General features: G+C 40.5%; 6 protein-coding genes and 2 long non-coding RNA genes across 18 annotated transcripts; 4 read left to right on the top strand and 4 right to left on the bottom strand.

The window, feature by feature from the left end:
• Positions 1-5,507: 5,507 nt before the first annotated feature.
• LPGAT1 (lysophosphatidylglycerol acyltransferase 1) lies at positions 5,508-63,587 on the bottom strand. Of its 3 annotated transcripts, none has more exons than XM_079332755.1 (9): positions 63,437-63,587; positions 62,978-63,131; positions 62,185-62,452; positions 35,742-35,860; positions 31,391-31,486; positions 29,027-29,300; positions 20,328-20,454; positions 13,018-13,124; positions 5,508-9,592 (listed from the first exon to the last, which is right to left on the bottom strand). In XM_079332755.1, exons 3-9 carry the CDS (start codon positions 62,420-62,422, stop codon positions 9,441-9,443), a joined length of 1,113 nt encoding a protein of 370 aa, XP_079188881.1. In that variant the 5' UTR covers positions 62,423-62,452; positions 62,978-63,131; positions 63,437-63,587; the 3' UTR covers positions 5,508-9,440. The 3 variants fall into 3 exon arrangements, with proteins under 3 accessions (XP_079188881.1, XP_079188882.1, XP_079188883.1); XM_079332756.1 differs by having other exon boundaries at positions 63,313-63,440; XM_079332757.1 differs by lacking the exon at positions 63,437-63,587 and adding an exon at positions 63,241-63,263.
• A 54-nt stretch (positions 63,588-63,641) lies between these two features.
• Positions 63,642-84,117, top strand: LOC306816392. 4 transcript variants are annotated; one of them, XR_013777657.1, is made up of 5 exons: positions 63,827-64,403; positions 69,576-69,720; positions 71,146-71,366; positions 73,708-73,820; positions 84,034-84,117. It is a non-coding gene; the product is annotated as an uncharacterized lncRNA (long non-coding RNA). The 4 variants fall into 4 exon arrangements; XR_013777656.1 differs by lacking the exons at positions 73,708-73,820; positions 84,034-84,117 and adding an exon at positions 63,642-63,797 and having other exon boundaries at positions 64,262-64,403; positions 71,146-71,878; XR_013777658.1 differs by lacking the exons at positions 73,708-73,820; positions 84,034-84,117 and adding an exon at positions 71,895-73,387.
• INTS7 (integrator complex subunit 7) lies at positions 83,132-108,234 on the bottom strand. Of its 3 annotated transcripts, XR_013777603.1 has the most exons (21): positions 108,112-108,234; positions 107,870-107,999; positions 106,919-107,065; positions 104,275-104,412; positions 103,736-103,782; positions 103,034-103,233; positions 101,849-101,971; positions 99,273-99,390; positions 98,208-98,342; positions 97,646-97,743; positions 96,748-96,987; positions 95,925-96,062; positions 95,002-95,208; positions 91,317-91,511; positions 90,433-90,536; positions 89,986-90,054; positions 88,809-88,941; positions 88,245-88,312; positions 87,548-87,646; positions 86,546-86,731; positions 83,132-85,682 (listed from the first exon to the last, which is right to left on the bottom strand). XR_013777603.1 is itself a non-coding variant. In XM_079332696.1 (20 exons), the coding sequence occupies exons 1-20, from the start codon at positions 108,200-108,202 to the stop codon at positions 85,395-85,397; spliced, it is 2,886 nt and encodes a 961-aa protein (XP_079188822.1). In that variant the 5' UTR covers positions 108,203-108,234; the 3' UTR covers positions 83,132-85,394. The 3 variants fall into 3 exon arrangements, 1 of the variants encoding a protein (XP_079188822.1); XM_079332696.1 differs by lacking the exon at positions 88,245-88,312; XR_013777604.1 differs by lacking the exons at positions 83,132-85,682; positions 88,245-88,312 and having other exon boundaries at positions 86,595-86,731; positions 88,831-88,941.
• On the top strand, positions 107,754-131,061 carry DTL (denticleless E3 ubiquitin protein ligase homolog). Of its 2 annotated transcripts, none has more exons than XM_079332714.1 (15): positions 107,754-108,027; positions 108,650-108,775; positions 109,589-109,687; positions 110,016-110,077; positions 110,171-110,291; positions 110,761-110,826; positions 111,943-112,058; positions 112,725-112,798; positions 113,723-113,826; positions 114,670-114,774; positions 116,423-116,535; positions 119,961-120,050; positions 121,809-121,947; positions 125,717-126,573; positions 127,491-129,030. In XM_079332714.1, exons 2-15 carry the CDS (start codon positions 108,739-108,741, stop codon positions 127,557-127,559), a joined length of 2,052 nt encoding a protein of 683 aa, XP_079188840.1. In that variant the 5' UTR covers positions 107,754-108,027; positions 108,650-108,738; the 3' UTR covers positions 127,560-129,030. The 2 variants fall into 2 exon arrangements, with proteins under 2 accessions (XP_079188840.1, XP_079188839.1); XM_079332713.1 differs by lacking the exon at positions 107,754-108,027 and adding an exon at positions 108,380-108,487 and having other exon boundaries at positions 127,491-131,061.
• A 36,277-nt stretch (positions 131,062-167,338) lies between these two features.
• Positions 167,339-207,993, top strand: PPP2R5A (protein phosphatase 2 regulatory subunit B'alpha). Its single transcript, XM_079332745.1, has 13 exons — positions 167,339-168,186; positions 184,747-184,943; positions 189,443-189,544; positions 193,795-193,887; positions 195,748-195,878; positions 196,082-196,141; positions 197,340-197,448; positions 199,755-199,808; positions 202,818-202,868; positions 203,573-203,692; positions 203,781-203,908; positions 205,994-206,095; positions 206,798-207,993. The coding sequence occupies exons 1-13, from the start codon at positions 168,036-168,038 to the stop codon at positions 206,928-206,930; spliced, it is 1,431 nt and encodes a 476-aa protein (XP_079188871.1). The 5' UTR covers positions 167,339-168,035; the 3' UTR covers positions 206,931-207,993.
• Positions 207,994-209,905: 1,912 nt separating this feature from the next.
• On the bottom strand, positions 209,906-228,093 carry PACC1 (proton activated chloride channel 1). 3 transcript variants are annotated; one of them, XM_079332776.1, is made up of 9 exons: positions 227,950-228,093; positions 227,863-227,918; positions 224,566-224,662; positions 222,779-222,988; positions 220,606-220,760; positions 219,611-219,753; positions 214,351-214,495; positions 211,284-211,388; positions 209,906-210,598 (listed from the first exon to the last, which is right to left on the bottom strand). In XM_079332776.1, exons 2-9 carry the CDS (start codon positions 227,896-227,898, stop codon positions 210,437-210,439), a joined length of 1,053 nt encoding a protein of 350 aa, XP_079188902.1. In that variant the 5' UTR covers positions 227,899-227,918; positions 227,950-228,093; the 3' UTR covers positions 209,906-210,436. The 3 variants fall into 3 exon arrangements, with proteins under 3 accessions (XP_079188902.1, XP_079188903.1, XP_079188904.1); XM_079332777.1 differs by having other exon boundaries at positions 224,566-224,725; positions 227,863-228,093; XM_079332778.1 differs by lacking the exons at positions 227,863-227,918; positions 227,950-228,093 and adding an exon at positions 227,260-227,302 and having other exon boundaries at positions 224,566-224,725.
• Positions 228,094-229,508: 1,415 nt separating this feature from the next.
• NENF (neudesin neurotrophic factor) lies at positions 229,509-233,604 on the top strand. The gene is made up of 4 exons (XM_079298410.1): positions 229,509-229,738; positions 230,470-230,530; positions 231,257-231,360; positions 231,925-233,604. The coding sequence occupies exons 1-4, from the start codon at positions 229,565-229,567 to the stop codon at positions 232,099-232,101; spliced, it is 516 nt and encodes a 171-aa protein (XP_079154536.1). The 5' UTR covers positions 229,509-229,564; the 3' UTR covers positions 232,102-233,604.
• A 4,429-nt stretch (positions 233,605-238,033) lies between these two features.
• On the bottom strand, positions 238,034-287,376 carry LOC306798834. The gene is made up of 3 exons (XR_013773476.1): positions 286,624-287,376; positions 240,130-240,347; positions 238,034-238,636 (listed from the first exon to the last, which is right to left on the bottom strand). It is a non-coding gene; the product is annotated as an uncharacterized lncRNA (long non-coding RNA).
• Between the last annotated feature and the right edge of the window lie 982 nt (positions 287,377-288,358).

Genomic DNA, 288,358 nt, shown 5'->3' on the forward strand with positions numbered 1-288,358 from the left:
TCCATTAATAAATCTAATCCGCTCACCATCAAGCTGTATGGATAAGTAGTTAAATAAATTATACTGATAGGACAATAAATTCTCTGAATGTTGTAATAAAAAGCAGAAGGAACTTAACTATGCAGGTGATGGATCTACCACAATGAGATCAGAAATTTAAATTGTTCAGAGAAATACTCAGTTGGAGTAGAATGACAGAGGATATAAAAGCAGGAAAGGTAGAGGGAATAAGCTACATCAGGGTTTGGGAGTTTTTAAAAAATTCTCATCACACAAGAGGAAAGGAAGAACCAATGCAAACTCAGGAGATTTATAAAGAACGAAGCTTTTTCTGAAAAAATTGGACATCTGATAGAGTTTCCAAGTGGCCTGCAGGACTCATTAACCTTCCCAAGCTCAAAAACCATCAGGTCAACAAAATAAAACCAAAAACTAACCCAACAAACCCTGACAGTGAGGAGGTAAACTAAAAGCAAAACAAAACAGGGATGTAAATTTCAGTGGGCCAGGCCATAAGCCAGCTTCTAGTGGAAGGGTTAGGAAGAAAATTTCTATATATAGCAAGGTTATTTGATGCTTATCTACTCCAGGGATCCTTACAGTTTTCTCTGAGGCACTTGTCCTGGCTGTTCTGGGTGTGAGGATAATGGCTCAGACATAACTGGGCAGCTCCAATCATCTGTGCTTATATAAGAAAAGAAGACATTTTAATAGTTACTCCACAGATACAAATGACTAATCTGAAAAATTAGCATTGTATCTATTGCTGTTTCTTGTAGAATTGGGGTTTGTAAGGCTGGAGGAGAAAACAGAAATGTTGCATTGAAAAGGTAAAAGTATAGAAAAAGAATTTGCAATCTAGCTGCTAATAAAATTCTAAGTTTCACAGACGTTTGGGCCAAAGCCCATGAATTATTTAGTCTTGTTACCTGCATAATGTAGGTCACAACCTCCCTCTGTAATTAGGCTAAACATTACCTACTTCTATTTCAGCTCTGTAATAAAACATTTAAGGCAACAGTTCTGATTTCAGGACTCGAGGGATGGAGAACTAACACATGCCCAAGCTGGGGCTTTCCCTCCCTTCCTCATCCTGAGCTCAGCTCATTATATTCTGCATGCAACTGCTGCCTCTTCAGACTTCTTTTTTCCAGCCTGGAGTCCATGACTGACAGCACCTGCTGAGTACTTGCACATAACACAGTGGTATTTTACTTAACGCTTGGAGAAGCTAAGCAGACAAGAATTCCTTCTTTAAGTTTTCCCAGATTAACTTTGTAGCTTTAATTGTTTCTGCTTGGAGTCTTTTAGATGTTGTGTTGGTGCAGCTTCACTTTGTGTATGTAAGGCTTATTCAATGATTAATGCTAAAAAATCCATCTTGACCTAGACCCTTCTCTCAGCACAACAGAGACTTGGCTAAGGGCTCCACTGCAGCAGATGTTAGAGGCAACCTTTGGTGACTGTTCTCACCTGCAGCTGCTTCTGCCCACTTAGCAAATCCTTAGCTGCCTGTTCTGAACTTTAGGGATCAGCTGTGGTACAAACATGGGACATCAAACTGCATCTTGTGAGTATTTCCCATGGGGAATGGCTGGAGTAAGAAAACCCATCAGTTACCAGCTTAAGTGACAGTGGAATCAACACTTAATATTGGAATAAACAGAAGTGAGAAAAAATTTTTGACAGAAATTAATCCAGTGCTACCTAAGCAACATTGCTTCAGCAAATATTACTGCAGGCCTGTGGGCAATTAACAGCTTAGTTTTAAGACTCTACTAAATATGAAATATTATTCACACCTGTTTTTATCATCAGTTTTGGATTAGGAATTTCCTGGAAAAGCAACCCCACCCACCATACAGGATACAAGGTTCAGCTCTGAAGGCTCCTAAAATTGCTTGTCAAGTGAGGTCCTGTAAATCATTTGGCCATTGCTTAACAGAGCAGAGCATGGCCCATAAAATGTTCCACTGGTCTTGCCAGCTGCAAGAGAGTATTTAGTCAGAGCAATGGCAAAAAAACCCAACAAAAAACCCAAACAAAACAACCAACCAAAACCCCCAAACCAGAAACAAACCAAACCCAAAACACCAAAAAGCAAATTAAATAATCAGTTCTGTTCTAACAGATTCAAAGTTTGGCATTTTCAGTGCAGGAAAATTACTGTCTCATCCAGTGGAGGGAGTTTTCTCTTTCAGGATGCCTGACATCCTGTGCACTTCAAGGACAGCCCCTACCTAACAGCTCTGGGTTTCTCCCCTTCAGATCCTTGCTGATGAGGGAGACCCAGTGTGTCTGCCTAAGAGAAATGCAGAGAGAAGGAAACACAAGAACAGTACCAGAAACATCTTCAGCACAGAGGGAGTAGAAAACTCAACAGCTTCACTTTGGGGGAACACAGTGCCAGGCTCTTCCCTTCTATCTTGTTTTGCCACTTTGAGTCAATATTCAATATATGGTCTCACTAATGTTGCAGAGGGAAGTCCTACTACCCTCTGCTCCTACTTGCTCAAAGGGTCAAATCTGCCCTTTTATTTACTTCTATGTATTTATTTACAGCAGAAATGCCAGTGCAGCCCCCAGTTGCCAGAATCTCTCAATTCTTGTGTTTTCTGGGATAATTTCTCTTCCTGGGAGACATCCATTCCCTGTGGCTAGATGACCTTCCTTTGCTCAGAATCAAACATACACTGCACTGACTTGGACCATTCAGCATCTTGTCCTTGTAAGTAGCAAATTGGTTATAAAGAATGTGATTTCATATAATTTGTGAAAATATTGTCCACACTTGAACAGATTTGCAATTACACTAGCCAACTGCAAATGAAAAAATTCCTCTTCAAAGGTAATTCAGTATAAATTGACCTTTTGGTTTTTCTTCTTCAGGCTCTCAAGAGAGATTATAAAAAAGCAACTCTATTGCAGCATATAATGAGCCACATTTGCCATCTGATTTAGTCCTGTAGATTTTGTTGAGCAGGACCAGTGCTGATTTTTCCCAAAGCCACACAGAAGAGCTCTACTGAGGTTACCTAATTATTTGCTCTTTGTATAGACCCAGTTTGATCTTATTGATCCCTTTCACAACACCCACTTTTTTGGAACTTCCAGTTTCCCAAGGTAAACTTAAAAATCTGCACATCACCATCCAGCAAGCTCCTTGCCACTTTTAATCCACTATCTATCTGTTCTGATCAGCCTTTAATACTTACACAGTCATGCCATTTACAATGATTTAAGCAAAAATATTGGCAGTCTTTATTTAGCTGTACCATATCCCAACACTAGCTACTCTGAAATTCCTGATGCACCGCTTCTCCAAGCCCCTGGAGAAGTCTTGGTCAAGCCTGGTAGAAAACCAGATTGACATTAGAATGGACAACTGACCCAAGAGACTTTCCACTGAGAGCCCAAGGACATATGGGAAGTTTAAGTTAACAGATTCTAGCTTATAGAAAGGTATTAACAAGAAGACCATTTTTTTTCTCCCCCAGAAGATACCTTTTCTTTGCCTTTGATATCAAAGTACCACAGCACACAACACCTGCTCACCTCAGCTGCCTGGTTTTTTTTTAACTGTAGCCTTTTATTATTTTTCACAGGATGAATTTTTTTTTGTTAAAACAAAAATGGGTTTTTGTAAACCTGAGTAAGTACACATGACATTCACACACCTTTTTTATTTGTTGTTTCAGCTGAAATTAGAAATCTTCAAATGAAGAGCATCCTTTCAGAAAAGCTGACAGTTACCAGAACAGCAAAAATACAATTGAGTCCTGAGAGATAAAAATTTATTTATCTGATCAGCATGTCATGATATGGTCACAACTCATACAGCTGACATTCTCATAGCCAAGAGGGATGTTTTTCTTTTTAAAAATACATTTTTCTTTCCAGCAGGAAGGATTTTTTTTAAACAAACATTTCATACTAGGCAGGAATTAAAAACAATGGCTTTTTCAATATGACAACACAGCTGGTAAGCACTGGATCCCCTACCAGTGTCTTAATATTCAGATTTCAAGTTTCCCCCCCACTCCCCAATTCCCCCACCCCTGACAGAAAACCACCACACAGAAAAACAAGACAAAACCCAGATGGGAAACAAAGAGGTAGACGGCACTACAACCACGGTGCTGTTTTGGGAATTGTGCGAGATGTCTCATGTAAGGAGTTCCTTTTCCCTTCCTTAGACATTGCAGAACTGGGCCCCAGCAGAACTCAAGAGGTGACAGGAACCAAGAGCAAGAGGTGCCAGGGCCATAGAATGACTGGGGCTGTCCCACCTGGCATCACTCTGCCCAGCTGGGGCTGCTTAAAAACAGATCCCCCTTTAAAACTGCACAGACCTCACAGTGACGACAGCCTTGCTCCCAACCAGGCTGCAGTCACGTCCTTGCAGGAGGCCAGCCCGGGTCAAGGGGGCTCAGGTTCTGCTCTTGGCACGCCCTCAGCTCTCAGACACTTTGAGAGGACTCAGTGCCACAGTGACTTGCAGAGGAACCCTGCAGCCTGGGCACTGGCACAGCTCCTAGTGGGTGCTGGAGCGAGTGAGGGCTGCAGAAGCTGCTGTCCCCTCTTCCCCCACTGCTCCACTCCTCCTCTTGCCTCTTCTGGCACTGAAACATTTGTCTCTGTCCTTCCTAATAAGCAATGTTATATATTACAAATTAACACTGCAGCTGTACAGTGAACCCAAGCGTTATTTTACTATTTGTTGTGTTTATGGTAAACACAGTAAAGGTTGTGTAACCATTAGTTATAAGCACAATAAATACAACCATCAAAGAAAATATCCTTCTCTGTTAAGGATCAGAAGCATATTAAATAATCTTGAAAAAAAAAGCAACTCTATTTTTGACATAGAAAAAAAAAACAACAAAAAAAAAAAACCCTGAAAACAGACCAGGGAAAAGAAAAAAAAAAATGCTGCTTCTGGTATCCGTCTACCTTTCTGAAAGACATTTTGACTGCTGGAAAGATTTTATTAAAAAAAAAAAAACAAACAAACAAACAAAAAAAAACAAAAACCAATGACATAAATTCAGCAAAATAACTCCAAACATGACCAGACCTTCACAAAACCATTGACAGTCACTCCAGGCTTCTACATCCAGGAAACAAAAATGCAGGTAATGGAGAAGGGAAGGAGAAAACTGGAGGTGAAGATAACTGATATAAAAAAGCCCCTGTTCATTATACAATATGAACATCATGGTGAAGTAATTTTAAGGAACTAACTCATTTTAATAGGACAGTTGTTCAGTGAATAATTACTTCATTATCTCATGATAAAATAAAAGGTCTAACTTTAAAATGCATAGAATCCTTCCAATGACTTCTATCACAGCCAGGCAGTCTACAGCTCTTACAGAAAAAGTAGAGCTGCTCAGAAGCATTTCTAATGTATGCAGACATTTTAAACAGAATATGGTTTCCATTTTGCTCTTTCCACTGTTGCTTTGTATTTTTTAAAAGAACTGTAAAAACTATCAAATATGCAATTTTGCAAAATAACCCTTTATTTCATATGGCTCCATTATTTCCAAAAAATACAGAACCCCAGATGTATAATTATTTTGTGTGATTGTATCAGATCACCACAAAATCTCCAGCTGACTGTCAAGAGAATGCATCCAACCCTGGGCTCGTGATTTGGAAATCCCAGTTTTAGGTACCTTTGGTCCCAAAATTTATGTCAAGGCAAAGCGGAGCAGTTGAATCCTGTCACACACAGTGATCGGTATCTGTTATTATCTTGTACAAACAGGTGAGAAAAGTTAACAGCACTTTATGGCAGTGTCACACAAAGAAAAGTTACATCATCTGCAAACCAAGTGAACAAGGAACAGTACCACAGTGATCGCTTTATTTTTACTGCAAGAAGATGCACCTTATTTGTGATGCTGGGGGAGAAGGGAAAGGGAAGCTTTTAATTTTCCAGGAAAGCAAGGTAAACTGAAATTTCATTTTTCAACATTTGGTGACAGCAACTTTAAAAAAAGAAGAAGAAGAAAAGAATAAGAAAAGAGACACCACAGCTGCAAGACTCAACAGAACCACACATGGAACTCAAGTGAGACTGAAGTGACGGCACGTTCACCCCAGGGCACTGAAGAAACTGCTTGGCGTGGATGGGCAGGTGCTCTTCACATCATGGGATTCACAGAGCAGCAAAGCTAAACCGTGAGGACTGACAAAATTTCAACTGTAACAACTTCTTTATGAACAATTAAACACAGAAACCTAGAGATGTTTTGTGGGCAACCCTGGCAGAGAACCATCATTGTTCTTATTATTCACAATGCACTCAAATTGCTCTGTTCTCACTTCTGTGTGCAACAGCTTTCAGATTTTTTTGGTGAATTTTTCTTTTTGATAATTTTACACATTTTTCCACTGTTCTTCTCCGAATATAAATGCAAGGTGATATTAATTTGTGATCAACTGTATGGTTCATTAACATCACTTCCAATCAAAACAAATTTTGAACTCTCCACAGGAGGCAACCCATGGACAGTGCAACAAAGTGCCCACTACACATCCAGAACTGCCAGACGGCAGAACCGAACTGCAGCCAACAGGAATTCATGTTTTACAGACTCATCTGCTAAGCTCCAGACAGTCTGGACCAGCATGGTGTTTTTAACACTGAATTTTCTACATGTTGTAGCCATTTTACATTTTTCCCTTCATAGCAAAGCTTCTTTTCTCTGATTTATTCTATTTCATGAAGCAGCATCCAGGATCATGCTGGGAGGGTCCTTTGGAGTTGCTTTCCGATGGTTTCTATTCTGGTGTCACCCACAGCAACTCGGCTGGAGCCACGGTGTCAGGCGCTCCTCGCATTTCCCAGTGCAGGCAGGAGAGAAGCCTGGGACCTGACACTATTTCCTCACCCTACTGAAACCACAACCAGTGCTTGGAAACAAACATCTTGCAAGAGTAAGAACTACAGAGGAACAAAGTGAAAATGAACAGGACCAGATCAATCAAACGCTTGTCTGCAACATTATTGCGCAGTGCTAATTTCTTGAGGCAGCATGTGAACACTTGCTATTGACTGCAACCCATTGGGAAAAGAAAATAAAAATACTGCATTTAACAAAACAAGATGCTCTTACATGGAGTTCACAGGGTCTAAAAGGAACAATCTCCTGATGTGAGTAACTGCTGTGCAATCTGCTTATATAAACTTCCCTTTTTTCATAAGTCCAGTTTGTCCTAGCTCAAAATAAAATGAGCTGTACTCTGGGCATCTCTGTGGTTCTGATTAAACTACATGGGGGAGGACAGCAGTGAGTAGCTTGCCACCTGCCTTTTGCAGTTGTAAGAGTCATTCCCACGGGCAGCAGAGATAACCACTTAGACACAACAGTGTTGGGCTGCCCCAACACCTCCCTGTCAAACGGCAGATTAAATACATTCATTCCATCAGCTGAACTTCAGCAAGAGCAACATGAAATAACTCCACAGGGTCCCTCTCTATCATGGCATACTTGCCTCTTTTTAATGGTTACACCAGAATCCAGGTGCAGAGATGGTATTTATAAACAGTCTTGCCTCAGATATGAAGCTATTGGCAACCACTGTACTTTACCTCCAGCCCCCTGTGGAGTCAAGGAGGGAACACACACTTCAGGGGACCTTACTGGGGTGTGTCATTTTGCATCCATCCCTACTGAGCAACCACTGCTGCATGGGGAGGGGCAGGGATGGCATATTTGACAAGGTGTTTTTCCACAAAGCCAGAGAAACTGGCACTGCCTTGTGTTTTGGTACACTCTTTGTTCCCCCCCCAGAAGGGAACACTGGCAAGGTTTTGTATTCTGCACACCACCTCCTGTGATTCATGTAGCAGCAGAGGGAGACAGAAGGGGAATCAATATTGCTAGCTCAGAGCCAAAACTACTGAGGGCTTACTTTGTTCTCAACAAAATTACTCTGTAAAAGGCAGTATGCCAACATCTGAAGTTCTGGCTACCCTGCCTGTATTTAGAGAGATTAGTTTTATTTTAGGAACAGTTCTCACAAATCTGTGCATAATCACATAAACACAATGCCAGCCAGACCTGCCAGAAGTACAGCTGTACATCAACATCCTTTCAAAAGGATCCTGCCCTACACATCTGAAAGTGTCTTCTGTTCCCATCTGCCCTTCAGTTCAACCCACCCTTCTTCCAGTAAGATTTTAGCAGTAAGATTTTAGTGGTGAGCTAATTAATACTGCCCTCCATGTAGTTATTCAGAATATTTACCATACTTATTTTTTCAGTAGCATCTTCCTACAGACTTATGATAGCAATTAGATCTATTTTTTCTTTTTATGAAACTAGTTTCTTCTATTACTCCTTAGCAAAACGTTAAGATGGTTGGCATTGAATTAAACTCTCCCACAAGTATATTTAGCACTCTTGCAACTAGCGGGGAGAAAAAGGCCTCTATAAACCACTCCAAGGTCACCTTGGTTGGACTGCAGTATACAAAATACAAAGGTGGCTAAAAATCACCAGCAGCACCAGCAGACCTTCAGAAACAGCTAGAATTGCTCTGCCTTCCAAGGCATGACAGACAAAGCTTCCCTCTGTTCCCTAAGTTTTATGTCTTTCCTTCACTGACTTTTCACCTTTGAAAGTGCATTTTCAAAACTGATGATGAGGGTTGAGCTGCATTCTGAACAAAAAGGGAATTTAACCGAGTGACTTAGTATTTTCCAAGTTTTCCTATAACACGAGACACTGGTAGCACATGGAACTTGGAGAGCTGATAGCCAGACCACAGCAGGGATGGGCTGATTCATCCCATGTGGACAGCTTTGAATCACACTGTGATGCTGCAATGCTTGTCTGAGGACCAGTTCCTCACAGGACAGACCTGACACTGGATCTTATTTGGGTGTTGGGTTTAGATCAATGTGTCTGGTACAACAACTGCTGACTGTGTAGCCACAGAGACACCTCCACCAGCTCTGTCGAGGATCTCTGACTCCAGCACAATGAGCTGCAATAAAGTACACGTTGTGCAAATGAGGAATCTCTACCACACCAATGCTGTACACACTACTGAAGAGACAAGTTGCTGAATTTTCTGAGCTCTAACTACAATGCCAAGAAATACTTGTGGTGACAAAGCTTTCTTGTCACAGACATTCTTCTACGGTGGTTGTACCATTGCACCTTTTGTCCAAATGCTGAATTTGCTTAAGTGTGGGTGAGAGTATACATTTTTAAAAATACAGACAATTCTTAAAATAATACATCATCAGGTCACTATGTTACTGATCTTCACTTTTAGTGGAGTTTAAAATTCCCCCAATGAGAGGTAAAAGTCCATCCAGTATTTTCCTTTACTCTTGAATATTCACATTTGCACATACAACATGATACTCATTTGCAAGAGCCTGGATTCCCATTGTGTCCTCAGGTCCCATTCCACTTTTAAAATAGGCAATGGTACAAATACTGAAAGAGGCAGTACCACATCCCTCCTGACAAAAATGCAAATGATTGTATGGCAACCAGCCACAGGTTACTGAGGGTCATCTCCCGAGAAATTGCTTTTGTCTGACCCTTGGGTGGTGGAAAAGCTCCTGCAAGAGAAAAGAAAACACATTTAACGCTTTGCACAGGAATGACAGCCTTAATGCACAATTCTTTAGCACCACTGCTTGTCCCAGCAATGGTGCCCACACACAACTGGGTACTGCTCTATGCTCTAATGCTGTCAAATTTATGAAAGATTCTCCAGAAGCCTTCAAGAAAATAAAAAAACCTCAAACCAAAAGACAATCCCTTATCTTAATTAATAAGAACATTTTTAATTTCCTTATAAACTTTAAGCATAACCCTGAAAGCATTCCTTAGAAGCTGCTATCACTGTACTCAACCTTTGCAGAGAGATCTAACTAAGTTTTGTCTTATTGTAGAGGTTTTATTAGTATCTCCATGATCAAATTGAATGGACTCCATATTAAACTCTACAGCTGCTTGGTGGTTATACTTAAATTATGAAGAAGCAACATACACATATTCTTGAGGTTCCTCTTGAAACTGTAAATACATACACACTTTCTTTAAAGAACAGTTTTCACATATTGTTTGAACACTCAGTCACACTGACTAAGGAAAGATTGTAATTTCCCATGGAGTTTTCCAGAAATTCTTTACTGACACCCTTGCTTAGATGGGAAAGATTGGAAGAGATTCGTCTGACCATGAAATTTGATTTTTCCATGCTTTGACTTTTTCTGACTTGCAACACTAAATGTGCCTGAATACATCACAGCTTTATGATTTTAGGCAAACTATTTGCATATATTTACATCAGCATATTAAATCATCTGTTACACTGTACTGAGATGCACAATGACTTGATAACACGAAGCACTTCTGTTGTTGTTAATCCTGAACAAGGGATATAAAACTCTGAATATACCAGAGAAGATGATGTACTTGCTGCAGCATTATGGAGTCTCAAATTCTCTCAGAAGAACATGAAATTAATGATTCAAACAGTAAAGATGCAGCAATGTCAATTTTTCATCTTAGGAATCACACAATTTGGGCAATTAGATACCATCAGCAGCTTATCTCTGTGCAATCACTGGAGGAACTGCAATCAAGCATTGGAGACAAAGCTTTTCTTCCTGCATGAATGCTCTTAATTAAAGAAAAAAAAAAAAAAAAGAGCTTAAAAACACCCGTGATGAGCCCTATCCACCTCTCCCTGATAGGTATTTCACACCTGGGCAGATTTGCCACATCCTTATTCCCCAGTAACTCACAGCTAAGCTTCTATCTGTCCACTCTATGCTGGATTTGCTCTTCCATGGACCATTTGTTTTTTTGTACCAACACTGACCTCTGGTTTAAATACCTTTCCTTTTTCCCTGGTAGGTACAGAGCTGTCTCTTCCCCCTTTCCCAAGCCATCTTTGACCCTTCCCTCTTCCAGCTGAGACAAGCCAAGTACTTTTAGCTCTCCTTCACAGAAACAACTCCACCTTCCCCTTAATCTTAGCTCTAATTATCTGTCCCTCTTCCCAGTTCAATTTGTATTCTTTGACAGGAATGATGGACCTGTATGCAGGATTTCCAGAGGAGGTTTCAGATCTGGTTCAACAAAGAATGCTTCCATAGCATTAGGGATGCCTTTCCTTATTTTTTTTGTCACCTCACACCACTTGGCTTCTGAGCACAGGGAATGAGGAGGAGCACAAATACTTCAGTATAACATCATTCATTTCCAACTGCTCCTAGTTTGTGGTTGGGGTTTTTTCCTTAATTGGTCCCCGAGTGTTTTTGTCCTGCTAAATGTGAACTCACTTGTGTTACTGTGGCTTCAAGGTTATCGTGCTGCAGAGTTCAGAGAAATCAAGAACTTGCCAATACAAGTTTTCCACTAACTGCCTAAAGCAGGAGTCTGTCACCTACCAGATATTAACTTGAAATGGTTTTAATTTTATAAAGGAAGTGCATAAAATGCACCTGTAAAAAATTAGTTTCATGTCAAATTTTAGGCATACTTTTCTTTTGGTCTGCTTTCCAGAGGTCTGATATTACAGGTTTTCCCCTGGTGATTTAAGTTCTTGACACTTAAGAATATAGCAAAATGGAGAAAGATGCTCTGGGCTTTGTTTCTTTCTCTTCCCAAATAAAAATATGCCAAGAAAATGTATTCTTACCACTGATACTGTCAATGCAAATATTTAAAGTTTCATGGAGCATTAAATGTTACTCCAGCTTTATGAAATAAGTTTTATTAAGAGAGAGAAGCTCCTAAGCAGTTTGTATTGTAAAATAATATAATGATGATAATGATAACAGTAGTAATGATTAATAACAATAGCAACAGCCCTGAGTCTAAAAACCACACCCACTTGTGATGATGTAGCAGGTGAGTAAAAGCTGGCTCTTGAGCAGCCTCAGGGATTCCCCTCACTGCCAACCTCAGGACCTTTCCAAGGGGTTTCCAAAAACTGTAGCAGCACTTTTTCAGCAGGCCAACTAAAGCAATGCCAGCAACTTCTCAAAAAGTATAAATGGCAGTAACTCTAAATTATGCTAATTTATGCCTAACAAGGTCCTATGTCAAAGCATTTACATTTAAAATATGTCTTTATTAATTCATACTGATTGCACTGGCAAATTATTACCAATTATCCTATTTTGGAAGTGCATTTTTAATGAATAAATCTGATTATATTAATTATACACTCAGAAATTCTGGACCAGTCAGATTTTCTGGGTAGACTTTTTTCAATAGCATAAAATAATGGCACAAAATCAGGAATTCTTTACAATCTATTTGCTACACTTGTATTTTTAAAAATCATCACAAAGTTATTTGTCTAATAAAGTCCAATATATGCATTTGGATGTGATTTATATAGCAGAATCTGAACTTTGCCATCAATGATGGCTGAGTGACAGCAACATTTCATAAAATGAAATTCAACTCTGGGTTGTTAAAGAATTCTATTAATCTCTTTAAGCACTTGGATTGATAAATTAAGCACTCAAAACTAAATTAAAGCAGCCTTTGCAATAAATCATCTCTCAGAAGAAGCACCTTCACTTAACACAATCACTCAGAACACTAGACCCATCTGATTTGAGACACTGAACACTTCCCATCAACAGCTGTGATGCACAGGGCTGCAGATCACAGCTCCAGAGACTGTGTGCCATGTAATCCTCACAGGTCCTTCCAATCATATTTCCAATGATGGATCTTTGCCATGAAATCCCATAGCAGCACGTTGCACAGCTGAGCTGTGTGCTACTGTTTTCACAGCTTCCAAACACTACCCTAATTCTGATGTTGCCCAGGTAATTCATCTTTCATAGTTAATTCTTTATTCATACTTTCTGTCAGCTAAAACCCAGTAAAAACAGCAATAATTGTATCTCCTATACCCATGTGAAGAATGCTTACACATTCTTACACCATTCTGAGATTCTTGTAAGGAAAGTCATTAGCAAAGCAAGGTTCTCTTTGCTGGGTATCATCCTACCTGTTTCATAGAAATGTGTCAAGAGGTCCTCCTTTTCAATGAACCGTTGATAGAGCCAGTTTGTGAGAGCTTCAGGCTCTGCAGGTACATCCTTCACTGGAAAAATCCTATCAAAGAAACACAAATTGAGCCTAGTAAATGCATTCTGCATGTGGAGAACAAAACTCTTCTGTCCCAGCCCACCACGAAACAGAGAGAACAAGACTTTTGTATAAATCTAACTGCATGATTTGCACTCTCTCCAGCTCACAGATCACAGAGGCATTAAGCATACAGGACTGAGAAACTCTAGGCTGCCATCCAGAACCACACAGAAGAGACTGGCATCATCTCCATCACTACAGCTTTTGGTAAAAGTTACTAAGGCACTGTTTTTTGGGGGTTTTTTTTTGTTAAATAGAATACCACCACACTGTATTGCTATCCCTAAAAAGAAGACAAACCAAGGAGGAAAGAAATAAAAAAAAAAAGAGAAAGATCATTCACAGCTTTGAAGAAACAATTCAGCAGGCAGAAGCCACACAATGACATCACTAAGCACCAATAGCTCTTCCACATCCCAGAAAACAAGCCCTCTGTGCTTTTCAAAGGATGCTGGCAGCTTTTTCTGAAATTCCCAAGGCACATTTTACACTGAAAACTGACCCTGTACTCAAATACTGCTTCCCTATTTTAAAATTACCAGTGGAAGAATTGCTAGTGTTTTGGTACTTCTATGCTGAATATTAGGTCTGCTTAGAGAAACAGACACCCCAGGCAGAATTCACATACCCTGAAACTCCCAAATAACCACCCATACCTTACTGGATTATTTTCAAAATAGAATTTCCAGTCTTATACTAACTGTGAAACCTCCTCAGCAGACCCTCAGTGCCTTTTGATATATACAAGAATTTACACATCCACTGTGTTGTACAGGCAGGCCAATGCAGAAGAGATTTGTGTATCAGGCTAACACGAAAAATTCATACTCTCACATGCAAGGCCTTTACTGTAGGTTTCTCTTTCCAGGTGGGCTCCCACTTAGCCTCTCATTTACACCATGCTTCATTTTTCATTAGGGGATTTTAATTTCTTTTTCAATACAGTCTTAACTGATCATACTGCAAAGAATTGGAAGTAACACCACAATCATCTGGGCAGTCTCTGGACAGATATGGGAAAGTCAGAATAAGAAAATAAGGCACTTCTGAAGAATGCTTTTGTTTTGCTGTTACAATTCTCAACATCTTTGCCAACTTTGTTCATTTGTTCTTCTTCCTTTCAGTCTGATGCATGAAAAAATAAGCTGTAAGTGGTGGAGTCAAGCAGCAAAGCATTGCTCTAAGGAGTGAATTACACATCACGGTGCTTTGGCATAGAGACAACTCCAATACACGGAGATGAACAACTTTATTTACATGCTATGGTATCAACATGAACTCAGCTATCTCTGCAGCCTTTGGAGTAATTCTGCCTACATCTTCCTTGCATTGTGGAGTTCTCCATGCTCCAGTAAAGGCAGTCTTGGTTACCATAAATTAGCAACTGCTATCTCAGATAAAACAGAGTTTGAAGGAAAGTCTTTGGCCAAAGACAAATGTTATGAAATGGTGCTTCAGTAAGCAGCTCGGGTTTCCAGCCTGAATATTAAGAACAAAGACAAACAATAAAGAACTCTTTTATCTTGAAGCCCAGATGCTGTACAGCAGGTTAAAATTAAACCACGTAGCAGCAAGTAAAAAACACACCCACAGAGCAAGGACCATTTTGTTGAGGGTAAAACACTAAGAAAGACTTTGTGTCCCCAAATGCAACTGAGCTGCCAAGCACTATTTTTACTCTCTTCTGCCTATCTGCTGTGAAGAGATAAAAGGCTCAGCAACTGAATATTGTGTTTCACAGAGTATTTTTGAAGGACAGATGCTTGCTTACACAGGTTTTAAGAAAGTTCACAACTAAAAGAACGTGTGTTGCCTCAGGACAGAAGTGTAGGGTTACCTGGCTTCACATGGTCTCCACTGTAGACTATGAGATATTCTTCACCTCTGCCTTCACTTCTCCCTGACCTAATGGGTAACAGCTCTGTTTTGTCAAGAACATTCTCCCTAGTCTGAAAACATCACAGGATCATGCAAGATACCCATTAGAAACAATTTCTGAGCATGCACTTTGATGGAGCAATGAAGCAGCACAGGTGATACTGGCACTATAAGAGACTAATGGAACCACTGCACTGAATCCATCCAGGCTCTTGTGTGGATCAATAATACTGCCAGAATGCTTCAGTCTCTGGATATAAACTCTGCTGCTTAGAAGTCTGAGAAGCAGTCACTGCTACATCCAGTTTGAACAAATATTAACAGACTGAAGAACAACTGGTTTTCCAGTAATGCTGCACTGCTGCCACAACTTAGCAATGGCAAGTGCTAGTGTATTTAGAAGCATTTTCAAATGTATTTTTGGATTATGCAGAGTTATTTTTACCAGCAGAACATTCTTACTAATGACTGATCTAAATTAGAGATTAAATATAAAAAAAGTAAAAAAAAAATCCTCAAACTTTGGAAAGAAGCCCTATCTGTACTCGATAAGGCAAAGCTAAACCTCCCTATATTTAAACTAAACATACTGCTAATGCCATGGTTCTCTGCCCATCAGATGGCTCAGCTGGCATTTGTGTTTCAGAAGAACACTCCCTTGAAGGAGACTGGGTTCAGGAGGTGAGTGAGCAAGTCTGCTGTTACAAAACTCCCCACACAGGCAATCCAAAACAGCAGCAGAGAGCCATTGCTCCAACAGGAGCAGGGTATTCTCCAACCACTGGATGCTGGCATCTGCCAGGTTCAGCATTAATAGATGCAGAAAACAGTTCCTTATTTTCAGTGAGATATGCAAACAGGTGTCCAATGTGGTCAGGCATGACCTTGGCTCTACCCCACCTTTGGGTATGCATGGTCAGGAACGCCTTTAGAGGCAAACAGTTTGCTCATCTCAAGAAAATAAAACATCACCACACAGAACTGCCAAGGCAAGGAGTAAGGTCAACATGTAACACCTGAAGCTCCTGGAGTCTCTGGAGCACCTGGATCTTTCTATCATTTGGGCAAAACTGACCTCACATTGCATTCAAGTAAGAGCATCTTTGTTCCTGGTATGGCAAACATGGAATTTAATGGGACTGGATAAGAACTTGGCCAGAAAATTCAAGCAGAATGGAAATACCTTTTTTTCCTTCTCATCACAGGAACAGCTGATTTTCTGTCCCCGGGAAAAGTGGGGAAGGGGCTAAAAGCAGTGGCAGCACAGGCTACACTCTGGGAAGGGAAAAGCAGTGATGGAAATAAGGACACAGTTCAAGGGGAATCTGGGAAGAATCCTTTTCCAGTAATGAAGCATTACCCTCCAGCTGGAGGTGTCTCCTGGCAGCTGCACGGTGACAACACCTGCAGGACACTCTGGTACCTGACTGAGGGCCGGCGACTTCTTAAACCACTACACAGATTAGTGTCTATGCCCCAAATCAGATTATATTAGAATAAATGACAGTCCAGGAAAGAAGAAAGGATTTTAAAAAACAGGAGATGTAACTGCCAAACACATGCTGGCATACGTGAGAATTGTGGAGAATAAGCCACTGATACTGTTTCTCAGAAGACACCAAAGGATTTTCAGAAATATGGCATATTTAGAAACACTTATCTCTTTTAAGTGGTCCTCACTGGAGAAACAAACTCTGATTCTCTACTTAAATTCTGAACTTCATGGCTACCACTTTAAGTACTAAATGCCTTTATCACTTGGCTTACCCTGAATTGAAGTTCTGTATTACTCGCTACTCCATTTAAGTCATGATATTATTTGCTGCTTCAATGGCTCTAAACAAATCCAGGACAGTGGAAGCTGTTGGTAGATGTCAGGCACGACCAAAAATAAGTTACTTGCGTAAAAAAGTGCATTAAAATACACTGCCAAACGGGATGCCCTTCTGCAACATTCATTCAGCAGCCACAATGCATTTCATCTTATTTATAGCTCACAGCCTGGCTTATTTCAATAAATCTGTATCAATGCAGACACAAAAATAGAACTTCCTCAGCAGCTGAAAGCTCATTTCAGCAGCAGCACAGCACGAAGCTGGTAGGGAGAAGGAAGGTGACAGAGCTGGGAGCAGCCTGTGTGGCACTTCATGCACGGCCAGCCCTGCGTCAGCGCTGACTGGGGCTGGCTCTGACGTCAGGGCTGCTGCACCACGGGCACTGTCACACAGCCCAGCGTCCAAGGGCATCACCCTGCAAGGAAACCAGGGCAAAAACCCAGCCCCACACCATTCCTGACTGAGGGGATGCTGAGCACCCAGCCAGCTTCACAGACACGGTGTTTTGTATTTGCTAGTCTCAAGTGTTGCCAGCAGAACTGCAGCACCCCAGAAATTACTGCTGGAGAAACAACAAGCCAATCAGACTAAACAAGGGCCTGGTCTAAAAGAAAAGAAATAAACCCCAAACTTGACTCATGGCACAGAAATGGTGAGAGCTGAGAATAGACACGAAACCACCCAGCTTATTTCTGCTGGAATTGTAGCAAGTCTGGATTTACAGTCAACACACACCACACAGTGACCCAAGCATAAACCTAAACTATTTGAGAAGAGCAAACAAACCTTTCCAACAGACTCATCACAAGGCAGGTCTTACAGTGATGCCTCTTGTCTAACATTCCTTGACATGGATTGACAACTCCCACAAAAATCCCATTGCCATTTGGCCTGGAGGAAGTTCATTAGATATTTTCCTTGAGTCTTATATTTCAGAGAACAAACTGAGTTTGGCAGCACTTTCCATTAAGTGAGAGAGGTCAGTCAGGGCCAAAAAGTATTCAATAGATGGGTAAAGTTCTTGCACCTTGTGTTTTTAGATTCTAACTTGGTAGTTGTTCTTTTTTTCTAGGGAAGTTTCTTTTGACATTCTGAGTAAAATCAGGCCACAGCTTAGCCTAATTATGAACTTCTGAAAATTGTGTCATTTGTACTGAAATTGAAAGTTTGAAAAGCAAGGTTTGACTCATTATCAAAATTGAGTTTTTTCAAAAAAATAAGATTACTGGATTAAACCAAGCTTTCTCTGCCATTCCCACCAGCTACAAAAGCACCTAAAAATTATAACATAAGGCTCCTTGCTGTGTTCTCTTCTGTTGCTCCCTGAGCAGGATGAAAAAGAAATAATCCTGCAGCAAAGGCCCAGGCTATGAGAAAAAGGAAACCACCAGATCTGGAAATCTGTAAGGCAGAAAGAGACAGGTGGTGATCAAGGGGCACAGCAGAAGGGACTGACTGAGCCACCAGAACAAAAGCAGCTCTGCAGTCTCTTCTGCTCCAGTTTGAGTGGCACAGAAAATGTTCCTTTTTCCCCCACTGCTGTCATACATCAATATCTCTCTCTGGACTACTCTAAAAGGGAATAAGCATGTTAAATCCTGGTTCTTCTTTCACACAGCACAGATGGCATCTGGACAAAACTATTCTTTGGTTTTTCCAAAGGGGTGCTTTTTCAACCCCCTATAATTCAGTTAAAAGAAATTACATGAGACCCTATTGTGCTCTCTTTCCAATTATTTAAAAACTACCCTTAAAATTTATTTCAAATGTTATCTCCCAAGACATTCTAAATTACAAAAAAAAATGAGCAAGATTTTATTACACTAAATGCAGGAAAAGTGAGGTATAATACCAATGCAGACAGACTTGATGTACATTTGAAGAAAATTCAGACAACATCCATGTGCCAACCTGCACCCACCTCACAGTGCAGGTGCCATGTGCCTCAAGAACTACCAGGACTGGGAGTCAGACTGAGCTCCAGCCAAACCCAACTCACTCTGGTCTCATTTCAGAGCCATCACACCCCATGCTCAGCCAGCATGGTGCTGCATGACTTTCCATTTGGGACACACTTCAACTGCTTTTACTGGGTCAGCCATGACAAACAGGGGTTATTAAAAACATACACAAAGCAGTCAAAGAGAGAAGCTGGCCCCTGTCTAAACCAGTGACTTAGACCCTCTTGAAGAAAATAACAAACTTACACTCAAAAATAAATAATTTCAAATATTTTTCTTAGAATTTCAGCACTACAAGAACTTAAACATTCAAGCTCAGTGCAAAAAAGGTTACATCATATTTATGCTTGTGATCAAAAATACCTCTGAATATACATTTAGAAGTAGGAAATGATTTCAACTTACATTAACTTACTGTTGTTTTTAAAGAAAGCATTTTTGGAAATACTTTCCAGAAGTATTCTAAATACATTCAACTTGCAATTATTCCAGAGATCTGAGAGAGTACTAAGGTGACCTGAATAAAGCACAATTGATATAATGCTATCTTATATAAATCAGGGTGCAAGCATGTTCACCTTCAGGGAAACTTGGAAGGCAGCTTTCTATAAAAAGTAAGGACAGATTTAAACAGAGCTGTGGAAAGGAGCTCCAGCAAAGAGCTTGTACTCTGCATCACACAACACTGACACAGCAGTGATGATGGAGAAGGTCATTCCCACTTAACTGCCACCCAGGGGATCCACACAAGGATACTTGAAAGCTTTCTGTAAAAGTCTAAAAGCTGTCCAAACCATCAAGAGGGAGTAAGACAAAATAATGTGATTTGTGGATAAAATGCAATAACTTATTTAGTATAGGGAAAGTGTTAAAATACTCCTGGAGATTTCAGACTTGCAATTCATTGTAAACTAAAAGCAGGATGCAACTTCTCTCTCCATCAATTTAGGTCTTGAGACAAAGAACTACTGAAGAGAAAAGTTTTACCAGTCTCCCATCCCAGCTGTCAATGAGAGCTGCAACTTTTTCCAGCTACTTGTTCCAGTTGCTTTGCTCAACTACTTAAAGTATTCTTTGAGTGAAAAAGCTGGCATTTCTGTGTCAGAAAGTTAAATATAATATTTTATTAGGAAATCTGCTTATTTAACAACAGTGATTTTTAATTAGTTGTCATTACCAAAAAACAAAATTAAAAAAAGTCAAGTTGGGTCTACCAGCACCTTAACATTAAAGTGAAAAAGATGACAAAGCCTTCAGATATATTCCCCACCATTCTTTTCAACCACAGGACTTTAGTCCAAAACTTAAAATGTCTGTCCTAAGATACAGAATAGCCACTGAAATTTTTAAAAAAAGATGTATTGTTTAAATGAGTTGCTCACCTACATGGGGCACAAAAAGCCCCACTGCTACTGATTTCCCCTGTCCTGCAATGACAGAACTGCTTTGTGAACTCTTGAGCTCAGTGCAGGAGGAGCAGGTTTATTTCCTACCTGTAATGTACATGTGTCACTGTTGGTTGTCGGTAGCCAAGAATCCAGGTTTGGATGTCTATAGGTTCAGCTTTGGGATATGCAATGGTTGTATCTATCACCCACTGGAGGCCTTTGGATTTGCTCTCTAGGAACAAAAAGAAAATCCCATGTCACTTATTTGAGAGTTATTGAAATTTTATATTACTTCATGAGGTATGAGGCACAAATAAGACCATCAAAAATCAAATCCAGATTTCATTACAGAGCACAGAAATATTCTTACAAACTTCAGCTAGACCTAGATTTTATTTCATAGTTATTTTTGTTGTTTTTAGATACCATGGTACACAAAATAGAACAAGTTCACTCAACAAGTTTGAGTATAGTCACAGGACATCTTGGCCCCAAAGCCAGGTGCTTCCCCCCATTCACCAGAAGGAAAAATCCCAAAATAAACATCCAAGCTCCTTGGTCTGCACTTCAAGCACATTTACACCCCAGCCTTTCAAAAAGATCACTGATGGAGCAACAGCCATGCAGATCCCTCAAAGGTTCTAAAAAAATGTGAGTTGCAGGATGAAGAGGAAAAATTCCACTTTCAGGGTGTACTCAGAATAAGAAAGCAAGAAACAGAAGCTGATCAGTTTCCACAGTGGGGAAGATACTGCACCCACAAGGTTCCAGGAGAAGCTGACACATGCTCATATGCTGCTCAGCTCACTCAGAAACTGAAAAAAGGATCAAAGGAGGTGAAAATATTTGCTATTAAGATGAGTCAAGAGAATCAAATCTATGGGTCCCTTCCAACTCAGAATATTCCACGACTCTGTATAAAATCTGAATATAGGTTACAACCAGCAACAGTCCAGGTCATAAATCAACGTAGCCATGATTCATTTCTGGCATGTCTTCAATTGACAGGTTTGCAGCAGATCTGTAGAGCAAACCAAGAAGGAATGGCATGTTGCCAAGATGGCACTTTGAGTTTAGCCTGTCCATTTTCTATCTGTTCTGGAGCTGTCTTGTGTTTGAGGTCACATTATGCCCAGGCCAGCAGAGTAGGGCCCACTTACTGCTTGACACACCAGAACACCAATATGCTCACACCACATCAGGCAGTATCTTTAAGGATTATAAGGCTGACTATCAGAAACAGCCACCTGTGAGCAAGAGCATGTAAGAAGTGTTAGTTTTTAGTACAATACTCTTCAAGCTTGCAGCTGAGAAAGCTACATAAGAAATGTAACAGAGGTTCACAAGAACATGTACAGGGATTGACTGTTTACCATCCTTCCCGATACAAGAACAGACACTCAAAATTCAGCCAAGAGGAAAAGTTTTCATAGCAAACAGAAAAAAATATTCTTTGTGCAAAGGTGGGGGGGCAACAAAACAAGGGGGAAATCTCTTGCTAAATGATGTCAAAGAAGACAAGAGGATCAAGAGGAAACTGAGTAAGCACATGGTGGGTTAACTAACCAGGCAGAAACCCCCATCTGGCACGGGAAATCCACTACACAGGAAACTGTCAGAAGCTTGGAGAATATGTGGGAGAAGTATGATGCTTGTTCACTGTGTTCACACTCCTCCTCTGGAGTCATGGGCAAGATGTTAGGCTAGTCAGATGTGTGGCCTTGCCCAGAGTGGCCACTCTAATTTCACAAAGTATCTACCACACACCTGAAGAAATCTGCAGCACTCAGTCTGAGCAGCAAACCTGAGCCACAGTTACTGACTCCAGCTAGAACGGACGTGCAGGGACTGGCTTGCAAGTTTCTACCTGCATTTAATTCCATTTAATTTGCATTTAATTTAATTAAGTGTGAAAAGAAAATTACAGTAATGCTACCACATGTATCAATTATTTTAACAAGCAGACAGTGTTTTCTTGTCTGCTCATCAGTGGAGCTGTATTGCTTCATTACAAATGCACTTCTCCAACAGGGCTGGACAGCATTTCCTAAAATTCAGATTGTGAGTTCCTAGCAGCATGATATTCAAAAACTTGACCCAGGGCAAGCTGCATAGGTCAAGCTGAAACACTCAGTGTTACCTTCTGGAAACACAGTATTTTAAACCCCTGACAGACATGTGAAATGATAACTGGAGGCTGCAGGCTTGCCAGCATCATGACAGAGTGCTTGTCAAGTCTCTCTTAAGAAAAGCACTAACTACAGAGTGCTTCATTTTAAAAGTAGCAATGAATCAGAGAAGAGCCAATATGAAATTAATATTAAATCAACAGAAGTATTAATTTAGAAAAAGATTTTGAAACAAAGTCATTCAAGTTATTATTTTCCCAGATGCAAAGCAAGAATGGAAAAAGACAAGTAAATTGCCAAAGTTAAATTGCCTAAGTGAGTAAGCAACAAAGATCATTAATTGCAATTAAAAAGTGCCAGATGAATATGGGCACATTTTCTTATTATTTACAGTAAAGTGTTTCAAAATAATTTATTCAATATTTAGCTGTATTTAAAGCTGTTCTTTCAGTGGATAATGGTTTGCACTTCATTAAGGCAAGACTCCTGCAGTCCTCTGCTGTGCTGATTTCCTATCCTCAGCTTTTGGGGAGAGAGCTGCAGCAGCTGGACTGGATTCCAGCTTCTAACTCACCTCTAACCCTTTTCAGGGCAGGGTGGGGGAAAGAAAAAAAAACCAGCCCACCAGAAAACCCAGGCCAGAAAAAAAAAAATTCTGACAGTAACATCAGCCTCTACAGACCTCCTTTAGAGCATGCAGGTGTTAGTGCAGCTACCTCCTCGTGCTCACAAATCACAGTATTTGTGCATGCTCTGGTTTAAAATAAGCCTTACATAATCATCCAAGATATTTGACTACATCACCAAGGATTTAGGAAAATTAGTTTTGAAATACATCTTGCTAATTTTTTCTTGGGGTGGGGTGTGGCTTATACTATATTGCAACCTGCTCATAAGCAAATTTATTTTAAAGCCAGGGAGCTCTGACAGACCCTGAAACTGGAAAAGAAACTGACAACTGCACAAAACACAAAGGAGTGGTACCTGAATATCTCCGAGGATGCTGCTTTCAGGTGTAAGTAGACCCTTGATCAAGAATAAACCCTATTATTTTTCAAATGGAGCACATTAACAGGAGCTCAAACCAAAGACTGCTGCTTTAGTTATGATATGGTGTGAATGTCAGTTCTGGCATTTGTACCTGAGAAATCAGGGAGCTGCACATACCTGTGCTTAAGAACTCCTCTCACCCAGCTTGGCTTGGCCAACTCAGCCACACCTTTCTGACAGCCAAACTCTTTCCAACCTACCATTAAAAGACACTCTTATCTTTTATTTCTAGTACTTGCTGGAAGACTGAGCAGCCTGACTGTCAGAGACTTGAGCAGAAGAAGCTGCTGCAGAGGCTGTACTTAAGCTGATCTCCCCAAGCACTGGTTTTTCTCCTGTGGTGTCAGTCTGCTTGCCACTTCCAGCACAGGTAGAAGATACTGATTTCTCAAACTGCTTGAAAATGTTAAGAGTCTGATTCTTTTTAAATAGCACATAAACATTCTGAACATGCCCACAGGCACCTGCCCTACACAAGAGCACCCAAACCACACAGCAGTGATGTACCTTAGTGTGAATGGCACATACTTGCCTTTTGAGTGCTAAGACAAAACTGAACAATCAAATGGAACAACAGCTTTTTGGCCTAGACAAGAAAAAAACCCCAAAAATAAAATTTCAACAGCTTCCTAACTTGTTCATTGTTTGAGGTTTTGGGGGTTTTTTTTCCCAAATCATCAGCAGAGGCAAATCTTCACAACTGTTTTCTTCACTGTGGACTCAATGATATTAAGTTGCTCCCTATTTATTCAATAAATAATTCATCATCAGAGTCTTCAAGGCACTCGAGCTGTCATTCTCTGGAGTCCTTTCACAGCAAATAGTTGACTGTCTACAATCACAAATTTATGGGGGTTCAGAGCTTCTCTTCATTGCCCCTCTTTGTCCTCCCTGGGGTTGCTATTTCCAGGGGTCAGCTCATGCTAAACACCAGACCAGATGACGTACAGAACCCCACCAGCAGACAGTCAGTGCCTGCTGCTGAGAAAAAGAACAAGTCAAACCACTGAGAAAAAAACAAATAGATTTCAGCAGGAAATCTTGCCTCCAGCTGAGCTCTGGATGGTGTCCCACTGCCAGACTGGATTCAGAGTGGGAAAGAATGCACCAGCCAGGTGTGGAACAGAGAGCTGCAGCTTGCACTTGAAAAAGAAAGTATTTGCTAGTGTTCACCAGTATTCAGGTGTGGCTTCCTGAACACTTGCACTGCTCTGAATGCAGCCAAAGAGGCTCTTGGCTCTCCCTGCACAGCAATCTGTTCTTGTAACTTGTCCCTTGTTCTCTACTTGTCTTGTGTGATTAACTGAATCACTGTCCCTAGAATTAAGTTTTTTCTCCACAAATTAACTCTCAGACTGAACATCTTACTCATCAATCCAAGATCTTGATGCAACAAACCATCAGGAACAAAACAAGAAGCCTTTTTTCCCAGGGGGAAGAAAAAACAACCATAAAAAGCTTTCTCACATGTTATTCAAGTCACATTCCTCATGTAACAGTGAATCAAAAGGTTTGATTTTTTAAAAAAATCAATTATGACGTTCAGTGTACCACCCTGCAGAAGTGAAAATTGAATTTCCCTGAGAAACAGCATCAGAACTGAACATACTCTGCTGCATTTAAAAACAGTAAGGTAAGATTTATGGCTCTAACTAAGCTCATAGCAGTCTCTTACCAGACAAAAAATTACTGCATGATAAAATAAAACAATTTAAAAAACACACTAGAGCAAGTTTGATCAAAAATAAGCTCTGGAATGTGCATCGTTGAAGAACAATAGCTCCAAATTCCTTTGAATTTTCAGTTTTTGGCATTTAGAACATTTTGATAGTTGTAAAACTCACAAAATCAATTCTTATCAACTAAAGAAACAGTATATTTGCAACCATGTAGAAGACTAAGTGTTGTGCTAGAAAAGTTCAAAAAACTGTGAAATACTCCTGTGAACACACACCTGGGTCACTACAGGGCTAATGTGACAATGGCTATTCATCAAGTATTTTTATCCTGCCCCTATTTCTATTCTGCACTAAAACCTTCTTCTGGAATGCAGGTGCTGGCAGCAGTGCTGGCCCATCTGTCCCATCTGGAGGTTTTCATCAGACACCAGGAGTACCTTAAACTCTCTTTTCAGGGACAGCCACCACTTAGCTACATCCTCTCCACTATTTAGCTTCAATAGTGGTCATGCTATCAAATGATTGTACTACCTTCCCTATGTTTTTCCACCCCTCTATTAATTTAGGAACACAATGACATAATTTTGTTAAATTAAACAAGAGAGATTCAAAAGGCAGCAAAGGCAAAAAGCATTTCAGTAACTTAATTTAATATTTACCAGCAGTAAGTCAAACTTGACTCCAATAAAGGCAGGTACTTGAGTTTTTAAATATGAAAGAAAACTGTTAGGAGAAAAAAATTAAGACAATAGAGGCTGCTTATCCTAGAAATGCCACTGATAAAGAACTGATCAGTTTAATACAAGAATTATCAAACACTGTTAATTGTCTAGCTCATGGACATTTGTTCTTCCTGTCACTTTAGAGAGGAAGAATCAGCTACTAAACTGTGGGAAGTTCATTACTACTATAAAAAGAAATTGAAAAGGGGATTGAATATTAATATTGTATATTACCAGTATCATAACTAAGACTAATGAATTTTGGGGTGGTTACTGAACCTTGCACTTCTCAGCATAAACCTACCTTTACCAAAGGGATACCATAAATCACATTAGAGACCTCAGACCTCTAGCAGGGCAGATGTAGCACTGAGCTACAATTAGCCCAATTCTTGAACTAGGACTTGAAGGCCACAGCTTCAGTGACATATGACATACAAAAGCAGCTGGGCTGAGGAGATGGGGCATGACACAATGAAACAACTGTATCTGCTAGGTTTGTGTCAAACTGTGGTAACAGTACACTAAGGATGAACCGTCTTTCATTATAGTTGCCTTTGTCATCTTTTCTTCTTTCACCCAGTTTTACACATCACTGTGGCTGAGAGAGTAGAATGGTATCAAATTTACAATGGTATAAAAGCTACAAGGATCATTTAAAATGAATTAAGTACTAATAAAATTACAGCAGTCAAGAACAGAACTGTGTATCATGACTCAACATTAAAATAGCTACCCAGGAAACTCAACAGGACATAATTTTTGATGAGAACTCTTAATCTATAAACCAATTTAACTAAAATCATGTAAGAGAGGAAGGTGAATTCCCGTGAGTATCAATAAAGCTTGGTGGAAGCAAAAAGAAGACAGGGAGAATAATAAATAATGGAGCAGAAAGCTTACTATAGTAAGCTGAATAATTTGGCAACCCAGGACTCCAGGAACACTGTTAAGACAGAGCAGTACAGAGCACAAGAAGTGCTGCAGATGAAAAATGTGTCCAACAAACCATGAAGTTCAAGTGTGATGTTTCTGATAAAGAAACCACTTCCCAAGCAAAGGAGAAGAGTTATAATGTACAAAAGGTTTATAGGCAGTCTCTCTGCAAGCCACTGGCAAAACCTTTACTTTGTGCACTACACCTGGCTCTAGCACCCACAGCTCAACAATGGTCACCTGAACAGGAGGGAAGGTTGATTTCACTGACATGGGATTGCCATCTGATTAAAAAAAGGGAAAAGGCAGAAGAGATTCAAACTAAAGATATTCACTAACTTTGTTAGACTTCTAACTTTATAATATAACCATAGCAGTTTATACAACTATATTTCATTCAACTGAACATTTTCTGACATGGCAAGAGACCAGTAAAAGCATTCAGAAAGCAACAGATTAGAGGAAGAATCTTTTACACAAGATACAAATCAAGAACTAATACTCATACATCTCTGAAAGGGAAGTTTTACCATGCTAGAAACAGTTTTGTGCATAAAATACCTCAGTGTCACTATTATCAAATACTACGTTTTCCTAGCATGCAAAATTTACTTTCACTGTTCTTTTCCATCCTTTTTAGTACATTTTTAAGCCCACTACTATGAAAGAGTGACAGCTAAACCCACGCATTTCATTCCTATTTTTGCCCAATTATCTTTCCTTGAGTAGGATGGACAATATGGTTTCATTTTGTTTCTGAGAGAGTCCCTTTATTTTAGTACCCAGTTAGGTCAACCACTATCAAATGCTCATTTCTCTACAGTGTGAATGATGCCACTCTAAGAGGGAAAAAAAAAAAAAAAAGGAAGCCAGGTTTGATGTTCAGCTAGGCTGTTAGCAACCTAAGAATAGGAAAATATAAAATTGGTATTTGACAAGCACTTTTGGTCTCCCTCCAGAACCAGACAACTGAAATTAATTTGAGGAACTTCTTATTCTTCATAGCTTTTTAAGACAGCAAGAAATAGAACAGGAACAGTCCAAACTTTTCTCCTCAAAAAACCCCAAACTTTTTAACAAGAACTGGGGTATTCAGTTTCTCTCTTTTAAACCTAAAATGTTTTATGACAACAGCTTTCTTCAGCCTTTCTCTTCTGAATGTAGCCTGACAGGAAACACCCTGATGCATTTCACAGCTTGATTTTTCAGATAATTTTAAATCCTACCTTCACTTCTGCAAGAACATCATCTCAATTTATTTCCAATGTTGACAAGAATAACTTCAAAACTAAAAATCTGGAAGCAATTTCTGTACAAGGTTCTTGCTATCCCTGAGATTTGAACTTCAGACAGAAAATAATCCAAAGTCCTCTGCATACGTGGCCTCATTAGTAAGGATCTTTGTTTCAAATTGCTAAATGATTATCAAAATTTGGCTGTGGAAACACCAGCACCACCCATCAACAAACTATGACAACCCCACAATCCATTGTTTCTATCATAAGTAACAGAAATCCACAAGGAAGTTAAGATCTAACCCTGCTCCTGAACATGCCAAGAAGTTAATTTTAAAAACTGAAAGACTAAAGCACCACATCCCATAACTACAGATATTATTTATATCCCAGCTATACCCTCCCCTATAGCCCAGCCCTCCCAGAACAATAATGGTGCAGGAATGTTCTTATTGTCTCATAACTCTCTGACACAATAGCCAAAACAATCCTTCAAATCTAGTGATCAGTGACAGTTAATTCCAGCAACAATGGGGACAGGCAACACAAAGACTTATACAGAACAGAAGAACTTGAACTCAGTGGAATATAGTTCAAGAAAAGGAATAAACTATACAGCAGTGGATGCAAAGAAATTTTTAAAGCCTGGAATAAAAATATGAACATAACTAGCATATTGCAGAAATACTTTTACTATAGTTCCACGCTGTCACTAACCAGTGCAAACCATCAATCTTGCTGAAAGGAGCAGATCACCTTCTTGTTCACCCTGGGTGCCTATTCCAGTGTCTGCTTCTCCCATCATGTGAGCCAAGCCAAGCACTCAGGCAGATATGCCACAGACTAAATCAAATTAAAGCTAAGGTGGGGTTTTTTTTGTCTCAACATCAAAAATAAAGTTAGCAGAATTATAACTAATTACGAAAACATTTATATAAAATACATTATAAATGTATTTGACATTTGAAGAGACCAACTCTACACAATGTTTCTCTTAACTCCAATCTTTGACATTTAATTGGCCTTGTACCCATACAGTGAAGTGATCTTTACCTTTTCTCACAGCATCTCCACCTGATGGAGTTCCATTTTCTTGTGGCGCTACAAGCGTTTTCAGAATTACTTGTGTTGCCCCAATTCTTGGCAGGGTGACATGTTTAAGAAATGGCAAATTGTTTTTCTTGGCAAAGGCCTGGCTTGTTTCTCTTCTTTTCCTAAGAAAGCCACCCTCTGGAAATAAAACAATCCATTTCCTATTGCGGCTCCTGTAATATTTTTCTAGATGTTCTTTGAGTAACACAAGCTGCTGGTCACGGTGTGTTCTCCCCTGTAAGGATAAAACGTTATCTAAATAAAATGACTGCTTGAAAGAGATAGCATCAGACATAATTATATTTCTAAGGTTTCTCTCTTTTCAGAGATAAAAGTAAGCTCCTGAGACAATAAAAAGCAATGTTCTCCTCAGAGTACCTACTGCAGGCCTACAGGTTTCAGCTGATTAACCACAGACCTCACTCAGACCTGCACTGCTCCAGTGACTCTCCCATTTCTTCTCTTTGATGCATTAGGACAACTTCTTCACTTAAGAACAGTAAGATATGTCCTTAATTACTGCAGAAATATCTTTGGGAACAATCTTTCCTCTTCCCATCTCTGCATGCATCAAGCTACCCAAATTTTCAGAGGAATCTCTTTACATTAATTAGCATTTTTTAAGTGCTCCAAAGTGACTTTGTCAAATCACTCAAAAGACACAAGAGGGTAAATTTAAAGCTCTCCTCAACAGAGGTGATTTTAATTCTCTGAAATGTCTACAATAATGCCACAGACATTGCACTGTTTGGTGGTTAGCTGGGTTTTTTTGGTCAGAGGAAAGAAGAGGGAAAGGGTGGGGTTGAATGAAAGATTATTTTACTAAAGGTGAATTTTGTGAAAGTGCTTCTATGTTTAAGTCTCACTATGGCAATTACTTCAGACTTACCACATGACAGAGAAAGAAAAGGCTGTGCCTGCTCACATTAATGCAATTATAAAGCAATATAGAAGTCCTCAGTTAAGCCAGTCCTTTCATATCAGACCACAGGACTCCAGGATAGCATAGTAGTTAAGGAAAGGGCAGTGAACAATAACCATTCAAATATTACTAGAACCTTTCTAGAGTTAGGCTAAGGACCATTACTCACCCACATGAAGTATTTTGCCACACCCAAAGCCTAACAGCCCAGAAACATTTTATTTTCAACTGGCTTATCTTCAGACTCACAATGACATCATTGTATCTGTGATGTTGTCTGTGTCAGCCACTTTACAAAAAATGAGGAAAAGCCTTAGTTTTTGCAGCTCAGTGATGGTTTTGTGACTGAAACTGCAACCCCACATTCAGAAATCATAACAAACAAGGTGACAGTCCTTGCCTACCTCAAAATGTGCATATGGTAAATTGTACCTATTGGAACAGATTTATATTTTACAAAGCATCCAACCCTGTTCCTTCCATCCATCCTCTCACAATACACAGTTGTGTGCCTCTAGAGACCTTTGTTTTACCTACTTTTGCCTGATGTTTTCTAACTATGCCTCTAGTGCTAGTGAGAAATCTCACTTCAGCTGTGTACTGATGTTTAGGCACTTTATTTCATTCTAAGTGAATTAACTTCTTTCCTGCAATGTGAAATTCTCTCTGTCCCTCCACACATTTTATCTCCAGACAAAGGAATAAGGAGACGAAAGAAACATGAATGATGAATATTTAAGTTCACAAAACTGGTTCATGCTTTTCATTGGCCTCCTGAGTTTCTGCTTAGAGTGCAGTTTGATCAACAGCCACAAAACAACAAAAAAACTCTACCCAAACTGTATGAAATAATCTGAGGGTCTCACTCATTAATACTTGAGAAGCTGAGCTCAACAGACATTCTTCCCTTCTGCTCAAATAATAATTAACCATCAAGAAACAATTACTAATTACACAGGTTCATCACCACCTTAAACTGATCCACTACTATGGATCCACTACCACCAAAAGGGACAGTCCTGCCTTTCCTAATTTGAAATTCTGTAATGAGAACAGTGACCTAACCAGATAGACTCTCTGCATGGCTTCAATGTCACTAAGGAAAGCTGAGAGGTGCCCTCAGAAACAGAGATAAAAAGGACTGCCCATGCATTTTGCCTGTACACCTCTCTCATAATAGGCTCCCTTCACAACTGGACTCCATAATCATTTGTGTCTATGCAAAAAATAAAAATAGCTTGGAAAATAAAGTAGCTTCAGAACAAAGACCTGCCTAAATATATACTTTACAGCATTGTTATTTCATTGTGCAAATCAACCAGGAGGTGATAAGTAAGTCCCATAACACCACAATGTTCCAAATACAAGGATAAATCAAAGCACTGTTACATGTTTCCATTTACCTGTCTTATAAAGAAGTCTCCATGGATTAGAGACACAATGCCAAAGTTTGTATACTTAAAAATATGATCCATCAGCCACATCATCTGACGGACAACCTGAAAAGTAAAAACAAATTTTTTAAATGAGTGAATTATCAAGTGCAAAATGAATTATGTATATACTGGTCACATCCTTGTCACTCTTACAACAGCAATAAAACTAGCAAATAAATAGAATTAGGTCTTTTATGTCCAAAATATAAAGCAGCACAGGTGCTATGCTTCTCCCTTGAGAGTAGAATTAAATAGCTGCCTTTTTGTTATATAACATACAGTTCTACAATATTAGCCATGGCAGAGCAGCCACATGTATCCCTCAGAATTTAACCAAATCCTGCTGCTTGTCCCAGTGAAGCAGCCCAGTGGGAAGGCAAAAACAGAGCTGAACCATCAATTCACTTGACCATTACTTCTTACAAGATAATGAAAGCAGCTGCTTTACCTGTTCAATCCTTTGGGATTTAAAATAGGAGAATTACTCCCAACAAAGTAAACAACAAAAGGGAAAAGCTTCTTTTCTCACAAAGTCTTTTCTCTCCTACATGTAGTCTTTGAGAGAGGTAGGAAGTGGCACTCCAAAACTTGAAAGTGTCTCTTACATGCTCCCAATGCTAGGCTAGGCTGCCTTTTCCCTGTGTTATGAGACCACATCACAACTGATGCAAGTTCAGCGAACCTGAAGTCATGTAAGACAGTACTCTTCCATTTACCACTATCAAAAAAGAATATGAAGGACTGTGACATTTCCCTGGTGGTCAGATGATCATTCAAGCACCTTCTGCTTTGCATCTTTCTCACACACTTTGAGGCAAACAAAAGAAAGCAACCTAAGAAATGAAGATAACATGCTAGTATCCCTTCCTGTCTGCCACTGGTATTCCTTACTAGACACTACACATCCAAAGGACCAAAGGCACACTATGCATTTGTAAGTGACAAAAGAAAAATTAGTTCCTAGATACAATTCTTTACTTGAGACTAACATTGGTGAAATTGTTTATCCCACAGCTATCTCCAGGCTTGTGTCAAATAAAAGTGAGGATCTTAAAGCCAAATTCTTCCCTGCAGACATCAACATTCTTTCCATTTCAGTAAATTAAAAAGCTTTATGGAAAAAAAAAAAAAAAAAAAAAAAAAGCCAAGAAAGAAAAGGTGTGCCTAAGGACAAGAGCTAAAAAAAGCATCACTCAAAGCATCACTCTTCAAGGCACTACAATGAGCTCATGCCCACGCAACACCCAAAGGTGACAGGCTGGTGTAGGGAACCACATCCTTTGATAAAAACATCACCAAAATCTCACTAATGATGACTTAGCCTGCAGCAGCACACAGGCCTGCCAGTGTTAATCTACTGCTTTGGCATTTTGACAACTATAGCTCTATTGTATCAAGCAGAAGTTAAATCAACATAGTCTATTTTACTGGAGGAGATAAGCAAGCTTAACACTCTGCTTTTCTGGAAAGAAAACGTGTCTTTTGAGGAGTCAACACTAGTCCCAGATGTTCCATGGCAATCCTGGATGAGGAACTCTTGCCTAGCAGTGCTACTGCTTCTCCCCTACCATACCACTTGATGCTTTTTATTTACTTGATCACTGCTTTTCTGTCTGAAGCCCATCTCACCTTGTTTTAGGTGACACAGGGCTTCTAACTAGCATCCCTGAGCTTCCTCAATCTTTCTGAGGAGTGATGAGATTTTATCAAAGCTAAGTGTGACATGCAAATTCTAACTAAAACACACACAGTCTGCTGTGTGTGGGCTGCAAAGAGAAACTTCAGAGCCCAGTGAGCATAAATCTGCCTGTAAGCCTAGGCAATGGGGTAAGAAGTACAAAGAGAAAGTATTTTTATGTATGAATTATGATATACACATACTAACACACCAAATCAAAATAGCAGTTCAAAGAATAGGACACAGTTATCTTGTCTGTAATCAAAAGGCAAATGAGATTAATGGATATTCATTTTATTTTGCTACCAAGGACAGAATAGAGGACATTGCAAAATTTGGTTGGTAACTCATCTATGTAGTGACTCCTCTATTTAGCACCCTCAGGAATGAAACAACACTTCTGAGATGAGCCTCTTATCACTTGCATTTCAAGGAGGTTTAAACAAAGACATTCAGAAGTGTTATGAACACAAATTCATAGTTGTTGATGGCTTCAAAGAGCTTCTGGATGCCACTTCAGGTTCTTTTTCCTTCATGCTTCCTGGTTAAGTAAGTTCAGAAGCTAGAAAAAGCTTTTATCAACTATATATTAAAAAAAACTAGATGCCTTCTACTCACAGACTCCCTTTCACTTCAGTCTACACTGATTCCATAAAGCAACATGGATAGACTGAATTTCATGTTTCAAGCATCTCTAAGCACTTGCAGATTACATCTGGTTTTGGTCTGTACTGGCTGGCAGAAGCAAGCAAAAGAAGTTCTGGACTGGCACAAGCTTAACCCTCCTTAACAACAACAAAAAAATCTTTACAATTACAATCTTGCTGACAGATGAGTATCAAGCTTGTGAAGGACTCCATGTAAAGTTTAAACTGGATTTAAGGAAAGCTGACTAATTTAAGCATTTGCATACTGTATAACAATTATTTTTGGACAGGCAGGCTTATTTTTTTTCCTGCAGTACTTTCACAGTCACACTAAGTAAAGACTCTTTACAAATACAAAGCATACTATTTAAAAGCACCTGATCCAGGCAAGTTCTAGCAAAGATAAACTACCCTGATCTTTCTCATTATTTTCAGCCACTTGTACTACTCATGCTGTATTCTAAGCATGTATTGAAGTTCATATTGTTTTATTTCTTTATTAGCTAAAAACATTAAAGCCACACTAAGCTCTGGACATGTACATTCCAAGAGCAATGACTGCAACTACTTAAGGGAAAAAATAATGATTTTAGGGATTTTCTGCTTTTCTGAAAACATGCAAACCTTATAATTTCCATGAAGATTATTTGTGACCTCAATGTCTTCCTCCATTTTTAGCATCTCCTACATTCACTGACACTTCTTCTGTCTTGACTGAAACCTTTAAGCTATGGGGTCAAACAGGATAAACATGACTTAGATTTACATCTATAAACTAGTGGTCAAGATCATATGCCATACATATCCACAGGACTACACCCTCACAGTCATATCTTTACCACAAGATTGACCTAATTACAATTTTGATGAAGGGAATTAAAAGAGTTTATTCTCTCATTCTACTCATTTGGGTACAGCACAGAATACCATATATACCAAATTCCCTTAATTCCAAAAGAAACAAAAGCAATCAAAAGTACTTTTAAAATAGCCTGTTCTAGGCTAGAGCAGAAAGAAAGAAAGGAAACTGTTCCATGTTCAGTAGCATTTTCTTATTTTGTGAGGTTGGGTTGTTTAAAAGGTTCTTTTTTTTTTTGTTGTTTGAGTTTTTTTTAATTAGCTTTGCTCTCATAAGCAAGATCTAGAAAATTTTCTAAAAAAATTGTAAATCACTGATAAAAGGTAACTGTACCTGTAACTATATTAATTTGCACTAAGAAAAACTGTTACAAATTGTGCAGATGGAACAAAAGGCAGTTCTTATTTCTTCACAGCATGATGAAGGAAGCAACACTGACACTTCAAGAAAGAAGACAACACTAAGACAGACAGAGCTGATGCATTTTTTCAGCTTGACAGGTATGCCTCCCACCCTTTGTAGCCTAATCATGCACACATGTCCTTTTTCCTAAATTTGATCTCTTGTTTAGATCCTATGCTCTGTTTTCTACTCCTTTAATATGAATTTTCTGAACAGCATTGCATGAAACGATTAACATTAGTTACACCTCTCACCAGGAAGTGCTTAAGGGCTTGTGAAATAAGAGCTCAAGCAATTTTGACCTTAGCTGGTGGCTTAACTTTGGCATGCCCTCACTCCTACCAAAATCCTATACACAGCTTGCTCTAACTTTGAGAAGAATTCCATGCTGGCATACAGTCACAACCAAGAAGCTAGACCTGTGTTGGTGTGAGCAAATTTGGCTTGAGTTGCACAAGGTGAGAGGAAAAAGTCAAGTACATGATTACTGTGAGGAGATCTGCCTCCCTTTGCATTAACCTTGAGTGGATGTACAGTGACTCAGCTCATACCTGACCTTCTCCAAGGACAGCATTCAGGTCTAGACCTGCTCCAAGCTCCTGGCTGTCACACTGTCCCAAATCCAACCAGAAAGCTCCCAACTGGGATGACCTGGTGGGCTGGCACCTCAAAGTGAGCAGTCCCAGGGAAGCCAGCACACACAGCAGCCCCCCTGCCCCAGACGTAGCCTACCGTGCCTTTGTCCTGAAGGCACATCATCAGAGTGCAGACGTCACCCGTCGCTTGGTGGTTCACCAGCACCATGGCTTCATCTTCTGACACTGCTTTAACATCATCACCCCATTCCACTACTATCAAAAAATAAAAAAAAAAAAAGGTACATTTAACAATGAGCACATGGAAAATTTTCTTATCAACAAAAGAAAACAAAATGACCCCACACCCACACTATAATCATAAAGAAACATAATTGCTACATGCCAATTTAAACCGGCACATAGCATAAGGCAGGAATATCAGCAAGACTGTTTTTCCAAGCAGGGGGTATTCCAGCTTAGTTTGAAATTGCATGCACAGAATAAGAACAAAACAAAAATACTCTATCAGAACATGTGCAGAGAGATTGATCTTTTTGTGTCATTACACCATTCTATATTTAGGGTCTGAAAATTATATAAGCTTTTGACCCAGCTTTCGTATTCTTCTATCTCACCTCATTAGATTAAAAAGAAAATTATATTGTCAACAGTGGGTTTTGCTTGCTGATCTTGTTTGTTTTTATTAAACTTAGCAAGTTTTTTTCATTTCTACACTCACTATTATTATTCTACTCCAGTAAAAGCAAAACAAAAAAAAACTGTACTGGGATCATTAGGTTTAAAATGCTATGTTAAACAAACTCATTCATCCCCATCTAAACGAGTTAGCTATAGGCAAGGAAGTGGGTTCAGAAAATGCTGCTCAGATGACAGAATCTATTAGTTAATATTTTGTAGACCAGAGACCAGATGCTCCAGTGGCAAGAATGATGTCAGAAGGAAGATATAGTTGTTTATCATCCAACACTCTGACTATCAAAACCATGCTGAGATAAGAAGAGGGTTTAAAATTGATAGTTCCATCTTCATAAAGTAACTAAGTGGAGAAAGAGAAGATTGCCTCCCAAAGAAGACAGGATGGGAAACTTGGAAAAGTGTGCTGTAAATTGAAGACTAGAATATGTCTAATGCTGCTGCTGGGGCAAAGAGGCAAGTGAGTAGAGTCTGTCTTTCTTCAGTGAGAGGGATGGACACTACAGTGCAGGGTAAAGGAAAAAGGCAGAGGAGCTCTATGAAGTTCCAAAAGAAAAGATGCCTCACCCGTGCATGTAGGATATAGCTTTTTTTGTGTTTGTTCCATACCAAAAGTGTTCCTACTGGATATTATTTTCAGTTCTGACAACAAAGGAAATATTTCATCTGCACTACTGACTCTTTTGTACTGCTAGAAGTTCTTCAGACAGTGAAAAAACTCTTGGCACAGGCCAATTCCTTCACTATCTGTCTTTTAATAGACATTTTAACCAATGCAAAGGCTACACACTGAAGGCAAGAAGCAATAATCCATGCATAGCTTCCCTGTCCTTGCAGAAATCAATTAGCATCACACTTCTGAAAATGGCCACTTTATTACTTTCTAACAGCTCCAAAGTTAGTACCAAGTTGAGACTTGAACACAAAATAAAAAAATAAAATGTGGTATTTGGCCACAAGTAGATAAAATCAGCCTGGAGATATAATGGTGAAGAGGACTGCTCATTCTATTATGTTCAATCTCCTCTCCTTTCCCCAGGAAAGCTAAGCACAGATCTTTCCTTATTTTTCCCACCATGAACCTGGAAGACCTCCTTTATCCCTCCTCCTCCCTATGCAAATTCCCTGTGATGCCCCAACTCCATGAAAGTTGGGAAATGCTTGGCCACAGCATCATAGTTGACTGCACACCTTCCTTATCAAGTATTTCACATACCTCACTATGGCAGCATCCCACAGAGCAAGAGACTAAGATGAAATGAGAATTGTTTTAAAAGGAAATAAATCAACCACATACAGGCTTTGAAATTATTACTTCAATGTTTCTATTAAGCAGCCAATATGCAATAGTCTTACTGAACTATGGCTTTCTAAAGTAATAAAAACAAAATACTAAATGTATCAAGTATCTACAAAATCACTTTTCTCACAAGTAGCTAATTGTTTCCAACTAAAATGACTTGATTTCTAGATCACTCAGAGAAAAGAAATGCATTCCTTTACTACAGATATTTCTCTGGAACACAGCAATTTATTCCTAATAATTTAAACTGTAAAACACAGTTCTACACAGTTCTTCACAGAACTGTAGAACTGTAGAAGATCTCTTCAAAAATGAGTCAGAGATCTAACTTTATAATGGATTAAAATAAAGTTCATGACTGAAAAATACAAGCCATGAGAAGCAGCATACAATTGAAAACAACTAAAGAGCACTGATGAAGCATAATTTGCTATTTTAAAAATACATTTTTAACACACTAAGTGAAGACGAATGTCTGACTGAAACTTTGAGATAGGCCCAGTCAAAGAAATACAGGAGAAAAAACTTTTTCTTGTTACTGATTTTACCTACTGCTGTTAAGTACAAGAGGGTGTAAAACAAACAAGCAGCTCACAATGCACTAAGAGGTTTCAGCTGAGAAGTAAGGAAAAGGTGAGCTCTGTGATCCCACTCCAAATGCAAAGAAATTGCATTTAATTCTTCAGCTGATTTGCTCCACTCCTTTTACCTATAAACCAGCCAGGCTAACAACCCAGCTTCTGTGACCCAGCTGACAGGTAGTGGGTTATTAAATCCCAGTGTAGCAGCTCTAGCTTCTATTCTTCCCCGTGTCATTCCTCCTCAGGCAATCAGGCTGTCTCTTGTGCTTAATAACGCTTTATGGTCAATTGATTGACCTGATTATCAAGGAGAAAACAATCACTTGGTTCAAGTCCTTCACAGAGCATTCCTGGATTGAAAAAGAAAATAGCAAGCCACAAAAGTGTGCAGAAAAAACACTGCCCTTACTGCAGTTTTTTTTAAAGAAGAAAAAACCCAAACCCTCAAGTCTCTAGAATTTGAAGTTCACGGTGTCCCTTGAAACTCAGTAGGGGGAATAAATGCTTGTCTTCAATTCTCTCCCCACACAAAGGAGAACCTTTTCCTTTAAGAAATACTTGCACTATTGCATTCCTATACTGCAGTTGGAAACATATAAATCAAAACCTCAGCTGCATGGCAGCAGAACCAACAACACTGCTTTGCTGCACTGTAAGAAGACAAAAAATAGCCCAAAGACAAATATTTGTCACTCGGGGGCCTGAGATCCAGCAAACTTTCCTCCACAGCTTCTTTCTATTGCCAGAGCACATTTTCTAAAGACAGCAGTTCTGTGTCTACAGCCTGATAATAGTCTGATTTCTGCAAATGCAGTTTAACATTGCAAAATAACATAAAGGGAAGAAAGAGCAGGAAATCATTTTAATGTGGCAAGACAGAAATGACTTGGCTGTGTGAGAGACTTCACTTGTGGCTTCAGGTTATGAGCAAAAGGCTTCACCAGAAAAGGATGAGGACAAGTTTACTTGCAATTACATGAACCCCAAGACAGAAATATTTACCCTTCTCTCATAAAAAGAAGTCCAAGATGTAGAACATCAAGAAAATATTTCATCTAATGAGCTGCAGACTTAGCTTTTTACAAGCTACTCCTTACAGAGCTTGAAGAAGAGACAAAAGTAACAAAATTTCTTCCATAATTTTACTGAACTATTACTAGCTGTTGAGAGTTCTCAGAACACTTGGCTGCTTTGCAATCATGTCCTTAATGTAACTGTCTGCATGCAAGTAATGCTATGAATAAATATTCAAACACTTCAATTACAGTATGACACTAGGTTGAGGAAAGGACTGCTAACCTAAGAATTTATTAGATTTCATTTATTTATTTCATAGTTTCAAATATATCTGGAAGAATAGCAGTCTACTGGTCTGTGCAACCACCCAGACATTAATATGAACAACTACATTTTGAATACTATATCTTAAAACTTTAAAAATGCTCTGAAATTTTCAGCATCTTTTTGTTATAGTCAGTAGTTTCACTACAGTGTGTGACCTAAGAATTGGCATAGATCTCCTTGGTCTCATAACAACTTCAGTCCTAATTTATTATTTCAAAAGGCACAGAATTTTTTAAAACTGACATTTTATAGCAAGGTCAGGGAATTGACCTTAAGAATTCTAATCACAACTATTGAAACACAAATCACCTAAAACATACAGTATATGTAAACATGTGATTGATTTGGATATTCCCTTTATTTAGACCTGAGTCCACACAATATTTACAACTTTCTTTAGAAACTGGGAGAAATTAAGAACTTCCACTCCAGAACTTTCCACAGAATGACAGGATGGATGAGGCTGGAAGGCACTACAGTGGCTCATGCAGCCCAACCTCCCTGCTCAAGCAGCGTCATCCCGGAGCACACAGCCTCTCTGGGCAATGTGTTCCAGTGCTTGGTCACTGCACTGTAATGAAATTCTTCCTCATATTCAGGTGGAAATCCCTGTGCATCATTTTCTGCCCACAGCCTCTTGTCCTATTGCCAAGCAGCAGAGCAGAGCCTGGTCCATCCTCCTACATCTCCCTCCAGACATTTAAGTAGATTGATGAGGTCACCCCTCAGTCACCTCTCTTATCTTTTCCTCCTCAGAGAGATGCTCCAGTCCCTGCATCACCTTTGCAGACCTCCACTGGACCAGCTCCAGTAGCTCCACATCTCTCTTGTACTGAGGAGCCCAGAACTGTACACAGCACTCCAGGTGTGAGCAGAACTGAGGGGCAGGATCATCACCCTCAACCTGCTGGCAATGCTTTCCTAATGCACCCCAGGACACTGCTGGCCTTCCTGACACAAGGCACTGCTGGCTCCAGGACAGCTTGTTGTCCACCAGGACCTCCAGGTCATTCTTGGCAGAGCTGCTTTCCAGCAGGTCAGCTCCCAGACTGTGCTGCTGCTGCACTGGGTTATTCCTCCCCAGGTACAGGACCCTGCCTTTCCAGACCCATCCTTAGTTTATTTTCTCTTCTGATCATTTGCATCCATGTTACAAGACTTCATGAAAATTTGTTTCAATTTCCAAGTTTCAAGAAGCTGCAGACTGGCAACTCTTAAAACTGAACAGAATTAGTCGATTGCTTGGAAACCTTTAGCAACAAAAAAAAAAACATTACTGAGAAACAGCCTTCCTCAAAAGCCACCCTGCTATCTAACAGAAAGAATGTTATTGTTAGGTATTCAGCAGTGACTAATGCCTGACAACCAGGTTTCTATGTTTTAAACATTTCCCCTCTTACTCAAGCTTTTGTGTCTGGCAAGTTGCAATCCTGCTTTACTGTAATTCATAAATGACTCGTCAAAGCATGTTTCAACTGGAGTAACCATGTACAGTTGTTCAACTCATTTGTCTCTCCTTAATAGATGGCATTCTTTGATAGCTGACATTACAAAATGCCAAAGTGATGCCAGAGGTTTAATACTACTTAGATGTTTTTAACCTTTCACAAAAAGGTTAAGGTATTTATCTCTGGGAATTGGTTGTCTACAGTGGGAAAAAAAAAAATCTGAAAATGAACAATAGACTAAGCTAATTATCATACAGTTAGTCTTTTACACTTATTAAGTATGCATTTTAGGGTCAGAAGATATTTAAAAACACCTACATCAAATCAGACATGTACTACTGGAAAGAGAAGAATAGCTCTTCCTATCCCACCCATTCCTTCCAAAATTCCTACTGTGAAGGAAGACTTCCTATCTTGTTTTTAGTAGCACACAAGAGGTACAGATGATGAATAGAAATACAATACAGAAAAGGAGGGAAAGAATATACATACAATATCATCTCATTAAACATGACTTCACTTAACATACTGTCCTTCTACTAAAGAATATACCCTTCCTAAAAGGAGTCTTGTTGATTTCAAGGTTATCACAATATCCTTATCTTTAGGTTATAAACACGTAATTTCAAACCAGATTTTGCTAACAAAAAGAGCATCCTTTACAGAAAATCTGATTCAGAATTTTATGATGATAAAGGGGGAAATTGCCAGTGCAGTCAGTTTATTTCCATAAAGAAAAACACTTGAAAAAGAAAATTCAGGGTAGGAGCAGCATCTGGGGAAAGGAAGGCTGCAAATAAAGGGAGGTTATTCCAACAATATATGTTAATAAACCAAGGCTGGGTTTAAGATGTCTCAGTCACCATCTTTGTTTTCCTGTGACCAACCATTTTGCACATCTCTACGCTTCATTGTACAAAACAAGTTTTTTGCTCTCAGTTCTTCTTAGCTTCCACTCCCTGCTTCTGCAGTTTAAAGTCAGATCTGCTTCATGGACAAGGGCACTTTAGTAGTATTTATTCCCTAAGACAACCCACCATCTTACTTCAAGTAACCAACAGAAGTGTTAAAAACAGGAGACAATTACAGCAGAGATGCCCTGGCTCTGCCACCTTTCTAACCAACCCAAGAACCGTGTTTTTCCTAAAGCATGGCAGTTTATTTTGGAAATAGGCTCTAGCAATGACTGCTTCTGAAGACTGACATAATTTTCCTGGAGTGCACATTCCAGACCTCATGGGTACAGTTTACTTGAGTTCTATAATTCACTGGCACGAGAGATGACGCTTGTGGCTGAAGAGAGGGCTCCTTTTACCCGTACGTGAATGAGAATCAATAATCAGCAAAACCTTAGCTCACCTCCAAGGAAGAAAACTTCTTCCAAGGACTTAAGTACTGGCAATACCATTTCAAGAGCTTCAGCATTTTGCAGTTGTATTAGGCAAGCAGTTTATATGATGAGAAAACTTTTAAAATTAACAAATATGGTCAGAATACACAAGCTATGATCACAGCAGATATTTAAGGAAGAGTTCCAATATGTCTTAAGCATTACAAGGACACATCTTGAACAGGACATACCCTTCACATTTTCTGGAGGTCTCAGTTATTTTATGCTGCTCCCACAACACTGCTTGAAATGTAGAGGCACTCAAGTCCTACAACTCCTAGTTCTGATCATCCAAATTGGAAGCCCAGCTGCAGATGGTGGTTCCTGCTCCCAGGGAGTAGCACAAGCCACAGTGCTTGTAGCCACACAGGTAAATGGGAACTGAGAGATGAGAAGATTGCCATTGATGTCAGCTTTCATGACTACAGTGGTGATGAACTGTAGCAGCTGAGAAGGAACTCCACTCTGTTTTGTTGCTTCTATTCTTAGAAAAGCAACTGCAAGACTGAAGAAGGAGATGGAGTGCTGAAATCCTTTTGAAGTAGCTCACGCTCATGAGTCAGAGCACTAGCAGAAGGAGCAGGCTGAACAGCACATTCCTCCCCAGTGACAGATAAAATACATTAACCACCCAGAAGAACATCAATGCATTCATGAACTAATATCCTGATGCTCTAAAACTGTACACACTGCAGATGTTATAATGGTCAGGAGGAAAAAAAGTTTGTTTGAAGTCTAGAAGATGAAGCAAAACAGTGGGGTAGTCTGGCAAGTTTTTCTCACCATTAAAAATATTTCAAAATAAAAGATCAGCACAAGTAAAGGTTATTAAGGGATACAGCAATCAAATGCTCACACCTAAAGGTTGAAAATTATTGTGACAAGCTTTAAAGTATGCACACAAGAAATTACCTCTTTAGAAGCACACTATCACCAAGGTCCTAAAAAGGCAGCTGAACCTGAGCCAAGAGTAAATACACTTCAGATTAACTGCCACCACTTCAGTTTATGTGCAAAGCTGACATCCTGTACCATTTTTGTCATTCCCAGTTACAGTACGGAAATAATGTCAACCTATGTTCAAAAATGTTTATTCCCAACATGAAACAAAGACTAAATTTACAGGACAGTCTTTAAGATTACCATAAACCAAAAGAAGGATGTAAGCTGAACTTTTGCCTTCTCCTGGTCAAAAACCACTGGGTATGACCAAAAAGTTGTAACACTGTAAGTGACAGAAGCAAAGAAATATATTTTCATAAAACAACTATCTAAGAGATTCTGAATACAAGGATCTCAGGTAAGTTGTTACATAGTAGAAAGACAAAATTTGCAGCTTACTAAGACTGCACAATGGAAGGAAACCTCATTTAACAATCACCGATCACAAGACCTATAGTATGAAAAAATGTGCCATGGAATTTTAGTCCAGAGATACTTTATTCCTCCTTAAAGAGAATACATAGACTTGAAAATTGTAAGTGACAAGCAAGACATAAAATTTTTTTAACCACTCTGCACTTTGTGATTCAAGTCCAAGGTCAGAGACAGTGATGGAAACACCCCAGACCATCTCTCATCACAGAGGTCAGCACTTGCTTAACTAGACCTGATGCCAGACAAGGCTGTGGGTCTTGTATTTTGGTCTCTTTATCCACAAGAATAATTTTAACAAGTGAAAAAGGATTCTCACCAATTAAGCACATGACTTTAAATACTGAATCCACATAATACTCTCCTTTGTTTTACAATGCAAGTGTCAAAATTTCAGGGTTTCACCCATAACACTGAGTCTGCTTTTAACAAGAGGCAAATTTGATGTTGGACTGCCCTAAGCTGGTATCTTAGAAGTCCTTTTCAGTGTATTGTATATTGAAACTACAGTAATTTAACTATGGTTACAATGCAAAACATATCCTAATCTAAAATAAAACCATATCTGTAAGGCTGCTCTATGAAAAACAGCCTGGCTTTTCTAGAATTAAAAAAAATAAGTTACTTTGAAAGCAGCAGTTCTGGAATACAACACCACCACATTTCCAGCATGCTTTTTTACAAAAGGTTAAATACTACAGAGGAGCATGAGAAGAGGAAAGAGTGTTGGTTTTCTCTAGTAAAAAAGCATACCAGTGCTGCTGGGTAAGGAAAATATGCTATAAGCACAAAGCTTCCCATTACTGTTACCCTTATCACCCTTTCAAGCAAATAACAGTTGGCTGAGGCTCTGTATTTTTAATAACTTGAACCCAGCAGGTTGCTACAGTACTTTACTCATCTGGCCCATCACTGCTGCTGTGCAACTAAGCAAGCAGGAACAGAGCTGACAAACAGGGTCTGACTCAGCAAACACCAACAGGTGGGAAAAAAAGTGCTACAGCACTTTTGTCTTAATTTTCCCTTTAAAAACTACTGTTATCTTATAAAAAATACCCATCTGCTGCACGAGCTGGAGAACTTGTTCCCTCCTGGATTCAAGTCAGAAAACACCACATGACTTCATGCTCAGTATATAAAGTGGGAAGAGTGAAGAAGCAGGATGTTTGGAGTGATGGTGCTTGTCTTCCTGAGCAAACACTTGTGTGATGGAGCCCTGCTTTCCCAGGGATGGCTGAACACCTGCCTGCCATGGGGAAGTGGAGAAATACTTCCTTGTTTTGCTTTGCTTGTGGCACAGCTTTTGCTTCAACCCATGGGTTTCCTTACTTTTACTTTCAATCTTTCAATTCTCTGCCAGATCCTGCTCAGGGGGAGTGACCCAGCAGCTGTTTGGGGGGTGGCTGGGGTCAAACCACAACAAAGGGTCACTGACATGATTAAGGGACCAGAGCATCTTTCACAGGAGGAGAGGCTGAGGGAACTGGGACTGTTCAGCCTGAAGAACAAAAGGCTTCAGAGTAAAAATCGTACCCATGTGTCAGGACCTGGCAGCGGCACAGAGAGATGTGTAAAGGTGACTTAGCTAGACTTCTCCCTGCAGTGTCCAGTGACAGCCTGAGAGGTAATAGGGACAAATAAAAAAATAAAGGATATCCCACTTCAACACAAGACCAAAAAAACCTCAAAAAACCAAAACATTTTTACTATAGTATGTTTCTAGGTTGCACAATGAGGTTGTGAAATGTCCATCCTTGGAGCCGTTCAAATCTTGATAGGACATGAACCTGTGCAACTTGTTCTAGATGACCTTGCTTTGAGCTATATGATGAGCTATACAATCCTCAGAAGTACTTTCCAACCTAAACAATTCTGACAGCCTGACACCAGGAAGAAACACAGTGTTAACAGAACTCTCTTAGTGGATACATACAGCTACAACAAAACCTACAACTTCATCCTGAGGCATGAGAACGAACAGCCTTTACAATCACAAAGCACATGTTCAAATAAAAACTGGCAATGTTTTTTCTGTCTTACTGCTGCAGAACTGCAGTAAAGACATAAATCTGAAATATAGTTCAAATCTTAATAAGAAAGAAGCAGAGTATGATTCATCTGGAATCATCAAACAGGTAAAAAGGTAGAATCAACCTGAGAAGCTTGAGGCAACAATGTATTTTAGCCTGAATAAGTCATTGTGTTCACAGCTAGGAAGTCCTGATATCTTCATCTGAAGATCCCCATTTACATATTTTTATCTTTAACTATATTATGGAAAAGTGAACTCCTTTATTGAAGCTTCTGTTTCTGCATGACAAACATAACACATGTAAGCAGTGAGAGTGAAACTGAGCTACTTTAAGTTACTCAAACACCAAGATATTCAAATTACTACTTAATACTCAGATATAGATAGTGACACCTACTCAAACACAAAATTTAGAGTAATAACAAGTAAACAAAAAACCCCAACAGGTAAAGTAGGAAGGCCCCAATTATTTCCCTTATTATCTTTATCTAAGATATTTATCTAAGTTGCTCTTACACTTGAGAAGCAGAAGAGAGTCACTGCAACATCATGGGACAACCTGTGCTGGTGGAAAAAAATAAAACAAACAAACAAACTAGAAGGGGCAAGCCAGCACAATCAGGGCTATCAGAAGATGGCATGATGGGGCAGCAAGCACCAGTTGAATCAGGATGAATCCTTACAGAACTGTGGTTTGCTATGCTGGAAGACCTGCTGGGCAAGTCTGGTTGGCCCAACAAGAAAAGCATAACCAGTACGAGTCACCCAGGTTACCTCCAAAATCGCTGTGAATTTCTTTTTGAAACAAACTTGTTAGACATGTTGTGGTCTCTAAAACACAGCAAGTGTGGAGTTTTGTTCTTTTAAAGAACACATCTAGAACATGCTAAAAACCTGCAACCTTCCCACTCTTTTTTGGAAGCTTTATGTACAAGAGAGCATTAAACATCCTTGGTACAAAATTTTTGTAGCCATGTCACAGAGTCTACAGAGCCACTATTAAGGCAGGGACAGGGTGACAGCTGCTTAAACTTTAGCAGGTTTTGGATTTGTCTGGGGAAAGCAAATAGAAGAAAATATTTTATCCCTAAGAGAGCAGTTTGAAAACACACCCTCTGTCACAGTTAAAGTACTGCATCCTAGCAATAACCTGAGCTGCCTTTGCAGAATCAACTGACTAGACAGTAGAAATTACCCAGAGGCAGTACCAAAAACTACAATACCATTACTACAGTTTCCTTTTGAGTCACTAGCAATGGTATGCATTACTAATTTGATCCTGCTGCTTGTCTTTCCAGATGTGAAACTCCTCGTGATGCCAAAAAGACTCATTCATAAAGTACTTCACTTACCTCAACTGTTAAGGTGGCACAAAGAGTACAGCTAACACATCATACAGACTTAAAAAGCTAATAGACACAGCACTAAAGCAGACAAAGCCCAGTCAGGTTCCAGGGGAAACAATGCCCAGAGAAGAGAGCCAAGGTTTTTGGCCTTAAAGGGACACATTTCAGATTGTGTCATCAACACCAAAAAACAGTATATCCAAACCAAATGTGTGAAAAATCCCATTAAGATAATGGTCTGTGCAGAACAAATGACTTGTGAAATTGCAGGCCTGTTTCCTCCAGAGAGAGGACTCTCCAAGTGGTGGAAAGGCTGAAATCTGCTCTGCAGCCTCAGCTGTTCACTCTGAGAATCCTGATGTAAACTGGTCAGCCTAGAACAAGCTAGCCAAAACTAATAATCAACAAGTCACCATAGAGGAACACAGAATTCCCACAGCTCCCATTCAACTGTTCAGCTGCTTCTGCAGAGGTGCATACTGCAGGACTCTGTTAGGGATCAAATTTTATTCTTTGTGTAACAGATATGGGATCTGCACTATGTAGTCCAGAATAATATAAATAATGGGGAAACTGGACAAAGACTCACTGCACTTGCAAGGCAAAAGCAAGGCTTTAAACAAATAATTGGGAAAAATCTGTAATGCTGTTTCAAGAAGAAAATAAAACATGAACAGAGTCTGATGGATATAAAGAAATAAAGATAAGGATCATCTATTACCATGGATAGGTAAATAGATGGATGCAATCCACACTAGATTTTTCTGCTTTTGAAATGGACAGATTCAAGTCCTGGTTGCTTCACATAAGACTTGAAGGAATTTATTACAGAAATTTTAACTATACTCACTGATAACTGTTGAAGTGCTCAAAGTCAAATCCTGATAAAGACTAAATAAAATTTCCATTGTTACTTAAGAGGGAGCAACAACCTCTACCACAAAGTTATGCAAAAATTGGTGGTTTACTCTTGAGGGGTGGGGAGAAGAATTGAGGTTATTTTGAAAGCCACAGTTCCAGCCATACAGAAATTTCTGCTCTCAATTAATCTAGATCCTCCAGTCAGCCCAGCTGAAAGTGGGGCTTTAAAAAGCAAGTAGCTGGTGGCAGACAGTAATGAACCTGCCCAGGAAGAGATGGCCATTTCCTCTCCTTTTATGCAGATTGCAAGCTTCCAATATAATAACAAGGAAACCAGGGCATCTTGAAGCTTTTCAGACTGTTTTCCCAAAAAAACACAGCTGCAGAAATAACATGACATATGCAGCAATTTTCCACCAAATACCCCAAGCCATGCTATAGCAAGTCTTTCTGGGGACAGAAGAACTCAGCCTATTTTATTTATTACATACTGCAAGAGGGACTGGAGAAGGTGGCCAGCAATGAAAAGACACTCACTGTAGGTCTCGGTCACATTTTTCACAGGAAGTTTTAAGTTTCTGTATGATTTGGGACCACAAACTTTTCAGAGCACTACACAAGAGGCACTTTGAGGTAAAAGGCAAAATGCAGAAAACTGTCACTGGATTGCAAGAAGAGAGAAAGCAATTTATCATAGGAAACTAATAAAACACAGCTACTGTAGTGCACTTACATAATAGTTAGAGAGGTAACTCATCAAGGGTTTTCTGCTACCCATGAAAATCTCTGAAGAGCCTTGAGGTTTAAGAAATACAGGAACCAGAAAACTGTAATCAGACTGGAAGTGAGCAAACACTGTTTTTTCTTTATACAAGATGTGGAACCTGCCTGAAACTCCAAGTGAGAGTTTGCATTCATCTTTCTCCACATTCAAACCCTATAATAGCCTGGTGAAAAGGCCTGATCAGCCCCCAAGCATTCAACTGCTTAGCTCTGAACTGCACCACTGGGATCAGGGGCAGGCAAGGGTTACAGCAAGAGGGTTCACATCAAGAAAAGCTGCCAGAGTGACAACAGTTAAGGACTAAGACCATGCTTTTCAAAATCTAAGCTATGTTAAAAAAAATCTAATTACACAACTAAGCAAGGATACCATTTTCTCAGTGCTCAAATCAGCTGGGCTCAGAAAAACATGATATTTCATACATCCTTTAAATAAGTCCTATTGATTAAACACAAACAAACAAAACCAGATCTTAATCTGCTTTTCCTCCTCAGGGAAGCAAACTGCATGGCTTTAATCACTGGCTGAAGGTTCAAATCAAGAAAACAATACTATTACTGGAAGTTAAGATTCTCACTGTGGTAAGACCACTCCTATATCCCAGTTCTGATCATTACCTTCTGTTTACCTAAACCAAGCTGACACTTTGCAGTTATCTCTTCATATTCTTCAGTTCTTGCCTGAGTTACCACAAGACAAGATGATGCCTGTTATACAGCTGATGTTTTTCAGGCCAGCTCACTGTCCAGTAAAAATAATCACCACACAAAAGGGGCACCAGATGTATTTGGAAAACCCTTTACTTTTAGATTACCTTGATTAAACAGCCTACATGGGAAAGGCAAAAGCCCTTTCTGTGCATTTATTTGTCTCCTTTCAGTGACCTCAGAACTGAGGAGCTTGTCTCCACTTGAAGGACACTGACCATTTAAATCTTTACAACTTAGTCAAGTCTGGACAGAACAAAGAGCTACTGAGTGCCTGAATGATCACACAAGCACTGAGAATGCAGATGCAGCATAATCTGAAAATCAATATCCTCAAGCCATAAAACTGGCTACTAATCAACAGCTGCAGTATTACTCTTCTCCACCCACACACCTCTGTGCCATCCTCCAGCGTGGCCATATAGCACAGAACACACCCAGGCACTGGACATTCTCAAGCTGCAGCATGGAGGGGGACACTTAAAAACAAAAAGCCTGCAGAGAATCAAAAAATAACTGGATACAGATGCAAGAAAGAAGGATAAACCTTTTAAGAGAAGATGTTTTAAATGTTTCCACCATTATGTTTCAAGGACTTTAAAAAACTTTTCATCCATGCTAAAAATAACAGTCTTTACAACAAGGAAGTTGTAACATGAACAACACTGCCCCTTGGACTTATGAGATACCAGGTAATGTTTACCAAATAATGGATTTTATAAAGGCAGGGAGAAATGATGTTCAGTTACACAAATGTAATGAAATAATCTAATCATAAACCAATTAGAAGCTAACGATGCAAATAAGTATAATAGCAAATTCCTGTACTTAGTTTTATGTTTCTGTTTATGCAAATTCCTTTATTAAAACAAGAGGCCCCAGTAAGATTGAAAAGCATGCTGGAATGTGTATGACACCAATTCTAGCTGGGAACTTAAATATTACTTTTGTTGGTATGACACAACAAATGATTCAAGAGAACAAAACCTCTCATTAAATTTGCCTCAAGCTATCCTATACCAGTTCAGCAACTTTAAAGAATTAAGTGTGTGGCCAGGTTTCAGGTTGACAGTAAGCAGAAGCCCATCATAACATCAGAAGTAACATTTTTAATGGCATAGTCAGGCTATCACAAATTAAGTAATTAGCAGGAAAAAAACAATTTATCTCATTGTATTATTCTAGCTGATGTACCACAATGCAGCAGCAGAAAGTTTACTGTTCCTAATTTTACAAAAAGTTTAGCTCTCTGGCATCTGCTACTATTACAAAACAAATAATCCTCTTACACCTGCTGACAACTGCAAGAAGTACCTTGGATTTGTGGCAGATACTACTTGGAACTTCAGTAGTACTTTTTACTAACATAAAATGGTCATTCTCTAGAAACAAATTTATTCAGATGTTCTGAGTGGATGAATCCAACACCTATCCTTGGAGCACAGACCAGTAATGCACCTTTCAATGAAATACACAGGCTCAAATTGTGAAATATGTTGCTGCAATGACAGTAATTGAGGCTTTTCTTTCTCCCTCTCTTCTCACTCCTTGCATTAAAAAAAACCTGCACAGCTCAAATGAAAAAAGCAAGTTTCTATACATCTGGAACAACAGTGAAAATGACAGCAGAAAAATGTTGGGGAATGAAAAAAGAAAAAGAACAGACTTCAGAGTGCTTAAATTAAAAACTACTTCAGTGCAGAGCAGTTTCTCTGCAGAGCACCCACAAAGGGGTTGAACAATAGAGTTGTGAAAGAGACTGTGGAAATGGGCTTCTCCATTTCAAATACAGAAGGGTGCCACAAAGGAAAGAAGAAATGACAACTTTCAAGCTTCCACTTTACAATTGAATAATTAATGTGAATACTCCTAAGTCTGTCAGTAGCAATGGGCACTGTAAGCACTTTAAATGGAACTTGTGATCTGTGGCTACCAGTGCCTTGGCTTAGTCTACTCCTGAAACTCTTGCTTAAAGTCTTACAAATGACTTGTTCTTCAAATGAAAAGAAAACTAGGCAGAAAAAAAAAAAAAAGAAAGAAAAAAAATTAGTCAGGCTACAGAAGTCTAACACTGCCAAGGAGTAAAGAGTTTTGGCCAATACCATTCAAACATTGAATTCTACCTATCCAGCCAAATCCTCCATACTTTGCTCAAAGAAACTGCCTCAGATCAAACCCAGTGAGTGACCAGACAGACAGATTCACCACAAGGGAGGTAATGGGACTGGAAAAGAAGGCAGGAGGCCACCTGCTAGGGTTCCTTCCCACAGCAGCCACCCAAAATAACCCTTTGCCTTCCTACACTGACACAGTGACACCACTCATGGTTACACGAACTCAGCTCTGCATTTTAAATTCAGTAGGGTGTTAAATCAGAAAACGCAAGCGATAAAGGAAAAACAAAAAAGGTATGTTTCAGTATTTTCTCCCTTTGAAAGAAAGGATGAACAGAAGTGCTCCTCCAGCCTACAGAAATCTTGTCAAACTGCAGAAGCCCAAGACAGGTATCAAATGATTTTGAGTGTTTTGAGGTGTATTAACCAAGAGAGCAGAATTACCTGGGCAAAGACCTTGCTGTTGTCCCATTCCCTTCCTCTGTTATTACATTAGAAGTCCAAAATACTAGGTTTGAGAATAGAAGTCAAAGAGTTCCAAATAAAAAAATATTCATCTGTTCATTTTTGTCATCCACTCCATGCAAGAGGCTTAACAGATATTTGTATTAACCATGCCTGCATCTGGAAACATTTTTACAAATGTAAACTGAGCCTCAGAGGTCGTTCATTCTCTATTAATGCATACACAGGCTATGGTTCTATTTATTTCCAAGTAATGCTGTTGACAGGAGCAACAACAACTGAATTTCATGCCAGAGACAACCACAGGAAATAAAAATGGGTAAGAAAGAAGAATGCATTTGGAAAGCAAACTGGCAGCTATTGGAGTTGAATATTTGCCAGGCCATCCATACATATTTATGCATATCAAAATAGGACAGGTTAAGATACAAAACTCAAGAGGCCACACTTCTACTGTGATGCCTTCAAGAGTGGTGCAACAGTGGTACAGAACCCTTTTTGACAGACTCTCATGCTGCTTACAACCCACACCATTGCTCTCTCCCAGGTTTTCTCAAATATAATCAAATATACCTTGACCACCATGATTCTACGTGTCCTTGGGTCAGATTCACAACTGACTTTTCTTTGACTCTAACCTGCCTACAGTAATTGGAGCATCATTGCTCCTTCTTGAGAGTTTGATGTGGTTTTAAGAGGAAAATTAACACTACTCTAGCCAAATTCAGGATGGAGTTTCAGTCAGGCTGATGCCCTTCCAGTCCTCTTTTTAGGAGGCTACATGAACTTCCATTTAATATAGAGTAGAAGGTATTAAAAGCTCACTATATTAAGTTTTTTTACCAGTTACCCTTTTCCCTAATATTAAGAGTAAAGAGTTTTCTGCATATGCCTTTTGGATCTAAAAGACTATGATAAGCAAGGTATATTAAACCCCACAGGGAAGGATGCTGCTTCCAGCACCATCTGCCACTGCCAGGTTCATGTGTAGCTCCAGAAGCACACGTAACAAATGCTGATTTCCCAAAAACCCACTGTCTAACCTCCTTCTCCCCAACAGGATGGACAAGATATGCTGGCACTGTGGCAAACCCTGAATCACTGATGCACTGTTTGCACAAGCAGCAGATGTCAAACAAGACATACAATGGCTGAGTCTGCCTGCACTACCCTCAGCTGAGGCACAAACTTGGGTCTCTCTCCTCCACTCAGCTGTCAATTTTCACACAACTCATGAGAACACAATTATGCCTGAAATCAGAACCATCTGGTCAATTGCAGACAGATCTGCAACGAAGCAAATCAGAAGTGTGGGAGAGGTGAGAGAAAGAATAGCTGTTAAACATGTAGCTTAATCTCATCAGGAAACTATACTTAAACATGGTCACATTTATCTACATGGGTAATAAATACCCAAGTCATAAAATTACATTAAAACAGTGTTTGATGGCCCACCTTAAACACCACACTCAAACATAACTGATGCTTAAATTAACCAAAAGTATGTGTTCTTAATACTGATGGGGTTTTCTCTCCCCCATATTCTGGCAAGCAAACACAGACACTATGGACTTTCACAGAAACTCCACATGCTTGTAACTACAGGATGCTAGAAAACTAACTAACCAAAATTTTAAGAGAAGTCAGGCAAAGTCATCCCTTTTGCCACCAAAAAACCCCCAGATCCACAAGCACTCATGTCCCTGCCCTAAAGAGTCAACTTTCCTGAACCCATGTCCTCCCAAACAGCAGCAGCTCTGTCCCTTGCTCTTAGGACACCATTTCTATTTTTAGTTCCATAAAAGTGAGAAGCAGTAATAAAGCTATTAATCTTTCCTCTTCTACTTAAATTACAAAACTGAGGTGAGTCTCTAAGCTATGAGCAATTAAACTCCTTCAAAAGGGATAATTCCTTCCCTTTAGAATGGTAACATCTAAACAAGAAGTTTTATGGTTATGTTGTATGAATCAAAGGGAGTAACACCATTGGTGTTATCTGGTAAAGCATTTGTGAAAAGGAATAATTGGAAGTATTTAAGAAAAAAACTAAACATAACCTCCAGGTACTGCTGTCTTATTAAATCTCATAGATTTGCAATGTTCTACCTTTTAATGGAGACACTAAAATTCCCTTCTCCTTTACACAGAGTCAAGGAGATTGAATCTTTTCTATTCTGCCCAGGAAACAGAGTCACTGAGTTGTCCAGTTTGGTTCTACTTTGAGTTCAGCTGGGAGTGAAATGGTTCTGGTTTGATTTCAGCCTGGACTAATGAGGCTGATGACCCTCTTAGAGAGAGGTCTTAATTCTTCAATAGCTTTAGAACAACTGTGACAAAACTACTGAACTGTGAAGGTGAACCACTGATATTTTTTTTAGTATTATTCTCCATTCTGTTCTTTATATATTTTATAACAGAAGGTATAGTTGCTCACTGGGAGGAAACTTTCCCTAAGCTCTCCACCACAATACTCATCTATTTCCTAAACTGCTACTTTACTTTAATGGTTACTACTTTATATTGTTCAACACCAAACAACTTCTGCATTGTGTTGGCTATTCATGCAGCTTAAGTATTTTTGAAGTTTTCTACAATTGTCTCTGTAGCTGACAAATTGAAATATTACATAGTACCTACAAAACTCTTGAGAATCCCCATTGCTGAGATTGCAATAGAACCACTGGTCTCCTTATTTCTTTATTAACTGGTTTTCAGTTTATCTTAGCTTTCTTCTCACCCTAAGCTTAGTTTTCTTCTCTAAAAGAATTTGGCAGAAGACACTTTTCCAGTCTAAATGATATCAACCAGTTAAGAAAATGGTAAGAAAAGATGAAGAGGTCTACTCAGTAACATTCACATAATAAACCCTATCCTGCATAGGTCTGCTTTTTTGAACTGAAGCCATAAGCAGTAGTTACAAAATACACCAAAGGTGGTGCTGCCACCAAAAGATGAATTTCCTTCCTCTTTGTCTTTGCTGTTTGTACTTACCTTCTCTCACCACACCCACAAATGGAACTGGGTTAGGGACTTCTACATCACCCAGCCAAAAAAAGGGTGGATGGGTAGTTTCAGCATGGGCCAGGGCTGGCTGTGATCCAGACCCCCACATAAATATCTGGCCCATAAAACTGAAGCAGTGGTAGGATGAGTCTGAAAGGCTGGGACTGGCTCTCTTCTGTGGCACTCCCTGCTCAAAATGCTTGTGGGGGGAAAGAACAGCCTCATACACCCTCACTGGTGTCATGGAACATTTTTGGGAATGCAAACATATTAACCTTATTTATTTCAGTGAGTGCACACACAAGTGGCTGGAGCATTATCTGAGCTGTGCTGGCTGCAAGAGCAGTGCAATTCCATGCCTGTGCAATCATGCATTTGACATGCCATCCCCAGCATCAGACTTTACATCCCACTCCAACAAACATGAGCAGATTACATATCTTGGAGCTGTACTTTGGCTCAGTTCACACTGGAGAGTTACACCACTAAGATTATATTCCATAAAGGATTTACTAAATACCCTATCTAATTAAGGTTGCACAACTCTTCCATTTTTCAGCACCTTAAAACCTTGCCAAACTAACCTTTGGCAAGACTTTTCTGTCCCTCTCACACACATGACAGAAAAAGGGAAAGTGATATATTCTGTTAATCTGTTTGAGTCCCATTCTAAAAAAAAGTAATTTTCCCAGAACAAAACTTCAGAGAAAATAAATTTTCTTCTCCACATGAAACATTCATTTTTTTTCTCCAGCTTTCTTGTAAAGTTTTTTCATGTAAAACTTCCATGCTTTAGAACAGTTACATTAAATGAGATTTAGAAATTGCATCTTTGACAAAAAGGCATAATCTCTGACACACTCCAATACACATGATGACACTCAAGTGCAAAAAAAAATTCGCCACAAAGAATCTGTGGACAAAGTATTTAACTCTCTGAGATTTTGCTTGTCTAAATCAGTGTTGGACAAAAGCTTTCCTGTAATTATTTCATAAGGTTCCTAAAAGTCTACCATCAAAGAAAAGAACAGAAAAAGGTAAAGAGAACAGAGACACATCTCTCAGGTATTCTTAGCTTTCAGTGATAAAGAGAGAAGTAAGAAGACTAATATGAACAGATATGCTAAAAACAAAGGTCCAGATGAACTAAGGAGGGGGGGATAAAAACACATGCTAAAAATAGCAAACTCAGCCATAAGGAGGAATGGGACCCAGAATTCCTAAAGCTTCATTTTCCTTTGACTCCGAGCATACAAACTAATTTAGAAGCATTCCACAGCCATTGCTGGACTTAAAATTATAGAATTACACCCTTCTGTATATGCATTCATCAATAATTTCACCTTTACTATGCTTTGGTAGGCTTGCAAGAGTTCTTGTATTATCCAGACCAGGTGAAACAGGAACAGAGACTAACCTGCTCTAAAAAAGGAAAAAAGAAAAAAAACCTCAAAAAAACAAAAATTTAAAAGGCCTTAAATAGCAACAAACAACAAAAACAATAGTGTATGCTTTTACTCTAAGCTTTGTGACAGGAGGCAGCAGCATTCTGAAAAAAAAGCAACTCAGAGAATATTTCATTATCTAATCTTTTGGAATGACCCTTTACAGTGAAATGATACAATAAAAAATGAATTATAAGCTTTACTGCTTTTGACACATTAGATTACATTTGCTGGCATTAGATGAACTACAAAGAAGTATGGTAATTGTAACCCATGCCCCCAGAAGGAGATATGGGGATTTCCTGATGTGATTTCTCATGTCATTAGAAAAGGACAAGGGTCTTTGGACAGCACTCTTTACAGACACATCACATGTACACTGAAGCTGACACCAAGTTCACTGCACACCTTCCCTCTCTTATGCAAAGCTGCACTGGCCCTTTGCTCTGAGGCCATGGTGGAAACAGCTCCAGTGTCCCCAGCTCACTCAACTCTCTGACCTTTTCTTATCAAGGCAGCTCAAAAGGTAAACATAAACTTCCTCTTACAAGCAGCAAAACGACTGCAAAGAGTCCTGCTTGATCTCAGCATAACCTACACATCAGGCAAAGCTTCACTCAAGTCAGAGATTGCCTGGAAACTCAAAGCACATCCACAGCATAAACCAGAAGCTTATCTTCAGTACCCAAATCCACTGGGTCACATCAGGTATTTTTTTGCACATTCTAAGAAAACGTTAACAAGAATAATTTTCCTTCCCCATTTTCATACACTGCCTGACTTCAAAAACAGAAGTTGCTTCCCCATGCCTCTCCCTGCCCAGTCCTTAAGAGTAGTGACCAGACCCAAAAGCAAAATACTGCCAGTGAAAAACCATGCTGTAGGAACTAAGGAGAGTAGAACCAATGGCAGGGTTAGAGGCACAGATAGGTCTCCTGAAATAACACTGTCTGCCTTATATGGGACAAAGAATTTACTTTATCTCATCTGCTGTCCCTCAGCTTCTGCTGCACTTCCTGCCCGAGGAGAGGGGCCAACCTGTCACCAGAAGCAGCACAGACAGCAAATGTTGTCTGCACCAAGGAAGTGTTGTCACAGCAACTCCACCTGTATCTTTTACAGCTCTGGAAGACAAAAATATTTGCATTCTTAGAAGATTAGAGGAATTAAGGCTGTTGACTGATAAAACAGAAAAAGGATTTTCCATTAGAAGGGAAAAAAAAGGTATGACTGCTGAAAAAGTTATAGAGCAGTCATATCCTAATCACATGTATAAATCAGCCAATAAAAGCTAAATCACTTGGGAGGAGATGATAAGGGGACAATTAAAAATCAAAACCTCAATGTCAGCTTTTCTTTCCTTGGCTGAACAGAGGAGGCAAAAGAAATTCTCCTCACTTGACAAAACCTGACAATTCTTACAGACACTCTTTAAAATTAGTCACCATCCTGGCTGACACAGAACGGTAACACCATAGGACTGGTTCACTTTTAATTAAGCACTGCATCATTATACCAGCAAGCATAGTCACAGCACTAAGAGTTTTTAGTGTATGGTAACAAGTTCATTACTCCCTTCCACCTGCCCACAGCTCACTGACCTACCCAACATTACTGCAAGATTCTATGTGTGTCACTGAGAGGCTGAAACACAAGGTTTTGTCAAGGTGTCCTCCTTGCTGCTGTAGTATGAAACACTTCAGGCAGGATCCTGCAGAAACCCCCTCCCCAGGTGCACAGGAGCCTGCAGAGCCCAGGGCCTCTCTGCCCTGGTGCTGAGAGCAGAGCTGATGATTGCTGAAGCCAGAGGACACTCACCCTCTGCAGCCAGAGGCACGGGCTGGGCACAAGCACGGCATCCTACAGTGGGACAGAGCTGCCTGGAGCACAGCACCAGCACCCTGAGTGCCAGCACTGCACTGCCAGCTGATTGCTCTGCTGGCCTAGAGACTCCTGACTGCAATACTGCAACAGCCCCATCACAGGCTCCCACCGACTCCTGCATCCAGACAGCAGGAGAGACAACAAAACAGTTTGTTAATGGGCAATCAACTGATCAAGCTTCTCTCTAGCAGTCCTATTTTTGGTGATTTGATTAGGTACATGGATCTCACACTTAGTCTGCAATACTTGACTAAAGAAGATGCAGTCTGTAAAGTGATTGCTTTAAAACCAGTTTTGTAGGTGAGCAAAAGGTCATCAGAAATTCACCACCACAGACACGCTCCATCTCCCTCCCATCTACTGCACTCTTTAGTGCTGTCTGGTGTGCTCATATGTTAAATGACAAATTATAGCACAGGGGGAAAAGGTACTTGCCAACAAAGGATCAAGCACTCGAGTTTGCTTTTTTTAGAATGCATCTTCCAACAAATGCAGGAAAATATTTAGAAGTATTATTCAAAGGTGCCTTTCAAATTACATTAATACTCAGATTGCAAGTGCCTTGGCTGAACAGCTCCTACAAGAGCAATGCATTTATTAAAAAAAGTCCTTACAAAAAGAAAATTTAGAAGAGTTATAAGAAAGCCTTTCTAAAATCATGTAAAAATAAAATAACATTACTAGACTGTCTGTACGCTCTTCATAAAAAGATACTCAGTTTTCATTTTTGTAAGAAACCCTGTGGAGCTCAAGGGAACAACAGAGATATTTATCATACTCTGCCCTTTAAAAATCAAAGTAGACCAATTATGCACAAGTCCTCTCTCATACTTGCACTTAAGAAGAAAAAGATTAGGGAGAGGAGAATGACCTTTACAATTTCTCTTCCCAGTCCTTTATTTCACTTGTCCAGTCATATGCTATCTCTTTACATAATATCAAGTGCATCTGCAAACAGAAACACCTACATTTATCAAAAAGCACAGATTAGACACAGATCAGGTAATTTCTGCAGAAAATCCTCTATGATCCTAACAAAAACCCCCCAGCTTTAGACAGAAGAGAGGGAGAGAAGGGCAGACATAGGTGAGGAGCGCTTCCAGGTATATAAAAAAAAAAATATACCAACAATTATGCAACAGCAGCAAAGCCCAGAAGGATAAGCTAGCACTCACCATATTCTCTTCACTTGGTGTCGAGCTTTCTCCTACACATTACACACAAATGACGGGAGAAAAAAAAAAAAATCCGCCCTGAATCTATCCTGCAGGCTGAGTTTAAGTTGCTAATTACAAATGATTTATGTCACTTCTTACCCAAGAAATGACCCAAGCTTGGAAAGGGAAAAAATAAACTAAAGAACTAAAATGTACTTGCAACACAACTGAAGGAGACCACTCCCTCCAATTAAAAGGCAAGTAAACTTTATTATCTGGTTACCCTCTTAGAGACAAAGAAACCAACAAGAAAGCTCTTCACCAGCTACTCTGCTACTCAAAAGAAAACACTTTAATCTTTTTAATGAACCCATGCATACCTACTATCTTGTATTTACTTTTGCAACAATAGAACATACTGAAGCCTACCTCTGACTTAGTTTTTTGGAATTTAGAACAGAAGAATTCCGGAGCAATGTCTCTTTCAGACGCACCACTGAAAGTCTTGGACACCAACTCTATTAAAACAGTATTTCAGCTCTGAGTTAGTTATGTCATACTGTATAAAAAACAGGGGACCTAGTGGCAGCTTTTTTATGGATCATTAATATGAAAAAAGACACACAGATTACCCTGTCTGCTTATGTTGAAGCCAGATGGAGACACTTCCCAGGTTTGTTCTGCAAGTGGTAGTGAGCAGTGACGAGGTTAAAGAAAGGACAGAGAAATAATGTTCTTGCTAATTCATATAATTTCAGTATAATATACTTTAACACCTTCATGTCAAATAAAATACATTTAAACTAAACTTTCATACAGCCATTTGCTCAAAATCCTTCCCAAAAGCCATGCTTCATAGGGAAAAGCAAAAAGAAGGGCCTCCTTACCCATACATCATCCCATAAAACACTTCAGAATAGCAGTTTGTAAATACTTCAAACAAATACACTAAGAAATTTCAAGACTGTGAAAGAAACTGTTTCAATTTGTCAAAATACATTAGCAACACCAACAAAGAGATGCTTCGGGAAGACTCTAGGATATGCAGATCATGCTAAGACCACCTTCCAAGCAATAGGCAAAAGAAACCACACAGTTCTGCAGTCAGCAGTAAAACTACCCTGAGGAAATAGCTTTCAAAAATTGTCATGGGACAATGAATTTTAACCAGCACATTCAGTACACACAGTGAATCCTCGGGGTCATGAGCTGTATGACTTTAACGTCACCATTATGTCCATAAACTTGCCCATTTCCAATTAATAATACACAAGACACCTTGAAAGTCAATCCTTCTTTCTGGAAGGCCTTTGTACTTTACGACATAGAGCAGACTTTTACAAGTGTACCTGCCACTGCAAACACTATGTGGACTTCTTTTAATGAGCAAACATATAAAAAGGTTTTTAAACAGCATATCTGGAGAAGCTTGAGCTGCACCAGGCAAGGCAGTTTTGAAGCAGTGCAATGTTGCAAGTTCTAGCCCGACAGATCAGAGTCTAGCTTGCTGCTGCTGCTGCCACCATCTCCTTAAGAAGGACGGGAAGCTCACCTAGAGTATCCACAGAAACTTTGTGCATCTTGGAAAGGCACACGACAGGGTACCAAAAGCCACACTGGCACAGAGGCGTCAGCTCTCGTTGCCTAACAAGACTCCGTCTGGGTCAACACTGACTTTCTGACTAATCAGGAGTCTGACCAGACTCCAGAGCTGTGTGCTGCCATTCCTTGTTTTTCTTGTTTACACAAGACCTGCAGATGCAGCCTGGGCAGAAGAGAAGGAAAGAATTTTAGGAGGGCAGCTCATAGTTTGCACTCAGTAGATTCATTTCTTCCCTTTCCAAAGCACGTACAAAGAACTGATGGCTGCTTTTTTGCACAAAGTGCAGTAGCCAGGATGAAAGTCAGTGCATTCGAGGACAAGACCAGAGCCATCCTCAATATTTCAGTTCAGTCCATCACCTTGATGAGCCTATGAATACTAAACGAGCAAAAACAAGTTCAGTAATAACCACAAAGCAAAGCATGCAGAGGGAAAAACCCTACAGATACTGTAATTAGCTCTGCTAACAGTAAATGAAGAGTCATACGGTTGAGAAATATTCTGTATCACTACTTGAATGAAAGAGGTTCCCTCTGTTTTCCTCCATTCTGAGACGGCAGAAAAGACAGTTGCTGTTGCAAGGAATAGAAGACCTACTCTTCTGACAAGAGCTTTGTGTCAAGCCTCTTTGCCCTGTCTCCTGATATTTCTAAGGGAATATGATTTAAAGATGCACATGCTTAATACAAGAAAAGTTTAGCTCCACCAGCTACACGCACAGTACAAATCAGATCTCTCTAGAAGAAATGTATCTTTTTCATGAAACACTATAATAGCATGATCAAGATACTAAGGAGAAGTATTATTTCCTATTTTACTAGGACAAAATACTGATTGCAAAACAGTTAAAACATGTAAAGTTTCTAGGTATGATTTAAAAAATGTTTCAGTACATAGCATCTCAACCCAAAAACACATCTGTGTAAGACACCTGAAAGAACATCCTGCATATTTACTACGTTCAAGTATTCCCCTATACATCCCCTTATGAAAACAGTTTTTTAACATATTAGTATGTTTTAAATTAATAAGACTTTCTTACCTGTGTATCCTGCCCACCAGCCCCAGGAAGCCACCATAGCTAAAAGCCATTTAAACAACACTCCTTCGATATACCAGAAGCTTTTACTGTCCAATATTCGGAGAGGCTGCAGCACAATTAAATACAAGACGTAGGACGGAATAGCAACCAGGTTATTGGCGACCATAAAAGCGAACCTGAGGAGTGCTTTCAGGCAGGTATAGCCCACCCTGCGGGCCCGCTCTAGAGTCACGGCCATGCTCTTCGCAGCGGAGGGCTCGGCACCGTCCTGCGGGCAGAGGAGAACAAGGTGGCACAGGGGACAGCTGAAACAAGGTGGCACAGGTAGCGATCCCCGAGAGGGGACAGCCAAACAGGGTGGCACAGGTAGCGCTGCCCGAGGGGGCGAGGCGCCGGCACAGTCCCAGTCCCAGCCCCGGTCCCGGTCCCGGTCCCAGCCCCGGTCCCAGTCCCGGTCCCGGTCCCAGCCCCGGTCCCAGTCCCAGTCCCAGCCCCGGTCCCGGTCCCAGCCCCGGTCCCAGCCGCTCCGCCTCGGCCGTGAGTCACCGGGCAGGCAGCGACCCCCTCTCCGGCCGGCGCCGCTCCGTGCCCGGGCTCCGGGGCCGCCAGCCCGCACTCCCGGCGGGGCACACACGCGTGCTCCCGGCCGCTCTCCATCTCCCCCTCCCCGGAAAGGCGGCGGGCGCTCCGGCGGCTGCCGGCGGCCTCTCCCCCGCCCCGGCGCGGCTGACAGGAGCCCGGGCCCGCGGGGCGGGCAGGCAGCGGGCGGCGGCGGCCCGGCCGCGGGACTCACCTCCGGCGGGGCGGCGGAGCGGCGGCGGAAGCGGCGGGGCTGGGGGAGCTGGGCCCGGCGGCGGCGGTCTCGGCTGGCGGCGGCGGCTGGCGGCGGCTCATGGACCCGGAGGTGGCTGGCCCGGCCGCGGCAGCGCTGCTCGCCCTGCGGCTCCCTGCGGAGGGAGAGAGAGGGGGAGAGAGAGAGAGAGGGGGGCGGGCGGCGTGAGCGCGGGGGAGGCGGGAGCGGCGGGCCGGGCGGGCAGGCGCAGACCGCGGGTTCACCTCGGTTCTCCCGCGCCCGCGGCCGGGCCTGGCACGCTTCGCTTTCCCTTCCCCTCCCCTCCCCTCTCTTACCCTTCCCCACCCTGCCGGCTCGGCGCTCCGCGGGCGGGACCGCGCCGAGCCCCGGCCCCGCGAGGGCAGGCGCTGCCGCGGGCGGGGGGAGGACCCTGCACCTGCCGGGGGCGGGGGTTCGTACCTCGGCACCGCCGCCGCCTCCGAGCCCCCGACGCGGGTTCATGCCGGGCGCCGGGGCCGCGCTCCCCGCCCCCGCCGCGTCCGCCGTGACCGCCCGGCAGCGGGGCTGGCGCTGCAGCGAGCGCCGCCCCCCCGGGCAGCGCGCAGCTCCCGCACCTCCCGCTCTCTCACACACACACACACACACAGACACACACAGACAGACACGCAGACAGACACACAGACAGACACGCAGACACACCGGGATGGATGCCGGAGCGCAGCCGCCCCCGCATCCCGGGCCGGCCCGCGGCCACCCGCGCCCCGCTGCTCTCAGGGCTCCTGCCCCCGTCCCGAGCCGGGCGGGCCGACACTGGCCTCAAGTCGTGTCAAGGGAGGTGTAAAATGGATATTGGGAAAAGGTTCTTCGCCCAGAGGGTGGTTGGTCACCGGAACAGGCTCCTCAGGGAAGATGGTCGCAGCACCAGGCTGGCAGAACTCGGGAGCGTTTTGGCAATGCTGTCAGGCACACGGTGTGACTGTGGGGTTCCTGTGCGGGGCCGGGAGCTGCACTCCATGGCTCCTGTGCATCCCGCAGGACTGGGGGTCTGTGACCAGGGAGCGCCATGGCTCAGCCCCACGACTCCCCCTCGCCCTTGCGTTTTGGTTAAAGCTGGGAAATCGGGGAGGGTAGAAGAGGGGGCTGCCACAGGTTCCCTAGCACTGCCACAGAGACCCTTTGGGCCCAGACAGCAGCAGTGCATTTTGTCTTGTTCTTGTAGTCATAAGTCCATTTATAGATCAATTTCTCCAGTTTTCTTCCTTCTCTCTCATCCCATCACAGCAGCCACAAACATCATCTACCTCCAAACCAACTCTGTGATGGTCTCCAACCTGCAGAGACCCCTGACCCCAGCACAGAAGCAGCTCAGTGCAGAGACTTCACAGCCCCACCCAGAGAACCTGCACCTTTGCTAAACCACTCCAGGGTGAGGATTCTTTGCCTTCCGTGTAGCTGCATTGTCCCTTGTGGCCATGCAGGACTGTTGCCTCGTCTGTTCACTGTGCCTGGCACACACAGGTGTGCTCCTGTCTTCTCTGGAACCGCTGAAGTGGCGATGGAGGAGCACTGCCAGACCTCCTTCAGCCCTCTCTGCCCTGACCAGGCTGTTCTCTCTGCTTGCTCGACCTCTCAAAACACTTAACACTCAGCAGAATGGCTTTGCAAGTGATTTCAACTGTGCTTGTGTTCTTAAGGAAGAGCAGCAGGCGAAACCACCTTAACAAGAAGTCATGCTAAAAAGTCTTTTGTGCTGAAAAAAGAAAAAAAAAAAAAGTTCAAATTGTAATATGTGGACTGAAATGCATATCGCTTTCCCATACTAACCATGCCATGTGTAAAGCTAGTCTACTGTTTCCTAGACAATGAGGCTTCAGAGATGACTGTACCATCAACAAAATTAAATCCCAACCTCTATTCCAGGAAGCAAACAAAGTTGTTATTGCAGATAAATTTAATTTGAGAACTTAAAAATGCAAACAACCAAATAATACCATCATGTTCTATTTGAGCAAAACAAAACAACACTAAACTTCTGACCTTTTTGACAAAAAGGACACAATCTTGCATAAGTGTTTTCAAGTCTGGGTGGTTTTTTGCCTGTGCTATTTTTATTCCTAGGTTAAACCTGACAGTTGTGCTCAGTAATCATTATGCAGTTAGCTTGAGCCATTCTGAAGTGCTGCCAGCATTGGTAGAATTTGAATTTTATGTTGGTTTGGGGGTTTTTTCCATATATTTCATACAAACAACTTGGGGTATACACTTGAAGTTATTGTCAGCAAAATTTTGCTCCAAAATCTTCAGGTATAAGGACAATTTTTAGGCTGTAATAAAGGACACGTATTATTTTTTTACATCCAACAGCAAAATGAAGCTTTTATGTATCTTAATTTATGCATCTTTCCAAGATTAAAAATATTAATTATAATGAATTTTTAGAAAATATTATGTATATTAATCTTATTCACAATGCAGAGTTTGGAACACTGTTCTGAAATCTGATGCATCCAGTGAGGGACTGCAGAAATGATGTTAGACAAGTAATGAATTAGGCAATTTATCCTGCAGAAAGGAATTACACATGGGGAAGCAGCTGTACAAAGCATTCATTCTTTGTCAGTGACTGCCTTAGAGCTTAGGAAGCTGTGGTTTAACATTCTGCTGAATGAGCTGGTAGCAAAAACCCACCCCTATTCCTCATTTCCTGGCCTTCCCATGGACAAGCCAGGTCCCAGGAAGCAGGCACAATGAAACAACCCTACTGCTGCTGAGAAGTCTGAGAAGACTGCCACCCAGTCTGAGCCTCTGAAGAATCCTCTCTAGTACAAAGTTGCACGTGTGCCATTACTGCAAACAAAAAGGAGGAGGCAACTAAAAGCAGCAGTTTTTTATTAGGTCAATAACTCTGAAGCCCAGAAGTATCTCAAATTATTTTTGGTTTCGATTTTAAGAAAATAAATTCTGATTTCTGGAAGCCATTCCTCAATCTCTGAGCTTCATGAGCTTTCATTAGATATAGTTTGTCTTTTTGCTACTATAAATGTAAAAAAAGGGCAAAGTATTAATATAAGAAGCTCTCACTTAATGGCCTTTTTCATAATTTCTCTAAAGTTTACGTGTTTTTTGACTCATATAACTCCCCTATAACTTCCTCTTTTCAGCCTCACAGAAATGCTGTCAGGGATGTCACTATTGATCATTGTAAAAATACATTTTAATGTTCTTAGCTACAGGTATGAACATTGGTAAAATTCAGTGATTAACCAATGTCAGTGATTGCTGGAGTAGATAAGTAAGGATTGAAGTTGTCTCCCACTTACCTTCATAAAAACACACAGACCAAAAACACAGATGAAGGTTAGGCTTATTCCTGCCAAAAAGAAGGGAAAGTATGTTAGAGGTGTGAATGTGACACAGTAATAAACAAACATCTGTTATTTTTGGCTACTTTAACGAGTTATCCTAAGAGTACACAGGTTACTGCATGGGCTGGGTCTGAACACTGCATCTGGCTGCAGGATTCCAGTCAGGAGTCAGTCATAAATTCCTCAAAAGCCTTGAGGAATTTCATCAGGAAGTAACGTTCCACATGCCTGGATACACTTCCAGAAGTGATTAAGCCACTGTCATTGTCAAACTCTGCCCTTCAGTGGCACATCTTTGCATCCCAGCTTTGCATCCCAGCAGTTAGAGCTGCCTGCAAGCAAAGCTGCAAGGAGGAAATGCAGCTCAGACATCCAAGCAGTCCACGAGTCACAGCCACAGTGGAATCCAGGCTGCAGCTGTAAACACCAGCTAGCTGAAGGATTGGTTTCTGGAGGTAGGAAACAGCAAGTCTTGAAATGTTTTTGAACCTTAGTCTGGGTCAAAGATTGGCAAATCAAAAGCTGCTCATTTGTCACGACCAGGTTCAATCAGCTCTCCCTGCTTGCTGGCATTGTAGCAAACTGAAGCTGCTGGTGCCATATGGTTGGAGAAAAAGGTTAGGAGGATGCACTTGTGTGCTGATGGCAGTGAAAACAAAATCCTTTACAAATCATAAGCTCTGTCATACAGAGAGCAAGGACAAGAAACTAAATTTTCTGAGAACTCTCGGAAATTCTACAGAGCAGAAAACAGCTCCTGCTTTCAGCATCTCAGAAAAAAACAACTAGCTACTTGGAGAGTTATATAAAATTTTATTTTAAAAAAGATCATGATAGAAAACATGAAAGTAGACTAAACTGCCATGAGGAACTACAGAGATGGGAATGTGCAGAGCACAGGCTGCTGGAAGATGCATCATAGGAAATAGAGAATATACTCAGGGGAGCATAAATACAGAAAGCATCTCAAGTGAATTAAGTAGCTAGCATTAGATTTGGAAAAGTCACAGTGTAAAGAAGCATCAAGAACCTGTGTTTTCTATAATCTGCCATAAAGAAAGGGGAAAAAATATAAATCCACACCAAAACACAAAAGGAAGGAAGTTTTAGGATCTGGAAAAAGGTTTAACCTTCCATTCATAGCTGCTTTACAGCTTTGAATACCCCGGTGTGAAGGATTTTTGCATTACTGTCTTCAGAACACTTAAGATTTTCATTGCAACAGTTAAACCTTCAAAATACTCTGCAACAGTAGGTTCTACACTGTAGAAACCTCTGTAAGAGGCAAAATAATTTCAATTCTCCAAATATATTCTTAAATTCAAAGGACAGTATCAGCTACTTCATCTCCACCAGCTGCACCTCATGTGGAACCATGCTCTTCAAAATCCCTTGAATTTAGTGGCAAGCTGATCTCATGTTCTTTCCCCTGGTCATCCAGCAGCAGACATGCTTTTACAAAGATCTATTTTCAGTAACCTTTCAGACACACGAGTTCCTTTTGGAGGCTCACTTTCACGTATCACACACAAAACCCAGGCCACTTGCCTGTTGTCATTGCTCTCCAGGAAGTAAATGTCAGCAGCCTATATGACCTTTTGGTCAAAGATACTTTTGTTTGCAACTTTAATTCTTTTAAGGACACTTCAGGGTAACATGAAGCAGAAGTTAAAAAGGAAGTAAATTGTGGCATTGATTTTAACACTTGTCACATTCCTGAATTTATGTAAAATGGCTTTAACTGAGCTGCTGAATCTCAGCCCCCTGACAAGTTCCCTTCCCTTGCACTTCCAGATCCCTTCACCAACATCAGCCAGCTGCAGCCTTGCCAGTTCCCTTGGCTCTAGCATACAGGGTTGTCATTTTTGCCTATTTTCTCTAATACTTAAACCCTTGGATAAAAGGCTTTTTGCACATTAAAAAAATTATAGGCCTCAGAGCAAACATCACAAGCATGACCAAAAATTTCAGGCTCATGATAAATACATGATAAATTCTTCTCCCTTCTACTAGCTTGAGTTGACATCAGATCTTTGACAGTGCTTGTTAAACAAGACTGCAGGATGCCAAGTTAAGGTCTTGAGTTGTTTTAGGGGCATTTTTTTTTTTATCACTAGTAAAAGCGATGAGTGTAAGAGAGAGACTGAACAAAATGTATTTTTTCCTGAGTGAATAGAAAGTAGGATTCAAGTAGCAGCATTTGACCTGAAATGGGTTTTGGTTGCTGTTGCTGTTTGTTTTGGTTTTTTTAACCAGGAATCACTAAACATTATGCAAGTTGGATTGTTACATAGCTCTTTAAGTTAGTATTTCATTCCAAAAATTTTGTAAGCCTAAATGAGACCAAGTAAACATTTTATAACCAGGCATTATTGCATTTGTAATTTTGCCCAGGAGACTTTTATACAGTTAGACCCAGACAGAAGAAGAAACTCTGGCTCCAGTGAGGCAACTCCAATGCAATGCTTGAAGCTCTGTCCAACATAAATTAAAAAATAAAGTTTGACACACAGCTTGTGGGGTGTTCTCAGAGCAAACCAAGGCACAGCTGAGGAGGCTGTGCAACAGGGAAGACACAGCTATGCAAAATCAGTGTACAAAAATATTGGGAAGGGAGAAGACAACTCATGTCTAATGCTGGGACTGGCTGTGGTCCCATCACTCCATCTACTAAGTTCCTGCATCAAATTGGGTCTTTATGCAATGAGATTGTCAAGAATGTGTATTGCATCCTCCCTGCTCTCCATTTCAGATGGAGCCCAGCTGGTGGATTGCTGCTGCTCAATTTAATTGGCCAGCACAGTTGGGCTTTCTCTATGGGAAGGCATTTTTGTCCCATTTAATACCTGGGTTTTATTTATCATGTGCCTTCCAATTGTTTGCTGAGTCCAAGGCAGTGTCAGAATATATTTACTGGGTAGGGTCACATAAAAAGTGATAGTTCATAAATTTTTTCAGCTAGAGATTATGCTCTAATATTTAGAAGTACTCTGTTATTTAAGATTTGTCAGGGGTTTGTTTGTTACTATTTTTGGATGCATTTACTTTCTTTGTGGCACAAGAGCAGTATGATAACCAGCATCTGTACTATTGCCACCACAAAGAACCTAAAGAAACTCTAAGTGTAAGCTACAGAGGGGGACAAAGCCATATAATGCTTCACTGAAGGGTATACTGATCTCCCAAAAGAATTTGGGTACATTAATATCTGAATATACTTATTCTTTCTACAGCATAACAGGAGAAAATCAAAGAATTTTGGAGCTGATTAAGAACAGTACAGTCATCTTGTTCATGACCTTCACCATTTGTAAGACAGGCAAAACCCAGAATATATCACATTTGAACAACTTGCCAGCTAGTCAAGACTACCAGAAGGTAAGGCAGCTGTAGCCATCACTCCCTTTCTTTTACCAGCTGTATGCAAATCTCATAATTTTCCACTTAGGCAGAGCTTGTTAACCTTCACACAATGCCACTCTTGGAAATTCCATTTCAATTTGTTTTACATAAGATGTACACATCACATTTATAATTTTTTGGGTTACTCTTGGTCCAGTATATGAGGAATATTAGGCCTCTTATTGCAGCTACATGTTCTGTAACTCATATGCAAACCTGGTAAGGTTACTCATAATGTATTTCACAGTTGGCCAAATCAATATAATCTTAAAAACCAGGGGTTGTTCCTGCTATTACAATGCCTTTTCATGCCTAATAAAGTCTCCATACCAACCCCTGTAATTGTGAGCTGAATAATTCAGGTGTTTGGAGGTGTCTGATTTCTCATTAAAGCTAAACTGAGGACTTTGACAGAGGCCTCTTATTAAAGATGGGTAACAGATAGAGCATAATGCAACCAGGTGGTCAGTGAGCAACATTTGCTTCCATTTGCTGCTGTATGGAATGTGTTTCTGCCATGCTCAATGGGCAGCTGACGTAGAGCACAACAAAGCTGGGTTCTCATCTCAGCTACGTGGGTGCTTTTCTCACCCCACTGACACTACGGTCACCAAGGTCAGTTTGAGCTGAGGGTTTGCTTTTGATTTTTGTGGTATCTTGCTTTGTGTTGGTTTGTTGGCTTTTTTGAAAGAAAGGACCTCTAGAATTACTCCAGCTAATTAATCTTTAACCTCTTTGTTAGCTTGGTTATGAAATCTTTCCATAACATTGATTTAATTCAATCCCATCTACAGAATCTTATTACATCAGGCAATGATATCATGCTGATTATATATAAGCTTGCACTTTGCAAGATTTTTTTGTAAGCCCATTAATCTTGCATAAGGAAGCGTGGAATAAACACAGAGATGAAGCCATCTTTAGGCAGATGGGACTCCTAATATCTTCTAGTTATCACACTGTTTTGTGATTAGTCATTTAAAAGTATATGTGTAGAAAAAACAGCAATTTGAGTGCCATGAATTAATCTCTAATATTTTTCTCCATTTGTACTGGCAAACTAAGCACTACACTGTATGGCCCTGATCATAAACTTCATGTGTTGCACAAAGATCAGATGAAGCTCTTATTTTCATTCAAGTTCCCTTCAAGTCAACATTTACCAGACTGGCCTACTTGGGTTTTGGTAAACTCTTAACACCAAGCCAGTGCTTGTAGATCAAACAATAAATACATGAGAACTAAATAAATACTTACCACTGTTATTAAATGTGATTATCACACTCAAATCGCTAGTGAATAGCTTGTTACAAAATTAGAGAGTTATTCACACTATTTTATCCTTCTTATGTTCGTTGAATTCTATATCCTTACAATCTAAAATTAATATTGATATTTCAGTAAAGTGGTGATTTTCAAGTTCAAAAAGAAAGTAAAGAGTCCAATGTAACAACGACAGTTGCCTTTGTGGGGGAGTCTGTTTGTCCATGTGCTGAATTCCAGTGAATTTCAAACAGCACTGGACAAAGTGCAAAGATCCATCCTATCTGAGCTGGCTGAAGACCTGGGGACAAACTAATCGGCTCTGATCCAAGGTCCACTGTTGCATTTCCAGGAAGCAGGTATTGTAAAATAAATACCATCATTGAAATCTGATCAGGACAGAGGTCTATTTAAAAACTCATCTTCCCTCCCCTGGTTTAGCACTGCATGCAACCTCCTTGTCTTATGATGCCATATGCAGCTTTGCAAATGTTTTGCTGAGCTTCCTTGGGACTGTTTAATTTGGTTACCCAAAGAAGGTCATGAACACATCATGTTGCAAGCTGCTTATGTGGTTTTTGCACAAGCTCAAACTGACTGAAGAAATAATGCAACACTGGGAAATCCAAAAAGAGAAGTCACACCATAATTTGCATTCAAGCTACCCACATCCTCTGCAGCCTTGCTGCCTGGCTGAAAAATGCTGTTGCTGTCTCTGCTGAATGTAGAATACTGAAGTCCACTGTTAGCAGCAATTAATAATTTCTTTGGGAAAACTTCAGTTAAAGATACTGTTGGCACTGGTCAATGAGTAATCATTAATTAAAGTAGACAACACTATGAGTTAGGCATTAAAAGGTATCCTGGTTTGGTTTTGTTTCCTCCAGGGAAAGATCATGGAATCACAGAATGGCTTTGATGGGAAGGGACCTTAAAGATCAATTAGTCCAACCCCCCCTGCTCTGTGCAGGGACATCTTCAACTAGACCACACTGCTCAGAGCCCCATCCAACCTGGCCTTGAACACTTCCAGGGATGGGGCATCCACAGCTTCTCTGGGCAACCTGTGCCTCACCATTCTCACATAAAGAATTTCTTCCTACTATCTCATCTAAACCTACTCTCAGTTTGAATCCATTCCCCCTTCTCCTGCCACTACATGCCCTTGTTAAAAGCCCCTCTCCATCGTTCTCACAGGCTCCCTTCAGGTACTGCAAGGCCACAATTAGGTCTTAACTGAAGCTTTCTTTTTTCCATAGATGCAGGAGAAGGCTGTATTCCAGATAATCCTCATACATCTTACCTGTAGTTTCATGTTATCATCCTAAGGCAGGGGCAGGCCCAATGTGCTTAGGAGAAGGGAGGAGGCACCATACCCTGTCCTATGATTTGCATTAAGAATAAAGCCTCTTCCTCTCCTCCCCACAGCCAATCCAAACCACTTTATCCTGATTTACACCAGCCAACAGCACAGACTTAAGCAACAGTCATCAGTCAAAGAGAAATTTTCATCTAGGTGGTAGTAATGCTGTTATATGTATTTTTACCACAGACATCCAAGACCAGTTTCCTAAAGTCTGTGCCACAGCACAAACGTGTTTGTAAGGGACGATTATTCCCTATTTTCATGCCACAGAGTCAAGTGCTGCCCAAAAGCTCCATAGGTTGGCATGTGCAGTAAGAGCTGGAAATTGGTCTTCCTGAAATACCACAATTGTTTATCATTAGTGCTATTGATGCATTTCAACTTAATAAAACGTTGTAAAATCCATTACACCATTGTTAACTGTGGCTAAGAAAAGCAATCCTAATGGCATGGATGAATCCAGCCAGACCACAGGGGATTACATAGTTTGATTTGTTCAGCCTAAGTCTCATAAAAAAAAGACAGCAGAAAACTAAAGTAAGGTTTCAAAATTATAGAGTTTCCTAATGATAAGATGTAACTGTAATACTATTTTTGTAATACAATGTGTTTAGAAAAGAAAAAATTATTGAAGAAAGCAAAAACACAACAGAAACTCACTTTGCCAAACAAAAGTGATGCCAGTGGAAAATAAAAATCCTTTCAATCATCTGCTCAGCTCTTATCCCTTTTTCTTCTGATACAGAAATATCAGTAGTCCCAGTTTCACTGAGCTCCTCTGGAGCCATAGGCCCCCTTGTTGATCCAATGTGGCTCAAGCTGAGGCTGATTGACCTACCAGTGTTTTATGCCTCATGTCACAGTCTCAGATGCCAGTTTCTCTAAGGTCCCAGCTCTCACCTCACTGCTCTACAGCCCCAAGGTTTCCAATGGAAGCTGGAGGCTCTGAGCAGGACACTCACTATGTTGCTCAAATGGGGATCCATCCCCAGCTTTGGGTGCTGAAAAATGGCATTAAATGCAGTTTTGAGATTGATAAATGAGGTCTCATTAATTGGTAGAACTCAGATCTTTCCACTTGCTTTCACTTAGAATTGTCAAGACTGACAGACATCAGTGGAAGCCACTATAATTAGATTTGGGGAAGCAGAAGACAGAAGAGGCTGATGTGCTGAGGTTCTGAAAAATTATCAAATAAGATGTGCCTTGTGTAAATGCCCAATGGTACATCACAGCAAATTCAGTATCATAGAACCATAACTGCTTATCACACTTAGCTGTGAGAATGGTGTACTGACTTAATTGAGGTCAAGAATTAATTGCATGTCTTTCAGATAACACTTCTAAATGGCAGCATCTGTCTGAAGAGAAGACATTAATTCAAACCTTTTAGGCCAAACATTTACAGAGAAGCAGAAAGTCCCAGTCAGAGCAAGAAGGGGGAAAAGTAAGTAAAATGTTATCTTGTCATAAAATGTGTCTTGATTGGCAAACTGTAAGTATGGATCAAAGCAGTAATATGCTGGAGAAAGAATTAGATACAGCAGAGTGTAGGTTTGAGTATTTAACCTACTATTTAATCTTCTCTTCTCTATACCTGTGTATTCCAAGGAACTTGCCTCCCAAACCCAGCCTTGCATCCTCTTTTCCATTGTTAATACTTAATGATGACTGAGTTAGATTCTTACCAAGGTAAAGCTACCAAATATGAACACAAAAATAAACAACAGTTGAAGAACAAATTACATTGCATTTGTGACAGCTTGTCAGTAAGGGTTCTCAAGCTTGACTGGGCAGGGCAAAGTCTCAGACATGAGCATCTCCAGGAGTATCTACCATGCCCAGTGATAAGCTCTTTCTTTTCCTGAAGGCAGGGAGGAATGGAAGCAGAGGCTTGACACCTTCTAGTTCCACACCAGATATTGCTGTCTCAAGTTGGGGTGGAGGCCAGTAATTTGGAGTATGTAAATTATATTGCACATTCCACTCCCTACAACACACACTCTTATTGTGGTAACTTCTGTCTCCAACTGGAGGTAGTATAGGAGTTGTTACATTCCTTAAATATTGATCATCTCTCTGCTAAGGATGTGGTGCACATTAAAAAACAAACAACACCCCCAGACAATCAACCCCAAACCTAAACCAACATCAGTGGTTAGATGAGTGCACAAAAACATTCCCTGGGCTCAGTTCTCCTGAACAGCAGCAGCAGCATCTAAGTCTTAGAGCAGACATAAATTACACGTGTCCAAATCTACATCAGAAAGGCTCACATTTCCAGGTGAGGAATCTCTGCCATTCATTATGCTGCCAGACACCTTCACACTTGCTCCTGGCCACTAAGTTTTCCCTGTGAAAGGTGAGCAAGGAAGGGAGCAGCCCTGAGACATGGGCAGGTGGAGGCTGCCACTGACTGTAAAGCAGGCAGGGTGATCTGTACTGCTGCCCCTCCACACACATGCACAGCATTGCCCATTCTGCTCCTCCTCCTCTCTGACAGAAACTCATAAGCATCACAACTTTTGCAAAGACAACTTCAGAGAGCTACAGAAAGAATCACCAGGTGCATTTGGAAGGACTGGGTGCAAGCGCTGTATTGCAGGATGACCTGTTAGAAGCTGTGGATTATGTCCTGAGGAGATGGATGAAAAATGAAGACACAACTGAGTAGAATCCAGTTGTGAATTTGCAGAATCCAGGCAATAAATTGCAAGGAAAAAAAGTTGATCAAGATTGCTCAAATACATTATGTAATACACTCTGAAGAAGCCTCAACCATTGCAGAAAGTCAGCAAGATTTGCAAATCACTGCAGTAACCAACACACCCGGGAGCAGTCATTCTTCACCAGTATTTGCCAGAGGCCTTAGGAAACACCATTACTTGACTGTATGATCAAAACAAAAAGATAAAAACATTGACTTGCAACTTTAATCTTGCAATGCTGCAACTCAAGAGATCAGCAGCTGCCAAAACTCTGGTCACCATCTTTAAAACCAGATGAAAAATGAGATATCCCTACAAAATAAATGGATTAACATTCTGTTCCAGTAGAAAAGCAAAACTCTTTGTACCCTTGTTCACAGAAGCTCATCACCCTGTGAGCTGTGTTGCTGAGATCCTACCCAGCCTGTAACAGCTGATTGAGTTCACATTGAATTTCAGCTGAACTGTTACAAAAATCCTGCAGGGTTTCCACAAAAGGTCATCACCATGTATGCAAATGCATGATGAAAGGATATAAATGAACATACAAGATAAACAATATGAATTCCTGATTAAAAATAGTTCAGCTGAACCTAGGTATTATATAAACACCAAAGATGAGTTTTTATAATCTGATCATGCTAGTCAGTGACTTCATTATGCAGGGAAACATGAGCTGGAATACTCAGATTTTTCAGTGCATTCTACAGTTTCACATGTAGAGCCATTTGCATGCATTCAATTCCAGGCAAAGTCCACTGCTAAGTACCTCTGTTGTCTGCAAACAGAGCTCAACAGGCCTGCCTGTATAAACACAAAAAATAGAATTTTGGATCTGTGGTACAATGCATTGTAAAATCTAGCTATTGCTACCAGCTGGATGATTTAAAGGAATGCTCACGCACACTGTTCTTGTTTTAGCAATTCAGAAGCACTAATACTGTTAAATTAGGCCTAATCATCAGGAACATTTAAATCAGTCTTTAATCAGTAGAGCTTCATTACTTAACATGTGCTATTTGAGTGCATTTATCAAATGCACTGTATTTCCCCCCCTCAAAACTCCAATACCTCGAGATCTTGTTTAGATTCTCTTTCAGAATTCATCTTTAATCTTTGCTGTTACAGAAGTGTAAGTTTGTCCAGTTTCTCTTATCTTCCACCCTCCTTCAGAGTAACAGTTGCTTACACATGCACAAATACTTTAAAGGCTTATATTCCTGAAGATACAAAGCTTTCATGCATCTCCAAAATACTTTAGTAAGTGGAATGTCCGTGCAACTGAAGCTCCTTCTACTCCTAGGTAGCCAAAATGATTAAAGAAACTAATTAAATAATTAATCACAAGTAGCATTCTTTGTAATGACTGGATTCTTTTGCCATTGCCTGGATAACACAGATAAATATTTTACCGTATCAGGTTGTTTGTCTTGCCAGGCTTGTAATTGAAGTGGCCTGGAATTTTAATATTTTAGAGAGGCACAAATGAGTCATGGTCTCAACTGCCTGTGCTGAGCATGAATTATGCACCTCATTTTAACAGCAGTCCAACACAGAACTATGGCAGAGATCCTGGGCCCTGTATCAACCCTCCTACAGCATAAACAGGGATTTGTCCTACATTAAAGGAAACTTTTGTTTACATTCTGTTTAGAAAATCAGTTTCCGTGAATGGCTTGTGAATCCATGTAGACTGTTGAGTAATCAAATCACTGGTGAACAAATTATATCTCAGGCAGCACAGCTGTAGATTGCTGCTCTCTTGCTGGACAAAGTCCTTTCCACCTCTGCCTGTCAGCTTTTCATTATCAACACCACAGCTAGAACTAAGAATGGGTACAAATGAATCACTGCCCAAACAGCTAAACTGCTGTGACTAACAGACTCCACAGCCTCTCTACAGCACTGGTCAAAGTCTTCCTGAAGGAAAGATAAAGGACAAAATGAGTTATGTTTTTATTCACATGTCATCTCAGGGATTCTATACTCTAGTGTACTAAGTAAATAACATTATTATTTGTAATTATTTCTGTGAGCACAACCAGAGGATGCTGGGGTTTTTTATCTCTTCCAAAGGGCGGAGATGAGGAAATAAAACAAGTGATAATTACAGTGATACATTTTTAAATAGCTAATTTGCCATCAACTCTTGTCAACTGCAAGCCACACAAGTGGTGCCCAAGTCCCACCCACAGGATGGAGTGGCAGCCACTTGGCTTGTAAAACCACTGTTAAATTCCTGTGCTGATAATCCTTTACTCCTTGAATGACAAAACGTCAGGCAGAGCCCAGCAAGACTGGACATTTGAAGGTCAAACCAAAACTAACTGAATTGTCCAACAATACTGTTGGAAGGACAGATTTTTAATTTTCTTTTTCGGAAAGACAGATTTTACTGAGCACTTGGCCCTTTTTAAATTGTTTTTTTTAAGCCACACTTCCTGGAGTCATATACTAAAAATAAAAATGAGGAATGAGATTAGGCTAAACATGATTTATGGTTGTCATGATTGTAGAGAAGCAGCAGAAAGTAAAAGCTCAAGAGATTAAAAGTGGCATTTTTCAAATTTATTCAGATTGCATAGCAGAGTATTTGAGGTGGTCAATGCCAACTTTTCCCTGGGCTGCCTTGGAGCCGCTGGAAGTGGTCAGAGATTTACATCAGGAAGAGGATGTCAAGCTCCCAGCAGTTTTTCATAGCAGAGAATATTTTCATCTATGCCAGGAGGAGATAAGTGGTCACACACAGGTGAGAACTCAGGAATCAGAAAACCCACATCACAGGTGACCAGGGGCTGACTTGGCAGTGGATGTCCAAACCCAGCACAGCCTGTAAGTGCTGTTATTAGCCATGGCTGGAAGGGCAGTGCCCAGAAAGCACAAAGAGCAGCAGAAAGGCACCTCTCAGGTGATTATACATCACAGAGGGCTCTCCCATCTGTCTTCTCACAGCACGAGCCCACTGTATTTGTACTACAGAGCAGCCTTCACCAAAAACAAATTTTAAGTTCCATATCCCCTGGGAAAACTGTTTTCTGGTGAGGTAGTGTTGACACATAAATATATTCAGTGAATCATCAACATTCCCATCTGCCATTTAGTACACTCACATCACTAAAGAGCAGACCTGAACATGAGCACCTGATCTGCAACGCCGTTTTTTGTTGAAAAAAGGTTCAATTAAAAAATAAAAAAGATTTATCAGCATCCCATTTAAAAATATTTTTTCTCAAAAGCATTAATTGCCTCTTAAGTTCTGCACTGGTTTTGTTATCTTGCCAAATTGAACTACTGGAAGCGTTGCAACACAGTTAACAGTCATGGGGTTGTGTCCTCCTTTTTCCTATACAAAAAGAAAAAAATATTCCTTCACAAAACAGAACAATAGTTTGTATGACCATAGTGAATTCCTAAAACTCTGAACAGAAGAAAAGAAGAAAGAATTAGGTATTTGGGAGGTTGTTGTTATTGTTGTTATATGGTTTTGTTTCATTTTAAATAGCAAAACCAACACAACTGACTGATTTTTTTTTTAGGGTCAGGGTGAAATACCAGGAATACAACTAAACATACAGCCTTCAAGCTGTTCTTCTGGTTCATCTTTACTGCCAAAAATAATGTTTATTTCACCTTTTATTTCATTTTTTTAATGAAAATCAGTGTATATTTTTGCTCTTGATTACACATGCTAACAGAAATACAAATCTCTCCAGTGGATCTATGATGTGGCTTGTACCCAGATGCAGTCAGGATTAATGCTCTCAGAAATTCCTACCCAACTCACGAAGACTTGGTCCACACTAAAACTTAAACCCTTACAACAGGAGAAACAAGGAAGTCTCCTGCATCTCTCTCACATGGCACAGAAAGCTGTCAGGCAAACCTTTTCCTCTGCAAGGGTGAACATCCACATCAATTCACTACTGGTGACAGATAAAGGAAATAAACTATTAGAGTTTGTACATTGGAGGGAGGATCAGCTCACTGCTTACATATATCAGCTTCACTGATGACTAGCAATAATTAGCCTAATTAATTACAATTGCTTTTGCTCCTCCCTTGTGGAATGGGAGACAGACCTTCTGAAGAGGTCAAACATCTTTTGCTAATTGTTACAACTCCTGAAATTTCCTCTGTGACTGAAGTGGGTGACCAGCTCTGAGGGGTCTCCACCCACTTCACTCAGCAATCTGGTTTGGACACTGTCATTTGCACAGACCAGTTTCTGCAAGCATGTACCTATGAAACTAGTGCCAATGGATTTCAGGCTAAGGGATAAAAGGCTAGCTTTAGCCAGAATTTTTAAGAGTTTATGTAAGAATATCACTGGTATAAACTGCAATATGTGAAATCAGACCTCTGCCCACCTTGGGACCTTGTGAAACAAGGCGAGTCAGAAGCTGTCACCTCTCACCACTGTGAATTGCTGCCCACATGCATTGCTGGCAGATCAGGGCATATTTGAGCATGCCTCACCTGCTGCAGAGCAGAGACTGACACTCACTCAGGCTTGGCCCCAGCCACTGCTCCAAAGGGCATTCCTTCCTTCCCCTCTCATGGATGGTGACTCAGAGCAGGCAGGAAGGCTGGGAGCTCCTGCAGTGCCCTCTGCAGAAGAGCCATGGTCCATGCCCATGAACACACAACTTCCTCCAGACTCGTGTTAAATACAGAAATACACTGCAGGTGCACAGTCAGCCAGTGCAGCAGTTCACCATTACCTCCAGGATACACCACACTCTCCCCCAGCACCTTTCTGGCACTGACTGCACTGATCAAGTCACTCTATAGCCAGACAAAACAAACCAGCTGAAGAAGCACTCAAGCCAACTGGAACTGTTTTAAGGTATAAACTCATGATCTGATCCAAAGAGCAAAGTTGGAGTCAGGAATAAGCACAAGAGTCCCTTTTCAGCACTGCCACACACCTAGAGGGTGTCAAGTGAAGCACGAAATTGTATCCTGAAGATTCACCCACCATGTTTGGCAGAGTCCATCCATCCACATCACACTCAGCTTATATTTATCACAGTCTCTTCCAGCTCAACTGCTGCTCCTTGGGTTTTCTCCATAGTTAGCTCTGTGTTAAGCATGGACAGCTCTTAATTTCACATTAGCTGCATTCCTAAATTTAGAGCTCCTAGGAAGCAAGGAAGGGCTCTATAAAATGGATTGCCAGCAAGCCACATACTTAAACTGTTGAGCAAAGGTATTTTAAATCAGCCAACCCACACAAGTCTCTTATTTTATCCTATCCTCCTTGGAACTTTGTAGTCATTGATACCCATTTAAAAAACCTTCCAAACAAGGTTTACTTTTAGTAATCAAAGTTTAAAAAGACTTCTGGAGAACTCCACAATCATATCTGAGGGAATGTGAACATAAGACTCCTTACCTATAGGGAAAAAGGATGATTTTTAAGACTGTGAAGTGGCAATGGCCTAAGTTTTTTATCTCTACAGTAAAATAGTTTCAGTATCTCCTTGACTGCTCCACTGGGTCACTGGTTTAGCTTTAACAAAAAGAAAAATCAGCTTTTTACTACAGTTAGGTGTCCAGTAGACTAAAGTGTTTAAGGCATTGTAATAGGCTCTTCCTAACCTCAGAATGACTTTTCTCTCAAAATTCACTGAGTGCTGCTTTTACCTTATCTAAGATCCTTGGATCATGAGGCTGAGGCTAAGTGCAAACTACATTAATATACAACCAAGCTGTCCTTAATTTTGACAGCATCACTTGGAGGTGGGCAAGCAAGAGATAAAGACTTTATCCTAAAAGCAAATAACAACACAAAGAAATGCTTCCCATTTCTCAGCTGACAATCAGCAGGGTAGAGCAACTTTCTGAAGTGCAGACCTGGGATGACTGCTCACTGAAATGCAGCCATCTGTGACTTCAGGAGTGAGTATGAGCAGCTGCTGTTGGCAGGGAGATGTTCCTTGGAGTACAAACAACTCAGGAACTACCAGGGGTCACTAAAATAGGCTTGTTTCCTGGTGACACAAACAGCACCTGGCTTAGAGATTCACAGGGGGAGAGGGTAACTGCAACACTGCATAACACACCTTGCTAGAAAAGCATGAAACACTTGGTTTTCCTTTAATTTCTTTTGTCTCAGTCACTCTCTGTGCTCTGAGGTGAAAATGCCAAGGTTCTGGGTAAGTCTGGTTTTGCTTAGCATCTCAGGTTGTGTCCTTGGAGGCACCCACGTGTGTGAAGCAAGAGCAGTTCCCATAGTGCTGGGCACAGAACTGCAGCAGTCAAGCAGAGAGAACTTCCAGTTCTTGGGCTTTACTCATCTCAGAACTGCTTTGGGAGCTGGCAGGGCTCCTAAATCCCCCCCTCTACCCTCTATTTCCCCCCCTGCCTTCTTGGTTTGCACAGTGCAGACACCCGAGTACACCTGCACTGTCACAAAAGGAACAGATTGTTCAGGGAAGATGCTCAAAGGACATGTGTGTAAATATGCTGACTAAGGACACAGCAAGCACTTTAGGCAAAGACAACAAACCAGAAAAGAAATGAACCTAATCTGAAGGCAAGATGCCACCATACTGTGTGCATGAGATCTCTATTTCTCTATATGCATACACACACACACACTGAATATCACTCACTAGATATTTTCAACAAAATTCCTTCAAATCCTATAAATTCTTTCAGGTTGATGGGGTTTTTAACTCAAGTGTAGTATCACTAAATAAAATAATTCTTAGAAATTTATGCATATGTTTAAAGAACCATTGAACTTGCTTCTAGACCTGTGCAAATACAGTTTCAGGATTTAAATCAAAATATATCCACTATAAAATAAAAAAAACTTCAGCTGCATTAAGAAATATCAGTCCTTGGGTAAAATGAGGGCATAGCCAATGACAAAAAAAAACAGGAAAGGAAGTCTAAGATTCCATGAATACCCACGATGAGGGCAACTTTGGCAATCACTTCTGAGATGCACTTGAACGACCTTAGCAGGAGATTACACTCCAAATTCCAGGGGAAGGCAGAATTGACAGCGGACATTCCTTCCCTGCCCTGCATTCACTTCCACATTGCCTGCAGCAAGGGATCAGCCAGGAATCCAGAAATGACACTTTCTGCACACATGCCTGAGCACATGTTCACAGGAATATGAGTAGCAAGTACTTTGAGGGTAAGTGGCTACACCATCTGTGGAGAAGTCAGTCAAATTATAGAGCCTAAGCACCAAAAACTATTGTCTTAATGCTGAACTGCACATATCATCAGCACCTCCAGTCATCTTCATTCAGTCATCTCCTGCTCAGCCCAACAATTTATCCAAGCTATTTGAAAGCACATCTCAATAATTAGGAACAGATCATGACATAGCTGCTGCATAAGCCCTTCTCTTTGAATTCTTAGCAGCTGTCTCAGGACCAAAGTCTAGCCACTGAATGTTTTCTTTCTTCTGCCAGCAAGTGAAACAGATCTGAATTGTCTTCCATTATCAGTGTATAGCTATGCATAGCACTTTGTTTACTGAGAAACACCAAGGAGATTTAAGTTTAGAAGTGCTTTCCAAAATTTTTGTTGCACATCTTCAAGTACAAGCACCAGAAACTGAATGCAAGACTCAAAGAAGAATGACCTCCTTGCTTCCACTAAGAGTCAAGGGTCACATTCACTGCTGATAGCTCCAACAACAGCTTTCTGTATATTGCTTTAACACTCTTCTTCACTTCTCTTCAGGTATTTTGAGACATTGTTTGCCATAAAATCCATGCTTTGATAGTTGTATTTCCCAGTGTATTAGGAATAAAAATACACTATGTTAGAAAACAAGCAACACACACATAAAAAAATAACCTCACTACAAATCCAACAAAACATAAAACACTGTGCTTACATAAAAGGAGAATTTACTAATAAGTCCAGGGCATTTCCTGATCAGCACACACATGTAACTAACCTGCAAATGAGTCAGCATGGCAACCTCTTCAGAGTTTGTTAGAAATACAGGTATTTGTACAGCAAGACACCTTCCTATATAAGCTAATTTCTAATAAGTAGCAATTGCAATTTATCCCCCCCCCCTGCAATCTCCCATACCTAACATCCAGATTCTCAGGCTTCAATTATTATTTGCTTGGCTTTAAAATTGATACAAGTTCTTGGAGTTCTAGAGGCCTCTCAGATCAGGCAAGCAGATGTGTTTAAAGAAGGAACATTTTTTTCAGCTGAAGTAGGGTTAATCTCACCAGCTCACAGACAGTTAAACCTCAGGCTTTCCCTGGATAAGGCTGGATTTTTTCCTCCTAGGTTTCTCCTAAGTTTAGCTGTGCACTCTGAACATCACATGACTTATGAGAAGAGTTTGTTCCCCAGCATGGAAATATCTTGTAATATCTGATTTGTTTTGAATGACAGCATCAAAGGTTTCCACCAACATATTGGTCAATAACAAGAAACACACATTCATTGTGCAGGATAAAAAGAATTGTTTGACCTCTATGTCTCTTTTTTTTTTTTACATTAAAATACAGAGGGTTTTGTGGTAAAGACACTGATCTATGGCTTTAATGAAAAATCCCAACTGACCACAAGGAGTTCAGATCTTCAATCTGACAGCATACACAACAGCAGGTAAATCACCTCTTTCTGAACCATCTACCTAGATGTAGCTACAGGTACCTGTATGCTTGTGTGCACACACAGCTGCATGTGCACACACACACCAAACTATAGGCATGGAACCCCAGAAGTGGGACAGAAAACACCACTTTCCTCAGTCAGCTTGAAAGGCAGTGGCACTTTGTGTCTCATGCTCAAAAGGAAAATCATTTTAGGAGGATGCTGCTCAACTTTTCATCAGTTTTGTGTCTTCTGTTTCAACCTTGCATCCCAATTACAATTTATAGTTAGGATGACAGCCTGACCAAGATATGACATCTAAAATCATCACTTCCAGTTTAGGTTTTTTTTTTTTGATAGTCTCAAGCCAAGAGGAACTACTATAGGAAAACACAGCAAAAAATTCTTCATCCTGCTATGCAAAAGAAGCCTCAGCTTACATCAATTCATTATCATATTTGCTGTACTTGAAGCAAGCAAAATCTGTAAACTCCACTCAGCTCTAAAATGAAATCAGATTGAAGAAATAACAGTATAATGGGAATTTGCTGAAAAGATAACAATAAAAAATTCTGCTCCAATGAGAGGAATTAACAAACTGAAGTATGAAAGAAGTGCCATCCTTCCTCCCCCTCACTCAAGTGGGTCCTGCTTTCCTACAGAGTGATAAGCAGAGACTATTTATGAACACCAGGTGAAGGTCATGTTATGTGATCTACTGCCTGTGAGTCTGGATACAGTTCAGCCTTTTCTATCACAAAGGAAGTGTGAAAATTATGTACAAAGCAGTATATTTCCAAAATTATTCTGGATCCATTTCTACAATTGGCAAAATTCTATTTCAAGTTGTCTTGCAAAATTAACAACTAAGCTTAGCAAGTTGGTCAAAGAATAATTAAGATTACAAAGTTTTGATATTTTAAAAAACAAAGCTGTTAACTTGCAAGCTGTCATTCATTTTAATTCCCCTCTTAAAAAAGCAAATAAAAACCCCCCAACAAACCTAAAGGCTTCAGAAATACAGATGCATGAAAATTTTAAGACAACATGGTAATATCTTCCATACCATCTGAGACAGTGATTATTCCCACCTGCAAAACTCTGCCCCTTGCAAGAATCCCCAGATATCAAAGCCTCAAGCATTCTCCTTCCTCTGCAGTGACTGGGTATCACAAGTGAAGTGCAGTTTTTTTTCTTTCAGCTGCATGCATTAAGTAGTGTTGATGAATTGTAATAACACACATGTACCAGTCAAATACTGGAACTTGCTATTAAAGTGTCAGAAAAATAATCTCTGGATATTCCTGCCAATTCCTTCACATTAAAAGATACAACCAGCTAAAGTGAAGTGTTTCCCAATGTCCTGTAAGCCTGACATTAGAATCTATGTGCTTCAAAAGACAACTGCATGGAAAGTACCAGCCAACAAACCCTTAGTGTCCCCTGCTATTGTAGTTTGTGGAGCCTGCTGGAACAGGTTTGTAAACAGAAGTTAGAGATCAGGTAGAAGTTCTTACAGTAAGAGCACAACTCCAAATTTGAACAGCTGCCTCTGCTGAATCAAGTTCATATTTACCCCAGATAATTTAAAAAGCAACAAACGGGCATCTGAGACTTTCTAGGAGAAGGTTATAATAAAAAGTCTTTCAAAAATATTAAAAAAAAAGAAGTGTCCAAGAAAAGCTTCAACACCAGTTGACCAGGAGAGTCACTCCTGGGAGTCAGAAGCGTGAGTAGGCAGTTCTCTGCTGCTGCTGCTGGGATGGAGGCTGGCCCTGCTGCTGCTGCAGGCGAACCTGCTGAGAGTATGGGTCCTCCAGAGACTTCACAAAAATAGTTGTTTTGGGCCCAGTTTTCCAGACAATACCATTTGAGTCTATCACAGAGGACTCCACGGTGATGTTGTGGGTGCCAAGGATCACAAAGTTTAACAGGAACTGAGTGCTGAAGTAGTCGTTGTGGGGTTCCACCCTCTGCTCCATTTCATTGGTCATGCTGTCAATAGGAATCTGAGAACACAGATGGGGGGTTAAAACACCATTGTACATAAACCCACCAAAAATAAGTTTTCAGCTTTCTACTTGAGGGAGAGGGGAGAAAAAAGGAAAAATCTGTCCTCAGTTTTCCTAAACCAATACATATGCATACTTGAGGTAGCTTGACAAGTTAACAAGTTGTCTTCTACCCAAGGTTCTACTTTTCCACAAAGTAATGTGAGTCAAACATGTCACTCTTCCTAGTCCCGTGCTTTTACAAACCATTGACTTTCTCCTATTCCTCCTCAAAAGCTCCAAACAACAAAACTAACAAAAACCCAACCCCGAAACCCAAGACACACGTTAGCAGAACCTAAACCTCAAGCATGCAATCTTTGATAAAACTGTTGACTTTAATATGTGTCTTCTCAGATGCCATTTGATTTGGACAGTCTGTCCCCACAACTTCCACAAACAAAACCAAAGAACCTTAAAATTACTGTAAAAAATTCTAGAGACTGTATTGTAGACAATCTTACTCCTGGCTTGTTTGCCTTTTCCCTGTGGAGTTTTGTATAATGTAAAAACTAAGCTTGAGTTTTCCTCATGTCAGGCAGATTCCTTCTGACTAGTTCTAAATATCACAAAGCCTCTTTGTTTGGAATAAGAGCTGTTACAAAAAGGTATTGACATACTGCAGACTTAAAAATCCCAGATGCCCTCCACAAGTTATGCTTGGCTGTGGCCAGTGCCTGAATGTCAACTGGCAGGAGTGAAAGGATTACAGAACCACCCATTTATCTCACAGTGGAAATTCTGCTACTCAGAGTCAAACAAAAGAGCTGCACAACCCAGCACAAAAGGTTAAGAGCCTCCTGGCTCTGTTCTATCCCCACCTTATAGTCTTGTCCAGATTTGCTCTGCAGCACTGAAGAGACATTGAGACAGACAGATTGGATTTTCCGGAACAGGCCCGGTTTAGATCCGTGCTGAACCACTCCTTCCACCTTGAGGGCCAGTTGCTGGTTGTTCTGTACTGCTATAGGCTCTGCTGGGTTCCTTGGAGATGGGGATAGAGCAAGCTGGAACACAAGTAAACAGATCAAAGTAGAATTATAAGCCTTCAGAAAAGCAAACAAAATTCAAGGATGAAACTAGGACATCCTCTTACAGAAAAATTTCCAAAGAGAGGCTGGGTAGGAAAACCAGCAAATGGAAACATATACATTATCAGACTCATTACTATATTAATTAATAAAAACCATCAGCAATATCAGATACTATCTTTGTATCAGTTTCATTTACTTCACTTCTTCAAAAGATGTGGAAAAAAATCTTCCACAGAATAACCACAAGTGTATTAAGCTGAGCAAAGGAGCAAAATGCAATAAGAGTAAATATTAAAAAACTTAAGGCTTTCACTTTTCCCAGAAAAAAGGAGCACTTGAGTAAAACAAAATAAAAACCATGACCATAGTAATATATAGTCATTCTTAGTCAGTGAGCTGATATATAGGACAATTTTCTTCCAAGAGAGTGAACACTGCTTTTTAAAGGAAAATGAAAAAGAAACAATACAAATCTATAAAAGCTGCCCTCCCAGGACCAGAATTATTTAACTTTGCAGACTCAGAGTCAACAAAAATTCCAGCTACATTTTATCTTTAAGGCTTTGCAATCAAAGAACTGAATCCCACTTGCCAAAGTGACAGTCTAGTGGTTCTGAACAACCATACATACTTGCTATTCAAGTTGATCCTAACATATTAACCCCAACACTATTTGCAGTTATATATCTTCACTAAAACTCCTTAAGCTTTATGCTTTCAGTACAGCTTTTCTCATTAAGTAAAGCATCTCTAAAGAGAAATTTGAGGCCATGTTTGAGCAGTACTTACCTTAATACTTGTAGACTGCAACTTTTGGAAAAAGTACCTTTGAAATGAAAGGGGCACCTTCAACAAGGCAATGACAGCATTGCACAGACAAGCTGTATGCTGCAAGAAAAAAGACAAAACAATTGAGAAAAAAATATCATTCATGACACAGGAAAGAGACATGTGCTTGAGGTGAGATACTGAAACAGCAGGAATTTCCACTTTAAGTCCAAAAATATATTAATATAATCAGAACTACAGCCACTAAGATGACAGTGACTACATTTAGCCTCTCTGTTTATGTTATGCCCCTATTGAAGGAGGTATTCTGCTCTGTAAAAAAACAAGGAGGCCAAGCAAAAGAAAAATAGAAATCTTTCCAGTCCTAGTGTTAGAGTTGGCAGAACAAGATCTGCTTGAAACACTCATACAGAAAAACTCTCAAAAAACAACTCCCCTCCAAGCAAAAAGACTGGCATCTATCACAACTTAATGCCATAATTGAGTTTTAAGCCTCTTGTCTACTCTTCCTTTTCCTGCTGCACCATGCCACTGAAGTCACCAAGCTGCCTTGGTGTGGAGCCAGCCACAATTAAGTTTACAGGGTTTACCTTTGCTGTGGTTTACATGATTTACTCTTTGATTCTGTTTGGAATTGGTAAGGACTGTTGGATTTAGAAACAGGACAAAGAGATGCCAGCCATGACAAACAAACTACCTTGTTCCCACTAACATGCACTCCAGCTTTATGATGCTCATGAGCAGTAAGAGCCAAACCCAGCAGCCCTGTAAAGGGGAGTGTTATCAGCTCACTGTTTGCACTGAGCACACTGCAGGCTGTGCTCTCTGATGACATGCACTGATAAGAGAAATGCTGCACTCACAAAGCACAGTGATCAGGGACCAAAGCTGGGCTGCTGTGTGGGAGCAGAATTCCTTCTCAGCAAGAGCATGAGGAGAATGTGCTCCAGAGTTTGCATGTGAGGGGTCTGACAGAGAACTGACAGTACTTGTAGTTACCTTATCAGCATCTGCTGTGCTCTTAGGACGGGAATTTTAAAAATATTTGCTTTTAATCAGATCACTAAGGTTATCACTAAGATGCTTTAGCAAAATGGTTTCTGAAGTATTTTTAAACAAATGTGTCTCTGTAGAGACCATTTGTATCATTAATGTTAAGAAACTGAGAATGCTTCCCAGTTTCTTGCCAACCACAGATATATGGAGTTCTGGGGTTTTGGCCCCTTTCTCTACACAATATACATTTAAAACTGTTACTTGCCAAGTAAGACACAGGAGCATACTTCCTGTTGAGGGATTCCACCTCCTCTAGTACATGATTAAATACAGACATCATCCTTCTTTCATATTCACTTTCAACATGAGCTGTTCCATTTGAGCTATATTCCTGGAAACTAAAAAAAAATGAAATTTTGCATTATGTCTAACTTTCTTCACTGTAACCTGGAAGACACATGACCAAACAGACATGCATGAAATCCATTAAGAAATGTCTTTCAAACTGTTTACTCTGTTTTAAAAGTTATTTTTCCACTATAACACTTGCCCATTACATTGAAACCTTTCTTAATTACCACTTATTCACCACTTCATGTCCACACTCTCTCAGTTGAAGCAGTGACAGGTCTAACATACTCAGCACACTTACTTCCCCTGGCCTTTATTTAACCCTGCAGAGTTTATAACAGTCATTAAAATTTCACAACACAAAGCAAGAATGCCAGTCAGAATTAAAACTAAATCTTGAAGTTTATAATCTTCTCCTTTGAATAGAATTCCATCTTGTAGACACCCAGCTTCATACAAATTTGACTAATACACCTTCTAAGCAATGCTTAATTCATAGTAAGTACTACAGTCACTTAGGATGTTCACTTTTATTACCAGCTATAAAATCACTGAGATTTTATCCACAGTATTTTCCTTTTAATCTCAGCCTGGGAGTTTCAAACAGTGATTCAATCCATCAGTATTTCAACATTGTTTTCTAGTGGATTTAAGTTCACTTAAATTTAGAAAAAGAGCCAGAGGTGATAGCTTTATATTAAAAATTTGAACTAATTTAGTGCATGTATTTTCACAACTTTGAAGGAAGCTAAGGTGCACCTACAAGTACAAACAACAGATATGGGATCTAAGACACAATGACACAAATTAAAATAAGTGGCTAAAGGAGAGATTAAAAGTTCAAGTCTATATTTAAGGTAAGTCCAGTGTAGGGCTCTCAAGAGTAAAATCAGTATGAAATGCAGAACCCAAAACAGAGCCCCCAATCTGCCAGGTACAGCACAGCAGCAACAGACCCTCAAGCCTGCCCAGAATATAATTAGAAAGGTCTTCTGAGAAACTTTCTGAACATTCCTTGAATTCCTTGGTTTAAAGCTCCAAGGATTTATTAATAAGCAGAAAAGGAGTATGCAGTTAACCATCAAACCTACTTTGCAGATTCTGGATCCAAAATCAGAGCTTCTATTGCATGAGAAATCAACAGACAGCTCTGCTGTTGTCTGATATTAATATTAAGGAGTTACAAGACTTTCAAAGTTGGCACCTAAAGCAAGAAATGCAGTGTATTCAGTGGCACTTTTCCTTGTTTCTGTGAAGTAATCAACAGTCATTACTCATTTATTGAGCAAAGAGCAAGAACTGTGAAAATACCAAGTTATATGCTGCTCCAATTTTTGTGTCATAAATTGTTTATCAAGTAATTCCAAACAATGATATGGTAATACTTATTTTCAAATAGGTTTTAAGCAATTGACAGCTAATTTTTCTGTTATTAACTTCCAAAATTACTTTGTGGCGGTCTTCAAAGAAAAGAAGAGTTGTATGCTTCATGCTGTCCACATGAGAAGTGGACAAACTCTAGGATTTTTAAAGGATACAGTTCTACATTCCTTAGAGTTGCTGAGTCTGCATCAAAAGATGACTGATACAGATCTCCATAGCGTGTAGCCAAATTTCGGAATTCCTCCATTGAGTGTTTCATCTGCAGAGACAATGTTACTAGGCAAAAACACAATGCAAAGCAAAACAAACAAAACCTCACATCCAGAAAACCACTACCATGTAACATACAACACTGAAGGAATAAGGTGGCATATTGGAGAAAAATTTATAAAGTTCTTGCTTCTTCACTCAGAGCAAGATTACCAAAGTGACACACTGTTATCCACACATTAAACAGGTATTTTTCCTGCACCAACAAAATCTCCTTGGGTTAAAAACAAAGCAAAAGGAAAAACTCCATCAACAACCTCCTCCATCCCCTACTGTAAATCAAACTGCTCTGTCTTTTCAATCATCACCCATTGGTTCCTTCTGGCAGACTACATGGATTTAGAAGCAAAATTGCTTGGTGTTCTGTACAGTACCAAGGCAGCCAGCAGCTCTCAGCAAAAGGAGCTCCAGAATCATCCTCAGGTATATATGTTCATCCTTAGTGCACTCAGAGTGTCTCAGGTGTTTCAAAGCAAGGTGTGAAAAGCCTTGCTGCAAGTTTGAGTGTACCAAGGGACTTGCTGCATGCATGTCCTTGGAAGATGTGCATGACCAGAGGAGAAAACACACATGCACACTCAGCTTCAAAACACAGCCTGCTACAGGCAGCTGTTTTCAGAGCTACAGGTGAAAACCAAAGTCCATGATTCAAAAAAAAGCCTACTTCAGAAGTACTTTGAATTTATTTTGCCAGAAATTTTGGCTGAGAAGCAAAATTCAAACCAGAATCACAAACAAAACTGCACAAGAGTGGAATGGGAGCACGTGCCTGGTTGGAGATGCGTCCACACCTCTGGAGTTCATTTCCTGATGTCATAGCAATCGTTGTGGCAATAGCTGGGGGTGGACTTGTTTTTAGGCTGTTGCAGGTACAAATAAGTTGAGAAAAAGCTTGCAGAAGGTCAATCCTGAGTTTCACAAATCCACACTGAAAGCTCAGAGGATTAAGTGGTGTACTAGCAGCCTGAAACATAGTAATAGGAATGTTGGCAAAGTAGGTCAGAAGCAAAAATGATAAAATTACACTGCAGTGCCACTGAACAGTCCCATCAGAAAACTGAACCCTTAAGTTCAATTCTAAAAGCTGGTTTTTTTCAAACTACATTTAACAGGCTTGCACAATTCCAATCATACTAAATATAAATGATACAGAAGTTACATAATTACTAAGTCATATTCCAATCATGTCACCCTTGTAACAAATGTCACTTAAGCTGTAAAAATACTGTTAGGGCACCTACTTCCTCTTTTTCCAAGGGCAAACCTTCCAAGGGCTAGGCTTCAAATGACATTAGGCCAGATAGTCTTTACCTTAAGAAAAAGTACACTGAATTAAATGGCAAACAAGAAACACAAGGACTGAAAAAGTAATTCTCTGCATCAGCCAGAGGAGAAAGAATTGGCTGAAATTACCCACAGCAAAAGGAAGGGGTGATTTTTTTGGAACTGTGAAATGGATGGGAACACTATGAAGGCACTGAACCTTGCATTTGATGAAGGCAAGAGACACGGTCTGGTGATAACTAAGAACAGCAAACAACAGAATTCCAGGAGGGTACACAAGCTGCTATTGTTCAGAAAATGCAGTTCCATGAAGCTTTGCTCCCTAAGAGCTTATAGAAGTATCTGTGACAGCTTAGGACACCCAGGAGGGGGTGAACTGCAGTACTAAAGGTTTGATGTACTTGTTAAGCCAAAAATCCATTACTTACTTTTCTTAAACTGTTGGATTTTGAAAAGAACAGCCCCTCTCCAAAAACAAAGCAGCATTGGGACTTTCTCTTAGACTCATACCTGGCTTCCCCAGAGCTTCTTATTCCTCACCAGGTCATTTTTTAAAGCAAGAAGTTATAATCTATCCCAAAACCTTACTTAGAGCCATTTCTTTGCTGGCAGAAAAACAGCTGAGTGGTTTCTCACAAATCATCACATCATCTGAGAACTGGTCCACTACTGACTAAACTGAGGAAACATCAACCCATTGCAACCAGTTTCAACTACTGAATTAGATTTCAACTGAAATAATAAAACTATTTCATATTTAAACCATCAGGCCTCTCTTATCTATCACTTTGCTTTTTCTTCTCCAAGGGCACAAAAAAAAAAAAAAAAACCAAGACAAAAAAACAAACCCTTTTTAACTGAAATTGTTCATTTTCTTTTGCAAGGATTGTTTCAGAAAACCCTCTGTGAAAGAGGGCTACACTGCACTGTAATTGCTGTATAGAGACCACATGCTTTTAAAGAGCAGAGTAATCATACCAGAAAATCCAGACATTTTTAGTTGCACAAATTTGACTTGACTAGACTTTTCTCATTAATACTACAATTTACCTTACCTGTCATGGACAATAAAAGAGTTACAATTCTTTTTGGAAGTGACAGAAATATTTTTTTGGTTCAGCCAAGTTCTCCAAACACCACCACTTGCTACTGACATATTTGGAATTGTTGCTACTTAACCTATGGCTGTGTAAGTGATTTGTTCAAGTTTTGTATCTTCTTTAGATTATCAGCAGTGAAAAATAAACCCAGTGCCTCCAATGAGACACATGATCTGTGCCAGACACAGCAGGACCCATTAAAACCTTTGCTAACTCTACAACCAAGCACACAGCAAGACAGATGGGGACCGTGGTCAATAGGCTTCCTGACAAGTCCCTGTTTTCCCACAGGGAGAATCTCTCATCCAAAAAGCAGAGGGACTTCTTTCCTCAAGTGCACTATCTCCCATGAAAGAACACTCTGCAGTACAAGACAGTTTTATGTATATCAAGGAGGAATTGAGAAATTTTCAGACAAGGCGCCGTCTGAATATTTCATCGTTGCTAAACTGGGCTGGCTGAACATCTGCAAGAGATTTACTGACACTGTTTTGCAGCTACAAAGTGCAGCAGCTGCACAAGGCTCATCACATGCACCACTGGTCTGTGGTACCAGCAGTGCTGAGTCATGCACTGCACTGAAACAGCAGCAACAGGAAAGCTCCAGTCAGAGAGAAGAGAGCAAAAGCCTTCAGCAGCAGGGCTGTCACGTGCATTTCATGGCACTCTGCTCCCCTTGGAGAGGCTGAGTTCTACAGACAAGCAGTGAGTGGCTCCTTTTACAGCTGATACACTCCAGCATGACTAGGAAATTGTCCAGAGTGATGCAACAAGTCAGCAACAAGCAGCAGTAAAACCCAGTTTCTTCCCCTCTAACCTACAAAACCTGTACTTACTCCTCTGGACCACAATCATTCATAAGGAGGGCACTGCATCCAGAAAAGCACTATGTACAGCAGGAACTTAAATCAGCAGAAGAGATGAAGACAAGAATCCTTCAACAGAAAAAAGCTCCTAACTCCACAGAAGGGGTAATTAAATTACTGGATGGCCTATTTAAGCAAGTTATTTTCCTGCCTGTATTAAATATTAACACCTAATTAGATGAGGTCCTCCTCTCAGTGTCTTCTAGATGTTAGAGAAATCTTGAAGTGTTGAATTAAAAATCTTATTCACTCAGCCAATGGCTCAAGACAAACACCTCAGGAAAGATGGGTCTTTCAGAAGACAAAAGTAGAGATTTATGTCATCTCAGCTTATTCAGGGACATTTCATTAATAAACAGTAATATCTGTACTTTATTAAACACTAATATCTGAATTGTCATGACCCTAACTGTCCAGTAACTAAAAGAACAAAGCAGCTTCACTGAAAAGGCATAAAGAAAACTATATGTAAAGCTTTTTTCATGGAAACTAAAATATGAAAGAAATTATTGTGTGAGGCTGGATCATCTTTGCTTAAGAAGCAACTTTACAGTAGGAACTGAAGGTCCCTAATCATTAATGCCTTTTTTTGTTTATGTTCACAGATATCACACAGCTTCTTGGCATTTTTACAACTTCAGAGAAGCAGAAAGTATTTGCATAAAAGCAGGTACCAACTGGATTTGATGAAACTGAATGCCTTCCCTCTTCTGACTTGCTTGCTGTTTGGATTCCATGAGATCACATTGTCAAATAGAAGGCAACATGAACTCAGCAGGAGGGAGGAAGACCATTGAATCCTTCTCTATGTTTCAAGAAGACAGCAGCCAATTTAAGCCAATTCAGGCCAATTCCCAGGCTCGACTATTACAATAGCTTTTATTCACCCAAAGCAAGGAGTGGAAAATTGTAAGCACTGTAACTTTAATTAAACAAGACCTGTCACATTGCATATGATCTGCTCAAGGCAGGAAATGAGGGGTAGAGGGAGAAGAAAAAGCAAAGAGAAATCTAGCTAATCACACTTGGCTGAGTTACAGGATCTTTTCTCTCAAGATGCATTGTGTTATAACCAAGATGCCTGCACAGGAGAACCAAACAGAGCCTGGCAGATATCAGACACATTTCAGAACTTCTCAGAGAGCTAAGAGCAGAACCCAAGGAGCCATGCTGCAGCCCCCAGAAACATCAGCCCTGTGCTGACCGTCAGTGATGCTATTCCCTTGTGGTAGGATTTCAAAGCTTCAGCGATGCAGGAGAGAGCAGAGCTGTAGTTGTCCTCCTGCAGGCCTGTCAGGCACTGCTCTGCATGGGAGAACTCCTTCAGGCTGTTCAGCCAGAAGTAGAAGTGCTCTGAAGCCACTTGGGTCAGCAGGCTCTGGTACAGTTCTCTGGCCATGTCGTGGTTGCCCTGTAATGACAAGAATGTTTCTGAAAGGGGATGTGAAAGAAAGCTGGGGATTTCTACAAAGCTTACACAAATAAAGGAAACAGGAACATCTCCAGAATGACTCACAGCTTAAAAACAGAGATAGTGAAACTTTTTCCAATTATTTGATTGTGGCAATCCTAACAATAAATAAAAGCACAAGTGCTTACTTTATGGAAATACCAGCCTGTAAAAAAGTATAGCATTTATTTATACAAAATAATACCAAAAGATGAGGAAAAAACACAGGAATTTACCTCAGCATCTCATACTAAGGTTTCTGTGTAATTCTAACCCCAACTGTGAATTTACTGAAGGGAAAAGGGGAGCAGTACATTTTTCTTCCTTTATTCACACTGAAGAAAGAGACCCATACATCAGGATGACCTTCACATTCTGAAGAGCAATCAGACAATACAGATGTGCTCAAGAAAGTGCCAGGACACCACTTACTTCCTTCTCAAATACTTCAAAAGCACAAGGGAGAAAAACATTTTGATGGGATGAGTATCCCAAATGATATATAACTGAATCTGCATTCCCAGGAATTAACGAGGAAAATTATTTTTATTTTTTTCCCTCATTCACTTCTTCCTCCCAAGTCCTACAATTTTCCTTATTCCCTTATCCAATTCAAAGAAATCCCTGGCATTCTTTCAAACACAGCAAATCATTTTTCTCCAGGTACTTTCACTTACCATCCTGGAAGCCTGCCTGGCTATCCTGTAGGCTGTCCATCCATTGGAGGCATTCTCAAGCTGCTGTTTGATAACAGTTTTGATTTCTGTGGACAAAGCTTTCTGACTGGAAACAAATATCACTGTGGCAAGGGAAACCTAGTAGAGAGTGGAGGAGTGGAGAAGAAAGTTTTATTTCAGTAACTAAAGAAAAGAAGAAAAAAAAAAAATCCTGTTTTATTTTGGGCTCAAAACTGCATAGAAGATTACATATATATATTTTAACTATGAAACTTCTCAGTCAAATATCTTTTAAATAGTTACAGCAATCCAAGTATTTCTTGTAGATAAAAGTAACTTTCATTTAAAGAATCCCTATTCTGCATTTTAACTAAAATATTTCAAATGCTCCAAATAAATTCACAGAAAACTTGTAATTTCTTTTTTAAAATTCAAATTCTTTTCCAAGTAGATGTGATGAAAGGATTTTTCTCTCTTACAGATATTAAGCCATTTGCCTCAGAACACCCCATAAAAATGGAGCTAGCTGCCATTTGGCCTTTAACCACTACTTTAGAGATACCCTAATAATTTCAATAGCCAGCTTTGCCTAAGCAGTGCCACCTGCTGGAAAATCTAATGGAATACACTGCATAGTACAGCTCCATCTAGGAGATATTTCTACACTGAACACTGACATACGGAGTCAGAAGTCAGAACAAAATTGAAAATAGTGGTTACAGACTGGCACATTAACCTGGCACATAACAAATGTCTTAGCTGCCTTTTAAAATACAGTCCATTCACAAAATACACAGACTTCATCCATCACGGGAGGCCTTACCAGGAGTTCCTGCTTTTTATCTGTGGCAGACTGTCCAATTAATTTATAGAGGTCCATCAGGTCTCCTAGCATCCCATCTGCCAAGACAGGCAGCTGCATGGCAATGGCTGCCAGGCAGTGGCACATGAGGATCCTGGCATTGTCCTGGGCACTGTGCAGCTGTGCCAGCAGGGATTCCACCACGGACTGGCTCAGGTGAGGGCGGCACTTCACCAGCTTCACCATGCAAGTCAGCGTGATCTGCAACCCACACATCCACAGGTACCATCAGCACAACCTCCTCAAAAGCCAAACAGCCAGGCACCCTGACTGAGCTGCAAGCAGGACTGCAGAGACACAGATCTGGTAATTTCAGAACTAGGTATTCCACTGAAGATGAGATTTTTCTAAGTGCCCAAGCCTTTGACCCCAAGCTACCAGCACAAAAACACATCATAAATTCAAGAAATTCAGTAGTCTCCCACGCCACCAGACTTTATGGTAAATAACTGGAAAAATTACTGATAGTTTCTGAAGTGGGAAAACAAGAATAACCATTTATAAAAATGTTGTGATAATGTACATTGCATCTCCAAAAAGCAAGCTCTCCCCAAGATTCTCTTTGTCCTCCAGAGGCACCTCCATCCAATGTTCATGTTTCATTACAGCTGTTCCTCTGACAGGAATGTTCCCTGTCACCTGCAACAATCCTCTTATCCTAGAGCTGAGAGAAGTTGTACTATAGCTATGCTCAGTTTCTCTACTGCTCTCAACTCTGATTATGGGCAAGCAAGAAAAATCTTCTTTTCCCTCCAGTCTGTTATGCTTCCACCAGAAGGGATCTGGTGCACACCAACCATTCTGTTATACAAGCTGTTATTGTAATTTGCAGCTGTGAAGAGGAAAACAGGAATGTCACCTTTAAGGTTGCCTGAGCTCCTGGGCTGTCATCTTGACTACAGAGAACAAGAAGAGCTTCTAAGCCAAAAACTGCATCTTGCTCCAAAGGCAGAAGATCTACAAAAAGAAAAAGAGTTGATTTGTTCTCTGACCTGCCATTCTGTGTCTTGGGTAACTATTCAGCAGCCACACTGACACTTGCAAAGCATGCATAAATCTTCTAGATTTATAGAGCTAAGACTTCTAAATGCCCTGATATTTTGCAACAGACTTTGTGCAAAGGGCTTTCAAAGGCTGACCAACAATTCACTAGTCTTACAGCAAAAGTAAAACAAGCATTCATTTAGCACGAGTTCTATTGCACACATTTTCTCTAAATGAAACAAAAATGGAACCATCCCAACCATTCCTCAAACCATACAGAGCATTCCCTGCTAGATTACAGTCCCCATTCTCCCTAAGCAGCGTGAGGGATCAGACAGATTTACAGCCAGGTTCACAGACAGGACGAGTTAATACATGTTAAGTGCATAAGCCTGACTGTAAACAGAGCCACTTCCCTGCCCTTGTTTCCCCCTCACCTTTTTCCTGGCAAGAGGCTGATATATTGGTCAGAATTCTCACTCCATGAGCTGCAATGCCACGGTTATTATGGTAACAGCACTCCTGTGCTAGTTTTACCAAATCAAATGACTTTGCAGTTGTAGTTGCCGCTCCTAAATAAAAGTTAAGGCAAATGGAACATGAAACTGCACAGTCCATAAAGATACCACAGATCTTTAAGTACATTTCTGCAAAAGAATTATATTGATTTAGGGTTTTTTCTTATATTTAAACAATAGGATGAAAATATTTTTCCTCTCTTCAGACAAAACCAGAGATTCACTCATTCTTGAACAAAAGTTAGACACATGAGAAAGAACATTTGGACCTAAAGGTTGATGTTTCAGGACTCAGAGAAATATTGCCTTAAGAAATATTATGTCTGATTAAAAAAAGCTAGTGAGTCTATTAATTATTAAGCCATGCCAGAATGACTGAAGAGGAGATACTAATTTTTTTCCATTTCTGCAGCCCATAACACTCATTAGGCCAGTCTGGCTTTCAAGAAGAAATAAGGAAAGAGAAAAGAATGTGATCATAAATTTGAGAACAAGATACCTTGAATCACTTTTAAAAGTCTAGCCTTTTTCAACAATTTCTCTAGAATATTGTCACAAAGCAGAAAGGTTCAGCTAGTGCTGCTGTAGGTCAAGCCCACAAGGGTGCAAGAGTAACATGCCAGCCCACTCTTACATCATGAAGCTCCCTGCTACTCAAAAATTATGCAAATCCATGGTTTCAAAGCACCTTAAGCAGAATGCAGGTCAGCCATTTGGAAGGCAATACACTTCTTGAAGACAACTTGAAGACCCAAAGGCAAAAATCCTTTTCATATAACACAGTACCCACAAAACAACAAAATCATCATTATTCATGACTAGAGTGTCCCATTTAAAGTTTATACATGATGAACATAGTCTCTCAGTGTTCTGAAGTTCAAAAATAGTTTTAGAAAATGCTACAAAGTGTTTAAGTAACTGATCATTAGCAAAAAACCAAGCTATTCAAATACCAAAGGCAACCATCTAATCCAGTTTTCTTACCTGGAGCACTGCTGAAGTACTGTTTAATGGCAATGGTCCCTGATAATGTGGAAAGAACAGATAACATGCCCATTTTCAAGCTGTCATATGGAGTGTTAAGAGCAGATTCACAGAGTGCCTAAAAATCAGCAGGAAAAAATAACAGAGGTAAGAAGTCCCATGAGCTATTTGTATGAAAAATTTTCCCACAGAAAATACTGTACTAAAATCAAAGTGACAGTGGGTCCCATATGATAGGAAACATCAATTATAAGTCATTCATTAATTAAAAATCAGTGGCAGAAATGTTATCTGGTCTCATTGATCCAATACTATAAAAGATTTTAAGACAGTTTCAGGCATACTGATTATTTTGCATTATATCAATCTGCAAGGTTTTATATAAATATAAGCTTCTGAAAAACAAGGTTTCAAGTGTGATTTCCTTTAGCAATAGTGTCCAACAGGAGTTAAGGTTCTTGGTAAAGTAATTAAGGTGTATTTTAGGTTTAACTCACTTGTAGAACTCCTGTCTTCCTTTTGTCCCTTTTACCAGATCTTATCACAAGACTTATCAGATTTAGATTTGAATAACTCTTAAAATGTACAACATTGCCCACAGTTTAGACATTCACTGATTTTGGATGCTTTCTTAGTCAACAGGAGGGACAGTAATATGAGACATAAACAGAAAACATAAGTATATTCTGCTTTAGAGTGTGCCAAAACTGAATGGCAAAGAGCCACTAACAGAATAAAAAAAAAACAAAAAACAAAAAAACAAAAAACCAACACAATTAGTTCCATAGAACATAAAAAAATCCCACTGTGTTCTTATCAGGTGTATCTGTTGTGTAAGGGTTAAATGCTAAATGTATCTGTGATTTGTACCAATTAGTATTTTGCTAATCCACTGAATAGAATGGCACCAACAGATAGAAGAAGATCTAATGACTGGGGTAGAAAATGAGTCTTGATGTCTCCCAAGACACTGATGTTTTACTCCAGTGCTATCAGATCAGCTCTCAGGGCATATCTGGAACAGGAACTGTGAACACTGCCAGGAGCACAGAGGAATTTGCAGAATGGACTGCTCTAGGCAGCAACAGTTTCTGAAGCTGGTGTCTAGAAATCAGTGAAGCCCCCACAGTGCAGACCAAACTTTCCAACTGACCTACACAGACTTAAAATGCTGAAGAAACTAACCAATGTTTGTTGGTAAAATGTACCAGAGGCAGGCCTGCCATGGGAAAAGGAGGGTCTGCTCCAGTCCCTGTTGTATAAAAATAACTATGGAGAACAACTTCCCAACTCATAATGCCAACTTTTTCTTCCAGAAATCAGAAAAATTTTTTATTATTTCTGCATGCAATTCAGCAAGCAGTAGCAAGCTTCAGACAATTAATTTTGTTTTCCCTAGTCACTGGTTTAATTCTGATATCAGTGGAACTTTTTTCCTGTGCATTTCAACCATCAGGACACCTACTTTAGTTCAGAACACAACAAGACCACGAAAAACCACATTACCAATGTCTCTCACTTGTACTGATATATAGTAGTTATACTAACAAAATATAATGGGAGAGAGTAGCATTTTCTCTGAAAAAAAAAAAAAAACATAATTCCATAAAATTCCTAAAAGAAAATAAATTTCTGGAGTTAACCCATTATGAAGATTAAAAAGTTCACTAAAGCAAAAAGCTCTGCACACTCCAAATGATCTCCAAGAACTTGGGACAAAGCAGAACATGTTTTATTTCTCACATGATTGTTAAGAAAAACCTGCATAGTTTTTTCTCCCAGCTGTCTCATGCTCCAACAGCACAGCATCAAAGTAACTTCCAAGAGTAACAAAAGCAAAGAAAAAATGACCCAGGAAAAAGTAGAGCTGTAACCCTGTGCCATTAAATTCTTGAAATATTTACTTTCCCAATAATTTAAGCTGAAGTTATTTTCCACAGTAATTTCTACCAGAAAAAGGGAAGAGAGAAAAAAAATTACATGCAACTGTGACTGAAAGAAGGAAGCAGTAATACATACAATCTAACATGAGTTTCCCCAAATAGCACAGGTGCACTCAACACTTCCTCACTGATACAACAGGAGTCACAAGGCTACTATTGAAAGAAGCCATTAATTCTAAGAAATGAAATCAAAATTCCATTTGTCATTTCAAGTACACCTTGCTGGATGACATGTTTTGACAAATCCCAGAGGCTGTTTTGCTCCAGAGCATTGGTTTGTGCTCAGTGTGGTAAGAGAAGTGTAAACATTCAGCTCTCATGTCTGTTACCTGAAATGGGTTTGTCAGATGGAAAAGCTCCTTCCTCACTGCACAAAGGGCTCCTACATGGCACACTCCTTTCCTCAGTAACAAGGCTTCAACTTTAATCCTTGAGCATCAACTTACCCAACTGAAGACATGCTTCAACTGCTCATTAATACTTGGCTAGTCTGCTTGGCAGAGTAACCTAACTTAAGGGTATGGAGATGCAAGTTATTCCTTTCTTTACCTCCCAAATCACTCCTCTGGAAAGAATTCTACAACTCCTTGGAAAGTTTCATAATAAACTTTAGTTTAAAAAAAATATACAGACCTGAATATTTTCTCTGCTCCATGTATGTGGTGTCTTGTTGGCCAACAGCTTCAAATCCTGGATTGCAAGCCTCTTCACAGCCTTCCTGGGGTCATTTTTCAAGTACTGCAACAAAAGTTGAATCTGCAAGGAAAAAAGTTCACTGTTTAAGAGTGATGCTACTAGAAGGAAGTATTTTCAAAAGCACTCAGGAAGAAATGTTGAGCACACTGAGCCAAAACTAACTTGAAAAAGTATGAAAATGCCAGTCCCCACCCTGGCTACATCAGTTTTATGCAGTATTGGCTGTTGTGCTGCAGAAATACTGCCTAAATCTCCATGTTCACTGCCACTGCTAAGAAATAAAAGCAGCACATTAAGTGTTCTAATGTTGTTTCAGTAGACTTAGATTCAGTACCATCAGAAGCATCATCTGAAATACAGAAGTGAGCCACAGCACAGAGTTTCAGACAGATCAATGCTATTATCTAACAGTCACAGACACCAGCCCTGCATGGCTGTACAGGCCTGAAAGGAAGCTAATAGATTTTCATGAGTCCTTTACAAGGATTAGCTGGATGAGTCTCAAGTGTCACTGTGTCCAGGTCTGCTCTATAAATCACATCCATAAAGCTCATTATCAGAGCATTAAAAGAACTGTATTTTTCCATCACTGCTTTCCCATTACTTGGTTTACAGTCCTGAATTTAAGGAACTGATTGAAATTCCTCCAAGTTCTCCAAGAAATACACTTTAAATGCGTTCTATACTATTGAAACATTCATGTGCTTGCATGAAAGAAAGGCAAAAAGGTACACCAAAAACCCAAGACAATATACAGGAGTTCAAATTGAAGCCTGGTTTCCACAGGCAAGTTGAAGTCTTTTCAGAAGTCAGGGTGTTTATTTTATTGCATGCTGATCTATCCTTGTTGGTTTGAATCCCTGATTTAGAGAAAGACATGTTATGAACTGTAAAAAAGGTGCAGTGTGTTTGATACAGTCACCTGGAAATGGAACCACAAAAAAGACAGAAACCAGAAAATATGAAAGCAGCAGCATTCTCAGGGTATTCTTCCTCAACTGCACACAGAAGCAACCAACCCAGCACAGCCATCACCATTTATTTTGGTCAGCAGGCAGAATCTGATTGTTTTTAAAATGTACTTTGTACTTCAAGAGGAAGGCATGCCTTGGGAAGAGTTACCTGCTTGGGAATGTCAACCAAAGAAGAAGCAGCAAGCAGAGTAAAGGTGTGCAGGGTGACAATGACCATCTTGGTGGAGGGGTAGGATGTCACCAGCTGCTGCAGCAGCTGCCGGGAGCTGGAGGCCAAGCTGGCATCGTGGTGCATGTGCTGCAGAATAGGGATCAGCTTCAGCTTCAAGTCCACAGGTGTGGCCAAACCTGCAAGGAGAAAAGAAACACAGCCAGAGTTAATCCTTGGGTTGGCTTTTTTAGGCAGTTGTGAGGCACAGGGTATGTCTGGATTGCTACCACTGCTGAAAGCAGATTGTGCAAACAGCTGCAGTGCCTTCAAATAATTCATGGTCTAGCTAGGTGTGAAATGACAGCACCATCAAGCATTTTCATGGCTGTTTGAGAAAGCTGCTCCTTGCTTCACTGCAGGTAACACACAAATTAACTCATCTGAAGCAAACTATGAGAGCCTATGGAAGTTTATTCATCACACTACAGATGAGCTTTTAATCTGTATCAAGAAAGTGGTTTGAAAACTGAAATTTTAGGAGGCTTTAAGATAACCAGACAGATTATTGGTCAGCCAGTTTAAAAACTGGAATAATCTATGGGCAACAGCATTCTGATATGTAATATGTAAATATGAATAATAAAGAATTTTCAGAGAAATTAAAGCTTTTCCTCTTTATCATTCAATATACACATGTACCTTGAATCATCTCGCTGATTTTATTACAGATTCCAACAGCAAAATCCCTGTGGAGAAGAGAAAGCACCAGGTAAAATTGAAAATTAAATAATGAAAACCTTAAAACAACAACAAAAAAAAAATCAACTGAACTACCAAACCCTGTGTTTCAACATTTAAAAATCACATAAAAGAGTGCCTGCCAAAACCCAAGATTTCTCAGAACCATGCACACAGGCATAACCAAATGAGAGCTTTCAAAAACTGATAAGCAGCACTACATTTTGCTAATATAATTTCTGTAAAATAATTCATGATTAAAGGTGCTATTCCAGTTCTCAATCTCATATTTATGAGCTTTAGAAAAAAGCTCATAAATTTTAGAAAAAAAAAAAAAATCTGCTGAAGCCCTATTCAGATTTCTTTACATTGTTATTGCACATAATTGTTTTGCTATAAAGGACAGCACAACAGAAAATAGTAAAGGTTTCTGAATGTCAGTGTTAATGGAGTTTCCATTCCCTGTAATACCAAAAAAGAGAGAAAGAAAAAGTTCTTACTTAGACTGTGCAGAAAAGTTGGCAGCAGCAAATATAGCAGCTTCAACTTCCACATTATCATGGGAATCCAAACTCTGGCGGATACTGTGATGTGCATTCTTCCTTTCTGGAATGATAGATGCCATGCTGCCCAACATCCTACAGAAATAAATCACAGCAAAATCAGGAAGAACAGTGATCATAAAAAAATTATGAACCCAAATAAAAATGCAAAAAGCTTGGTTAAAAGGCTATGTTTATATAAATACATGCTCTTTCATGACTATTACAGAAATAAACAAATGCTACAAGTAAGCATGTAATTATATCCATGTGGGTTGTCTCAGTGGTTTGATAAAAATTTAATTACATTTTGATACCTTTTAGCTTGAAATTGGCACAGTGAGAAATGTACAAAAATGGTTTTAAAATTAAGAGTTCACCATGGCATGATTTATTTCCAACATCTTTCACTGATGTAAGATACAGTTATTAGTGAAAAAAGTGCAACATTTTTCATATAACTGCTAAAAAAGTAGCAAATCAACCTATACTTTGCCAAAAATATTTCTAAGATTCCTTTCAGGCATATTTAGCATAATCCAATTAAAAGAAGAATAAAGGTAGGATTTATACTGATGGTAATTTTAGCAAGTATTCTGTGGAAATATTTACACAGTTATCTAGCAATAAAATTCCACAATAAGGTTTTGTTTAAGCAGCTCTTTGTTTCAACACATTCTTCCCTATTGACACTATTCAAGGAGGATAAAAAAAAAAAAAAAAAATCAACAGAAGATTTTAAACTGAAACTGCTGAACCAACAGCTATTTTAGCATTGTATTTGATGTATCCTATAAATTTATTAGTAATTTAAGTATTTTTGCAAACTAAGAGCATTCCTGGGACTTGTAGCAATCTGTGAAGATAACCCTCAATGCCAGTCAACAACTGCAATCTTCTATTATAACACTGAACAGAAACTACAAAAAAAATACAGACATCTTGTATTTACAGATTTCTGAGACACCAGGGCATGAAAGCATAATCTCAGATGAAATATTGAAAGAAAAAATAAATGGACATATGACCTAATCAATCAAAGCCCTGTTAATGCCTCCCATCTCCCAGCAGTGAAATCAGTAACAGTTCTAGATGGAAGTACAAAAAGAATATAAAGAGAGAAAGACAAGTACTCTCTTCACATTTGAATTCACCTGCACAGGGGCTGGAAGATGCAGTTAAGAGGATCATGTTGGATAGCATTAGTGACACAGACACCAAACCAGGATAGTGACATGGAAGACAGATTAATTTTATTTGTTTTCCCACTTGACTCCCAGAAGTTCAAAGAAATCAGCAATATAACAGCATTTCCTTAAAAGTTATTGATCAGAGATCAACTAGCAGTTCTAGCTAGGACAAGGCTGAATGAAAAATAGGTGCAAGCATAACAAGGTTCAGGTTAAGTTTTGGTTACAAGTTAACAAAAGCTATTTTGCCACAAAAGGAAGCCCTTTCACTTGGTCTAAATGTATCCTAGGGAAGATATGATATATTGCATATAGCTACTGTCTGGGTTATGCATACAACAGATTCAGTTTTCTTACCTGATTGTGCACAAAAACACTGCAAATTCTGTTTTGCCTGGGACCACCCACAAAATTCTAGCCATCATAAGTGGTTAACAACCTTGTTCTTGTTATCACCAACTCTTATCATTCACACCTTCCACAGACACACATCTTTGCTTTTAACTCTATGAGCAATGTATAAAAAGCCTCCTTTATTTCACTCATAGAATCACAGAATGGTCTGGGTTGGAAGGCACCATCTAGTTCCAAACCCCCTGCCATGGGCAGGGACACCTTCCACTAGACCAGGCTGCTCAGAGCTCCATCCAACCTGGCCTTGAACACTTACATGGATGAGGCATAATTTCTCTGGGCAACCTGTTCCAGTGCTTCACCACACTTACAACAAAGACTTTTTTTCCACAATATCTAATCTAAATCTACTCTCTTTAGTTTGAAACCATTCCCCCTTGTCCTGTCACTACAGGCTCTTGTAAAAAGTCCCTCTCCATTGTTCTTGTAGGATCATTTCAGGTACTGGAAGGCCAAAATTAGGGCACTCTGAAGCTTTTTCTTCTCCAGGCTGAACAATCCCAAGTCTCAGCATTTTCTCATAGGACAGGTGTTCCATCCCTCTACTCATCTTGGTTTCCTCCTCTGGACTCCCTCCAGCAGGTCCATGTCCTTCCTGTGCTGAGGGCCCCAGAGCTGGACACAGCACTGCAGGAGGGGTCTCACCAGAGGGGGAGAGAGGCAGAATCCCCTTCCTTTGCCTACTGCCCAGGCTCCTTTGGATGCAGCCCAGGACACCTTTGGCTTTCTGGGCTGGCAGTGCACATGGCTGGGTCATGTCCAGCTTTTCATCCACCAGCACCCCCAAGTTCTGGGCAGGGCTGCTCTTGGTCTATCCAACCCCAGCCTGGATTGATACCAGGAGTTGTCCTGGCTCAGATGCAGCACCTTACACTTGGTCTTGTTATTCCAGATGAGCACATTGATAGCTACCTAGAGACCTGAAGTACCATTCATCACCTGATGAAGAACCATTCATCAGATTCAGAGCAAAGCAGGACCATTAGTGCCGTACATACCGCAGTGTAATAGCCCGAGCAACCGGATCGTTGCTGTGGATTACTGAGAAAACTCTCTTGACAAATTCATCCACATTCAGGATCTTCTCTAAGTGCTTCTCACTCTGCTGAGTGACTTTCAGCACACACAGCCTCAGGAAGTTGTTCCTGTTAGAAAATAAACACATTTCTTTGCCAGGCTATTTTGCAACAAAAAATCATGCACTTTAAATACTAAATTATTTAACTACAATTTTTGAGAGCAATTTAAAACAAGGAAATGTCTATGCTTTAGAAACATTTCAGTAGACTGATACAGTAAAAAAGAGACTATTAATATATTATATATGCTTTATTTTCTGTTTCAGGTAGTATCAAACTAAAACCCAACTCCAAAGAAATGAGCGTGCTGACACTAGCAAGGAGAGGTGTAAGCAAATGCCTGTTTTGTGCACATACAAGGATCCAAATCTGCTGGAAAAACACATCCAAGACTAGGACAGAGAAGTCTAATTACCACTGCCAAATGCTGAGCGAATTTATTTTCCTTCCTGAACACAAGAGTGAAGATTCCAAGACATCAACACACACTTTTATAAACTTTTAAAAAGCAGTTTTGATTCCATTACATACATCACTTAGACAGCAGGCACTTGGAAAAGCTATACTTTGAGATTTGTTAAATATTAAACTCGCACATGTGATCATTCATCCATTTAGGAGTTATGATCTGAATGTGCTTATGGAGCAAAACTTACACCAGTGAACTTAAACCAGCCCGAGAGAGAATCCTCAAATCAGAAGAGATGGAGTTATCACTCGCAGCCACTTAAGCTCATTAAAGAAGCGGAAAACAAGCTTCAATCAAGCACAATCGGAACAGACTGGGTACGACAGCGGTGCTATCGGCAAACACGACCCCCGGACTCCAACGCTTGAATGAATGGGCAGGAGCAGACCCACAGTACTCACCCCACCCTGAAAACATCGGCCAGCTTTAGGAATGCCGAGTTGATGAGAATGGGGAACGGGTACTTCTGGAAGAGCCTCGGAAAACGCACGACGGCTTCGCACTGCTCCCCGAGCTTGCCAGACCTGAGGCCTAAAGGAAACAGCGGGAATTACCGCAGGTACCTACGGCCCCGTGGATAAAGCGCTACCACGCAAAGCCCCCACCCCAGGCCGGCGACAACGCCGAAGCCGCGCGGGCTCACCCTTATCCAGCTCCATGAGGGCGGAGTTGGCGTCCAGCTCCTGCTCGCCATAGCCCGCGTCGGCCAGGAAGGACTTGGCGCTGCCCGCCATTGCTACGGCCCGCAGCGCGCATGCGCAGCCGCGCGCCTGGCCCCGCCTTCCCGGCGCGGCCGCGGGAATCGGCGGCGGGTGCGGCCCGGAGGCCCCGCCCCCAGAAGCGTGGCCCAATCAGAGGAGGCGGGCGCGGCGCGGCGCCCTGGCCGATGACCAATGAGGACGCACGGCGCTCTTGGCGGGCCGGTCGTTTGGCGGGAGCTGGCGCGGTGCGCGCCGGCCGTGTCCCCGTAGCCATGCTGTGCCGCGCGCTGCTCCGCCGCGCTGCCACCGCGCCCGCCCGTGAGTACCGTGCTTTTCCTTCCTCCGGCACCGCGCCTTCCCCACTCCCTCCCGTCCCCATCCGTCCCCGGCCGCCTGCACAGCCGCGGCGGCCGCCTCGCGGCTCCTGGCGCCCGAGCCTGTGGTGTCTGAGGCGCTCACGGTCCGTCTGTCCCGTTGTAGGTCCTTCCTCAGCGTTTCCCCTGCAGCATCTCTTGGACAGCTACCAGTGCAGCCCAGAAGATGACCACCTGTCTTACGGGGAAACGGGAATGCCGGTCCCTCCTTTCGGCTGCACCTTTTCTACAGGTAAAGTCACCTTCTGAAAGCCAGGGTATGGGCTCTGTTGTCTGCAGTTTCTTGTTTTAAAGTGAGCTGGTAGCAGTGTGCTTGCTCCTACACGTGATAAACATCGGATCCCGGTGTTCCCAGATATGTCTGATGGAAAATGTTCCCTAAAAGACCCAACAGCAAAGGATTGATTTTAATACCCCTTTGTTTCATCTCTGTCTATTTCAAGGTATGTCCTCTTGGTGACAGTGTAAGGCTACACAGGTGAAAAACTGGGCTTTGTTCAAAATATATAAAAGCTATAATAGGGTGGAGAACATGAGGTGGAAATCAGAGGTGGATGGATGTCACCAGGTAGTTACACAAAGCATTTCCCCCTGATGGAGGAAAGGAGTAAGCAACGAAGCTCCTGGGTCTTTAGGGCAAAAGATTTTCATTCATTGTACTCTAGTTTAGGCATGAGATTTTACATTTCTCTAAGGTGGCTTCCTGCTTTTTGGAGTGAGATCATGGAAAATGCTGGAGCCTGTAGATGATAGGTACTTTAGATACAGAAAACTGTAACTAGAAAATTATCATAGCTGGTGAAAGAGGTTTTATCTCAAAAGTTGCTCTTGGAGCCATTTGATTGCCCAGTCATTCCTGAACAGAACATCTAGAAAAAATGCTTGCCAGTATTTCTGTATTTTAAAACTTAGGTTGCCGTGTAAATGCTGTTTATTTCACAGCTTTATGTTTGCTGCATTTCCTGTTTAAAGCAGCTGTGGCCTTCCACAATGAGCATGATTGCATATTAGCTACATAATATAATATGCTTCAATTTATTTTCAGCCCCAAATTTGGAGCACATCCTGGCAGTTGCAAATGAAGAAGGGTTTGTTAGACTGTATGACACTGAAGCACAGACCACCAGCAAGCTCATCTTTAAAGGTAAATGTTGTATAGAAGGTGATTTTCATTTCATGTGACAAGTATTTGGTTTGCTGGAATCAAAGAGAGCTTTTTGCAGGTCCTTAAAACACACATTGTAGGCAGTACTTTATTCATTCCATATACTTTGCTGAGTCTTCTTTACAAAGCAGCAGCATGAATGTGCTCTTAAAACAGCAGTTGTAGATGAATTGTTCTGTGTTGCCTTTCATGCCCAAGGCAAACTGTTGACAAGATTTGTGATTTCAGTGTCTGATGTCATTTAGTCTTCTGCAAAATACCATGCTGCAGTGCACTGAACTAATCTTGGCTTTTGTTTTCTTGATAGAGTGGCAGGCTCACTCAAATGCTGTATTTGACCTTGCCTGGGTGCCAGGGGAGCACAGGATTGTAAGCATTCTTTTGCCATCTGAATTTTTTTTTTTAATGCTTTGGCAACTGTGTACAGAAAATGACTGAAGCTTTTTATTTTTCCCTCTGAAGGTCACTGCTTCAGGAGATCAGACAGCCAAGGTGTGGGATGTGAGAGCTGGCGAGCTTCTTGGTATATGCAAAGGTCATCAGTGTAGCCTCAAGTCAGTTGCTTTTTCTAGATATGAGAAAGGTAAATGTTGATATTCCCTGTTGTCTGGTTTTTTCCCTTTTTCTTTCCCCCTGGCAAAGTACTTTAAGGGCTAAAAAAGGGCTTTGGAAACTGATGGGTACCAATAGCACAGGCCCAAGCAGTGACCCAGCCAGGAAAGTAAAACTTGTTGGAATTTGGTGTCCTGATGCTAAAATCTGCACATTTCTGATGTTGGGCAAGGATAGGTTAGGATATCTGCTTCCATAGCCAAGTGTGTGACTATGATTTCCATGAACTGGTTTCTCTAATGGGAGTAAGAAAAGAATAGTAAGTGCAAGAGAACAAGCTAAAAAACATGGCAAAACAATGGCCTGAATTTTGTATTTCCAGGACTGGCATCCCAAGTGTTGGGACAGAAGAGGCAGGGGTGCATGGATGGCATTTTACTGTATTCAGTTAATTAAATTATTGCTTTTGGAATCTAATAACACTTTTTTTTCTCTCTCAGCTGTTTTCTGTACTGGAGGGAGAGATGGAAACATCATGATTTGGGATACCAGGTGCAACAAGAAAGGTAAATAAACTTTCAGATGTGTATCAAAAAAGCTTGGTATGCCATGTAAAAGGACTGCTCAGATGCACTTGTTGGACTGATACTTTTGATTACAATATGGGCAGCAGAGGATTCTCAGGTAACTGTACTGCTTTAGGCACTGTAAGAGGATGGAATAGGTATCTCTGATATGTATAATATATTTCTCCACTTTGCTGCAAATCTGGGACTGCTGCATCAAACCACAGGCTGGTTTGGTAATTCCCTAGTGTAGGTAAGGAGATGAGGTTTTATAGAATTCATCCCTGTTAGGGCAAGACAAAAGCAGATGTGATGGGAGAGATTGCTTAGGTCAAAACCATCCAGAGGGGTGAAGAAAAGCTGGAAAGGCTCCTGGCAGATAGGAAGGAAAGCAGAAAGTGTAGAAAAAAGAGCTTGTTAGTGCTGGTAGCAACTGAATATATTGTGGGAACACCTATTATAAATACAGTGTGAGCTCATTCTGCTCCTCTTTCTGTTTCCTGGAGCTTTTTCTCTCCAGTCTTTTCCCCTTATGCTTTTTCCCAGTTCCCTACTCTGCCACACCATTTTCTTTGCCTGAATATGTCTTACTCTTCTAACTGTCCCAGGTTCCCTGGCTTTTCAAACAGCCAAGTGAAGGGAAAGACTTGACTCCACGTGACTGAAGTGGAAGGTGCAGAAAAAGAAAGTAGAAAAGTTGTAGTAAGGTAGTACATTTCATAAAGCAACAAAAGGCCAAACAGAAAATTATAAAATAGAGTGGGAAAGCACTGGAAGTCTTCCAGTGAGTGCAGTTCTGCTTGGGATGAGATGGGTTGAACGTTCCAGACCAGGATACATGTGAAAAACAGACCAGGGGGTAATGATTTCCAAAGGCAGCCTGCCTAGATCAGTTTTAGTTTCTTGCCCATGCTACACTGACCTCTGTAGGTTTTGCATTGTGTTTTTCTCACTGTTTTTGTATGTAAGTAGTTTTTGTTTTCAGAACACAGTAATGATTTTGAAGGTTAACCTAAGCCACCTTTTAGGACTAATCCCAAGCTGATGCCTGTTTTATTAAAGTGATAGCAAAATTGCATGTAAACTACTAATTGAGATGTCTTTGCTTTCTTTCAGATGGCTTTTACAGGCAGGTGAATCAAATCAGTGGAGCACACAACGTGGTTGAGAAGCAGACTCCTTCCAAACCCAAGAAGAAGAGGCAGAACCTGAGAGGACTTGCTCCCTTGGTGGTGAGTATCTGAGCAACAACCAGAATGTCTCTTTCTGGGGACAGTGTGCTTCACAGAATTCTTCCTAAGTAAATACAGTAAGAAATATGTGGCTAGCATGTGCTAAATGCTTCTGTTTATCTTTGCAGATAAAGTTTTTTGTCACGGTCACTTGCTATGGCTAGTTTTAGACATTGTTTAGTTGCCTCACAACCCATGTGCCATAAAAGCCAACTTTGGGCAAATGCTATGTGAAAATACCTTTTTTATCCTTCCTAGAGAGGAAAGGAGTGGTCAGCATTCCCTTTTTGAAGGGGGAGATACAGAGAGTTGTTGTTTTTTTCTGTCTTTTTTTTACCCCCGTTAATTTGACCAGACAAATCACTGCCTTACTGGAGTGAGACCTGATAATTTTTAATCTATTAAACCTTGTGATGGAGGCTGCTCTCTTATCTATGTCCTGAAAGATGTAATCTCAAAGTGCTCCCCAAACACTTATCTCTCAGTGGCAATTTCACTGCTGGGAGTGTTCAAAGGATTGTTGTGTCCTAAATGACATCTGCTGTTTCTAGGCTCTGCTGCCTGACTAGGAGGAGGTTTTCCCTGCATTCACATGGCCTTGAACTAAGCAGTAAGATCTTGCTGACCTTAAAAGAAAATAAAGTTCTTTTTTCTTCTCTTTTTAAGGATTTCCAGCAGAGTGTAACTGTGGTGCTGCTTCAGGATGAGCATACTCTTATCTCTGCAGGAGCTGTTGATGGGTAAGGAGGGAGGATGTTTGCTTTCCTGTCTATTCTGTGTGCTCAGTGGCATAAAAAGATTGGGAGATTTTCTCTCTAAGATCACTCAGTGGCCAACAAGGCTACAGCAACTGCTAGGTGGAATCAACAGCTATGCTGCCAGCTTGCATTGGCTTTACTTCCATGCTGGAGATTGCAATACTGGACAAACTGTGATATGTGGTAAATGGTCATTTTAGTGTCTTAGCTGTGGGCCTGAATGAGAGCAATTCTTCTCTCTCCCTCTCTCTATTCTCATGGTCCTATAAGACCACACATGGACTATTGTTAGACAGCATTTTTGGATGTGAGTGGTTGGTCAGGGCCTGGATATCTGTAGGCGTGCTTGAGAAAATGTTGCTTTGAGTTACAAAAGATGCATTCTCTTAGGTGCCAGATCCCTTGCAGCATCTTGGAGCTCAAGCAAACTGTCTTATTGATTGGCATGGAAGTGATCCTCTTGGACTCGATTCTTTAACAGGTTCCATGTGGTCAGAGCCTTTCTGAGGCAGATAAGATTGACTCTCCTGCCTGTGGCTTATGACAGAGACTTGCTCCCAAAGAGGAAGTAAAAAAATTGGAAGACTTAGTTTTTAAAACTGCAAACTAAAACTACTCATCAGAAGTATAAAGGCATCTTTCTATTTCCTGTTACTAGTTGAAGAAAGTTGGCTTCTAGGCTCTTGTTCTGTCTTGTGTGAGTTACAGAAGGCAGTGCTGCCTCCTCACCCATGGCCAGCAGAGCAATTGTTTGGCTGTCAGCACAGCTCTGCTCCTGCTCAGTTGTTGTCTCCTTAGCACTGGATACTCAGTCATGAGCAGCCTGCCTTCCCATGCTCTTAAAATCTTTATCAGCATGGAAAGGGAGATTTGGGAGCTGAAGGCACTGGTGCTTTTGTGTTGCAGTGTGATCAAGGTGTGGGACTTGCGCAGGAACTACAGCGCTCTCCGTCAGGAGCCGCTGCCCGCCAGCTCCTTCTGCTACCCTGGGACCAGCACCCGCAGGCTTGGTAAGGCACTGGGCACGGCCCTCTTGGGGTGCAGAGGGAATTGAAGGACTGACACTGACTTTTCTTATCTTTATGGACAATTGTTGATCAGGCTGGTGAACTCTGCAGGGTGTTTTGATTGCCAATACTGAATTTTCAAGTTGAAGAGTGAACGTGCCTGACTTTTATATCACTGCAGAAGCTTCAGCAGTGCATTTTCATAAACAGAGCTGAGGAACAGTAGAGCTCTTGATGAGGAATTTAGCTAGTCATTTTGATACATGAGTAAAATTCAGATTGAGCTTTCTTTGCATTGTATCTTGCAAAGACTACAGACTGGACTGGATTTTTATATTATCACCTCTTGAAACTTATCAAAAACAATACCACACTTGTTCATGTTTCTCTGTCTTCTTTGTACCTTTAATGCCTTACAATGCTCTGATGCAACACAGTTATTCCTGATGATTTGTCTGATCAATGTGGTAATGATCAGTCCCAGGAACATAAGGGAAATCCTCAAGGAGGTAGTTGTGAAATAATTTGCCTGCAGGGAAAGATTTTTCTTGAACCTGAATCACTAGCAAATCAGAGAATGGCTGGTTGTACCTGTTATCTGTTTGAAACCATCAAATAAATCACCTGCCTATTCTGAAGGTGCAATTCCTTTCTAAATACCGGTCCTCATGAGAAAATGTAGATGTTGTTCTAGAAACATTTCTTCTTTAGCAAGTGCTCTGTCAAACATAGAAACTTTACCATGACAATCTGCCACATTTCCTAATTCCCTTCTCTAGGCATTTCTTTGAGAATGTCTCTATTCCAAATTTTTTTCTTAAAAAGAACTTTTCTCTTTCTCTGTAGGATATTCTAGCCTGGTTTTGGATTCCACTGGTGCTAATCTATTCGCTAACTGCACTGATGACAGTATCTACATGTTCAATATGACAAGTTTAAGGACCACTCCAGGTAAGCATGATACCTGTGGAAATCTCTGCAGAAAGAATAGATGTTACAGAGCGTAGAAAGGCAAGTTTATCCCTCTGGCACAGAGAGACAGGGACCAGGTTCAACACTTGAAGGAAAGCTATTCCATCCTCTTCTCTCTGAAGCTGTGTAGGAGAGATCCACATTTTGTGTTAAGCCACACACATAAAATTAATAGCAGATAGTGGTGCACCCAGACAGGGACTGCTGATAGTTTGCATGTTGAATGGCTACTATCCAGCCTGAAGCAAGTTTGAATCTTCTGCCTGGCAGCCACTGATTTGTCAAACTGAATGAATGCACTGGAAATGATCACCTGATAATTTCAATTATTTTAAGGTGCCTTTTCAATTTAACTTCTACCACAGTTCCTGGACAAAAGATCCCCAGCATATTGAGGTGCCTCAGCCTTTCACATTCCTTCAGCTCTGCATCCATGACCTTTACATACACAGATGCCTGAGCCTTTGGTGCTGTTTTGCTGTAGGCCAGTGGCAAAATTTCTTAGATGCATTTCAGCCAGACGCATCATTTTTTTTCCACTGGCTTTTCTCAGTCTCTTAGTTAACTGAAATTAAATGAATTCAGACAGAATTCTGTCTGCTCTTCAGGGAGGCAGTCTGGTGGGTGGGAATGCTTCCAAAGTGGAGAAGTAAATACTAATGGCTTGTAAATACTAATCACTGAGGGAGCTGTGCTCTTGGAGCGTGGCTCCCGCAGAGGGCAGCGCCGCCCGCCCTTGTGCCGCCCAGCACTAAAAATCACAATCTGAATCTCCTCACCAGGAAATCCTCCTGTGGCAGCACTCGCTGCCTGCCTTGGCAAGGTTTAGTGGCCGCTGCACTCAGCAAAAAAAAAAAAATTGAAGGGTGTTTTGGGGTTGGCAGCTCTTCAAAGGGCTCCATGTGTCCTGTTGGTCTGTGGGTTGCTCCTTTGTGAGAGGCACTAGTAAAGCAGGGCTGGAGGAGGGAACCAGCCCAGCCTGGGCTTCCCTGGGCCTCTTGTGCTTTGTGCCCCATGAGAGGACAGGCCATGGTGCAGCTGAGCTCTCCAGATCCACGCTTGGCTCTCATGCCAGCTGGAGGCCCTTGTGCTATGGGAGTGTCAGCAATTGGGGTGGTGCTTTCAAGGCTTTAGCCTTAAAGCTAAGGCTTTAAATACAGGAGAGCATAACTGATGAAATGCAAGTTTTATTGATGAAACAAAGCTTCTGGCAGCCAGTGCCTTTGTTGCCACCTGTGTGGAAGAAGGCTCCTGCTGTGGGACTGCCCTGGTTGATGGAGCAGGACTGGCAATGGCAGCTGAGGGAGGAGGAGACAGGGCACCTGAACCTGAACCGGAGCAGTGGGGCAGCCCAGGTGAGGGCTGAGCCTGCCTGTGATACGGGTCAGGCTAGAGCTTTAATGAAGCTGCCATTGGTTTGTTTGGGAAGCCTGAAGGGCTCCAATTGAATAATAAAAACTTCCTGCTGCCAGAGCCCCAGAGCAAGGGAGCAGTGCAACCACTTTCTCCAGAGGATATGTGGCTAGGCAGGAAAATCCTGTAAGATCAGCTCTCCTTGCACAACTGACTCCAGGGCTATGCATTGAGTGGGGCTTCTAATTTTTTTTATTTTATTTTCTCTACACAGTGGCTGTTTTCAGTGGACACCAAAATTCAACCTTTTACATCAAATCCAGCACCAGCCCAGATGACCAGTTCCTGGTCAGTGGCTCAAGCGACTGCAGTGCATACATTTGGAAGGTGAGGCAATGGGGGGAGACCCAAGCATGCAGTCTGGAGCTGCTTTTGCTTTTCATACTCACATAGAGCACTCCTTGCTTCCCAATCCTACCCTAGCTCCTGGCATGTTGTGCCTGGAGTGTGTATGTTGCTGTCAAGGCTTCATGTAATTGTTTAATGTAAAACAGAGCTAACCTCCTGCCATCAGTACATCTCTCATCACTGCTGCTTATTGCAAATTGCTGTTCTTAATCTGGTTTTAATGGGCATTAAAATCCTCTTTCAGTCCTGTTGATTCAGGCAGCTATGACAAGTAGGCAGACAGTTCTCAGTTCATTTTTAGCGATGGAGCACATTAGCAGAAACACAAGTTTAATTGTGTTAAAGGGCACTCTTTCCCTCCACCTTTCCCTTTCCCAACTCCTGCTTCAGACAACTTTTTCTCATACTTAATTTACAGTCGTTAAAGCCTTTGTATTATGGCAAGGGCTTAGCCAGAACCTTCAGCAAAATTCCAAAGCACTGTCTGACAGCTGAGGGTCTTCGTCACTTGGCATCTTGCAGTAACATGTAGGAATTGCAAATATCACCAAGGTGGTAGCAGGCACCCCAGAATAAGGCATGCTTCATGTTCAGTTCTTCGTGTTCCTCATATGGGAACAGAGTGGACTTACTGAAGTAGAATAGACCAAAACCACAGGTGACTGCCTATTTCAAGTTTTGGATAATTTTTAGGGAATGTTGACTTTGAAACTCATTGTGAAATGGATTCACAAGTCAAGTACAAACCTCTCAGAGGTGAGGGGTCAGCCTGCTGAGGTTGTAGTTTGGGCACACAGCCTCTTTAATTTGGAGAACACTTAAAAGCAGCTGGGCTGCTCACTCAGTGGAGGAAGGAGTGGTAGCAGGACTGCTATGCCAAGTGGTGCCATTTTAACCTTCCTCTGCTCTGTGCAAATTCAGCAAAAATGCCTGTGCAAACTTGAGTTGCACATTCTGCATTCCTGTGTTTTTATGCTTTCTTGGAGCACAGGCTGGGACTCAATTGAGAGTATTCAAGGATGTCATTATATCTCAAAATCTAAGCATTTGAGCACATTTAAAGTGCATTAGTGTACAGAAGGCTTCTGTTGCTATCACATGTGTGACAGATCATATTGCATATTTGCAAAATAAATCATCAGATTATTACTTTTTATTTTAATACCATAGTCATGTTAGACAGTGGGACTTCAGTGCATTTGTCTCTTTCAATATCTGTCATACTCAGAGGTTCTCAATTTAAATGTTGACAGATTTGACTCTGAAACTTAAGTATCTTTTCATGGCATGAGGATTTACTATGCTGTGAAAAAAACTTGTGGTTAGATGTTGCATGAGTAGTTAACAGGTAATGATGTAAGGACCTTAGTGAACAGCTCTTTTTTTATCTAGAGAGGAGTAAAATGCAGAGGAAGACCTTTTACACTTAGATGATTTCTTGGAGAAACTTTTGCAGCAGTGCTGAGTTTGTGTTTGGGTGAGAAACACTGTGGATAGAAGTTACTGCTGATAAGGATGCTGTTTCAGTCTGTTTTCATATACAAATCACTTCCAGATAATGAGCATTTTCTTTATTGTGTTGAGTTTGACTTTTCTTGAATTAGTAGTTCATCACCATAAGATTATACAAGCTGAAGAGCAGAGAGGTTTTTTCTGCACAAAGATGGTACCTAATTGAGTTACCTTGGTGATAATAAAAAAAAATACCATCTGTAGACTTGTGCTTCCATTGTTCTTTCAATCCTTTGATGTGGATCACTCCCAGGAAATCAAATCAAGTTATGCTTTGGTGTGTCCCAGCCCTGGAATGGACTTGTTTCTGTATCATACAGTGCACAAAACCATAGACACCATTTTATTCTGCATCTTGAAAATGGATGTAACAGCTGTTTCCAGTGAGGAGAGTAACTAAAAAAAGTCTCATTTCCTAGGTTTCTCTTTTTAACCTTGCCACAATAGGCCTCACTTCCCCAACAATATCCTGTCAATTCAGGCACAAAAAGCTGTGCTGTGGCTAATCCTGACTTTACACATGCACACTGGCTGACAGTCTTCTGCCACACACAGTGGACACAGCCACAGCTCTGCACTTTTCTTCACAGTAATATAAATTGGGTATAGTTGGTTTAATTTACACTACTATAGTGTAAAACCACTGTGTCCTGGAAAGAGTAATTCCCTTCCTCTGCTTTCCTTCCAGCAATCAGTGGCTACTGGAGCACTGTTTTGGCTGCCATGAATGTATAATAGCAAGACTGCTATTAACTGTAAGTGAAGGTGTTCTCTGCACCAAGATCTCCTGTTTATTCCCTAAACAGGGATTTAGTTTCCATGGCATTGCATGTTTTGGCAGTGAAGGGAATGCTCTGACCAAGGCATTTAGTGGATATTTAGTCAAGTGATTGCCTCTATCATGCCAGGGGAAAAAAAGGGTCCTGTTTGTATCAGTTTTGCAGGCTGTTGTAGATGATCTACAAGAGAAAAATGCTTGTAAATCAGAAGCCTTCCCCAAAGTCTAGCATCTTCCTTTGAAACCTATATGTGATGTCTGCTCCTTTTCCCAGACAGTAAAGGATCTGTTCATTCCCTTAGTCATTTATGCAAATCCCCTTGATAAATCTCCCTTATAATGTCACATCAGTGATGGTGACTCACAGTTCCAGAAAGGATTGCCTGCTGAAAGCAAGCAAAACTTGGATACAATCTCTGTGTGTTTTGTGTGTGTGTTTTTTTCCTTTGAGCCACTTAATGTTGGCTTCAGCTCTGTCACATACAGAAGCTGAAGTCCAAGATAAGTAGCAATACTGTAGAAGAGGAGAAAGATTTTTATGAAGCATATGAGAGAAGTGGAGATCAGTTGAATGAATGTGGGTGATTTAGAGAGCTTTCTTATGAACCTTTAAGAGGGTCTCTGGTCCAGCTGATTGGTTGGAGAAGGAACAGGCACTTGGCAGTTCCACAAATGCCAATTCTGAAGCCAGTGAAGGTTCATCTATGAGATTTTGTTGACAGTGGCTTAGTTTTTTTTAGCAAACCATTGACCTTTGACTAGGACATTGGTAAAATACCAGCAGAATTTATTTGCCTAACCCAATTCAAAATACAAGTCTCTCAACATTAAATCATCTTACCTGAAACAGGTAGAGGTACTTTAAATGCTTGTGTCATGTTTTGGGCTGTCCACTCTGGAGGCAGAATTCCTGTGTGTAGCAGGAATTGAACAAGTGCTTCCATGAACTGCTGCTGAGGAGTTCCTCAGTTATTGCATTTGATCTATGCATTTCATACAGGAAAGATGGGAAGTATCCACATGCTTCACAGGTGGGATATGAGGTTTGTTTTGGAGGTGTATATTAGGCTGTGTGTTTCTGACTGTTTGCTTGTTTTTCTGTGGAATTTTTAAGGTTTCTGAGCCCAGTCTTCCTCCATGGATACTCCTTGGTCACTCTCAGGAAGTTACCTCCATTGCTTGGTGTCCTTCAGACTTCACTAAGGTTTGTTTTCTGCAAAATGGTCTTTACCATGAAACAATGGGTGAGATGTGACAACATGTGCTTTTCAAAATGGCAGCTGCATTTGTTGTTTTGGGAAGACATTTTTAGTCAATCAGTTCTAAAATGTTCATTTAGGGGACAGTAATCTGACCTTGTCATATTACCACAATGTATCAGAACCTTTTTATTATTTTCAGATAGTTTAGTCTGAGAAGTCTTAGGAAATTGCAGATTGGTAAAGACCTCTCCTGAGGAGAACTTGAATCTACCTATAATAGACAAAACAATAAAATAAGTATCAGGGCTTTCATAAGCCAAAGGCTTGTTTTGTTGTTCCATATTCACATCTTCCTTTCCCTCTCACCATTGATACATCTGCTAGTCTTTTATAGAGTGGCAAGAAGTTTTGAATGTCCTTTAAAAACATGGACTATTTTCATTGTTACCTCTTTTCAAAATCCGAGCTGTTTTTGTGACAAAAAGAGCCTCCAGTGAAATTGGGTCAGTAGTTATGCACCAGGTGTCACTAAAAGGAAAACAACTGAAGTAGGAAGTTGGTTGAAATGTTTGGCCTAGCTCAAAACTAGAAATAATCCTGAAAAATCCTGACCAGTGTCCTAATGATAGCCAGAGTTTCTTCCACCTCATAATGTTAAAGAAGTCAGCTTCTTTCCCTAGCTTGCATTGTAGTACCTGGGCTTCAGAAATGCATTACAGTGTAGGAGGGTGGGAGTCTTGCAGGGAAACATTAGGAATTGTTCTGGTTATATAAGATGCACAGTATGAGAACTGGCATTTCAGATGAAATCTGTGATGTAGAGGTAGCCCAGCATCCTGATCATGCTGTGTTGGAAATGCAGATCAATTCAGCCTTTAAAATTGTTACTGACATAGGGAAGAAATAGTCAGCCATTTTTCAGATGCCAACGCATGAGGAAAATTGGAAAATGTGGAGCTAAGACAGGTCAGGAAGCTGCTTGGTGTAATTTGAGAAGCAAGGTTGCTTTCAGTAGAGGCAACGTTGGTGTGACAAAGGTTGGAGTAGTGACACTTTCCCCATTCAGATTGCTATGAACTTTCACCACAGCACTTTCTTTCTACTGATTCCCTGCTGAGTCACCAGCTAATCACCTAAAGATAGCCATAAAATGTGGGCTAGATGGATGCTGCTCCTTTGCTCGGGATTCCAGAGACCTTTTTGGAGTGTGTGATGCTGTGGCAGGGCTCTAGAGCTGTGTCCCTGCCAGAGTTGGGTTCTCTGCCAGATGCTGCTGACATCTGACTCTGAAGAGATAGCACAGCTCATGCAACACCCACCCAATGTCACCTTCTTGGTGTGCTGCAAATGGCTGTCCCCAAGCAGATGTCCTCAGCAACAGAGGCAGATTAAGATTGTGGTGCAAAAAGGATCATGGCTGTTTTTGTCTACCAAGGAATTGAAATCTCAAAATGTGCCATGACCTGAGCACACCAGTGTCTCTTCTGTAGCAAATGGCTGGTGGTGACTGAGATTTCTACAGCAGAAAGGCATGGATGCAGCAGCCTTGCCTGCTTTAAAACAAATGCTGCTGCCTAGTGCAGTAATGAAACAGAGTTGGGTTATTTTCATTGTTTCATGATCAGTCTTGCACCCCACCCCTTCAGCCAAGCTTCACCATCAATCATATTGGTGTGGTGTTGGATGTAGCTGTTCAGTTCACTCAGCCAGTGGTCCATAGGATGTGCCCTGGCTATTCTAACATACAAATTTATACTTAGATTGCCACATGCTCTGATGACAACACTGTGAGGATTTGGCGCCTACAACGTTGTCCTGAGGAAGAGAAATCAGTATCCAGAAAAGCCAACTTGGTGGGCTGGGTCACCCAGAAGAAACCAGAAGAGCAACATGGAGCAGGTAAGGCTCCTGAGCTGTCTTGCTCTGTGACACAGCTGCTGAATTTTGTGTGTTCTCTGTACCAACAAATGCCTTTGGCTTGTCTTATTGGCCTTCTGAGGTTCTTCTCATATTAGGCAATTACTCATACAGCTAGACAAGCATTTCTACTTGCAAATACTTCTGCCATCAACAGGACAAGCTGGCTGAAGTAGCTTACAAGTATGGCAAAGCCTTTGCAGTCAGACTGCAAAGGAAATATTAATTGACACAGCTAGTTGGGCAGCCAGATCTTCAGTGGGTTTCAGCAGAGTTTGGCAATTGAACAGTCAAAGGAGATGTCACTGTAGCAACAACTTGCTTTTTTTTTTTTTTTTTTTTTCCCTACTGAATACAGAGAGCAGTAGGATCATATGCTTTTTCCAGTTTGGTAGTTTACCCTGCAAAGGGCTGCCAGCACATACTGAGCCTTGGAACTCTAAACTGTTTACTTCTGCCCATAGTTGAACTGTGCACAGAGTTATTTCTCAGGTGCAGTTATCAGTATTGTCTCTCTGTCTTCAGCTTCAGTCAGTGGCACTTACCATATACTGCCAAATGAAATGCTGTGTAGTGAAAGTACTTAAAACATGTAGACAATTGTGATGATTGTAATGTCCCAGAATTAATCATCTATTCATGTGTTAAGTCTAGTGAACAAATGCACTACCTTTCTACAAAGCCTGGGCACTCAGACAAGCTGTGCAGCATTCTCTGAGCTAGCAAGCAGATGTGGGCCCTGTAGAGAAGGGAGTCACTAAGCAGGTAGTACCCTATATCAGAGGTAAGAAACCCTGACTGTAACAGTACTTTGATTTGTCTGCAATCTGCATTTGGTTGCAGTAGAGTAGGTGAAAGGAGAAGTGCCCTCCCCCCAAAGTGAAGTGAGCTTCTCTGTAGGTTACCTCTGAAATTAAGAATACAATAGCTTCCCAGCAGCTGCTGCTGTGACTTCCTGCATTCCACCTATCTTTTCAAGCCACCCTCCAAATGAATTTCATCTTGGCTAACACACATAAAAGCTGAAGGTCTCCAAATCCCCCTCATGGGATAACATTACATCTAACCTTTTGCCAGTGAGTAGCTAGTCTAGCAGGAAGTTTGCAGGACAATAGGAGGGAGAGTGCCAGGTCTGCTCCATGCTGATAATTGTTCTGTGTGTGCACACACTCTTCCTCAGAGAGGGCTCAAAAATACTTTTGTGTCCTAGTTTCAGAAAAACAGAAGTAAGCATAGATCTAAATCAGAAACGTGAAATCTAAAGTATCTTATACCCTAAAACTTTACAAGTCAGGTTTGAGAATAATACCAGAAAAAATTACTTATTTCTTCTTGCTCTTGAGCATTAAGGTAACACAGGAGGGAAGAGGAAGTACACAGACACTGCAAACACAACAGCAGGCTTCCTGCTGACCTTGGCTCTTTAATACTAAACATGTGCTGTTAGAATACAGGAGTTATCTGCAGAGACTGATTCAGAGCTGGCGAGCAGACTATTATTTTGGACCTGCTGGGATGAATCTAGGTAGTTTCCCACCCATTTCTGTGGTACAAATTGTGAGATTGAGGTTGTGTATTGGTTGTTGACCTATATCATCAAGTGTAGCAAGCAGAGTTTCCTTTTCTCTGGCAATTACTTTTGTGGTTTCTTGAAGTTGTACTATTTTCTCTGTGGTTTTGTGTAACCAAATTTCTGGAGCAGGCCTGTGCATGGATAATTTGTGATTCTTAAATCTGGAGACTGTTAATACCACTCTAGAAGATTTGTGACAGAGAAGGTAGGAAACATCCAGAATAACCTGCTTCAGTGTGGTGCAGGTTAACTTGCAGGTATTTGCAGTATTGTACCATGTGCAGTGGCAGAATAAATGGAAACAGCTTGAAACTGACTTGGTAGAAGCCTGAATTGATGAATGCAGTCTTAGAAAAAAACAAACTGATCTTCATATTCTTTATCTCAAATTTGTGTTTGCTTCTTGCCATGACACTCATCCTACTGCTAGGATAACTCTTTTTCCATTATCCACTGTGTCCACAGCATAACTTTGACTGGTTTGGGATTCAAAGTGCTCATACCCAACTAAGTCATGCAATATTTCTGCTGAATGAATTTGTAATGGTCATTATGGATCAAGAGTTGCTGAGCTTGCTACTTTCTTCCCCTCCAGGAGCTTAGATTTTTGAGTGCAACTAATTTCCCAGCTGAGTTATTATTGTCTTGTAAGTGCTCATTAAGCCAAAGATTAGGAGAAGAAATCTTGGCAGTTGCATTCACACAGCCCAGAGTGAAGCAAGTTGTTAAGAAGTAGCATATTTTATCAGGAAAGGAGCCTTTAATTTAACTATGTTTTTTTGTGTTGAAGTTATTTGTAGTGAAATCCTTTAATATGGGGGTCCTATTCAATTTTTTTCTGATGCAGCAATACTTGTATTTTGGATACTGGTTAGATAGTACAGTTAAAGGATCAGAAGAGGCTTAGTGTGGTGTATAACCAGGACTGTAGGTGCTCACTCAATGTGAGACACCCCAGCATTGTAAAGAAACTGGCAGGTTATTCCACTCTTCTCATTGTTCTAATGAAGTGCTTTGTCACTATAAAGTAAGCACCAGTGCTGGTGCTCAGAGTGGGAAGTTTGGATTAAATCCCTGGTACACACAAAATGTTTAGTGCTCCTGTGCCCAGCAGTGGAAGTGCACAGAGTAACTTAAGGCACCACCCCATTTAATTTTATCACCATGAATTAGGTGAATGAGAAAGCAGGCAATCAACAAACCCACCAATGTGTTCCCTGTGGGACAGGGCTGGAAATAAAAAAAACTTGGTAAAAAATTAAAATAATCCTCTCTAATATTGTTGCAGACTGAGATCCTTTCTATGTATGATTCCTACTGTTGTTAGTGAGGTCCTTAGGCCCTTACCTATGACTGATGTTTTCTGGGTGTTCAGAACTTCTGTTTTACTAGCAGGGGCATTTATATCTTGGCTAGTGAGCTCAAAAGCTGCTGTGAAATGCCTTCTTGGGAATAATTTCTCAAGAGATTTTATTTCCTTTGGAATTGAAGTCCTTGTTCAGGAGGTAAAGAATTTCACACACTCTCCTGGGTGCAGTAAATATCTACTGTCTCCATTCTAATACAGCATTGCAGAAAATCCTCCAGACAGGAGAATGGAAGTATGTCCCTCACTTAAAAAAACCCTTTAAAATATGCAGGTAATGACACCTGACTAGAGCATTATTCATGTGGTAGGGCATCACAGTGTAAAGATTCCTTGATATTGTAATTAGACATGGGACCTGCTTACTGAACCTTTGGCCCTCAGCTTGGATATGCAGCTGTTAAAGATGCAGGGCAGGTGGGGACCAGCCTTTTTGCCAGGCAATGGTCTGGAAAAGCAAAATGCAAAGCTCCAGCATGGCTAGATACACTTGGAAGATTCAGGATTTGTTTTGTCTGTTCATTTTGACTGTAGCTCATGTAAGAGCACTCACTACTGAAGGGGCAGATGTCAGATATTATACAAATGTATTGCATTATACTTTGTCAGTGCAATACAGGATTTTATAATGGACATGTACCAGTTTAACCAAAATCAGAGGGATTTATACAACTTCTTAGTTCAAAAGGGTATGTCTGACTCACAGGTTCAGCACTGATTCATCTCCTGGTTGGAAGGGGTGTTACTATAAAGACAGTTCTTATTTTGCTGTTCTGTGTTACTCATCAGACTACTTATTTCTCCCCTCTCAGGGCCACCAGCCAGCCCACAGAGCACTCCTGCCAAGGCCCTGGCAGCAGGCAGTGCGCGCATTTCCTCCCCACGCCCCGCTGCCTGTGCTCCTGCTCACTCTGGAGACCTTCCACTGTCCACCAACACTCCCACGGTGCCTCTCAAAGCCACCACAGCCTCCACCCCAGCCAAGCCACCTGGAGCCAGCCCCTGTGCATCTCCCAAACTGATCCCTTCCTCCAAAATGTCCATCAAACACTGGGTTACAAGGACTCCGTGCTCTTCTCCTCCACAAGTGGAGAAAAAGGCTCCTTCTCCCAGAAAAGCCCTGGCAGAAGTCACCCAGGGTCTCCTGGAAGTTGCTTGCCCTCCTCAAGTCCCACACTCCCAGGTGGAAAAGCGTGCCAAGAGAAGACTTGACTGCAGCAAGGAGGCTGATGCAGAGCAGAAATGTCTGCAGGCCTGTAGCTGTGTGACTGAGCTGGACCATGCAGCTAAGAAATCCAAGCTGAATTTATGTCACCTGGTTCCAGACCAAAAAGTCTCTGATGAAGACTCTCTCAGCCTGGCTGACTTGTGTAACGACCCTGAAGACTCCAGCCACAGCCCAAAAGAGCCTTCCCTTTCTGGAAGCCATATTAATCCATCAGGCATTCAAACTCCCCCTCATCTTTTCAGATCTCCATGTGGGAAAGACACTGAGGTGGTAGATAAGGAGAACAGTTCTCCTGAAAGAAAGAATTGGTTGTCTGCTCTGGGGGAGAAGCTACGGACTGGCAGACCTGGCAGCCAGAGCACCTCAACCAGCCCCCTGTCACCCTGCAGCCCTGGTGCCAAAAGACAGGAGTCTGTAGCAGTGGCCACTTCTCCAAAAACTGTAAGTAGGGCAGCCAACAACGTTGTCATGAAATAAGTTACCCCTAGCTCTACTCTGAGAGGCACAATAATGCCAACAGCTTTCCTGGCAGATCTCCTGTTTATATGTTCACCATCACATCTGCCTGTTTATGTTACTGGGAAGCCACTTAAACATTGAAAGAAAGAGCTAAGTTCTCTTCCAGCTCGGGTAGCAAAAGAATTTGTTACCCATGCTAAAACTGTGGGGAATTACATAATGCCTTCAGTTCCTTCAGTGAAAAAGTAGAAGAAAACAAGAAGTGTGCAAAAGTGAGAGGGCAGGATTTGGCCTACATCATCCTACTTTTGTTGTACAGGAAACCTGGCACAGAGCTCATCCTAGGATCTGAAATTAAAGTTAAGCTTATAAAGCAGCTAAAAACATTGGCATGAGGGCTTAACTGGGATATTACAATCACATTTTTTAAAACTAACCAAACTTGACTTGTCTCAGAGACTGGACTCCCATGTCCTTCAGTATCTGACCGAGTCTTATTTCCATTTCCGTAAATGTTAGGTAAATTTTCAATAATCAAATTTTAGTTGTACTTTTGAGTATGTGATAAAAGTTGTTGCCATCATTGAGGCTTAACTTATTTTTTACCTGATTTCATCCCTTCCAACACTTCTATCAGATACAACCTGGGCAAACCTCCAGTCCTGGAGTTAATCATAGCAGCTGGACTCTTCATGTTGTGGTTGTACCAAGAAATCTTGGTAGTTATTAAGCCTCTTATCTGTGAGACAGGTTTTAGTGAAGAACCTTTCATTTGCTCTCTCAGTTGGGAAGCCGGGCAAACTGGAGCAATGATGGAGGGGAGACTTCAAGATTGCTGCAGCGTATGAGCTGTTAACCTAAAAGTGTTTCATGTTGGTTTTGCTTTTATTTCCTGCTAGGCTGCAGCCACTTCAGTTTCCATGAGGAAGATCTGCACATACTTCCACAGAAAGCCACAGAAGGACTGAAGCAGCACACGGCGGTTGCACCTGAGGGATGTTGACACCGAGGTATCAAGACCAGAATTAACAATACTGACAACAGTGCACCAGGATTACACAATTTGTTGTCAGGCCTTCACAGACTTGAGGTTTTAGTCTTCCTGTTTTTAAAGCTGTTAGCAGTTGAAGTAAGCTGAGTGTATAAAAAATACGCAATACTTACTCATGGTCTCTTTCTGACTTAGGGTATGTATTTTTTTATAAACAAAGCATTTTTTACATGGCAACTGTTCTAGTCCAAATACAGCCATAGCTCTGCTGTGTATTGTTGACAGGCACATACAGCTTGTCAGTTTATGTTACTAATCTGCTGTTCAAACTGCCTCTACTTGAGTAGTGTGTAACTCATTGCACCCTCCTGAAAAGTGTTGGACTGTGTGCACAGAAATTTACTGGAGGTACATCTGAGCCTCTTCATGCTGAATGGCATTTCTACAGTTATTCCTCTACTACTGCAATTACTGACTGCTTCCAGCAGGAAGTTAGCAATGCATTAATTAAATATAAAAACCTTTTAAATAGCCCACATCCATCTGATGGTGTAAAAAGAGAAAGTTTAATTAAGTGTGTAATGCCTGTACTCGCCTTGCCATCCCCTTTCTTCTCCCACCCTGGAAACTACTGTATTTACCTACTTAGCTGCATCTTGAATCATTCACTGCAGCTTTCAAGACCAAAAGTTTATCACTTCTCTGAAATAAAATGCTGGCAATGTGTGTTCAAATAATTGATTTGATATATCCTAAATAGGCATCCCACAACAGCCCATTGCCATTCAGATCTTACAGGTTCTGCCTGTAACAAAGGCATAAATAACTGCTTATAACATGCCTTCATAACAGTTTTATAATGCAGTAGTTACAAAATAACACCTTGTAAATTGTGGGAGAGGTAACTGACCACATAATAAAAAGCACTTCTGAGCATTTACTTATTAATATTAAATGCTTTGCCACTGTAAGTTGTCCCCGATGCTGATAGAACAAGGTCACTGAAATGAGATCACTGTCCTGCTGGCCAATGACACTATTCCTCAGCCATGCTTTCCCCAGGATCTTCTAGTAGAAGATCCCTATATTATGCTGGAACATTTACTCTGTTTTCTGCTGTGATAGTTGCCATGAACTTCAAAACCAATCAAGCCCTTTGAATCCCTTTATGTTTTTCCACTGCAGAAGAATTGAGGGCACATGATCCCACTAACTTATGTTTTCTATCTAAAATTTTAATCCCTACTTTACAGTAACACCAGAAAGTATTGTAGCTGAAAAAGATTAGAAGGAAACAAGCTGGTTTGTATCTTATATGGTAGATTGTATTTTGAAAGGAAATAAATTACTTGAGAGAAAATGGCTTTTGTGAAAGGTCTGTTATAGCTACAAAGCAAAAGGAAATGTGTGGTGTGCTTTTTTAAAAAAAAAGAAAAGTAGTTCTATCATGTGTCTTTTAGCAGAAGCTCTTGGGTACAAATAGGGGCCAGGATAGCTTTCCCTTATTTGCTGAATTATAGGCCATCATCCTATTAATGCTTGAGGTGCATTCTTATAATTCCTCTTAAAAAAAAATTATTTTTAAAGAGTGACTGTCTGAATAGATCTAGCATCTTAGGCACAACAGGAATATTTAAAAAAATCTGCTAGTTTAATTTTAACCTACTTCTGGATATTAGTAGATGGTAGAAGTAGAAAGTAGAAGTAGAAGTAGAAACATAACCTAAAATAAGTAGTTTGGGATTTAATTCGGTCTTAATTTTAATTATTGTAGCAACTTTGTGGGGTAGACCTTGCCTTGCCTCAAGATTTTCATTCAGGATTTTTCCATACAGTTTGTAAAAAACATTGCAGAGTAAAGAGATATGATCCCTATTGAAGTACATGAGAGTTGTCAGACACTTTAACAATAGGATTTTGTGTTTCTCCACTCTTCCACAGCATTTTCCTCTTCGAGAAATGTTCTGCAGCCAAACCATTGTCTCCTGTATCTTGTAAAAGTCTGCCTAGATGATGATATATACTAATGGCTTACCACTTGAATGAATAGCATTCTGTGGGCATTTGAGATTTTCCTCTTTCAGACAATACTTGTTTAGTGGAACAACTTGTTTTATGGACCACCAGGCATTTATTTTTTTTGTCTGAAGCTGGTGTCAATCTGATTCAGAGTCCAGGAGAATTAGCTGAAACATGTTTTTCTGTGTCCAACTGCCCTGACCTTATTGTAATAAAATCAAAATTGCAAAAGCATGGAAGAATTTCTGATACAAATCGTATGTCAGGTGGTTCAAGGTAACCAGTTGTCTTTACCTGAGAAGCTTGATAACATAAGCAGACTACTGCTTTCAATTGTTTTGGGCCACCAAGCTATACCTGCAAATTTTCTTTCCTTCTAAAGGATTTGCAGAAACTCTGACCTCCATGTTCTATAATCAAATTAAGCCTTTTGAGGTACTGTTCCCAAGTCCTATATATGTATGTAAATCCCACCTTGAGTATCTGTTTTTTTCCAGGCAGTTAATAGTGATCCTGATGTCTTGTCTGTGTTCTCAGTGTTTACCCTCTGATTGCCAAGTGGGATTTGGGACTGACCACAGCAGTTTCTGATGGTGCTGTTGCTGCTGCTCTGTTGGAAATTGTGCCTCTCCCTGCTCAGCTCTGAGCAGCCACCCAGTTTGGATTTAGGGCAGCTTGACAGCAACTGGGGCTAACCCTGCTGGGCAGACCTGAGCTGGCACTCCCAGGATCTGCACAGATGCAGGGTTAGCAAGCCTGGGCAAGCACTGCTGCTGGGAGCAGCACTCACTCAGGAGTCCCTTAGAGAAGCTAACTGCCAGGAGCACCTGAAATTTAATTGCCTCAGCAGATAGTTACAGACTAAAACCATGGAAGGGACAGACATGGGTCTGTCCTCTTGGTGTGTAGAGTTGGCTTCTAGTAGAGTTCAACTTCTTGTTGGTCAGGGAGTGTTTGAGTCTTCATCTGGCACTGAACGTGGCTGAAATCTCCAGTATGGTCCTTCTTACCTTTGAGTGTCCACCTTGTAAACTGACTACTGAGGTGACAGAAAAATGCACCATCGTGGCATTGGAAAATGTTCTAGTTGCTCTCTGCATGTGGTATAGAATTTAAGAAGTTTTGTTTAGAAATAGATTCCTTTTAGCCAGGGATTTGCCAAAAGCATTTGGTAGCTGGGTATTCTAGGGTTTATGTGTAACTCTTGAAGAGGCCCCTCAAGGTCAAATATTGAGTTTTTCATCACAAGTATTTATTTGCCAGTAAACAGGAAATTATCTTCATCTTCAGGTCCACTACAATCAAATTTCATTCTTTCCCTCCTGAAGCTGACCTAAACAGTTTTCCAAGTGGAAGTTATCAGTTTCTGTTCACAGAACTCAGATCCCAATGGCTCACATTTTTTCTTCTCTCTGATTTATGTATGGCCCAGACTGCAATAAATAAAATACATCATGCTACTATCTAGTGTCCATGTGTTGTCCTTCAAAGAACAACTTTACCCATAATGAACTGCTCTTCCTCTGCACTCCACAAAATGCCAAATACAATGCAAAGCAGCAGTGAGGAGAGAGCAAACATGAGAGTCCATATGTCATTTCTTTTAAAATTATTTAAGCATTTCATGTCAACTGTTTTATAGAATAATTCGTAGTTGATATGAGGACAGCATGAACCCAGAAGGGAAAAAGCAAAGTTGCAAACAAGGATAACCTTTAAATTTTAATCCTCAGTCTGAATTACATATTTTCTAATCAGAATAACTAATTTTCCATCTTGGTTTGAGCATTGTGGAAAAATTCCAGGGACTAAAAGTACAGCAGGAAGATGCATACTCCAGTCTTGTGCAGCTAGACAAAGACTCAAAGATCAGAAAGCATTATGTGTAATGAAGTCTGAATACTCCATCTTAATTTTTCAATATAGTGTTTTCAACTGTGCTGAATCTACTGCAGTTCTTATTTTTGAAATTGCTCAGTCTTGATTTAAATGCTCTGCATGATTACAGGTCCATTACAGTTGTATATAAATTATTCTAGATTTGAGATACTGTGAAAAGACTGACTTTTTGAATTTGTTAACTTTTGCCTGTTAGCTCAGGTTACTCACTTTTTGGTCTGGGTTAAAGACATTTATACTACATTAGATCTTTTATCCAATTTGTTGAAATCCCAAACATGAAACAACCACCTCTTGTCCTCCTCTTTGATGAGTTAAAGAGATTCTACACACATACAAAACCTAGAATAGCCAAGGAAGTGCTTCATTCCTTCACATTAAAGAGCCACAGTAGTAGCTCCACTTACATTAACACCAAAGCCACTCTGTCTTTGCTTCACTCAGATTTATGGTTTACTTCTCTTGTCTGAAGAATGACTGAATCCTTTGGCAAAGTATCTTCAGCCACCCACTTCTGTGCCATCCCTGGATTTTTTCATTTGGGTCAGAAATTGTGTAACTCCCTGGTTGCCTCATAAGTGTGCTCTCACCTTGTATTGTGAGTGTGGCAGAGGAGGAGGTGGGCACCAACTCAAGCAGCAAAGAAGGCTGACCTAGGAGAGCTGATCATTCTTACATCCACGTGCCTGTAACTGTGACAAACCTGTTTTGGTTGGTTACTCTAGTTGTAACATCATTATGATAAAAATACCAGGTTACTCTCCTATTCCTGTTTTTGCAAAAGATGTTAAGTATCCAAAAACCAGACTGATGATGGTCCATGTGACTGTAAAGCCAGCTCCAGCAACAGCAAGGTAGGCTGTGTTGACAGGAGTTTAGCAGATATTGTCAGAGTGTATTACTGAATTATTCAGTGTCGCTGTTATGTTTGTTCTGCTGATTTTCATGGATTTACTGACAGAGGAAGTGACAGTTTGTACACTTGAGATCCCTTGGATTCTTGAAAACAACCTGTGACTGACATAACTGCAGTTGGTTCTTATTTGCTTGAATGGACTGATTTGCTGCAGGTAGTTGATAGCAAGGCAATTATGTGAACATTGGAAGTGTTACATCATAAGGAATTGGCTGTTTGTACACATTCAGTTGTTTGAAAAAGCTGGAAGAATGATAAAGAGAAAGCTGATGTTTGCACAAGTTAGTAGGGGGAAAACAATCACCCTAAGTGTGAAGGAACAAAGTACATTGCGTAAGACAGGCAAATGACAGGAGAAATTAATATTCATCCAGTTGTTACATGCTTAGAATAAAGAGTAGGGCTTGGGAGGGCCATGCTGCACCTTTGTGTCAGACTCACATCTATATACTCCTTTTTTTTTCCTCTGTGCAATGGAACAGTTGTCCATGCTTGCCAACTCATTCTGATTAAGAAAGGGTGTGAATTTGAAGGCTCTTCCTGGTCCTTCTCTTTGTGGACACTCTTCTTCCACCTGTTCTGATTTCACCCAATCAGCTCCTGAAAAGTCAGTTTTGACTCAGTATTGAGATGAATTGGTTTTCTTGTTTCAGAATAAGCCTGGTTTTGCTTAGAACTGGGTTGTTCAGAAACAGCTATTAAAAAAAAAAAACCAACAAACCAGCTATTCAAACAGTCCTACAGTAACTCTACTACGTAGGCAAATCTTCAGGAAAGTCATGCTAGACTGCTGGGGGAGTGGTACAACATAAAAGCAAGGATACTCTCAAGCATGAAGGTAGCAGGAAAAAGAATTCTTCATGAAAATTAATTTCCTAATTTCCTTAGCACCCCCAGCCATGCCAGTTAGAAGCATGACACAGAGTAGAGCTCTGTTTTTGAGTCACACAGGTGATAGTTTGGCTGTCCAAGTTTGGCTTCTGCCCATCCAAGGCTGAAGGATGCAGATCCCTGCTGCTGCCCTTCTTCCTGGTGGCAGAGCCTTCCTCACCCCTCTGATGGCTGAGAAAGAATTCCAGTCACTTATGGCTTCCTTGCCACATGCAGCCCCATGGAATTGAGGATATTCCTGTAGTGGCTCCATTCCCAGAGGGTCTCTGAGGCTGTGCCTGCATCCCTGCACCTCCACCCCTCGGAGCACAGCCCTGCATCACAGCCTCCCACCACCTTCTGCCTCCACAAGGCTCACAGTGGGTCCCCTACTGTGCTCACACAGCTGAAGTGCCCAAAAAAGCAAGTTCTGGCCGTGCTTTTATGTGCTTGCTGTGCACCCAGCAGGGACACCACCTTGGGCCACCCCTGCCACAGGGTGTGCATGCAGCCTTCCTTTCCATTTTCTCCCTGGGAGGCGGGGAAGAGCGAGCTGTAAACACAATGCTGCTAAGCAGAGCCTGTCTGATTGCAGATGCAGCTGGAGCTCCTGGCTTAGTCCTGGCACAAGCAAGTTGAGGACAAAAGGTCTTCGTTCCTCTTATGCAAAGAGACAATTTCTGTGGCAGCTGAGGGAAGCATTAGTATTCATGCCTTGGCTGGTCTGGCAGCAAGGCAGCTAACTTGATGTTCACTGTGGCACAATGACTGGGGTTTATGGGCTGTTTCTTAATGTATATCACAGGTAGCCAACCAAATGTCTTTTATCCTATTTTCTTTTGAGTTCCTGCTCTCCTACCTGCTCCAACAACAGCCTTGGGTTTTTCTTGCAATGGTGGTGGTTTTTTAAGAGCCACAGGCAGGTTCTCTACTTGGCTTATTTATTGTCCTGTTGTAATTTTGTGTTGGTTTATTTCCCAGCTGACCAAAGTTCCTCTTAAACCCAAGTAATCTGTGTTTACAAATATTTTATTGTGTAATGTACTAAAGCTTTTTCCCAGCATTTAAACTGGACCATAGATTTGCTGCAGACATTTCCACATTGTATGCATTAGAAGCGTGTTACCCTGAATGACTAATGGAAATTATTTCTGCTCCAGGAAGCAAAATGATGCTGAGTGAAAGAGAGAAGAGGGTTTATATGGAAACAAGAGTATATTCCCCTTTGCTCAGGCCTGCTGAAATGCTCTCTCCCCTGCCCCCTCATCGTGTATCTTGCCACAGCACAAGGGTGTGCCAGAACATGTTCCCACAACCTTTCAACTCATTCAGCATAGCCTGCAACTTTCCTGGCTATTTTTGTGTACTCCACTCAATGATTAAGTGCCCAGGACTGTGATAATACGTCCTTTCAGCACTGGCAACCAACAAAATGCAGCCTCAGCTGCTCACAAACAGCTTTTCCAATTCTTCTTCCTCAAAAAAAATGGATTATTGATAGATTATCCTTCTGATCATAAGGGTGTAAACTTGGAGACGTGTTCTTCCTGGCAAGGACTTCAGCTCTTAGTAATCAAGGATTATTCTTGTTGACAATGGGGGTTCTGCATCTCACTGAAGCCCCTTGCAGGCTGCCTTTGCCTGCTATAAACAAAGTGTCTCATCTGCAGCTGAAGATTAACCACGTCTGGGTTGAAACAGGGCAGCTATTCAATTTTACAAAGCTGCAGCACACAGTGGTTTCCTGAACACCTCTGGCTGTATAGTGGTATTTTAGCTTTGCTTCAACTTCTCAGTCTATTTACCAAACAGGCTGTGATGGTTTATCCTTGGTAGTAAAGCCCCTTCCCTCTCTGATATCTGACAGTTTTTCCATTGCTCAGCCACACTCAGATGCTGTGAGTCCCCACAGCCAGATTAATTCAATCTCATATTGACCAGGTGAAAGGGTTATGATCTATTCACTGTGGTTCATTGTTCCTGTCAACACCAGAACACAGTCTTGTGGTCTGGGTCAGGATACCACCCCAATAAACCATTTCAATTGCTCCTTCAGTATCAGCTGACAGAGACCAAAGCACAGCACATCCATTGCAGTTGGCAGCTTGCTGGCAGCTCACAGCCCAAATCATGCCTGCTTCACATTATACCCTGGTGAACTAATAAAAGTAAAACAACAAAATGGGAGCTCTACCATTGAACTAAGTGGGGGAGCATCAGCCACTTCAATGTGGGCAGGATGTGACAGAATCAGAAAACTGAGCTTTTGGTTCCCACCTTCCCACTCACCTTCAGGAGTGCCTGAATCCTTGAGGAGCCTTCATTGCCTGAGCTGCCAGGCAGGCTCTGCAGCAATGTTTGAAAGCAGGAGTTTTCTTCCAAGGATCTTTGGCACAGTGAACATTTCAACATTGGAGCTTGACTCACTAAAGAGAGCAGGGGTTAAATGTAAGGAACCACACTGAGGGTCTGGCTCTGCACATATCTGCAGAGACAGGTGATTTTTGATGCCAAAGTCACCTGCTAGGATCAGGGCCAGGCACAAGAAGAAAGCATTGCCCTGATGGGCTATCTCTGATTCTGCAAGGCATATCCTCTGAGTCCCACATGGCAGCCAGAGGAAAATCACCATCCAGAAGCAGAAAAGGAGGCTGTTTTGGGACCTGTCAGCCATGGCCAATTGAAGTTATGCAGGCAAAGGGCCAGACTCCCACAGATATAAATCAGTCAGGCTCCACTGACATCACAGCTCTGCTCATTCACACTAAGGGAAGGTGCTGCTCAGTGTATTTCAGGTGTTAGATTCTAATTTATGCTCACTCTCTATCCCACTACAAGGTAAATCACATTCATTGGCAGGCTCTTGACTGAACAGGGTGGTGCATTATACCTCTGGTTTCATTCTAAAAAGTAGAAGCAAAACCTGAGCTTAGCCCTTCCAAACTATGGTATGAAAATGCATGCCAAAACCGTGCTGTCAAAATATTTGGAATGTTAAAAATAGATTGGCATTTGAATAGCTGTTGAAAGGGGAAGCAGTCCCAACTAAGCCTGGCATGACCAAGGCTGTTTATTTTCACCACACTTACTTCCAAGCAGGTTCAGCACATGGGGAGATCATTTCCTCACAGGGTCTTTGTGTCCCAGGTACCGCTGGTGGCAGCTCCCAGTGTAACTGTAGCTGGTTTCCCACTGCTGTCACCTGCCCTCCTGGCCCAGCATCCAGTCTGGGCATTGTCGTCATCAAGCTGGAAACTTTGTCACCACAGGAAACTATGAAGGCTGAGTTAATGAGAATAAAAATCTCACTTAGGAAGAGACTTGCATCTTCAAATGTTAGCCTCTGAAACTCTTCTATGCTATTTTAAAGACAGAAACTACTGATTTATCAAATCATCAGACAGATCAATGCATGCAAACATTGTCTGCTTTCTCAGTGCCCTGTGCTGATGTGCTTGCACATTGCCCATTTTCCACACTGAAGTCATGCTGTGCTAAATCAAACATTCACATGTAAGTCCCTGCAGCATCCTGTTCATGGCAGAATAATGATACCTTAGAAGCATTTTTTTCCAGCTCAACTCTTAAGTACCAATGTATTTTTATGCAATCAATATTCATCTTAAATGTGAGAGACGTACAGAAAATCTTTTGAAGGGCCAGAGCATGGAGAGGGGAACTGATACCAAGAGGAGTGATGAAGTCAATGTTTTATGAAGCCAATGGATAGACAGAAAAGCAGTAGATAAATAATCACATATTATTCTTAAGCTTCAAACCATCACTAGCCAGAAAGCGTGGCCAGTAGAATTATAAATGTCTTCTGTGATACTTTACATGACCATATTTTTGTGTTTCTAAACAAAACCTCCTCTGCAGCAGACTGCAACAGTCAGCTTCACACTTTTTCAGGGCAAAAAGCTTCACCTTTGTTCTTTCTTGCCAGTATGCCTCACTTATATTGTGCCTGGGTTTTTGATGACTGCCTGAGGTGGTTTCTCTGTGTGCTAGAAGAATCCTTTCAAAAGGCTTATTTGTTCTAAAGTGAACCAGAGGAATGTGGGCAAGTGCCCTGGCAAGGGAAAAGATAAACAGAGCAAACAAAAAGAGCAGTTTAATCTTGCTCAGCTGTATCTCAGCTGCAATTCTACTTTCTCTGGGCAGTTTTAACACAGTCACGATGCAAGGGGATGGCAAGGAAGTGAAATTTGCAGTAGCACCCAGCCCCACCTTGAAACAAGATTCAAACACCCACAGAAAAGGAAAGCCTTGTTCACCAAGCCATAATACACCACAGAATTTTGCTCCACCACAGCTGCAATTTGTTGGTAGTCTCTTACATTTCTGTATTTCTGGTGTATAGGAGGAAGCTATCAACTGCATTATCACAGACAATGGTTGTTGCTTTGCAAGAATGAATGCAGATGAATCATTAGATCCACCAGCACAAGCTCTGTGTGCTGCTTCATGCCAGGCACACCCTAAGGAGCCAGGGCAACCCCTGGGGATGCCCACAGGACAAGAGGCTGGAGCTGAACCCTGTTCTTGCCAGCAGCAAGTTCTCTGCAGGTTGTTTGACATTTTTCCCTTTGTTTCTCCTCCTTTGTAAAGCTGTTTCCTCTCTATTTCATCTGATGCTGTTGGCACCTCCCACTGCAAAGCACTTTGAAATCATTGCGTGGAAGGACATCTATGGAGATGCACTTTACAGCTCCAGGGTAATGCTGGAATGAGGAGAAAGCACATTGCCTCCCCCCAGATCCAGAGAGCTAATGTAATTACAGGCTTTCTGGCTCACAGCTGGGGAAGCAAAAAAAGAAAAAAAAAAGCTTCATGGTGAACTCTCCTTCTTTCTGGCATCTCAGTGTGGATGAAGGTAGGGAAACTCAGAAAAGGATCACTACATTAGGGCTGCGAAATAATATTGATATCAACATCTTAAAGCAATAAAAAGAGATTTCCTTCATAGGATGATTTCTTTGTGGTGGACATTTTATTATACTGGTTCAGATTTGCTGAAGAAAAGTCATATAGTCCAAATGAATAAGTACTTAATCAGTAAAAAATCCTCTCACTCTTTGCATGGTGTTGCAGTGCTGCCACAAGCCACCCAAAAAAAGCAGGCTTTGGTCAGGGAGTCCCTCTCCACAGCCCTCATCCCCAGCAAATCCTGTGCTGGTGTTCCAGGAGGCTGACTGGCTCCAGCAGGGTCCCTGGGGCTGCACTCCTGTGCCTGCACACAGCTTGGCTTTTACCAGAACCCACCTTTGCACCCAAGCAGGTTTCCTTCCTCCATTGCTATGACTTGGGAAAACATGGAATTATTTCAGATCACAAGCCCCAAGAGGTGAATGATTTGAGGTGCGTCACAGCTGATTAACAAAAATCCTCAGTAAGAATATGCCTCCCCTTTGAGCTACTTAGAAATAATCTTTAGCACAAATGTCTCTCCAGGCTCAGGACAGCTGAATGCAAAGCACACAGGTCTCAAGAGCTCCAAGAGTTTTCTCCTGTACTCTTATACTTCCTCCCTATCTTTTTGCCATGAGGCATTTGCATTTAAAAGTAACAAACAGAAAAAAATTACACCTTGTGGGAAGTTTAGCTCTGTTCACATGATCTGCTTTCTTTTTTTAGCAGGATGCTTCCTGTATGCTCAGGGAGGTCAGTCACTGTTTCTGGTAAAGTGCATTCCCAGAAGAGAAGGGAGTGCAGGATGAGCTGTTTCTGTATAAGCAGCTAAGTAGCCCCTGACAGCACAGGGGATTCAAAGGGAAGAATCTTTTTTTTTTTTTTTCCCATGCAGAAATCATCCTCCTTTCAGGCCTTCTGAGACTCTGGCAGGGTAACCACACCATCTCTGGTTGCAAACCTGTGTCTCAGAGATGCAGCTGCTGAGTTCAAGCATGAGGATGAAAGGAAGGTCACAGCCAGCACGGTGCCCTGTCACCTTCAGCTGCAGAGAGAGGCACTTGGGCCAGCTCTCCTCCCCCTTTCTGGAGGCAAAGCTCAGGACACTGCCCTTCTGCACCCATAGGCACCCAGGGAGAGGGAAGAGAGGTCCTGAGGAGCAGCAACGCCCAAAGTCCTGCACATTTGGGTTCAGCATCCCCAGATTCAGGTGGGAGAGCAGAGGACATCCCTCCTCCCTCCATCCCCCATCACCACTGCAGCTCATTTGGCTCCTCAGTGTCCAGGACCTGGCTGGAGACCTGCTGCCCATGGTGCTGGCAGAAGCTGCGGTCATTCTTTCCATGGGATAAATATGGCAACAGAGTTTGTGTGAGGTCAGAGCTGGGAATAAATTCCATTGCTCAAATAGGAGAGAGCTAAGTTTCATTCACTTGCCCCTGTTCCAGCTCCGTGTCAACGCTGTTTGTTAAGGGTGACCTACTACAGGTGACCTACAGGCTGCCCTGGAGACCAAATTCACTTTTTATCTCTCCTCCAAGCTCACAGAATCCCCTGAGTAGAGGCAGTGACTGAGCACACTGGATGTGTTTGCTCCCAGCTGGCCTGGGGGTGCTTGCACAGGCTGCTCCTTTGGGCAGCACCAGGGACACACACAGCACAAGACCAGGCACAGCATGGGAGCTACAGGATCTGTGCCACACACCCAAATGAGGTGGCAGAGTGCTGGTCTTGGCTGCTTTTACTGCATCCAGAGGTGACCCACTTGTTGCTGGCACTGCCCTGCCAGCCCAACATCTTCACATGGTCATGGGGCAGCTCCAGAGGCACATGCCCTGCTCCCAAAAGGCTCCTCTTGGCTCCAGTGGGAAGATCCATTTTGTGCAGCTGGATGTTGAAAATATGCCCAATCACCTGCCAAAAACTAGCAGTTGGAGGCTGGGCTAATAGATGCACAGAGAGACAGAATTATGCATCACAGACAGCTAAATAAATAAATAAAATCTGTGTCTATATCTATATCTACATCTGTATTTGTATCTGTATCTACATCCATATCTATGCCTATACCTCTATCTATCTATCTATCTATCTATCTATCTATCTATCTATCTATCTATCTATCTATCTATCTATCTATATCTGACTCTTCAACAGCCCTGAGCACTCGCCCTTGCAACTTACAAGAGGGAGTAAAAGGACACTAAATGTTCCATGTGTGGTGTATATTGAATATAGCAATTGCATATTGAAGATCATTAATCTATGCTATCTATTTTTCCCAGATTACACAGAAAAGAATTATTTTGGAATACCTGAGATATGTGAGTGTTGTCCAGGTTAATAAATTATGGACAAATCAACTGTCCATATGAATAACAACTGTTTGGTGAATATGAGAGAGGAAAAAATTCTCATCTGAACACAGCTAATGGCTTTTACAAGGTCCTGAGTAGAACGCTACCTAAAAAATACACATTTTATTTGCATGATGGATGTCTCACATCTGTGCACCAGTGTTTGAGATCTGCTCAGATTCACCCTGCAGTGAATACTAATAAATTTGTATTTATACACATCTATCTCTGGTTGAACAGCCAAGAGTGTCTTTTCAGGTAATGATGTTTGGAATAAGGGGAATGCACTGTGGAATAATAAAACAACATTCTGAGCTGTCAGACAATTGATCATGTTGGATGGTGTGAATTCAAAATATGAAACCTGTACCAAATGAAGGTGCTTCATGCTCATGCAGGTTTGTGTACCCAAGAAAGCTGTAATTCCACCATTCTCTGTTTTAGTTGTCAAGAAACTGGACTAAGCAAAACTTTGCTCACTCCTTCCTAAACCATTCCTGTTCATTAATTCAATTTTGAGAATTTAGAGGAAAATGTCTTTCTTATGCTTTGATATGTGGATGGAGAGGGGAAATGTTTTTTTAGGATGGCAAGTGGTGTAATTTACATGAGGAAACTCTAATACTGGAAACTGATCTCTCAAATCTGATAGCTCACCACTGTACGAATGTAGAGCTACTGTAGTCTCAGCTTGCAGAAGCTTTAAGAAACTTCAGAAAAACAAAGCAAATTACAGTAATTTCCAAATCTCCTACCACACATTACTAGATTTCTAATTGTCATCCATATGTGCACCACAACCAGAGACAACTCTGGCCTTAAGGAATTACCAAATCTAGTTGAGTGATGAAAGTATAATCTATTACAGGTAAGCCACTTCCATATTTTGGAAGAATCTACTTAGACTTGAGAACACACCTGCAGAATCTGCTGATACCTTGTATTTATAGAGATACAACTTCTCTAGGAGATTTAGGAGAGAATGAGTATGCCCAGTACACACCAGCAATGCTCACTGACAGGTTTGCACTGTGTTCCTCCCATCTTTCTCCAGGGACCCTCGAGCCCATCTGAAATCTGTACACTGTTTATTTTCATTTTAGGCTTCCTCAGTGACCACATCACTTGTTCACTGGCAGCACACTGGAGAGCACCTGTGGCTGGAGCTGTTTCTGCTCAAAGGCTATTTGAGATCCTTTGGGATGCCAAGGTGATAAGCATCACACAGGTCTGTAAAGCAGGCCAGCAGGGATCACACCTGATGAGGGTGTATGAGGAGAGAGGCTAAGGCTATCTTGGGAGAGCATAAACAAAGTTATCTCCACAAGCAGTAAACAGATCCATCTCTTGGCAGGGAAGGAGGGTGGGAATTACATCTGAATTAACTTTCTCTGCTTGCATTGCAAAGGATTTAATGTATCTGTTGAATGAATTTAAGGAGACATCCGGATGTTTACAAAAATCTTCCTTCTATTTTCTATTCTAAATACATTCTCCTTTCAAATACTGAGCCTTAAGCCAAATGCTTAAGTCTTTAATAAGAATTTTGACTAAGTAATAAAATTAATAATGGTTTCAGGTTTTGGCTGTGGGTAAAAACAAATCTTCCTGTGACAGAGAAAAATAATCCATTGATATGAAGTATCTAAGTGGTCACTGACAAAAAAAATAATTCCATAAATCCCTGACCACTGAACTTTATTCCTCCTCTTTTCTTTCTCGTTCCCTCGTCCCTTCACTCCTCCTTTTCCTTTCTTTCTCATTCCCTCATCCCTTCTCTCCGCCTCTTCATTTCTTTCTCAATCCATTGTCCCTTCTCTCCTCCTCTTCCTATCTCATTCCCTTGTCCCTACACTCCTCTTCCTCTTTTCTTTCTCGTTCCCTCATCCCTTCACTCCTCCTCTTACTATCCTTTCTTGTTCATTTGTCCCTTCTCTTCTCTTTCTCCTTTCTTTCTTGCTCCCTCGTTTTTTTCCTGCACTGCTCCTTTTCTTCTCTTTCTCGTTCCCTCGTTCCTTCCTGCCCTCCTTCTTTTCCTCTCTTTCTTGATCCCTCATTCCTTCCTGCACACCTCCTTTTCCTCTCTTTCTCGTTCCCTCATTATTTCTTTCATTCTCTCTTTCTTTTCCTTTCTTTCTCATTGCCTCATTCTTTCACTCTTCCTTTCTTTCTTGTTCTTTCACTCCTTCTTTTCCTTTCTTTTTCGTACATTCACTCTTTTGTTTTCTTCCTTTCTGGTTCTTTCACTTTCTTTTTCTTTCTTTTTCTTTCTTTTTCTTTTTCGTTCTTTCACTCTTTGTTTTTCTTTCTTATTCTTTCACTCTTTCTTTTTCCTTCTTTCTCATTCTTTCATTCTTTCTGTTGCTTTCTTTTCCTTTCTTTTTCTTTCTCATTCTTTCACTCTTTATTTTTCTTTCTCATTCTTTTCTTCTTTCTCTTTCTTTCTTGTACCTTCCTTATTTCATTCTTTCTTTCTCATTCCTTCGTTCTTTCTCTCTCTCTTTCTTGTTCCTTCGTTCTTTCTCTCTTACTTTTTTGTCTATTCCTCATTCCCTCATTCTTTTATTCTCTCTTTCTTTCTCTTTGTTTCATTCCCACTTCCCTTCTCTCCTCCTCTTCCTTTCTTTCTCGTTCCCTCGTCCCTTGATTACTTTACTGAAGGTGATAATCCTTTCCCAAGTTGCTTCAGCATCTCTGAACTGTGCCAAAATTGCTTCTCCTGGGTGGCTGAGGTAGAACACTTCATATTTTCAAAAGGATATGGAGTGAAATGCATCCTTAAGATGCACAGTAAGAGATGAGCCCATAAATCTTCTGGGTAGTTTTGTGTTTGTCACCCCAGTGCTGCATCATCTGGCCAGGGGTGTGTGTGCTCTTTCAGGAGCATCCATGAACTGATGGGAGATACAAACAGGACAACAAACTGGCACTGGCCAAGTTAAGCAATATACTTCACCCTGATACTTGGACAGGTGTTATCAAGGAAAGTAAGAGAACATTTCAAGTCTAAAATATAGTAATTTTTCCACAGTATTGAAAGAGAAGACAGATTAGAGCATATTTCCTTAGGCCACTCTTGGATCAGTAAACTTGATAAATTCTGAAGGATGAAATTTTAAAGATCAGTACTCCCATCTGTAAATTGGCCCATTATCTCAATGCAAGATATCTGTATCTAGCAAGTGATAGAATTCTAGTAACAAGGCGTTTTTCTGACCAGCACAGACAACCTGATTTTTAAACACAACTGAAAGATTTTTTTGTTTTCAAATGCACTGGAGGAAAAAAAAAAAAAAAGGTGGGGAGAGCTGTGTTTGTGTAAAATCCTGCTCCCCCTCCCTGTATTTTGTAGAGGAACAAAGCTCTTATCTTGGATGTTTAAATTCCACCAACTCAACAACAATGGAGTGCTCATCCCTGTGATGTCTGAATTTCCTGTGTGCCTCAAACCCCTCCTAAATGAGATATCCTTTATCACAGATTTTTTTTTGAAGTCTGAGGTTTTGAAGTTGCAAGAAATCCCTGTAAGATGGTGAACTTACAGTGGTGTAATTTTTTACTGCTGAAATCTGTTCTAACCTCCATCCCAAGGCAAGCTGAGAGAGGCACACATGGGCTAGCTACACCTCCCCTCATGAGGTGCAGCACTTGGCATCACCTTCTGCAACCCTGGGGGTCCCTGCAGTGAACTGAAGCCTAATTCTGTTGCATCAAGCAAAAAAGTCTGGTAAAGCCTTTAAAAAGGATAAAAAAAAAAAAAAAAAAAGTGTATTACTTTAATTTCTGTGCTGGTGGCCGCTTTACACAAGAGTGTAAGGAAGGAAGTGAGGAAAGTGGGTTGTTGTGCTGTCTCACATCAACAACTCTCTGGAGCTCCTCAAGCTGGTGAGAAGGGGATCTCAAATGTGCTATGAGAGGTAAACAAAGCTCTGGGTGTATCAGGGATATCCAGGACAGTATCAATCATCTCTCAGGACATCTTTTTATCTTTCCCTGTATGCAAACATCAGACAAACCAACAAATAAAATACGTTACCCATCAGTGCCACGACTGTGCTTCCAAAGGGGATGAAGCAGGATAGGACTTTGCCAAGTAGCTGCCCAGAGTTATGTTTGTTTTATGAGCCAGCTTTAGCTGCACACAACTTTCATTGGTGTAAGACCTACCTACTGCACACCTCAGCTAAATTAATTGCTTGTCCTTATCAGCTATGTTATTTACAGTTCTGTTTCTCCTGACCTCAGACACATTTATTGTCAGAGGAGTTCATGCACAAATGGCGTTTTCTTCAGCAGTGTTTCTGTTCCTTGAAAGGAAGGTTGGTTGTTTATTTTTCTGCAAAATAATTCTTATGATACCTGTTTTTCCACAGTAAGAGAATAACTCTCTTTTCAGCCTTTTCACACACTCTTATGGCTCTGAAATAAGTGCACAGCTGGACCCCAATTATGGGCAAGTGCCTTCCTTTCCTCAGAGAGATTTAATTTAATCCTAAAAATTAATCATGCACTGGCCTGCAATTAAATATCCAAGCCTCTATCTTCAAAAGTTTTCACCTTGTGCTGCAATCCCCACTCTTCCTCACTGCCACCAGTGCTAGTCCCAGGATGATGCCTGCCACCTTCCTGGTGGTCCCAAAGAGGAGGAAAGAAATGGAACAAGGATTGTGAGGGTCCCCCCAGCATTGGGTGCATTTCAGCTGTTCTCATTTTAAGTTCAAAGCAGTTCTACATGGCAGCTGATTGGGAGACTTTCCAAAATCTACAGGAGGCTGGGAAGGAATCCAGCATCACAAAGAGTATCCTGACAGAAACAGAAGAACTGGCAAATAAGCATATGTGAAACGTACCCCTTTTTGTCACAAGCAGAGGCACTGTTTTCCCAACAAACAGCCCATCCATCTGGTAGAGAACAGCCACTACCTGTCTCTGTGGATCTGTGGATATGTCCTTGCTGCCCAGCCAAAGGGAGTTTTAAGCAAGCAATCTTTCTACCCCACACATTGCTCTCTTCTTCCCCCGTTATCGTTCCAGTGTTGCTGCTCTCTTGTAACAGATGATATTTTTCTGACATCCTAGACCTACAAAATGATAGCAGTGGCATGCAAATGGGTTCATTTGCAGAGATAAGAATTCATCACAAGCACTGTTTTACAGGACTGGGTCTTATATTTTTCCTTGAACTCTTTGCAACAATTTCTCTCCTGCCAAGTCCCTTTCTGTCTAGATGCTGCTCTTGCATTCAGACTCCATTTCCTGTGGCTTTGGTTTGGCTGAAGTTTATACTCTCTTTTTCTTCTTAATCCCTCAACTTTCTTTTGCTGTATTTTATTCTTCTCAAGCTCCTAATAGTGTTTCTGTAATCAGACTTCTTCTGCACAGCTTCTGAGAAGGCAACACTTCAGGTCTGTCTCAGAGCATTAGTTTGCAAGCATTAGAAGAGGCAGAGAAAACCCCTCTGTGTCTAAATCCTGCCATTTAAACTACAATAATGGATGATGTTCACAGAAAGTCCTTTAAATATTTTTTTTTCCAAGGGTATCTCAAATGTCACACACGCTGCAGGCACAGACTTTTTCAGTCGAGGATTTACACTGACATCAATGTCTCCTCAATTTTTTTCATAAAGCAGCGAGCCCAGCTCTTTCCTGGTACGTCCTTGCCTTTCTCCAGCAATTTTCTTCTGCAGTAAGAGCAGCAGTAATTCAGAGGGGCGAGCAGGAGGCTCCTGCTTTGTGTGAATCAGTGAGAAGCCCAAGGACAGAGCGAGCCCGTGCTCCTGGCAGCGCAGCAGAGGATAATTAGCCAGCCCTGGTTACACATCCCTCGGTGCAGGAATGGAATACTTTCCTGGTGAGCTGGCAGGTAATAAAGCTTGCATGCTCACACGTCCATTATGAACAGGCTTATGAAGGAGCCTCTCCTGCCACAGGAATGCTGGAGTGCACATGGCAGTGAGTCTGTGGTCACCCAGCGCTTCGCAGGTGTCCAGCTGCGCTCAGCAGACACGGGCACGCAGAGCTGTGCCAGCCTCCCAGGCAGGATCCACATATTCCTGCTTAGAGAAGCAAGATCCTTTTCAGCTGGAGCAAAGGCAAGACCCGTTTGCTTTTAGCACTGTTTGAATCACTGGGGGGAAAAAAAACCATTTCTCAATCTCTTCAAAGAAAGATGGTTGCACATATTTCTCCAGGCCCCCAAGGATATTTTGTCTCCGTTTAAAATCCTCACAAGTTTCTCAGCCAATATCTCATTGATTACTGTTCCTATAACTCCTCCTAGAAGATAAAACATTCCAACTGCTTCAGAGAAATGTCCCCTCTCTGCACTGGTGTAGAAATGCCTCTCATAACTTCTGAATCTGTCTTATCTTTCACAAGGACCAAGGCACAACAATCCTTTGCTGTTCCTCTCCCTGGTGTGTAGAATTGTGTATCTGCCTTTGGCAAAGGATGAGGTGAGACTCTTCCCCCATGCATTTTGTTGAAGCTCCAGTATTCAAGAGAGGTTACTCCTATTAATACTATTAACTGTTTTAGAGCACATTTTTATTGTCTTATAATATTTATGGACTTTATTGTGAATGCTGCTACTCCCTTCCAGTACTAACTACTCCCTTCAGGCATCCTTCCTTTGAAGCAGCAGGTACAGGGTAAAGGCTTCAAAACTCAGGAGCTGCTAGGGTTTAGAATGCATGTGATGATGATTAGTACTTCCTTCAGGAACTTCATGTTTCTGAGATATTCTTAACTGGACTTATTCTGGACTCTTGCATCTCTCAGACACTCAAAATTCCCAGGGGATCTAGGGAAGTTGCAGTCCAGCCAAGTCCACTTATTCCCACAGTTCGCTTTCCACACCTCATTAAGAAAGTGATTCAGGATTTCTCTTCAAAGTTTCAGCAGCCCTGCATATTAAAAAAGAAACCCTTCAGAAACAAGCCAGCATATGCTGCTAAACACATACAGAACTCTCTGTGGGATTATATGGCAATAAGGAAACATTTTGGGGTAAAACAGCAAAGCAGAAAAACATTTTTAAAAAGCAATGCAACACAAATGAGGCCAGCAGCTCCACATGACTCCAGACAACATTCCAAGGTCTTCAAGGATTCATCTATGCTTACCAGTTCTTCTACTTTAATTATGCTAACACAGAACAGCATAATGCCTTTCTGGCACAGTAGCAAGTACACTGGTTTAGTTTAGTCCTGTTAAACACATGGAAACTTCATACTTTTTTTATACCTTTGTATGCAGAGTGCAGATATTACTGGCTGTATATCTATCTATCTATCTATCTCAAAAGAAAAATAATATGCTTCTCAATAAAACCTCTGTGTCAATTAGGTGTAAGTCCCAACTAAATTCACCTTTACCTGAACTTGTTTATTTCTTTATCAGTTCTTCTGGGGTTTTCTTTGGATATCTCTTTATCACAACTCCCCTTTGCCTTCCCTGTTGCACTTTTCTGTGTGCTGCTGCAGCTGCCAAACCTCTTCCCAGGTTTGATTCCAGGCTTGACTCCTCCCAGTCCTCTTGCAGCATTTTTGGATCGAACCTATGTGTATGATCATCTAAATTCCATTTTTCCTGACAACATTCACTTCCTCTTCTTTCCTGTGAGCTCGGTTAACAAACCAGCAGGAGCAGAAGGCCAACATGAGCCTGGTTATTCCAGCAGGGCAGGTGGATGTTAAGCAATACTGTTACCTGCTTAGTCCTGCATTTTCATACAGAAAGGTAGGGAACAGATACATTTTGAGAGAGGCAGTTTTCTTCTTACCAGCAGACTGCCTCACCAGCCTATTTTCCATTGCAAAGAGGTTTCCCTAAGTGCAGATCTTGTTTTTCCCCATGTAGGTTCTCTCTGAGGCTCTTGCACATTCAGATTTATCAGACATTTGAATCAGCAATTCACAGCCACCCCACAAATCTGGGTAAGGAACCTACATGTGTACGTCTCTCTTCCCTATTTCTCTGGTAACACTGACATAATTACTCCTGACAACAGGAGATCACTGCTGCAGTAACTCCTCCATGCCTCCTGAAGGGAGTCAGCATTCCCTCTGTGCACACATCAGCTTGTCCTGTTCTGAGGCAGTCACAAGCTGGAGGCAAAAAGGGAGAGAATCTTCCATCTGAAGCACAGTCACCACCCCTGAACACGTTTTCATGCCACAGCTGGCACTGGTCATTTCATGAGAAGTCTGAGAGCCCAGGCTCATCTATTACAAATCAGTAAGGAGAACTGTCTGTTTGTGTTAACCACAGCCTGACTGTCCAGGGAGAAGTCCTGCAACTCTTTGGACTTGTAAACTCATGGATGATGTCTCTGCCAGTTGTGTCAGGAGCAGTTGCATTTTCAAAAGGGAAGCATGAAAAGGACATTGGATAGATGCTTGCATTTCACTGATGTCCTCCTTGCAGATGGGGTAGGTATCAGGCTGCTGTAAAACATCACTCAGGGAACTAATCTGCAGCTCCAGACAGGGAAACTCACTTTTGCCTGAAACACTTTCAAGATTTTATCTGTGGGAGCTGGGGAAGCACAGGGCTGCACAGTGCTCAGTGTGGTGGGTGTTTGATCTCTGATTACTTCATGTCATTTAAACAACCTAGGGAAAAAACTAGGAAAGTACCTAACTGATGTGACTATTAAAGAAAAAAAAAGCCAAGGTCCAAAATCTGATTTCCTTCACATTTTCTGCAGTAGAGTGAGAACAGACACACTGCAGAACACAGTGTTAGGAGCAGGAAACTGAAGCCCTGTACTGACTCAAACATCAGCCTGAATCCTGCAATGACCCAGATCACAAAGATTAAAGGCAACACAATCCCTGAACTAATGAAGTAGGTAAGTGGATAGGACTTAATGACAGTGTGATACTTGGGTTATGGTTTGTGTGCATTTTGCAGTAAAGAGGAACTCTTTGGATAACTTACGAATTTATTTGTTCCCCTTTTTCTCAGCCTCTCTGGAACCAGCAGTCACGCTCTCAGAGAGTCTTGATCCTGCCAACAATTCTGAGAGGAGCACTAAATGTCAGAAATTCAGTACAGAAATGGCTTAACTTTCTCCAATCTGTGGGGTTTTTTATTAATTAATTTATTTATTTACACTGTAAGCTGTTTATCTGGGGCAGGGACAACTTGTTTTTACAGATTTGCACAACTCTTATATTCCAGTGGAGCACTCTTAAATGCTTCCATAAAAGAAGCAAAGTGAAAAATCCTACAGGGATGTGCAGTGAGAAAGTCTAATGATTACTGAAAAGGGCAGTAATCCAAGGATAAGTGACATTTAGTACAGCTCTGTGGCAGTGACAGAGACAGCAAATAAGGCACTAACAGCACTTGTTAGCAAAGGAGCAATTACAGCAGCAGCAGCTGTGGGTGCATGTGAAATCTCTGTAGAAAAGCCTGTGCCTCTGCCACACTGCTTTGCCAGAGAAAGCAAAGAGACACTGAGCTCCCCAAGTGCTGCACAAAGAAGGAAGGTGACACAAGCAAGCCAGACATTGCTGTGGGTCACTCCAGACTGCAGACAGCCCCAAAGTATATCACACTTGTTAACAATAAGTGTGGGTGAGCAGCAGCAGCAGTTAGAGGTGGTGGCAGTGGTGTTTGACAGTGCTGCCACAGCTGTACTCAGGCTCAGAAGGTGCTTCACAGAGAGCTGCCACTGCCAAAATCTCCTTCCATTTCCATGGGAGTGGGATATGCAAGAGGTGGCATGCAGTGGAAATGACACCATGTCAAAATTGGAGGCCATACAGGACTGGAAAAGTGGATTTATTTTTTTCCACCTTTGTTCAGGAAGAGACAAATCACAGAAAACAAGGTATCACAGAGGAGCCATCTAACCATCTAACAGGATGGCACTTTTGGAGCACTTTTATGGGCAAGCTGTGAGCCCCATGAGCAGAGCACGTGGCAGGGCTCAGGGTCCACCCAGGCACAGGGGCACTGGAAGCCCTTGGGCTGTGGCTTTGTAGTTGGATATCCCTGTATTACTGTCTGTATCTCTTCTAAATCTCCTTACAGACTAATTACTTGGGAGATCCCTCCAAACACTGCAGGAAAGCACCTCATCCTAGGCATTAATATGGCTGCTAGCCCTGTACATACAGCTGTTTTGTAATCCAAGGAGTGAAGACTGCAATTAGTTGCTCATCTTTCAAGTCTTTATTTTGAAGAAGGTAACACTCCCAGTTATAACTAAAATGATTAAGACACCAGAAACTGCAGAGCTGATGAGTAAATAATAACCATATGACTCATTTCCTAGCTCAGAGATGCCTGGAAACTGAAATTAGCAAGTCACAGAGCAAAAGGCTTCATCTTTGAGGGGTTTCATCTTGTCTTTTCATTGTACATAAAAAGAGAAAAGTCTGCAGTGCCTGGGCCTTGTGACAGTGTCTTGCCAAGACAGTTTATGGAGGAACCTGCACTATATTTCATTGAAGGCTGTGCCTTACAGTGGTTAAAACCACACCTTAGAGCACAGTGGATGGCCAGGGCTCTGCAGTGCACCCTCCTGAGCTGTTGGCACCATGGGGCTCTCTGCTCCTGGGCTCTTCTTGCTTTCCCAGCTGCAGGTCACCAGTGGCTTGAGCTGCAATTCATGGAAACAGATGGATCAGGATGGACCTTAAACCCCAATTCCTTGCTGCAAGAAAGCTGAGCTTTAAGAGGTAATTAGAATCTGAATTAGAAGAAATCACCAAGTCAGAGAACCCTGCTTTTATTTATGAGTGAAGGTGGCTGGTCTCTACCAGCTGCTGGCACCAGCCTGCTTTTCCTTGCAAAATGTCAGTTCACAAATGGGCCTCAAGGATTTAGGAACTAAATCCAGCACACTTTGCCAATTTTGTATATCCCTTAAGATACAAAAAAACCTATTTTTGAGGCTAAATAGTACATAAGTGCTACATACAGCTCATGTTCATCTCTGAGCAGAAAAAGAATGTATTAGAATATTTAACCTAATCTGGCATTCTAGAGGGAACCCTTACCTTGGTTGTACCAACAGAAATTTGTTACAAGAATAAATACATGGTACAGAAACAATTAATCTCACTTTGAAAACTTGCAGTCTGGATTTGGGAAGTTAAGAGATAAAATGTTGAAGCAGGTAAGAAAACTGCTTAATCTGAATGTAATTTGAATGTCCAACAGAATGTCATTGTAGTCCCAAGTCACTCAAATAAATGACTGCTCAGAAATGAGACTCAGAGAACATTATTCAGAGTTTCAAATTAAGGGATATAAAAATGGAGAGAGGTTACATTATTCATAAAGGCTGACCCAGTGAAAGACCCAAAGAACCTGAGCTTTCAGAAGTTTCAGTCAGTGATGATCCTCTGTGCAAAGCCATTGGACCTCATAAATCACTCAGCTGCAGTGGACTTCAACACACACAACAGAGAAGCCCAGATAAAAAGAATAAATATTTAAGAATACAAAAAATAAATAGCAGATCTATGCAGCAGAATATTACTCCCAAATCTATGAATCAGTTCCTTCATTCTTGTGTTCACATAGTGCTCACTTGTTGTCAAGAATTTATGAAAAATAACATCCTTTCAAATTTGAGGAGAACAAACCGTACCAGAACCATAACCAGGACATATGGTTTACTTACAATTTCAGCAATTATCAAATGTGTTATTTGGAGTTAACACAATTATTAACAAGAGCTTTGCAAACATTTTAGATACTCTGGTAATTCAAAGCAGGCACTATATGAACTTGTCTGTGTTTGCAGCAGGAATAAAGGCTTGCCAAGGTCCTGTTAGCCTCTCTGGCTATGCTCTGGGGCTGCTCAACTGCTCCTCCAGCCTCATAAATGGGCTGAGGTTGCCCCAGGAGTCCCAGCACAAGCAGAAATGGGAGGCTTCCCATCCTCATGCCCTCACCCCAGCCTCAGAACTGAGACTTGCTTTTTATCTTGAAACATTTTCCAAACTGCCATTCCCCTTGGTCCTTCCACTGACTGTATTCCCAATTCATTACTTAGATACCCTCCAACCATCTTTCAGTAATCACCTCTCAAATCTAGGAAAGAGGTTAGCAGCAAGAAAGCCACAATTTTTACCTCGAACATGACATCAGCCAAACAACCCAGACTACATCTCTCTCTGGCATAGTCTTTTTCTTTGCCTTCACTGGGCATGACTCTAGCAGGCCTGCCATAGAGTTGTGTGCCTATTTTTCCTACCTGTATGGCTTCTTTCCTAGATTTCTGGTGAAATTCCTGGTTTGCACTAGCATGGCTGTGCATACATAGCCTGCACAATGAAAGCCAATGAGCCTTTTGTCCAAAGTGGCACAGTTCCTTTCTCCCTTTCTTTTTACTGCATTTTCAGAGGTAGAAACTTGAGCTCAGTTTCACTCCAGAAGTTAGTAGACCGTTGTCTTAGGTTGCAATACAGGATGTGACCAGAAATGTGTATTCTATCACCATCTGTTGAAGCCGGGTGGGGCCGTGATCCTTATCTCCATGGGATATATTATCTGCTAAGGGACCATCTTTAAAACCAGGTGGGACAGTCATCTTTATCTTTTCCACAACCCATCCTCCCTCCAGGAGATATCATCTGCTAATGGGCCATTAAATCCCACTGCATGACTGTTAAAATTACATCATCCCATTGGGAGATGCTCCAGCCAGGGGGAGGAGCCAAACATTTCCTACTGGATAAAAACTGAAATTTGGAACACAAAAGCAGCCTTCTTTCCACTGGATTCCAGAGGAAAACTCACCTTTCCAAATCATCACTGGACCTTCAGAGGAAAACTGCACCCTTCTACAGAGCACTGCTTCAGCTGAACCACATCTGCCACTGCAGGAGGATGCAGCCACCATTTAATGGGACTGCTACCAACACCCTGACTGACTGACAGGGTGTCAGGTTGTATTCTGACTCTGTCAGTGTTTTGGGTTTGTTCTTTGTAATACTGTATTTCTATTTTAATTTTCCTGGTAAAGAACTGCTATTCCTATTTCCCATATCTTTGCCTGAGACCCCCTTAATTTCAAAATTATAATAATTTGAAGGGAGGGGGTTTACATTTTCCATTTCAAAGAGAGGCTCTTGCCTTTCTTAGAAGACACTTGTCCTCCAAACCAGGACAACTGTCTTAAACATCAATGCCTCATCTTCCCCATACTGAGAGTTTGCAAGAATGCAAATTCAGCACATCTACCAACTGCATCCCCACTGACTGTAGAGGGAGCAGAGATCCCTAATTCAGGCACCTTTTGTGCCCAAGATGAGTTTATATTAATCCATGTGAAATACACAAGTTATTTAATAATAATTATATTTCTGTGGGCTTATCCAGCACACAGGAAAATGGCTCTGCAGCTATTCTGGAACAGAGATAAAAATAACAGTGTGCAGAAGTTGCATGGTTCCTGTGGAAAAGTCTCAAGCCCTTTTAGGAAAACTGCCCTGGGCAAGGGGTGCTTGACAGGCTCAGGTGGGTTCTGCATCTGAGCCCCACCATCAGATGCAGGCTTCATGGAAAACAAATATACCAGGTCTTTAAAAGGGGTAGCCTTGGATCCTAAATTTTCCTACTCAAGCAAACAAGTGAGGTCTTGATAAGAGCACTTGTTCTCTACACCCCACCACCAAAAGTGAGAGAATATAAATATTCAGATATGATGGAGTCTTTTCACCACTACGGATAGGAGCAGTACCTTCATCTGTATTTCTGAGCCCTGGAGTCACATCTGGGGTTTTTTGTTGGTTTGGGGTTTGTTTTTTTTTTTTCTGTACAGTTATTGTATAGTAAGACAGTGGGCACAGCCCAAGGATTTTGTTTTGCCTGTTTCAAACCTGCTTGCAGCCACGAGGTGTTGAAATTCACACTTCTTTTCAGCTGCTGAAGCAACATTCTGGAATGACATATTACAGAAATGAGGCCAGCTGATTATCAGAGAGAGATATATCATAAAACAAAGTAAATGACAAAGAAAAACGGGCCACTGTAAAAGCAAATAAAAACAGTGCAAGGCAGTAGCACAAGCAAACAAAAAAGCAAGAAAAGAATACAAGAGCTCACACCACTCTTTCAAGCCACAAAAATACTCAAATAAGGGCAGCAGTATTCAGTGGAAACTGCACAATAGCACTACAGTCCACATTAGTGCTGGCCACACACTATGAATCACAGTGATTATCTATCTTCACTTAAATTTACTGGACTTTGAACAAACTGACCTAATAGCTAAAAATACAGTCTAGTTCCCATTTCTGAAATCCCATTTCTGCCCATCCTAGCAGTTCACAGACAGTGATGGTTTGCTGTGGAGGTACCAGTCCCTTCTCTTTCCAAAAGTTATGTGATGCAAGCTCTGACTGATTGGCATGGACAGATATTCAAGCAGACAGTCCTCTGAGCTATCAGTTCTTAACTTCTGCATTGCCTGGACATGATGACAGGAATCTAGAAGTTAATTACCTTGCAATTTTCCTTCCTTAAAATTGTTTTGTAAGACTGACTTCTGTCTCCTGCTGTAAGACTGTGGGAACACTACAATTGCCTGTGTCTGGTCCTGAATGGCAGTGGCAGTAGCAAGCACTGAAAGATGTTATCTTCTTGCTGCCCATGAGATAAAGCAAGAGAAAATAAAAAAGGGTGGGTTTGAACAGCAGAATTGCCACATATAGCATGGATTTTCTAAAAGATATAAAGTTTCCCACACTGGAAGTCTGATTCAACAGAAATATCATCCAAAGATAAATTGATAAGTGGCTGTATCTAGTTTTGCATAGGCAGCATAATACCATGCAGCCAAAGCTGATTAGATTGAAGGATTTCCTACAACACATGCAGATGAACCCCTTACAATATGAAATTGAGGGTTTTGTCATGCATAAAACCAAATTCAAGCATTCATAACCACAAGTCAAGCATGGAAAATGATAATGATTCTCACACAGTCATGTCACTGCATCATTTAGAAACTTCACCAAATACTGCTAATCTTGCAACATATTTGGCAATTCAGACAGTGGAAATAAAGCAACTCCATACAGTAGGGATATCCCTGGTATCCAGCATGTGTATCTTCCTAAATCTGTTGCATTTATTTAAAATAACCTGCAGATCTGAATTAAGAGCACACACAAGCCTTGAAAGTGAAACAAGTTTTCTCAGAGGAGTGCTGCCTCATAACTCATGCAAAAGCTGTAATTCCATCTAGCTGGCAACTTCACCTTGACAAGAAATAAGGACAATTATATTTTCAACATTTTTGGTCCATGAAAACAAAAAATCCCTACTAGCTCATTAAAAACAAATTATGCTAGACAAGACTACTGCAAAATGCATGGTGGTAGTAAAATTATGTTAATTATAAGCTGAACACATTACCTGATTAAGTAGGAATTCATGACATAGGAATTTGTAACAAGTGAAAGAGCTGTAGAGGCAAATTTGGAAAATCAATTTGTTCACCGATAGACTGAATTAACTATGTAAAAAGAGGAACAAGTTCTGTAAGCTTATTTTCCAAACAATACTACATTTTTTTCCCCTACATCATGCACTGGGGCACCAGGGAGGTCATAGGGAACCACCTCACTTCCCACATTAATCTGAGATGCTGCAGGACCCCAGGCACCTACCAAAGGAAATCAGACCCCTCTAGTTCTGCTGCACAGCTTGCTGTTCCCTTCTTTGTATAAATCCACAGAAGAAAAATCCCAGTTAAAGGTCACAGCGACACAGATAAGTTTGCAAAAAAGTGTTGTCAATAAGCCAGTATTTTAATATTTGATAATTCCAAGTGCATCATACTGACATAGCATGGAAACATGACACTATTCTAACATAACCTCTGATGCTCACATAATCTGGACATTACCATTCTGAGACACATTTTGAAAACAGAATTCTACTGCCATATTATTATCTGGAATTTTATGTTGAACTAGACCTTAAGCCTGTAACTCACATGAAGCAATGGTGAAGACTAAAGAACTTAAACAGTTTTCCAGTGTTTTCTCATCCATCTTTGGAAACCATTAATCCCTAACACTGAAGGGAGGGCAGTGAGGGAAATCTGATAAGCACACTAGCACTAGCTTACAGTCAGTTGACAATAACATTTTCTAACTTCAAAAGCATCATAGAAATGTGTATTTCCTTTCCTTCTCTATACCCACCAGTATTTTCTGGAGAGAGCTATCTTAATCTCCTGGAAAGCATCACACCTTATGGTACCAACCACACTAGGATGTGGTCTGTGCCCTCAGATCACCAACTGTGAGGAGGGAGGGAAACAGAAAACTCCTGATTTTGGACAGCAGCCATTCGAATAGCTGCTTCTTTTAACCATTTCCTAACTAGAATTGGTAATGTACAATTTAATTTCAGTAGAAGAAGAAATTGGAACCAGTATTACTTTGTTCAGTTCAGTTCATTTATAAGGAGGAAAAACATCCCGTGTCCTTGAAGGCAAAAGGAATCAAGCAGCAGAAGAGGCAGGCTTTGCTTACAAACCAAATCCCCTTTTTAGCTAGCAATCTGGCCAAAGGTTCTCTTTCTAAATTATTTTGAACACTGCCAGGCTATTGGTGCTTCTGTGGCTGCAGTGATCCCTTTCTTACTGTCCTATCTCAGTTTGTTTCTTCTGCCCCCCCTCACAGAACAATAAACAAATTGAACTCAGTGAAGCCTCTTTGCTCCTACTGGTTAACTAGTCCTTAAAAGATCCCTTTTCTTACCAGTTTATTAACATTTACCTAAATGTATTAAAACTATTTACTCCTCAAAATTCCTAATTAATGTTGAGATGTAGCCAAATTATAGCAGCATGCAATCTTGATTAAAGACACCCAGCCTGAGTTGGCCTATGAGAGTATTACATAGAATTTCATCAGAAAATAAAGAAACTTCTTAAGAAAAAACTGAAGAAATTGCCAGATCCTCAACCAGGTCAATCAGTATATCTTTGGTGAAGGTGATTAACTTCCTTAATGGAATGGAGCTAAAAAAGCTGCCCAAAGCAAGTACTAGAAATTAGGATGGTCACAAAAGTGCTGGGCAGGAGAGAAAACATAAATTAATGAAAACTCTTTTCATTTTCCACGATCTAACAAAGGAAAAAATACTTTAAATAATGTTCTTATTATTAATCAGATGAACAGAATATTCCAATATTCTACTTATAAAGGAAATAACCCCACTCTCACAAGCACTGCTGACAGTCTCTTCTCGTGATCTGCACAGATTTCCAGATTTCTTCAGACCTGTAATAATAATCCTAATAAATGCATAAAGTGGCTGGGCTGTGGCAACCACTTCTAAAGTGTGAGAAACAAAGAGGGAAGCATCCCTTCCCAAAGGGAGAGCAGCTGGACAAAGAGAACAGGTTTTGTGGCGGGACAGGGATTTTTTGCTAATCCTTTGGTATTGCTCCAGCTTTGTAGGTGTTTTTTCCCCAGTATTGTTTAGCAATAGGTCAGATCTCCTGTAGAGTATCCACGAGCTTCCTGCATCTCACCTTGTCTCCTCAAAATTAGAGTGCCTTTCTTTGTCATTGTAGTGTCTCACAGTTAAAGCCCTTTTCTCCTTCTTCAAAAAATTGTCTTTCTTTCCAACACAAAACCTTTGAAAGACTCATAAGTCTTCCCCTTTTTCCCCCTCTGTGAGACCCTCTGCAACTGGTTTTCTCATAAATCCTGTTCCTGTTCTTTCTTCCTCTCCATCACTCTGGCAAATATGTGGTACAGACCCAGCAGCAAAAGGCCTGGTCCACATTAAGAACATGGTATTTACAAAAACACTGTCCAAAATTCATCAGATGTGTAGAACATGCAAGCCACCTCATCTGTCTGGGATCCAATAGAGCTTAAATGCCATTTAAAAGAGATATTTTGTGGGGTTTTTTCTAAGACAGAGTGCAGGACTGAGCCTACTTTCACCTCACAAGCAGCAGCTGACCAGCCAAGACAATTAACACAGATATTTAAGTAAGATGTGGGTAATGATGATTTTGATTTTTTCCTTTTTTCCCCTCCAAAAAAACCATAAAGCTTCAGAAACAAAAGCTTTTGAAATCCCCACTGCCCTGTTGGACAGGGAAAACAAATACTAAAGACATTTCAGTCACAATAGCTTTGTAGTGTTTAGTAATTATGTGTGTAGACAGCAATACATTCAACACTGGACTACAGCAAAGACATTTCTATCTCAAAAAGCCAAGAACTCATATATCCTCTGAAATCTCTGTGGTAGCAATTGTGAAAGACAGAAAATAATTTTTTATCTAGGACATACATTCAGAGATATGAACCACAGAAATCAAATATATATGGCTAGTGTACCAATTTGTCTGCTTTGCTTTGGAAATGTAGTGAAATGAATAAAAGTTATCAGGAAGAGATCCCATCTTCTATCCATTAGAGTAATTGAGAAAAAAGATAGTTGACTGTGCCTTTACTGAATAAAACTGGAAGACATTTTTAACTATAGAAACTGTAGAAATTAGTTTAGAACTGATCCTCTTAGAACAGCATTGAGCTTTACTTACACATCAGCTCTTACTTCTGCTGCCTACCATGGCTTTACTTTCCAGGAACCAACTTCAAGACCATTTTTTAAGGAAAGCTTAATATTAAAAAATAAAAAAATAAAAAAAATTCCAGAGAATGGAAACTTATGTTTTTAATTATAAAATCTGACTTCTGGGCTCATTTGAGGTGTTTTTCCTTAATGATGTGCATCAGTACATTTTATGTCAATGTGGATTTGATGACTTTGGTGGTTCTGTGTTTTTCAAACCCTGGAGTTTGGCCACCAGTTTTTAAAGGAAAGGAAAAATGTAAGGGGAATCTGAGATACCCCCGTGTGAAAACATGCATATAATTTAATAATCTAGAAGGGAACTAGCAGGTGCTCAGTTATATTACAATTATTCTGCTTCACCACAGACAGTTCTGAGGTCTATTAAGTCAGAAAACAGTTTGAATTGTTTCTTTTCTTATAAGTTGCCAACTTTTTAACAAAGAGACAGGTGAAGTAGCATATGCAGTCATTGTGATCTGTTCTGACCAGTGCTGGCTAATTAAAGCTTTAGCTAATTTATTTTTAAAAGAATCTGTTAGGTAATACAAACAAGAACTGAAGACATGTTACAACTGAGAGTGAAACAGCACTGTACTTGTCATCTTAGTGGAGGCTGTAGGTGTCACTGAGTGCAGTTCATTTCACACTAACAATTTTTACTCAAGGAAGACAACATCCTTTTAAAGTGTGAAATAACCTGCTGGTAAACTCCAATGTTTGAAAAGGACCACTAAAAATGAGAAGGTTGAAGTCATAAGTGGTGGGCTTAAATGGAAAACCTTACAGAAAGGCTTTTTTTTTTGTCTGTAAATAATCTTTTCCAACAAATCAGTTTTGTTTCATTTGCAGAAGTATCAAATAGCTATGTGGAATATTTTCCCCAACTCCTTGAACTAACTGTCTCTCCTAAGACATCAGCAGGGCAAGAAGATTTGCCATTCCTTCTTAGCATTTTCCCCAAGGTTCAAGCAGGACTGGTAGAACTTGTATATGTAAATGCATATATATTTCTATACAAATGTGTGCATATATATGGGGCAGCTTGTGCAGCATGGCTGGTGTGGTGTGGTGTGGTTTATGCCAGAATAATCCTGAAGATTCATCTTCACCACCAGGACACTGAATTATGTGTTGTTCTGTGTGCTCCTTCCCCAGGAAAAGATGGAATGTTGAAGAAATGCTATTAGGTGTGATGTTAGTAAGACCAGCCTGAGGAAATCCCATCCCTGTTCCACCTGCTCCACTTCACCAGGGAAAAAGTGAGTTGTGACTTCTGAAGCCAGCTTTGCACTGGAGCCAGGGTGCCTTTTAATGACATGGTAAACACCACAAACTTTAGAACAGATATATTGAATGACATTCAGTTAAAAAAAATCTATCCTTTCATATTTTTACATGACTGGGTAAAGAAAAATATGTCTACAGCAAAATTTTAGTTTGAAGCCCACTCTACTACTGTGATCAACTCATTGTATACTCTTAAGAAAAAAAACATATTAAAAAAGTTGGATCAACTTCAAAGAATACTCAAATCTATTTAATATTCCAGATATTTGGCTACCTGTTTGCATTCACAAAGCTCTTTCTTGAAAGTGAAAATATAGCAGTATTTCCCCTGAAATGTTCAATTTTCTCTTTCTTCAGTAGCAAAGGGATACTGTTATTTAGATTGCAGGAACAGCAAGAAGAACATCTGCCTATTTAAATCATCCCCTTCTGAAAACATGGCTTGTTTATTCATTAACTTATAATTTGTGAAAATATACTTGATAATTGGTTTTGTAAAAACAACAATAAAAGGAACAAACCAGAGTTCTGAACTCAAATTACTACAACAGCACAAAAAGGCATATATTCAGAGGTTAAAAACATGCTGTGTTGTTAACTGGTAAATCAGGATGGAATCCAGCTCTTCCAAAAATGGCAAGGTCACATACTGTCTGATCACATTCATACCACACGCAGTTTTATTTCACTCAAAATCTTTGTCTTTTTAGTTGGTGTGGATCTAAGATGCTAGAAATTATTGCAGTGTACAGAAACAAGGGGTGGGGGGGGATCAGTAGTTACACGCGTCTGACTCTTGGAGATAATTCAAATGGAAAAAAATCCAGGTCATTGGCCTTTTTAAATAGACCCTAGGCAATATTTACTCCTCCATAAATAGCACAGTCACATGAAATAAAACCGTGTTGGGTAAAGCCTGCAAAACAAAAGAACAATTTACGGAGGGGAAGGCGAAGCGCGGCGCAGGCTGGGCAGGATTAGGGGAGCGCAGCGCGGGGATTGCGGGCTCAGCCCCGCAAGGACAGCCAGCCGAAGGGCACCAAGGGGCTCCTCCCTCCATCCTGCCCAGGAACAGCTCTGGCTGAGGGTCCCGTTCCACCGGGGCACCGGGGAGCCCCGCTGCCTTTTGTCCCAGCTCATCTAACAGGGAAAGATCGCGGCGCTGCTCTGCGCGCTTCCATCCAGCCAGCACCGCTGTAGGAAGGGCAGCGCTTTCCCCCGAGGTACTCGAGCCCTAACATGGAGAAACAGCCTTTAAATACCACTGAGACCATCTAAAATAGATACTTCTGGATGCCACCGACAAATGAGTAAATTACTATACCATGACATTTCTCTACAGCTCACATCAATCTCTCCGGTGTGCTTACCCCCACTCTATTTCAAGTATTACTTGTTAAATTTTTTCCCCCCAAAATCCAGCTCTGGAAATCATGTTACTACATAAAAGCTACAGATGTCTCTTTTAAGTCTCTTGCAGCTCTGAAAACACTTGAAAACGTGAAACAACAAAAACTTAGTAACCCATACAACAAATCAATAGTATCCACAAGGGCATGTGACGTTTCATTCATTAACGGGGGAGTGGAAGGGTTGATTTTAATTAAATCAATATTTGGGACTCTACTGTACTAGTATCACTCATTCTGGTTTTGCTAAATGAGGTTAAACAATGCTGCTGGAAAGGTATTTTTGGGATCTGAGCCTGGTTCAAGGGGTGCCAGTCCAGTCACCAGTGAAGAGCTGGCTGCTCAGCAGACTTGGCTCTGTTTGCAGTTGCTAAATCGCAGCAGAGACACAGGAAAATATAAAAATACTTTTCTGCTATTATTCCCCAAGGAAAATAGAACTACAAGGGAATAGAATTACAGTTCTAGATGCAGACACAATTATTTACAGAATTACAATTTACACCATCAAAGTGCTTGGAAACCCTGGTACAGCAAAGCCTTTCCACCTTGGATTTAGGGACAGATTTTCCCTATCCTTTAGTTTCTCTTCACAGCAGCCTATATATATATATGCTTTGCAACTCTTGGCCATGTTTTGTACTTTTCTGGCTGCCGCATTCATTAATTCAGCTGATTCTTAGCATGCAGTAATTCTTGTTAGCCTGCTAAGAAGCTGACAGAATAAACCTTGCTGTTTGTTTAATTCCCTTCACTGAGCATTAGGAATTACTCCTGAAAGAACTCAGGCTTCCAGGTGTTCTTTTTCTACATGCAAGTATTTCATACCAGAAGTAATTCCCTCTTATTTCCCAAATTCTGTGTTGAACAATCTTTAAAGCTGAAGACAGTGCTCATGGGCATTTGTAAGGGTCTGATTTGCCACAGACAAAAGCATGTAGGAAGAGGTAGTAGAAAGGCTCCAGTGTTTTTTTGTTGTTGGCAGTGGCAGCTGGTTGGTGGGGCTTGGTGTCATTTTTGTATTTCAGTGAATACAGGTACCATTTGTTATGTTAAAAATACGTATGAATCCTCTAGCTGAGGATCTTTACCCATTTTATATATATATATAAAATGTAAACAAATCTTCAGCACAGAGAACAGATTAATTAATACACATATGTTCATGTTCTGTAGATTTTTGCTAAGGAAATAACATTATGCCAAAGATGCTAACTGACTTTGAAAGCTTAGTTGTAAACCTATGTCCCTAAGGGATGCTTTGAATCTTACTGAGCCAGAAAGATGGCTGTTGAATTCTCACACAGCTCTGCTTACACCCAAAATGACAGTTCAAGACACAGGCAGAATTAAGGAGTTAAATTGGGATACATTTTCATTAGACTATCAGTTACAGTAATCAGTGTATTTTTGCCTGTGTGTACAAAATTCTTAAAATACGTTTTTTATTTGCATGATAATCACACTGGATTGTCTGACAGAAGACTAAATTCAAAGGTTTTAAAAATCACAACAAGAATCAGAGCTAGTTTTAACAATCCATTGTCTGCATATACCCATACACATGGTTTTACCTGGAAAGACTGTAATGATGTCTTCGTAGAGATGCTGTAGGAAGCCAGACTCAGGACCCTTACAAGGATCTTGCCAACTAATCTCTGAATTCTAGTCCCTGAATTTCAAATTCTGCTCTGGGAGGAAGGTGACAGATGGCCCTGAGATAACTAATGCTGTATTATTCAAGGATTTATCAAGCAGAAGACTTGGGAACACTTATGCTAGGCATCTACTACCCAATGCAGCCTACAGAACACGTAAACATACAATTTATCCTGAACTAGGTGAATATCTCACTTGGTTTTACTGGGACATTAGTCTAAAAAGTACTTTAAGCTAGGACTAAGCCTCTCTCATTTGCAGACAGGCTGAGTGAGTTGGAGTTGTTCAGGCTGGAAAAAGAGAATATTCCATTAGGGGGGACATTAGAGCACCTCCTGTATCTAAAGGGGTCTAAGAGAGAGCTGGAGAGGGATTTACTAGAAGGGCACACAGGACAAGGCTTTAAAGGGACAGTGGCTTTGAACTGAAAAAAAGTAGATTTAGATCACATATTAGGAGGAAGTTGATCACTATAAGGGTAGAGATGAACACATTGCCCAGAGAAATTGTGGATGCCTCAGCCCTGGAAGTGTTCAAGGGCAGGCTGGATAGGGCTTTGGGCAACCTGGTCTAGGTGAAGGGAAGGTGTCCCTGCCCATGGCAAGGGGGTTGGAACTAGATGATCTTTAAGGTCCCTTCCAGCCCAGGACATTCTATGAAAAACCCTGAAAAACTGCTGGGGTTGTGCAGCAGTGAACATAAGCACAGTTGCAGTCCACAGGGCTTTTCATTTTCATTTTCGAGAGGGAAAATAAAATTTTCTCCACAAACCTTGGCTGAGAGTTCACCCACTTAGAGCATCCTCTTTACTACAACATTCCTCCCACTGTCTCTGAGAAGAGCTGGATTTCTGGCAGCTTGGCCTCCAAGCATCTGTATAGAAGAATGGGAAAGCAGAGCTGTAGTTAACTCCTCATCTGCTGGCAGCCAGACAACTCCCCACAGCAAAAATCTGGTAGCAACCTGGTACTTGAAGCGCCAGGTTTGCAAGCCAGCTTGGCCAGCATTCTGCAAGTTAATGATGTGTCATGTTCTTGTTCACCTTTCCAAAGTTTTCTGTTCTGGGTAAAAAGATGATAAGAAAGTGCAGGAAATAATCCTCTGGGACTAAATGAAAAGAATGGTAAAAAGAATGTGACTTTCAGTAAAATCTGCTCCAGAATGTTGCTTCTCCATTCTGAATAATGATCATGAATGATAATGAGCCTTCTTCCAAGCTAGAGAAATGCTAGAGAGGTTTTGCAGAATCAAGGCTTCAGTGCATATTGAGGGCCCTGATTCAGGAGTAGGAATAACTTGGCATAAAATTACTATTCACAACATTCTCTGTGGACACCATGGACTTGGATGAATTGAATCTGGAGCCAGCAGCTTGTAACCTGGCATGGTCCCTGTGTGCCTCTAAATACCCTCTGCAAGCCAGGGGCTTCAGAGGCTGGCTCAGAGCAGCTCCCACAGCTGTGCAGGAAGCACTAGGTGCAGAAAGAGGGGAAGGGCAGTCTCTAGCCCTCTCAAACACAGTTATTTCAGACTGCCACTCACAGCTCTCACTTTCCTTTTTTACCTCCAAACACCCCAGTCCCACAGGTCTGTATGTTCCAATGATTTCATACATTGATGTACTTCCACTGACTTCAAGTGTAACTTAGAGCAAATGTTACCATTTCAGTTTTGTAGCTGGTCACCAGAGATGCTGCTCATTCTTTTCTGCAACAGAAGGGTTGTACTAAAAAGGCAAAAGAAAACTCAATGGCTAAAAGTACTTCTCATTTATTTGAGAGAATAAAAGTTTCAGTTTTTGCAGCTGACTCATTTCACCAATGTTTCTTTTACAAATGATACATGAAGATGCAGTGTGAAATATCTTTCAGTACAGTCAATATGAAAATCCCATCATTGCAAGACTACACCTATTATTTATGGAGGTCTTGGTGTAATGAATTTTGATTGCCAACAGATTTTTTACAGCACATTTTCAAACAGCATTTCTAAGCCTAATCAACCTTGTAGAAAACATTTTAAATCTCATGAAAAAAATGTTTACATTAGCTAGAACTTGCATAAAGCATCCTTACCAAACTCTGACATATTGATGAAACTCTAAGGTAGACTCTTTTACCCTGGGAACTGGCAGCAAGGCTTGAGTTGCCAATATACACTACACGGGACATGTTGGGCAGTGTCAGTTTCTAAAAATGGGTGCAGAAGAAAATGACAGCTGCTGGAGGGCAGGCAGGAACAGAGGAACACACCGACACAGGGGCTTGGCCACAGTGATCTCTCAGCAGGAGCTCTGGGCCTTGAAATGAAGTGGGAATTAACCAGGTAATGAATGCAAGGATTTCCTTTAATGCAATCAATACAGGAGCCGGCAGCTTAAAGGACAAGTGCCCAAAGATCACTATGTTGTCTGTAAAATGGATTTTGTAATGAAAAGAAATTAAGAGTTTACAACACCTACAAGAAAGATGAAAGTATATTATACCAGTACTCTATAATTTCTAGATATGTTGTATCCACAATTGAATCTAAAGTGTACAGAAGAGGATTCTCTGAGCTCAGCTCAGCAGGTAGGGGCTATTGCTGGAGGAGATCCACAGGGATCATTGACCCCAACACTCCTAAGTGAATGGCCCATACTCTCTCTCTACTAAAGATTATTTCCCAAAAGCAGAGAAGATGAGAAGAGCACAAGTTAGAGACTGTGTTGACAGAAGAAAGGAAAAAGAGACGGAAGGAAACAGAGAATTTTCCACCGAACAGGCTTCCACAGTCTTAGTATTTTATGTTCTCATAAAGCTATAATCATTTGGCTTTTGATTTATGGTTTTTACACACAAAGATTAAAGTCCAACTCACGAAGGCATTTTACAAACACTTATGGTGATCTTACTGTATTTATGCCCTACCGCAGCCACTGAAACTTGAGCGTGTGCTTAAAATACTACAAATACTTATTTGCTGAATTGGTATCCAAAACTGTACAGTAAAAAGAAATGTGCTGATGCGCATAAAACGTGAATGGCCACGAGGTGAGGCATCCCACGTGTTAGCCGGGGGAGGGGGAATTGGATATGGGAATGGGACAGCACAGAATTCACTGCACAGGATTCCTCTATTCCGGGCTTCCCTGCAGCGCACAGTGGCGGGTTTGCGGCCGCAGTTCTCCTTGTCCACAGCCCAATTCACTGATCCCGGGCGGAGCAGCAGGATCAGCTTCTCCGTGCGCATCCATCCCTGCAAGCGCCGCACGTGCTCGGCTCCTCCAGCCCGCCACACCGGCTGCGAGGGAGGAAAATCCCGAAAGGAAAACACCGATCGACAAAAAACCGAGTCCACGCGGAGATGGAAGGGAAGCATAAAGGCGTCGGGAGAGTGGGAAAAAAAAAATATAAAAAAAGGAGTCGGGAGCACTGGGGAGGTCGCACGGAGATGCGCTTGGGAGCGCTGCTGTGATTCCCGGCTCCCGGTCAAGCACTCTGCGGTGCCCCCGAGCAGCACCGGAGCGCAGGTCCCGCCGGTCCCGCCGTGCCCGCTCCGCCGCTCCGCCGCTCCGCCGCTCCCCGCCGCGCATTGGCCGGCGCGCGCCCCGCCCGCCATCCCGCCCCTTCCCCTTCCCCCGCCGCGAAACCCCGCCCACTCCGCCTCTCCCGCTCTCGGTTGGACGAGCCGCCTGTCAATCATCCGGTCCCCGGCGCGCGGCCCAACTCCCGCGTCCTCCCCGGGCCGCCGCGGGCGGTGTGGGGGGCGTTCCGCTCTCCTCTTCTCCTATTGGTCACTCCGCGCCGTCAATCAGCTGGCGCTGCCAACCGCGGCCGCTACCACCGCCCTCGCCCCGCCCCTTCCCCTCCCTCCGCTCAACTCCGCTCGCTCCGCCAAGTTGCGCGGCCGCTGCCCGGCGGCTGCGGGGTTGTGGCGGCGCCACGCGCGGCGGCCCCCGGCGGAGCGCGGCGAGGCGGGATGACGGCGGAGGCGCGGGGAGCGCCCGGCGGCAGCTGAAGGCGGGTCAAAGGGCGTGTGGAAGCGAGCGGCTGAAGCCCGGGGGCGAGTCCAGCCGATGACAGCGGGCTCGACTGAAGGGGACGAGGAGCGAACGAGGCGGGAGCGCGGCAGCGGCGTCGCCGAGCCCGTCCCGCGGCGGGGCGCGCCGCGCCTGCCCTGAGGACAGCGGGACCCCGGGAGGGAAAGTTTGGCGCTCGCCCGCCCCCGCCCCGCCGGGCAAAGTTGTCTTTGGGTTTGTTTGTTTGTTTTCCCTTTCCTCCTCCTCCTCCCCCCTTCCGCTCCCCCGCCGGCTCCGCGCGGGGAGGAAACGGCGAGGGAAGCAGGAACTGAGGAGCGACCCAGGAGCCTCCCCAGCTCCCGGCAGAGCCCGCTCCGCTCCGCTCCTCACCGGTGTTCTGTGTGAGGGCAGCCAGGACTTCGTTTTTGGTGGTGGTTTTTTGCTGGTTTTTTTTTTTTTTAAGCCCCTTTGTTTTTTGCCCGCCCGCTTCTCCCTCCGGTGCAATATATGCTCGTGGAGAGCCGCCCCGCCGCCCAGCCATGTCGGCGGCCATCTCTGCCGCGGAGAAGGTGGATGGCTTCACACGGAAATCGGTGCGCAAGGCGCAGAGGCAGAAGCGCTCGCAGGGCTCCTCGCAGTTCCGCAGCCAGGGCAGCCCGGTGGAGCTGTCGCCGCTGCCCCAGCTCAAAGGTACGAGCCTGCCCTCCCTCCCTCCCTCCCCTCGGGCTGCAGGTGCCGCTGCTCGCACCGCCCGCCCTGCCTTGGCCCCTGCCCCGCGCCCTCTGCCCTTTCGCCGTGTCCTCCCGTGCCCCCGGTGCTGCCAGGTAGGGACCCCGCCGCAGGAATCGCTCCTCCGCTCTCACGGCTCGGCTCTCGCTCGCTGGCCCGGGCGCTCACTCCGATAACTCGCCACCCCCCTTTTCTGGCTGGTTCGCGTGGTTTTTAAGGGCTTACTGAGGAAAATGTGGACGATAAGTTGAGTTCGGGGGGCAGGCAATTCGGCGCTGGAACCTGGTAGCGAGCGTGGCTCCTCCCACGGGGGATTTTGAGAAAAGGAACTCTGGCCGTGGCACCACATCCTGAGTTACCGGAGAGAGTTGGGTTCGGCTGCTCCCTGCTTTCCACCCGCTCTCAGGAGCTGCCTCGGAGGCTTCCTCCTGCACTGTACTGTGTGGAAACACTCGAGTGAATGAAAATCTGGATGCTGGCATTGCTGAAAGGGAGATAGTGAAGGTTTTATCCGCTGTGCTGCATCTAAATCTGAGAAGACTCAGTTCATTGTCAGAAACACGAAGCAAAGTTCATCGCAACCCTCTACGATACATTTCTGTATATTTTTAAAATTGCACGTTGGGGAGAGAATACCAAACTTGTTATTAAAACATTCATCAGGGACTTGAAAAATAAGGGAGAGCGATTACCTTAACTTGACCTAGCATGTTAATTTTGGTTCCACTGGCATTAGAGTCCTAAGGCTTTTGAAGCTGCATCATATGATGGTGGAAAAAAAACCCATCTGATTTGCAGCAAACATCCAAAATCCGAATAAGATACAGCAAACTTAAAAATATTCCTAGGTACTAAGGTTTTGTTTTGGTTTTTTTCAGTTTGGTTTTTTGGCATTTACAATCGTCTCTCTAGTATTTCAAGGCAGTCAATTTTTCCTGTTCTTCGAGTGGCAGATGTACATGAATCATAAATCTGGCTCTTAGCAGAAATGCTATTGACTAGAAATAAGCTTAGGCAGGGGAGTAACAAGGGCAGGATTGTTTGTTTGTTGCAGTGGTTTTAGTTTTAACAACAGCATGGGGTGTTCTTGCTGCTTGTTTTGGGCTTCCCTTTCTCTATGAAGCTGTGTCCTGTTTTGGCCCACTACTTTGATTTGAGTGATTTATAACCTGGATAATTTGTTTGAAATCAAGATTCAGTTTCTCCTCTTCCCGTGCTGTTTAGACAATACATTTTCCTCCGAGTTGAATTTTAGATACCACACTTGAGACTTTGTAAAGGCCCTTGGTGAATACTGCACATAGGTGGCAGACTTCAGAAAGTTTGAGTCCTGGTCCAGCAGACAGTTAAACATACGTGTGTTATGCAGGGAGCAATTCCAGCTTAAATCAGCAAAATCTCCAAGTTTACATTCTTTGCTGAGCTCGGCCTTTAATAATAAGTTTTTAACTCTGCGTTATTAAGTCCTGTAGTTTTGTCAGTGTGGTTTTGCAGCTCTTTACTTGTAACACAGAGAAATTTTGCATGGCATCAGCAGCTCAGATGTTTGGAAATTTGAAGCCATAAACCACCAGAGGAATTTCTTCAGTTATGCGGGGTTTTATAGTAGTTTGAATTGCCTTATTGCCTTAAGTCCTTAAAGGAAAATCCCTTCAGTCTTTATACTTATGATTCAGATGTGAAGTCTTGCCTTGGAGACCTGCTTCAGAACAGAAACTGTGGGTAAAATATACTTTTATGAGCTGTAGTGTCCCAAGCAGCCAGTTTGCAGAAAGTCAAGCAGCACTCCTTTTGCTTGTTTTTCTCCCTTAGCTTTGTGATGTTAGATTTGTCCTGAACATAACTGTGGAGATGGGATGATTTCATCTGTTAAGGCTCCCTCCCTTCCTTTCTTTTCCTCTTAAAACCTTCCTTGCTCCTGAAACAAAACAAAAAAAAATTTAGAAAGAGTTTGCTCTCTCTACAAATGGATTGTTTTATAAAACTATTTGCTATAATCACATATGTCTTGGGAAGAAAAAGCTTTGCTTTATTCTTAAAAGCTGATATGGAATTCAGCAATAGTTTTGATGCTGCCAATGTAGTATCATCTACAGAATGAGCCAGAATTCCCAAAGATGGGCTGAAAAAGGAAAGTACAGTCATTATAATGCTGCCTTTAGGTGCTTAGCATACACTTATGTAATTACATAAGTTTTTGCTTTTACAGACCTCTTCAAATAAATGTTAAAACTAAGGTGTTTCAGACTTGTACTGGGAGAAAATTGAATATTTTTAGATGAAAAAGCAGTTTGGTATTATGCTGCTGTAAAATATTTCATTTTGTTTATAGGTACTGTCTTGTTTCATTGCTTTTAAGGGAAAATATTCTGAAATAAGTATGAACAGTATTTTAAAACTCCTCAGTAGGTTTGTCAGACTTGCCCAAAACACTTGCATCTATTTTACTGGAGGGAGAGATATTCCAGAAGAAAAGTAGAAATTACTTTAGGAAGTACCTTCTTGGGTAGAGAGTGTTGTGGGATTTTTCCTTTTCTGTAGGGGCTGTTTTGTTTGCCACTGAAATGGCCAGCTCAGATGGTGAGGTCGTATTACTTCAATGCCTTTAGACAGATAATCTTAACAATACATATTTCTGCAGTTAATTGTACTGCTGCTGTGAATTACCAAAATTCTGTGCTCTGGCTGTGTCCTGGCAGTGACACATCTCTTCTCTTACTAGTGGGGAACAAGCTGTACCCAGTAGCAGGAACTTTTCCCTTCAGAGATGTTGTTGGGGGAGTGAGATTGAGAGGAGGGATGGTAAAACTGTGTATTGTGATTAACACTCAGCTTATCTTTGTGTGATGGTATCTATCCTGTTTAGATGAAAGCTCAGCAAAACCTGTCCAATGGCAGGATACACAAAATAATTTAGTTATTTCTCCTTCAGTTAATTTAGGAGATTTCCTAAAGCATTGTTATTCAGGACAGTGTCTGTCTTACTGTATAATTTAACCACTAAATAAGAAATACTGAAGACACAGTGATTATATTAAAAAAAAAATAAATTGTTTAATCACCTCCCCCAATCTTCTTCTAATTTTGTTACCTAAAGTTTGCATAATAAAAGAATTTTGAAGAATCTTCAGCCAAGATAATGTGCTGGAACACAGCAGGATTTTGTCATTTCATGGACAATTCTGAGAGTGTTGCTTTTAAAGAAATCTGGCAAAGGGAGTGTTATTTTTGTTGTCTTAAGAAGTGATAATTTTGTCCCAATAGAAAATTGTTTTAAGAGACTACAATAGAACATGGCAGTTGCCTTCATTTTTGAAAGTGAGATGTAGTTTGACCTTGGAACCTGATCTGACTCCCTCCATGCTTATCCCTGTCACTTTTGGTTGAAGCAGCCTGTAGAAATACAGGTGGAAAGTGGTGAATAGAAAACACAACTTACTGCTTTTATTTAGTACAGTTAATATGACCAGTCAAGCTGTAAAGCAAATAGATTTTTTTTTTTCCTGTGTACCAAACGTGTCAACTCCTGCTGGAAAGAATAAACATTTCCTGGTGCCTCCTACCCTCACAAGAGAAGAACTGGAAAGTGATCCAGAAATCTTTCAGCCATGGACTAGCAATAGTTAGGGGGATCTCTGTAGGGCTGGGAGTTACAGAGGTGGAGTGTACTGGAATGAGAAGACATTTTTAGGACTTCTTAGTGTGTAGTGTCAGCATTCGAATACAGGGTGTAAAATAGGTGTTAACTTTGGTTATTATCTTTACTTAAACCTTTGAGAGAGTGCTAGGGTTTGGCTGAAAACCAGTTGCAGTGTTCAAGCTAAGATTTTGTGGAAATGTTGCAGGCAGGCCTGGTAACCTTGCTGACAGGTAAAATTTTAATGTTGTGAACTCTGAGCTTCAAGCCTCACACTTTGCTTTTGAGTCCCATAGTGTGTGCTTCAGAGTGAATAAATAAATGGAATTAAAAACAGCAGAGAGGAATTTTCTTGTCGTATTAAGTTGCCTTTGCTCCCCAAGGGAAAATGTGCTTCAAAGTTTTAGAATGGTTTACTTTTACTACAGCCCTAATAAATATTTATAAGTGAAAGGACAGTTTTCTCTCTCAGATTTGCACTTGTTTTTTTGTATCCCTCATGATTCATTATTTCCTCTTCTGTAGTCCTCCATCCTCCACCTTTTGTATTCAACATCCCTTGTGTCTGTGATCATCTTGGCTGAGTTTTTCCTTAAAAGTGAGAATCTTTAATTCAGATGAAGAATGAATATGTTCTCTGAGGAATTTATGTTTACCTCTTACTATAATCTTTGACTATGAAGTAGTCAAAACTTCCTTTTTAGTGAAGTTGCAATCTTGAGAAATAAACAACAGATGAAAAAGCTGTAGTATTTCCATGAAAAACGAGCTGTTTGAATTTTTTTCTATATTAAGGAACTGTTCCTGGTTTATGGAGCGGAACATTTTAGTCTTTAATTCTTAACAAATTGACCTTTTTTATCCTTAGACTTGAATTTTTGGTCTTAGAATATACTTCCATCAAAAGCAACTCCTAAATATAGAGCCTATTGACGGTCTTCACATGAACTTTTCTATTTCAATCTTTCACATCTTCCAAGTGCCAGCTTAGTATCAGATTTCTTTTTCCATATTTATTGCTTTCTGTTTTAGTTAGATAGTAGTTTTGCAGGTGCTGAATTTAATGTTAGTTGCTGTAGGAAGTACAGATGGAGTTAGTTATTGCTGCAGGCTATCTGGTCAAAAGATGATTGCTTCAACCTATAGATTTGGGGTTTTTTTTAGCATTTATCTAAAAATCATTCAGTGCTTTTGAAAAGGTGTCATATCAACAGTTCTTGACAGATTAAAATTCTTTTTAAGCACAGAGGGGATATGGTGATGAAAAAAAGATACTTCCACTGAGAAGGCTGTAAAATTTAGCTCCTATACCCTTGCTGTTCTGACTGCTGTTTTAATGCAGCAGGTTAAAAGTGTGGCTTTTAGCAGCACGTGGATTTGGAGGGTTGGAGGTGCAGCCCAATTAGATGAATAGGTAGTTAATAGCACCTGTTTTAGAAGACTCCCTTGGCAAAATGTTCTGCTAGAAACTAGATGGTGGCAGCTTCTTTTTCAAGTCTGAATCATTGATTCCATCAGAGAATTGCTGAACTAGTTTCTCTCAAGATTTGCTGAATTTGTGACCAGTGAATGATGTTGTTTATAAGATGCCTATTTCATAGTATGTTTCTGACTTGAAAGCAGAGTTCATCATAGTTAAGGTTGCCCTCAGTTTTCCTTCACAAGACCTTGTTCTCAGTTGCTTACAGCATTGCTGAACTCTTTGGGCTGAAGTTTTCCATGCCAAGTATGGACAATTTTATTTGCAACTCTTCCTCAGCCTAATTTTCTTAGTTTCAGCAAAACCAATTCAAGCTACTTGAACACTAGAGGAAAGATAATTTGTATAGTGTCAATATTAAAATTAAAAAAAAAAAAACAACCAACCATGAATTGTGTTGATGTTTAATAAGGGCAAAACCTGTCATTTTGTACAAGCAAGAGCCCAGCAGTACATTACAGGTGGAGGCATGGTGTGGAACTGCTGAGATGATGGAAAAGCTTAAGAGAGAAGAGAGGGCAGAGGCCAGCTCCTCTCCAGGGGCTGCAGGGAGCTCACTGTTTGGAGTCTCAACACTCCTGTTGCCTGTGAAACTTTCTGGAAATGTATCTTACCATATTCTCTTCTAATTTCTTTGTAATTTTTCATTGCAGACGTGGATTTTGGATGTCCCATGATCTTCCTGAAACTTCCCAGGCTTAGGGTTTTTGTTCTGTATTAGCTGGTTTGTCAAGTGAGAGTTTTTTGTTGAGAATTTAAAATGGAGGAGAGCATAACTACATTTGAGGATGGGAAGTGAAGCTGGGAAAGGCAGAAGTGTCAGTGCAGGATACTGGGTCTCAGTATTTTAAGGGTATGGAGGCTATTGGAACAAACAGTGTGCTGATCAGAATTCAGCAGACCTATATCCTGCTAAAATAGTAGCATGTACTGCTGCCATGGATATGGTGAAAAAAAAAAAAGGCTTTGAATTAAAAAGTAGAAACAAAAATGGTGCTGTTGCATTGCCTGTTAGTATTGGGAAAAGATTTCTGTTTCATTCTCATCTGAAGTTTCTTCTCTTTGCCATTGTTTCTCTTGATTTTACCAACCAAAGCTTTGGTGTAATTGATGGATTTTGTCAGCTTTGTTGATATGATAGGATTTAGAAGAGAAATACAAATTTTGCTGGGGAATTGGGAGGTCGAGGTAGAGTAACAGCAAAAATTACATTTGTTCATGTCTATTCAAGAGCAATGCTGAATAGAACATAGAAGATGCTCTATTCCTAGTAAGTAGCTTTTCAGAACACTAAGAATTTAAAAGGTGATTAAGTTGCTCCCTACAATAAGAGAAAAGCTTTCCTCATGTTTTACAAGTTTCAAATGACTGATTAGAAGTTTGTATCTGAGACCATCACATGCTTGGAGAGTTGGCAAACTGTGGGTAATAGATGATGGAAGTGGCACAGTAGATTTTCTCAGAGCTGAAAGAGGAGGTGGGTTCAGCAAATTTAGAGAAGGGCAGTATAGCATGGGACAGGAAGGCTGATCTGAAAATGATCAGGAATAAAAAGTCACAGCAAACAGGGGGAAACAGCTTCATTTCTGCTGTAGTTGTATTAAAGGATTAGCAGAGTGCACCTCTGCATAAGCAAGTGAGCTTTTAGAAGTGATTTAATAGGTTTATTTCTGTAGATGCTTGGTCTTTCAAAATACAGAGGCACAGTTTGTATTTTATTAATTTCATCCCAAGTAAAATTATATGGGAGAGTATAGGGGAAAGAAGTGTTTTTAAAAATAAGCTTCTGTTTTAATTTGTGTAAAACTTTTGAAAAGTGTACTGTATTTTCCATTACAAATTCTATGCCTGAGATATGACATACATGTAAGAGTGAAGTCTTATTAAGCAGCAAAATTTTGGTTCCCCATGTATGTAAAAGCAACAAGTGAGAACTGAGCTTAGGTCTTGAATTATGTATGGGAAACAAACTTGTGAATTTCAGCATAGTTGGATTCTGTAAGAAAACAATTATTGTTGTTTTGAGAAGAAAAATGAAGATGTGATTATCAGCACCCTCTTGAGAGACATGGGCTTGGTCCCACAGTAAAGTCAGCAAGGACAGGATTTGGTCATACATATTTCTTCATTTTCCCTTAAGAGTAGGAAGCAGGATCAAAATAAACCAAATACACCAAAATGATGTAAATTGAGTTCAAAAATAGCAAAGAGATTTTGCCAAATGGGAGAGGACTTCAAGTGCAGGTTCCCTCATTACTGAACATTTTGTGTTTAAGAGTTTTTGGTAGAAGGAGTATAACTGTTAGAGTATGCTTAAAATTGATGAAAAAATTAGCCTTCTATTTAGGAGGCTAAATGACTACTTCACTTAAATTAAACAAAATGATCCCTCAGATGTTTGGTGTTTGCTCAGGATGATCTGCTCTCATTCAGGTTGATGTGAGTTGGGTCAGTGGGTGCAGCACAACCAGGATTTCACCTATGTTCCTGTCTAATTTAACCACAGTTCTTGCAACTGCAGCATAATTATAAAGTATCAACTTATATTATTGATCCTGGAAGGCTTTTAAAAATAAGAAACACTTGTTTAGACAATATGTAAGCTATGTATTTATCCCAGGAGCTAATCCAGTACTTGTAACTTCCACACAGATTTACAGAGGAATTCAAAGGAAGAGGTGGGTTTTCCTTGTCTTTTGAAAAGTTAGATTGACTGCTTCCTCTGGCACACATTTCCTATTAAATTACTCCTCTGTGCATCTCCTTTATGTTTAAAAGCTAGTTGTTAAATTAACTACAAAATTAGTTTCTGTACTTGTGTTTGATAGCAACCCTTGGTTTCAATAAGGGGTGTTTTTATATTTCACTTAGCACTAGTGTTGCCATGTAAAAATTGCATGAGTCTGTCTTCAGTTTGTGAGAAATAAACAAACAAACTTGGTTTGTATTGACTTGCATGTTCTAATGTGATGTTAAACTAGAGCAACTTCATCATCTTACTCAAAATTAATTTTATACTTAGATATGGTGAGGAAATGATGGGGAAGAATACAAGTTAATAGATGTCTAATCTGTTAATAATATGCCACACAGATCCACTTATGGCATACTTCATAATTGCCACTCAGTAATTATAAACTACCATAGTGTCAGTCAAACAGGAGTTTTGTAGTTGACTTAATGTAAAGGGAACTTAAATTGTAAATACAGTTGCTGTTCCTTCAGACTTATGAGGTGCACATCAATTGGTTTCATTCAAGCAAAGTGTTCAGGTCCCTGTGAATTGAAAATGCAGTAGTGGATAATGGGTATTAAGCTGAAATTTTTACTGAGCCTGTGTGGCACACAACTTGTCACCTGCTTCTCAGCTGTCTGTGTGCCCTGGTAAAATTTGTGCAGAGCACTACAGCAAAACAGGGAGCAGAGCTGCTCAGATTATCCTTTTAATTCTTAGCAGGGTAGATGTGAAATGCTTCCTTGAGTCCACCTTGTCACAGCCTCAAGGGTTTTATGGCATCTTCAGAATTACATGTGAGAATCAGTACTTTGTTGAACCATTCCACTTTGATAAATTGTGTTGTTTTTTTAAGGGCAAATGCTTCAATTTGTAGAAAAGCGTAAACAATGTAATGTTTTGGGAACATGGAGCATTGTACCAATTGTCCCTTCTGTTGTTTTTGATTTGACACTCAGAAGCTTGGTCTGCAGTGTCTTTTCATTTCTGTAGTCTCTTGGGTTTTGCTGGTGGGCCATTTTCTTGGCACAAGAGTGAATTACATGGAGTAACAAGTTGCTTGTGCAGCCTCTCTGGGTACTGTCACCTTGTGGCTCGTTCAGTGTAACCTGTCTTAGATTTTAAAGAAAGGGCCTCTTTGCATCCACAGGGCTTTACCTTGATCTTTATTTGCTTTCTTGTTAGGAGGGCTTCTTGAAAGCATCTCTTGTTTTACAATAGCAAAAACCTTTGTTACATTTCAATGCCTAAAAAGCCCTTTAGGAGCTGCCTTTTCTGTTTGGGAAAGCAGTTCAATTCTTGGGCCTTTCTATCAATTTCTGTAATTTTAAGTTAAAGGTACTATCTATCCCATGTTCACATCTTCTGAGAAACAATTACCCATTCAAGAAGTTAATTACTGTCCCCCTTTTCCTGACTGAATGACCTGGCTGTGCATATGAATTCCACGATAGGATTTATCACCTTTAAACTTAGAAGTCTCTTCCTTAAAGAAGCAGATTCCTGTTTTAAATTAATTTTTGGATATATTCAAAAAGGATATATCTGAAAAAAAAACTTACCTGCCATATGATCAGCGACTCAAACTGCTTTTAGTGTTTTGAATGAAGACAGCAAACACAGTAGCAGTGTGTGCCAAACCATAAATGAATGCATTGGAGAGAATATAGTTGACTTGTAGATGGAAGCAAGCTTGTTTGGAGTAGGAGAGCAGTGGAGGGGGGTGGGCTAATTGTTTTTTTAAAGTATAACATTACAGCTGTATAAGAAGTGAAACTTCTTTGCCTTTTCTAATAAATACAGTATCACTCTGAACAAAACTATGGTTAGCCGTGTGCACATCCCTCAACTTCCAGGTACTTTCAAAAGCAACACTGATTAAACTGTGTCAGTGCATTGGACAATTTTTCCCCTGCTTTTCCTTTCTGTTATTGCATGGAACTGACTTTCAGCTAGATTCTGAACTGCTGGTGTGCTCTTTAGGTAACCTCTGTATTGTTAAACTTGTACATTTTGTTAAGGTGACTTCAGGGTGTTTTTTGTTCCTGTTCCAGTGATTGGTATCCTTGGTGAGTTTTTATTTGTTTAAAGAATCAGTGGTACTTTAGTTCTCCTTTTTTTAGAAAGTGTGATAGAAAAGAGATTAATTCTGGCCAGCCTAGTTACTAGAATCTAACTTTAAGGACCAAGAGGATAATTTGTATTACTTTTTGCATCTTGTTGCCTTCTGTAATTAGACAGTAAGAAATAGAGCTATGAACACAAAAGCATTTCAGCAGCATGCTTTCTTACTCTGAGGTGTCTTGGTTAGCTCAAATCTTAATTAAAATCAAGGGATTTATCATGGTAGACAACTATATGAGGTTGTATGAAAGCCTGGAAGAAGGTAGAAACAATCTAGATAAGACACTTGCAGTTCATTATCATTGCAAGAAGCCGTGTCACAGAATTTGTGACAGATGTTGTTAGATCAGCATGGGCTTTTCAGATTTTCTGGACTGATCTGTTGAGGTCAACTGCTGGCCACGTGGAGCAGCAGATGAGACTCTGAACAAACAATGTCTTACTGGGTGGGAGACAGTTTTCCAGGAGTACTTTTTACTTTTCCAGGCTTTTTACTACATGACTTGAAAATTATCTGTAGCCTAGACTTGTAACTAAACCACAGTTCTGTATGTGAATTAAAGGAATTGTTGATTGTTAGTGTCATCTAGTTTTACTTCTAAGATGTGATTTCCTTTTTTTCCCTTCTCTGCCATGTATCACAGAATTAATCTTAAATTCAGAATATTCCAACGAGCAAAATTTTTGATCTTCTTACAATTTTAGAAGAAACTGGAGATTTACCCTGTGGAGGGTGCCACAGCGTGCAAGTCTTGCCTGATGACAATCTGCAGAACAGTTTCCTTAAAAATCAAAGTACGGGAGAAGCTCAGCTTGTTATCTTGACTGCCCCTTTGCAGTCCTGGTTTCTGAAATGAAGAGGTTAAATGTTGGTGTGAGCACATGGGCCCTAGACAGGATTGACCAACTTGGCAATTCTGTGCCAAGTCCTTTTTTTTTTTGTTTGTTTCGTGTGGGTTTTTTTGTTTGGTTTGGTTTTTGTTTATCTCCTATAGGTAGTGTAAATTTCCTTTCAATAATGATTGAAAATTTATTTTTACTTCATTGTCTTCTAAATCTTTCTCTAGTGAACAAACTTACTATTGAATTAAGAGCTGGTTAACTTTAAGATACATAATGTTGTTCTAACTCCTTTATCTGTCCTGCAAAGTTAGAGTTCTCTTTACTGACATTATGCAGAAAAATACACTCAGCCCCTTCCAGAGTTCTAGCAACAGCTGTAGATTTTGGGGTAACAGGTAATTTGAAAATACATTATTTGAACTCCTGATTGGAGGGGGCAGAGGGAAAACCTACAACCTTGGTCTAGCAAAAAAAAAATGTTTATTCCCTAGGGTAACAAAGTTGTTTTTTTTTTTTTCATGTGAAAAACCTGAAAATGTTGATGAAAAGTTCCTTGGATGCCTACAGTGCTGCACAGAGCTGTCTGAGTAGCCCCATCAGTTTTAGTGGGGCTGCTGAGCTGCCAAAAGCTGGACTTGTGGGAACTTCTCTTATGGGTGTATGTGGAGTTACTGGGGAGTGTTACACACTACCAGGGCAGCCAAGTATACAGGGGCTACATTTTATCTTTATAAATGAGCTTAAAGTGATTTAAAACCAAAAATTCCCACAAAAATAACCAAACCCCGCAACAAACACAAAATCCAAAATGTATAATTCTTAAAAGTGTCTAACCTACTGAAAAAACCTTACCTACACATGATTTCATTCCTCAATACTTGTGTGATGTGGTTCCAGAGGAGATGGTGAGCTAACTAGCAGAGAGCTTCTGCTCCCATCTCTAATCCTACGGCAGAGCTGATGCACATCAGCCCCTCCAGAAGCCATTTACACCTCACTAATATGACCATGTTATTGAGTTAAAGCAGCTTAGGAAGAGCCTGACAAGCTCCAGAGCCAGTGCTGATGGATGGGTGTGACTGGAGCAGAGAAGGGGAAGGGAGGAGTAAATGGGAAAGGGGTAGCAGGGAGAGAGACCTCTCTCAATCTCTGTCAGCCAGCAGCTTTGCTGCCTGCCCAGCTGCAGATGGAGACAGCTGAGAACCTGGAAACACTCTGTGCCCTGTTGTAACATCAACTGTACCAAAGCTGCATCATCTCCAAGCAGTGTTTTGCCATGCCTGTAACATCAGCACTGACACTCAGATGCTAGGAGAGATTACAGCAATCATATACACAAGAGCTTTCTGGGACAAAACCAGATTCTAAATTCAGGTCAAATGGGACTCCCCGTGCTTGGTTTGTGTAAGTTGGGCAGAGTTTATCACACTACCTTCTTTTCAGACTAACGGTGTCTCTGAAAGGAATAGGCTGTGCAAAAGTGTTGTTTCCTTAAAATTAAAAGCCCCAAAACCAAACCCAGTGTGTCTGATAGCCAAGTGCTCCTCTCTCCATGTCAATGTTAAGGCTTCATCTGCTTCAGCAGATCCTCCACTGAGTACAGCTGAATACAGTGCAGTAAATGTAACCAGACAGCAGAGATTAGATCCTAAACTTTGCACTGGGGAATGCAGCATAATTATGACAGGACCCTTTTCACACATTCAGTTAGTCAAGGAATTATGTAGAATTGTCACCAAGTTCTAAGGAGATACATGGCACCTCATTCCATTTTATTGTCCTATAAGTGCTTGAAAGGGCTGTGTATGGACTGCTTTCAGAGGCTGGCAGACAAAAGCTCCTTGGTTGATTGTTTCTCTGGCCTCTGCATCTTCCTGTGGTGCCTCTTTCAGGAAAAAGTAGAAATATTTAATTAGCGAGACTTAAAAATAAATGGAAAATGTTTGCAAATGTTTGAGAGGGTTTGTTTGGCATTGGCAAAGGAACTATGAATTTTGAACTTGCCATTTGTGTAGCTGAGAGAGTTTTTGTGCATTTAGTGTCTGGTTTCTGTTGATGAATCAAGGATTATGTTGGGTTCTCTGGCTTTGTACTGAAGGTCTTGGCTAAACAATTGTGTTGAGAAAGGAGAATTATCTTTCTTTTACTTCCAGGAGGAAAGCCTGTAAACATAAGAGAGAAATATATTGTAGGAAGACGTTGTAGTGTGTTTTTGTCTCTGGTTATGTACCAGTGAGGTAGCTCTTGTAAGTTCTTTTTCTTTCTGTATTTTGCATGGGCCTTCCCTAGAAAGATTAGCCTCTTGAGTCAGTATTCCATGCTTAGATTTGCATTGATGACTTTTTGAATCTGAAAGCATTCAATTTAGAGGCAGATCTGTACAATCATGCAGTTTCAATGTTTTAAAACTTCTGCTCAGGAAAAACTTCCAAGTCAAATTGTTTGCTACTTTTTGTCCTTTGTTATCATGCCCACTGTCTGTAATGAGGGGGAGGGTTTTGAAAACAGTAGAAATAGTCTGTGGAGAATTTAAGTATTTTAAAGTGCAACAATCAAATTAAGTATTTTAATCAGGTACAAGCTCTCTACTATCTGTTATGGAAATGACCAGAGGCAAGTCATGATTAAAGTGGATCATAATTTGCAATCATTCTTTTGGTGCTGGATGTTAAGTTTTTGTCTTCAGGATTTCCCATCATCATTCTTGATTCAGGGTTAGTTTATTGAGGCATTCACTGTCTACTTTTAACCTAATTTATCTTCTGTGGTCTTTATGGTATTTAGGGTATTTGAAGAGTAACCATTATCTTGAACTCCACATGTGTGATATAAATCTTCATGGAATATTAGATTGAAGCTGGTTTAAAAATCATGCTGTGGGTTGTTCAGCTGATAGAGTTAAAAGCTCTGGTGTTTATGCATTTATTCCATTCCTAGAACTAGTGTAAACTATTGTGATATGATTTTGTTGTGGTATAAAGTTGTCTAGATTTCACTAGTGCTGGGATAGTTAAAAGCAAAGCTTTGAAAAGTTAAGAACCCTATCTGACAAACAAATTTTCTTCAATCACTTGGTGGTTCCCATGGTACCTTTCATAACATTCCTGGGACAAATGTGCAATGTGTCAAGCAGGGATTGAGCACATGAAGACAGATTGTGCTGATAGAACAGAGATGGCTTTCTTGTTACTTTATTTTTGCCATGGTTGCACATAATTTTCATCTCTTGCAGATGACTAGAGTAATAAGTTGATAAAATAATTGTGTTTCCCCTTGTAAAGTACAAAGGAAGGATGTATGCTTAGAAGAAGATACTTCCTTTGGTTTTACTTTAAATGTTTTAATAGTAACAAAACAGATTAATGGGCGTGTTTTTCATTTGAGCAAACATGTCCAATTGAGAGAGATCAGGTTGCTAATGAAATGGACTGCTGATGCATGGCAGGGGAGAGATTCTCTTTTTCTCTGGTGTCCAGCTAGAAGTGGCTAATGCAGGAATTTATTTGGTATCCTAGGGAAGGTTATAAATGATTTAATTATTTTGTATGAATTCCAGTTACTGGCTTTTAACCTGAGGTCTTTAGTCTGCTTGAACCATAGTTAGAAGTATTCAGGTGCTGTCTGCTGATTTTTTGAAAAGTAACTTTTGCTTAGTGATCGTTAAGGGATTACTTAGTGATGACTTAATTTTAATTTTATTTTTTTTTAATTTTATCATCAGCTAACTGTATTGTATCAGCTGTGCCTCACTTAAAACTCAGAGTTTGTAGTGAGGGAAAATAAAATTAGGCTTAGTTCTAGTCTGGCTATCAGCTTGGGGCTAGCAACAAAAAAAGCTGCCCTCCCTGTGTCGGTTCCTTAAATTAGGCTTTTTGGATTTTATCCTCAGCATGTCACTGTTATTGCTTTGTTGCTATGATACAATACTTACTCATGCAATCCGCTACAGAATATTAGAAGATCTGAGCTGAAATGTTACGTAACTTACAAATGTTTTTACAGCTGATGTTCATTACTTTGCAGAGTGTAACGATTCGTGCCTTTGTAGTTATCTGAGTGAAACGAGCATCTTGCAAGGTTCTTTATTCAAAAGAAGAAGGGCTAAAATGGCAGGATTGACATTCAGCAGTGTGAATCGTTCTCTTCATGAGGGGGCAATAATTGCTGGCTGGTTCCAAAGCTCCCTGAAGTTGTTATGCTCAGCTAATAGGATCATAGCTGTCAGGTGGGAAAGGCAGCACAATGCACTATTCTGGAGCCTGAATTGCCAGGGCACAGCGAGCACTGTGCTTTACAGTGAAGGTGTGTCAGTTCATTTCAGCAATTACTTTTTGATTATGGAAATGAAACAACTCTGTCAGATAACTACTGAATGTGAAACCTGCTGTTGGCTGTGTTGTTCCAACCACTTAATGAAAGGTGTTTTGGTAGGAAACTTGAGAAATGGGCACTATCAGAGTGAACTTATTGAAGTTTGATTAGAATAATTCAGAAACATTAAAGAGAAGCATGAGATTTTTCATGATTTGTTCAGAGTTTAAATTGAGGCTTAAGATTTTCAGTATTCACTTGCTTTTTTCTTGTCTTGATCATAGCAGTGCTCATAGCAATAGTGCAGTGAATGAATGATGCTAAGGGATGCAGTCAGGCTGTAGACCAGTCTTGAAAATTCTTCAGTGGGGAGCATTCTTTATTTGGAGATAAAATTTGGAAATACTGTTTTTTCACCAGAGTGAGTGAAATGCCAACTGGCTGATAGAGGAAGTGATGCCATATTGGTGCACTGGCTTTGAACCCCTAACAGCAGTTGAAAACAAGAACAAAAGACACATGAAACCAAATTTTCAGTTAAAACCATGACTTTTTAATGATTGTTATGATCATGCAGTTTTGGAGCAGTTACAACATATTAAGGATGTATTAAATTTTTTTGAAGAGTGTAGTGCCTGATAATCCATCTCTTTTAGAGTAAATGTGAAATGCTAATGGAGGAATTCTGCTTATCAGATTATAGAGGTACTGAATGCTAAAATGAAAATGCTAAGTCACAGTGAAACACATTGTCTTAATAGGCCAAAAAAATCTGGAAAAACCCTTATGTGACTAAGATTGTCATAAATTATTTAGACCAAAGCATTAAAATTCAGGATTAATCCTTTCGAAATATTGGAATTCTTTCTTCAGAGGAACATTGATCACATGATGTCAAAAGTATGTGAAGCATTTTGCATTGGGGTAAAAAGACAAGGTTCCTTCAAAGCAGATTTTACAGCTTTTAAGCAGGTTACATAATAAAGGATTAGGCAGCAGAATGAGACAAATCGGATGAATGAAAGGTTAGTTTGATGCACTGCTTCTGGATATGACTTCTGGTGATGGAGAGCTGGGGCTTGTTAATGTCTAGGTATTTCAAATAAAGTTCATTCAGTTAAATATATTTGCTGCCATATCTTTGTCCATTGTTTCTTTCATGTACCAAAAGCTGGGGGTGGTGGGTGTTCCAGTCTAACATACAGATATTTTCAGTTTTGACACAAAATTGCTCGATAATTTGCTATTATTTTGCTGACTATGAAGGACAACTTTTCCCCATTAAAAAAGCAAGTCATAGCTATGCAAATTCTTGTAAACAAAATATATTTAGAAATCCTGTGTTTGCTTCCACAGACTTAATTTTTTGTTTATATTTTTTTTCTTTTATAGATGCCACCTTCAATGAACAGCAAGATCTTTTTTGTCAGAAGTTGCAACAGTGTTGTGTGCTCTTTGACTTCATGGACTCTGTTTCAGACTTGAAAAGCAAAGAAATCAAGAGAGCAACACTGAATGAACTGGTTGAGTATGTTTCAACAAATCGTGGAGTGATTGTTGAATCAGCATATGCTGACATAGTGAAAATGGTAAGTGGAATGCTCTTGTTACCGTTTGAATTTTAATAAAATATCTTAATCAGTTTATGACTCTAATGGCATTTTACTCAGAACTGTGGTTAGTTATTCTGCTTATACAATGTAATGTAATTTGTTAATGATAACTTGGCTCAGAAAGGCTTGTAAAAACAAACAACTTGCAAGTTTTAATTATTAGCTGAAACATGATGCATTCAGGTTAATTAAATGAAAGAACTGGTACGCTGCAGATACTTGCAGTCTGGGTAAGCTTTAAAGTAGTTCTCTTTCAGAAAATGACAATATTTCAGTGCTGCCTGTCTTTATTTACTGGTGGCAATGGAGAATTAAGCTAAAGTTTTCTGGTAGTAATTGCTGCAGTTAGTGGTGACAGCAGAAAGGTTTATCAGTGTAAGAAAGCAAGTCTACTTTGTAAATACTTTATGTGGCTGTTTGTTATTATTTTGGCCCTGTACTAGAGTAGCCTAAGTGGTTTGCTGAAGTTATAAACCATAGGATGACTTCTCCCATGCAATTGCTACTAATGGCTTGTTGAATAATGAACAAAATATTTGTGGTTGTTATCTGCTGACTTTCCCAGGTGTTTATGTGCATTTTCAAATGTTACTTAAGTAATGTTTTTGATCTGCCTATACTCCATGCACAGGGAATGCAACTGAAAGACACTGGAGAATAATCTGAAGTTGTTTTTTTTTTTTTTCCCTAGAAATATGAAATATAAAAACAATGACTTTAGTGCCCATGCACTTATGTTAATGGTTCTCTAAACTTTGGTGTTGTTCACATAGATAAAATGCTGACTTTAAAAGAGCTCTCAGGAGCATAAGCAGAGCAAGCAGCTCAAATATACAGCCTGTAACTTGTGTAGTTCAGTACAAGCTAGCTTTTTCTTAAGTTTCATTTTGTTTGTTTTTTGTGGTTTGTTTGTTGCTTGGTTGGGGTTTTTTTCTGGGCGACTGGGAAGATCAGATCTTTAATGTAAATAAGAGTGGAAGTTTTGCCATAATACTGGAGGGCTAGGATTATTGAATCCCTTTTAATCATTTTGGCTGTTTCAGCAGATGCTTATAAAGTTTTACAGAAAAATCTAGGACACTGGGGGGTTTTGTATAGTTTCGTTTTTTAAAGAACCTGGTTTTCTCTCCTAAATGTTTTCACATAAGAAAATAAAGGATAAAGTATGTTCACCTCTTCTTAGGCTTTTTTTTTTTGTTTTTTTTCTTGCTGCTGGTGGCAGCAAGCCTGAATCCTGGCACTATTTTCTTACTCTGTGCCCTCTGTAGCCCCTTGTTAGAAGAAAGAATATACTAACTAGCCCACAGTACTTGTTGAAGGGAGGTTTTCTTTTATAGTGGAGTTGTTTTCTTTTCTTGGAGATAAGGTGGTGTCGAGCTGTTCTTTTGAGGTTTTTGTTGTTGTGCAAATGATTGGATTCTGTGGATGCTTGTTTTTCCTTCCATAACAAATTTCCATCTCCTTTCCTCCCCTAAAAAAATGACAGAAAGTGAAGAAGCTCAGTGAGAGCTTTAAATGCTCAGTGAGAGCTTTTTGAGAGCTTGAGACAAAAGATCCCTCCAAGCTTGAATAGTATTTCTAATCTCCCTGGCAACTGGCAGCAGAAAAGGCCTTTGCTGTGAATTAGGACGAAGTACCAGCTTTCAGAAAAAAATCTGCATGGGTCTGTCTCTCCCTCCACACAACACCTGTGTCAGGCCTTTCTTGGTAGCAAAACTTGTATGAGATTGAAGAGTTACTGTTTCACTTTTGTTTTGGTTTGAAGTTTTTAGGCTGTTCAGTGTTCCTGCATTAAAAGAAAAAAATATTTGAGTTTTACTGCAGAGTTGGAAGTGTGTTTTTGGATGAAATAGTATAAATGAAATCCAGCTATATCTGGCTGGTAGTAGAGGACAGGTAGACTAAAAAAAATCCCTGATAAAAGCTGGAGTGGCAGCAGTGGCAGAAGCAGAAACAATTTCTTTCCAAAGCAGGATGGCTGCTGAGCCAAGTATCACAAGTTCTTGCTCGAGTCCTGAGGCAGAGAACTTGAAATGATACCAGTGTCATTACAAGCCACTGAGGATGGAACATCATTAAAAAAAGTCTTTGTTTAAACAGATGTGCAGGACACACTGTAGGTTGTCTTTTTGGTGCCCTGGGCAAGCTGATTTTCCTTCAGCTGAGGAGGAGTTTTGCTTACAAATAGTTTAGAAGGTGTAGCACAGCAGTCAGTGCACCTCTGTTCTGGGTCATCTACAACTACTGCCTTGTATGTTTGGAAATTCTCAGTTCAAACTCTGAAGCCAAAAGGAAATTAGGGTTTGGCATTGTGAGTATTTTAAGTTTTAAAACTTCCTGGGAAATTAGAAAGTTCTACCTTTTATCAGTTTGGGGAACATGACAGAAATGTCTTTTCAGTACATGTAATTCTTCATTTCCTTGTGCCTGTCAACTTTGCCTTGTTCCCCAGCAGCATATAAAAATCTAATATAATGAGATTGTTCTAACAGGCTGTTGAGTTGTGAATTCAGGATTTAAAAGAAATCAGGTATCCTCAATCTGCAGAGTCAGAAATTGGAATTGAACCTAGTATCTTTCAAATGTTGAGATGAAGTGTATGGACAGTAAGGGACTTTTTGTCTGTTTAGTTTTAATAAAATATAATTGCTCTATCTCAGTGCACTAACTGGCACATTTTCTGATGTCATTTTTGGAAAACTTTGAGACTTAATTTAGAAAGCTAATGCTGGATTTATTTGGAAATCTATCCAGCTTTACAAACCTTTCATGTTTTGTGTTTCTGAAATCACAATTTTGGGATAAGATATCACTTAGGAAAGAAAAATAATGTTTAAAATAATATTAGAGGATATAGAGAAGCATTTTCAAAAGTATTGCAAACAAAGTAAATTAAGTGGACTTTTTTGGGAGACAGGCTAGTCTGTAGAAAGGGTGCAAGGTTTATTTTAAGTTTCATATATTCTCAGGAGATGAATAATGCTACTGGAAGTACTGAATACTCTGAAAATCATACAATTGTTTTTCCAAAGGCCTGGCTGAGAGGGTTGCTAATTGTCTCTGCTACAGAAGTGCATTTAGTAGCTTTGTATTGGGCATGAAACTCACTACTCTGAGGTTCTGTGCTAAAGGCTGACCAGCTCAGTTCAGCAACATGCATCTAGAAAGAAAATGAAGTGTTTTCAGGAGATGTTACCTGAACACTTAAAATTTTTCCTGTGCATCAGGCTTGGAGACAGCTGAGCCCATCCACACAGAACTTCATTGCCCTTCCAGTCCAGGGCAGCAGCACCACAGCTTTGCTGTGTCCCAACAGGAGACACTGACACAGAGCAAAGGGCATAGGAGAAAATGAAATGTCATTTCATGCAATAGCTGTGTATCTTGTTTAATGAGGCAGCTGGTTCTTATGGGCAGAGCCAGCTGGGTGACTTCAGGATCTTTCTAAAGTCCTTTTGCTAGATTCTTCAAACACCTTGGAGACTCCATGGAATATGTGCAGGAGGATTTTCTGCAAACTGTCAGACAGTTTCTTTTGTGCTTAGTAGGCTTGGGTGATAAGCAGCTACTTGAAACAGATTAGATCAAAAAGACTAAAAGAGTTTGAAAGGTGATTGGAAAGTCTTGTTCCTGAAAGAATGGTAGAAAATGCAGAAATTAAATGAGCTTCATGTTCTCTTTTGTTTGTGTTAGAGATTTAAATCCTGTATGTTATATCTGGTGCAAGAGATGACATTTTTCCTTTGACATCTGAATGCTCTTCTATCCACACTTTAATATACTTCAAAAATCCATGAAGAAACCTTTTCTAACTTGTCCTTTTGAAATTGATTTGATATGACTGTATCATACTAAAAGCAACTTAGAGTAACTTCAAGAAAAAATAGCTACTATGTGAAATGGAAAAGCTAGAATGGTTATATGTTTCTAACTTTCCAAACCCTTGAAGCATCTTGAAATTTTCAATGGTGAAAAATGGAAACAGAAATACCTTGAAATCAGGTAAAGTGAAGAACTATAGAAATCAGATTGGATCAGATTTTGGGACTGTGTGCCTTACATGACAGACATGCTTTCACTTACATGGAGAGAGGTCTCTTTAAATCATCATTCATTAATTATATTTTATTTGTGGTCTTATATAAAAACAGCTGTTGGAGTCACGTAGTTAAAAATTGTTTTTTATAGGGAGGCTGAATTTTTTAAAATTCCATAGCTTCAGGAAAGAATCTGGAATATGATCATGTCTAGCAACAAGCTTGTAAAGCAGTTGATACAGAAATTACTTTCTTATTTTCATTGACTCGTGGCTGTTTGTATTTTGCAGTTTTATAAAAATGAGCTAGTGATTTATTATGTTACTTGTTTTTGGATTGTTTTGTTTAATTTGATTTCAGGATAAATGCAGTACCTTAGTGAGTGTGATTTGTGAAAGCATAAACAGTGATGCAATTAATTTTTTTTTTTGCTTGCAGATTAGTTCTAATATTTTCAGAACACTTCCACCTAGTGATAACCCAGATTTTGATCCAGAAGAAGATGAACCAACTCTTGAAGCCTCATGGCCCCACATACAGGTGTGTGAGTTCTTTACTTTCAAGCCTTCTTGTAAGGCAAGAAATGTGGATATTTCAGTCATTTTGTGCATTTGTTAAAAACAAAAAAATTACTTTTATAATACAATTGAGTTTTTACACTTGAGAGGGAAAAAAGTGGTGCTTTTGTTAGAATATATAAATATGGCCGAATGTAACTCTGTAAATGGCTTAAATACCATTTTTTAAACAGAGAGATTTACTGTTAAGTAGTGGTATGGGTATGTCTTGAGACTCTGGATATTTTAGGTAATTATGTTCTTCACCTAAGAGGTTTGTTTTCTGCAACTGAGCAACTTTTTAATGCTGTTTCAATAAAGGTGAAGTTAATACCAACAGTTCAGTTTCTCGTGGCAATAACAAAAAATAGAGTAATAGCCTTTATTTGTCCTTTGAGCAAATAGAAATCCCCTCCTTCTTCTCCACCCTTTTCCCTCCCTCCATGCAAAAACTTCACAATATCAGCGTTGTTTGGTAACAGTTGCATGGTTATTCCATTGTTGCACTTCTCTGGCCATCTCCTGATTCTTATAGCACGTGGTGGATTTGAAATGCTGCTGAATTTATTTTCAATTAACTCTTAGAAACTATAAATGTCCAAGCACATATCTGGGGTAATTCTTTGCTGAATTTATCTAATACTATCTGTGAAAGAAAAGTGAAGTAGCAACTCCTAGCAGTGAGTAGATTAAGCTGCTGCAGATTTGCATACCATTTCTTCTTTCCTCTCAAGAGCTAAAATACTACTCTGCCCCTATAATATTGCAGTTCTAATGTATCCACAAATACTCTTATTTAAAAACTGGGCTTCTGATATTGACTCTAAAAAGTATGTATTCAGCACAGTATTTCAGACTTAAACCAAACAAGGATTAAGTTATCATAAAACAGAACTACAGGTTAAAGGCTGTGATAATTATTTGCTTATATATGGCTGATTCTAATTTACAGGAGCAATGTCTAACTGAACTAGATGTGAGGCTTGACTTTGGGTGGGAGGGTGCAAGGGCTAAGCAAATGTCTCTTTTAGTCAGTGGCAGCACCATCTGACTTCTAAAACCTGTGTCTCAAATTTGTCTTTTTTGTCTTAAATTTGTAAAAGCTAGCTCAGTTCACTTTAGGTCATAATTAAACTCTAGTCCAGTTGATAGAAAAAGGCCTGTGTATTTTGTGATCAATTGTGCCTTAGGCTTGCCTGAAAGGAATTGAAAGAGGTTTGTAGCTTGTGGTATTACTTGAAATTTTATTTTCAGGTGTCTTCCTTGCTTTTCTAATAAGGGAGTTTTTGCCAGGCTGTCTGGCTGTGGATTTCCCTCTCACGTGTCTGTTGTTCATCCTGTCCTTGGAATTGATCCCTCCTTGCAGCACAGTGGAAACTGTTTTGTGTTTCCTACTATGTCCTTTTACAGTTCATGTGCTACTGGACCATAGAATACTGAGTTGGATAACTTGCTGATTGCCCTTCAGGAGCACAAAGCTGCTAGAAATGTCAGGTTTTGTGTGTGGAAGAAAGTCTGTACACAACCATTCTCCTCCCCAGCAAAACACACAATTATTTTTGGCATAGTCTAAAGGACTGACTGTTTGAGGAGTGAAGGTGTGGATGTTTTGCTGGCTGATTTGTGACAGATCAATAACAAACAAACTCCAGGTTCTATCCTGATCTGACAGTCAGGTAGCCAGTTTTCTGGGAGAGGAAAGAAAAAAAAAACACCTCTACTCTTCTCTGCTGAATCTGTTGACATAATTGCTTAGTAAGTTACCAGTGTGTGTAGCCACAACAAAAGCTTCCAGACCTTCAGCAGAATGAGTGGCACTTGAAAGATGTTGCTTTAGAGCTGTGCTCAAGATGGGTTGCAACAGCCAAAGTCGGTTGGACAGGTTGGCATTTAAAGCCAATGTGCATTTTGAAGCCTAGGGAGTTGCAGAGTTGGTGGAATTAGCAGTTTAAAGCAATAATATTCTAATGGTCCCTGCAAGGTTGAATCACTAAAGCATTAAGAGTTGTATTTCATAGCTCTTTGACCCAGACCAGTTTTGAGAAAAAGAAAAAATACTAAATCCAACATCTTTCCCTGATTGAGTATTTCCAAAGGTCATGTGTCTGTTAAACTCAAGAAAGCTGAGCATGCCTGTCCCTTTAGGTAGGATCTGTTGTGGCCAGAATCTGTTCTGGTGCCCCTAGTTTGATGTTGTTGTGCTTTTAAGTTTACAAACATTAGCATACAGGAGAAGTGAGAGTTTGACTTTTTCAGAAATGGCCACTGCAAATTGCTTCCTGGATAAAGAGGCCTTCATGTATCTCCCAAGGCACACAAGGATTTCCAAAGTTACTTGATACCCATATCTGTTTATGGAAAGAAGCCATAATTATCCTTGCTCCCCTGGTCCTATGGGGAAAACAAAATATGCCAATTTAGTGTTCACTCTTAAAAAGTATTCTATCCTATGACAATTCTGGTGGCTCTTTCTCTGTATCCTTTCAGGTTTTAATAAATTTCCTCAAGCACATGGAGATCTGTACATCTCTGTCTGTGCTGTCAGTATCTTCCTGGAATATCCTAGGATCTCATCTGTCACTTCCATAGCCTCATTGTGAAGAGGGATCTTAGTCATCCTGTGGTTAACTCTTTCTCAGCTTAAGGGTTTGCAAATGCTTAGCAGAGCTTTTTCTTCAAACTCTTTAACTGTGACTTTGCAGTCTTTGAGTTTCATCCTGTATTTATTCTTCTAGGGCTTCAGGGTCAACTTGTCCTTTCTTGTTGGTAAAATGATGTACTTTTTTTTTTTCCTATTTTCCCCCCTGGTGGTAGCTTCTAATATTGTGGCATTGTCTAAGCAGTTATCACACATGGCTGTTCTTTGTTGTTGTGACTGACAGACATATTTCATATAGGAATTTATTACAAAAATCTTGAATTAAAGATTTCAGGGGGGTTGGTTAGATGATTTCCATAAATCCCTCCCAACCCTAACAGTCCTGTTATTCTATGTAACTGCTGATATGAAAAGCTCTTCCAGAGGGGGACAAAGTGAAGGGTAGCTTGAGTTTCTGAGCCTCTGCCTTGCAGATACAGCACACCCTCCTTCAGGCTGTGCATAAGTTACTGTCAGCTCAAATGTTCTACATGACAGTTCTTAGTGTCATGCATTTCTCTGAAGTGGGATTCCTGATTATCATTATGAATTACTCAGGTGCTGGTTCTTGGTTTAATTAAGTACTCAGAGTGGTAATAGTTGAAATTCATGCCTGTGAGTATGAGCACAGCTCTGTGTGGGTTTTATTTAGAAGCCCAGTTAGTGATGGCATTATGCACCTAAATTGCATTGTAGTATTATTACTAATCAGGTGTTTAATTATATGGAGTTATGAAATAGGCATTGAGAACATGAACAGCTCTGAATGTTATCAAAACATAAAGCATCTTTCCTCTCAGTTCTGTCTTAGTGAAGAGATGCCTTCTGTGTACTTTATTAATCTACTGTTGTTATGGAAGTGCAGTATTTTCTCTTGGACTTTTGATGAGCCCCAAAATATGGGACCTGTGCTCTGACCTCTTCATACCACTCTCTGCTACTCCAGGCCTTTGGTAGCTCTGTCTCCTGTCAGGTTTTTATCTCTGGGCATTGTGGGATTGTAGGAAATAGGGACTTGAACTAAGTAGAAATAGTATGCTACAAGCCATAATGGGTATTATAATTGAGTTTCCAGGATATAGAAGCCTAATTTTAATCTGAAGTCTTTCAGTTTCTATGAATTCCTTCAGCTTTTTTAATACAACTTTTTGTTTTCTGAGTTTGTGGTCAAAACTTAATTTCAGGAACACTTAGTATATTTTTCTTCATCTCTTTAAGGAATTATGTAACATTAGAGCGCTTAATTTAACTCTCAGTGCTGCTAAATGTTTGGTAACCTATTTCTCCGTAATAAGTTCTTAACATGGCAGGAATGTAACATTTAGAACTTGTTTTTTGTCCACCAGTGGTATTTTCAGTAGATTATTTATTAAGCTTTGACTCTTCTGGGATTTCAAGTGTTCTGGGTACTTACCAGAATTCTTTCAGTAAATTCCAGTAGAAGCCGTGGTTAAGCAGGGATGTGTTAGGCTTTGATTCCTTTTGTACTTTTTGAGCACATGAATAGTTCCACTGACTTAGATGGTGGTTACAAGGCTGAGATCTGTGTTATAGTGTGGTTACTAACTTCAGAATGTTCATTTCCATGTTTGTAGCTGGTGTATGAGTTTTTCCTGAGGTTTTTGGAGAGCCCGGATTTTCAGCCCAGCATTGCGAAGCGATACATTGACCAGAGATTTGTACAGCAGGTAAGAGGGGAGTTCTAAAGTTGAAAGTGGCATTTAAAGATCACCTCTCAAGCTTAATTTATCAGATGGACTCTTAAAGATTTCCTGTTGTCACAGGGTAGATTGCAGTTGTTGCAGCAGTGGTTTCTGCCAAACACTAGATAAACAGCACATCGTACCACAGGGGCTGTATGTATGTAACTTCAGGAACACTTTGTTTTCAGATACCAACCTCACTGTTTTGCAATGCAAGATACTTGGAACTTGCAAAGTTCTGTTTTTCATGATTTGTAACTTAATTCCAGTCAAATCAACAATGTGATCATTATATTTTTGTAGTCCTTCTATATTTGTATTTTTTAAAAAAATTTTACCGTGGAAAACTTAGAGCAAACTTTTTTCTTGTAGAAAGCTCAGGTACTTATTGTACTTGAAATGTATTTCAACACCTTCTTACTTGTGTCTAGATAGTGTAAATTCTCTTTACTATTGTGTAGTAACCACAGAAGGCAAATCAAGTAAGAAATTACTTAGGAAAGTCATGGTTTATCATGCAAAGCAACTATGAGCAAGAAAATGAAGTGAGATTTCATGTTAAGTAGAACTTCTCAGGGAAATACAGTGTAGAATGCAATAACAGTTTTTGGTTCAAGGTGAATTCAGTGGGAATTCTTTTCACTGTGCCAAAATGTTTGTTTGCCAAATTTTGTTTTGTTGTTTGCTCAGTATCTGAAGAGTGAGTGTTTCATGGCAGGCCATCATAATAGAGCAATGAAAAGTAAAACCACAATGGATGGATGCTTTCCCTCCCTACCTTCAGTGACTGCATTTTTCCACTTATTTTCTGGTTCTACTGTTCTTGTTTATTAGTGTTTCCTTCTTCTTAGTTTTATTCAACTTACACACAAAATTTAAGCCTGAAGCTTAAACTGAGGTGAGCTATTGGCTATGGGTATCCAGTTTACCAATGGACCTGTGGTCCTTCAGAGCAGCATTGCAGAGTTTGTTCCTCACATTTCACTTGATCTTTCTCTAGAGTACAAGATAGAGACAATGCAACCAACAGCTAGCTATATATGGGAAAAAACGTGGAGTAGTGACCCTGAGAAACTCCTGCTAAATATAAAATTGAAATGAGCCTGAACCAAGCTCCTGAACAGCTGTTTCCAGCCCCTTGTGCTGCTTGGTACAGACATACCTAAGCTCAGACCTGAGCAGGAGACTGGTGACTGCTTGAGCTGTTACTGATTTGCTCAAGGCAGCTCTTGCTTGGGCATGCAGCATTAAAAAAAAAGAACAAAAATTATGGCCTGTAATGTGTTTGGAATATTTTTTTATGTCTTTGAGTGAGCATGGTCTTTTCTGTATCCTTGGAAAACTTTCTTGAAGAAAAATGTGTGTGGAAAGTTTTGTTAGCTTCTTGCAGCATCTAGTCTGTATTAATAGGGAATTGTTTAATAATTGCATATCTTGTGCTTATTCTATGACCCCCTCCTTAATTGTAAAATTTATTGTGTAGGAATGTTTTTGCTTGGCCATCAAGACACAAGTACTGTTTGAGACAAGTAGTAAAGGATTTTAATTAAGAAATTGTAAATATATGGATGTGGATTTGATTCATTGTGATTTCTTAAATAACAAGTGTAAACCTCTTACCTACAGTTTGATCACCTCATGTTTGTAATTAGATTTTTATTTTGATAGTATAATAGTAACTGGAATGCCTTCAGTGTCTGTTGTACACAGGAAAGGAATGAAGTTGATGAGTTTATTAGAAAATAATTAACTTTATTAAAAATGTAATTTTGAAAATCTACTATTGACATCTAAACAAAATTTTTAGTCTTTCAAAAGTAATACATCTCAATTTAATTTTTAAAGTTGTTGGAGCTCTTTGACAGTGAAGACCCACGAGAACGTGATTTCCTAAAGACAGTTCTTCATAGAATTTATGGAAAATTCCTTGGTTTAAGAGCATTCATCAGGAAACAGATAAACAACATTTTCCTCAGGTATGCTGCGTGTGTGTGACTAGGTTGAGGAATATTTTATCTTTCCTTCACAGTCTGGGTCTGCAGTGATTTATTCTTGAAATAAAAGACCTGTGTTTGGTCTGTGATCTTGCTTTCAAATATCTGAAGCTTACTGAAGGTTATTTCTTTGGAATCTCTGATCCTCTCTGGCAATTTTTGATGGTTGTCTTTTTTGGTAACAGGTTTATATATGAAACAGAGCACTTCAATGGTGTTGCTGAACTTCTTGAGATATTAGGAAGGTAAGTTTCATATCACACAGAAGAAATATAAAACGTTATTGTGAATGTTTGCTTCAGCTTTTCTGCTTTGGGAATGGAGGGGGAAGAGAATTATTACAGTAATGAGTGATGAAGTGCAGTCACTGATAATCTAATACTGTCTGGGTTACCACATGAATATCAAATTAGGACACAGAATAAATTATTCTTTTTTTCAGTGCAAGTTTTAAACATGACAGGCAAAAAATGTTTCTCAAGGGTCCTTGTTTGTCAGACCTATCCACTCATGCTTATCTTCTACCTGATAGATGACTTGTTCTTTGATTCAGAAAATGAATGTTAACTTTTGCCCTCGTGCAGAATGAAATGCTTTAATCTTCAGCAGGCTGGTTTTCCTTCAGTTCTATTCAGGAAAGCCTTGTAAGTGCTAGGGTTTTTTAGGGTTTTTTTCACATGTTATTTCACCAACTTCAATTTAACTTTGAAGTTCTTCTCTGGTAGTTTTTCTACTGCCTTTCCAAAACTGTCATGCATTTCATAGTAGAAAATTATATTACTGGTCTAGAATACAAATATGGTGAAGCTATTGTGGAACAAATCTTCATGAAAAATCAAGTGATAGGGATCCCATTATTTTCTCAGACTTGCCTAAAATTTAAGGGGCAGAAGAAACTAACCTTTTCCTGAAGGGCTTTGTCTGTTCTATAGCTCATCAACTCTTAAATATAAGATGACTGAATCAATGAGACAACTTTTAAACTTTGCTTTTGAAGGGAAAGGTTGTTCAACAATCTCAAAACAAGCATTAAAAGTGCACTGTTGAAATTGTATAATCTATTCTTTTTTCTCTGCAAGTTGCTAATGATTGTGGGTGAAATGGATCAGCTTCCTGATACATCTGTCTAGGCTTTACAATTAGCAAGAGTTACTGTAGATGATTTTATTTAATGAAGGTCATGATAAAAATACTTCAGCTCATTTAATGAGTATTATTTATCTTCTAGTGTGATTCTCTGGTAGTCCTTATCAAGAGTCTAAACTCTCATGATACCAGCATTTTAAAGGTTATACACATGTAGAGCTATTTTATGGCTTTCAAAATAATCAGGTTTAAAAACAATCAGAAATGGAGTTTTGGTTGAACTTAAAGAAATTCTTGACTTGCTAGGAAAACAATATATTTTTAATAAAAATAAATCCTGCTTATTCATGTTTTCAGTATTATCAATGGTTTTGCACTGCCACTGAAAGCAGAACACAAACAGTTCCTTATGAAAGTTCTGATTCCCATGCATACTGCAAAGGGATTAGCTTTGTTTCATGCACAGGTAAGCTTTTGCCTATTTTTAAGAGTGGTGGGGTTTTTGTATTTACATTTGAAACTAGTAAAATTTAAAACAATTTGTGTTATAATATTGATATTCTAAAATATTTGCAAATTCAGCCACTTTTTAAAAAACTCTTCCAGATTTTATATCTAAATGTTAATTTTTATATAATATTTGGCATATATTACAAGTGAAAGAATGTACCAGTGAGTCAAAGACTTATCAACTGAAGTTGGATGGTTTTTTGCTTGTTGTCTTGTCACACTTTAAGCTTAATTTAATCCCAGGGCATTTTGCTGTTGTGATTTCCTTTATGTAATTTAAATGCTGCATGTAAAGGAACCTTGGGTATGGCCAGGTGTTAATTTCAGAAGTGTTTTTCTAAAGCTGCACCAGTGATGGGGTGGGAGGGAGAATGTTGTTGCCATTTATAAATGGTAGAAATGCACAGTAGCTCCCTGGATCAGCCAGGAATTATGTAGATCCATGACACGCTGTCAGAATGCTGCAGTTCTTCAGCTGACTTTGATTCTTATCCTTGCCACAGACATTCAGCATTTCATTTGAGGAATAATCTGTATCCTTTCCAGGCATATGGCACTTCAAGTATTGAATATGGTTGATGCAGGCTTGGAAGTAATTCTGCTGTGGCTAATTAAAACTTGCTTTTGTAACTTAGCTCACTAATACAGCTCCATACAGACTAAAGATACAAGCAAATGGGTTTCTAATTAAACTGAAATCATTGTGACTGTAATAGCCTACAAGCAGGATCAGTGAAGATCTGACTTAATTCCTAATTCTCATATGAAGTTTTAGATTAATCAGATCACTTGTGTTTGTGGTTTGTTGCCTTGCTGCTCCATGAAATGAGTCAGGGAAATGAAAGGGCTCAGTCACCTCCCAGAGGTGTTCTCACTGACAGATCAGAGCAGCAAGCTGCCCTTTTTCTCTGGGATACATTTAATACAGTCCATGGCTACTGAAAGGGCCCTATTAATTCAGCTGTACCTGAAAGTAGCATTTATCCTGCTGACCAGACCACTCCTCTGTCCCTTCACAAAACACCAGTGACAGGTGCACACACAGCTCTGTGTGTTCCATTTTATCCCAAAGGTCTACTCCAGTATTAAATCTGCTTTGCAGTCCCATGTGGCCTGGTTGCTTTGTTGCTCAGTAAAGTATAGCCTACCCTTAATGCCTTAAAGATGAATTAAGCTTTGTGTCTTTGAACAGTAAAGCATTACTGTACTGAATATACACAAATAATGGGATTTATGAGATTAATGTGTGACATTTATTATTTTTTAATCTATACAAATGTATCAGTAGCCTAAGGGCAAAAGAAAATTAGACCTGTTGCAATTACAGAATTGTAATTATCTGCTTTGGCATAAGAGATTAAAAAAGAAAGGGATAGCTTAAATTCAAGCATCCTGAGTATTGAAATATAATGCATATTACATATTTTTTGTCTTTGCTTTATGTTGTGAAATACTGTGACTTTTTAAAATCACTCTTAATGGAATCTGGGATGGTAACTAGTTCAGTAGTAGGATTATTGTATGGTTCTGCACACTCAACTATGTGCTCAGTAACTAAACTCTGAGCAATTGTGCAACATTAAATATCCTTGGCCTGAGCAGGCACAGAAGCCAGGAGAGGCTGGGAGAGCAATGCTGGTCACTTAATCCCATTGTGCTTCCCCACTCTTTCCACCTTTCCACAGCCACTTGTTGGCCTTTGCTGCACTGGGACAGGACACTCAGCTGGACACCAGCTGCCTGATCTCCTATGGCCTTGGAATATGTTCAAATTCTTTCACTTGTAATCTTACACTGAATGTTGTGTGCTGTAGATGTCTGGTACCTGGGCAATGTGCAGTGTGAGCCAAATCAAACCTGTGTTACAGCTTGTTTTTCACTGAAGTATGGCCTTTTTTATCCCAGTATAGGTGTTTGAAAGTGATAGCTTTGTAATGTCAATACAGGAGTTGATGATAAGAGAAGTCTGGGTATGGGGTTTGAGTTAGGGAAATATCTGCCAAGCTTAAAAATAAATTTCTAGGTTGAAAAGATGATTTTTGGTATGCAGGAAGTTTTTTTAAGAGCAGGTCTGTATATCTTGCTGCTTTAATTGCTGTTTTGTTTAGTTTGGACTAATATGAGATGGCTGTGTAGGGGTGTCTTGGGTTGGGTCCCCCCCATAATCTGAAGTGCTTCCATTAGAAGTTATGATTCTTAGTAATGCTGCAATGTCCAAACAGTGTCTGCTTAAACTAAATAACCATATGACTTACATTCCAGCTCGCCTATTGTGTTGTACAGTTCCTGGAAAAAGATACAACTTTAACAGAGCCTGTAAGTGTTTTTCAGTTGGATGTCTTTCTATTTTTAATTTCAATTAAATACTGCAGTGTAACCTCTTGAATTGTACAGCAGTGCTGATTAAAGATGGATAGGTAGGATTTTTTCGGGGGGGATGGAAATGAAATCTAGAATAATTAAAGAAATTCTGAGTTTGAAAGGGCACTTATCTCTTAACCTGTGGCCAAGAGAGCACAGATTTAACTAAAAGTTTGAGCTGCTGGTACCATGCAAAGTACCCCAAATGAGAAAGCATGTCATGAGACTATTTTCTCCTCATAAAAACTAAAATTTCAATGGTTTTGGTACCAATTGCTAGTGCTTAGCCTCTGCATAAAGTTGAAATATTTTAGGGAATAAACAATCCCAAAATAAAAGTTGAAAAGAGTAGCAACACTTCATTTAGACAGAAGGAACTCTGAAATTCCAAATGTGGTGTTTCTGTCCTGCCTCCTCAGTTCCTGGGGTGCCTCCTGGCAGTCAAAACTTGGGTGCTTCAGGCATCTGTGGCTTTTGCCAGACTGAATCTCCTGTGATACATATTGACAGCCCAGCTAAGAAGGGTTTAGGCACAGGCTTTGGCAGGGCCCATGAAGAAGAACAGAGGCTCAGGGCAGTGCAGCAGCTCATGAGGACACAGAGTGATGTCAGGCCAGCTAAAGAAGAAACTGGTTTTAGTTGGACAGTCAGGAATATCTCCATTAGGGCTGTATTGATATTTAAATACTTTACAGCTTTTGTGACAGAAAAATGAAAAGCTTATGCAAGACCTAAATTTTTCTTCAATAAAAAAAAGATAAACAGCTTTGGGAAAACAGCATTGATCTTCACTGAGTGGTCTTTCAGTGGAAACTTGTTTTCTGCACAGCCATTTCAGGTGACCAGTTATTCTGTAGGTGGTGGAGGGTGTCTATGGATTTCCCTTGTGTCCTTGAAGCATCTTCTTCCCCCCTGCACTTATCAATGAGCTTATTTTGTGGAATAGGGCAAGGAGAAAGGAATCATAACTTGTATTCCTTAAGCCAAGTGAGGAAACAACCCAGGCATTTTGACAGTTAAAGTTGACATGTGAGCAGAAAATGTGTAGTGTTACATAAAACCCTGCAAGATTGAATGAAGTGACAATGTGACAAGGTCAGAACTCCCTGACACAAATTTCCAGAAGTGTGGTGCAGGATGCAAGCCCAAAGTGCTGTGTAGAAGGCAGGGCTTTAGAGCAGTGCCACAGGGCAGTTCTGAGGCTCATCTGGACTGTGGTCTGTACAACTGTGGCTGCTTCTTAATCAGTTAAAGGTGAATTCAAGAACTCACTGCAGAGTCACTGCTTGTGTTTGCTTTGGTTGTTACTCTGGGTGTATAGTAGAAGTTTCTGTATAAAGGAATTAATAAAGTAAGAAGGGAAGCTTTAAGAAACTTTCTGAAATGCTTGGAAAGTAAATGTTAAAATTTGGGGCAACTGATGAGATAGCACTGGAAATTTTTCTTGGCTTTAGGTCAAGTAATATTTTAAGAACTCCATCAGAAGGCTGTCTTCACACATACCTTACTGTTATTTTTCTGGCAGGGATTGTCACTCAGGGTCAATTTGGAGGACATTCAATCCAAGCTCTTGTAGCTATGGTAGTCTGCCTCAGGTCAGTCCTGATGTTTGCAGAGCTGACAAGAAGAGTTTGTTACCTAACCCTGCTGAGTGCAGTGGCCTTTACATGGAAGAAATCAGGCTAAATGTGCAGTCTTTGTACATGAGTTAAGTTTTCCAGCAGGTGCCTACCTTTGTAAGCCACTTCATGAATCAGGGAAGAATATTAATCTTGTGTAGTAAAAACAGCAGTCCATGAACATAAATGTGCAGGTATCAGCTTTTTAACATAAAAGCATAGTCAAGCTGGAAACTGATACTCCAGCAAGGAATAGGTATCTTGTTGAGGTGTGCACTGTTATACTCAGAACATGTTATTCCTTTATCAAGTTGAGAATATAGGTCTCTTCTCCAGCAAAGTATATTTAAAAATCCTTGCAGTAATTTGTGCTGGGAAGTGTACTTTAATCATACTGACTTTTTTCTCTGGCAAACCACTTTTGATAGTATATGTAATTGTTAATAAAGCAGCCAGCTGGAAAGCTGAAGGAAAAAAAAATCAACATGACAAAAAGCAAATATGGAAGGTATTTAAATAATCGAGTAATTTTCCCTTTGGGTATGATCTATTAGGTGATGTTGTATCATAAAAAAAAAAATAGAGATCCTTTCCTCAGAATGTTTATAAGGCTCTGAGAGTGTTTCTGCTTCTGGAACATTGTTGCAGCTTTTTTTCCCCCCTCTTTTTAAAGCCAGCATTCATTTTGTAATTTAGACACCATGCGAGATGTTTATTTCTAGGAAAAATGCCTCCAGCCTTTCTTTGCTGTATTCCTTCCATTCCTCTTGGGGCTGTACTTTCCAATTAATTTTCCCAAAGGTTTTGTTTTCCCAGTCTTGTGTAAGGTAGTTTCAAATATAGGTACTAGAACACATTTTCACATCTTTCTTGCTTTAGTTTCCAGTCTAACACATCAAACTGTAGAAGAGAAAATGAAGAGTTGGAGGCTGTGGCTCCTCTGTAGAGCCCTGTCAAGCATTTATTGTTTCCTCTCAGGCTTCAAACCTTTGATGCCAAGGCAGGTACTCCCCAAAGTATGGAGGAGTAGAAGACAAAAAATATTCTGTGGGATTTAGCTACAGGGGAGTTAACATCACTTTGTGTGCTTTGATGTGATCAGCATCCTGTCAATTCATGTGAGTACTGGGATGGAGCAGAGTGTGAATGGATAATCACAGGCACACAAAGCAATAAGGGTCTGAGTTATTCTGATAACCTAAACAAGACTAACATTTAAATGAGTGTTTATTCAGTTTTCATTGAACATCTAGATAAGGAAAAGCAAACTAGTACCTTTTTTTCCCCTTATCAAGTACATAGTAGAAACTTTTCCTGCTTTAATTTGTTTGTATTTTTCGTACAGGTAATCAGAGGACTGCTCAAATTTTGGCCAAAAACATGCAGTCAGAAAGAGGTTGGTTTTGTGTCTCATTCTGATGTCTGCTGTGATGTAAAGACTCATGGGGCAGATTAACAAACCTCTCTGCTGTGCTCTTCAAGACATCTTGCAGAAAACCTGCAGTTCTTGCAGCTTCTTGAGGCACTCATCCTTGTCATGTCACTCAGTCTGGTTTCTTCTATGTAGTTTAAAATGAGTTAAAAAACCGTGAGTTTGATTTATCCCATCAGATTCCATCCCCAATAGCTCTTTAAAAGTGGGTCCCTTAACACTATTGTCCCTTTTGCTGCAAGTGGTGATAAATTTTTCTGTGCCAGCTACACAGAGTTCTGCTGGTTGCAGTTTTATATGGGAATTAACTACTTACCACTTCTAAAGCTACTTTGGTGATCTCTGGTAATCTCTGCAACCATTCTTGAAATAAGATGCCCTAATTTTTTTTTTAAACTGTAAAACCCCATTTTCTGCAGAAGCAGTTTGGTGAAGTATTCAGTATTTACACAAAAGAAGTCCAAGAGGAGAGCTGTAACCTGTTAGCTGAGAGTGAAAATTGACTTCTTTTAGGCTGCAAAACCCCTGTGCATGTCCAAATTCTTTGTAATGACAAACAGTGCTCTTTGCAGGATTCATGACTAGTATATAAACTGTATTTTGTTTGCTTTTGTTTACAATGGTGATATGAAACATTCTCATCCTTTTTTTCCTTTCTGAATAAACAGGTAATGTTTTTAGGTGAAATTGAAGAAATCTTAGATGTTATAGAACCAACACAGTTCAAAAAAATAGAAGAGCCTTTATTTAAGCAAATATCCAAGAGTGTATCAAGTTCACATTTTCAGGTAAGTAAAATAAGTATTTAAAAAACCCAAACAAACCTTGTGGTAACTTATTTTATGGTTGTTATGAATCCTTAACTTTGTGTTTCAGGTTGCAGAAAGAGCTTTGTACTTCTGGAATAACGAATATATTCTCAGCCTGATTGAGGAGAACATTGATAAAATTCTACCAATTATGTTTGGCAGTTTGTACAAGATCTCCAAAGAACACTGGAATCCGTATGTAACATTTCACTTTATCTGTAGCACCATAAATAAATTGTCCACTGTTTCAGGTTTGGATTGGGAGTTTGTACATGGGACTTCATTTTTACATAAATCAGATGAATTTCATGACATTCTGGGTGTTACATGGAGTGTCACTTCCAGCTGTGTTGTTCTTTCACTGTTCTGCACTGTTACAATGGAAACCTGGAATTTATTGAAAAAGTGTGAGGAAATTGGATGATGGTCTTTATCTTGTAATCACATCTGATCCTTTGTGTTAGTTCAAATTGCAAATTAATGCTCCTTAGACTAAAACCATTTCCAAGGGTTGATTCTGTTTATGTTTGGCTGTCCTTTAATACTTCAGATGAATACAATTGTCTGTGTCTTCTTAAGTGTTTATTGCTGATCAGTGAGATAAGAAGAGGAAAAGATCCTATCAGAGAAGAGCAAAAGGATGGTAGGACTGAGAAATTAGTGACTACTTCACTTTGTATTTAGTGCCACGAGTTAAATATTGATATTCCTGTGTTTGAAAGCAGCAATAATGGTAATGAAATACTGAAAAGCAAAGCTTGCTGGTGCCAGCATCCTAAATCAACTTGCTAGTTAGTATGCAGAATAGAAAGCTGGTACAGGAAAAAGCCAGGGTGAGCAGGAGCCTCCCACAGCCCTGCAGTAAAACAGATGTCCTGTTCTAAGCCCTAGGAGGCTTTGCAATTATTCTGGTTTTATCTAGATGGTGTGTCCAGTTGCAAACATAGCAGCTGAGACTGAATATAAACTTTGGGGAATAGCCCTTGGAGTATCAGTGTATTTGGGACCTCAACAAAATTGGAGGATGTTCCTCTTTCCCCATCTGCAGGCAGAAGTTGCCCTTTATGAAGTAAGTAAAATACACAAGATAATTGCCTACTTTAGGAGAAGGAACTTTGGGGAAGAAAGTCTAATCCTTTGCTTCTAATCTGTTTTGGAGGGCAGCAAAACCTGGTTTTATCCATCTGGTTGTCTTATATGAATATCAACTTCTTGCTCAAAATCCAACTTTTCCTCTCAGAAAACCAAAACTTTAAATAAGTTTTTGTCCTCAAACCACATGAAAGCCAGGGTACAAAAAAAAAAAAAAAAAAAAAAAAATTAAAATAAATAAGTGTATAAACAGGCAAAGGATACTGTGCATTTTGAATGGAATGTGCACAAGACTCTGATGAACAGCTGGGAGATTTCCTAGTGCCACGATGGACAGAGGGCATGAAAAGGCAAACCTGGTTCTTTAGTCATTTCCTTAGGGGATTTTTTACTCCTTGTTCAAGGTCACAGGGCTGCAGCTTTATAGTCAGAGGAGAACTGCTAGTGAGGGAGAAGACAGGGAGAACAGTTTATCTGCTTTTTGCTTAGTGATTAAGCTTAATGACAGGCATGGTAATGTTTAATTTTATTGGTTTCTTTATTTATTTGTATAAATATGAGTGGGTTTAAAGGAGATAACACAACATTTAAGATGGGTTATTGAAATATGCATACTTTCACAAAAAGAAGGGAATTCTGAGGTACCCAAATCTTATCTGATGTTACTGATTCTAGTTCTCCAGCAAGACTCTTGCTGCCCCAGAAACACTGTTAGGAGAACTTTGCTGTGCTAAACCACACTAAGCCTGTGGTTTGTCTGCTGCCTTCCTGAAGCTACAAGCCACAAGTTTTATTTCTCTAGACTCTCATATTTCATTGCTCAAATGTTACAGTTGTTGTTAAAACTTGGTTTATTAAAGGTTCACATAATTGAATGGCTTTAAAGTACAGCCACAGCATGAATAATTATATCCTGTGCAACTACAGAAGTCAGGATTTAAGATTTCAAAATCCTGTGCAACTACAAAATCAGGATTTAAGCCATTTCAAAAAAAGTTTAACTACACTATAATTTCCTCTGTAAATTAATAAAATTGAAAGGATTTTGTTTCAGAAACTCCCTGACCTTACAGTAGTATCTTGAATAAGAAGCTTGGAATCCAACAAAGAAATCAAATGCTTGTTTTCCAAAGTTAATTTTGTCACTGAGTAAATCTAATGGCTTGTGTTCCGTTCCCTCTGTTACAGCACCATTGTGGCACTGGTGTACAACGTGCTGAAAACCCTGATGGAGATGAATGGGAAGCTTTTTGATGAACTCACAAGCTCGTACAAAGCAGAAAGGCAAAGGTACTGAGCCCTTTTCCAAGTTCCCACTGATGAGCATGCCCAAGCTGTATGTGGGATGTTGCTCTGCTTTGTGGCTGTGGGGCTCCAGGGGAGCTGCTGGGTGCCTGGCAGTGCCCTGGGGATGCTGAGCCCAGAGAAGGGACAGGAAGGCTCCAGCTCCCCATCCTGCCTGGGCAGGGGATGTGCTCCTGCCTGGGTGGTGAAATGGGTCTCAGCTGCTGCTGGCTGTGCTGCCTCAGGGGTCTGAGGAGAATGGAGCTGGAGAACTCTTTACAGCTCAGCAGAAGCATTGCTTACCCTACTAACCTACTCAGCAGCACTGCTGGAGTCAGAGGCAGGGCACAGGTGACCCTTGGCCAGCAGAAACCACTGCCAGGCCTCCTTGGTAGCTGTGTTCTTCCCCCACAAAGATTCTCAGTCCCTTAATTTGAGTGCATGTGATAAAAATCCTCCTAAAACAGCAGACAGCTGTGCAAAGCCACACTACAGCAATTGTCTGCATTTGCTGGAGCAAAGGTACAGTTTCACCACTCACCATTACTTACTTGTTTTGCTGTTTTTAATTGAGGAAACTGCAATTGCCTCTAAAAATAGCTTTGGAGAAAAACTTTGAAGAGGAATTAGTAAGTCACACTTAAGTTACTCTGTCTCCAGATTGTGCTTAAAACACATCTGAAATTGCTCTTTCTCTCTTTTCTTCAGAGAGAAAAAGAAGGAATTGGAACGTGAAGAGTTGTGGAGAAGGTTGGAGGAGTTAAAGCTAAAGAAAGCCATGGCAGAAAAGCAGAACAGCACTCACAACGTGCTCAATGCACACAATACAAGTGCCAAATAAAAGAAATGACCACCTCTACTCGGCAGACATTCTTTTTTGTACCCTTTTGAAATATATAAGGATTTGCAAAAGAAACCTCATCAGTATAATGGAAACAGCCAATTTTTTCCTCTGGCAAATGTAAAGATTTGAATTTAAATACAGCAGTTAAGTGATGTCATTACCACAACATATTGTAAATTTGTCCAATTATACTGTCACTTCCAATGTCTCATAGAACTGAATTATCATCCTTAATGAGTGAAATAATTATGGGAGTGGTGAGAATTATGACTTGAATTTTTGATTGTGTTGCACATAGGTGGTATAGTTTGCTACGTACACATTTTTCCTTGTTTTTTATGTGCTTTTCACATTGCTGCATACTTTGGTTAAGATGATAGAAAAGGCTTCTAGTTGTGCTGTATTTTCTCAAATAAAACCAAGGTACGTTACCAGTAACTTGAGATATTCAGTATCTGCCCCTTACAGCATTGAAAGGATACAGAGCTGTCCTTGAATTCCTGGTTGGATTCAGATTTAGATTTATACAATGCTCACAGTAGAAAGGAGGAGAGGGAGGGAGAGAATCAGCTGCAGCAGGTTGGGGTGACCAGTGCCTCTACCCCATTCCTGCTGCCTCTTGGGTCCTGGGCTAGTTAGGGATTTGCTCCTGCTACAGCTGAGGATGGAGCTTCCTCTGGAGTCCCCATCAATGATGCTCCTCATCAGCCCAAGGACCCTCCAGAGTGGTGCAGTCTTCCATCTTGGATGCTTCTGCATTAGTTTTAGCATCTCATGGACTGAAGAATGAGACCAAAATTGGCATTAGTTTATTTTTTTTCAGTAAGGAGGGAAGAATGTCAAGAAATTGTTCCTTGTTTTCTTTAAAGAAAATGCAGTCTGTTTCTTAAAGGTGGAAAGTTGACAATAGAAGTCTTGTCTGTTTACTTGATCAAGTATTTTTTCACATCTTTTATCAGAGTACCATTCCAATCTCTTAAATTGCAGTTGTGTGGAAAAATTTTGTAATGAAAGATCTTTGGGGAATTGAGCAGCATTCAATAAAGTCTTTATGTTTGTATTTAGTGCTGTACTTCACATCTTTGTGTTTCTGAAGACCAGAAGAACTAGAATGGTTGTTACAAGCAACCTTTTTAAGTGTCCAGTGTGGCTTTTCACTGAGTGGAAAAAGTGGGGAAGTCCCTGTTACTATGTTTGAGTCAACTGTATTGCACTTGTTGCTTCATTTTTGTCTCTAAGTAGTTGTTTCATGGAGGGTATGGAACAGAAGGGAGAGGACAGTCACACAGGCACAGCTCACCTCAGTTTAGTGCTTTAGTGCCTTTTTTCCCTTAGAAGAATTAAGTTCCCAGGGTGTGACAAACTTTGTTCATCTGTCCTAGAGCCTAAATGAAAATAATTTACACAAAAGTTGGGGAACCAAACACCTCGCAGGGGTTCAAGGAATAAATCACTGTCCTTTGTAATTGTTACAAGTTTTTCCCAAAGTTACAAATAGGGACATCAGACTTAAGTAACAGAAAACAGAAAAAACAACACAGAAGCTGTAAGATAGCTTTCCAAATTGTGCAACACTTGCTGTCAGGATCACTCCTATAAATAGGTATGTAAAAGAAAGGTTTCTTGGCTGGCATTACTGGCCTGCTCTTGTAACATTTCCTTATAAAACAAAACATCTTGACAGCTGAGATGTAGTGACTGAAGTGGACTGCTGTGGGAGTTTATTGAGGGGGAAAAAATAGTACATAGTGCAAAAAGGAGTTTATCCTTTAGTTAACTATGCTTTTCTTCTTACCCCACAGCTGCAGCTACATTGTCTTCCAACTTACCTTCTCTGACCTCATTAGCAAAAAAACCCGAAGGAGAAACTGGTTCCAATTGTTTATAATTTTTCTTCTATTTTTTGTAAAATCCAAGAAGTAGCTGCTGTAATATCATTTGTTCAAGGAACAGTTGGGTGTTCCTTTGGTAGTGAGGCATCAGGAAAGCTCAGTTGTCATAACATAGGCTGTTAGGCAGCAAAGTCAGTGAGGGTTTTCTTGATGTAGAAGGGTTAAGTGTGGGGGGTTTTATCCATCCCCCATTCCCTGCCTGGTTTCTATCCTCTTTCCCATCTCCCAGGGGTGGATTAGCTCATTTTGCTTTAACCATGCAGTGTTTGGCCTTTGCTGCTCCTGTCCAGTTTAATCTCATCCCCTTGCTGGGCACTAGCCTGAGCTGTTCAGGAGCCATCATTGCTCCTGATACTGAAGATAAGGTGGGGAACTGGACACCACCCTTCTCCCATACAAACATCTTTGTCCCCTGATTAAACATTTTCCCCCAGACAGCCAGTGCTGCTATTGTGCTTATTTTACTACAATTAGTTGTTGCTCCCCTGTTTAAGGCTGTGTCTGGTCAATGCAGTGCCTTAATTTGCTCTGGAAGCCAGCTGAAAGTAGGAAATTTTGCCCCAAAATGCATCCTTAGATGCCTAAAAAACAGGGAATAAAGATGAGGGGGTACTTTTGATACACTTACAGTACTCTGCTGGAAGAGGAAGGAAGAAGCAGACTGTGAGTTGGCATCCTTGCAGCAAAGCCTTCAGAGCAAACACACAGAGGTGCCCTGCTCCCTGTAGACTCCTCACGTCCAAGTCAGGCATCTCAACTAACAAGGGACTTATAAGGAAGAAAAAAGACACCAGCATCCCAGCACAGTTGGTGTGCAGGAATTCCCCATAGAACAGAGAATCACAGTTCCATGCCCTGCTGATGAAAGACTTATTTTTCACTTCCTTAGGAAAGACTGCCAGAAAGAGGGATAAACAGCCTGAGACAGACTTTGAGATCAGCCAGGTTGTCCTGGTGCTTGATTTGAGGTTGGACTGATCAGTGGTTTTCACCTTATCCTCATGCCATAACACTCCTGCCCTCCTGCAAAGCTCCTTCTGAACCTGAGAGCAGGTAGTTTCAAAGAAGGCACACAATAGATTACTTGAAGTATTTCTTTAATATTAAAGTCATTGTACTTTGATTTAAAGATGACATGTAGTAGAATTCCAGTGTATTTCATTTCAAAACATATTTTGGAGAAGAGAGGCCAGGATGTTTTCAGAGTCCTTTACCTTCCACTAAGTTCCATCAAGGCAGTGGCTGTGCTACAGGAGCAGCTCACAGCTGATGCAGAAACTAAAGGGTCTGGCTGAGAAATGTTCAAACACTGTCCACTTTTTCACAATTTACTACAGTGATGACTTTCTGAGCATTAGTGAGTTCCCTCCTTTCCCCCTGGTTCCCCCATACACCGAGGTAAACTTGTTAAACTTGGACTAGAAAAGCGTGAGTTTGTTAGACCTAGAGTTAGCTCCTCCTGCAGTTCCAAGTGGTTCACTAGGCTGTTCTTCCAGCTAGCATCTCTCTGGAGGAAAACATACCTGGTTTTCAGCTTTAATTGCTGATTGCAGTTTATTCCAGTTATTTTCTATCCCCCCTGCTATGAACAGTTAAAAGGCAGTCTTAGTCTCAGCTTATGTGGTTTGTTACTTGACGAGTCCTTTTCAGATGCCTTCTTCGGATTTTGATCATCCACTTAACACTTAACTTGGCAAAGTCTGCTGCCTTGAACAGGGCCAGAAAGATTCCACAAAGAAGAGCAATCATGTTCCAGGGATTTGCTGTGATAATCTGAAAGAGATGACAAATATTAGTCCCCTCATGTGATCCCACATAGGTGGAGAGGAGTGAGATGTGTGGGAATAGGCTCTAAAGGCGAAGGAGGTGCCTGGGTCCTGCTAGGACAGCAGAAGTGCAAAGGACCAATTCCTGTCCCACACAGTCTGCATTCACACTCTGGTTTTGGGCCAGAACACACCAACACTGTAGATTTTGCTGCTGCTGGACCTTGGTTGTCAGGTAAATACAGTACCACATTTTATGCTAATGATTCTAATAATTGATTAAAAATACACCAGGCTATTTTTATTATTCTTATTTCAGTCTAGGTTTCTTGTCAATTAATAAAAAGTCATTAAATCAGATTACCCAAGCAGACTCATTTAAGCAAAAAGTTCAGCCCTGACCTGAAGCTGCGCTTTGCTAGAACACAGGGGGACAGGCTCTTTCCTTAGCTATGGGTACCTCTAGCTGCAAGCAGAGTGTCACCAGCCCAAGGAAAAGCATCAGATGGTTCTGACCTCCACACAGGATGCATTACTGGACATAAGGAAGAGCCTAGACAGAAATTTCAGTGTATCCTCACTCTTCCCTGCATTGCTTCTTGAAGGGAGGTAAGAGAGAAGTGCCTGCACACACAAACCACGAGTGTGCACAGACAGACAGTGACTCAGGAAGGGACTAGTGGGTCACTCACGTCCTGAACAGTCTGTATGAAGGGATCTTTCCATTCAAACACCACAAAGAACAGCTGGTCACTCCTTGGTTGAGTTCTCTGGTCAATGTAGTTAACCACACTGGTCTGGGGAGAGGGGAAGAAAAGTGCAGGTTACTTTCTTCAGTGGTACAATGAGTTGTGCAGAAGAAAAGGCCTGAGAGAAGGTGAAATACCAGATTATTTAGGAGCTTCCACCACAGCCTCTCTCTACCTAGAACAATGGGCTGCCAAAATAGGGCAAGGGCAGTTTCCTCCCTGTCTCATGTTCATATTATTTTCCTATTTGTCACTCACTATCACAGTACAATACCACTTCTACATTGCCTCTCAAGAGAGGACAATTAATTTCTAAAACTCATTTACTCACAGTAATACAATATTTGTAAAATCCTCATGAATTAATGTTAAATTAATGTTAAATTAGTTTTATTTGCCAGAAGACCACATAATGGTAATAGGAAGACCCCTTCTTTTTGAAAAATGGGTTATAGAATAAACTAGAGCATTCTATCAAGTGCAGAATGAACATGGAAGGAAAGAAACCCAGGTGTTAACAACCAAAACCATACTTCCCAGTACTGCCCATTAACTAGGTCACCACTTTAAACTAATAGTGCCCAGCAGAGAGCTGTAACACAATTCCAACAGGGAACTGGGTTAGGATACCAGACTATGTTACAGCCACATGAAACCAGAGTCTCAAGAACCACAAGCAGTAAAAACATTAAGACATCAGGCCCCAGGAAAACACTTGTATTGTACCACCTGCCCCCAGCCTAGGGGCACAAACTGCACAGGGTTTGTACACAGGCAGTAGCCAACACAGTTTGAACTGCCCCCTGCTCCTAAAAGCCAACACAAGAGCCCAAGAGCCACACAGTGACCTCAGGAAAGCACAGTGGTGGAAGGACTCCCTTCTCCAAACCTCAAAGGAGTGTTTACATCTTGCTGCGTGCAGAGGGGAGCACTGCTGCTCGTCCTGTTTAATTCTGCACTGGAAGCAATGAATCCAGCAGCACTGTGACTGTATCAGGACTGTGACACAAAGATGAGACAAATGATGGAAGAACATGCCTTTTCTATGTTCTGTGAGCCCAGTTTGATAGGCAGAGGATGGCTGAGTTGGAAGTCTAGGCAGATCACTCTCTTCATCTCCTTACAAGCCTTCCCACTGTACAAGGATGACCTGCCACAAAAGCCTCCCATCTCCCATGGTGCAGTTTCTTTATAAATACCTCAGGGTTTCTCTAATTGTCCACAGTCCCAGCCCTGAACAGATTTTAGGCTGCAGACAAGCAGAAGCAGGAGCTAGAACACTGTTCATGGCCACTCAGAGCATATGGAGCTTCCCCAGCTCCTGTTTCTGGTCAAACACCTTTGCTGCAGACTTGCCCCACACATGTACAGCTCACTCCTCATTGCAGGGTACCAGCCCCCCCTACCACACTCACCCAAGAAAACTGCACACCAGGAAACAAACAGCACACAAGGCAATGGGAAAGGAAGAAAATACAAATGAATGACTGCTGGGCTAGTTAGCACAGTGAGTGACTGTTCTGTTTGACCTAGTATTTGTATCCATCCTTCTGGTATGCCAGCTCCCAGGTTGGGATTTGAAAGGCTAATGGACTTCCTGGTGCAATTTGAGCAGATGCAGTATTGTCAAACAAAGCAAGTGCAATTAATGTCTGAGCTGTGTCAATTTCTGCTGTATTATTAATAGGGATCTGATTCCTGGTTCCTAGGTTTTATTGAAACAAACAAACAAACCCACAAAACAAACAGAAAATCCAAACCAGCAACAGTGTTCACTTACTCTGATGATCAGAGTCCACAACTGCTGTACTAAAGAGATGTTTATGGTCACAAAATGCTCTATTTTTTCTGAATTTGAGCCAACATTTTGTTTCCACTTTGAGACATGTTAGACTTGGGCACAAAAAGGAGGACTTTCAAAAATCCTGCCCTTGGTAAGCACCAAATAGCAAATGATACAGAGCTGCAGGTGATGAAGGACAGACAGACAGCTGCTGGTAGTGCTTACATGGCAGCAGCAGACTGATGCATTCTTTCCTCTCCTCCAAACCAAGGTATTAATTTGGGACTTGCATAACTCTGGCATTTGCCTCTTGTTCTTCTCTAGTGGAGTAGGAAGGTACCCTCTCACACTCACAGCTCTGGTCTTCACTTAAAGCTGTGCCATGTAACACCTAACTGTGAGAACCAAAGATACAACTGAAGATTTTGCTTCATTTTTGCTCTCCCTAGAATATTCTTTCCAAGAGTACCACGGACTAAGAGAAAGTATAATCTCTCTAAGAGACACCCTCTAGAAAGGACAGCTCTTAAAATTATTTTTTTCTTCACCACTGGTGAGACATTTTGTTTTCAAACCAACACTGGAAGCAAAACAAACTCAAAACATAATAATTTTCTTGTTCATTAATGTGAGCAGAACAGGAGTGAAAGTCAGGCTCACTTCCTCTCTAGATAAGCTTGCATCTTCCACCTGCATATTTTCTAGTTTTAAATGATACAAGAAGTGAAGTACTCCCTGTTTCTAAGGACACTGAACAGCTAAAAATTCCCAACCCAAACAAAATGCAGACATGAGAATGCTACAAAGGATACAAGGCTTACATTTACCTCTTCATCCTAACATCAGTGGCAATCCAAACAATACCTCTTTCCAACAATAGCTATTATTTAGACAATTCCTCTGGCAATTGTTCTCCACCTTGAACTGTAGCTAGCTGTGTTAATATTTCTGTGTCAGTCTTTAGGGACCCTTACAGGTGCCATAACCCATCTGAGGCCTGGATTTCTGGCCTCCTTGCTAGGAAATGTTTTCCTGAGCTCTGTCATGAGGCTATACCAACAGCTGAGCACATCAAGACATTTACACTTCTACAGAATCCCTCCTTCTTGAGAAACAATGTGAGTAACTAGAGTGAAAACTGCTCAGTGCAAAGTGGCATTGTGGACACAATGAAACAAAAAACAAACTCCCAAAACATTATGAGTACTTCTTCTTTTTGTTTTTTACCTCTTGTTTGAATTCAACAGTCTCACTGCCATCTTCTTCTTTTGTTTTGACCAAGGACATCTTGACCCAAGTTCGGAAGCCTCCAGAAAACTTCCAGCTGGAGTAGGAGCTTTCACAGTCTTTCATGAATTTTGCTTTTTCTGGACTAAAGGAAAAAAAAGCATTACTTCATTGACCAAACTGAGCACTGTAGGAAGGCACTTCAAACTATGTTCACAATTCTCTCTATCCTCCACCTGCTAAATTCAACATATTTAAAGCATTGTTAGTGATGTTTTCATAAATGGTAGCACTTCACTGGTGCATCTTTCACTGCAGAGAGACTTACCTGGTGCCTATGACCCTGGAATTCTGCCTGCCTGTAGGGAGTGTTCTGCCTCACAGGGACTTTAGCTCTGCTCATCTGTCACCTCTGGGACAGAAAGGAGCAGAGTCAGGACCTCAGGAAACAACTCATCACCATGTTAAGAAGCAAGAGACAGCAGGAAGAGCCTAGGGGAAGGACAGGGTGCTTCACCTCATTTCTGGTTGCCAAATAAACCACTTGCAATGCAGATATGCTTAAAGTGCCTCAAAATGTACATTCAGGATATTCCTATTATTTTGGAAACACTGCAGCTTTGGTGTAAGGCTCCCACCTCCAATAACTGTGGCTGTTTTCCCAATATGCAATCATAGCTATTTGCAACCCCCAGAATTGCAGGATTGCTTTGTGTGTTTTGGTTGGGGTTTTGTTTTCTAATCTGTGACTGTAAATCTTTAAGGCTTCCAATACCCCTCATGCTGCAAGTAGTAAAGAAGTAGCTTTAATGCATATATAGTCTCCATCTCTTCTCTACCAGCTGCACAAGACATAGTGAATTAACCATGCTATTTACTTGAAGCTCCTCAGTACTTTAGCTCCTCAGTGATTTTAGCCATTTTCATGTCATCCCTGTGAAATAAGGCCAGCCCTGCAGCTGCTTTTCCAACAAGCTTTCATTTGAGAAGAAGGGGTAAACAAACCACTGGGAGAAGTCATGAATCATTAAAGACTGTTTTTGCTAAGATAGATTTCAGGTTGTAAAGATATGCCAGGGTATGCTGGTCCTTAAAAGAAAGGAGAGGGTTTTGATCCAGACTAAATCCATCTATCTAGGAAAAGGGAAAGAGTGTTCTTTGCTTTTAAGCAGAGGGTGTGCATAACCAGGTGTTTAGGAGATTAAGGTGGTCTTCCAGGAGAAAAATGCAAAGAAGTAAAGAAGAAAAGCAGAGATGAAGAAGCAAGCTCTTGCCCCAGAACAGGCCAATCAGGAAGATTTGTCTGGCACTGACTGGATAGTGTCCAGTTGTCCTGTCTTTTTTTCTTAGTTTTCAAACTTGGGGCTTCTTTTCTTTCTACAAACCAAGGTGCCTTGTCTACAAGGACCGAAAGGACTGCACAGATATAAATATCACATTGATGGCTACTCTGTACCACATCACCTGCTCAAGCTTAATAGATGAATACACACATGTCCACAGCAGGGCAAAACCCAGCAAAGCCATTCTCTCAAGTTAGAGCTTCAGGTAATGGAAAACACAGAATTCCACTGTGCACATGCACAGAAAAGAGAGGGGCTCTGAAAAGAAAAACTAACACACTTTGCTACCTATCAAGACAGATGCTGTTCCCAGGGTGTTGTAGGAAGTTAGGAACATCTTTATTTTGAGGTCAACTAAATGACCCCAACAGGATGGCACCTCTCTACCTTCCACAAGAAAGATGTGGGTAGAGGCTAAGGACAAAGCCCACAGCCTCCTGCTTCTCAGCAGAGCAACACAGGAACACCTAATCCCACAACTGCCTCCCCCTCTGGGATGTAGGCAGAGCAGCAGCTGAGGGGACAGCACAGGGGAACACTGGAGTCTTTGCCACTCAAGAGGAACATACACAATTAGCATTCTGCCAGCCAGTCATATGCCTAATGGCTGGCTAAATACAGCACCCTAGGAAAGCTTTCCAAGCCAACATGGAAAAATGAGGCAGGAAGTTATGACACAGCTGAACATCACAGCCACAACTTCCAGGGTAGGCATACAGCAGCAGTGTGCTTTGCCTTTGACAGTAATTGCAGGCTTGGGAAAGAAGGATTAATAACATCTTAGGAGAAGCTGTGGAGAAGTGATCTGAGAGGCATCTCCATAATCCAGACCACTGCCACAGAGAGAGGGGGGAAAAAAGGGGGGTGGACAGGAGGAACACAGCAGAGAGGCACAAGCTTTGCACAAATTACAGCAGAGGGCAAATAACACAGCTTTAAAACCACACACAACCAAGTGAACACAAGACAGGAAAGGGATTTTAAGCTGAAAAACAGTTCTCCAGGCAGTTCCTTTTAATTCCCTCTTCACACCAAAGACAGACAACCCACACAAGTTACACCTCATTTTTTTGTTGCTGCTGGGTGGTTGGTTTTTTTTTTTTTTGATCTGTGGGAGTCACTAACCTATTTCTGTGCTGGGCTGTAGTGCTGCAGTGGATCCTTCTAACACCAGTGTCTATGGACCACCCACGAGAGGCAGAGAAGTTTAGGACATTCCACCAGCAGATTCCAATGCAACAGCAAGAGCCAAACCCACTGATGGCTCAAACCCAATCTGTGTTTATTGCTTTATTGCTTTTGAGGGAAACTCTCAAACAGCCATGGCATCTAATAAAGGTTGGTGTGGTACCAAAAGTCTCAACCCTTCTGTGTTGTATTTCTCTGCATGAAGCAATCCAGGTCAGAGACATGAACATGGAGCTCTGTTTAGACCCTTAAATAATCTCTGATCTCTTCACACTGGTATCCATAATTTTACAGGACCATAAGTTATTTGACATGGTACACTAACAATAGTTTTGTCAGGATACTCAGAGGATTTTCTTCTAAACCCCATGTATTATCCTAATGACAGTTCAGGAGAAGAACTTGTATTTTTAGCCACATATTCTGGGTAATTTGCAGGAGTTTCATTATTTCCCTCCCTCCAATTAATATGGTACAGACAGCAGCTGCCACTGCCTTTAAAAAAAAGAAAAAGAGAAAGAACCCAGCAGCATCCCCCTCCAGCTCAGAGGCCAACAACAGCACACAGTGCAACAGTGTTCTGTGGAGACCAGAACAAAACCAGCGAGCAGTGCCAGTTTCATGGAGTCTGATCCAATTTTAACAGAAGAGCTGCAGAGAATAAAGCCCTTGACAGAAACAACTGGACCTTGCTTGAGTCCTCAGCACTTACTACACCACAAAAAATCTCTTAAAGGTACAAGTCTTTAGATGTCATTTTTTTATTGCTTGTGGCACCTCTGATAACACTGTACATGAACTGCTGGGCACAGTGTGATTCTGGGCTCTCACAAATAGAGAAACCCTTTGTCAGGAAAAGCAGTTAACAGAGGCCAGTAGCTGAAGTTTTCAGAGGTTGTATGGAAGGACACACAATAGTTTCTACAGATATCTCAATCCAGACTTCCCATCAGCTAAATTTAGCATCTGCTGATGAACAAGAAATTATTTCTATTTTCTCTTCTGCTGGAAGCTGGACAGAATGTGTGTTCTCCACAAACACAGTGAGTTTCACATGCACTTCTCACAGTCAGGAGAAATATAGGCTCCCAACCTGCCCTGAGCCCAGCCAGTTCATGCCAGGACAGCAAACACAGTACTGAGCTAGACAAGCCACACCATTTGTGTCAAGTTTTGGAGGATGCTGAAAAAAAGACACCACTGGCCTGTTGCCCACAGCTGGTTCTTTTCCAGCATTCTATCTAGACATGCAGATCATTTACCACTAAGGTAACCCTTGCCAATGTCACCATTCACCTGGGTTAGTTAAAACCAGTTTTAACTCCCATTCCTATTACCTGTCTCAAGCAAGCACAAAGGCTGCATCCCCAAACAAACATCCCCATTTCCCACATGCCTTCCAAGGCCTGAGGAAGCACAGACTGAGCTGCTCATCTTGCCCTGAGCCAGGTGCAACACCAAGGCTGGTCTGAGGCACTGCTTATGGCTGGCAGTACAGAAAGAGCTGAGCACCTTGCTGCAATTGGTCCCACTGTGTTTCTAAACAGAGCACAAGCCATAAAACCAGAAAAAAAACCAACAGAAGCAAAAAGCATCACCTTCTACAACACTGCTCCTAACTGGTATTCTCTCACCCTAACATATCAATGCCTAAAACACCCAGAACATTAGCATTTTCTGAGGTGTTTCAGTCCATTTACAGAAAATAGTTAAAAGATTTAGGATGTCTTCACTGAAGTAGAAGTGCTTGGTAAAAGGCAAATCCAGCTAACTGGTCTTTGGCCACCTAGAGGTATTGTGTCTGAACACTGCCAGTCTTTGATCCATTTGAAAAGCATCAGTATGACCATGCCCAAGCCTCTGAGAAGGTCTTGCTACAATAAAATCTGTTCTCTTCCCTCCCTCACCTCATTTTGTTCTGCATAGATCCTCTATCCCCTGTCCCTTTCTCACTGAGCATCTATTTTCAAATCAAGGCTTTCTATCAGGTGTCACTATGACTAATATTTCTTGACTAACTATTAATCTGGATCTCAGAGAGAAGAACAGAACTTGAACTTAAATTAAAGCAAAAATTAAACTGTTAAGTATGAATTTTTTTTCTCAAGAAGTGGAAAAAAGAGCAGGTCTTTCAAGAGAGTTCAAGACAGGATTAATTCCATTCTTGTTAAAATTAGAAGGTTGATTAAATACTCCAATGATGCCAATGTCAAACCAATACAAGGCAATTTTGAAAACCCTATATATGAATTTACATCATTCTGCAGAATCTCAAACAAAGCCAGTAATACAGAGGGAAGTTAATCTTTCAATGAAATCACATCATAGCAATCTAGGGATCTGACCTTCACAGTAATTGCTTTAAAAACCCCCAATGGTACAGAAATATTCATGTTCTTGGTGCATTTCCTGACATACTACCCAGGACAGCACACTTCCAGGTTACCCATAGCAGCAGACAGCAGGAAGCCAGCACAAACTCCAACCTTTTAGAAATTGCAGCAACAAATGGTTTAAGCACAGCTGAAGAACAGTTTTTGTCACTGAAAAAGCCCTCAATATATTTTTAAAGGTCAGATTAGTAAAGACATGAAAGACCATCAACATAGCCCAAACATTTTAAAAATTGATAAAATCCTGCCTGATTTTCTACTGAAAACACCCTGTTTTCCCAAGTATTGTGACAGGTAAGTTTAATGCAGTCACAGGCTCATCCTCCCTTTACCTACCTGCTGACAAACTCTTGGAAAGAAGAAAACAGCAGGTAGTCAATGGCACTGAAATCTTGGTCTGTTTCATTTAAATGGAACTGCAAAAACACCAGTTCCCTTTTCTTCACATCACGAGGGCCTTGAACAACCAAAGCATACTTCTGTAAGCAAACAGAGATGGTGAGAGCAGCAAAGGAATCCTCATTTCCTCTCCATTAATTTGCCATCTGGCACTAATACTCTATAGAAATCTCATACACACAGAGAGTTTCTTTGCTGCCACTAAGTACACATCTATTAAAATACCTAACAACAATGCCACTTGAGTCCATCCTTTTAGTTTAAAAAGGAGGTCTTTACATCAAGATTCAGCATTTAAATATTAATATTTAGGCATTAAATACGTTCATTTGTGGGTTTTGGACTTTTGTTTATACAGAAGCAAGCTCCCCAGCACTTTTAAAGGCAATTTAAGACATACTTATCACCCAATGTACCCATGTTGCTGGCTCAAAGAATTTCAGTGTAATGAAACACTTGGTGCCCATTTAAGATTCTTCCAAGTGTGAAACCATGTGAAACATGGTATGTAATTCCCAGCAGGAATTCATGTATGAATTCCCAGCAAACACATAAGAAGAGATTAGCTATTCTCCTTTAATGGATACTGACACTGCTTTCAATCAAAGCTAGATTTACAATATCAAGGAAAATGCTTCCCAGTTCATTGAGAGGAAGAATGAAGTGAGTTTCATTGTGAAAAATGACTTATTTTATCTCATTATGGGTTTTGTGCTGCACACACCCACAGGACAGCTGATCTTCCATAACACATGCATACACTGACTGGGGTCTTTTACATTTCTGAAAACAAAATGACAGATGGCTTACAAAAAATCCAAACCAGAAGCAAGGATTTTTTTACAGCATGTAGTACATAATTTTACTTTCCAACAAGATTATGAGCAGAAAACCCACACTGAATAAGCTTTGTTCTATTATATTGTTATTACCATAGTTTGATTAGTAAAAGGATCTGTGTAGTTGATCCTCTGAGTGGTGCATTCAATGTCTCCTGGCTGACCTGGATTTATCAGAGGGGGAATGTGATCATAGTAATGATGCTTGCAGCTGAGCAGCCGAGCCTTGCCTGGGTAAAAGGCAATACCTGTTTGGGGAGAAAAAACATTGGAGAGCACTGATTCTCTTCCTGAGGACACAGATTGTCATTCTGGAATTGAATCCCACAGGATGCTGAGCAATCTTTACAATTCCACAAAACAATCAAATTAAACCACACACTTTCACATTTTTCTGGAGCAGGACAAAAGCACCAACTGCATCAGGACAGAACCCCCATGATGTATTAAAAAAAAATCAGGGTTCATATTCTGTTACAACAATTCAAGGTTCATAGAAGCTAGCAAGTTTCCCTAGTCTTCTCACAAGCCAGCAGATAATCCATCAGTCCCTCTCAACCCCAGATGAATCTGTAAAATATGTTGGGGGCATCAAATGGGACATGTCGAGCTTTAGGTTTCAGATATTAGCATTTAACACATCAACTGTTAATTGGAAATAAGGTACATACCATACATGACAGATCAAAGATCACTGGCCAAGCTAATAGGAGTGAAAAGATGCTCTTCAGAATACAACATCTTCTGTTAACTGAATGTGACATCATGATAAAAATCAAAGCCATCAAACATGCACTAATTGCTACATCTCTTGTTATTTACATCCAGCTGGATGGAAATCCACATATGTCATAAACCTCCTGCTCCAGTTCAACAGTGCATTCAAACAACCTCAGCCTCCTCAGCTTTGGAAGGCTGGCAAAATACAAGAGCCAAACTTCAAAATCCTTTTACACCACCTATGCCACATTTATTACTGGAAATAAGCTTGCTGAGATAGTCCAACTTAAAAAAAAAAAAAAAAAAAAAGAGTATGATTGATTAGATATCATTAACTCTCAACTGAGATGACTTGCCCACCAAAATGTGAGATGTCAAAGCATTCAGCACATATCAAATGCTTTATTCCTTTCTTCAGAGCTCCATGCTTGCAACTTGCCATCTTATCATTTTAACAGAGCAATAAAATAAAGGACTACATTAATTTAGGTTCTCTGGTCTGCAGGGATCTCCAGCAATACTTTTGGATTTATATGTATGCTGCTCTGCTTATTTAAAATCTGCTTATTTTCTTCCTGTTGCTGTATGAAAAGCTCACACGGGGAACAAAATAAAAAGGGGAAAAACTTGAGTTTGCTTGCTCTAACAGCTAGATTCATATGGCCCAAACATAAGGCACTACTTCCAGAGCTGGGCTTAACTGGCCAGAGAAAAACAACTACAGTAACATGGCAATAACTCAAAACACCTTTCAGCCACAACTACTGAAGTGGGTATTTGGAAAATGTGGTAACACTTCAAACAGAGGTGTTATTGTTAAACTGGAAACTCACCCATGACTGACTGAGCTGCACTTGATACCATGGTTCTACTTATGAATGGCTACTGGATAATTAAACAGAATAATAACAACAGAACTTGCTATTCAAAAATGCTCCTGTGGAGCAATTCCTCCTGCAAACTGCAACAGCTTCTGCTGCCACAACTGCATTTTTATGCCAGCACTGTTCCCTGCAGTCACATCACATTTTCATTGCCTACTGACGTAATACCACATTGTAAACAAGGCAGGGTGGAAGCACAAAGTGGCATTGTGGTTATTTTTGTGGTTGATTTGAGAAATCCACCTTCTATACTGTGAATGGCATCTCATTGCCCAGTGTAATTGCCCTGAGCTTCTCATACACATCTTAAGTGTTACTCTGCTTGAAGGATACAGTATGGGGAGTATTTCCAAAAGGAATTGTCTCTCTCCCCTAGAAGAAGACTCATTCTAGAGTCTGAAAACACTTCCTATCTATGAAATGTTGCCTAATTCTCCACAGCTCCTGCCATTCATACTATTGGCATGAAAGCTCCCACAAATCTCCCATACAATGTTAATATTTCTGTGCAAAGGCAACAAAACTTTTCATTTAAAGTGAGGAAATAAAAGACCTGGGTCAAAGCATTATATGCACTCTGGGGCTCTGGAGAATGAATGTCAAAACAATTCAAGAAAAACATGAACAAGAACTTAACCCATTTTTCTTGCCACCACTCTTACCAGGTGCATCATACAAGGACACTTCCTTGTAAGTGACTGACATCACCGGGTGCTTGAGCTTCTCCCTGAAGTCACTGATGGTTTGGTAGACAAGGAACACAGCTACAGCCATGAGCAGTAGATAAATAAACAGGAGAATTACTGAAAAAACATTCTTTAGGCAGGTCTTGCTGAAACGCAAAGAAGGGGTAGTGGTACCCAGTTCACCATCTGGAACCAAACAGAATATGGATTGGGACTTTAAAATACAGATAGATTTGTTGAATTTTCATTTAAATATCAATCATGTGGAAAAAAAAAGTAAGCCTCAAACTCAGCTTGATTTGAAAAACCACAGCTAATTCTGGTTTTGATGATCAGCCAGGCAGATGCTTCCTTCTCAAGTATGAGGTGTAATCAACCTAAGATTGTGCCTCCTTTTCACATGCCAGAATTTGGCACTCTGCTTAAGGCCACTGCAGGCAGCAAACAAGATTTATTTTTAAGGGCAACTGAGAAACAAAGTTTGAAGTTCACAAGAAAGTCTGTTTATGGTCAATCTTTATTTCTGGATAAAAACAACTCCTTTCCCCCCATTTCCAGCCTGAAGTGGTTCTTACACACACTCAGCATAGACATCAGTGGAGTGACTGAATATTGTAATGCTCATGCCAGCTCTGTGCATTGCATCTCCACCATGATAGAAATCACTAGATATTTGTTACCCTCTAGCTCATAATTCCTAGTGCATGTTAAAAACTTTCATAGAAGGATTCTTCCAATCACGGCTTGAAAGAGACTGGCTCAACACTCCCAGAACCTCCTTTCCTCCAAACCTTGTTCTCTTCAGATCTTCACAGTAGTCTCACTCACACACAGACACTGCTTTACTCATGCTCCTAGCATTTGCCATTTCTTTTGGCAACACTTCTAAGGAAAAGGTTCCTGTACTCTTGGGTCACACATCATGTTTGTCATGAGCGATACACAGCTGAACACACAAAATTTTACCTAAAACTCAATGTAAGAGAGGAGATAAGCTGCCATGCTTCCTGATGAGTGTTCTGTGTGCTGTCATTTAATGAGTCAGGCCCTCTCAGGCCATGCCACATGCTGCTCTCCGACTCTAAGGTTTGATGTTTGTGCCTTCCCACAGCAAACATGAGCCTTTTAGTGAACACTATTGCCCACATAACCACTTACAAATGTCCATGGGCAAGCTACATGTGAGGAGATAACAGCCAAGGCAATTAGGACATTAACATGCATAAAATTGCACTGCTGAAACAAATATGTCTTGAGCAGCTGCAAGGCATTTGGGTCATTCTCCTGTCAGGCTGGCTAACCTCAGCACCCACACCTGGGCTGCACTAAATCCATTTAACACTGCTCCATACCCTCTAAAAGCAGCCTAAATACTAAGAATCTATTTAAAAGCATCTATTCAATGTTGTATCTTCCTCATGTAAATCTGGCACAGACTCTGGCTGCAACCCACTGCCAGTCAGGTGAGACACAACATAAAGGAAGATGACAAACTAAACTATCCCAGAGTCTGATGTGCTGAAGCTGTTTGATTGAGCACAGCTCCTGACAAAGAAATATTATCCTATGAGTCCTTGGAAAACCTCCTTGGATTTCCATCAGTGCTGATTCACATAAAATAAGTAAGTAAAATAAGTAGTGAAATGAGTGTTTTGTTTAATTTTAGAAGTGCAATGAAATAACAAACCAAAACAACCAAAGCCATGTGCAGCAGCAGCCAACAGGCCCTATGAATCAATAAATTTTGGGGCAATAGTTCTCACCTGGTAAAATAGCAGAGCTGGAATCTTCATTAACTTCCATCTCTCCTTCTCTCTCCTCTGTTGGATTTTCAGATGCTCGCTCCACATCTTCACTCAGCTGTGTAGTTAAAACAGTGGTTCAATTTCCAAACATGCTCTCAACTTGCAATTGTTGGAATTTCTATGGCACAAATAAAAGAGGCTCCAACTAACCAAACACACAAAAACATGCCCCAAGTCCAAGAGCACCCAACATCTGCTCCACTTGTTCGTAAGACAAAAAGCTACATTTCTGTAGACTTAGAGCCAAAAATTAAGTGACTTGCATGCTACAAATTTAACCTACTTCTACCCTGCTGCTTCAACAACAACATCACCTTTCCATTCAAGTTCAAAATAATTATTGCCCCAGCAGCTCCAACACACTTTAACCCACAATTAGGACAATGTTCTCTGACAAGGGGGAACTTCATTCTGTCACTGAAGAATGTATTTTTAGGCATAAAGAAACCACAGCACATACCAGCAAACAGAGCATTAGCATTTCTTAATAAAGGGGTACAAAAAGCACAAGATGCATTTTGAGTGGTGTTAAGGCACTGAAATACAGTCTCAGCCCCATAGGTGGCTGGGTCATCATGAGACAACAGTCAAGCATCTCTGTATTTCTAGTCCTTATTTGATCTCACAGTGCAGATTATTATATATTAGTGGTTATGCAACTAATTAGCTTTCCAGTGTTTCTGAAATACCAACAGAGACCAGATGTTTCCTTGTTTTGCTATTCAGAGCTCTGGGCTCAAACTGCCAGGCCACTTCTGTCAGAGTCAGAAGTTTGTCACATCAGATATGCATCATGTAACATTGTGAAGTACTACAGATTTTATACATCATAAATATAAAGTATCTCTTGTATGTTTCCCAAGTTTGCTTTCATGGTGGGAACCGACACAGAGATTGCAATGCAGACCCATTAGCTCTGTTCCTGTTTCAAGGAAAAGGGGGGCACAGTTAATGCTGCAGCTGCACTGAATGCTATTAAACTCTACACCCCTAACTTACACAACAGTAACGTGCATGTACCCATAAGGGAGTGCTTTTATTTCACCCAACTTTAATTCAGTACTGAAATCATCATTATGCCATTACCAGATCATCATTAACACCTATTAGGAAAGAGTCCACTCATTTTATGCTTTCAGAGTCTGACGTAGAGTCTCCATCACCTGCTGTATTTCTGTAGTCATTTCCACCACACAAAGCAAGATGAAAGCAGTTACCCAGCTGTTTTTAAATGCTTAGTACATAAATAAAGCCTGATTTCCCATAGCATGAGGCAAGAAGTGAACAGGTACCTTGTAGGTTAAAAACTCAGTTCACGTGCAAGACTCTTACCAGGATCCAACTGAAAATACCTTTTTCAATCATCACCATAAAATAAGGGAAAATTAAAACTCTGCTCTTTTTTGTAGAAACATGCTGGTTCTGTTTATCTGACCCAAAATAGGGTGCTCTGACCCAAGAAAAGTACTCACTGAACATCTTGTACTAGTTACACTAAATCAGCTAGGAAATCAGTTCCAATTAGATTTGTGCAAATTGCTGATATCACAGCTGATCCAACAAATGTAATGCAACTTAAAGCCACTGCAGTTCCTCAGCTGACCCCCCACACCTCCCTGATTTCCCAGGTACAGGCATCTCAATGACTGAGGTTACTGGGAGGGTAAGTGAATTCTATTTCTGATGGCAAGGAGATCCCAACACAAGTTTTAAAAAAGAACAAAATAAGCAACATTTCCTATCCTCCCAAGAAAAATTATCTTAGAGGTAATTCCCAATCTAAATGATTCTATGATAAACTCAGAAAACACAATCTTTCAAGACTCCTAAGAAACAAACCAAAAAATACCAAACTATATGCAACTACGTTTTCTTATCTCTGTTCACAATGTTTCACAAGCTTTTCACACACAAACCCAATCCCAGTGACTGTGAAGCCAGCAGAGCACTACTGCAGGACAGCTGATTCCAGTTCACACTTGTCACTCCTCCTGGAATCAGGGATTCTGCCAACAGCAAGCCAGGTTCACCCTCACAGGCCAACCCTTCCTAGTTTTGATAAGGTACTCTTGATAAAGGGTGAAGTGTGGTGCCAATCAGAAGGAGCAGAGATTGCAGGGCAGCTGAGCCTGCAATAGGATGCAGAGGCAGGACAGGAAGGGCATGAAGCAGACCTTCATTCAGCACTCCTCTGGCTTCAGCACACACAGCTGAGGGAGAAACAACCACAGGAACCTGCCCATGTGCCAGCATGGGACGTATCTTTTTCAGTCCTGTACACAGAAAAGCACTGGACAAACAGAAGCTCAGAAAAGACAATTCCAGCCATTTGAGCAACCCTGCCAGGGGCAGAAGCAACAAAGACTGCTGCAGGTGCTGGAGAAGGAATGGACACACAGACACACCCTATCTTGACTCCTGCCACAGTTTGGGATAAACCCAAACATATGGAGCACTGTCAGTGGTGGCTGATACTTAAGGTGGAAACATAACATGCTTCATCCATGTCCACACTTCAGGCATTAACAGGCTTCATTAACTCTCTCAAGCCCCTTCCCTAGGAGCACACAAGTCAATCCCATCTTGATAGGGTGGGCTAAAACTTTCCTACTAGATAAAACTCCCTTAAATAAAAGGAGAACTTGTTCATACAGGCCTTTTGCTGATCTGCTGATTCATCACCTTCCAATGCCTTCTAGCCTGGCAAGAAAACCAGAAGCTGAAACTAAACAGACAGTACCACACTAAATTAGAATGTATTAAAGCTGAGCCTCAAACTACCCATCACGTGTAGAGGAAGGAAAATATCTACATCCCTTTTGCCTGTAAGACACAAACAAAAGCGCTCTGCTGTAACTCTCTACCGCTGCTAACTCGGCACAAATTGCTTGTGTGTCTACTAGGAGAGGCAGGAACGAGCAAGGAAGTCGCGCTGTACATTGATATGCAAACCGGGCGCTGCCTCGGGCTTCTGGCAGAGTGATAAAGCGTCCTTCAGTTTGGGATGCGGAGCTCGGCACCCAAATCGCTTCTCACTCCCGACAGACCATCCCCTGTTAGCAAACCCGGGCTGTACGCACCTGAAGCAGCTGCTGCCCGCTATTCTAACCGCGTCCACAGCTAAAACACGGACCCGTGCGCAGCCGAGCCGCCCGCTCCTTCCTGCAGGGCACCCAGCCGAGCCGAGCTCACGCCGCCTGTCCCCGGGTCGGGCACCAGCGCCCGGCCACCCCAGCCCTGCCCGGCCCCTCGTACCTCCTGGTAGGATGCGGACACCTCTGGCTTTGGCATAGCATCGGCGGGAGCGGCGCCGCGGGGCCGGGCAGCGCCCGCCGCACCGCACGGGCGGGGCAGCCACGGGCCGAGCTGAGCTGAACCGAGCCGAGCTGAGCCGGGCCGAGCTGCCCCGCCCGGGCAGGGCCACGCAGGCGTCGCCGGGACCCCCGAGCCGCCCGGGCCGGCCCTTCCTTCCTTCCCTTCCCTTCCCTTCCCGTCCCGGCGGTGCCGCCCCTCGCCGGGGCTGCCGGGAGGCGTAGTCCGGGCTGGCGCTGCCGTCCGGCTGCTCGGCACACGCCCGGGGCTGCCCGGGAGATTGGTGCGACCGGCTCTGCCTCCTGAGAGGCACTGATGGGGGGATGAGCCTTTTCTGCTTCGCGGACAAACTGCTAACACGAGCAGACTTGGAAAGCCAGCCTCTCCAAGCTGTCCAAAATATTGCCCTTTTAAATTTTTTTTTTTTTTTAATTTTCCTCTGGGGTGACCCCCATTGCCCGCAGCAATGGGACACTGCAGGAAAATAAAAGCCAAAACCGCGGAAGGGCTGATTCACGAGCCACGCGGCCACAAATACCTACACAGCTTCTTTTTTTTTTTTTTTTTTTTTTTTTTTTCTTCCCCAGCGTGGAAATAATTGTTAATGTTTCGTCATCAAGAAAAAGCACGTGCAACATTTTTGAGCATTGAGATGCAACACTGTAAGGGAGTCCCTGCTGACTAAATCATTTCCCTCTGCCTAAGGCCCACACTTAGTAAGTTAATAACCAAGATTGTTATTTGACAATAACAATCCTATTTATTATACATTTGAATTACAGCACTATAGTCGGGAAAAGTGGATGCTGCAAGATCAAACATCTGGGCCTTAAATCCTTCAGATTCTCACTTTTCAGCACTGCAGCAAGGGATGTGATGATCCATGTATCTGAACTGTAAAGTTTCTAATTTTCTTAATTCTATACGGAATGATAAACATGTAGCTTATTCTTCTGCCAGTCCTGAATATTCCCCCATGCTGTATTTATAGCATAAGGAAAACACAACATCTGAAAAATTCCTATTTATTTTCTGCATTCTTCGGCTAAAAATGTCTATGTTTCTCAAGTCACAAAGATGAAGCCTGCACCGCGTGCGCTGATTTTGTGAATAAACATTGAAAACAGCTAGCAGAGAAACTTCAGGAAGGGAAGAAGGAGGAAAATTGAGAAATCTTTTGTTGTTAGGTGTCTGTTATGGTGCCACCAACTCCATCTCTAAACCACATCCTTGGTGCCACATCCATGCTTCTTTAAATACCTCCAGCGATGCTGACTCCAGCACCGCCGGGGCAGCGTGTTCCGGTGCCTGACCACCCTTTCTGTGGAGAAGCTTTCCCTAATATAAATATAATATAATAAAAATGTAAAAAAAATTCACAATCTAAGGCTGTTTCCCCTTGTCCTATCGATTGTTACCCGGTGGGGCTGCGGCCTCTTTCCAGGCAGTCATGGGGCGCGATAATCTCCCCCAGCCCTCCTTTCCCGCAGGCTGAGCTCGCCTGTCCCCCTCAGCGCTGTTCCTGTGGGATCCCGGCGCTCTCCGCCGTGTCCCTTTACCTCCCGTGTTCCTTTAACTCCAGTCCCGCCCCGCTCCCTTCCCGGGCCAGGCCCGCCTCAGGCCGGGGCGGTGCGCGCTCCGCGCCATGGCGGGCGCTGCTGCCCCGCTGCCCGGCCTGATGCTGCTGCCGCTGCTGCCTCTGCTGCCGCTGCTGCCGCCGGCCGCCAGCGCCGAGCCCCAGCTGCGCTTCAGGCCGCCGGCCGAGGCCCCCGTGCGGCTCTTCACCGAGCCCGAGCTGGCCAGATACGACGGGCACCAGGTAGGGCCGGGCCGGGCGGGCCCGCACAGCCCCCGCTCCCGTGAGCTCGGCTGTGTGCCGCCCCGCCGTCCCTCTCCCCTGTGCCGCTGGGCATCTCCCGGTTCTTGGGCAGCAGTTTCGGAGAGGCTGCAGCACCCGTGTGCTCCAGCCTGCCCCTCGGTTCTGCTGCCGCGCTTTGTGCTGCACACACACGATTACATTATTGGGGCTGTGCGCCCATTTTACTCGCTCTCTGATTGGCACGGTTCTCCTGCCGAAGAAGACTAACCAACGTCTAAAATTACATCTTATGTATAAAACACAAAGCAGAAGCACTGGCTTATTAAGTAAAACAGATGTCAGCAGATTAGATTTACGTGTGTTTATGTATTTATCCTTGTCTCTTAATAAAATAATGCTGTTGGCCGCACACTCTTTTATCTTGGGCAGTATCCATCTGCATTAGGAATAGAAAGATGCAGTAGACAATCTTCAAGCAGACTGGTGTGCAGACAAGAGGTGACTTGCAAAAGGGACTCTCTCATTGCTTATGATTGAATCCTTAAAGAATATTAGGAGCAGTTTAAAGCACAACAAGAAATGTCAAGAGAGGGAACATGTATGGTGGCATAACAAGAGTAAACATACAACAAAGAATTTGTGTCCTGAGAGCTTGTGGATTTCACAGCTGAAACAAACTGCTTTTTGCCTGTGCTTAAGTGCTGAGGATGTATTGATGGCTTTCCCTGCAGGAAGGACAGCCCATCTACCTGGCAGTGAAGGGAGTAGTGTTTGATGTCACCTCTGGAAAAGGTTAGTGTGCTTCCCCTCTGCTGTCTACTTTGCTTTCATGTCATTATCAGTCATTTGTTTTTAAATATCCCCAGTGTATTGGATGCCTGCAGTTCAATTGCCACAAAAAAGATACAATTTTTCCTCTTCTAAAAAACTTGATTTTCCTCCTCTGACAGCTCCCCTACTAAGATTTTGTCTAGAACTTATATTGGTCTGAGATCACAATGTGTAGACAGACAAGCCAGCACTTTCCAACAAACTGTTGCTGTTTGTGCCTTCCCTAATTTGAACTCCTGCTACTTCATCCAAATTTGCTGTAAAAAGTTTGAAGGCACCACGAGGGTCTTAGACACTTGCCTTGATGCCATCATAAGTAAACTAGTGGCTTGTTACTGTGTTTGAACTAACTTTGTTTGGGCATACACATTGGGTTGGCTGATCTACAAATCCTAAATTAGACAAGGCTTGCAAATTCTGGAGTCTACAAAGAGCTCATGAGAATGTAAAGCACAGCTCACTAAATAATAGGTAACTCTTAAGAATTCAGTATAGGAAGTTCAACAGCTGTATAACCCCAAGAAGAAGGAAATCCAAAGTCAGTTCTGGAAAGAAGAGTCTTAGTTTTGAGTTGCTGCTTTCAGTTCACTGACACTCAGTTCACAGACTGGTGAAGGGTGGAGGCAGAACATACCCTGTGCATTGTCAGATCATCATTGGATTTTATTATTTTTTTTAATCTGACAGAATTTTATGGAAAAGGAGCCCCATACAATGCTTTAGTTGGAAAAGATTCAACAAGAGGAGTTGCAAAGATGTCTCTGGATCCAGCAGATCTTACACATGACACAGTAAGAAAATGGGCCATCAGTTTAATTCCACTTCACAAACTTTTATTATGCAAGATGACGAGTGATGATTTTAAATTGTTTGTATTTATATAAGCTGATTCACATATTTAACATCAAAATGCATTAGTTGTCTTTAGATACATAAAATATATTCACTGGTCATGAAAGGTGCTAACAGCCTTCAAGAGCAAAGTTTTTCATTTGTGGAATCAATACAACTTGTAACCATGTAAGAGGGGAATCTCCTGCTGTTTCAAAAGATGCTCACAAGGACAGTGAATCCCTTTCTTTGTCAATTGCTTTGGTGTATCCTGATGTGGCAGTGAATGGCTCTGGTGGTGGCTTGTTGCTTGTTTGGCCTGAATACTTAAAAGTTTTGTCAAGGCTGGGTTTGAATGGAAAGAACACAATTACAGGCTGTACTATCAATTTTGCTCGTCATGCTCTACAGTGTAAACTCAAAAGCTGACCCTAACATTTACAGTAATAATTTATTTAAAAAGCATGTAAACATCTCTGTTTTTATTTCTTTGAGACAGGACTTTAATTTCCCTATTTTTTTAGACAGGACTCACAGAGGAGGAACTGAAGTCCCTGGATGACATCTTCAATAATGTTTATAAAGCCAAATATCCCATTGTTGGCTATACTTCTCGGCGAATTCTGAATGAGGATGGCAGCCCCAATCTGGACTTTAAACCTGAAGACCAGCCACATTTCAGCATTAAAGATGAGTTTTGAGGAACATTTTTGTACTTAGAGAATGCCTGTGGAAAGGGCACAGCAGAATATTAAATTAATTCCCTGTGTTGTGGAGTTCATTGCTACAATTAGCTATCATGAGTCAGTTCTCTGCTCAGAAAATATGTGTGTGTGTGCACACATAGCATAGAGGAGACAAACAGATGTGTAGGAGTGTCATACACCTGGGCTGTTTGCTGGGAATTACAGGAATTATTTAACCTGCAAGTTCTTTCTGCCAGGATTTCTCTGTTAAGAAGTATATAATGTAAAATTATATTCCTTAGAAGAGAGAAAAAAGCTTTTAATAATTGAAATATGACTGGTCTTTTTGTAAATCCTGAGTTGTTTCCCACTCCTTGGAAAAGTGTAAATGAATTATTTGGATAAGGTAACATCAATTCTCTGTGCTTCATGTGAATGTAGGTATCATGAGTACAGACAGGTGCAATAGAGGCTTACATTTTCAAAAGCATTTTGGAATTTAATGTTTGATGGGTTTGAGAATACTGGATATAAAGCCACTCAGTCTCCTCAAATGCAGTTACAGTGGAGTATTATGCAGTACTGTGCAGTATACTGTGCAAAATCTACAGCTGTAAACTGAGAAAAATCAATCTTTTCTTCCCCCATGAGGACTACAGTGACATTTTAAATAAGACTATTATGTTAGGTTGGGATAAATGACACTTTAAAAAAAATATCAAAGATGTCATCTATATTAGATTATGATGATTTCCTTCTACCTTTCTCCAGTCTTTCACTGTCAAAAAGAGGAAATCATAGCCCTCTGCTTGCCACATACTCTTACAGCACAAGTTTATTACAACAGTTTACTATTCTGTGAATGTTGTTAGCATTTTTATATTTACAATTTCAGCTCTTATTTTTTATGTCTCTGAGTTTTTCTTTATTCTTACCCTGGCTTCATCACTGCTGTTTTAGTGAAGTGTGCAGTGCCATGTTCCTCTTAACCTGATACAAAACTGCAGATCCTGCAGGGTGCAAACAGACCCCCTTTATGGCATTTCCCTGGCAGTCTTCCAGCACCAAGAGGACTGCAAAAGCCTGAGCTGTATAAATTGCTGCTAACCCCTGACTTTCACTTACTTAAGTAGAATGTGAATTGTCCCATATGTGGATTTATCTGCCAATGTCACCATTTTGATTTATATGGGAAAAACTAAGCAGCTGCTCCCAATTCTGTATTAACAATACAGATTTAATAAAAATGTGATTCTGTGTATTTCTATTTCTTAAGCTTTCTATGAAGGGAAGATTTATTTAGATGATTCTCCATCTTCTGGTTTGTAGGGGACAGCTGCCTGCCAATTGAATAACTAGAAGGCTGTTTCTATGTATTTGCCCACTCTTTCACAATGTTACAGATTTTATTCTGGGTTTGTTTTGTCTCTCACTTCATTTGCAGGAGGGACTCCGTGGGCCCCACCACTCTTGGATGGTGCTCTGAGTAGAAAAAATAAACCAGCATCTAAGAAGTTACTGTTGCTTCAGATAATTATTTGTGTGTTACTATTTATTATTGTTATGCTGACCTTTTGATTAGAGGCCAGCAGCAGCTGGGAGTTTGCTCCTTGATGATACCTGTTGTCTTTGTGGGTTTGGTGGTTATGGTGCTTGGGAATTGCCAGCATTTCACAAATAACTTTTCAGTGCCTACTAGTTTTCCCTTTCTCCTCCTTTCCTTGCATGCTTCCTGATGGGAAAGCTTCAGTAGTTGTGCTGCTGTGATTACTGTAGAAGTCCTTGCTTCATCTGGGATCACAATATCCAGGTTTCAAAAAGAAACCCCCTTGTAGCAGGATTGCAGCTCATCCCCACTCAGTGGCTCAGTGCTCCTGGTCTCTCCCTGATTTTCCTGTCCTCCCTATGAAATCACTTTTGCTGATGTCAAAGCAGGTACCTCAGCTTCTGCTTGTACTAGATTTCAGGTTCTTTTCAGTGAGGAAGATCTCCTGTTTGAACAGGAAATGGTGATATAAAAGCCCCTCTTACAAAGGAAGAACCTCAGGAATTCTACCTGCTCTGACTCTTTCTGTGAGGGGGATGCTTTTGTTCTTCATTTCTGTTATTAAAGACAAGGTTATCACAGCCAAGGGCACTTTAGAATGCAAAACATTTCCTTTTTGGTTTAATTTCCATTTGGAAACTGAAGGTTTCATGTTCAATCACTTCCTAGGCTATTTCACTTGGGGTTCCCACTCAACAGAAGTGTTACAACAATAAAGGTTTAAGTGGACACATCGTTAACACATTTTCACTGACTGCTTTTAAAAATGCATTCAGAGTACCACAGTATTTCTTTTAGTGTTAATTCAACAACACTATTTTATGTCTAAGGTTGCTTTATTTGCCAATGGCTCGAAATCTGTTTTGTTTGAAAGCAAACTGTCTGCCATGGCTTCTTTGTTCAGGCAGCTGCATTTCCCTGACCTCTGTATTATTTCAATACAACAGGTGCCCTCATCATCTATAAATTGCACTCAAAACAAGCCTGCTGTGCAAAGCTCTATTGTTGCCCTCCTACTCCACACCTCCTTTGGAGAGTCTAGAATTTCTTTTCAATTTGCTTGCTGCTTCCAGATAACATTACAAATGTCATTATTTTTGTTGTGTGCATCCAACATGCATCTTGCTAACTTAGGTCTAAGGTTTCAATTAATTGCTGCACCAAGAATTGCTTTTAGTATTTAATAATAGTTTACTCTTCAGACTGTTAAGAATTACCAGATAGATTAACTTACCTAGATGATGCATAACCTGAGCTGGTGTTTCCCACCTGGCACTCTGACAGGATAAATTCTATCACCCCTGCTTTAGGAAGGACTTCACTTACTAACAACTGAACCATTAGGACTGCAAGTATAAGCAACAAAAATTCAGTAAAGGGTTTGTGAAATTCAAATCAAATATTCTCTTTATTTTTTTACAGTTGTGGAGAGTGCAGCAAAGAGAAATGCTCCTAAGAATGTGTTATTAGTTATTGCATCCTAATCTAAACAAGACCACCTGCTGGAACACAGGGGGTTTGAATCTTGGAGATTGAGCAGCTGAGATTTTTCCAAGAATTTAGGATAAGACATAAAGTTATTTTTGTCTATGCATAACGTGGATATGGACACCACTTTTTTGTAGCCCTTTGCCAAAATATGAGTTTTTCATTGGCTTAAATCAGGTTTTGTATTGGTTTTCTTATGCAGAAAAGGCCTTGTGATCCTTTGAAAACTGCAGCCTAGGCTACTAACTTTGTGGTCTGTGAATTCATCACAACATCAGTATAGGAATCAAAGTGGGATCCCAGTTCAGACTGCACTTGCCAGGCTTCCCTGTTTCAGTAAAAATTAAAAGAGGATGCTAATCTGTTTAAGGATGGTGCTTTGGAATGGAAGTAGCCTCAAACCAGCTTGTAGATCACATCCTTTTGTTGTTGTTTCAAAACCACTGTCAGGCAATACATTCAACAAATGATAGTTTGGAAAGGTACTAAATTGCTGTAGTTTTTCCTTGTAAGATTCACAAGAACCTATAGAACAAGAAAAAATGGTTTAGATTACTTTCACATATGTATTCTGTCTCTTATAGATGAATGTATTTATCTGAAATGGGCTCAGTGTAATTTGCATTTGCTCAAGAGAAAATGGAAGAGCTGTGGGAAGATCCCCTTAGGAAGCCCAATGCTAATTTTCAGCTAAGCTGGTTGAACTGAAAGGAAAAAAAGTGCAAAAACATCTGACTGCTGCTGTGAGTGAAAAAGCTGCTATTCAGAAGGATTCAGCTGCACATCAGGAAGATGTGCTAAGCAGCTCTGATTAGCATTTGCATATTTTCAGATGAACACTGGATATCTTGAAATCCCAGAACTGACGTAAGCGTTGACAATCACACACTTTGTTACCCATCATCCATTTATTCCTTTGCCTAATGTTTTCTTGTCAATACAGGAAAAATATACAGACCAAGCATTTTATATGACAAATCTGTATCCCATAGGTAATATTCATAATAATGCACATTTACCTATAACCTGAAAGCTATTTACATGGTATACAGAATGGCAGTTTTCAAACAAACTAGTACCTGTCTGAGAATGCTTTGAAACAAAAAAAATCACAAAACTTTTACATGTGTAGCACTTCACTCAGAGCTCTGTCTGTGAGTGCCAATTCGGACAATTATAATATACAATGTATCTGTCTGCTTTGGTAGAAAAATCAGTGCTCTATCAAAAAGTGTTTTTTTTTTCACCTCTATATTCAGTGAGATTGTCAAAGACCTATGTGTATGACAGGTGGGCATCACTGCTAGAAGTACTCTAATAGCATAGGCAGGATTTTGACCTTGGCATGTCCAAAAAACCCCTAACCCAGAGAACAGAATAGGTGGGAAATGAGAATTTTTGCACTGGCAAGGTAAACCTGGCAGAGCAGGTCTGGTAGTGCATCCTTTTTCTGCTTCTGTCAAATATGGCCAATGATAATGTAAATTTGTACCCTTATCCATCTGTTGGGCTTTACATAACACCTCCTGGTTTAGCTTTTTTTCCCTGTTCAGTAGAAAGTGTGAGTCCTGATTTACTTGTTTACAAAATTTATATTTATATCTTGGCTTGGATAGTTTGTTGATGAGAAATCCAAACGAAGAGAAACAGAGATTAATGTTCTGTGAAAAATAGAGCTTGTGCACCTGGATGAACTGCAGAGCCACAGGAAGTACTCTTGAATAAACAATTTCTTTTAATGTTTCCTGTAAGTTATTTGTAGCTGTTGCTATCAGAAATTTTGTAGTGTTGATGAATGTTCAGCTTACCATGTTCTGAAGTACTTCTTGACATGACTCTTTATCATTCTGACATGAGATACCATCCTTCTGAGAAGTTAAAAGTTTAGAAGAAACTGGGTGCAGGCCATCTTGGAGATGAGCCAGCCAAGAGAAATCAAAATATGACCTAATTTTCCCTCTTCTTAAAGGAACCTCTCTGAAAAAGGAGAAGAAATCACTGTCCCAGGGTCTGTATTTTAACTTCCAGATTTTGCTGAAAGCTTTCCTGTACTGAAAAGGAAGCAGATAAAGCCTTGAAAAAGACTTGAATCTAAACCCTTGCACTGTGAAAATTTTAATTCACTTCTTGATGTATCTCCTGGGGCTTTAAAGATTGCAACAACTCAGTGGTGTACAGAGTCAAACACATGAACCGAATCAAGCTAGGCCTAAGCTAGTAAGAATGTCTGAATGTCCAGCTAAAACTTAGAGCTTTCACCCTTCTGTTGTAGACAGACAAAATCTCTGAATGAAAAAAAAAAAAATCCTTAAAGGTAGCACTTGTTTGAGCCAATTTGGGCAGACAGAATTAGATGATGACTGAAAACTTCCTGGTGCCTTGTTCTCTGCTGCTTTGCAGAGATTCTAAAATCATTTGTGTTGGATACACAGAACTTAGTTACCAAGCAATTCACTGCCTGGAGAGTAACAATAGATTAAACTGATAACTGGTTCAAAATAGCCATGGCAGATCAAGAGTATCCTAGGAAGGTTATTTACCTCGTTGGGGGCTGTGGCTCCATAGCCTTTATTTTACACTGCAGATAAAAGTACAGGTAAACTCAAAATTATTTATTATATTTATCCCTTTATTCATTTTCAAGTTTGAGCAAAACTCCTAAAAATGTTACTAATGAGAATAAATATCATTCCACAAAAAAAGTAAAGTGTTCATTCTGAACTGTGCAGCACACCTAAATATACTTCAGGCAAAAGTTGTAATCAAAGGGATTAATCCATGTTTAAATTGAGATTACATTCTTAGGTAAAACATCTTGGAAGTGCCTCAGGAAATTCAAGGATTTTTCCATTTTTTATTATTTAACTATGCTTTGCACTTTAAAATATATGCAAGACTTTTTAAGAAAAGGCATTTGTGAAATATTTTTATGTTACACAAAGACAAACGTGCACCTGAGATACACAACAGAGATCAAGCAATTTAGACAAAGGCAACAGTCTAACAGTCCTTTAAAACATGTTGTACTCCATGTATTTCTTGAACTGGTCACAAATAACAAAAGTGATAGGCAAAATGAGCTTGTAAGGATGTCTGAAAACCTCTCGGTATTAATGTGAGTAAAAGACCAAACTATCAATTTTATTGAACTTGAAATGATTTTAGGAACATGAGCTTAGCAGGGATGTTTGGTGTGTCCTGAGCCTCTGTGGCTCTACACATTAAATACTATTATTGTCCCCAAATTCCATCTCATTCCTCTGAGTGGTGTCCTTTGAGTATAGCATGTCTTGCAGCTGGAAGGAAACAGGCTATTGAAAGGTTCATATGTATTCACTGTGTATCAATGGAATACAGGGATGTGAGGCAGAGCAAAGGAAGGGGAGTGAAACTCTACCTAGAAGAAGCACCAGGAGATTATAAATAAATCACAGGAAAGTGCTCTTTCAGAAGAAGTGAAACTTGCTGATGCTCTCAGAGATAAAGTTGAACTTGAGAACAGAAAAGTGTGACATCCTCCTTGGATTTCTGTGGAAATCAGCATGAATTAAACAGCTCATACTGCTGGCTCCTTGCTTGACAACCTCAGTCTCATTTTCCAAAAATACAGTGCCTTTGACTTTGGTACCTTGCAGGTGCCTGGATTCATAGAAAATCACACTGCTGCTGTTCAGTCCATAACTTGTCAATTTTCCCCATTCTGTCTTTCATTAATGCCCATTGCAGTTTAAGAAAGAAGGCTGGAGTTTTGCCAATGAAGAGGACCAGGACACAGAGATGAAGGTGCACTTCTCAGCTTTGTTACAGCTTTGCCATCCTTCATGATAGGCTTCCTAGCTGTTAAATAAGCTGCTGAGAGTTTTCCTTGAATTCCTTGTGACTTTTATCCCTGCTGTGACTTCCAGCCTCTTGAGGAAGGTAATGTTGGCTGGACCTTTGGGCTGGTGGCACCCCAAGATGGTTATAGTATCAAGAATGCCACATAATAAATCTCTAACTTTTACTTTCCTCACTCCAAAGACACATCACTTTGTGGTGCTTCACCTTGCAGCTGAAGTGAGTATGGTTTACCTCATGTTGATTCAAGTAATATGTAATTATGGGAAGCTGTAATACATAGGAAAATAGTTACAAACTAGTATTCTACAATACTGTAGCTCATTTTATTGCAAGCCCTGTCAGAGGCAGTGTATGTAAATTCCTCATGGTACTGTGAAAACATGAATATAAGCTAGTCTAAATCTTTTAAGTGTATCTGGTTTATTTTACTCTTAAAAAAACTCCTCCACTAGGCTGTTTGATTTAAGAACAACAGAAATAAATCAGGGTTTTCCTGGTACTAGCTGAAAAACCATCTCACTGAATGTGTTTTCTTCACAGCTGGGAATCTGCTGTGCTGGCCACTTGAATTTTCATTGTGCACACTGCTGGTAGTCACATCATAATCACTGGAATACCTGCATTAATTATTTACATAAATACTTTTAAAATACTACTCTCTCTCTCTCCCTGTATATATATAGATGTATATATACATATGTTCTGTTTTCAATGGAATTGAACTGAAAGTAGACAGCCTCATGTGACTTGAGAGGTCTCCATGAGCTACTGGAAAGCATTTCTTGATTTATAGACAGAGTTTGGAAAGCCAAATGAATTCTGTAGAATGCTTATATAAAAGCATTACTCACCATAACTTCCTCTAACTGAACTGTCCTTTATATCTTTTTCCATCAACTCATTTAGACTGACTCATTGCACCTAAAAATAGTTTAGATTCACTTTATTTTTTTTTTTATACTCAGAATAACACCGCAAAATGGATCATGTCTAGATGGAGTTATCTGAGGAAACCTACTCTGTTATTTTAGTTCATTCTTTTTGGAGTATGGAAATCACTGAACCACATATTAAGTTGGTATAAATTTAAATAACCATGAAAGTCAAGGAAGATATGTGCAAGGATCTGATCCCCACTTAAAAATGTAACAAAGATTACTGTCTAGAACCTGGAGAACGTCTCACCTTTAGATATCCTTTTGGAAACAGCATGACTGCAGTGCTGTTAATGGAATCATCCCAGATTTCTGTTGGTGTTACTTCAAATCAATCCAGGCTTCTTGAATTTTAATTCTTTTGCAATTTTTCCACATAGCAGGAGGTACATGTAGCTTTACACCACAGGAGCCAAAGGAGGAACTCTGTGAAGAGCAACTTCTTACCCTGTCTGGGACAAACACAAAACAGAAACAGACTGAAATGGAGTTCATTATTCTATGCCCTGCAATGTGGGGGTTTTTGTTTTTGTTTTTGTTTAAGACAAAAACCAAAGCAAAAACAAAAAACCAAATCAAAACAAAAAAGGGATTAGAGGAACTTCAGAAGGAAAAGTGAGGCTAAGCCTGCACACCAGAGAGTTGGCATGAATTTCAACAGTAAAGCTTGTACACATTTGTTTACACATTTTGAGACAGCACAAAACTCAAAAAAATATTACAAAGCACTTAATCCAAGGGAGAACAGCACAGATATAATTTACCTGTTATTTATCTACTTCAGAAAACAGCTTTTTTGCCTCAAGCTATAAATCATTAGGGGCTCTGACTTTCAAACAGCACATCACAAATTGGCTTTCCGGTGTATAAAAATCATCCTAACACACCTCAGCACTGTTTTCTTTCAAGAAAGCCTACAGAGAGCCAGCTGTCTGAGCTGCTTGTGCTGCTAAGTAAGATTTGTGCATAAGTGTCTCTCTGGGAGTTTTGTTTTGGTTCTGTCATTTAATATTCATGACAACCACCATTAACCTGCCAGCTGAGCTGCCTTAGCATCCTGCCTCCAGACAAAGTCAAAAGTTTATTCCAAGCCCACACAGCTCCTGGAAGCCTGCACTTCCACATTACTGGCTATTTTGGCTTGCACTTCTTATATTTAAACTAACATGATAAAAAACAAAAAACAACAAAACCAACCAAAAAAAAAAAAAAAAAAAAAATCAAACCACCTGAAGAACTGCTAGGGAAAAGATAAAGCAAGAGCCAGAGTGTGTTCAGTACCCCTAGTTAGTGCTGGCATGGTTAAGCAATTATTCTGATCATTCCAGCCAATACACCAAGGTTTTGGGAAAGCTGACAATTCAGCTGTGTCCATTAATAATAAAATGTGATGGGGTAAAAGGGATGGGGGAAAATCCTTGCTTTTAAGCAGCATAGAATAAACTGTACCACCTTAAAATTATTCATAGCCCACTGCATATCTGTCAAAGCAATATATAAATACCGGGAGTAGTAAATAATTTTTGTGTCACTAAGAAGAAATATATTCATGCTAAAAGCAAATTCTGTAATTACATTATTATTTTAATGTACATATTTTTGCATCAAGAATGTCCTAATAATCCAATGATGATTAGCACTCTAGACAATTCAATTCCACACAGCAACTTGGAGAAGTCCAAGGGATGCTAAGTTTCAGCTTCCCCAGTCAGGCAGAACAAAATATACAGCAGGACTTCATCTTGCCAGTGTGGGACACACTGAAAAGCTCTTGGAGAATTAAGAAAATGAAGAGGAGAGAGGAATCAGTGATAAAAAGAGAATAAAAGGGGAGAAGGGACCCCCACAATCAAGACAGAAACAGAGATTTTGATGTTGACAGCCACAGTAGAAGTCCAGAGCCAGCCTCACTGTGTGGCTGGTTCCTCCTCATAATTTCAAACCAATGAAGTGGGGAAAGAAGAAACACATGTTTTAGAGTGAACTGTTGGGAATTAAGTATTATTTCATATTGCACATAGTGATTAGAAGAAATATATATTGGATCATATTTCTCCCTTGAAGTTCCTTTAAGTGATGGTTTTTGTTCAACTGCAGCTGAATGCACAGAAGGAGGGAGGCAGAGGATTACTTGTTGCCTGAAGGAGAAAAAATGGTTTTCTGCATTTTACTCTATACCCTGAAACAGAGAATCATGGATGGATTTGTCAAAACCAGCAGCTGAGGGAATTAAGAGCTAATTCTTCAATCAAGACTACAATATTATCTTTGCTAAGGAGACATACATTTATTTTCTAGAGGGATCCAGTCCCCCTGGATATAGCAGCAATGTACTTCCAGAGTTAGCTTTCAAAAATAAAGGTTTGTATAAAAGCTCCTATGTAAAACTTCAGATAACAGACTTCTGAAACTTGCTACAACTTTAGGAATGTTTCTTTCCCCACTGACAAAGAATTTAGGAAACGTGAAGAATGTGAAATACAAATACCTAACATGATGAACAGCTGTCTACATATAATAAAATGAAATTATTAGAACATGGAACAGTAAAGAAGAATAAAGCAAGGCCCTCTTTATTATCTAATGGGCATCCCAAGTGGGGATGCAATCCTGTGAACCAAATCAGAGCTCACTGGCCCTTCCTGTGTGGAAGCAGCTCAGCCCTGATGGGGACAGCCCCAGCAGTTTGCACCTTCCCATGCAGTAACACTGCTCAGTCTTGTTCCAGCCTCCTGCTGCCTTCTGTAAAAACAACTCTGCTGCCTTTAGGCTGCTTCTAGGCTCAGCCAGCAGAAACCCCATCAGGACCCAAAGCCTGTCATGAAATCCCAACAGGAGCACCCCATTTTCTAGCATGAACTTTCCTAAGCATGATTCTGCGAGCTGTGTAATAATAAGGTTTTCCTGTACCTTCAAGGAGAGGACAGAGCTCTTATTCCAAGTATGACCACTATATATATTATCCTGTTTATGCAGAAAATAATAATTTTATATTTTTAGTAAAAGTTATCAATGAAGTGCCTTAACATTGTGGGGGAGTTGGGGAAAGCAGCAGAAATAAAGGAGAAGCATCTCCTCCTCCATACCAAATAGCAACTTAATACATGAAAAAAAAATACATATATCTCAGACTTCTTTCTGAAAGCCACTGTTTGGAAGATTTTCTCTTCTTCAAATCAGCCATAAGTATGGTTTTTATGACAGTGTGTCATAGCTGTTTCATTTTCAAAAAGCCAGTGTGTTCCCATTAGACTGTTTCTGATCTGCCTATAGCCACAAGCCCCACTGAAGATTGTTTATTTTCTGTGATTTGTGAGATCATGTTTCACCCTCAAGTACATTTCTTTTAAGTATTGCTCTACCCACTGTTGATTCAAAACAGCCAAAGGAAGTAGGAACAGGACAGCACAGTAATAGGCAACAGGCCTGGAGAGAAAGTTTAGAGAAGATTGCAGTTCAGAGAGGAGCTGTTTCTGTAAAAGTAGAAATCACCTACAGGCAATTTTCCTTGTTTCTAGGAGCCTAATAACTTTGATATTTATGAAACTCATAAGCTGCTCCTTTGGAAACAATCATAGCAAATGCTCCTCAAGGTGGTTATGAAGCATTTCTTTTTTCTCTAGAAAGTTTCTTTAGAAGTAATGAAAAAAAAATTTAAGAAATTTATTCTTGTAAATATACCACTGAGGCAGCTACAAGAGCATTGACAGCTTGCTTCACATTTCAGCCCACATTTTTCAGGAACTCCCTACTAGGAAACTCTATTAAATGCAATAGTAAATTTAATTTAGAAAGAGGGCTGTTTTCACTGTATTTTTCTTTCCAAATGTTTTCCTAGATGGATGCTTTCATAACAGTACTTTAATGTTTGTTTGCTTTGTTTCTATGCAACTTGAAATCATAAACCAATTTTCAACTAGTGTACATCAATAGAAATACAGAACTCCAACTGAGCTATGCTGAATTTCACTATTTTAGAATCCAGGCCCCCTTCTTTTCCCTAGACCACAGCAGCCTCCTACAAGATCAACTTTCATGTTTTCTATGCTGCTCAAAAACCTACATATTTTACATTATTTAGATTAAGCCCCCAAAAAGTACCTCTCTGATTATGAACATCATTACATATCCACTTTTCTTCCATAATTCTAGACTTAAATGGACACTTGCTTTTGGTTAAAAGAAAACTTTGGAACTTCAGAGCTCTGGACTTCACTGTACATCTGTTTACATTATTGTCCCTTTCCCTTCATTTCTCCTTTTGAAGAATAGTAAGACTTCCACACTTCTGGGAGTCTTGACAAATATTGTTGCAAGATACAGATGAGATAACTACTTATGAACCTGAAGCAATTGCAAAATCTAGCTAAAAGCTATAGAAACAAACCATATGTTTTGATGATGCTTATTTTGATTTTGCAGGGGAAAATACCCTAACATCCTACCCCTCCAAATTCAAAGTAAACAGAATTTTCTAATTTCATGCTAATTTACATAATTAAATAGCTCTCCAGGGGTTTCACTGCCAGTCTAAGATAACAACCATGCAATCTGGCTGTTGCATGGAATAACCATTTCTGATCATTGTTTTTATACATAGGCAGGATTAGGCAAACTTCTTTCTCAATACAAGCCTGGAAAAGCTAAAATCCAGAAGGACTAATGGCTTTTAAATATTTAGAATAGCAAAATACAAATCTGTCTGCCCTAGACTTTAAGAACATGGCAATGAGCACCTTCCCAAGTTTAATGCTTGGTTTAGACTGTTAAACAGCACTTCTGATATTCCTTAAATTTCACTGTCTGAGATAAGAAAGACCAAAACTTCTTTTCCTGCCTGTTTTCCTTAATGGCCTCGGAGAGACCCAGCAGAAAATGGAGGGGAATGAATCAAGTTTGTAGTCCTGGAAAAGAAAATGGGTTTGAAATATAACTGAAGATGCAGACACATAGGTATTTACCTCCCAAGCACCAGCCACAAGACAAGTAAATAAATAAAAAACCCCCACAATCCGAACCATACGGATGCAAACGCAAAAGTGTGTGTAAAAAAAGTTTCAGCAAAACTGTTTGGCCCAGTAGAATGATCCTGAACTACCACAAAAACAGAAAAAAGGGAGCAAGGGTTTTCTGAGTGCAGCTCTGATTGAAGAGAGAGGCTTGAGCTACTGCCAAAAGAGCTGTTTCCTATTGTCTTTTTTTCCTGCTACATTCAGGAAAACAGGACCTCAGTTTAATCCTACTTTGATTACAAAGAATGTACACAAAGATACATCACTTTGTATAAACATTTCTGACATAAATAAACTAGAGGAGCTCAAATATTGGCCAACCACTAAAGTCAAAAGTTATGTGACTCCTTTCATATATACTGGGAAAAAAATACACAGAAAAAAAACCCCCAGCAAAATCCTGAAATACATCACATCTCCCCTGGACTCCCCATCTCTGAGAGCTCTGTGCTGTGCAGCAGTGCAAACTCTGACTCTGCACAAGGCAGGCACCTTGAGCTGCTCAACCTGCACAGAAGCATTCTGCTGCATTCGTGTGCTTTTGATGCCTCAACAAACAACAACGTGCAATAATGAGCTGATAATGTGCCTACAGAAAGATTTTCACTGCCTTTACAATGCAGCAGCTGCCAAGACAAAGACCTGGTCCTGTGCCCTTGATTCTCACAGGAAACCAAAATTCTGTCCTACTGCCTAGTTTTTCAGAGCAGGATTTCACTGGAAGTTCTGAATGTATGTCTCTCTCAATTCTGTTTCAGAACAGAGAAAGCAGAGAGTGCAGACTCTTCCAGAAAAGGGAAATCTAGTTCTTGTTTATATGAAGTTGCTCCCAGCTTAACTGATCTGGACCAGAAACATCTGGCATGAAAAAGAACATTTACTGGGTGCATTTCTTCTATCCAGCCTAGCAGAGTACTTGCTCACCTATGTAACTATTGAGAAAGGCATTACAAATTTTAACTTATTTTTTTTCAACTAATCCTCAGTTATTGGCAGCAGGTTTAGTACAGTGGCGCAGAGCACAGCTGAGAAGAATGGGGTGGGGAATAGAGTGCTCTTGTAATGGGAGAAAAATGCATTTCTCATCTCTCAGTCGGGCTGACACCTCCCAGTGTCTTGTGTGCAGAGCTGTGTCACATCACCAGTCAGCTGGGCAGCAGAGAGCAGCTGGCCTCCCACCCTGGCCCATTTATCTCTCCCAGATGCTGGTCTGCTCCATGGGAGTGGAGCACCAGAGACATCCAGCGGCTGCACCGTTTAAATGCCTCTGTAAACAGAGCAGGAGACAACAGCCACCTCTCAGCCAGCCCATGACCCCGCCTGTGCCAGAAAACACTCATGAGCCAAATGCCAGACAGACACAAACAGAGAGAAAAAACCATCCCAGTGGCTAAAGCACTATTTCAATCTCTGCTGAGCAGTTTTCATGCAGACTTCCTCACTGTATTCTCAAAGTCCCACCCGTGGGTCTCCCTTTTTCTCTGAGGCTTTACTTCATTGTTTTATTTCTGAACTCTACATGTGAATTGGGATAGGTCTTTTAACTTCCATGAAGCTATGATGTTCTGTGTCAACCCAGGATCTCAGTCCAGTGCTCTTCCATTCAGGCATATATTTCATTATCTTCTATTCAAATATTTTCTTTAACCTTAACTCTATTTGTACTACTTATTTTTATCTGCATGGTAAATATTGCTCCCAGTTAATACTGATACAAATTCCAGAGAATCAGTTGTAAATCCTAGTATTAAGTGGTTTGATCTTCATGTAACATCAAGGAGAAACAAATTACTAACTTTACTAATAGAAATTACTAAAATCTACAGTAGTTGTCACTAAAAATTCCATGTCTTTCCTGCTATATCTAAACTATTTATTGTACATAAAAATATAGCTTATTTGGAAATACAAATCAGCACAAAAGAGCTTATAAACTTAAAAATATGAAGACAAGATTAAGAGATAGAAGGAAAACAAAGGGATAATTTTTTTACTAAGTATTAACAACATCAATTTAGAAATAACTTATTTGGGAAAATAACTTTGTTACTGCCACATGTTCAGTACTCAATTTTTTAAAGGGCTTGACCTTTACAAACTTGAAAGATATGAAAAGAGTAGGGAATTGAGTGGACCTAATGAAATTAAGTGAAATAGTGAAGGCAGCAACTGCTGACTTCACTGGCAACAATGCAGGGTGAGGAGTTAGGAATACAGGTAAGGGATGTGTTTAAAAAGGTTTTAAAGAGAAAAGGGCATCAGTCAATAGGGTAAAACCAGATGATATGATGTGATGAGCCAAAATTATCAGGATATGCTACTTATGAAAAAACTGACATACCAAATAATTATTAGTAATTAATAACAGACAGGAGTCAATGCTGGAACCAGGACTGGTGATCTCTTTCTGTCTCTTTTTCTCTCTTGAATTAATCTGTTCCTTTCTCTCTTCCCTTTCACCCCACCCCTTTATCCCAAGCCCACAGGTGGGGAACCACACATGTATTGAAGTCTAATCAACCCTTTAGGGACTCAAATCCCTGAATGCCAGTGAGCTGCCACACCCAAGGCAAGCCAGCCCTGCAAAGAGCACAGAAGGATGTGATTTTTCTGAGCAGGAGGGTACTTGGTAGAATTTTCACCTGTACATCACTACAGCTGGATGGACACCAGACAGTAATAAAATTATTACTGTTATATATAAAATTCTTGCTGTTATAATAACTAATTTCTGGTTACTGCACAAGAATTTTTTAAATTTAAAGGTTAAATCAACAACTGATTAATTACCAATTATTTAATCACTCAGCTCTAAATATATTTAAAAGCATATTCTAATGTGCCTATATGAAAAGTAATTTTTCATATATTCCTGATTTTTCTTCTACTTTGCAGTAAAAATTTACCAAAAAAAACCCTTTAAAATGGTGATCTGTGTTTGGCATGAAGTCACCCTGATTTTGTACAAGCATTTAAAAAATACAGCTCCTGAGACAGAATTGTCTGAAAGAACTTAGGTCCTATTCTATTGGGAAATGTATTACTGTTCTTACACCACATAATCTTTGCACTGAGGACCTTGTTCCACTCAGGCCCCAAACACTGTGATAAAGTAGCTGCTATTGCCATTTCATTCTCCACACAGAAAATGGCAAGAAAAAAGCTACATCCAGAATTTCATCCACACTTTACAGTTGAAACAGAGCAATAATTCAGATTCCTTGACCTAAGGTTTTGCACTTTTTCAACAAATTTGCCTCCATTTGAATTCAAGGAACAATTACAAATGATTACTGAGACAGCCAACAAAACCTCAAAACTAAAGCTGGAATTACATCAGCAAAGTCCCAGTATCACAGTTCAAATCAGCTTTGTCACAAATTTCCTCTCTTAAGAACTTATCATAGAATCATAAAATGGTTTGGGATGGGACTTTACAGATCATATGGTGCCAAACCCCTGCCACAGGCAACAGTGCCACTATGCCAGGCTGCCCAGAGCCTCATCCAGCCTGGCCTTGAACACTTCCAGGGATGGGGCATCCAAAGCTTCTCTGGGCAACCTGTGCCAGTGCCTCACTAAAGAATTTCATCCTAATATCTAGTCAAAGTGTCTCTTCTTTCAGTATAAAATTGTTCATCCTTGCCCTATCACTCTCTGCCCCAGTAAAAAGTTGCTCTCCCTGTTTTTGAAAGGCTCCCTTTAAGCACTGGAGGGCACAATGAGGTTTCCCTGGAGCCTGCTCCTCTCCAGGCTGAACAAGCACAGCTCTCCCAGCCTGTCTCCACGGGAAAGGAGCTCCAGCCCTCTGAGCATCTTTGCTCTTCTCCTTTAGACATTCCTCCTAAAGGTTTTTGTTGCTGTCAGGCAAACTTTCCAGAGCCAGAACAGCCCCACTGCCCTTCAGGGATGGTGGTGAGCAGAACAGGGGCCACAGAGGGCAGCATAAAGGGCACAGTGAGCAGCATAAAGGGCACAGAGAGCAGCATAAAGGGCACAGAGAGCAGCACAGGGGGCACAGAGAGCAGCACAGGGGGCACAGAGAGCAGCACTGGGGCACAGTGAGCAGCATAAAGGGCACAGAGAGCAGCACAGGGGGCACAGAGAGCAGCACTGGGGCACAGAGAGCAGCACAGGGGGCACAGTGAGCAGCACAGGGGGCACAGAGAGCAGCACAGGGGGCACAGAGAACAGCACAGGGGGCACAGTGAGCAGCACAGGGAGCACAGAGAGCAGCACAGGGGGCACAGAGAGCAGCACAGGGGGCACAGAGAGCAGCATAAAGGGCACAGAGAGCAGCACAAGGGGCACAGAGAGCAGCATAAAGGGCACAGAGAGCAGCACGGGGGGCACAGAGAGCAGCACGGGGGGCACAGTGAGCAGCACAGGGGGCACAGAGAGCAGCACGGGGGGCACAGAGAGCAGCACGGGGGGCACAGTGAGCAGCACAGGGGGCACAGAGAGCAGCACAGGGGGCACAGAGAGCAGCATAAAGGGCACAGAGAGCAGCACAGGGGGCACAGTGAGCAGCACAGGGGCACAGAGCAGCACAGAGTGCACAGTGAGCAACATAAAGGGCACAGAGAGCAGCACAGGGGGCTGTGCCTGGCAGCCCCTGCCTTGGAGCCTGCGAGCAGAACTGTGACCACGAGAAGGCAGCAGAACACAACTTACTGGAAATGCTTCCCTGCTGGCAGGGAGACTCCTGGATGCAACCCAGCTGAGCACTCTGCCTACCTGAGAACTGAATAAAATCTGGAGAAAAGCTTCTGACAGTTGCCCAGTTAACAGATCATACACAGAATTGAAGGGATCAATGAGTTTCTATTAATAAAATTACTACAGCAAACAGCAGGGGATAATTATTTTTCTTTATTCTTTAATATCATTAACTTCTCATAGTATGATAGGATACAACCCTGATCCCACCTAAGTTTCTGAAATCACATCAGTGAACCTGCAGGCTCCTCTTGATTTCTGAGATGAGCCTGTTTCCTTAGATCCCAGGAGCTTCACAGCATCACAGGGGTTGAGCAGGTATCCATCTACATAAGGACAGCACTGTGTGCTTAGGCAGTAACAGCACAGGAAACTTAGCACTGGAAAAACAGAAGCAATACAGAAAAATACAAGGTGAGTGTGGTGTCAGGTATGAAATGCAAGATGCCTGCAGACATGCAGCAGGATTTGGTTGTCTCTCATTAACTTTATTTAATGGCACAATTAATCTCTAGTGAAGAAAAACATGCACCACAGAAGCATGATATATAAACACAAAAATAAGCAAATCAAGCTGCCAAAAGGGATGGTTAAAATGCAGATTACTTGAGCAATGGCCTGAAGCCAGGACAGCTATTGAACTATTCCACACCCTGATGGAGAGCAGGCTGTGATTGTATTCCACTGCTACTGTCACCTATATCTATTTTTCTGTGTAACAAATGAGGAGATGCACACTTAGTTGTGAGAACTCTAAGTAGAAAGCACTGGATAAAGAGCAAAATCTTAATATACACCTGGAAAAAGAAAGGCAAGGAACCTCTGTACCAGAGGGAACCATTGTTCAGAGAAAGTTGTGAGATACCCAGGCAAGGAGTGCACAGGCTGTGCAGTGAAGGAGTCCAGGAGGGCTGATGTAGAGCACAAAGAAAGGCAGACTTGAGGCCAGTGCCTGGAAGGGACACACATCCCTGCAGCAACACAGGCCACCTGCACCATCTCCTGTGGCAGCAGGGCACAGGGCACAGGGCAGCAAAGGACATGAGGTGGCTGCACCGAAGGTCAACAGTATCATAGAGAAAAATTCAGGCTGGTTAGGGGTTTTTTTCTCTCTACCAGTGAATAAACTCACATCTATTTCATTCTAGCACAGTGTGCTCTTTCAGAATTGAGAAGCAAGGTGACTCCTGTTCAGTCTGCTACAGAAAAAAAGGGATCTGAATGGGGATCCACAGGCAGTCCGAGCTAGGTCTCTGTTTTGAGCAAAGTAACCACAAGTAACCCAGAAATTCCCAGAAGAGCTGGTTTCATCCTCTTTCCTGCTGCACCAAAACCAAGTGTATTTTCACAAACTTCTCAGTAACAGCACTGGCTTGAACAACTTGGTCCCTCCAATTTTCTCTCACCTTACACCACAACCTTACTTGTGCCAGGACAACTGCTGGTACAGGCACATGAGGAAAATTAACCTCTCCCACCCCTTCTCCTCCTCCCAAAGAAGCTTTTTAGAAAGAATAAATTAGCCCCCCATTGCAGCTCACTGTGCAGTCACATCAGCTGTTACACTGGCACAAGTGGGTATGTAGGTGATGGTGGCAGCAGGCAGGAATGAGTGACACACACATGACACCACTGTGAGAAAGAAGGGCTTGTGAAACCACATTCTCGTGGAGGCTGAGCCTGATCATTAATCACTTAGGGAACACATTTAACTTTGGCACCAGTCAAACTACTCAGCTCTTAACATTATAACCTGAGTGCCTTGCCAAAACTCAGGTGGTTTTTCCAGTTAGAAGATACTGGTATAGATTTTAACTGCAAAATAGAGCTGCTTTAATTAAGTTCACAAATAATAATTAGTTTTAACTGTTAGTTTTAACAAGTGGCATTAATTTCCAATTCCAAAGCATTTCACTTTCACCTTGCTGACTGGGCTTTTCACCCCATCACTCATAGCACAGCTGCAAAGGTTGCTGGATCAGCCCTTGCCACAGCAGAGGAATGGGAGGGAGCAGCCAGGGGAGGAATGGGACTTTTCTGTAGTAAGAAAAAAGCACAGCAACTTTGCTCAGTGCCAGACTGATCTCAGGAGGTGTCTGATGCTGTTTCCAGGCTGTGCTCCATAGTTTCAGCCACTCAGCTGTGCCAGCTCCAGGTACTCAGCCTCCTTGAGTACTTGCACTGCAGCTGAAGGGTGAGAAACCTCCCACATAGAGCAGGCAGAAACAACTGACTTTACCCTTTGTTTTTTTTTTCCCCCTTCACAATTTATTTATCAGCTCAACTTTCAAGATAAAACTAACAAGCCCTTTAACAGGGTCAGATCTTTCCCAGCTGTGCAAGAATCCAACAAATGAGACATGAACGTGCCCTCAGTGGCTAAAGCAGGATGCTGCTCTGAGAGCTCTTGCTCAGCTTTTCTTTACTCTTACCCAAGATAAGCTTCCTACTCACTCTGTGGTTTTTCTGTTTAAGTTTCCAAACCCAGCTCCTTCTGCATACGTGCTTTCCCCCCCCCCCCACCAGATGACTTAATATTGCCCATTAGTACAATTTGTTCAAATATTTAAGTAGCCTCTGCTAATTTTTCCCAGAACTGATGACATGCTTAAGTATCTTTTAAAACACAGTACCATTTCTTTAACATAAATTTACAAGAAAGAAAGGGCATCAGTAAAAAGAAAACCTCCTGATTTCAGGAAACCCCTCACATACAGTCACACATGAAACAGCTTAAAATGGTTACAGGAAACAAGAAAATGATAGGAAATTATTTTGCAAAAACCAAAAAGCTTAGGGAGAATCAACAGTTCTAGTTTTCCCCCTTGCATGTTGTACATTCTGATCACAAAAAGATACAAGCTCCATGCCTATCAAGACCAGCTAAAACATTTATGACCTTACATCAGACAATGCCTGCACATTTGAAGGTAAATAGTTACAGATATTTTACAGAGACATTCTCTCTCTTTGCAGTTTTGTCAGTCCATATTCCAAAATCAGCTTTTAAAGCCTTCATTTAGCTGCACAAAAGACAGTGGCTGCTAGAACGAAGCAATACTCAACACACGTGTTGTAAGGTAATTCCAAAAATGTGCACTGTAAAACTTACAAAATATTCTCAGTACCACATAAATTAATCTTATATCACCTGAGAGAAAAGGCTGAAAAATACATTTATTTAGACTTATTTCTGCTAAAAGACAACAGCAAAATCAATCTTCAGGATGGCATTGGACAAATGAAGTTATTCTGAACCTTTATGTCCCACAGTGCTTCTGCTTGCTCTGCTCAGTGTTTATTTTCATTTCTGAGTGCATCAGACTGGCATTCCACTAGTAGGTGTAGTAAGAGAAAACCAAACTCGAACTCCCTTTGTACAATGTGCAACTTGCAAGCCTGGATGCCTGCATAAAGCCAACTAAAGGTCAGAGCAGAGGAGCTGTAATTAAACTTGTCATTTAGAAGAAACTCAGGCTTCACTCCAGAAATGTATCAATGAAATTGCTTAGCTTTCAGTTGCTTAAGTCCTATATAAAAGGTCAGCAGTCCTTTCCTAGATAGGATCCTAAATGTGGGTTGGGATTCCCAGCAGTCCACAGCAGATTCACGTGCATTTCTAGCAGGACTGTTCCTCTCTTTCCTTCACTTCGTGCAGCAGTGCCCAGCCATGGATTGCTCAATGCCCATATCACAGCTGCACCTGCAGATGTGTGGGGCTGCTTTAAAGCTTTGTACTACATGATTGCTGAGAATTATAGGTGTTGCTTCAACTAAAGAGTAGCAGATGGGTCTTCACGTTTCCATCAGTATTGCTAAGATGGACTCTTGTCTGCTCTGGCTGAAATTAAAGGCAATTCTCCAGTTTTAAAGCTTTTGCCAGTCTTGGCAAGAAGATGTAGTAACAATTTAGTTACACAGGCTAACCTGAGGTGGCCTGGTGTGCTTTTTCAGCCCTAAAGGTTGTTTTTCCTTGTGGGAATGAGGCTGCTGTCCCATCAGGTGAGGGAGGGGTGTAGTGTCTCTGCACACACAGGGTCAGCGTGTGGTGCCTGCTCAGGGACAGCGCGTCACTTCCCAGAACTGCCAGCACAGCACCTTCCCACCAGCATGAAATTGTCTGTGTTGGAGGGGGAAAAGAAAGAAAAAGATTCCCTGATTATCATGTTGTGCTCCTCATCCTGTCAGGTGACCCACCAGGAGGCTGCCTCGATCCCACCACGTTATCTAATTTGGTGGTAACAGAAGTAGGCACGCTTCCCAAATGACTGAGTAGATGTGGCATTTAAAAATGTGTCAACTTTTCCCCTGGGCAATTTTAGAGAAAAAGCAAACAAAACTAACCCAGACCCTTCCATCATCCTGATTACAATCTTTTGTCACTATTTTTCTCCAAATTTTTGTCTGTGCTTTTTCCCTCTCTGTCTTTGTCTAACCTCAGCTGTGAGAATTTTCCCATCTCCAGTGCTGGTGATGGGAAAGCAAGAGCAGAAAAGCTGTTCTGGGTCACAAATCTGTCACAGAGACCCTGACCCCAACCCCAATTGGGGTTTTTTAGTGTGAATCTGGGGAGGCAACACATGTTTATGCTACAGCCCTTGCATATGATCACAAAAGTTTGAAGTAAGCACGTTCTCCATCTCATGACCAAAGCATTGGGCATGATTGTGCATCCTACTTTACCTACTAAATACCTGCTCATTTAACTTTTATCTCAAATATTTGTGAGGAGATGTAGCCCAAATTTGCACTGTGTGTGATTTAAATGAACTATGCAATTTCCTGTTCAAGTTCATCAAATTATATTGCAACACTATTTCTGTTTAAGTGATTTGCAGCCTTCTTCATCTCTAGTAATTTGTGTTTCCACAGAACAGATGGCAATCTAATAGAGGAATGCAGTCACAAATACATGGAGCATTCACTGCCTATACACAGTGAATCAGTGCATGATTCACCCACTTTCATAAAACAGTTGTGACCTTTCATCTGACTACTTCCTCAAACAAAATACAGAGGAATATTAATAACATATGGAAACCAGGAACCAACAAACTGGAGGAATAATAATAGCTCATCTCATGATTTTTTTTGCTATTGTGCTAATCCTTACTCCATGCTCTGCATTTCTCAAATGTTTCTGTCACCTCCTGCTACCCTTTGACTACTTAACCAGATCCACTAAAGCATAGGTTGCTCTTTGTTATGGAAGAAGTGAATGCACAGAATTCCTACAGGCCTTGCTAAGGGATAAGTTTTTTGAAAAATATTATAAAAATAAAAAATATCATATAAATAATATACCAATCTGCAGATAACCCTGTTCTATATTTTAAAAGTAACAACACATATAAGTACAACTTTCCTTTCCACCCCTTACAGTGTAAAACTGATAACAAGCAACCCTGAGCACTAAGATCAAACTTTATCAACAAACACAACTTATACTAAGAATTAGAGAAGGCAAAGTTAACATGCTACAGTATTGCACCACAGATGTTTTTGCCACCACATGTGAAAAAGTCTCAGGCATAAAATTAAACATGAGCAAAATCCTTTCAGGAAGCTACTGGCAATATCTCACTATAATAGGCATTTTGAGATAATTCATTAGATCTCAGAGAAGAAGCCCTACCTGGACTCTAGAAACACGAGGTGATACACACCAAGAGGAAAATGTATTTTAAATGTTATGCAAAGCTTCAGCAGAAAGATTAAGCGACATCATTCTCCAAACCCTAAACCAGCAGAGTTGAGATACAGGAGGAATATCAGAGCCTCACTGGATTCTACCTGGACATCACACAAGTGAAAGAAATATGTGGAAAATCTGAGAAGCAAAGGTTAAACATATTTTCAAGGGGCACCATCCTGCAAATATTCTGCAAACAGTAGAAAAGCTGTGCATTTTCCTCACAGTATGGAAGACTTTGTAACCTGGTACTTCACAGCTTTTTTTTTTTTTTTTTTGTCCTAAATTAGATCAGTTATTTCTTAGTAGCTTCCTCTGGTCAGGGATCACAGTATTTGGTACCCCAAGCTCCAGAAGAGATGGTTCCTTGGAATTTCATGGAGCTTGCTGGTTGCTACCAGGCTGTGCTATGAATTCCTCTCTCGGAGAGACAGTGGAGCCCACGGAGTGTTAGGAAACCTCCAGGGAGTGGTAGAAGTTTGGAAAAAGCTGATTACTTATCAGGTGATGTCACCACAGGGATGGTTTATAGTGGTTAATGATCCAAACTGACAAGAAAGTAGCTAGAAGCCTGTCTTGCAGCCCCTAGTTTTTAAGGGGCACAGTGCAGCATCTCCCTTTTCCCATGAACATGTGGTGGCAGCTTGCACCACCCAGTGCCAATGCTTCCACACATCAGACAACACAGTGGGTCAAAACAAGTCACCCAAGAGTGGATATTGGATTGGTATTACAAAAAGTCCTATCAACCTCGTAAGGAATTGTGTCTCCACCCTTGGCACTGTACCAGTAACAAAGAGCTCCCATCCCAAACAACACACCACATCCACTGCTGACAAGATGCCACAGAAGAGTGAAACACAGGAGCAAGATGGGGATGGATAAGCACAAAAATAGCTTGAAGAAAAGCAGAAGTCCAGAAGTTCCCCTTTTTCTAACAGTTGATTTATATTTTCTGGCAGTGTGGCACAAATGCAGATGACTGAAAGTGACTGTATTCGCCCTCAATGAGAAATTTGCCTTTGGCTCACTTGGGACTCTGTTTCCCCATTGCGTTATCAACAAAAGACTAGCACAGTTCAAGCAGCTCAGATGTTCAAACCCTGATGCAAGTTCTGAAAACCAAGGAATGTTTGGCAGTTACTGGAATGCTGCAACAGGCAGGTAGAAGATGCAATGTGGTGAAAGACTCAGGCCTGCAGTAAAATTTAACCACACTATCAAACACAGCTGTATCAGTCACATGCTGGGGATTTCCCAGCTGCAGACTCAAGTCTCAAACAATTCAGTCACTATGTAATCACCAACCATGTGACAATTTCATTTTCTCTTTCAAAACATCCAAACAAGTCTGGACTCAGAAAGACTCTGTGGCTCAGCCACTGTGACTCTTAGTGCTTTTTCTGCATTTATCATGTCAAACATAACACTGCTACTACAGTAGGACTGCACTGGTTTATCACAGAAAGTTCTTCTGTGGTCCTCATTCTGGAAGGAAACAAGTGTCCTTATGTACTGATGAGACCCTAAAGATTTCCTTAGCAACATGATCTGGACAAATCACACCAAAACCACAGGTTCAAGGTGTGACACTCAGACATCATTAAGTTTTTTGTCTCTGTCACTGGAAAACATGATATTAAGTATGTATAAAGAGATGATCACTTTAACAGTGTATAAAATAATAATAACTAGAAAAATAAACCCCTGCATTTAAAAGACTTTGTTCATCCTAATTCTTCTTGGTTACTGCCCCTCTCCTCCCTCAGTTAGAAACCAGACTGAAAACCCATGAAAAAAGAGGCACAGTTCAATTTTGACAACTGTCTTCCTCTGCTCATTATCTGTGAGTATTCTGGATAGGAAAACATACTGAAAGAAGTAATTATTTACTTCTAGTTTCCTGTGCTAATTGGCAGGTTTAATCAGGAATATTCCTAAAATAATTATTACTAAAACCATGTTTAAGAGGTTTAATTGCAATGTATGTGTATTCAGGAAACAGTTTTTCCTGGGAGTACAGGACACAGGAGAACCTACAGTGATTTTATTTCAGAAAGGAAAGAGGAAGTCAGAGGGGAGAAGTGTGCTATGAACCCTGCCCTGGGAAAGGATTTGATTTAAAATAAAATACTTTAAAATAAAATAAGGAGGCACACCCAATCCACATTTTTGCTTTATCACCTCTGAACAGCTATTGTTTCAGAATGCTGACCAAATTGGAATTCTCACTGTAAAACAAGCAGTGTGCTCTACTCCTGGGAGCAGCTTTTAACATCACTTACAAACCAGCTGGATGCTACAGCTCCCTCAACACCCTTTATATCATCCCTTTTAATTTACAACAAGCTATTCTAAAAGAAGAAAAATCTACATTGGTTTGGAACAAAATGCTGACACATCCTCCAGATATGTGGGACTCTGAGCCACAGAGGCAAAATGCACTAAACTGAAATGAGGGTCTGCTGTACAAGACTCTAAGAAAAAAAAAAAAAAATTAGTTTTAGCTTCTGCTGGTAGAATCACAGATTCTACATTCATGGTATACTACTGTGGGAGACATGCTGGTGAAAATTTTGCATAGAGATCATAATGCTGTGATGAAATGTATCTGAAATCTCACTTTTGCAGCATCACTTCTGGAACAGATGAATTATCCTCAGAGTAAATAGGATCATATGGATAACAGACAGACAAGTGCTTGACTTGGGAAGACCTCTTTAACAAGGCTTTTATGAAACTACTTCCCCTGTGGTAACCTTACCTCTTGAAAAACTCAAAAAGTGGAGAGTGCAAGTGTTTACCCCTGTTTGATTTGGGATAAGTTGGAGTAAGATGTTAGAGTAGCAACACCTGAGGAAGTTGGCAAGAAAGCAAACCCAGTACCTGCTCAATCTCTGACAATCTTGAACTGGCAGAGTGTTAAAATATTACTTTTTCAGTCCTTTACATACTGAGATTGGACAAGGCAATGAACCAGAGATCATGAAATTACCACCAATGCAAGAGAATGATGCCATTGTTATTAGTGAACACTGCACAATGACATAAAATCTGATTTAAATGCTAAAATGTGATTTAAGTGCTAAAAAAAACCCAACAAACCACACTAACAATGTATAATGAGTAGATGAGATGAGGGAGATACTGTTGCATAAAGACATGAGTGTGATATATGTGCTGCAGCAGTCAGTAACCTGCAAGTTCAGAATCTTATCACAGTAATTAAAATTATGGATGAAATTGAATTGAAAATCAGAAGTGAAGTTTTTTTAAGAAGAAATCTTAGGGTGGTCATGAATTTGCAATTCCACAATCGAGATAAGGATAATTTTACCTAAAAATGCTGCTTTCTTTCACAATTCAAGTGCAAGCAAAAAAGCACTGCATAATAATGAAGATAAACAGTAATTATGTCTATGAGTTAGAAGTTACAAAGGAAAAATATAAATAAGTTAGAAGCATCAGCAGAAAGTCAACAGCTGACATCACCAATGTAACATGAAGAATTAAAAACCCCTCAAACTTATCAAGACTACAATTCCCTAGCAGCTCTAGAAACCCTTTGCCAGATGGAAATGATAAAACTTTTAATAGTGGCACAGAAGAGACACGTATTTAGAAATATTTCTACTCCATATTTGGCCAGCTGCTCTTATGTCACGTGATGAAGTTGAACTATTTCCCAGGCCCCTGGTAACCAAGCAGGATGTCATACAACATGCATTAGAAATCAACCTTTTTAAGTCAGCCAATTCATCTACCTCACACCTAAGAACTAAGACAGAGAAGACTTGAGAGCTAATCATGTTTATTTTACTAAATTAAGGCATTCCAGGGAAATCCCATTTGACTGAAAAAGTGCTAATGTTGTGCCAATAATAACAGAGGCCAGCAGGATGACTCAGAGCTAATGGACAGTGAGGCTGACCTTCCTTCCAGGTAATAATGCTGTTACAAATTTAATGAAGAATGGAAGTGATGGAATATAATTAATATCATCCCAGTGAACTCAGTTTTGTGGCAAACAGATCTTGTAAAACAAGTCCTTGCATTGTTTGATGAGACAAGTATTTGGATGATGAAAGTAACTGTATATTTGCAATATATCTGTGGAGAGCACTTGACTTAATAGTGTATGACATTCTCATTATGAGCACTGGCACAATGCTATCAGTAAAATATGTTAAATTAACTGAAAACTGAAAGATCTAACAAAGTAATAATGAATGGAGACTTGCAACATAAACTTTAGGGCTTTCGTGAGAAGAAAATAAATATATGCATCAATGATAACAAGATTCGTGAGATCAATAAAACTGTGAGGATGAAAGATGAAGATATTAATGCAGAACAAATTGAATCACTTAATAAACTAAGCCAGCTCTAATTAAACATGTCTTAATACAGCAAATTGCAAGGGGAGTAGAAATAAAAGCTCCACCACTAGCCAAGTCTTCTCCCTGGAAAACACATGGTCTGAAAAGTACCAAGAATTACAGGTGACAAACAGCTGACACTGTAGCTAAAAAGTCCAAACTAAAAAACAGTCATAATACATTCCTTGTATGTACAGACAAAAAGCAATACCAGCTTTCTCACTGGTGAAATGTGCTGTGAATCATCACACCAAGTTTCACACTTTAGAAAGAACGCTTTCAAAATAGAATTTAAACATAAAAAAAGCAAACAAAATTATTTGAAGAGGAAAATGTCTTACAGTGACCTGTTTGAAGAAAAGAATCACTTGCTAACATTATTAACTAGCTTGACTTAATAGAACAGAAAATGCTGGTTCCTAATGGTTACTTAGTGTAAACACAAAGTTCATGTAAAAACATGGCCTATTAAACAACAAGTTATTTATAGCTGAAATTACCATGGGAAATCTCAATGGCATCTTCAGTTCAAGGCTGGATATATTTCTGAGTGTTGCATGTCAGCATGCATTTGCCTGCTTACTACCACAGCTGAAGATAAAATAGTCTATACAGAGGTAACTGGGCAATAATGACCTATGGCACAGACTGCAAACTAACTGACCTAGTAGGTTCTTCCAGCCTTTTTTTCCCCATGTGGTACTGTAAGTATATTTTTCACTCTTTGTCTGAAGAATTGAGCTGACACCAACACACCACTTCCCTGATTTTGGAATATTCTATGTTGAGATCTGCCACAATTCCCTAAAGATTGTCAGATCCTCAAGCTTCTTTCAGAATAGGTATTCCCTGGAAAGGTAAGGGTTTTGTGAAAAGGGTGCAGTAGAGGGAAGTGGAAATCCTAAATCTAATCCCATTGACATTAATATGTGATTTGCCATGGATTTGCAGCAGCCAGATCTGAAGCAGGGTGCTCATAACCCTATGGAAATGGTTCTAATTTGGGTGTTCTTAATTCCACACACAGTTCCTTCAGGAGCAACTGCTCGTGCATGGTACAATAATAACAGCCAGACCTTCCGCTTTTCCAGAAATAACCATGTCAGAAGCTGCTGCTTCCTTGTTTCATGTATTTACAGATATCAACAAGCCTATATAAAACCTCTCCATGATTTCTTCACATACAGTAGTCTTCCTCTGGATATATTTTTAGATCAATTGCCCTTAAACAACACTTCCTCAACCTACTGAACTTTGCTCTGGGACCATGATCAAGGGAAATGCAAACACTGTGCTGTTTAAAGGGCAACAGCCAACATTTTCCACAGCATTCATTGAAAGGGTAGGGTACTATGAAGGACAAAGAGTTTAGTGTGACTCCAAAGCACCCAATTCATGCTCACAAACTCTGCACCTGTCCTTTGGGCAGCCTCCAGAACAAGACAGGTGTGAATTCATGAATGTGCAAGAAGCAGCAGCTCAGATGATCTCTCACGTAAGATGTACATGTACAAGACAATACATGATCTTTCAGTTTTCTAAACACTGCCACTTTGAAGAAAACAAGAGCTTTAAGCCTCTTTGCAAATAATTTTATCAAAGGCAGAATTGTAATAAATAGGATGACTCATCAAGGAAAAGCTATGTCTGTGCACTCCTTTCCTTCTTTGCTACAAGGTTTGGTAAAGCTGGAAAACACCTGGAGAGGCAATATTCCTATGGCTAGGTTGTTGTGTGCTTTCAAGTGTAACACCTTAGAATCTCAGGAAGGGCAAAACTACCCTTTTCTGAATTTTCCAGTGTTGAGGATATAAACAGGCCCAACTTCTGGTTACTACAGTACAGGAAACCTTTATCAGATTCTGTCATTTCCCCCTAGAGTAAGAGGTGTGGCTAAATACAGCCCTACCTGTAAGATTTTTCATGGTTTGTAAAGCTTGACTGTTAAAGTAGCAGACTGGAGAATAAAATAACATTTTAGAAAAAGTGCAGATATCTTTTTCATTGGTTAAAGTACAAACTAAATCAGATCAAATTGCAGTACTGAGCACTGTTGCATGAAGATTTCCCCTCACAGGGTGTAAAGTACACCAAGAAAAAAATCATAGTGGCTTTGAAAAACAATTTTCAGCTCCCTTGTGTGCTGTGAAATCTCCTGTTCTGATTCTGTTCTGATCCCATGCAGCCAATGCATGTCTTACTCTGCAGGGTACTGGTGTCAGGAGACAACATGTTAACATGTCCTAATCAATAATTCTTTATAAGCAAATGTTGTTTTCAAATACAGATTAGTCACACAACAAACAATCAGAATATTGATGAGAAAAGCAGCTGGAACAACTGCAGTTTGCAATGATTATACCTGAAATGAGAATCCACTGTGCAATAGAATTTACATATGCACCTGTTGCTACATATTGGTCAAAAAAAAAAAGCTGCAATTTCATCAGATACCAGGAAATAAAATCTTTACACTGTTGAAAAAACATTACAATGTTAATTTGTGTGCTTTATAAGTGGAAATTGTTGAGATATTGCTATGGATTGAGATCTTTAGACAATTCCTGCCTTATGTTCAGATTTTTTGGCAGATCCAGAATGCCTGTGTAGACAACAGAGAAAGGCGAATCCCACACATCAGTGCAGGACATAATCAAGTTATGTCTGCTTTGTGAACAAGACATCCTCATAGAACTGATTGTTTTGCAGCTCTTGTCCTGCTGGCAGAAGTAGAGATAGATGCAGGTGGAATATTCTGCAGCTGGAAGTCCAAAGACACTGAGAATAGAGACAAGACACAAATGGGCTTTGAGACTGAGAGTGGTACACAATGTAAAATGGGACAGAAAATGATTAACACAGAGACAGCAGGACAGGGACATAAACAGTACAAGAGAAGATATGGGAGCCTGAAAAGGGCAGAAGCACATGACTACATCATGTGTAACTAAAGTCAGGAAGAGCTGACTCAAACTGGAAAAAGTGAAAGATACACATAGACGTAAAAGCATGGTGATGCACAGGTTGTGTTAGTGCAGATTTAACAAGGATCTGAAGTTGAGAATCTGGAAGGTGAAATGCTGATAGAGACAACATTTCTCAGCTGTTAAACCTGTGTTAGATGAAATTCACTCCCTTACAAGAAAATGAATGCCTACTGTGAATGCCAGAAGCACCACAAATTGTCTTTCAGGATCCTGCAGAGCCCTGTCTTACATGTGGTCTGTATCTTAAAAGAAATAATATGAAGAAGTTTGTGTCCCATGAAACTCCATCAATTAACAGGAAAAAAAAACCCCAACAAACAAACAAACCAAAAAACAACAAATCATCTCTGTGAGTTTCTGCAGGAAAAATGGCCATTTCCCAACTGTTCTCCATTCTGACTGCCCCTTCAGAACATTTGCAAATGGATAGGGCTAAAATTTCTAGTTCCTCACAAGGAATAAGTCTCCTCCCATGTCAGCCTGCTGGACACCAGTACCATGCCTTGCATGAGCTAGGATCACAGAATCAAGCCTACACAGACTAACTAGGCTGCTGCTATCCACAAATCTAAAATCATTTCCTGGCCTCCAGATAAATATTTTATGTTCTCTCCTGACTCAGGCTACCTTTCAGCCCTGGATCCCATTGAATGTCAATCCACTCCTCTGTACTGTGGGTCACTGCTGAGTTTTCCCTCTCTCCTCACAGTGCCATGCTTTAAGAAAAATGAAGAATGCAGCCTTTGTGGCAGCACTGAGTGAACACCACTTGCAAGGAAAATATCCCAAATCTCATTAAAAAGAGATAAAGCCATCTGGATCCTAAGACAGTCAGTTTGAAAAAAGCCCACAAAACTATTCTGAAACCAATTTACGAAGAGAAAGAGATAGGAAAACAACTTTGCTGCCAACAAATGTTGTAGCCCTTGTCATCTATTACCACATGAACAAAGCACTCAATGACTGACTCCAGTACCATTGCCAATTATTACGACAACATACAGTATAACCATATTATGTTTACAATATAATACATGTGAGTATTCGATAGAGCCTGGCAGGACTTCAGTCACTGCCTCTTTTATGCCTTAAAAATCAATTTTTTAAACTGAGTTTGCTGTATAACATGTTCCCTAATTATATAGTTTACTGTATAGAGAACAAGAAAGGATATTGAAAGTGATTTCAGGCAAATCTCTGAACATTTAGTGAGATAAACCCCTTTTTATTCATACACATTGCACCACTAACAGCCAACATAATGCCTTTATTCTATAAACATGCCCCATCTCATTCCCATTGACATCAGAGACAAAGTCTTCCAAAAGTTTCAGCTTCAGCTGAAGCTCAAGAACAAAATGTTCAGGGCCTAGTTTTAAAGGGGTTCCTTTTTCATCTTTTATGCTATAACTGCAAAGGTAAACAGGATCATTTAAACATCTGCTTCATTTGTGAATGACATCAGAAGAACAATTTGCCAAATGATTTGATTTATGTTTCCCAAATAATATGCCAAATAGAAGCCAGAGGTTGCCTTGGAAAATATGAACTAAAGATGTGCTCAGACTCAAATATTCAGTTACTAAAAGGCTCTGCTGTCAGTCCACAGCCAATAACTCGGTCAAATTTCTGGGTAGGCTGCCTATTTTACATAGGACACAGGGGCAGAGGTACTTAAAATAACAATGTGCAAATGTGCATGCTAGCTTAAGTACATCATGACTCAGCAACAACACACCAACTGTAATGGTTTTGAAAGCAAAACCGGAGAGAGACTCCAAGCCAAAAATACCATTTAATACAAAAAACAGAAAAATAAAATACACGCAAGAGTACAAAAGAAAAAACACTGACAGAGTCAGAATACAACCTGACCCCTTGCTAGTTTGGGTGGTGGTAGTAATCCAGATGAAGTGGTCTTGTTGAAGCAATGATCCTGCAGAAAGGTCTGGTAGCTCTTATCCTCTAGAAACCAGTGGTAAGGACTGCTTTGGTGCTCCAAATCTCAGTTTCTATCCAGGTAGGAAAGGCTTGGCTCCTCCCCCTGGCTGGAACATCTCCCAATGGGATGATGTAATTTTATCAGTCATGCAGTGGGACTCACTGGCCCATTAACAGAAGATATCTTCCTGGAGGAAGGATGGGTCATAGGAAAGATAAACAACATTGCCCCATCTGTTTTTTAACAGATGGCCCATTGGCAGAGGATATCTCCCACAGGGATAAGAATCACTGCCCCACCTGGTTTCAGGAGATGGTGATAGAATACACATTTTTGGGCACATCTTTACATTGTAACCCAGGACACCAACATGACTGTAATGGATATGGCACTTGGTGCCATGGTCTAGTTAAGGTGTTAGGGCACAGGTTGGACTCAATTAACCTGAAGGTCTCTTCCAATCTTGTCATTCTGTGAATTCTGTAATGATTCTCAGGCAAGTCTGAGTTCAGTATTAACATGGCTCACCAGCCAAACTTTGGAGCAGGCTGCCCAAAGAGGATGCATAATCTTCATCCTTGGCACTACTCCAGACCTGACTAGATAAAGCTCAGAGTGGATATGGATGCCATAACCTGAACTGCAGTACTAACAGTGGCTTGTTCTGCTACTGGAAGGTGCTTAAAAACACATGCCTGTCCTGGCAGCTCCAAATCACAGCCCTGGTTACACAGGGCACAGACTGGAAGCAAGCAACAATTGCAGAGATGCTTTCTCTTAAATGTGATGCTTGGCTTGGAAATCTTTGTGCTGGCACAGTGGACTGAGTAGAGCTGTTTTGCAAATACCTGAAGAACATCTAGAACCTCTCCAGAGACTTCTCTGATTACAGCAGGGCAATCAATTTTTATGCTTCAGTATGATTTATAAAATCTAAGATCTATGCATATCCTTATACTTATATTTCTACACATTGGTTAGAGAAAACCATTCAAACCATTCCAGTATCAGGCTAGAGAAAAACTGTAAGGGTAATTTCTCAAGTAGCTGCCTCAAGACATAATTAATATTTTCCCTTGTGACCTTGGCAGAGAAACTAGGTTTGTGATAAGCTGTTAGTACAAAGAAAGACTGTATTCCACACCAAGGGGGAGAAGCAAAAACAGAAACAGAAAGAAATTAGATAAAGTGCATGGTCATCCATATAGGAGTAAGAATTCCTGTGACAAGCTGGAAATTACAAATGAGGAGAAAGAAGAGGGCGTATTTAGTGCATCAGAGGATGACTGTGAGCAATCACTGTGATGTGGCACAAAGAACAGTAGGATATTCTGGGTGAGATGTTGCCAGGAAAGGCAGTGTCAGGATACAAAATGGTAATCAGAATGAAACATAATGCAAGATCTTGCCACTCATATTCAAGAAAAAGGAAGTCAAAAATAGCGTAATTATAGAGAAGTTTGACACAGTAATAAAGACAAGATTAACACTAAGGATATAGATAAATCAACTCTTATAAAAGAAAAGTCTGATCTAACTATTAGCAAGCTGACAAAATTCAATACTTTGAATATTTCTTTTACAATATCCTTTATCTGGGAATAATTACAATTTTAAATGAACAGCATTATGTACTACTTTGTTTCTCTAGACATCAGTTTTGGCATATTTTTCTTCTGGATATTGTTTTTTTCCAACTTCTGTACCAGGACTATGGATAGCAACAAGTTTGAAATTAATTTCAACATGAATCCTCACAAAGACAGACAAACTTTTATTTTTCTCTAAGACTGACAGGAAATTTTAGAAAAAACATTAGTTATCAAGGAGAAATAGAAATGATAGCTTTTCTCCTGAAGTCTGTGCAACTATGAATTTTTACAGCTGGAGTCAGGAAGTCATTGTCATTCTACAGGCAAGACTACTCAAAAAACCCCAAACCCAACAATTTCACCCACTAAGATCACAGACTTTGTTTTCAAGACTGGCACTAAATGTACACAGTTTGTTAAAGTCAGACAATATCAAGCATTAAACAGCACTTTGTCTGCTCAATTAATCTTCATTTCTCTGGCAGGTAGTTTAGAGACCTGCCTAAGCCACAACAGTTAAGTCAGCTGGGATAAAAACAGAGCAATGTTCATCTCTCAGGTTGTTCACCATCAGACCATGCTTCTCCTGTAAGAAGGGATCCTGGCAAATTCCAGGGTTTATGGGAAAGAGGCTCTATTTAAACATTTAAAACTTTAAAGCACTTACTGGAATAGAAAAAAGGAAAGGGAAATAGAAAAGCTGAGAAATCCAAGTTAATCCAAGAAATGCGATAGCAATTGATCACAGTGCAGTCTGGAAAGAAAATGTAATCAATAGAGAGGGGAAGAAATCAAATGAAACAGATACACTCCAGTGACTGAGGCACAGATGCTCAGATTGCAGCTAGGGGTGATTAATTTGTCCTCACCCTGCTGTATGATGAAAACTAGAAGGCTAAACATTAAGAAAGGTAATCTAATGCCAATATATATATTTCTTACAACTGTGCAAGGGTGGCAAAATGCAAGTATGAAATTGCTATTAGAGTTTCTCTTCAGGTCTTAGGAAGTGTCTCACTCACCAAACACTGCTGAGTCACTGCAAGGGAGTGTTTCAGTGCATTGTGCTCCTGGGAAATGATGTTAGCATGAAAATTCTGTTTACATTTAATGTATTTTCCAGTTCTGATATTTTGATGACAAATTGATATTTTTGGTGACAATTTCAATTTGTTCCAGGTATTAGGAATGTAACATTGTTAATGATAATAATGCTAACATTTACAAAGCTTATGATGTCACCAATCTAGAATGAAAGTACCACACAGGCAAGTATCCTAAATACCAAGCAAATACTATTTTCATCTAGGGAATAAATTATCATGATTTTTGGAATATTGCTTTGTCCTAAGAAGTAACTGAAGCCAGATCAGTATGGTTCTGTTCATACCTAGAGGACAGCAATTCTACTTTGCTATGAAAATCAGAATATTTCTTTAGAGAATTTGAGCTTGAGTTTGGGGGTGTTGGGGTTTGATTTTTGTTTTTTGTTTTTTTTTAAAGACAGGTAGAGAGTTCCCATTTTTCATCTTGGAAAGCTGAAGTATCATAATCAGGAGCTCAAAATTCAAGCTCCCTTATTCATATTTTACAGTATCTTGCTCCATGTGTAGCTAGAGTAACTTACAGCTGACACTTTCACAGCACATTATTACTTAGGCAAAAGCAAGAATGCAAAGTCTACTTCAAAAGGCTTAGAAGTTCAGGAAAAAAATCTTGAAAATCTTTCTGAATCTTGAAAAACTTTTTGAGATTCCTCATTCTGCCTTCTAATTCTAAGATTGTTCAGCCTCTCATAAGATTATCTTTGAGGGAATTAACTTGAATACAGACACTCTTCTGTGTCCTAAGCTTGCCTTCTGGAATTAATATAGCTGGTGTAATTTTTTAAAACATACTCAGTAGGTTACATCTGCAATTTATCTGGCCCTGAAGAAGAATGATATTCCAATTTCTTTCCTTTCCTCCTTAGATGGGTCAATGTGACATAAGGGGACTTGACCCCCTGCCTTTCATAGGCAAGTGAGTCACTCTAAGGATTAAGAACACACACATAAATGTAAATCTGATCTTTAAACACCAATGTCAAATCAAACTCTTTTCTCCTTCAGATGCTATTAATTCTGAGAATATGAGACATTTTTCTTTCCAACTTATGTTTCAATGAGTTTTAATTCTAACTAATTTTTAATATAAAGGATTCCCTTCTTGAGTTCCATTTCCTAATAAAAGTTCTCTTAACATTTTCCCCCAGAATTTAAACTCTCTTTCTTCCCAAGGTTTAGATAATGGTATAAAAGGAATGTTGTTTCTTTAAAGTTGACACAGTGGGAAGGAGCAGGCTGTCTTAGATTGCAGGCCATTTCATTTCTCATAAGCATGCTGTCATTAGCTGCCTTTAGGAGAATGAACTGTATTGATTGGCTCAAATCAAGCCTGTCACCTGGTGGCAGTATTAGATGTTTGCTACAGAGCATCATCTCATCATTAATCTTTCATTAGGCAGCGTGATCCGAGAAGCAGCAGCAGTCACACCACGCTTACTCTCTCGAGTGATGCCACCACTGAGCTCTCCCTTATTGGATCACAGCAATTACTGGCCTTACAATGCAGATCCTGAAAGCCTTATCAAATTTCCTCCCAGAGATGGCAAGCTTACAAATAATCATGTGCTGTTTCTTGGGTGAGGACATCACCAAATTACACCAGAATGCAGTAAACTCAAGTCATTTGCAATTAAACATGTGACACTCGTTTCTGAGATGATACATCTTCATTTACAGCATATGAAGTCTTTTACTGAAATCCCAAATACATCAGATTAACGTGTCTTAAAAAGTTCCAGTCAAAGAATAGGAAGGTAAGTGCCAAATCACATTTCTGCCTGGGAGAAATGAAGCAGAATCTCTGGTATCTGGATTGTTGGCATCTCAGTGCTGTGATTTAAAGAGCTGGGAAGCAGCTGCAAGACAAACAGCAGGAGAAAGATGTGTCTCTTCCCAAGGACCTAAGCACTGCTGGAACAGAGCCCAAGAGGGGGATATCAGTTCTTACTTCCAGCTAAACAGCACATCGTAACAAGATTGGGAGGGGAGAAAGTCAGAAATTGTGCACCTCTAACAATATATGCAAATATTGAAAAGATTAAAATTGTAGTGCTTCTGAGTGAAGATTCTTTACATACTGCAACTGGCCTGTAAGTCCATGGATTCTGTACTTCCTCAGGTTTACAAGTATAAGGGCTGTGTGTCTAAGCTATTTTCTGCAGCCATATAAAAGCAGCATTAAAATCTGAGCAGAAGACTCATTGACCTCAGCAACCATTAAAATAAAAAGGCCTATCAAAGGGCAAAATAACTCTCTATTTGAAGAAAACTTAAAAATACATACTGCAGAAAGGTTCTTACTCATGCAATTTAAAAATTATTCTGGCTAAATCACAAAGATTTGATCAGGGATATGGAAAAATATCATGCACATCTGGGCATAATGCAACCACCTCACTATTGCCTCAGGAAAGGTGGTGAACCCTTCTTATCCCACAGATGCCACACCTCCTACAAATAGCACCCATGGCCACTCCCTGGCAAATCTAAGAGTTGTCCACCATCAATATGGCTGTGAAAGGACTGGCAGCCTACACACAATATCAAAATAAAGATTAACATCTTTTCCCAAATGAAAAAGACATGTCCAAGATAGGCAGATTCAGGTAAAGTATAGGACAAGTAGGTGTGGCCAATGCTCTAAGTTGTGGGTTCCTCTCATTATGTGCAAAATATCAGTGTCACAGTTACCACACAAACTCCAATAGTTCAGAGTTTGCAATTTGTTCCTATAAGGTAATTTGAGCTTTAGGAAACTGAAGTGCCTCCTTTTTTATTGTGTTATTGACTTGGGCACTTAATTAAGTATTTTTCTCCTCTTGTGTTCAGCAGGGAACATCTATCATTGCTCTCCCAAGTCCCTCCAGCCAAGCATATAATTTGGAGAAGCAAAATGATACAATCCTAATTCATGTGATATACTCCATAAGATTCTGCATGATAAAAATCAGTCCCTAGTCTCATACACCTGGGTTGTGAAAACAGCAAATACTGGCAAAGTCAGCTGACACAGATTTTTGAAAGAGGCAGGTTCTGATGGAAAATTTGAGAGTCCTAAGAGAGGAGGAAAATACATGAGCACTTCCAAGAGAAAATAAAAAAAACCCAAGATATGATTATGCATCTTTAGTTGCACATAGTACATATTAATTTTTTAATACTGATTTTTTTATTTTTTTGTCTAATAGAAAATGATGCATATTTCATAGCCTTCCTGTGCATCTACATTACAGAATTAAACATTTTAGCAACAATAGTTGATTACAACAAATTCTCCAAATTCTAGCAATACAACATGTCAGACTAACATGCCTTAGGCAAAACTGCAAGCCAACAGATAAGACTTCCTGAGTGACAGCCCAATGTCTTGACAAAATGCAGTAATCAATGTTAATAAGCCTGAAAGCCTAATTAATATTGAAACACATGAGTATGAAGAATTTTAACCAGTGCAGCTATCTTAGAAGTGAGCCAGAGGTTACTTCAGCTCTAACTGAAAGGTGAGCATCCATGGGGTAAATGGTAGCAGCTGTGTCACACAAGTGTTCTGGTTGGGGAATATATTCCAGCTGAAACTGCAGAAATCCTTTAGGAAGCTATGTAAACACAGTTCAGGAATACAGAGGTTAACAACCTTGAAAATAATCTTGGCTGACCACAAATGGCTTCTTTCCAAGACACTTCTACATCACAGCTTTCCACTGCACTTTCCCCAAAATGTAAACCCCAAATACTGAATTTCTAACACCAATTCCTAAAACACAGACTGTTCTAATCCAAATTTTTATTGAATGTTGTTTAGTGAATGTTGATCTTTAAACCCAGAAGCTTCCTGCACAAGGAGGCCTTGGAAATAAAGACATAATAGCTGCACTTTTGTAAATGAAATAACTGTGTATCTCTATACTTCCCTCAGGCTCTTGCTTGCTTGGCTGGAAAACAAAATTAAATCAAGCAGCTCATCTGCTTCACAACAAGATGACAAGAATTCTTTTCATTCTAAGAAAACATTTTACATTTGAAATATCACATTTTATGATATAAAAAAAATCCTACCAGAATCCTAATTTCACCAATCCAAATTTCATCCATTTCACCAACTGTTACTTCTCTTGTCTTTCACTATTTCTTACCCCCAAATCACAAGTCTCTGTCTTTCTGTTGGTGTTCCTTGCTTGATGACCTTGAAATGCTCCAAGGAGCTAAGATACATAAAATAAAATTAAATAAACTTAACTGAAACTAGATTTGTCATATATAAAGACAATTAGTTGAAAAATACAAAATTATACTGAGGATATTCCTTGAAGTTTTGGAATAAACAGTGTGGCTTCATTAAAATATTAAAACACAGTAGTCAGAAATGCTACTGTCTTGAATGTTTGACCTTAGTTTGCTCAGAGAGTACCACTGATATCATTCTGTTGAATTAATAAATATAGCTGAATACATTTACTGAATTTTGTCAGAAGCCTGGCAGCAAGTTCATTGCAAAAAGGAAATCTTTTGGGAAGTCTGTGTAATGATACCTTTCTCAATATAATTAGGGCAGAAAACAAAAAATGTGACTAAAATCCCACTGGATTTGAGCTCAGATAAAGACCTGATATATGCTTATATTTGGATGACAGATTATCACATGAAAGAGATTGTAATTTATTTCTCATTTGATAGAGTGAATTTAATCTAACAATTGTAACATAATACCTCAAAAAGTAGTCCAATAAAAAATTCTTATATTTGATTCTGTTTAGAACTCTTATTTACAGACTTTGGTCCTGCCTTCTTCATGTTTACCAGAAAACAACCTGTTTCCAGTTCTTTTCAGAAAATTTCAAACTCTCAAAGGCTCAAACCAGAAATGAAACAAGGAGGGAAGATTAACTTGTCTCAGAGAACTTCCATTAACTCACAGTTGTCATCAGATCAATACAGAAACTGAGTTCCTAGACTTTTCCAGCCTGGCCACTGGCTTTTTAAATCTTATATGGGTGATGCAATACTTAAGTGTTGTAAAGGATTAAATTGTTAAGCACTGACAGAGCAGAGCTTTTAAGCAAATAAGCCTGATGAAGTAAGCAACTAAATATGAGATGTGATTTCCATGAAGAAAGTCACTCTAGGGGAAGTTTGGCAGAGGTTTCTACAGCCAACTTTCAGACATACAGGATTCGAGGAGAAGGAATAGCCCAGAGAAGGCAAAAATATTTAATGTGTTATTCAATTAGGTAAAGCAGGGTATAAAACACTAAAAACCTATTTAATACATTCATGTAAGAACACAAAAAAACCCAGTTCTGCCAAGTAGCAACTTTATATGCCATTAACAGAGCAAGGCCTGATTTAAAATACCCACACTGCATCTTATATGGTGAAACACTGTGCTGCAGACAGAGTAACTGAGGATAACTGGACCTGCCCATCACAGACAGAACATTTTTCCACAGGCAAACCAGAGCTGAACAAAGGAAATAATTCACCAGCACTAAAGGATGATAAAGCAGATGTTTGCACTGTAGACATCAGCATTGATTTGGAATCTGGACTGTTTAGTTTAAAACACATGGTATAAGGAGGAGTGGCATTGAGAGGGAATACTGTGAACAAGTTTACATATATCTCATTCCAAAAGCAGACTTGCTGCTTTGTGAAACAAAATTCACTTCAAGTTTAATGCCAAAAGTCAACAAAATAATTCACAACTCTGCATCTGAATAATTTTATTTATTCTAATCTTTCCACAAAATTATGCCATTTCATTAACTGTACTATTTAACATCAGAAATACATAGTCTGCATGTGACATTAGTTAGCACACATTTTCCAGACATCCACATCAGCAATTACAGTGACATCTTCTTAAAAGATTTGCAAGCATGGATGAGCATTGCTCACATACAGAGTACATAACAAAACATGAAAAAAAAAATGTATTTTGTGGGGGTTTTGGATTTTACCAAGATCTTCTGGCACAGCATAACTCCATTCTATGCTGTCATTCCAGATCACAGATTTGAGAAAAACAAAACACACTCTCATTTACATTTCAGTCTGTGGTATACCATTCCTAGCATGGAATTTCTCTGTAAGCAATATTCACTCAGGTAGAGCATTATTTAGTAATCAAGTGTTTGTGAATGCATTAAGCAATTCCTATACAATCAACAGTGTACTTTCCAAGGACTGTAGAATGCATATACTTCAGAGATTAAGAATTACCTACCACAGTGAGTCACACAAAATCCCAAAACTTGTTTTCTTTCCAAACAGCCTTACTAGAAACACAAGACCAAAACCTAAATATTTACTGTAAATGTCTGGGTTTTTTGTAATATGCTTTGCCATTCTATAAATCAATCATTTACAAAAAATGTTTCCTATGCACTTGACAATATGGGGCAACACCCACTGCAAGGAAATAAATCCATTATCTGTGCCAGGTAGTTTTTAATAACTTCCCTGTATTCTTTTTCTTTATGATAGAAATTTTGATTAGACAGTCATATAGAAAATATTAAAATAATAAATAAATCTAATTTACAACCAATAGGAAATATCAAATCCATTGGAATAGCAGTAAGTTACAGACATAAATGATATTTTTATATGCATTCATACATAGGCATAAAATAAATTACTTATTACCAAACTGTATGATTGGTGCTCATCTGGAGCACCAGCTTGGTAATAGAGTGGCTTTTAAAAAATCCAAATAACTTCTCAAGCAAAATACAGCAATTTTGACATTAATTTGTGAAAAACCTGGAAGAAGAGATAAGGTTTTAGATTAGCATAGGCACACAAAGTGCATTACTGAATGGTTACCCTGAACAGTTCTGTATATATTTTGAGATGTACTTGACTCAGTAACTATACTTTATACTTATACATGAATAATGTATAACACATTGTGTTAAGAAAAATATTTAAATCCTGAACTGATATCATCAGTGGAACAGAACTGCCTGATTTCATGTGAAAAATTAACATTGTCAGGTAAAAGAGATGGCCATTTGAACAGTAACTAAAAGGAGAAGTGCAGAACTCTAGGAGGATTTATCTGGGCAGGATTAGTATTTGAAGAAAATGTCTCTTCAGCATTCAGAGCAATAAAAGAAGTAGCACTGTACATCCAGCACAGGGAACAACAAAAATCCAGAAAATTTCCCAGGGCACAGTTATACTCACTTATGCCAACAGGACCTCCCAGTGCATGGAGCCAAGAGGTAAAATAAGATTCTGGAGGGTGGCCACAGATACAGATGCTCAGCAATGAAGGGAAGAGAGAGACCACTTTCACATGGGAAAATAATAGATCCCAGAAGAGCATTCTCATGAACCAAACTGCTGTTTGCATTTGACTTTTTTGAGCCATTGATAGATACATTTAGATTAAATGATACCTAGACTAGAAAACTACAGGTCACTTAGTATTCTAACAAGCCTCTTTTTTCTACTATAAATAGTGATGTTCAAGTTCTTACCTGTTGAGAATGAGTGAATTTAAGAGTGTAACTAAATCCCTTATGAATTGAAGTCAAACACTAAAGATTAATTCAATATGGCCCATTTCTGATTCACATCCTATACTGCTTGCTATGTCACTTCCTTACCAAAAAACATCTCCAGAGCTATCTATGGTTTATCCACACATGACTAAATCTGGGTACGTGCAAAAGTAATTCTGCAATTAGAATATCCAGAAGTACACAAGATGTGTGCATCATAAGGTCCTTTTTAAAGTTACTTTACAACCCCTTGAATACATAATCATTTAGAATTTTAAAAGCAGAGATTGCAACTGACTGACTTTCTGGTTTCATGTAAGATGTGTTCATACTGGCATACCATTTTTTTCCATTAAAAAAAGCTTTTATATTCCTTTAGCCTGAGTGGCTTTTATCTTACACCAACAGAAACAATAAAATCAAAGAGAAACAGAAGTTTCTCCAAGAGCTGTCCTCATAAAGGAAAGAATTATGTTAACTCACAGTAATTATAAATGCAGTCATAACACTGGCTGCAATATAATCTAGACATGCCTGTTCTAGCTTTGGAATAATTTCCTGGGATACTTGCAGAGATCTAGGTGGGGCAGCACAGAGCTCAGGGATGACTGGCAAAATGGTCTATTTTGGGCAGTCGGAAGCTCAGCGGCATTGAAAGCTTTACAACAACAACACTTTACAATAAAAATAGAATTTGGATCCTTGCACAAGATTAACAAAACAAATGTACAACTACACTTCCTCTTAAGTCTTCAACATGCTTGGATGATCAGTGCCCTCACTTCCCTAGGTCTTGCCTTTATGCTTACTGGAATTAATACTTTCATTCTTCAAAAGGTCCACTCATGGATGAGACCAGAATTTCCAATCGACCATTAATATGTAGTCTAAGAGATGCTCTCCTGCAAGCTCTTTTGAAATTCAGTATTGGATTTAGTTTTGTTGTAATCTTAGCTCAAGTTGCAAGTTAAATATTAACACTAATTTAAGTCCTATACATTAAGAAAAAAAAAAAATACCACAACAAAACAAACCAATGACATAGCTTGATATGACACTGGAAAATTAAAGGACAGGCAAAGATCATCAACTCATCAGCTGTTCACACCACCAATTCCTAGTGTGGCTACCTGCTTGCAACACTCATATGCTATTAGTGTTTCACAGATATTCACAATTACTTCAACCTCTCCAGAATATACAATCTACTAATAATTCTAGGAATCCACTAATAATATGACAGCAGCAAAATCGACTGTAATAAAATGAACCAGAAAACGTGCACCTGAGTTCATTCTGCCATACAAAAATGAGTGGATTTCTCATATCTACACATTATCTCACCACCACTTTGTTTTGTGGTAACTCTTTGGGCTAACAGGAGGACGAGTTACACAGCAGAAAAAAACCCTAAAACAACAGCAACACACTCTGGAGTCACAGGGGTTTCCTTCCTGTGTGATTTCTCTCAGTGCCTACAGACTGCCCACATAACTCAGATCTGCTGCTCTTCTACACCAGCAGTGGTAGAACAATGTAAGGGTGAGGGTCAGGGTCACATACAACCATCAGCACAACTCAGGGCAGGTCTCCAAACTCCCTGGTTTTGCTCCTGATGCAGTCCTTATGAATTATTCTAGGAGAGGACTGTCTGCACATAAAAGCATTCTGACTGCTCAAATGACTCCTGAGCTCAGGCCATGTACAGGGGCCAGGAATGCAGAGATGCCAGAGCACCTATGAAAAAAGGAGACAAAGGAACAGTGCACAGGAAGAAGACAAAACCTTTTTGCTCTCTTGTCTCATGTGCAGATATCAGGGGACAAAGCAGAACAAAAACACACTCCTAAACATAGAATCAGTACCAGATCATGCTTACATGTTAATAAAACCAAACAAAAACCCAATCAAATGAACAAAACAAAGCATTTCCCCCTCTGTTATGGTTATTACCTATTTCTTTTTTTCCTCAGATAGGAAATGAGACTTTAAGCAAGAAAACCACAGATACTTAAGGTAAAAGAAGTTCCATCAGAAAATTTTCCTTCTAAAAACTTAATCTGGGAGTAGAGACATCAATACAATATTTTAAGACATACTTTATCTAATTGCCTCTTACAAAGAATTAAAGCAACATTACTGTGCAGAACAAAAATGCACTCTACAATCTACTTTAATACATTTCTTTTCCTAGACTTAAAGACAACACTAACATTAATCACAGAGATAGAAAGTATTTCTGCTACAGAAAAAGTAGCCCATCCTCCTCAAGAGATATAATGGTTCCTTTTACTGATTTTTATCTGTAAACTATTCTGGCCTGTTTTCTATTCCGTCATGTGAAATTACTGAGGGATGCTCATGGTGAAATGTAAGAAAAGGCAGCAAACACCTCACAGAGCGAGAAACTCTAAAAAGGAAAAAATGGTACTTTGATCATGTTCATAATTCTTCTTTATAGGAATTTCAAAACATACTTCATCTATCCTGAGAATCACAATCTATTTAGGAGGTAAAAACATTACTAAACCTGTACCAACCCTCATAGTGACAGTGCTTTGCAATGATACAAATGGGTAACCAAATTTGCAGAACTACAAAAAAGAGGGACTTCCCCACTAATTCTTATTCTTATTTATAAATTATTCATAAATTTTAAGGTAATTTAGGTAATGTATTAGTAAGGTAGCCTAAAAACATATGACAAGCTGACACTTCATCTCCTCTGTAAGACAATACTGTCCAGCAAATATTTGTTAGATGTTTTCAACTGTCCAATGTTACATGACATTCATATACAAGAAGTGATAGACATCTAAAATAAGAAGTTACATGGCAGCATAGGTATTCCCCCCAAATTTCACAACTAAGAAAGGAACACTACATGCTACTGCCTTGCTTTTCTGCAGTTCACTATTTCTAGCATGTTTTGAAGGTGTTCTTGAACAGGCAGTGCTCTCTTACTGCAGTGCTGTAGGGCACTTCCTGATAAGCTGGAGGAAGCAGGAGAAGCGAAATGAGCATTACTTTCTGCAAAAACTGAGTCACAGCAACAAACCTTTCTGCAATACCCCGCCCTTTGTGCCCTCCTGCTTACAGGCTGAAGCAACCTTCAGCAGGCTACAAGTCGAAAGTCATGTTCAAAAACCAAACAATGAAATCAGCAACTTTTGTAACAGGTCACATGAACCTGTGACCATGACTTTGGGAAAGTTCTACATTTAGCAAATGTTGCATCTACTATTCTAAGAATGCAACAAGGAGGTCTTGTTTACATGGTTTATTTATAACACTGTGTAGGATTAGGGGTTCAGCCTGAAAATAAAAATGAGGTATTACTGGAAACTGACTAAGTGACAATGACCACTAATGGTTCTCCATTATTATGTGTGGGCTCATAGTAGGAACTGCAGGGAATTAATCAACGCAGGCTTATTATGTCATACAGTGACATAACTAATTCAAGTCAATGGAGAGATTTGTGCTGCATTCAATAGCACTTGGATCAAACAAGCCACCATGCAAAAACAACCCAACCCCAAAACAATTGATATCAAACCCTTGGGTGCATGCTAAATGAGTACGACTAAAGTTTCCAAACTGACACATCATCTGCAAATAGCCAGATGCCCAGACTTGTGAGCACTCACAAAAAGAGTTAATTGACAGTAAATCTGGCAGCTGTTTCAGCTTTATGTTGGTCAGAGTTTATAAAGCCAGGCTTTGCAAACAGTGCTAGAAATCCTTGTCACTGTTAGAGACCTGTTAGTGCATCTGCCATTACCTATGTTCTATTCACCCAACAAACTGATGCTGTTTAACACACTCTTGCCTTTCTGCAAAGGGTTAACACCACCAAATAGAGGGGAAAATGTATGAACAAACCTAAACAAGAAGCAGCCTGAACCTTTTGCTAAATGAACACACTCTCTGTGAAGCTGAACTGCACTGACAAAGCTATACAAGCACCCAAATGCCAATTGCATTTTGAACTACTATATCTCTAGTTCAGTGTACAGGATCAAGCTGCAATTACATTTTTATGACCAGTTCATTCTTAGCAAATTTAGCTAAATGGAATAGAAAATGGTGGAGGCAAACAACCAGAACTTGCCAGTTTCAAAAATGTTCACTTTTATACTATACAGTATGAGTTTTATACTGTCTGTATATTCCAACTGTGCCTCAAAGACCCAAACTAGACACACTGTCATGACATATGGCTACCATGAATTTATTTATAACTTTGGGATCTCTCCATGAGCACAATGAGACAGAACAGGATCCACAGTGTACTTCAGAAAAGGACTGATTTGATTTCCAGTGTCATATGTAATAAGGGTTCTTCATAAACCACAAAGCTTTTGAGAAAAGCTACCTGAACATATTCAAAAGGAGTACAGATGGCTTTCAACATGTTCTCTGTATATTGTTTCATCCAATGGAAACAAAAGGAGACCTGAAGAAGGGGGAGAAAGCATTTCTTCCTCTGTGTGACTTCGCTCCTTTAATTTACTTCAAGTCTGAGAGAAATGCTCTTTGATGAATCTAAGTATTTAGTGAAACCAGGCAAAGACCACACAAATAATCTTCCCAGTCCTTTAAACACCAAAACTCCTGTGACTGAATGATTCAAGAGTTAATGTTACAACAGATTAAAAGGACAGTTTACAGGAATGAACTGTCCAAATTGTAGGCTTTATTTTTAATAAGAATAATAAAGTATTAGCTACAAAATGCTAGAGAATGCAACTAACCAGAAACTGCCAAGCTCATCTTTGAGAAACATTGATTTTCTGTGTGTGTGTGCCTGTGAAATAAAAAAATAAAAACAACTCCAAATAACATTCCTTGCTGCTGTTATTAGAAATTATACAAATCTACACCTATGGTATCACCACATTCCAATGCCCTGGCCCTGTGCAGCACATTCACAAGGGGAGAAGAGACTAAGACCGGGACACTGGTTATCTCCTCTTGGGGGGTTTGCACGAAGAAATTAATGGAACACTGAAAGTTTTATAACATGAAGGTACTCCTGAATCAACGTGTTTTTCAGTCCTAGAGTCATTGTTACACATCACCAGCTACTTGCTAACAGCTTCTTGTGGGCTCAGTGAGAATGGATACAGAAATCAAGATTTAACCAAACCTTTAAAATGATTGCCGAAAATAATTTTAAAAGAGTCCTTATTCATGTTAAAGATCTAAATCAAACATGATTTATTTTCTTTATACAGAGGGTCATTCTATTCTGTGTCTAGATTTTCACTGCAGCACTTAATGTTGTACAAGATTGCAGATTCTTGTCCACTTAGAAATAGCAAAGTAACACTTAAAACACACATTTTCTCAGCTCCCAATCAGGAATACTGATTAAAAAAATGTGTCACCTTGTTTTAGGGTTCAAATGTACTATAAAAATGTTCCCAAGAAACATCTGGTTTGTATTCACACCAGTTAGGTTTAAATACATGTCAACAGATAATCCTCATATTCCAAGTCGAGTGAAAACAGACCTTTTCAGCAAATTCAGCCTCACCAGAAAGCATTCTGAAATAAGTGATAATTTCTACATTTTTTGGTGCAGAATATCATCCACCAGTGCTAAAACTCTCAATGAACTTCAAAATCTACCCGTGAATAATCAATTCTTACCTCACCCTGTTATCACTGATCTCAGCAACACACGAATATATTCAAAGGGATCATTCAGTAAACAAGCCTGTGTCTTTTTAGAGTTGAAATTATATTTTTCAGAGAACTGACAGCAAGCATTAAAATTAATCATAATAACCCTTATTACAGATGCACTCTTATTTTCAACAGCTGAAAACTGTTTCTTCTCAGTGCAAAATAACTTAGCATTTAAACAAAACAGCAATCATGAAAGAACAAAACTCTACAGCAGTTCTCAAGAAGCAAAAGAATAAAACCTGGCTTTCCTCATCTGCATTTTCAAGTCCTTACGAAGACTGCAGTAAAGACAGCATAACTACCCAGGAGGTGGGAAGACTACTACACTGTAACCACAGCTATTAAAAGCAATCTGAATCAGAGAATTTACAGCAAAATCAGGCTTAGTTTTAAGTATCCTGTTTAGTGTAGAATAAAGGTTTAAAAAAATCATGTTTGTTCCAGATTACAAAGGGCTTTTAGGACATAAGCTACCATGACAAGTTATTGCAATGAACCTTTCTAAAATGCAAATAAAATTATAGATGATATGAAAATTAAACCAAAGAAAGGTTTTTTTGTAGAGTTTTAAGCAACTTTTAAGCAGTATGCAACTCAATCCTTAAAAATAATTTCACTTTTGTAATACAAATCAAATTTAAAAGGCAAAAAAACTCCCTTATATTTAGAATGTGGTAACACTAGAATACTTTTTCAAAAGTCATTTAGTGATATTACTGGGATGAGGGAGGAATTGAGGAGGGAGGAATCTCTCAGTTCCAGAAAGTATGCCAAATTAGACAGAAGCTAATTAGAAAGCCTTGGAACATCCTGCCTTTACAACAACATAGACATAACAATCAATCTGTGTGAAGAAAGGAAACCAAAAAGGAGCAAACTCTGCCACCCAAAAACCTACACTTCAGCTGAGCATCACTTCAGTTAGCAAGAAATGTCACTGAGCTCCACAGGAACAGGGTCATGCCCCACTTGCAAAACACCTTTACCTTACCTTCATTGCTTCTAAATGTAGGGCAGAAAGAAGATACTATCTCAGAATTATTTCATTAAAAATATTTTAATATCTAAACATGCATAAAAGTCAATAAAGTGGAAGATTAAATTCTCATAGGGCAACTTCTGCTAGCATTTAAATCTATTGCCATGACACGTGCTCATGCATTGGTTTTGCCTCTGCTGTGCTTTCAACTGAATGAGTAACAGATACAGGATTTCTGCTAAGCATTGTGTTCACTGGAGAAATGTTCCACAGTGCACAGTGCCCTGTTGTTTATGGAAATCTCAAAATGATAGTCATGATCTACTGAGTCCATTTACAACATCTCACATTTAGTTAGACATTCCAAGGCAAAAGACAAATTCCAAAGAATTTACAAGCCTAAACAGTTACAAAAACAGGAGCCTTTTGGGAAAACAGTGAGGTTTTAGCTTGTTTTAAACTTCTTTACACAACTGTGCCTGCTTAGCAAAGCGTATTTCTCATTGTGATTTACAGTATACCACAGATGTTTCTTTGTCTAAACTTAATACAGTTATCCACGTCAAAAAAAAAAAAAAAAAAAAAAAAAAAAAAAAAAAAAAAAGGACCTGGTGGATACAGAGGAAGCAACAATAAGTTTTGCAAAAAACAAACAGAAGACAACAAAAGTTTCAAAGAACAATTCATGTGAAACATTTTGACTTTCCACTCTTGGAAACTTTGATCTAAGGGTGGAGGTGGGTGAGGACAGGAAGGATTAGAAGGGAGAACAGAGAAATAGGGCTTAATCTACTTCTGAATTTTGAAAGCCATATTTAATTTAAGTTTTCAAGTTGCACTTGAAAGTTGCAGTGGCAACAACAAAAAGTATAAAAATTCTGTAATTCATCCTGTCATGACAAACATTAACAGGTACTAATCCTGTACTGACCTTGAGCACAGGGTAGGTCAAGTGACAAAATGCCAATTAGAAATTAGAAGACTTATGAAACAGTTTCACATTACATAAAAAGCTACTATGGCCTTATTACATGAATTAAACTTTGATTAATTCACAGTAAACCATCAGAAAATTTGTTAGAGATGAATGCTTTGAACTCTTACCAAGACTTGAAAAATAAATTAAAAAGCACATTTTGCTAAGTTATCCAAATTTTCAATCATGTAATATATGCCACAAATGGAATAAATACATTTGTGAGACTATTAGACTAGAGCAGATGTGAAAACCTACTTTGTTTTAGTCCATAAAGGTGCTGCAGTGGCTGTTCTGCAGAAAATAGGCAATGGTCAAAAGAAACAGGTAACATCTTCAATGTGCAATTTCCAGCTGTCTCAGGTACTTACATGCTTAACAGCCTTAGCATTATGCCCACCATGTTCTACTGGTGATACATCTTCTATCTTTGTCAGAAAACATTGAACAACTTACCCAAAACACCCTTGGCAGAGTGCACATATCCTAAATTTCTTGCTCACATCTTTACTTCTCTTTTCTACCTGAAAGAGGAGTCATCATGATCACTGACAACTCCACTTTCCTCAGAGAAAGGAAGTTATCATCCAAGGAATGAGATAAAGTAATTTTAAAAAAATACATTAATTCTTTCCTTTGGTGCTGCTAGAAAGACAGGAGATTCCCATGAAGAAAATGACAGGATACTGACTTAGTGCCTATGCCTGATCAGGAGCTGTTTGTAAGTAACAGCAGAACTGCACACACTTTTAAAAATAATTTTTTAAACATCAGTGTTCTCATATACCTTCACCATCCAGACTATCCCCACTTGTACAAAAACTGCTGTCATGTCCCTTCTTGACTCCCATCTTCCCTCATTAGATCCAGAGGCACGAGTGTAATAAATAGCTCTAAGGGTAACTGCCATTCTCCACCTTGCATAACGTAACCAACTAATGAGAAAATGCTATCTCAGATACATTTCAAATGCACCGTGTTCTCTCCAGAATGAAACAGACAGACTGCAAGAACTGACTTGATATTCAGCCCTGGCTCATACCACAAGGAAATCCTTAGCACTGCGAAGGAGAGTAGCACGTTCAAGTCACAGAAGAAACTCCCAATTAATTTTTTGGAGAGCTCCCACAAATCACGAGTGCAACACTGCCAAATCTCCTCTACAGCCACAGGAAAGGTGCAATTATCATTTAGCAACAAAACAGCAACTCCTTCAGGCAGAACTAAATCACAAACATCATACTGAGAGACTGAAATCGCTCCTCCTTTCCCTCTGCCCTCGGGCTTATAATTAAAGGAAACTCAAAAGAGATCCTCTCTATTTCTATTCCTTGAAAACAAAGAGCCCTGTTGAGTCAGGGAGTCCAGCTTCCACCAGAAACTTCTTTCAGTCTGCCCTGAAAAATGGTTTCCAGACAGAAAGCAACAGAAAATACACAGCGTCTTTTTAAAAATAGCATCAATAGATCTGTTAAATGTATGTGGACCTTCATAAGTCTTGTAAGAATTAGAATGCCTTGATTATGCTACAAAGCTAGATGGTTTCAGATAAAAGGGTTACTGACACTTAGAAGTGAAGAGGGGCCATCATGGAACTCAAAGAACAGCTGTTAATTATTACCTGTGTGAAAACTGATAGGAGGACAAAATTAGGTGCCAAATTTATGTTTCTGCTGAAACCACTATTGTTAAGTGTCCACCTGGGTTGAAAAAGTTAAGCTCTGAGCTTATGTTTTGGAGGTACTCTATTAGTCCACTTGGATTGCTTTGTGAAAATATTTTCCAGCTACTGACAGGCCATTTCTGTCTTTCAGCCTGTGGGAGCCATTCCATGCCTGGTAGCTGCTCCCAATAACTTCCATAAGGACACTCAGTACACTGAGCAAATACCTCATATTCTGGGATGGGAATGAATAGAATCCATAGCTCTGCAGTGGAGGGCATTTATTATGCAAGACTCACACACAGACTGATATTGCTCAGCACTCACAGCCTTCCTGGAAGGTTGCTTCTGATAGGGGGCTCCACCTCAAAGCCATGAAGGGCACATGGAAAATTCCAGGAAAGCTTTGCTTCAAACCACAGGACTTTTCTTTCTAGGTTAAGAAGATTATTTAACTATTTTGCAGGGAGGTTCTAGCATAGGCTGGTACACCCTGCAGAGATGTACAATCAGTACAGATTTTCTCTTCAGGTTACAGTAAGCTTTGCAATGATATTCTGGTGGCTCACTCAGAAGCCTGTTTTATTGTCAGCACACAGTCATCCAGGTGACTAAATGGTGAGGTCAGCATTGCAAATTCCCCCTTCAGAGGAGATGCAGTGTAATCTCCAGACAACATATCCCAGGGCTGCCTTGCTGCACTTTGAGCAGTTATCTGTGCAACTACACATTTATGGGTCCAAACACAGCTCTGTTTGACAGGTGTGTCCCTAGCAGCATGTAACCAGGAACACCTTAGTGGAAAACTAAAAGAGCTAATGAGTAATCCAGGTTTTTGATGGAGAGTACGGTTTTAAGAACAGCACAAATTTACTGATATAGTTTTCCAGAATTTCTTCTTAAAGGCACACAGAAAGGGCTGAACCTCTACTTCCTTCAAGTCGACACTTTGGCTAAGCCTACTCAAAACCACTTGGGAATAATACCAAATTAAGTATTTGGTTAAGTTGTGGAATGAAAATATCCCTGGTTTAGATTTAGTTCAGATTAGTTTGGTCTATATTTAGTTCAACACATCTTTCAAATAGAAACCCCCAAACTTAAGGGTGAGACCATGCTGATGCAGACACATCAATCTTATGGGGACAGAATTTGGCACACTCAGTTTTGCCCTCTGGAAATTTCATCCTACTGTACAGCTCCTCTACAAGGACCTTTATTTGGTGCTTTATTTGGTGCTTATTGTGCAACTCTTAGTGGATATTTTTATAGATCTTTCACTTGTTCACAGTGACTAGTGTATCAGAAGTTACTCGATGATAGAAGTTCCTTGTTTCACATGGTCCACCACATCCTCTTTGAACATGAACAGTCTGGGAAGATGCCATCTCAGATTAGAGACCTCCTTGCTGTCTGGTCTGTCGAGAGAAAGCAACAGCTTTGGGATACAGACAGACAGTCACTGACTTTTATGAACAATTTCACAAAAAAAACCCCAACCAAACCAACCAACCACAAACCACAACCCTCCCCAACCTGCATTCAGAAGGGATCAAAGAGGGCCAGCAGCTTTTTAATACGCAGTAGCAAAATACAAAGAGTTACAGTAAAGAGCGTGTAAGCCTCGTCTAACAAACATTACTATTAGAAGCTTACACATGCGGCCCAATATCCTTTCACATTATCTGATTCCTAGAAAAAGGCCAAGGCCAGCTCCAGCAGGGGACTGTAAACAATCCCAGGCTTCAGCCTTCCAGAGTCCATCGCCACAAAACAGCGAACATCCTCGGGCTGCTCTTGAGAGGCGGGCTGGGAACAGAAATTAACCAGCATTCTTTTAACATTCTAGATACAAGCTAGTGCTGTCATTGCTGCAGTTGAGAGAACGACCGTAATATCAATGGCATCCTTGACATGATACTTATGTAATAATTAATTGTGGGGAATGTCGTGTTCCAGCGGGCTTAGAAACCATCCCCTGGGGTAATGCATTGCTTTTCTTTACTGGGAGAGCACAGCAGGCAGCAAGAGCAGCACGCTCTGCTGTGCGCCCTCACTCGCAGCGCCATACAGAGCCATCCTTTCACTCAGCACCCTGCAGAGGGAGGTCTGGCAGCGGCTCCCTCGCTGGTGACAAAGGCGAACCCGCGGCACGGCACAGAGAGCGCTGTCGCTGCTCCAAGAGCCGCCGGTCCCGGGAGCTGCCGGGGGTCCGGCGGTACCCGCGGGCGGCTCCGCACCCCCGCCATCCTGAGGGGGACGCGCAGCGCGAGCCCCGCGCCTCATGTGGCGTGACGCACAGTGACGTGACGCCGCACACACGCTGCCCCGCGTGACGTCACCGCACCCGCCTCCCACCGGCGGCGGCACCGCCTATGAATAGCCGCGCGGGGCCGCGCAGGCGCGCGCCCGCGCCGTGACGTCACGGCGGGCGCGGCCCCGCCCGGCGGGCACGGCGCTCCCTGCGCTCGCTCACCTTCTATTTTTATCCCGCCTTTGTTCCGCGGGACGGACGGCGGGAGGGAAGGAGGGCGGGAGGGATGGCGGGGTGACGCCACCCGCTTCCCGGAACGGTGACGCGGCCGCTGGAATGCGCGCGGGGCTGCGCTGCCTTAAAGGGGCAGCGCGGGGCGGCCCCGCCCGGGGGGGCGGCGCTGACGGACGGGCGCAGCTGCGGGCCCGGGGGGGCGCGGGGCGGCCGCGCTCTGCTCTGCCCCGCACCGCCCGCGGGCACGGGGACGGGACCCGCCGGGAACGGGGACCCGCCGGGCCGGTGCCCAGCGCCCCGGGTGCGGTCTGAGCGTGTGCCCGCCCCGGCTCTGCCGGGTGATGCTCCCCGCGCGTTCTCTCCATCACCGCGCCCGCCTCTGTGGCTGCGCTGCCCGGGCACGGGGAGAAGGAAAACGCCGGGTCCCGCGTCTGGCTAACCACAAAGGCACATCGCTAATGAAACGATGCTAATTTCCAAAGAAAGGATGCCTTAATGTGTCTCCTGTTCGTTCCCACGCGAAACACAAGAGACCCAAATACTGCAAAGAAAGGCTTTCTGCTTATGTGTTAGGCATGAACTGTTCTACATAATAAAACACAATTTTAACTCAGCCAGGAGCTGAGGGCACCAAACTACAGGTGTTGTCCATAGTAGGTTATCTCTGGGTCGGGGATGTGCTCTGAAATAAAGCCCCTCACTCATTATAAGGTCGAGATGATGCTGTACCCTCATATTTAGATCATGGCTCGTAGGGAAATCTGGGGGCTACTTAGTCACCTATGGCATGACCTTATATTCCCACTCAATTTAGTAACAACAGTTGGTTTCTTATAGGACATGTGGGATTTAATTTATTATCCGTTTCTAGGATAAGTGGAGGGAAGTCAGAAAAGGCATGAGATGGGTAGTCAGCAGATGAAGGAGAAATGCTCAGAGGGATGGAGCTTCCAGAGAAATGTAAGTCTTGTCTCCCTCTCAAACAATTAATGGAAATGCAGTTACTTACTAAGAAGAGATTTTTATTACATTGCCCTCGGTGATTTTTTTTTTTTCCTGACAAGAATTTTATGGTTATGATTGTCAATTCACTTTTTCTTACTTTTGAGCCTTTTTATTGAATGGCACAGTGGAATCTGTCAGAATGCTAAAATTCTTGTGAGAATGGTGTTTCAGCCATCTGGGGGGAAAAACAGCTTCTCTTTACATTCAGATGGTATATCCTATTCATCAGGATAGCACATGGGAATATTGAGATATGTTTGAGCATGTAAAATCCTGGTTGGAAAATAGCAGAGGAATTTGCATGTTCCAGAAAAAAGAAGTGCTGCAGCTTAGCCCTGAGGTAGCCAGTGTGTCACAGGTGTTTGTCCCCTTGTCTTTAAACTCTGGCAGAAATTCTGCTCTCATTGGCCATTTGTCAGCTTTAAGCTGGGACAAGATATGTTACAAGAACTTTTAGCTTGTTGAAGGACTTGTGGCTTTTTGCATTATGATCCAAACATGAGCTGAAAGGGTGTTGGTTTTCTTTTCCTAGCTGATCACTTGCATTAACTAAACCAAGAAAGAAGTAAAATTAATAAAATATCAGAGGAGGTAGGCTCTGAAATGCGATCTAATTAAGATGTCAATTTAAATAAATCACTTACTGCCGTTGAAACTAAATAATGAATGTGAAAAGCTGCTTATGTGCAAAAGAGATCTGAAGTTTTCTTGGAAAAGT

This window comes from Erithacus rubecula (genome assembly GCF_903797595.1).
Source record: "Erithacus rubecula genome assembly, chromosome: 2".
Taxonomy (NCBI): Eukaryota; Metazoa; Chordata; class Aves; order Passeriformes; family Muscicapidae; genus Erithacus; species Erithacus rubecula.

Coding starts and splice junctions, on each gene's coding strand:
- DTL (XM_079332713.1), top strand. CDS start 108,442: ATGCTGTGCCGCGCGCTGCTCCGCCGCGCTGCCACCGCGCCCGCCC. Junction 108,776..109,588: donor CGGCTGCACCTTTTCTACAG/GTAAAGTCACCT, acceptor ATTTATTTTCAG/CCCCAAATTTGGAGCACATC. Junction 113,827..114,669: donor GACCAGCACCCGCAGGCTTG/GTAAGGCACTGG, acceptor CTTTCTCTGTAG/GATATTCTAGCCTGGTTTTG.
- LPGAT1 (XM_079332755.1), bottom strand. CDS start 62,422: ATGGCCGTGACTCTAGAGCGGGCCCGCAGGGTGGGCTATACCTGCCTG. Junction 35,861..62,184: donor CTGGTGGGCAGGATACACAG/GTAAGAAAGTCT, acceptor ATTTTTTGATAG/TAGTGGAATGGGGTGATGAT. Junction 20,455..29,026: donor TGGAGATGCTGTGAGAAAAG/GTAAAGATCACT, acceptor TTTTGTTCCTAG/AGAGCAAATCCAAAGGCCTC.
- NENF (XM_079298410.1), top strand. CDS start 229,565: ATGGCGGGCGCTGCTGCCCCGCTGCCCGGCCTGATGCTGCTGCCGCTG. Junction 229,739..230,469: donor CCAGATACGACGGGCACCAG/GTAGGGCCGGGC, acceptor CTTTCCCTGCAG/GAAGGACAGCCCATCTACCT. Junction 231,361..231,924: donor CAGATCTTACACATGACACA/GTAAGAAAATGG, acceptor CTATTTTTTTAG/ACAGGACTCACAGAGGAGGA.
- INTS7 (XM_079332696.1), bottom strand. CDS start 108,202: ATGGCGGGCAGCGCCAAGTCCTTCCTGGCCGACGCGGGCTATGGCGAG. Junction 87,647..88,808: donor ATGCTCCTGTGTCTTACTTG/GCAAGTAACAGT, acceptor TTTTTCTTGCAG/CATACAGCTTGTCTGTGCAA. Junction 86,732..87,547: donor TGCAGTCTACAAGTATTAAG/GTAAGTACTGCT, acceptor CTTGTGTTCCAG/CTTGCTCTATCCCCATCTCC.
- PPP2R5A (XM_079332745.1), top strand. CDS start 168,036: ATGTCGGCGGCCATCTCTGCCGCGGAGAAGGTGGATGGCTTCACACGG. Junction 196,142..197,339: donor CTTCTTGAGATATTAGGAAG/GTAAGTTTCATA, acceptor TCATGTTTTCAG/TATTATCAATGGTTTTGCAC. Junction 202,869..203,572: donor AAACATGCAGTCAGAAAGAG/GTTGGTTTTGTG, acceptor CTGAATAAACAG/GTAATGTTTTTAGGTGAAAT.
- PACC1 (XM_079332776.1), bottom strand. CDS start 227,898: ATGCCAAAGCCAGAGGTGTCCGCATCCTACCAGGAG. Junction 219,754..220,605: donor CTTTTACTAATCAAACTATG/GTAATAACAATA, acceptor GTTTGCTTACAG/AAGTATGCTTTGGTTGTTCA. Junction 214,496..219,610: donor TTCCAAGAGTTTGTCAGCAG/GTAGGTAAAGGG, acceptor TTTTTCCTTTAG/TCCAGAAAAAGCAAAATTCA.